Source organism: Triturus cristatus, chromosome 3_2 (genome assembly GCF_964204655.1).
Source record: "Triturus cristatus chromosome 3_2, aTriCri1.1, whole genome shotgun sequence".
In the NCBI taxonomy this organism is placed as follows: domain Eukaryota; kingdom Metazoa; phylum Chordata; class Amphibia; order Caudata; family Salamandridae; genus Triturus; species Triturus cristatus.
Genome location: NC_140584.1, coordinates 819,291,497 through 819,579,854, shown reverse-complemented (window position 1 = coordinate 819,579,854; position 288,358 = coordinate 819,291,497). Strand labels below are relative to the sequence as shown.

The window sequence follows — 288,358 nt, the reverse complement described above, 5'->3', positions numbered from 1 at the left end:
TCATTTGACCCCGTCAAATCCTCTGAGTCTAATGGCTCGAAAGTGCAATTAAAATCGCCTGCAATCATAATACATGAATTTGGTGCACAATTGGCTAACTCCTGTTCTAAGGACAGTACGCTATTTGACGGTTTGCCCCGAGGTGTACCTCTTATATATACATTGAACAGCTCCACGGTTTTACCACATCTATGTCCCTTGATCATGAGCCGCATGATATCTAAGTTATCACAATGATGTTCAGTAATTTGGCAGCCCATATCAATCTTAATCCACACAATAAGGCCTCCAGAAGGCCTTCCCCTCCCCTTGGAAACAGCAGGTTTAAAGAAACAAACGTAGCCAGATTTATACAATGGGACTAAACTCCATGTTTCTTGGAACATGCAAATATGGTGTTCCTCGATCAAATCATTCCAATCAGGTAGGGACATTTCCCTATGAAGGCCTGCAATATTCCATGAGAGAATCTTAAACTGCGAAAGTGAGGTTTTATTACAGATAAGGTTTTGACATTTCAATTTGGGTTGGGCCGGTGACTGGGCAAGAATATTAGAAGATGTTACCGCCCCTTGAACACTTGAGCCATTGGTCAAATTAATACTATTGATACTAAATTTTTTAGGGTTTTGGAGGCCATCAGAAGTGGCATTCATTCCGAGATTGCCAAGGACATTTAAAGTGTTAGGAGATGGCGTATGTTGCGACTCCTGTCTAAACTGAACGGGCTGCCCTAGTCAGTCCACGGCCTCAAGCAGGGACCTACTAGGGATAGATGATAACTGCACACTATCATTGGTCCTGGCCATGGTAGTTGTGGGAAAAGGCTTGACCTGGATAGATGAAAAATTGGGAGAACAGGTTCTATACTCCAGTGCCAAGAGATTTTCCGCTAGGTCAGAGATAATCAAGGTAAGCTCGATACAATCCGATAGTTGGCTAATGGACGTATGTCTCCTTGCTCTAGCTATGTCTTCCCTGATCAATGAGCGGCAACCCCTAACGTGTCGCAGCCAGTGGATGGACTTATTTATCAGTGATTCAGTGTTCTCATTTTTTGTGCCTATTTTGGGGACATTGACCATGTAAACTGTCTGGGCCTGATTAGTAAAACAAGGTGGTTCTGTGTTTTTTCGAAGAGATGTGTATCCACCTAAAGAAGGAATAAATGGGGCGTTGGTTGATCTTCTACAGTTTGCTACTACTTGTGAGTAGGATTGTTTTTGTGAAGTGTTAGGGGGAGGGAGTCCAAGAGAACCTAGGGGCGGGATGGATTGGGTCTTATTAAGACGCTGTGGAAGGGCGACGGAAGCTGGTGGCACAACACTGTCTAAATGGTTTCCTAGCGATGACATGCAATGCAAATTAGATGAAGCACAGGGGGTTGGTGTATGCGATGCACTGTTAGAAACTAGGAGTTTGACAGTAGTCACCAGCTCCTCAATTGTTGCTTTCAGAGACCCAACCTCCTCCCTAAGTAACTTGACCATGTGGGAGAGGGACTGTGGGGATAGAGAGCCTATATTATTTAACTAATTTAGGCTCTTCTTCAGAGTTACAGTAGGGTGTATGGGTTGCATTTCCTCATGGGGCTCAAACTCCCTGGCTAAGACTGCGAAGCGATTTGTACAGGTGATTAGGGGGACTGTGTGGCACACTGTATCCTGAGCAGGAGCGACAGGCAGTTGGAATGGAGAGCCAGGCGTTTGAGAGACTGGCTCTGGCTCTGGTTGTGTTATTTCTCCGCAAACAGCTGTTCCCTTACGTAATAGTTTCTGGAACATTGATGGAACAATGGTAGGACGTGGAGGCGAGAAGTCTTTTGGGGATGTCAAGTTGACAGAATCGGTATTAACCGGAAGATCAACTCCCAATACCCCCTCACATTCAGTAATAAGATTGTCCATAACACAATTATTGTTCATGGCTACTTTCTTGGCTAGTTTCCTAGCCTTTTTCTCTTTTCCTGTCCCACCAATGGAACCGCTTGCCCCCCCCGCACCCTCTATGGTCTTTCTTTTGCCCATTAGTGGACCAAGGTGGCTTGATTCTCTATTTATGCAGTACAAAGAGAGTTCAAACAAATTTAACAAAGCAATGATAATAAGACCTAATTCGCGAAACCAGATGCCCTAGAGGAAGTTTGAGTATATTACTCTATCCTTAGTCAGTATAGTGCAGTACAGTACCTTGAGCGTCTTGGCATAAGCATCCTATACGACCTAATGGTCGGTTGGCCAGATGACAGGGGGCAAGCCCTGCCTCTTCCTGTCGATGACGGGCAAGGATGGGCCCACTCTTGGCCCGGGCGCGGCTCGCGCGCGTCCCGCGCCGCGAGGATCACCGGCGCTTTTGAGCGCGAGACTAGGCAGGTCCCTTCCTCCAGGGAGCAAGGCATAGTGGGGACTGGGAGTCCCCACTATCGACGGCAAACAGGCTTTGATGCGAGGCGCGTCCCGCGCCGTGAGGATCACCGGCGCTTTTGAGCTCGAGACTGGGCAGGTCCCTCCCTCCAAGGAGCAAGGCACTCTGGGACTGGGAGTCCCCACTATCGGCGGCAAACAGGCTTTGATGCGAGGCTACTGGTATATACTCTGATCTTTATTTTGAGTGTCTATTTTTTCTGTAATGATCCATCTGCACTGTTTCTTTTTTAATTTGTTTGCGTATGACTAATTTATGTGTAGTAAGTGTTGCTTTCATTTCTCAGCCAGTCTCTCCTATGAGGTGTGTTAAATATTTTGAACTGCAGTTTGTGATTTTTTGATGAATTATATGGCATCCTTTACAGTCAAAATTGTTTGTAATTATTGTTTCTTCGCAGGCATGACAGGTTGCCTAGAATGGAATCTTTGCCTGTTATCGATTTGTGAATATATTGGCTTTGGGTCACACGTTAAATATACTAGTTTGGCTTTTAAATTTCCATTACACTAAAAGGCATATAATGGTTTTATTCAGTGCCTGAGACCCTTCATTGGTATTTAAGATATTTCAATTGATACGTTTTTTTAATCTTACTGTTTAAGCTTGAATGAGTTGTTACACATACTGGGCTCTCGAGCGTCTTTTTCTCTTTAGGTTGGAACAGAGCTACTCTTATGTAGTATTTGGCTCTTTTATAGGAGTCCCTCACTAAGGAGGCAAATGTATCAGTGTTTCACACAGCAAGCCACTTTGCTGTGCTGCACTGGGAGAAAGGGAAATGGCAGGAATGCGCCGTATGTAACATCATATGGTGCATTCTTGTCCTTTCTGCAGCACACGTCGAAAGAGAAAACAAGCATTGGCATAGCCAATAGATCTCGCCTTTGGGACCTTATAAGTGTTTAGCCATGCAACAGTTGCATAACTAAATACTTATAAGGTCCCAAAAGCGAGACCTATTGGCTATGCAAAGCAGCCGTGCGGCCGCGAAAGTGAAAGTAATCGTGGTAAAGCGCGGCGAGCGCACCCGTGCACATGCACTGTAGCTCTAGGCTGGCCTGGTAGCACTTTTTGGAGCCCTCTCAATAAGTCTCGCCAGACCAGCGCATGCGCTGGGTAAGGCGAGACCTAAAAAACGAGGAGAAATAAAGATATTTCTCTTTGTTACGTGCATTTTGACGCATTCCCAGGTTTACCACTAATGGTAAATCTGGGAATGTGCAACAATCCATGGATGGATGCATGGGAACACCCATGCTCCACCCATGGAATGCCTCTCCTGGGGCACAGTAACGCATGGTAGCGATTTGCGCTGTCATGCATTACTCCAGAATTATCAAGCAATGCAGGGCCAGGGAAGGTGGCCTTCGTGACTTTATAAATCTGACTTACCTGGCGTGGTGCTAAGGCGATGCAACACTATGATCAATATGGGCCTCGGTGTTTAGAGTATGCTCTGTCTAGAGGTTTTTACTGTAACATAGTTCTACTTGTATGTCTCCTTGTTTACTGGTGATCCATACATCTAGGAACTCGACGCTATTTCTGTTTTTGGCCACAATTTTTGAGATTCTAATCACATAGGCTGATCCATATAGTAATTCTTTAAATTGTTCTTTTCATATCCATATTAAATAAAAATGTCATCTGTGAATCTTGATCAGCATTTTTATATTTTGGAAGAAAAAGGCCACCTTATTATATGTAACTGTTTCTTCAAAAACTCCCACTTCCATGTTTCCAACGTAGAGAGTGCTAGGGCGGGTATTGGACTTTGTAACAGCCTTTTGCACCATAAACTCAGAAATCTTTATTCATGGGATGGCATTGTTCACAGGCCCAATCATTTAGTGCTTTACCACTTAGGCCCTGTAAACTATATTATGACACCAGAAGTTACTTAAACATCCTGTTGTTTTTATAATTTTTGCTGCCCTATATTTCAGTAAATACCTGCTCCTTTTCGAATGTGTGCACTCTGAATGACCATGAGTTCATTATATGAGAATATGCCATGCTGTATCTGAGGTACAAAGCTACAATCACTTTAAAAAAAAAACCTTTATTGAATGTAATCCGTGCAGGAAATGAGCATCGTAGAAGTCTTACAGACATTGAAGAAACAATGTCAGCGCATTATTGTGAGTAACAAGTCCCATCACGGCATGGGTTACCAGTTCAGGCGTGCCCCTCACACTTATAGCCGACACCATCGCAGAGTCATGCTGTCTGAGGTACCCCAGTGGTGTCTTGTGTGTATCTTGTCAAGAGCCTAATTGTCTGTTACTGATGGTGTCCGTTTGGGACAGGCGGGGAGTCGTCTTGGGGGTATTATTCTGTCGCAAATATGTCACCAAGCGTTCCCATATATTGCCGGGCGACATCTGGGGGGCATAAGGTCTCAATAAGCAGATCGTTGCGTTTGGCACTGCGCTGCGTCTCTCAGCCATGCGCGTGTTTGGGCGCTGGATTCCGACCCCAATATATCGCTACTCCACACTTAGCCAGCGCCAGCAGTAACGCAGTTGATTTTCGATGCGCGTGTGGGTGTCTTTAACGTAACCAAGCAGACACCTTGGTGCTGGTTAACAGGGGCCCTCAGTCAGGTCAGCGATTATTGTGCATACATCCTGCCATTCGCGTTACCCTCGGGCATGCTCAGGCCAGGTGTTTAAATGTAGCAGGCTGAGCGTAGCAGCGCACACATGTCGTGTCTTCCGTCAGTCCAATCCTATACGCAGCTGTGCGATATGTTCAGTGCAAATATTTTAAATGAATCAGTCTGAGTCGGTAGTTAGGAGATAATCGTTCAGTCTGTCGGACTTTGTCCACAGTAGTAAAGTCAGTCCTCCTCAGATACATCCTGTCCCATGTCCAGCGGGGAAGCAGCTTTGCTCATAGAGTAAAGCCGTGTTATGAGCTTTCGCGGCGGCGCAGATGTGTGTACATATTTGAGCGCAGTGTTGACTGGGGGTGGAGCCGGGAAGGCCTTTCAGCTGTACTGGCGAGTGGAGGGATAAATAAATCTCCAGGGTATAGGTCGGCGAACGTGTGTATTCCCAAGGTATCTGCGCGGCGTGCCACCTCTCTGTCCTGCAGCAGGGGCATGGCCGGGTTCTCCGCCACTGCAGCCGACGGCGCATATAGAACATCTGCCCCCGTTTGCCTACGGATACCACCCCACGCCCAACACACGCACTCTACTGTGTTGATTTCACCTTTGGGTGTTATATAGGGATGGAACAGTGCAGCTTTCAGTGGGCACCGAGCCGCGCAGTTACAGTCCACCGCCACATGCGGTTGGAACGGCGTCGGATGCAGCCAATAGCGTATTTAGCTCGCTTGCGCAGTAAGTATATAACTTATGGTCCGGTGCCCCAGTCCACCCCGCGACTGGGATAATGTGAGAGTTTTGTATACTATCTTAGGTTGATGGCCCGCCCAAACAAGGGTGATCAGGTTAGAGCGCAAGCGTTTGAAAAAATGCGCTGTCAGGGGGAGTGGGATGTTGACAAATAGGTACAGCAGTTTCGGCGGGATGACTATTTTTATAATAGCTATGCGCCCAGCTAGAGATAACGGTAGTTTGTTTCCCTCACGAATACGCACTTCGAGCCAATCCTTTGCTTTCCCATAACTTACTTTCCACAATTCCTCCGGATCTCTGCTTAGCCACATGCCTAGACACCAAGTCGGCTCGGATGCCCCCTCGCATGGGTACTCAGTCTGGAGCTTCTCGTCCGTGAGTGGGATAGGGTGACCAACTGGCATTCATGCAAATTCAGGACGGTGAGTGTAAAAATTCAGGACAAAGGGTCAAAATTCAGGACACAAATTCAGGACAGGAGGTCAAAATTCAGGACAAAACTTCAGGACAATAGCTAAGTTTTACAGACACATCAGAGGAGGTCGCACAATAGTATATAAGTAAGCCCAGCCATATCCAAATATATTCAACCATTTGCAAACTTATCCATCATGTATCCTTCTATCTATCATTTCACTCATCCATCCCTCCATCCATTCATCCATCCTTTCACTCATCCATTCAGTATCCATCCATCCACCCTTTCACCCTATCCATCGGTACACTCATCTATCCACTCTTCCACCCATCCATCCATTCACTCATCCATCCATCCTTTTAGCCTTTCACCCATCCAGCCATCCTTTCACTTACTCATCCATCCACCCAGTCACTCGTCCTTACACCCATCCACCCTTTCAGTCATCCATCCATCCTCCCTTTCTCTCTCCATCGACCCTTTCACTTAGCCATCCTTCCCATCTACTCATCCACTCATGAAACCATCCATTGACCCTATGACTCATCCATCCTTTCTCTCATCCATCTATCCTTTACTCCTTCACTCATCTATTCATCCTTTTGTCCATCTACCCTCCCTTTCACTCACCCATCCTTACATCCACCCTTTTACTCATCCGTCCATCCATTCATTCACCCTTGCACTTATCAATTCATCAATCTATCCATCATTTCACTCATCCATCCTTTCACTCATCCATCCACCCTTTTACCCATCCAGCTACCCTTCCACCCATACATCCAGCTATTTACCTTTTCTCTCATTTTTCCACTCACTCATCAATCCATCCAACCTCTCTAGTTGTCCATCTATTCAATCGTTCATTTATCCATTCATCCTTTCACTAATTCATCCAGCCATCCAGCCATCCCTTCACTTACTCACTCGCCCACCTTTTCATATTAATTTTGAGCTGAGCCTTTTTGAGAACTTCACCCTCGCTGCAGGAGCCATTCCAGGACTGGAGCAGAAGCCACCCAGGTTGGAGACAGGATGCACCACAGGGGGGATAGGAGCCACCACATGGGGGACAGGAGCCATCACTGGCGGGGGGAGGGCAGGAGCCATCACAGGAGGGGGAACAGGATCCACCAGGGTGGGCACAGGAGTGGGCATGCAGTATTCTAGTATCATCTTGGTCTCTTCCAGGGTGGGGTAGGGCTCCTCACCCCCCTCCTGGACAAGACAAGGAGAAGACAGGCTCTCTTTCCAAAATGTTAGTTTTGCCCTCCCCTACTGTGATGTACAGTACTTAAAGGAGATACTCTAAGAGAACTGATTTAACTGATTGTCCTCCATACTTTGTTAATCAGTGTGGGTGCGATTGTCCCATTTCTTTATTTTATTACATTATAGACCGCATGTTTGAAGAACCAAGGTTTGCTTACAATTTAGTGACAGTAATTAAGCTTTGTGAAGAGAACCAGGTGCTGCCTCGGGGTACCCAGGGCCGGTTCTAGGATGTTTGGGGCCCTGGGCAGGAAGGGAATGTGCGAGGCCCCTCTAAATTGCAGAGACATGACGCATTCAGGGCTGTTTGCATCTGAATAGATGCCCCCTGCTCCTGAAGCTGCAGCCCCTCCCTCAGTCACCTTCAAGCACGTCTTAACAGCTCATCAAAGGCGGAAGGTGTGAGGGTGGCCATCCCGCTGTGCCTCTCCAATGCTGCTGGGTATCTGAGCTTTGGTACAGCATCGGAGTCAAGAAGGGAGGTGGGTGGAAGCTGTGCCGGCTTTAGGGTGGTGCGACCGGTGCCCGGTTAAAATTACGGACAAATGGCGTCCGTTAAAGAATCCTTCACGGACAACTGACAGACGGCCGAAATTACGGACTGTCCGTGAAATTTACGGACGGTTGGTCACCCTAGAGTGGGAATAGTATTGATATACTCCAATTCACCTGGATTCCCGCATGTCCTCCGAAGCGAATCACGTCTCTCGTCATTGGTGAGAGGTTCTCCTGCGAATCACGGAAATATAGGGCAATATCGTCTGCATACATGGATACCACCAATCCACGCGTGGTAAAGCTGATTCCTCTCTGTAGCATGGTGTTGGCGTAATCTAGTTGCCAGCGGCTCCATAGCCACCGCGATCAGCAGGGGAGAGAGTGGGCAGCCCTGCCTAGTGCCGCGCATAATAGCAAAAGGGTCCGATGTGCCTCCATTAAGCCTCACTCTCGGCGAAGGGAGGTTATACAGTATCTGGATTTTTTAATGCTTTTGTGGCGGCAAAGAGGGGCTGAGGTGGTGCATGATTGAGAAGATAGTGCGGAGGTTGTGAAATGTGGCTCTCCCCGGTATAAACCCAGACTGATCGGGCTGCTACAATCACCTCTTGGAGTAAACCTTGATAGTTCCGCATAGTATCTTGGTTACCCAATTGGTACGCTATAGAATGCAAGGCCCCAACACTCCTGCCTTTAATCAGAGGACCCACTGGGGATGCTTCCCAGTTGTGGTCTATGACCGTGGAGCAGATGGAGAATGTATGTAAGACCTGAAGAATTTAGTATACTAGGCTTCTGAAAGATGAGCTTATAGTATCCTAGCTTAGCAAAAGGTTTGGCAAGCTCCTGAAAGAGTCAAGTGGCAGACAGATGTCCCTTTACCAGACCACAACCCTTTAACCCCTGCTTCTAGATTGCCCACCCCATCCACTACAGAGATGCTGGAGATGCTTAAGATGCTGGAGAGGAGGATATTGCTGGATAGTGAATTAGCTGAATGCTGAGAAGGAAAGGGAAAAGGAATAGGATGGAGCGGAGAAAGATTGTACTGGACGACAAGAAGGTTGCCTGTAGATGAAGACGTCCTTAGGCCCCTCTGCAGATCCAGATGCATCCAACTTCCAACTTGCTAAGGTCCATATGGATTCTTTACATTCAGTGCTTGCATGCTTCAACTTTTTTGAGCTGGTGTGCAAAATGCAGCACCCTACTTCAGGAGATTAAGCAGCAGTTCGTTTTAATCATATTGGCATTGAGTAACAATGAGGTATTAATGGAAGGGAGACAGACAGGTAAAAGAATTAAAAGAAGAATGCTGTAACCAACATTTGATGAACTTGAAATGTGCGTAGAAAGCCAGAGGTCACTTTAACAAGGTGTATCTTCCACTCTTTCTTAAATCGGAGCAGGGTTTGGTTGGTTGTGATGGAAACAGGATGTTGTCCCAGATCTTAGGGGCATAAATGTTTTTTTACACTTCTTTATCTCTAGTCTAAGGTGCTCAGGAAGTGCTTAATTAGAGAGTGGCCAGAGATGGTGAGCGTGTGATTCCAGGAGGGCGAGAGTGCAAGTCACGATAGCTTTGTAAAAGATGCAGCTGTCTTGTAAAATGATGTGGGTTAGCAAGTAGAGCCAATGGAGTTGCATCAGTGATGTAGCGTTTAAAAGTTGAGAATTGTAGGGGTGCGTTATATTCACTGTTAGTCGGCACCCGTATATAACCAAATGTGTACTCAGGGATTTCGTGTGCAATGTATTACAACTGTATAACCTATATCGATTTTAAGTAGAAGTGCTAGCTATGTACAAGCACATGGTAAACGTATTAGAGAAATATATAGTGTTTAGCTACGGGAAATGCAATGTGGTGTTAGAAATGTGTACCCCAGACTTCGTGTCTGTAGGTTGTTTAGGTTGACCACACATGAAAGAAAGACGTAAATGTCAATACTGTGATTGAACCCTGCTTGTGTAACCGAAGTAGTGGCCAGAATTCGCATATCTCGTTGAGGCGAAAGGCCTGGTATTTTCTTATGTTAGCCAAGGGCAATAGGCCAAAAAGGATTTATTCCAGTAGAGGTTTTAGGCTGTAGTAAATTGCAACTTAAAAGATGTGAAGAATGTCTGCTTTGCATGATCTCACCCCAGGTGCAAGGACAGTTGCTCGTTAGTAGAGAAGCTCTTTGTTCGTAATTTGAATTATGTAGAGAAAGCCAGACATGGGAGTGTATTGGAATGTGCCAATCGTAACTCCTAGTGCGGATGGCGTCTGGGACTCAAGGCCAAGCGATGGACGATGGAACTGGACAGCGCTCTGTGGAAAAGTACTGAAAGACGACCCCGGAAGGAGAGGAGGAGCAAAGGGCGTGTTCGGAAACTTGGGGTACTGTATTAGGGACAGCGCCCCGAGGGTGGAGGCAGAGCAGAGCGGGGCAGCCCAAAGCAGAGGACGGCTAGGCGAAGGGTAGAGGGGGCAACTTAGACCAAGCTCTCTAAGTGAGGACTTCTTAGGAAGTTTCGCTCTGACACCTTTTATTCTGATGAGGGTCTCAAGGGATTGCTATGTAGGGATGTCACCTAATACAGAGTAGGGACAGAGATGGTATGGTTCAGTGTCCCTAGTATCGACATTTGCTTGGTAGTGTTCTACCTCATGCTTTTAGAGATTGTACTTTTAGTTATTTTTAGCCGGATGCGGATTCTTCGTAGAGTAGCATTTGTTTTAGTGCCTATGTACTTGTTGTGCCTCGTGTTGAGGACTTTGTATCTCCAAATCTTTATGTTGATAATAAAAACCAGAGAGCCAAGAGATTAAGTTTCGAGTCTTTGATTACGGAAAATTGCAGACTGTAATTGTGATAACGGTGATTTTCCCTCCATGCTATCAGGCAAGTAAAAAGTTCCATCTGACCAGAGTGGGTTCCAGTAGATAATTGCGAGATACTAAAATAGGCCGGAGCAGTTGGTAGCAGAGGATGGTTCCTTACTGATAGCGAGGGAAGATTAGATAAGGATAAGTGACCCTTGAGGCCCAAGAGACGATAAGTGATGCTGAATCATCAGATGGCGAGCAGCAGACGGCGGCAGATGAGCATCGACGGCGAGTAGCAGCGCGGCAGAAAGCAGCAGTTCCAGGAGTGAGTATGAACATAATGAGTGGTTGTAGATTGCGGTGTTGATTTGTTGTGTGATGTCTTGCGGAGTTGTTGTGTATGTCGTGTGATTGTGAGATCAGGCTGTGAGCGCGCGCAGCCCGGGAATTGTGGTGTAGAAGACACCTGAGATAGATTTTGTTGACCACCCAAAGGAGATCGTGAGGTACCATCGATCACCTGGACCGAGATAGGGGGAGCGAATGCGTGTGTGTATGGCAACTTAACGCTGGTCGTGGGTTGTGGTGAGCAGATCGGAGTGTTAGTAACCTATCAGAGGCGTTTTTGTCTGGCCGGACGGGGGCAGACGGGCGCCAATCGAGGTCAACAAGGTCGAGAGACTGTGGACGAACAGTCAGAGGCTGTGGACGGACAGCCAGAGAAATAACTTAATTGGTTATTTCAGTGTATGAATGGGACGTGAGTAAGCGTGAAACGAGTTTGGAGAAGGGAACTGCTGCGAACGAAGGAAGGTGACGTCAGAGGGTGTCGCGCTGTGATAGGCCGGTTGGTGCGAGTCGCGCTGTTATTGGAGGATTTGAGAATAAGAAGTAAATAGAGTGCGAGATCGAATTTGCTCATTATGAAGTGTCTTAGGGCTTTGCGAGAGTTGTGTAGAGGTGATAGGCATGTGGTTGTCCGCGGGGGAGAAGAAGCTCCTCCCGAGGATACACCGGCACATTACATGGCACAGAATGTGGGGTTACATACTATCGTTTGGATCGAGAATTGGCACAAGGTTACACAAGGTGAAGGGGAATTAGCTTTCCCGAGGTACGGCTCATTTAGATTAGCGGTGCTGTACCAACTGAAGACGGTGATGGGGTCCTTAAAACCCTTGCCAAGACCAGCACAGTTTGAAGCGTTACATGCGTGGATTAGAGCAGCGCATGATAAGGAAAAGGGAAGAAGTCAGGAGAGGATGAGGAAGTCGATTAGGGCATTTCAGGATGCCAAGTGGGACGCAGCAGAGAAAAGATGGAGAGTGCAGACAATTGAGGAAGCGAAACTGTATCCCGCGATAATGGAGGAGACAGGGATAAGGAATGGGAAAGCACAGAAAGAGGATAGTGATTCTGATGATGATATATTGCAAAGATTGCTAGACGAGAGACCACCCCCTTATAATCCGGATGAGGCAGATGATAGGTGGAGCGAGAGAGAGGAAACTAGAAGGGTAACGATCCAGCCCGAGACCCGAGTGGAAGGGTTGGTCTCGTTTGAAACAGCGAGTTCACAAGGTCAGTCGGGGACCAGCCGAAGGATTGAAGGAGAGATGAGGTTACCGGATGCATTGAGGGTACCGGTCACCATTGGACCGATTGTGTCTATATACAGCCCGGAATCAGAGGCGAGAGAGAGGTCCGAACGAGAGGCAGAGAGAACTAGGCGAGAAAGTGGGGAAAGTGAGTTGGAAGGGGCAACGGCCCGACCTCCAAGCCCTGTGCAGTGGAGTACACCATTAGCAGCGGTATCGGACACATCTAGGGGCGAAGAGGACAAGAGACCGGTGAGGCCGAGGACTCTGATGGAGTCGAGACCAGATTTAGGATCATGGGTACCGCCAAAGAAGCAAATGAGCTGGAATATGGGCCGAGCGGGGACAACCCCAGTTGCCTTTACGAGCCACTCTGCTCCCATAGAACTACCAGAGGAAAGGAGAGAGCAGGAATCGGAATGCGAGTATGATGAGGGACGTGGAGCAAGTTGTCAGGTGTTGAAAGGAGCCTTGAAGGCAGGAATGATAGATGTAGTAAGACTTAAAGCAGAGGCGGATGAAATAATATATGGGAATCTATCTCTGGAGAGAGTATTGACCTATACTCCCGATGAATTGCTTTTTGTGGCAAAGGATGTGACTCGTAAAGCACGAGTGGCACATGAGAAACTGGCGGGTTTGGCTAGAGAATATGGGGTGGATCTATCCAAGACGAGAGCATTGCAAGGGAGCCATAGGATGCATTGTACCGAGCGGGAATTGGAAGAGAAAAGGGTTGTTGGTCTAAGGTCACATACCAAGGAATTGATTGTAGCTATGAGAATATGGCTGATGCTCGACAAATGGCAAGAGAAATGGGCTAGGAAAAAGAATTCTAGGGGAGCGAAAGGAGGGAGCTCTGAAGGAGATTTGCAGGAGGTAAAGATCCTTCCTTTGAGAGAGGTGGCGAATGGAGGATACGTGCATGTACCATGGAGCAGGGGGGATTTGGCATCATTTACGAATGATTTTCCCAGGCTCAGGGAGAAGCCTGCAGAGTGGTACAAGCAAGTTGAGCGTTTCGTTAAGATTTCGAAGGTGTTGTGGATAGATCTGAACACCTTATTCGATATCGTAGTTCCGGGAGATCTGTGGAACGCATGTAAAATTGCTGTTGATTGGCCGGACTATGAGCCTGATAGGAACATAGTTACTAATGGTCCGTCGCCCGTGGTAATGAGGCTGTACGATAAGGTAATTACCTGGTTGAAGTCGAAGGTTTCACCCCAAGATATCGATTGGGTGAAGATAGACAGGACAGTGCAGGAGCCCAAGGAGACAGTACATGAATTCTATGAGAGACTTTTGAAAGCTTTTAAGCAGTACAGTGGATTAGATGAGCTGGAAACGAAGGACATGGGACAGTTTGTGTCTAAGTTCGTGCTGGGTTTGAAGCCCGAGGTCAGTCTTATGATACAGCAGCATTTGATCTGTTGGCAGAATAAGCCCGTAGACGAGATCTTGCGGTACGCCAGGTACTGCACGGATGAGATTGAGTCAAAGCACAAGAAGATGAAGGATAACTTATTGCTCATTCAGATGCAAGCGGCTCAGGGACCGCCGAATGGGGGTCCAGTGGGGCGAAGACAGGGAAATTATCAGACAGGGAATCAGAATATGCAGGGTCAGGGAAGGCCGAGACCCGTAGACCCTAGGACAGGAATAGATGTAGCGATCTTGAAGAAGACGACTGCTTGTCACCAGTGTCACCAGGTGGGACACTGGAGGCGCGAGTGTCCCTTGAACCCCTATAATCAGCCGCAGATGGAGGGAGGAATGGGTCAGGTCCCTGGGGCGGAACAGGTACAGACGGTGACTGTACCGAGAACGATGCAAGGGGGGACAGGCGTCTCGCAGGTGCAGGTTCCCCAGCCACCCAGGATGCAGAACATACAGCAGGGAGCTCGGACTTATTTGCAGATGCCCATGTTCGAAGTGGAAGAGGAGAGGGATGCAGATTTGCTGGCGCAGTTAAGTTTGGGTCAGGACGATGATTGCCTGCTCAGGGCCATACTAGAAGTAGATCAGAAGGGACCCTTTGTGGAAGCCGAACTCGATGGACGCCCTACTACCTTTTTGGTAGATACGGGGGCTACCAGGTCAACCATAAGATCAGCAGTAGTTCCGGGGGTAGCCCTCTCGGGAGAAAGTATACAAGTGGTTGGAGTGGCGAACAAGAGACTAGTTAGCCCCTTGACGGAACCGATTCCCATCAGGATAGGAAACTTTAGGGATCGACATCAGTTCGTGGTGTGCGATTCTAGTCCTGTTTGTCTGTTGGGAAGAGATTTATTGTGTAAGCTCAATTGCACAATTTACTGTACCCCGAGGGGAGTAGAGGTACAGACAAGAGATGACGACGCGACCTTTAAGGTTGCAAATCAGCAGGGGTGCGTGGAAGTGTACCCGGCTCTGACAGTGGAGGAGCTTCCACAGGACTTGAGGGAGTCAGTTGCGACCGATGTGTGGGATTTAAGCGGAGAGGAGATCGGCTTAGTCAGGGGAGTGGAACCAGTGAAAATACAGGTTAAACCGAATGCAGAATTCCCGAGAACACCTCAGTATAAACTGTCGCCTGAGACGATTGCTGGGATCAAACCTGTGATTGAGTCTATGATTAGGCAGGGAATACTGGTGGAGATCATGGGTAGTCCATGTAATTCACCCATTATGGGACTGCAGAAACCGAGTGGGAAGTTCAGGATAGTGCAAGACCTGCGGAAAATAAACGACATAGTTGTTCCATGTTGTCCAGTGGTACCGAATCCATCTGTGATACTGTTCCAGATCCCATGCGAAGCTGGATGGTTCACAGTGATTGACTTGTGTCAGGCTTTCTTTTCGATTCCCCTACATGAAGAGAGTAGATTTCTTTTTGCCTTTAGGCTAGAAAATCGTATATTAACGTGGTGCCGTATCCCACAGGGGTATACGGAGAGCCCATCGATTTTCAATCAGCTGTTAAAGAAGAATCTGGAAGGTCTTGTGTTGCCGAAAAACTCTGTTTTGGTGCAGTACATTGACGACCTGCTTGTCGCGTCAGAGACAGAAGACGCTTGCAGGATCGATACCATTGCGTTGTTGAATTTCCTGGGAGAGAACGGTCACAAGGTGTCTCCAAACAAGCTGCAATACTGTTTACCTGAGGTACAGTATTTGGGGCACAGAATTGAAAAGGGTAAAAGGAAGGTGTCTCCAGATCGCATTGATGCGATTTTGAGAATGCCAGTTCCCTCGACGCAGAGGGAAGTTAGAATGTTTTTGGGAATGGTGGGCTATTGCCGCCAGTGGATCCCAAACTTTTCCTTTGAAGCGAAGCCTTTGCAGCGGCTGACGCGAAAGGATGTAAGTGATCCGGTACCATGGGACGACGACTGTTTGAAATCATTTCTGAGGCTGAGAGAAGCCTTATGTAGCGCTCCTGCGTTGGGAATGCCGGATTATAACAAGGCATTTGCATTGTTCTGCTGCGAAAGAGAAGGTTGCGCATTAGCAGTGTTAACCCAGAATCATGGAGGTGTCCGTAGACCAGTTGCTTATTTCTCAGCTACTCTAGATCCAGTAGCTTCTGCGTTGCCCGGATGTCTCAGATCCGTTGCGGCAACAGGTGTCAGCATCGAGAGATGTGAGAGCATTGTGATGGGTCATCCACTTATTGTACATGTGCCACATTCTGTTGAATTGTTGATGACTAGGACTAAAACGCAGCACCTCACGAATAATAGGCTGACTCGTTATGAGCAAGTTATTCTTGCAGCCGATAATGTGATATTGAAGAGGTGTGCTGTTTTAAATCCTGCTACACTGTTACCTGTTCTAAAAATAGATGATAATGAAGATTGTGAGGACCATGATTGTCTCGATGTGACTGAACTATGCACCAAACCGAGACCCGACATTGTCAACGAACCGCTCCCGGTGTCAGATGAGATTTTCTTCGTGGACGGTTCATGTTTAAGAGACAGTGTCGGTCGATTGAGAGCAGCGTTTGCTGTATGCACCATTACGGGTGTGGTTGAAGCCGCTTGTTTAGAAGGAGTACACTCCGCGCAGGTGGCTGAGCTCATTGCTCTGACTCGTGCCTGTTTGGCAGCCGACAAGATCCGTGTAACTATTTACACGGACAGCCAGTATGGGTTTGGTGTGGTTCATGACTTCGGACAGCTATGGTCCCAGAGAGGGTTTATGACGTCTTCAGGTTCTCCTATAAGAAATGGTGATTATGTGCGGAAATTGTTAAAAGCATTGCAAGGTCCTGATGAAATTGCTGTCGTTAAATGTGCAGCCCACACGAAGGGAAGCGACTTTGTCTCGTTGGGAAATAACTATGCAGACGAAGTAGCTCGATTTTGTGCAGAGCAGGGATGCAACTTTACTGAGATCCACATTGAGGAAACTGGGGAAGAGGTGGTGTATGGTCAGATGTTAGCAGTGGCTGACACATGGGAGGAACTGAAGCAGCTTCAGGAAGGGGTCTCAGATCAGGAACGGGACAGCTGGATACGAGCTGGATGTGAGAAGGGAGATGTGGATATATGGGTTTCGAATGATGGACGAGCAGTGTTGCCGGAAAGTTTGTTGAATCCCATGGCGAGGTTGATACATGGTGCTGTCCATCTGGGTAGGGATGCCATGATGAGAGTGTTTCGTCAGACTTGGTACAATCCGAAGTTTCGTGCAGTGGCTGAAACTGTGTGCCAGAGGTGTATCACTTGTCAACAGATGAATGTAGGGAAAAGAACTGCTGTGACGTTGAGCCACATAGGGAGGTCAGGGGGACCTTTCAATAGGATGCAGTTGGATTTTGTCGAAATGCCGAAGTGTAATGGGTTGAGGTACATATTAGTGATAGTATGTGTCTTTTCCAGGTGGGTGGAGGCATACCCTACACGCAGATGTGACACACTCACAGTAGCGAAACTATTATTGAGAGAACTCATTCCAAGGTACGGGTTCCCGACGTCCTTTGAATCGGACAGAGGAACTCATTTTCACAGCGAAGTTATGAAATTGCTTTGTGCTGCTTTGAATATAGATCAGAAGTTACACTGCAGCTATAGACCAGAGGCTTCAGGGATAGTGGAGCAGGTGAATGGAACTCTGAAGGCTCGGATGGCGAAAGTGTGTTCGTCTACGTCTCTGAAATGGCCTGACGCATTACCTTTGGTCCTTATGAGCCTCCGAAGTGTGCCTGATAGAAGAACTGGGTTGTCACCCCATGAAATCCTCATGGGAAGAGCGATGCGTTTGCCTGCAATACCTGCTACTGCTCTGATAAATATCACTGATGATATGATCCTGGACTATTGTAAAGGCCTTGCTGACGTGGTCCGTTCTGTGTCTCAGCAGGTGCAGACAGCAACGGTTTCAGCTGCGAGTGACAGGTGCCACGACTTGGACCCAGGCGATTGGGTCCTGGTCCGAAAGCACGTGAGGAAGAGTTGTTTGGATGCTAGGTGGCGTGGCCCTTTCCAAGTAATCCTTGTTACGAACACTGCTGTCAAGTGCGGAGGGTTACCGAACTGGGTGCATGCTTCTCATACCCGCAGAGTTCCAGCACCCTTGGAAGATACAGCCCCTCTCGAGAACCAAGATCTCAGTGAGCCGACAGAATCGCCAGAGAGGGCCAGTCAAGCTGTAAGGGTTGCTGAAGCGGCTGATGGTGCACTGAATCGAGTTGGGGGAGGACGTGAAGAAAGTACTGACCCAGAAACCGGCGAAGGAGCGAGAGGTGCAGTGGGTAGTACAGAATCGAGTTCTGCCGAAGAAGAGGAAGTCAGTGCACAGGGTATCGGAGAGAAGACGGGGGGAGCCACCGAAGCGGAAAGGGTTTGGCCCGCAAAGCAGAACCGGGTAAACCTGAGGTTGGCCCCAGACACCGACCTTGCACCAGTTTCGGAAGAACCAGAAGAAGAATCGGGAGACGAGGAAAATCCTCAAGGTGGTGTGAGAAGGTCCAAGAGAACTCGAGTGCCAAGTCGGAAGTACGCTTCCCCGGAGTGGGCATACCAAGTGACTGATGCCAGGGTTACCGAGCACGGGAAGATTGAGGTCGATGACATTGGTCAACAGTGTCCCGCTCCAGAGGGTGGAAGTGTTGCTGAAAGTTCCGGGATTGGAGATCGAAGGGATTCTGACGATTCATATCCCAAGTCCGCCATTCCTGAGTACCATTCGAGGTATGATTTTGGACAATTTAGAGTTCCCGACGTTCACAGCATTGCCAGATCCACAAGAACTGATTATCCTTAAGCTCGAAATATTGCAGGGAGTCCTGGAGCTGTTGGGACCGGCGCTTATGTTAGATTGATTTGAGAAAGGTTGTAAACTAAGAAGAAGATTACCTAGAGCCGAGTGGAAGAAGAACAAAATTAGGGATTTTTCCGTTGTAGAACGAAGAAAGTTAGGGAGGGTTGCCTAAGTTCACGAAAGAGACATTAATGAGAAAGAGACTTATCCTTTCAGAGACTGCATTGGACATTGAGCATATTCCGAAGATGGCAGATCCTGTAAACCCACATCGTAGGGCTACACTGATAATAGGCACATTGATCGGAGTTGTAGTAGTCACCATATTTGCGGTAGTGATCAGTTCCTACATGGTGGCTCACAGGCAAGAGGGGAAGGTTCAGGGAGCACCCACACCTATTACCCCAGGGCAGAGTGGTGTCAGTATTAGCGAACAGGAATTATCGGAGTTGAGAGATGTTCGCAGACTTCACATGGATTTGTCAAAGGGTGATTTTAAGCTTAACGCGTATGCAAGGTTGCTGTATGAGTATGTTGATGCGATGGATGTGAAGGATTGCTATGTGTGTATGCAGTTGCCTGCTTCAGTGGATGAGGGTATCAAGTATCATCATCTCCCATTGACTTATGGGATTTCTTGTAGCATATGGCTCAGTTTATTTTATGACAGGAGACAGTTCGAGTATTTCTTCTCAAATTTTGACACGGTACTTCCCGAGGTGCCAGCAATCAAGCATTTGAATAGATATGACCTGGATAAGAAAGAGGACAGACTCCTGAAATATTTTAGACCGACTGTGAAACTGGATACGGCGCATGCTCACAGGAATAACCTGACATGTGCGTTATCAGAGATAGAGAAGAAATTCATAGACCAAGTAGAGGACAGGTATAGAAAGTTGACCGAGACACGACACACCGGAGAGAGCCCAGTAGATTGGACGGACGAGGAGAGAGCTCACAGATCTAAGGGAAGTTATGGACCAATAGCATTGGATGAGGCACAGAGAGGGAATTTGTGTATTGCACGGCCTCAATCCAAGACGGAGAAGGTCGCAGTAGGACATAGCATTTGTTCTCAGACTTTTACAATGGAAGCTTATGCTAAGAATTTTATGCAAGGTCCAGTAGAGGTAATCCCGACAGTGTATTATGTTTGTGGGACGAATGCTTATGTCAGACTACCCGACAATTGGTATGGAGTATGCTATTTGGCTATCATATTCCCGAAGATTTATCACACAAGGGACTTGGAGTTGTTAGAGACGAAGCGACCGCCCAGGAAACGTAGGGCTACAAATGCCGGTGCAGTGATTGGGGACATATACGGAGCAATGATACCTAGTATGGGTGTGGTGTTGAATGATGTGAAGATCCGAAGGTTGGCGACTGTAGTTGATGAGTTGTCTATGAACACGGCGAGATCTTTGATATTGGTGGCTGGAGAGATGTTGTCGATCCGGAATATGGTTTTGCAGAATCGCCTTGCTTTAGATGTGTTGTTAGCAAAAGAAGGCGGAGTCTGCAAATTATTGAAAGTTCAGGAATGCTGCACGTACATTCCAGACAACTCGAAGGAGATAGGGAAGTACATAGACAACATAACGACTATTCACAAGGAGATTACGGATCTGACGGAGGTGAATGTGTGGGAGAAGATTGGATTAGGATTTGGAAGAGTGGGAACTTGGTTTGCGAATCTGGGAAGGGGATTTCTAGGTTCAGTGTTAAAACCAATTATTATTGCCGTGGTTTGTGTGATCTGTTTGTGGGGATGTGTGAAGGCGTGGAAGTGGTATCAAGGAGGCAAGGTTGAAAGAGCTCTAAAGGCAAACGAGAGGAGGTTGGCAAAGCTCCAGGAGCAGCAATATGAGAGTCTTAAGAAACTGGAGGGAGTCCGACATGGAAATGTTATGACTAGCACGGTTTAAATCAGTTCTGAAGAAGGAAATGTAATGGTGTGATGACGGATGTCATCAAAGGGGGGAACTGATGTAGCGTTTAAAAGTTGAGAATTGTAGGGGTGCGTTATATTCACTGTTAGTCGGCACCCGTATATAACCAAATGTGTACTCAGGGATTTCGTGTGCAATGTATTACAACTGTATAACCTATATCGATTTTAAGTAGAAGTGCTAGCTATGTACAAGCACATGGTAAACGTATTAGAGAAATATATAGTGTTTAGCTACGGGAAATGCAATGTGGTGTTAGAAATGTGTACCCCAGACTTCGTGTCTGTAGGTTGTTTAGGTTGACCACACATGAAAGAAAGACGTAAATGTCAATACTGTGATTGAAACCTGCTTGTGTAACCGAAGTAGTGGCCAGAATTCGCATATCTCGTTGAGGCGAAAGGCCTGGTATTTTCTTATGTTAGCCAAGGGCAATAGGCCAAAAAGGATTTATTCCAGTAGAGGTTTTAGGCTGTAGTAAATTGCAACTTAAAAGATGTGAAGAATGTCTGCTTTGCATGATCTCACCCCAGGTGCAAGGACAGTTGCTCGTTAGTAGAGAAGCTCTTTGTTCGTAATTTGAATTATGTAGAGAAAGCCAGACATGGGAGTGTATTGGAATGTGCCAATCGTAACTCCTAGTGCGGATGGCGTCTGGGACTCAAGGCCAAGCGATGGACGATGGAACTGGACAGCGCTCTGTGGAAAAGTACTGAAAGACGACCCCGGAAGGAGAGGAGGAGCAAAGGGCGTGTTCGGAAACTTGGGGTACTGTATTAGGGACAGCGCCCCGAGGGTGGAGGCAGAGCAGAGCGGGGCAGCCCAAAGCAGAGGACGGCTAGGCGAAGGGTAGAGGGGGCAACTTAGACCAAGCTCTCTAAGTGAGGACTTCTTAGGAAGTTTCGCTCTGACACCTTTTATTCTGATGAGGGTCTCAAGGGATTGCTATGTAGGGATGTCACCTAATACAGAGTAGGGACAGAGATGGTATGGTTCAGTGTCCCTAGTATCGACATTTGCTTGGTAGTGTTCTACCTCATGCTTTTAGAGATTGTACTTTTAGTTATTTTTAGCCGGATGCGGATTCTTCGTAGAGTAGCATTTGTTTTAGTGCCTATGTACTTGTTGTGCCTCGTGTTGAGGACTTTGTATCTCCAAATCTTTATGTTGATAATAAAAACCAGAGAGCCAAGAGATTAAGTTTCGAGTCTTTGATTACGGAAAATTGCAGACTGTAATTGTGATAACGGTGATTTTCCCTCCATGCTATCAGGCAAGTAAAAAGTTCCATCTGACCAGAGTGGGTTCCAGTAGATAATTGCGAGATACTAAAATAGGCCGGAGCATCAGTATGTGGGTAATGTGGGCATTTGTCTTTAGGCCATGAATGAGAGATGCAGTGGCATGTAGTATGCCCTAAAAGAGGGGAGGGTCAGTGTGGACTCTGGGAAACCATGGTGATGGGGTTTTCCACTATCCAGATGGGAGATTATGAGAGCTTGAACAGCACTTTCGTACTGCTGAGTTGGCTGTTCAGGGTGAATTGAAAGGACTTGGCATTGGGTAAAGGTTGTGGTTCGAAGCTGTCAAGGTTTGTGTATTTGAGCACGGATTGAACTGGTTGTTGCGTGCTGTTTTGACAAATAACAGAAATTCTACCTTGGTAGGGTTAAGCTTCAGGTAGGTACTTGACATCCAGGTCTGGATGGGATACAGGCCATGTTTTAGTTATTGGATATCAGGAGCGGGAAAACGTTCATGTGGAGTTGTGAATTTGGTTATTGCTGAATTTTGATGATGTTATCGGTGAATAGAGAACAAAGGTGCTTGATGTGTAGGCTGAAGATGATGGGGCACAGGATGGAATCCTGGGAGACTCTGCAGGTCATTGGGATCTCCTGGAAGGGTCCACATAAACGAACTGGTGTCTGTTGGATGGGCAGGAGGAGAACCAGTAAAGGATACTGCCAGTAAATTCAATTACACACTTCATGGTTTGGATGAAGTTCGGATAGTCAAAGGTGGCTGAGAAGTCCAGCCATACTACCAGGAGTCTAGGGGCTTCTTAATCTGCAGCTAACATTACTTTGAGCTGATACATTATGGTTATATATTAACTCTGAAATAACCTTTCATTTGAGACATTATCTTGACTTGAGAAATTGAATTGCTTCATTTTGTAAAAGCAGATTGACAAGTGAAACAATTGGCAAGAAGTAACACGTTTGGTTACCATTTTAAGTTTGTGCCATCTTGATGCTGTGTAGTGTTCTGTTTATTGTATGGGAAAAATAGTAAGCAAGGAGTCTCACTGCGAGCATTTCAAAGGCTAGCATTGGGACAAATAGACAACAAACTGTGCATAATCTAACAAATTCACAATTGGAGGAAAGAATCATTTGCTAATCCTTATATTGTATAAATTGATGTTTCAATTAGATTTTTGTTGATCATAGAATTTTCAAATATTTGTATGAATAAAAGTGTATCCATTATTTGGTGTTTTGTATAATACACCGCATACCACGCGGCCACATCAGAGTGGTCTGTTGCATTGGCTGACAGTCTTTTGGCTTTGTCAATGGTTGTTTTGCCAGGATTTTTATAAAACTTTCTTTGTGGAGAAGCTGCTGGGCCCTCGTCAATCAAAAAAAATATTGGCTAAAAGTATAAATATCTCTTTGGTCTCACAAATCAGGCATTGCTATAGTGGTCTCTGGCACTGAACAGTATGGCTTAGTGGGTAAAACAAATATAAAAACAGATTAATAACGGATCAAGAGCTGTTAGAAAAGCAGATTAGTCCATTGAAGTGTGAGACATGCTTGGATCATATTTGCATATTAATGTTTTAGTCAAATGCCTGGCTAACCCATTCCTGTTCTAGAAGGTCCCTGAATCATAAGTAGTTTGATATTGCCCTCAATACCAATTTAGGAAATTTCAAATGTGATCGACCTCCATGCTTTTGATGTTTAAAAACCCTGTTGGTGAATCCAATGAGAGGTGGCTGAAAGAAGACGTCTAGTGGGAATATAGGCCTGTGTCTAGAATGTTTGTTCCAACAGTACTTGAGAGGGATGCTGAGTTTTAAATCTAACTGTGAGTTCCGCCAGGAGTCAATGAAGGGCTTTCAGAGCTGATCTCTCAAGGTCATATTTCTTCAAGCTTAAACATATTCCATTCCAACAAGTTATTTCTGGAGCCTTTGAGGACTGTGAACATTTTTTGGTTCTAGATACTCACAGTAATCTAGATGTATCTTAACCGGACATTTCAACAATTCTATCCAGTCAGTAGGCAATGTTAGTAGAAGAATTAGTCAAAGCATGAATTGTTGCATGTTAAAACCCTTGACCACAGAGTTTATTCAAGGAAAAATGTGTGGTTTGCTTGAAAATTATTATTCTTATAATCCTGACTATGATGTGGATGCATGGTCTATTCTACATTGCCAACCAGGCAGGAGGGTAGAGGGACTTGCTCCCTTCCCTCAGTACTAAAATCCAAGATGTGGTTCTTTTTAAGCTCAGTAAGTCTTCTTTCATCCCATAGTGCACATGATCAGCATATGTGATATTGGTCTACCTCCCAGGGTAATTTTTAGGCTAATATTAGATGGGACTTTTTCTGCATCTCGTATTGTTCGAACACCTGGACAAGAGTGCGAATATAGCCAATGATTAGCAGAGCGGAGAAGGCAGACCCCTGGGGTACCCCACATGTCCTTCAATGCTTCAAGATGTAGTATGACAAAGGAGGAAGGAGTGGATCTATTTTAATAAATTTTCACAGTTACACCGGCAGTCTTTAGCTTGGATAGCAAAATGTTGTGGTACCATAAGATGCAGAGAGATTCAGAAAGATCAGGACTGTTCAATGATCTTAATTGAGAGAAAAAAACAAAGGCTCTAGGTAGTAGCGCTGAACTCTGTAAGGCTGGTGTTAAAAACGAGACGGAAATTAGTTACTTACCTGTAACTCCAATTCTCCAGCATTTGAATCTTTCATAGATTCACATGCTTGAATATTCTTCCCTGTCGCTAGGCTGGAATTCCCCGGTAATCTTACAAACAGCATTCAGGTATACAACATATTATAAATACCATAACATTGACTAGAAAAGCAATGATATCTTTTCTCACCTATCCACATCATTATATGACTCAAACTACATTCAATCACAACCCACCTTGCCCAGCTGTTCACTCTTACTGTCAGATTTTCTGCATCATCAAACCGTATCATAACCATTTTGGAAGCCTCAGGGGAGGTGGGAGTAACCAATTTCCTTCTCGAGCATTGGATCTTTCATAAAATTCACATGCTTGAATATCGACTAACAAAGCAGTACCAAATAATGTGTATGCAGTGGAAGGTAGGAATGAGACCTAACGTATGCAAATAAATTCCCTACTTGCATATCCACACAATAATGCTTTATAAAAGCAATCATTATCTTCCATGTTGCAGCTTTACATGTATTCTCCAACGACACTCCAGTATAAAGTGCAGCTGTTACTGCGTTGCTCTCATAGAATATGCCTTATACATTTCAACGGTCTTTTCGTGTGTTCATGTGCTGCACGGATACATCTTGCAGTCGTTTGTTTTGAAACTGCCTCTACTTTACTCTTAGATCTAAAGAGCCGATCTGCTTCATGCACCTCCATTGTCGCTTGTAAATAAACTTTAAACATCTTCTAATATCTAACAAATGTTAATTCAGTTCTGCCGTCGTGACAGGATCCTGAAAAAACACTGGCAGTGTAATCTCTTGCCTCAAATGAAACACAGTTGGAACTTTCGGAATAAATCTTGGATTTCTAATCAGTTTTACTGAATTCATTTAAAAAAATCAAATAGGCTTCCTTACAACATAGTGCCTGTGTTTCATTCACTCTTCTTGCCGAAGTGATTGCTGTCAGAAAATCTGTTTTCCATGTCAAATCCTTTGATGTTGCTTTATGGATTGGTTTGAACGGGTCTTTCAACGAAGCCAAAACGGTATTCAGTTCCCATTCCGGTACTTCTTTCTTAATTGGTGGAAATTTCCTGAACAGTCCTTTCATAAATTCCTTTACCACTATTTGCAAAACCGGAGATTCCTGTTCTGCAATTCTGAGGAATCATGAAATGGCTGTCAAATGTACCTATACTGACACATAAGTCACCCTGACTCCGCCAGATGCAACAAATTAGGGAAAAACTGATGAGGTGCCATATTAATTGGATATAAACATTTTTTATGCACCCAGTTGACAAAACGTTTCCATTTTAAATCGTATGTCTTTACTGTGGATGGTGCTTTTGCCTTCTGTAAAATTTCTCTACAATCCTCTGGAATTCTCAAATATCCAAATTCCAAGGCCCTCATTACGATGGTGGTCAGTCAGATCACCAACTACCATTATATCGGGGAGGAGACCGTCCGACAATGAGTCGGTGGACCCACCTGCCCTATTACAATTTGACAGCCAGCACGGCGTTTGCAAAAATGCATTTTTGTATTGCGGCTTGCGCTGCAGCCCAGTAAAAGGGCCGCAGTACAGAAAAGTACTTTGTGCACATCCATGCACCATGTGCCAGGCACCATGTGGTGCCTGTCACACTGTGCATGTATGTGTGTGGAGGAATACATGTGCCCTCAGGCCACTTAATTGTGTCCCACAGAGCCATGATTGTGGCCTCCAAAGTCCCTTTCCATCTGCCTTTTCATGGCAGTTTGACCGCCATGAAAAGGCAGTCCGAAATGGACATCCTAATCCCTACGGCGATGCCTGCGCAGGCACCACCTCCATTGTAGGGATAGGAGTCGGAAGGCCACCTCAACGGGATCCTTGAATATGTCGGAGGCTGCAGTCTTTCCCTCCGACCGCCCGCATTGTAATGTGGTGGTCGGACAGATGGCCCGGATGTCTGTGGGACCGCCACTGATGGCCTGCCAGTGGCGATCCCACCGACATCTAAATGAGGCCCTATGTCTTGATGAGCCATGCTCTTAGGTGTGTGAGAAGCTGAACATCTGCTTCGAACGACACTGGCTCTGCCAGACTCATTTCCCACAAATCCACATACCAAGGCTGACGTGGCCATGCAGGTGGCACCAAAATGACCTTGCAATTCTCTCTCTTTGCTTTGCATAATACCCTTGCAATCTACGGTATTCGTGGAAAAGCATACACAAAACGTCCTGTCCAATTTATCGCAAATACATTACCTTCTGTCCCTGGGCAAAACCATCTGCTTGCAAACTTTCTGCATGTGCAATTCTGTTCTGTTGCAAACACATCCCTTCTTGGTTTTTTCCATCTCTTGAATATCAAATACAACTGCCTGGCGTCTATCTCCCAATTTTGTGTATCCACATATTGTCTGCTTAACAGATCTGCCTTCACATTGTTCAAACCAGGTATGTGCATTACATTGTTGCCAATTGCCCAATTCGATATTTTTTTGTACCTCCCATGAAAGCAGCCTTGACCTTGTTCCTCTTTGCTTCTGAATGTGATACATAGTTTGTGTATTGTCTGTTCTTATCATTACATGACAATTTTGCACTACTTTTAGAAAAGCCTTAAATGCGAACCTGGCCGCTCGCAGGTCCAAACATTTATATGCAACAGTTGCTCCTTTGTTGTCCACAAACTACTTACAACATCCCTAAAGAATGAGCTCCCCATCCTTGCATGGGTGCATCCGTGGTCAGATACAACTGTGGTGTTACTGCTTGCAACCTCCGTCCTCTGAAAACATTCTCTTTGTTCTTCCTCTACAGTAAAGCTTTTCTCATAAGCGGCGTTACCTGGACTGCGTTATCCCATTCTCCATTTACTTGCTGCCACTGCTTGGCTAAGTGCTCCTGAAGAATCCTCAAGTGAAGACGCCAGAATGGAACCAACTGAATGCATGATGACATTGACCCTAGTACTGCCTTGATCTGTCTCACAGCCACTCCATCACTGCCGAAACCTGTTTCATTAATTTTATGCCTCTGTCCTGTGAGGGGTACACCATCCCTTCCTTCGTATCTATTCTTGTCCCCAGATAAATTGTCTCTCTGCTCGACTGTAGATGCAACTTTTTTCTGTTGATTGCTAGTCCCAAGAGTAACGGGACCTGTTCTGCCAAACTTGTCATGACCCTCACCTTCTCCAGGGTGTTCACTTTTATTAGCCAATCGTCCAGGTATGGGTAAACCATACCCTCTTTTCTCCTTATAAAGGCTGCTACTAGCGCAATACACTCTGTAAAAACTCGAGGGGCTGACCTTAGTCCAAGTGGTTGAGCCTTGAACTGGGAATGCTGACTGCCCACTACAAATCTCAATAATTGTCTGTGCTTCCTGTGAATTGGAAAATTGAAGTACATTCTTCCAGACCTATCGAACTGAGGAAATCTCCTCTTTCAATAAATAGAAGAATCGGAAGTGTAATCATATGGAAACTGTGGTTCTTTATGTTTATATTCAATTCTCTTGAATCCAGAATTGGACGCCACTCTCCAGATTTCTTTAAAAAAAATCAGAAAGAATCTTGAATAAAATCCTTCGAGCCTCACTTCAAAAGGCACCATTTTAATGGCTTCCTTCTCCATATCTTTCTACATTTCCATCTTCAAATGTCTGCACTTTTCTTTTATTGGTTGGACAGATTGAGGCTCCTTCAGAATTTCCAAAGCATGACCATGCCCTACAATTTCCAAATCCCATTGGTCCGACATCACTTGCTTCCATGTTTCTAAATGATAGCGCATTCTGCCTCCCACAGGCAGTTGTGCTGCAGTAGCATTCCCTCTTATCAAGTCATGTTCTTCCTCCTTTATCCTCAATCCTCAAATCTTGAGGGTTGACCTCCTCTGCGTACTCGAGACTGGCTCTGTCTGTAACCTTGTCCTCTTTGTTGCCACTGCTGTCGTACTTGCTCCATATTGTCCACACGATCCATACAACCTATACTGCCTATTGGGACGAACATATACCCCTTGTGGTCCCTGCCTCTGAAATTACCTCTGTAAGGCTGCTTACTTTGTAACACCTCTAAAGAACGTCTCCATATCTATTTTTTTTCTTCTGCAGCGCTTCATCCACTTTCTCTCCAAATACATTTTTGCCATCAAATGGCATATCCATTACTCTTGACAGCACCCCTGGTCTAAACGATGTATTTCTTAACCAGCCATATAATTTCATAACAGTTGCATTTCTAATCTGCCTGAATGCACATGTTGATGCATCCATCGCAGCACCAATCAGTGAAGAGGATGCTTGCTCTCCATCCCTTGATATAGTCTTAGCCTTTTCTCTTTCCTCCTACGGAAATGTTATCCAGCCTTGCTACTATTGCTGAAGCATTAGCAGTCTTTACCGCATGAGCTGTCAACACATTCACTCTTTTCCTATAGAGCCCCATTTGCTGCCCTCGTTATCAGTTGGCACTGTGCAAGGTGAAGATGGATTCCTAGATCTTCTCTGGGCCGCCGCTGAGATCACTGAATCCGTGCGCCTCTCATTCAAAATGCATCCTGCTGTATTCTTAGTCGCCTTGTATTTCTTCTCAATTATTGCCACTAAATTCACTGTGACAGACCATCATCCATCAAATGCTCCAATACAGGTGTAGAGTGAGTGCTCCTTTGAGACTTCTCTTTGTAGTCAAATAAAAAACATGACTCCTCAACCACAGTTGTTGGCAAACTGAAACACTCTGAAGCTTTCTCAAAAATCAAATGGAATCTGGTAATATCACTTGGTGATGAATTTATACGTGTCTGCTAAGGGCTAGCACCCTTCTGTACTATATACTGATTCCACTCTGAATCCTTATCTGGAGATTCCGGTAGGCTCACCATTTCCAAAGCATTCTCATCAGCATTATCAACCTCATCATTTGGTGATTTTGCTTCAACTTCCCTTACACTCTGCTCCTCAGATACACTATCATCCACTTCACTTCTCCTGTAGTGCCTGCATCACTGTCCTGCACCTTAGATTGGATTGGTCTCAACTTAGGTGGCTATGGGGTTCCAATTAACTCGGTCTGATGATCATCCTTCAGCAGTCTTCTGTAAATATCAGGAGTCATACCCTGCATTGAAGTACCATTTATTTTGAAGAATGCTCTTTCCATCATTCATGTAATTTTTGTCTCTGACAACTATATTGGCCCGCATACTCCTTCCTCATCATCCATGTACTGAATATTCAGTTCTTTAAAAAAAAGTTTTTTTATTCAAGTAAAAAAGTCCATTACATATATCAATCATGAATGATTAACAAGAATACAAATTTAAAATATTGACACAAAGAAAATAGAGTTATACATGTAAAAATCAAGAAAACCCATGCTCCCATAGAAATACGAAAAATCACCAACCATCTGAATCAAAATTCAGTACAACATACAATCACGGCTTATTCAAGCAAGGCACACCAGATTTCCAAAACCTTTTCCCAGCCCAATTCTTGCAGTTTACAGGTTCTCAAGCTGTTTCACCCATTTCATCTTGCTTAGGCATTGTCTAAAAGTAGGCACCTCAGTGGATTTCCATTGATGTAAAATGTATAATCTAACAATCAGCAAGGCAATGGATACAAATTGTTGTTGCCCTATGGTAATTCGTCTAGATTGTAGGTCGTTCCAAACAAGGCCCCATACGGGTCAAGCCATAAATCCACCATGAGCTTATGACTAACAGATTGGAATATATGCTTCCAAAAGTGGTGAAGAGATGGACATATATGTAACCATTCGCCCTTAGCATAGCCACATCTAAAGCATGCGGCTGAGCCAGCAGAATACATATTTTTGAATTTGATACGGGGTATAGTACAACATTCATTTTTAAAAGAAGGACATCCTTTTGTAGTTAGCTTCGTGAATGGCTTTATGGGGCATTTGATTAAACCATGCCCACAAATGCAACTCAATCTTGCAATTTGTGGAGGCCGCAACCTTAACTCGAAACTAAGGTACCACTTCTTCCTGTAATTTCTGATACAATTGACGATACCAGTTGCCTATACCTTTAAGACATGTTACAAAATAGGCTTTGCTAAAATTCTCGTCTAGCTTACTGGATGCCTGTTCACTCTCTTATTCTTTTCCAGAATCACTTGCTAAAACAGGCAGATTTATAGGGTGCAGAAAGGCTTCAAAACTCTCAGGGGTAGGCTTATCTGTGTATATATAAAGATTTGATAGTGTTTAAGAAAAACGTTTCCAGTTAAATCAGGCTTGGCAAGCACTCTATTCTAAGCTGCATCAAAGATCACTTTGATAATATCATTATTCCTTTGTTTCTTGACTGACCATGCCGAATACCGCCCCACGTGTTCGCTTTCTTCTTAACTTTTCTTAAAACGTTTGTTTTGCTTTACTATTTCTATAGCCATAAAATGATCTTTTAAATGTGAAATGATTGTAGTAGATTCAGTCTGGTTGTAAGTGTACGAAGTGCAGAGTAAGCAAGGGTGGCGGTAGTAGGTGAATTCATAGAAATCCACATTGGAGGAAAAAACCAAGGCAGAAAAGAAAAATAAAAGAGGAAAGAACACAATAAAACAAAAGAAATATACTAAAATACTTAGCTTGAACTACTCTTGCCCTCTCTTAATTGCTCTCACCTCCCCTCGCACAAGATTGGTTAATAGATTGTAGAAAGTCATTGGCCTGGTCGACTGAAACAAAGACAGGATTGCCCCTTGTAGAGAACTTTCAGCTTGGATTGCTGGACAATCCCTGCTAAAGCTCCTTGTCTCTTAAAACTAATGATCATTGATTTGAATTCTTTGTGCCGACGTGCTGTAGACAAGGACATATCAGAGAAGATCCTAAAAGAGTAGTTATCCGAGGTTTAAAATGTTTTGTCTCTTTTTTTTTTTTGTATTTCTTTTTTCTCATCAAAAGATACCGGTACAAAAATGCGGTAGCAGCACTAGTTCATTATACAGTCCAGTTTGTAAGCAGACTCAGGGATCAAAAGTAAATACTCAATGCAACATATCCAGCCATGTTGTTAACGCTCCCCATATCTTCCTCCCCTTCCTTTTTGCCTGCATGCCCTTACGAGCATAGAGAGCCATTTCAAATTAATATACATGTACAAAGCGCCCTTTCCATTGCTGAAAGGAATCTAACCGTGACGAAGAAATATACAGTCTAAAAACTGTCATTGCAATAAAAAACATTTCCAACTCCAATGTCTTGTCCACCCCCAATAACATAAGTTGCGGTGATTTTAATTTCAATACTTCTCCCAAAAAGCCAACGATTTCTAATTCTAACAGTTTTAAGCTGGGGCAGGAGTAAAATATATGAACCAGATCCGCCTCCACCTGGGGCACCTAATCCCCGCCATGCCACCCCATTTTGCAATCTTTGCTGGAGTTATATAAAGATCAAACAGCGTCTTATAGTGTTGTGACTGCAAATTCGATGCAAACATAATTATTCCTCCCAGCTCCAGTGATTCCAAAATGCCAGAGTCAGCCATCTCAAGTCTATCCTGCCATTTCCCACATTGTTTCTCCAAATCATCTGGTTAAATTCCAACAAACATTTATATAGCTGAGAAATGGAAGGGGTAATGTTCTTTACCATCACTTCCATCAAGGGTATTTGGTCAAAGCCAGCTATTCCCCCAGTATTTTTCATAAAAAATCCCTGATCTGTAAGTACTTAAAAAAATCCTGTGGCCCAACATTACATTTTCTACAGATCACAACGAAGGGTGCAAACAGATTCCCAGCGAGGAGATCTCCAAGCCTGACTAGCCCACAACTGCCCCATCTATCGAAGCAGCTGTTGTGAAATATGCAGAGCAGTTGCTCATTCTGGATCAAGGAAGTATATAGGCTATACCTGCCTAACTCAATTTTCTTTCGAACCACCGCTCAGTTTCTATATGCAGCATACAAAGTCTAGCAGCGGGTTCGCTTAAAGTAGCTTGGCTCAAAAAACTTCATTAAGCATCCATAGGTTGCGTTGCCGATCAGTAGCTCATAAATGGAGAGTACACAATTGCCTACGCAGCGCTCCATTGCCTCACTGTTAAACAATATATTATAGCACTGCATAGCAGTGGCAAGATAGTATAGTCTGAAGTTAGGAAGTGCCCACCCCCCTCCCCTTTCTCTGGGTAAGCACATGAAGATATTAGCTCTTCTAGTTTTCTGATATGCCCAAATAAAGCTTGCTATCAATCTATCAATTTTCTTAAACCATTCACTGTTGAATTCCAGTGGGACAGAATGAAACACATATAGCATTTTAGGGAGGAAAATCATCTTGACTAAGTTGCATCTTCCCATTATAGACAATCTCAGATTGTCCCCCATTTAAAATCCTGATTGGCTTTCTCAAGAATGGGGACCGGGACCAAATTTAAATCAATTATATGCCCCACCTTAGGAGTAATACATATACCTAGGTAAGTAGCTTCACTCGTGATCTTACTGTCAGAGGCAAGTGTATGACTGTTCATCAAGCCTTGGGTTTTGGCCTTATTTAGCAGAAACCCAGATCTACTCCCAAAGTTCTCTGCAATTTCCTCAACCGCCCGCAGAGCCCTGTCTGGTTCGCTGGTAACTATGGCCACATCGTCGGCATAGGCCGGGGCATTCGTGTCCCAGCCCTGTAGACTAATGGGTACAATATCCAGGGACGACTCTAGCCTCCTGAGAAAAGGGTCAATAAATAAACAAATAACAGAGGGGAAATGAGACGACCCTGTCTTGTACCCCTCTCTATTGGAAAGGACTCATATTCTTGTCCCATTATTTGCAAATGGGCTACAGGATTGTTATACATTGCACAAATTGCAAAGTTATTTCCCAGGCCATTGTCTTCCAGAACATTCCACAAAAAGGCCCACGACTCAGTCGAAGGGCTTTTCAGCATCCAGTAAGGCCACCCCCATTGGTTTTGCCAGAACTTCAGTTGCATCAAAGAGAGATATGACCCTCTGAACGTGATCAGTGGTCCCTCTGCCTGAGATGAACCTGTGTTGCTGCTCCACCAACTGGTGTATAACACAAGCTAATCTGGTGGCACTGTTTTGTCTCTTAACGCTCTGGCTAGACCACTTTCCTTTACGCAAAAGTCTCTGAAATTGCCCAGAAGAGTGCAGGGATATTTTGCACTGGGGGCAAGGATGCAGAACCTCGATGCTTCCGCATAATTGTGAGATCCATGTATTTTTCTGTTTGGTCAGCGATCACATATTTGCTGATTAAGTCTGTGACCAGCTTGATGGCATTCTGACCATTCTCTCATCCCTCAGGGATCCCAACAAAGCGCAAGTTGGTGCGGCAAGATCTATTTTCCAGATCTTAAATTTTTTTGTTATAAATCTGTTAGTTCTGATTGAAGCTTCAAGGTCATAGAGTCTTGTTTATTCTTATATTTTTCTAAAACAGAAACTTTCTGCTCTACTTGTTCCACTCGAAAACTGCGCTGCTGAAGATTTGAGTTAATCTGAACAAGCTGCTCATTAATCTCCTCATATTCCTTCTCTGGAGAAACTTTAATTTCCCTGACTTCACCGAAAATGTGCTGCAAAACCTCTACCATGGAAGGAGGCGGTGTAGGGGATGACATGAGCAGTGAACCAGATACTACTGGAGTACCATGTGCATGGCTTATAATATGCTGATTTGACTCAATCCAACTGTAGAGGCCATATCGCATTTGATGGGACTATGCTTTTTATGGGGAGTTTTGTAGCATATTTGAAGTAGAAAGTGGGGAATTTGAATTGTACCAGCCGGCCAAGTCCCCCCACTGATCTTCCGTCTTGCTCTGATCTGGCAGCTGTTCTTTCTCTCCTCCCTCCAATCACTTTAGATACAAAACAAGAAAACATGGGGTAGATTTGAGTCGCTTTTGACTAGGTTGTGGTGCCAGACCACTGACTCAAAAGCAGTGTTTTCAAGATCCAAAGTCATGAATGAAGTTGTTGACTGAGAAATGGAGTTTCGGGGTGGCATGCCGTTACTCTCACTTGCTGATCTATAGCGTTGTATAGTATAGCCCCCTCTTGCCTGTCATGTCTCAAAGCAACTACAGAGGGGGCTGATCTAGTGTCTATCGACAGACTGAATTCACGTTGTTTGTTCCGTCCATTAACTACACTTTGTTCCTGAAAGTCACTGCCTCTTTGGCGCTCTCGACAAGGGGTTGCTTACCTGAGGAAGTAGTCTGTTGTTCAACCGCTGGAGATTTAGTATTTGGTATTGTGGAAGTGGCTGTATAGGTACGATGCTTGGTGCGTTTTGCCAGCTTTCCCTGATGGTTCACGCAGTGAGTGCCGCTTCTTTAGGCTGTGAAGAGCGTAGTCAGGCTTTCGCTTGATATAGAGGACGCACTGAGATACTTCAAAAACTCACACGCTGCATTCGCAGCTGTGCGGTCCACCTCTGATACCTTCCGTGAATCTCAGCTCTATGAAGGGCACCTACCGTACCCCCACAAGATGCCCACAAACATTAAAGTCTTAATAGATTAGGGCGCCGTAGGTTGCCCAATACAATGCGGCATGGGAGCTATTGCCATGAAATAAACACTTAATGAGCCCTTTAAACTCATATAATTACTGGTTCCTGTCCACTGCCTTGCCTTCACCTTTACCTTTTTATATTCTTCTGCCAACAAATTATAGCTCCCTTGACTTCCTCCGTAACCAGTCCTCACTACACACCCCATGTTGATGCAAGCCCCTACAGGTCACTCCTTTCAAAGTCTATTCTCTAACTGTGCAGGGGTAGTAATTCAACATTTCATTCTCTTTATGCACCCCTCCTGGTGGTCGGCACACATACCTTTCAATGTTGTTTGGGCTGCCCCCCTGAAACGTCTCCAGCATCCAGTGGCCCAACTTTTAGAAAGCCTTCTGCGGCAATAATCTAGGGTGTGAAGCTACCACAGCTCAGCCTTCTCTTTCTGTGCTGTTGTAGCCAAAATGCAGAACCTCTGTCTCCGTGTGATTTTCCTCTTGTGGAGCAAAGCAGCACCAGCCTGGATGCTTAAATAGCAGTCCAGCCTGAAAGAAGAAAAAAGGGAGCCAGCACCTCGAAATGAAGCGTTTGCGTTGTGGTACGGCAGGTATGAGCCACAACTTCTCTTCCGAGGGGCTATCCATTGTCCTTAGTGTTGCGAGGAGGATCCATGAGGTAGAGCTTACGCGGGTCTTGTCGGTGCTATCTTGACATGCCCTCAACAACCCGGGTGCAGTTCAGCAACAGAGTATGACGTGAGCTCTCGTTGCCTCCTAACCGAATAAAGTTGTATTATGTTAGTTGCCATCCTCTCATCCTCTGAGGCGGTTTCCTCACTGAAGCCAGATTTGGTTCAGCATCTTCATGAAATCTTTGCAACCCATCTTGTCTTACTGGTGTAATCTCTTGCAATAACCTATGCGGTGGTTGTAATGGAACAGGGCACCATATGCAAAAGAAACAATTGATGGATGGAACGCTGGACAATGCAAACATTCACCCCCTTGGCACACCATTAATCCCTTCAAAATGGGCTCCTCTGGTCCAGGCAACACTTCTTGCACACCTTAGCCCATCAATCCTTTAGATGACATGGGCGTCAGCATCATTTGCTTATTTTTTGCTGAGACTAGCTCATTTGTCAATGACAATTTCCTCGTCGACAAGGATTGTTTCGTTGACATTTCCTACGTTGATGAAAATACCTTTTTCTGCTTGTGTCTCACTCGACAGTTGTTTCTTTGCCCACGACAAAACCCTCGTTGATGACTTTTCACCCATCAACGGAGATTTCCTTGTCAATGGCAAATCCCCCCGTCAACGACCTCGCCGACTGCGACTGGTGCTGTTCCTTTTGCGCCAACAGGTTCAATTTTGATGTTGACGCCTCCATTGATGGCGACCTTCCTTTTGCCTGACTCTTTCCTGTCAACGGCAATCCCTCTGTCGATGACCTGTCTTCTGCGTTTCAACCTGGTCATCGTCATCAACCTGTACTTACTTTAGGCTTCTTTGATGGGCCTTATCCTTTCCTTTACTCGTTTTAAGGGTTCTGATTTGTTTACACCAGCTTGATGAAACAATTGTGGCAGCTTCATTTGCTCTGCTTTTTGGTGGTCTTTGGTGTTCCAGCTTTGCCCATCACTTAATCTCCCTGTGCCGCCCCTCCCACAACACTACTTGTTTTTGTTTATTATACCATCCTCGCTTTTATCATTGGCTGCGCATGGGGAAAGAGTTCACGTCGGTGGCTGAAAAGCAACACCCCCCCAAAAAAACAAGCATTTACAATGCAATAGGTCTCGCATTACTGATAGTTTAAGGTATTGGCGTTGCAAATAATAATGCAACGCCAATAGCTCATACTTTCAGTAATGCGAGACCTAGTGCATTGCAAATGATTGCTTAGTGAGCCAGGAACCAGTATTGTATGTCTCAGTGCAGTACCTGAAGCTGCACTTAGAGCTCCCTAGTGGGCAAGGCACCAACACTGCATGTCTAGGTGCAGTACCACAAGCTGTTCCTAGAGGTTCCAAGTGAGAAAGGCACCAGCACTGCTTGTCTAGGTGCAGCACAGCAAACTGCTCCTAGAGGTCCCTAGTGAGCATCATAAACTTTGAAGATATGGTAAACCCACCCTACCCATAATGCATTGCATGCAAGACAGTACCACGAGTACATTCAAATAGTTATGTCCATATTTAAAATTAGTAGCTTTGAAATGTGACTAAAGAATTCTATTAATTCCGGATTAGGTTAGGTTGTACTCTATGTGGAGCTAATGAAGAGAAATGTATAGAAGGTCTAATATAAATGTGACATGTGGTAGGTGCAGTACCGCAAGCTGCTCCTAGAGGTTACAAGTGAGCAAGGCACCAGAACTGCTCGTCTAGTTGCAATACCGCTGCTGCTAGAGCTCCCTAATGAGCAAAGCACCAGCACTGCATGTCTAGATGCAGTACCGCAAGCTGCTCCTACAGGTCTCTAGTGAGCATCAAACATTTGGTCACACATGGTTCTCCCATAATGCATTGTATGCAAGACATTACCACAAGTACATTCAAATAGTTATGTTCATATATACAATTAGCAGCTTTGAAATGTGACAAAAGAATTATTATATTAATTCTGGATTAGGTTATACTATATGTGGAGCTGATGAAGGGAAATTTATAGAAAGTCTAATATATATGTGATAGGTGCAGTACCGCAAGCTGTGCCTAAAGGTCCCTAGTGAGCATCATAAAGTTTGAAGATATGGTAAATCCACCCTACTCATAATGAGTTGCATGCAAGACAGTACCAAGAGTACATTCAAATAGCTATGTCCATATATACAATTAGTAGCTTTGAAATGTGACAATGTCCATATATACAATTAGTAGCTTTGAAATGTGACAAAAGAATTAAGATATTAATTCCGGATTAGGTTGCACTCTATGTGAGGCTGATGAAGGTAAATTTACACGAAGTCTAATATAAACGTGAGATGTGGTAGGTGCAGTACCGCAAGCAGCGCCTAGAGGTCTCTAGAGAGCATCAAACTTTTGGTCACATGTTACTCCATAATGCATTGAATGCAAGACTGTACCAAAAGTCCATTCAAATAGTTATGTCCATACATACAATTAGTAGCTTTGAAATGTGACAAAACAATTATTGCATTAATTCTGAATAGGCTGTACTCTATGTGAGGCTGATGAAGGGAAATTGATCGAAGGTCTAATATAGATGTGAGATGTGTAGGTGAAATACCGCAAGCTGTGCCTAGAGGCCCTAATGAGCATCATAAACTTTGAAGATATGGTAAATCCACCATTGGGCCATGCCACACCCAGGCCCCGGACGGTCACAGCGGAGAGGAGAAGGTGGAAGAAGACAGGTGGAGTAAATGTAGTTATTTACTGTATGTATTTGACGAACCTGACCTTTTTCCTTCACAGGTAAAAGGTCAATGGGATAGCTTGTGCACTTGTTGTCAAGTTTGTTACCAACGACTTACGATTAAAACAAGGGAGAAAAAAAAATAATTGGTCCGAATGCCAGGAATTTTTCCTGGAGTAGGCCGGGCGGATCTGTGCATTCACTGATCGACTTCCTATTCACGTCCCCAATGGTAAAGCCTGGGCAAAGCTCCGTGGTTGCCGTCCACTTCTCTAACCACAGAGCAGTCAGCTTCGAGGGGGAACTTACAGGGAAGTTCCCCGATGGCCCAGGATCGTGGAAGCTGAACTGGTCGTTGCTGGAAAATGAGGAGTTAGTGGCGAACCTCAGAGTGGAGGAATATGAACAACTTCTTTCACTCAACCAGCGAGTGGTGGGAATGGGTGAAGGACAGGTTCTGGAGCTTCTTCCAGGATGCAAACAGAACTGCTGTACAGGAAAAGGAGGGTGGTCAGGAAGCTGCATAGCAAACTGCAACAACTGTACGAACTCTAGCTCAGGGGATGGGACATGGATGACGACTTGGAGGAAACTCGAAAAGGGCTCACGGAGCACTTTAGGGAGGAATCGAGGAAAATCATCTTCTGGACCAGAACCGAGAACCTCGAGAAGGACAAGAAATGCAACTCATTCTTCTTTAAGAAACTTCACTCAGCCCACACACCGCTGGTAGAGCTTTGGGACTCGGAAGGCAACCTCCAAAGTGAGAAGGAGGAAGTCATGAGAGTCGTAACTGACTTTAATGGCAAACTCTACTCACTGAAGTTTCACGAGAGAGCCCATGCAACAGTTTCCTGGAGGGCATCTCAAAGACACTGGCTCTGGAAGAGAGAGAGGGCCTGAACGTGCCCTTCACACTGGAAGAGTTGCACTTGGCCGCCACAACCTCCAAGAGAGGCAGGACACCTAGGAATGACGGTCTCCCAGTGGAACTTTACGTCAAACTGTGGGACCTGATCGGGCCGGACTTGCTGTACCTCTACGAGGAAATAGTGGGGCAAGGGCAGTATGCCGCAATCCTTGCAAGAGGGTATGATAACACTCTTGTACAAACAGAAGGGAGAGTTAGAAGACCTCAAGAACTGGAGGCCTATCTCTCTCCACAATGTGGACTCCAAGATTATCGCGAAGGTGATGGCCAACCATATAAAGAAAGAGCTAGCAAAGTTAGTTCACCCTGGCCAGTCCTGTGGGATACCGGGTCTGCAAATCACGGACAGTCTGGCCCTGGTCCGGTACACGCTTGAGTACATCAAGCGCCGCAAGGTCACGATGGCCTTGGTAAGCTTGGATCAGGAAAAGGCGTTAGACCACGTTTCCCATGAGTTCATGGACCGGACACTCAGAGCACCGGGACTGAGGGACTTCTTCTGTGACATGGTGACCACAATGCATAGAGACATCTCCAGCAAGGCGTTGGTAAATGGCTGGAGAACCGACCCCTTCCCTGTCCTGTCTGGGGTGAGGCAGGGCTGCCCGCTTTCCCCCTCCTCTTCATCTGCATGATTGAGCTCCTGGCCAAACGCATCTGGCAGAACAAGAACATCAGAGGAGTGAAAGCACCAAGTAGTAGGGGACAAGGCGAAGTGAAGCGCTCCCTCTACATGGACAATGTCTCAGTCTTCTGCGCAGACGGACCATCTGTGAAAGAGTTGGAGAGGTCCTGTGTTAGACCTGTCAGCCCTTTGGGTGGTCCCTCCTCATCATTATTTATTTTGTCCCACTTTTGCCTCAAACCCTGTTAGTATTTTTCCTTTTTGGGAACCACCAGACTTTTTAGTGTTGATGCAGGGTCAGGGAGCCATTTTCCCTACCCCTGGAACTTCTGTCTGAGGGCCTGAAACACAAAATGGTGGCCACCCATTGTCACCTGAGACATAGCTGGAACCTACTAGTACCTTCCAGAACATTCTAGAACCCTGTGACAGTGTGCGGCAGGTTTAGAATGTTGGGAAGCCAGCTCAGAGTTGGCAGTTGGAGTAGGCAGTTGGCACCTGACTGGAGAGGAGAGAGGACAGAGAAACAGAAGGAGGAAGGAGTAAGGCAGCAGGGGTGGAAACTTGTGCCTGGAGTGGGGTCCAGAAACCCACCCTTGATACTAGTCCCTACTGACCAAGCCCAGCCTAAAGCCCTGTGTGGGATAAAGACCAGAAAATCATCTTAAGGACCTGAACAGCCGGAACAGGCCTTAAAGGAGAAGAACAGCAAGTTCCTGACCTGTTTGGTGGAATCCTCCTGGAGACCCGACGTCGAGTAGCCTGGAGACCTGGAGCCCGAGGTGGAGAAGCGGCGCTGACAGAAGGCAGACGTCGTACCCGGAGCCGCTAGAGGTCGAGTGAGGGCGCCGACGGAGGTCGTGGAGAGACACCGGAGGTCGAGGTGAGGCGTCGACGGGGGAGTGAAGTCCGCCCTCCGGAGTCGCCGGAAGCTGAAGTAAAGCGCGCAGGAGGTCGGGAGTGGAGATCGCACTCCGGAGTCGCCTGAGGTCGAGCCAAAGCGCGCAGGAGGTCGGGAGTGGAGATCGCACTCCGGAGTCGCCGGAACCCGAAGTGGAGCCGACGGAGGTCGGGAGTGGAGGTCGCACTCCGGAGTCGCCCGGAAGCGGGGGAACCGTGACCCTGTGACGCCGGAACACGACATCGAGCCGAGGCCGCCCAGCGACATCAATCCGGAGCCGCCTCACGGCATCGACCCGGCGTCAGGTAAAGCAGATCGACGCAACATCGAACCGAGGCCGGCCAGCGTCATCGAATCGGAACCGCCCGACGGCATCGACACGGCGTCAAGTGGAACAGATCGACGCGACACTGAACGGGAGCCGCCCAGCGACGTCGACCCGGCGCCGAGCGGAGCCGATCTTCGTGAAAAGGGCAGTAAGTGGTAGAAAGGGCATCTGAGGCCCTGTGGAGCCCTAAAAGACCAGTCTTGGGGCTAGAGGGGTGTTAGGACCAACCTGAGAGTGCTAGGGGGTGAACTGAGACTGGTGCAGGGACCTGTGTGAGGGACTGTGTAGTTGGAAGAATCAGAACCTTAGATTTCCCTCATTCTACCTCAGCTTAGGCCCCAGCCTTGACCACTCTAGGTGGGACATCCCCAGGCCACCCCAGTGACCATAAGCGGTACTTGGGCATGGTAAAATCAATCTACCTCATAAATGTGATCTGATTTACAATTGTTTGATGGCTATATTATTTATTGAAGGTGTTTTATTTATTGTCTGACCGTATTTATTCCTGCCTTGTATTTATTGTCTGACAGTATTTATTTGCCCTATGTATTTATCGCACCTCTATTTATTCCTTGTGTATTTATGACCTAATCCTATTTATTGCACCTGCAAAGTGTTATTAATTAATTGACCTGCTATTTCTGAAGAAAATCCTTTCGTATTGTATTTGTGTCATAACCCTGCAACTAAGAGAAAAATTAAGATAAACACAAAGAGATTCTTTCATAAATTTTTACGGTGTAGAGTCGTTTTTGGAACGGATGAACACATGGTTATTGTGAGGGTGTGACGTACGCTTAACACGGTGCCTGACCCCCGACCGCTCGAGCCAAGCTACCCCTTGTGTTGGGAAAAACCGGGTGACTGCTAACCCGGTTGCCCGGGGTTTTCTAACAACCTGCATCGAGTTTAGGAAAGCGTCAGGAGCAAAGATCAACAGTGACAATTCGGAAACCCTACTCTTCGGACACTGAACCCCCGCCCGAGACCCTCTGCCATTCCCCATCAAGCAGGACTTCCTGAAGATACTTGCAGTCTGGTTCTTAGGAGAAGGTGCAGCGGAGAAGACATGGGAAGAGAGACTGGCAAAGACAAGGCGGAAGCTGGGACTCTGGAGCCTCCAGGAGCTGACGATCAGAGGGAAGTCTTTGGTCCTGCAGAACGAGACCCTGCCAGTGCTCCAGTACGTCGCTCAAGTGTGGCCTGTGCAGACCCGAACGGCCAAGGCCATTCGGGAAGAGGGCGGTGATGTTCAAGATCCACGACGAGGGAGGTAAGGGAGTGTCAGACATTGCCACCATCCTGAGGGGAATCTTCATGTGCCACTGCGTGAGGAACACCCCGAGGACCAAAAATGAGAGCCATGTCGGCTTTCTGATGGCCCGCTTCTTCCTGTTGCCAACGTGGAGGCGCCTCGGATGGGCAGAGTGGGTGAGCGCTTTCCTGTACAACTGGGAGACCCAGTGGGTCTACAAAGAAGTGGAGAAGTTAGTGAAGGAGTTCGGGTCGGTGGCTGCCTCCCCCGCCACATGGACCCCGAAGCTTGTCCAATGCCAGATACGAGCAAATGACATCAGCGAACTGATCGGCGCCCTCCCCTCTGCCACTGCGGACCACGTGTGGGGAAATGTCGCATCCAAGCGCCTGATGAACCAGCACAAAGACATCGCTTGGATGGCCATTTAAGGAGGACTTCCCGTGAGAGCCTTCATGTACGCAAGGGGACTCAACCGATACAGGTCCTGCCTGAGAGGGTGCACCGTGGACGAGATGACATACTATCTCTTCTGGAAGTGCACATATGCACAGGACCTGCTGAAGGCGACAGGCACGGAGCTTAGGGCCTGGATACCTACTTCATGCATCATCGCGGACTCTGTGATGTATGGTTTGTTCCCAGGGACACATGCACTAGGTAACCTCAAGGGCTACTAGAGGCTCCTGTGCTGTTTTTAAAAATGTTCTTCTGTTTTCCAGAAACCACCTGGTAGTAGGGAAGAAGGAGACATCAATCCTGTAATGCCGTAAGATGATCCACAGCCTCCTTCATGTCTAAGCTGCACTGGACGGATCAGATGAAGACGACGACGACTGAGGACCCAAAGGGGTCCCCTTGCACGGTGGGGCCACTAACCTGTTTTTGTCCTTTTTTAACCGAGGAACTGGTTTGGCAACAGGGGAGAGGAGAAGGCGGATGAAGACTGGTGGAGTAAATGTAGATATTTACTGTATGTATTTGACTAAAGTGACCTTTTCCCTTCACAGGTAAAAGGTCAATGGGATAGCTTGCGCACTTGTTGCCAAGTTTGTTACCAACGACTGACGAATAAATAGGGTGTTGTGGAAGGTGATGATTGATGTATCTGAACCAGAAACTACACCCTGACAAGAGGAATTTTTTTTTAAATAAATAAATAAATGAAATACACCATACCCATAATCCATTGCATGCAAGACAGTACCACAGTACATTCAATATATACAATTTGTAGCTTTGAAATGTGAGAAAAGAATTATTATATTAATTCTGGATTAGGTTGTACTTTACGTGGAGCTGATGAAGGGAAATTTATAGAATGTCTAATATAAATGTGAGATGTGCTAGCGAGTAGAGTAACCACTGCCAACCTTTTTTAGGACCAAGCGAGTGTCCTGTCTGAAGTCTTTTAAGAAAATAGTGCCTTGAGGCTGTAATTAAAACCTAGGGCGTAACAACACATGTAATAGGGGGGTGTCCTCATGGGAGCTTACAAAAAGAGACAGGAAGGTACTAAGAAGGGCCTACAAAGCCTAATGACCAATGAAAAGCCACCATTTACAAAGGACAGGGACAGGAGCCAAATAAAAAGATGGGCGGGAAGTAGATGGAGCTTTATACACATATCCTGAATACAGCATGTTTGGAAGAGACAGGGCAAGCACTGCCTAGGCGAAACCTAATCAGGGAGTGCCGTATCAGCTTCCCCCCAACCCCCGTCTCTCTCCGCATCTGCTCATTATGTTCAGGTGGGCTCTGGGATCCCAGGAAGCAGCTTTACCTTAAGGCTGATGGGGCTATTCCCTCCCCTGTTGTTAATTACCCCTGTTGCTTTTAGCCCCTCCCTCCCCATGCTGTCTGCTCCCACCCTCTCCCGTTGTTCCACGGAATCGGTGTGGTAACACCTTTGCTTCCTGGTATACTGAAAACAAAACCCCATATGCCATCTCTGCCCTTACACCTGTTCCTTGTATTTACTGCATACAACCTCCTGAGGCCCGACCGTCTATTATGTTTGTCTGTTCTTTGAGTTAGGCTCGCAGAGACAACTGTATTCAGTTAATCTTAAGCCACCCCCCTCCTTATGAGCTGCATGCTGAACCACAATTGTATGACGCACGCTGCAGGAAAACGAGCATAGCGTCACCAGGCAGAAAGAGGTTAGAAACAGCAGGGATGGGCTTGTAATAAGTCGAGGGATGAGCGAGGTGACATATATGTCGGTGGTTGTCTTTTTAAAACGTAATTGTTGTAGTTCAGGGCATATGTCCTAAACAAGCATTGGAAATGCAATAGGTCTCGCCTTTGATTAAGTCAAAGCCATTTGCTTTGCTAATGGTATTGTATAGCAAAGCAAATGGCTTTAACTTAATGAAAGGCGAGACCTATTGCATTTTTAATGCTTGTTTTCCCTTGGAGAGAACGTCCGGAACACCCCTTGATAGAGATATTCAAATATCTGAAGCATATAAATAAAGATTTAAACACAAGCATTGTTCAGATGAGTGATGTCAGCAGGAGGGATCATGGGAGCTTACTGTGCAGAACTTTCCGTTCTGCTGCGATCTGCATTTGTGTAGCAAAAGATTCACTAATCCTTCACAGCAGAGTGGTGCTATGAGCAGTGATGTACCCCCCGCCCCCCATGCTATGAATGGGGCAGTAATGGCGCACTAAAGTCAATGACGGGACAGTGACCTGCCTGCGACAGCAGACCTTCCTCTCAGCATCTGAAATTGCAGTGTGTCGGCACTGAGATCCCTGTCCCTTAAAGAAACGGAGCAGATAATTCCCCTTATAGTAAGCAGCCACAACAAAGAATTACACATTATAAATGGGAGGTGGGAGGCACCATAAATCAGTCGGTAGGACCGCTGTCAGCTTCTTCCAAGTCGGTACAGGCAGAGAGAGAGCGAGCTTCGCAGTTACCCCCTGCCTTCACAGTGTGAATCCATGCCATGCTTTGTGGCAGTGGGTGTGGTTGCAAAACATTGTGCACAACCATGTGCATTGCCACGAGTAAGCGCCCGCCACGTACCCGCCAGGACTAATTGCAGCATTTTTTTTTTTTGCACTTTAATTTAATATGGCGCGAACTCGTCCCGGAGGTATTGGAGCGCTTTAGATGAGCACCAGTTATGTTACACAAGGACACGTTCATTTTTGGGACGCACGCGGAGATTAAACGATTTGCCCAAAATCACAGCATGTTATGAGCGACGCTGAGATTCGAACCTGGTTCCCCAACTGCAAGGTCGGCAGCTCTGACCATTGCGCCACATGCTTGGCTTGTTTTTTTCTGCCCTTTACTATGTGCCACAAATGCTCGCAGGTTCTCTTACAAAATGGATTGCAGCTGTGCGGACTTTTTCATCTAGCTTAGACAGTAAAAGCCGCTATGGATTGCTTTGTATAAACACCACGCATTGTGCCTTGAGATTTCTGTTGCCATGCTGCGTTCTGCGAAGAGAAGCTGCCCTTTTCGAGTAAAGTAAACAAGTCTGTAAGCGCTCACCAGGCAGCCGTGGTTGACGTCGACTTTTCGCTTTTTCTGCCGTCTCGCTTGGACGGCCTGCTTTCCTTCTGATCTTTATGGGGCCATGTGTTTGGCCCCATAAAGATAAGAAACCTTTTACTTCAGAAGGAAAGCAGGCGAGGCCGTCCAAGTGGGACGGCAGAAAAAGCCAAGCGAAAACGTCACCAACAGCTCTTTCCCAATGGCTGGCCGCCGTTTAGCATAAAGGGTGACGCTGGCCAATGGGAAAGAGGGGCGGGGCTTAAAGCCCTTTACTGAAAAATCCCCACAACATTAAATCTCGCCAGCGAGACTGCGCATGTGCGCAGCCTACGCTAGCGAGACCTAAAAAGAAGTGGGGGGACTAATCTAGTTAATTAGAATGCAAGTGGCATCTCTGCGTGTGTTGTCCCAGCACGTGACATTGCGGCACGTGACATCACAGCGCATGAAATCGCGGCACGCGACATCACGGAGCATAACATCACGGAGCGTAACATCACAGGGCGTGACATCACAGGAAGTGGCATCATAAGAAGAGACATCAGATCTTAAGCTCTCACATATATGTTTAACATGTCTATAATGAGTACATTTTAGCATATTTCGAGTATATAGGGAAACCCTCCTGATTTAGGCAGAAGAGACACACTTTTGTAAGCTACACATAAAACAGTGTTGCCTTTTGTCATCTAAAAAGTTCCTCTAACCATAGTGCTTTAAAAGAAAAAATAGTGGTACTTAAATTATTTCAACGCCTCCTCAGGGGTAGTAAGCACTATATAAATTACATGTATTCTGTGTAAATACATCGAAAGAGCAACACATCTGACATTCTTACAGTGGATGCATATCTTGTAAACAGGGACTAAAAAAGTGAAACGCTGCCTCTCTTTAGTATGTGTGAATTGCTAACAAGGTGTGAGCCTTTGTTTCCCCTCTGCTGCATTTGCATCCAGGTGTGAAAGTCCATACTGCCCCCAGCCAGGAGACTCCAACAAGAGGAGGCCTGATGACCCCTCAGATTCGGCCTTTGTTATGGGCCCAGCAGGAGTCTGAACTAAGAAAGCCCCCTCCCGCCTGCACGTTGTAGTGGATCCAAAGCAGACAACGCACAGGTGCTGCTGAATGTGTCCCGGGATTTGCAAATTACACCGGGACGAATTCAGCACATTATTCAGTGGGGCCCAACTTCTTGGAAGGGTGGACGGCGTACACCCTGTGAAAATAGTGGGTGGACGCCATCCACCCGCGTGTACCCCCGACTCGTGCCCTGTTGTAGTTTATCAGCACAGCCTGTGGAGATCAATGGAAAATGCAAGGTCACTGATAGTAATAGCACCTATGTGTGGCTGCTTTTCTACTTTGTCCCTATGTTGTACTTGAACTCGGGGTGTCTAAGCCCTGTGGCTGATGAAGGAGTAACACCGGTGTTGCATTCCCTCCATCCCCTAAATCCAGTCCCCGTTCTGAGAAGCGGGACCAAACTGTCCCATTTCATTATGTGCCTCTACTAGCAGGGTTTATGTTTGCACATCCTGCTTTTAAAAACCTTTAACTAATATATATACAAAATAAGTCTGACTTTGTAGACATTCATCGAGTACTATCCTCTATAACGAAATGTAGGAGCTTATTTAGAAACCCCTTACCCCGCTGGTGCTTCACTTTTCACATGGGAAAAAGTGACATATCAGCCTTGCAAGGGGCTTGTAAATCAACCCCACATTGTTTTGAAGGGCACAGCAGAAACATTCCCTCATATGTCTCTGTTGTTCTGCTGGATTGCCATGATCAGAGCCCATTCTAGAACTTGTCAGACCCACAGCTCAGTTAAACCTGATTACTAAGCCAGAACATACCTTTCTTTTACGCGTTTAAACTGTAACTAATCGCCCCTGCCTTTTAGTCCTGCAAAAAAGCAGAGGAAGTTGACGTCCACAATCCCCTGCTTTGGTAATATTACATGGTGGGAGGCAACATCTTCGTAATTTGTAACTTTGTTCATAGTGTGCCTTCTTCCACTCTAAGAGGCATATGTACAAGAGAATTGGGGAGCGTGGTGTGAAGCACAAATGCTAACGCCACGCTCCGCCATTCCGAAAACGAAGGCATGAGCTGTATTTTCAAAGATATGGCACATCCCTGTATTTTCCCTAGTGCTGGCGATAAAGTGCGCTGCCTAGCGCCAACGCTTGCACCCTGCACCATAGTGTTGAGGTAATGATTGTTTATGTGCAGGCAGGTGTTCCTTCCTGCACATAAACGATCACAAATGGCGATTTGAAACTTCCATGTGGGTTGCATTGTGCAGCACACATAGAAGTTGCAAATCCTAAAAACAAATGTAATGATTGTTTTTGTGCAGGAAGTAGTCCCTTACTGAACATAAACAATCATACATGGCGTTTTTCTGTTTCTATGTGTGCTCTACAGTGCAACACACATAGAAACAGCAAAAACGAGGAGAAATAAAGCATTTCGCCATGTTAAGACCAGGTTTTCCCTGGTCTTAATTTTGCTGCTGCCTATTTACGCCACTCTTGTAAATAGGGGGGCAGCGTCAAAATCAATGGGTTTTGCGGCAGAACGCCCACCTGAACACTCATTGCCCACCCCTTTCACACTAATTATAGCGTGAAAAGGTGCCTTCTTCACAAGGCGGTGTTAAGCCACGTTACGTGACTTAAAGCCGGCTTGTAAATAAGGGGAAGGCCCTATTGCCACAAGAATGTTGTTAAAAGGGCTTGTAAATATGCCCCTAAATGTTCCAGATAATTTATTGATGTACTTTTTGCTACATTCTGCATACCAACATGGGCCAGTTTGACTGGCAGCTTTTTGGAGGGGAATATATTCATCCATCTTTGTAATTAGCAATTGGCCCACATGGCGGCTCCAAAGCCAACTCTGTTCGAATAAAGAAGATGCTCTTCTGGACTCCGCAGGATCAGGTAAACCATTTACCTCCATCTTCTACTGCTGAAACAACGTTCTGTGCAGTGCAGAGCCCTCACTTGTAGCAGCAGTTCAGCATTATGCGATCAGTGCCTGTGGGTGGGTTCTGAGTCTTTAAACTGCCTGGCGTGTGTGAGCTCATTTGTTTTGGCATGTCCGTGCGTGTATGAACTTGCATGTATATCAATATCAGAGAGAGAGAGAATGAGAATATATACATACACATACGTGGAGGACTGAGTATCCAAACAGGTACAGTTGTCTAGTGGCTATGTGCGTCTCATTGAATTAGTTTCTCACCACCCATTGAGTCCTCTAGAAGGGTGAGGCTAGGTGCTCGTGTCTGGTGATCCCATTGAAGTTAATGGAAGAAAACCCTTTTTGGAGAGAGAACACGCTTTCCAAGTGGGTCATTTGAAGTCTATGGGAAGCATCTGATTTATAAAGCGTGAAAATGATAACACGAAGAGCAATATTCTACAAATAAGTGTGAGTTATAGGAATGTGTGTGGGTTGGTGAATTTCTCACAGTGTATATTGCTATTCAGGTGTCTGCAGGATTCTTTTCTTCTCTTAAGTGTAAGGCTATGACACTGTCTGGTTGATGAATGGATGACTTGGTGTCGGAGGGAGAGCGTAGGTAACGGAACATATGTGGAAATGCAGTGTAGATTTTTTTTTAATAAATACTTTTGTTTGGTCTTCCCATAAAACATCAGCACATCAATAGCAACTTTAAACATATTGTTCGAGGCATGTGAGCTTTAGATCACATTCTTTGCATACTTCTTCCATCTAGTGTTGGGTCCGGATGTTTGCACTTTGTTTTTCTTCAAAGAATTCTTTCCAGTCACGAGGTAGGTGACTCCTCCTTTCGGTGATAGTGCACATGGGCATCGATTTCATTGTTTTTTCCGCCATCGGGTTCGGATGTGAATGGCTGTGCTCAGGTTCGACACCGTTTCTCGATTTCCCATCGGTGCGAAAATCACTTACCCTCGACAGTATTGTTATTCAATTGCGTTTTCCATTCTCTGTGTATCATATCATTCAGGAAAATCTCTTTCGATTGGAAACTTAATAGAAGACCGTTGGGCCTAGCCGCGTCAGGCCAGCTCGCAATCAATGGAACGGACAGTTTAAATTCTGTCGTTGGTGCCCCGCCAAGTATCCGCGCAACGACTAGCACAAAGTGTGCAACTTGTGCCTCTCCTCGGAGCACGACGAACAAGACTGCGACACATGTAGATCCTTCCGATGCAAGAAAACGCTCCGTGACTGTCGGGCTCGACGTCACAAATTGCAACAACACAGCGGCTCCGCTCCGGATCTCTTCGGAGAAGATTCCGGACATGAGGTCTTTGACGCTCAAGGAGCTGAAGAAGAAGAACACATTTTCATGTCAGAAGCCGAATCCGACATGGATAAAGACATCCCGCAGGGTCAGTGTACCGTGAGTACAGATCCTCCCCTGCCCCAAACTCTACCTCTGCCCAAGAAAAAGGCTTCGGTCCCTCCTCTGCCTTCGGACCAAGGTCGGCACCAAGACCAGATTTCGAACACCCCGCCTTCGGGCCTGGCACCAAAACAAATATTAAAGGCTTCCAGCTCGGGATCGAGTCAGCCGCATTCGGGGCACTGAGCCGAAACAATCGGCACTGAGACCGAAGCACGTTTTGGTAACTATCCCTTCGGTACCAAAATCATTTTCGGATACGAACACATCGACGCCGAAAACATTGGCTCCAAAAATATTGGCACTGAAATAAAAACCACTCCTACTCCATCAAAGGAGCATCGTTTCAGCGTCCCGCCTTCAAACTCAGACCCGAAACAAAAGGAACTGGTCATCAATCCTAAAACTGGACATATTGAGGAACAATTGCCATTAAAATGCAAACCAGAAACGGAGGACACTTACCACATTCCTCTTAAGAGAAAACATGTGGGTACTAATCCCGCTCCTCCTCCTCTATCACCTCCTTCCCCACCTAACCCTAATTTAATATTAACACCCGCAAATTCACCACCACCACAATCACCTGACAACCAGGATGATGGGGATGGGGTAGACGATAATAGCCCTGATCCATGGGACGATTATAATAGAGATCCAAACGCAGATAACGATCCAGACTTATACCCTACAAAACCCTCTCCACCTGATGATAATGTACGGTACATAGAATTAATAAATAGGGCTGCTGAATATCATGGAGTTCAGCTTCATAAAGAGTCACTTGAGGAGGATTTTCTCTTTGAAACTCTAAGCCCTTCCCAGAGATCCACTCATACACTGCCTATGCTTAACGGCATGCTAAAACATGCAGATGATATTTTTAAAGATCCTGTTCTTGCAAGAATTCTTACACCAAGAGTAGATAAGAAGTATAAATCTGCAACAACAGATCCAGTTTATATCAAGGGTCAATTACCATTAGATTCTCTAGTGGTTTCTAATGCCCGTAAACGAGCAAACTCACAAACGTCGGGCGATGCCCCTCCTCCAGACAAGGAATCTAAACTAATAGATGCCTCCGGGAAAAGAGTAGATGCACAGGCAGCCAATCACTGGCATATTACCAAAACCCAGGCTCTCTTAGCTAAATACGATAGAGCACACTATGATGAATTGGAACAATTACTCCAATTTCTACCTGATGAACATAAAGCTAAGGCACATGGCCTAATTCAGGAAGGGAAACTAATTTCAAACACTGCATTAGATGCGCTTTAGATGTGCTTCTATCTTAAATCTACCTTTTGATAAAGAGCATCTCTTTGGTTCTGTGGTATACACTTCCTTAGAGAAGATGAAGAAGGACACAGACATTGCAAAATCTATGGGAGCCCTACAGTCCCCATCCAATCGGGGTTCTTTTCATCAGTCCTTCTACCGAGGGGGCTCCAAAGGCATATCTACAGACAATACTGCAACGTCATATAGAGGCAACAGTCAGTCACCCTCTTGCAGAGTGTAGGAGAGTAGGATCTGCACTTATGTAGCCTCCACTTTCTTTCTAATGTTTACACTGGTTTCTGGGTATAGTCTGGCTGGGACCCTGCTAATCAGGGCCCCAGCCTCTCTGTTCTCTCTAAACAACTTGGAGTGCATATTAGATGCACTAGTGATTGGATACTGTGGTACCTTATGAGCCCCTAGTATATGGTACCTTAGGTACCAAGGGCATAGGTACTTCACAGGCCTACCAGGGGCTGAAGCATGTATTATGCCACCCCTGGGAAGCAGACTAAATCTGACACCACAGGCCTGCTACTGCAGCCTGGGTGAGGTAGTGTTAGCACTCCTCACTGAGATATAGGTTCACTATATCTCTACCTACACACATATAAACCTATCAGTCACCCCTAAGGCAGGCCCTATCAATCCTGAGGGCAGGGTGCTTGGTTTCCATGTGAGGGGGTGCCTCTGCCTGAGCAGGGCCCATCTGCAGCTCTTAGAGTCCATTCTCTGTGGCTGTTTGTGGATGCGGTTAAACCATATACTCTTAAGTGCATTATAACCTGGCGGTAAATGCTAACTCTGGGATGAAACAGTCGTGTTTGGTGTCAAATGCTTTGGAATCATACCCCCACACCAGTAACTTGTGTGGGTGTATGATCCCACCCTTCTAGAGGGATAGACATATACCCCCTGTGGAAACACGGTAGAATCCTGAAGAGCCCTGGCATCACAAAATGGATGCCACCAGTCACAGACACTGGGCTGCCCTCCTGCTGCTGACCGAAACTCGCAGTGGAGGAGGCCTAACAATAGGCATCCTGTCACAGGGAGGTGTGGTCACCTCCCAGCCAGGGTTTAGTGTATTGGGGCTGGGTGGGTGCACTCCTAGAGTGCTTTGAAGTCCTGCACTGGGGGAGCAGTAGGCTCCTCTATGCATATGCCAGCTCAAACCGGTTCAGGGGCTACCAGCCCCTGCTCTGGCGCGAAACTGGACAAAGGGAAGTGGGTGTAGCCACCCACTCCCCTGACCCTCCCATAGGTGGGGTCATAGAGTTAGTCCCTCCCTTCCTTGGTATAAGTTAGGGAACCCTTGCCATTGCAAACTAGATATCCCTGGACGACGTTCTGAAGAAGAATCTTGGACCTTTGACGTTCCACTACCTCTGGAAGACTGAAGAATCTCCCTTGGAGTCAAGGAGTGACTCCCTTGCTTGGCAGGCACCCAATCTTGCAATCAACGGTCGCAAACATGCCTGCTCCCGCCGGAGTTCGAAGTCCCTGCATCCTAGGAAGAGGATTTCCTGACTTCTCCAAGGCCATCGTGAGTCCCCAGCGACGCTGAGGCAAGTGGACCCCACGAGAGACGAGGAACCGCAATCCCTGGGTACCGTGCACTATTTTCGAGTGCAACCCCTTCACGACGTTCTACGAACCTGTGCTTTGGACCACGTGTGGCCCAAGCCTCCAGCAGGATTTCCACCGGAAATCAGAGGCGTACCCCGTCCCGAGTGACCGTGGGCCCCTGTTGAGTGAATCCTCTCGAGGCGTCTTCGCGATCCCTTTCCGGTTAGCTTGTGGGTCCCCAGAAGACTTTTCTACAAAACCAAAGGGCTCCCCTGGTTGCTCCAGGCCTGCCCTGACTTACCCTCGCTGGGTGAGTCCCTCAGACCTTCCTGGTCTGCACCGCTGACTTTTTACACTTTCCACGAGATTGCTGTTGCCAAGGCTTGTTGGCTCCTATCTGATCGCCGACACCTCAGTAAGCTGCAGACTTCGTGGGACACGCCGAATCCAGCTCCTGGTCATCGTCGACGCCTCCTGGACCTCATGGCTGAAGAGTCAAGACACCCGTGATCACCTGAAATCACCCGACAACTGTGGGCATCCATCTTCCTTGCCCCGGGTCACTGCCAAGTGACTTTGAACACTGTCCCCTCTGATTTCAGGTCTTCCGTCTTCTGAATCCAGCCTTGGATTCCACTGGACACTTCTCCTGTCTTCACAAGCAGCAAGTCTTCTTTGGCTCCCATTGAAAACGACGCCGCGACCTGACACCAAAAGACACCGATGCACCCGGCTTCCCTGGGTGAGGTAACACCAGCACTACGTTGCTCCTGTGTGTGTTGGCTATAGAACTACTTACCCTGTAAGTGACTTGCTTGTAGACTCTCCCGAAGTATCCTAAAACTTTAAAATTCCAACCGCGACTTGCTCCAATGAAGTCAATTGGGATCCGCGGCTGTGTTCTCACACTGCATGCGTCTTCCGTGGGTCCTTTACTTACCTTCCTTGGGTGGATTAGTGAGGCCCCAGCACTTCTGAAGCCCTAGGCCTTGTCCCCTCGCAAGTCGATATTCCCAAGTCTCTTTTTTAGTATATGGTCTGGTACGTCCCTAGGGCCCCAGCCATATTTGTGCTTAACTTGTTGTGAAATGTTGATTTGTGCATATGTCCTTGACTTCTAATCTCATAAAGAGATTAGTAGAGTGTGTCTAGTAATAAATACATATATATTTTATATATATACCTGTGTGGTAAAACAAGCTGCTTTACATTCCTCTAAAGACTTAGCCTGAAGGCTGCTCTCTACAGCTAACACTAGGATAGCTTTCTTAAAAAGGTTGTCTTAAACCTATCTACCATAAGAGTCGAATTGTACTGGTGCAAGGTGGTCACTTTTACTAGTGATCAACATATACCAGGCCAACTTCTCACACAGAGGTTACTTTCTTGGCAGTAATAACAAGGGAAGAGGTAAAGGTTCCACACACCGCACCTTCCCCTCAACAAACAAACAGTGACTTGCCTCCTCGTCCCCCGTTCATTCCACACCATCCGGGGACGTCTCTCTCAATTCCTCCCCGTGTGGCATACAATAACTTCAGACGTCCTAGGGATTGTCTGGAGCTTACCAACATTCCCCCAACCATTCCTCCGCGTTCACACAAAATGTCACCAGAGCATCTACACCTCCTCAAACAGGAGGTTCACTCTCTTCTACAAAAAGGAGCTATAGAGCCCATACATTTACAATATCAAGGGTCCGGTGTGTACTCCCTATACTTCCTAATACCCAAAAAGGACGGCTCTGTCAGGCCTATACTAGTCCTCAGAGAGCTAAATCAATATATTCACTCAGATCACTTTCATATGGTGACACTTCAACAAGTACTCCCACTCCTACAGCAAGGCAACTTTATGTCTACTGTAAACTTAAAGGACGCATACTTCCATATTCCAATACATCCCACTCATCGCAAATATTTGAGGTTTGTGGTAGTGGGACAACATTACCAGGTCAAAGTGCTTCCATTCGGAGTCACTACTGCTCTCAGAGTATTCACCAAATGCTTGATAGTGGTCACTGCTCACCTGCGAAGACAACATATTCATATCTTCCCATACTTAGACGATTGGCTCATCAAAGCCAGTTCTTACCCAAAGTGTCTCCAGTACACTCGAATAATAGTACCGTTACTGCACGATCTCGGGTTCACACTAAATGTGTTGAAGTCCCATCTCCAACCCTCCAACACGTGAACATACTACAGCGCCACTCTCAATACTCAAAAGGCTCTAGCCTGTCCCAATGCAGCCAGAATCTGAAATATTCAGGCTCTAATTTCACAGTTTCAGCCCAACCAGTCATTACCAGCTCGAGTATATATGCAACTAATGGGAATTATGGCGTCTTGCATCATTGTGGTTCCCCATGCAAGACTTCAAATGCGTCCCCTTCAGGAATGCTTAGCACGTCAGTGGAATCAGTCTCAAGGTCAATTGTCAGATCTAGTGTTAGTAGACGGCCACACCCATCGCTCTCTGCAGTGGTGAAATCCACAAAACCTATCCAAGGAGTGGCCCTTTATCAACCAAGTTCCACAGACGATGCTAACAGCATACGCATCGCTCTCTGGTTGGCGAGCTCATCTCCAGACTCACACAATTCAAAGTTTGTGAAGTCAAAAACAAAAGTAACTTCATATAAATCATCTAAAGCTGCTAGCAGTATTTCTAGCGCTCAAAGCCTTCCAGACTCAACTTGCAGGCTAAACTGTCCTGATACGCACAACAACATGACAGCCATGTATTACATACAGAAACAGGGAGGGAGGGAGGCACACTCTCTCCATCTGTAAGGCCTTGCACAAGCCATTTTGAGGTTGGCCATACATCACAAAATGTAACTCCTGGCAGAACATCTTCAAGGAGTAAACAATCAGATCGCAGATCTTCTCAGCAGGCAGAGACAACAGATTTACGAGTGGGAACTTCACCCTCAAGTTTTCGTCCCATTTTTCAAATGTGGGTTTTCCAAAGATAGATCTGTTCGCAACACACCAAAACGTAAAATGCCCAAACTTCGCCTCCAGGTATCCACACCCATTGTCCAAAGGCAATGCACTATGGATGAACTGGTCAGGGATATTTGCCTAACCTTTTCCGCCTCTCCCACTCATTCCTATAGTGGTTTGGAAGCTCAGACAAACATCTCTCACACTGATCCTAGTAGCTCCCACATGGGCCCCTCAACCTTGGTTCACTACCCTGTTGGAGCTCTCAGTAGTTCCTCATCAAAAACAACATCTCACACCCAGTCTTCTCACACAGAGCCATGGAGAGATAAAACATCCACATCCCAAAGATCTCAACCTAGCGAACTGGCACCTGAAATCATAGAGTTTGGCTATCTGAACCTTCCACCAGACTGTATAAATATCATTAAAGAGGCCAGAAGGCCTACTACTAGGGCTTGCTACACAGCTAAATGGAAGTGGTTTGTTTTATATTGTAATAACAACCATATCAACGAGCTAGATGCTTCCATTCAAAATATCATATGGTATTTACGACACTTACAGCAGTCAGGATTATCTTACACATCCATATTCATGCCTTCAAATTAGACAGCAGCTGTCCCTTTTCAGTGTACCCGTTATCAAGGCTTTTATGGAAGGACACAAGAGTTATTCCACCAAGACTTCCACCTGCTCCAGTGTAGAATCTTAGCATTGTCCAGACTAATGGGTCCACCCTTCGAGCCATTGCACAAATGTGAACTGCAATTTCTCACTTAGGGGCATATTTTCAAGGACCGGCAATAAATATCGCAAAGCGCGCTTAGCGCTTGTATATTTATCGCAGGCTATCTCTGGAATTTATCGCCCGGTTAGTGCGTTATCAACAACTCGTCTCAGCCACACAATCCACCCCCCATGTTAGGTATGGCTTAGTCAGGAATTTAACAGGCGTTAAATTGCTGCGTTAAGGCATACTTAATACAATTTTATATATCGCTAACCCTCCTTGATAATATCGCGAAGCTGCCTTCGTGATATTATCCCATGTTGTTTCCACAGCCACGCCTACTTTGCATCTCATTATCGATGCGAGGCGAAGCATGTGGAAAAGGGGCGATACGTCAAGGAATCGCGCTAGCGTGCCCTTGATGATAATGCGATATTATTGCCGCTTTTCGCCCGAAAAAACGGGCTCTAAAGCGGCAATAATATTATTGTCGCCCCTTAATGATATGCCCCTTAGAAAGTTGCTTTCCTCATTGCTATTACATCACTGAGGAGAGTGGGTGAGCTTCAGGCACTAACCATAGAAAAACCATTTTGTCAAATACACCAAAACAAAGTGGTTCTTCGCACTAACCCCAAATTCCTACCCAAAGAGGTATCTGCCTTTCACATCATTCAATCTGTTGAGTTGCCTGTGTTTTTTCCTGGACCAGATTCATTGGCAGAACAAGCTCTACACACATTAGATGTTAAACAAGTATTATTTTATTACATAGAAAGAACAAAACCATTTCGTAAAACTAAACAATTCTTTGTGTCTTTTGCTCCACCACACAAAGGTAATCCTATTTCTAAATCAGGTATTGCTCAGTGGATAGTTAATTGTATTCAAACAGGCTATGCAAAAGCAAAGAGGACTTTACCAATACCCCCTAGAGCACATTCCACCCGCAAACCAGGGGCTACTAAGGCTTCCCCATAGCTGACATCTGTTAAGCTGCAATATGGTCTGCACCGCATGCATTCACCAAGCACTATTGTGTAGATGTGATAGCAAGACAACAAGCTAATGTAGGCCAGGCAGTACTTAGAACACTCTTTTAAACAACTGCAACAGCTACAGGTTGGCCACCGCTTTGGGAGAATACTGCTGAATACTGCTGTACATGCAAAGCATGTGATCTACAGCTCACATGCCTCGAACGGATAATGTTACTTACCCAGTAAGCATCTGTTCTTGGCATGCAGAGCTATAGATTCACATGCGCCCACCCGCCTCCCCGGGTTCCTATAACTGTTGCAGTTCTCTCTTACTTTATGTACATACGCATGGACAGCTCTATTCTACTCTTACTAACTCCATTCTCACCCTCTACAGGTAAACAATCTAACAATGGAGTCAATGCCCATGCGCACTATCACCGAAAGGAGGAGTCACCTACCATGTGACCTGAAAGACTTCTTTGAAGAAAAACAAAGTGCAAACATTCGGACCCAACACTAGATGGCAGGAGTATGCAAAACATGTGAATCTACAGCTCTACATGCCAAGAACAGATGCTTACTGGGTAAGTAACATTATCCTTATGATGGGAACACCTTTTAATGAAGAGTTTTTTACAACATGAACATAAACTATTGTTACTTGACCTACAGTCTCATGTCTTCGAGGTAGTTTCTTAATATGAAAACCCATGTTGCTACACCCACCACTGACCTCCCCCAAATACAATTGTCTTTCCTGAGGAAACCTTTTAGTTCATAAACTTGGTTTTGTGAGTCTTGTGTGTCAGCCAAGCCCAGCTCTCCACTTACCCATATTGGGAGCCTCAATTGCTTTCTTTTTTGTGTGATATCCCCGTTAACAATTATCAGGCTGAGTCCCATAAAAGCTTTCATGTATCTGTTTAGATCTATTTCATCGAGGATATTGAGCAGTGCAGTGTATGGATTAAGTACAGGAATATTCCACTTCTACGCAACACTTTAAGCATATAGGGGACGTAATTCCACCAAGGTGCCAACATTTCTCTTTGATGTTATAGATTCAGTGTAAATTCAGCGCTGTTTGCCTGCGGCCAAAAGTCCAGCTCCCAATCTGTTTATCAGTTTTGGCAATTTGTTGGGAGGGGAAGCTTATGTATGACTAGCATTTTGTACTTTTATATTGGGAAGTGGTGATATTAAGTGGATTAAATTCTGGAAGATTGTAGAAATTGGCAAAATGTGGTTTCAATGTATGCATAATTTGCAGGTATTGAAAAAAGTGTGTGTTTAGAAGTCCTCTTGTAGGGTTTTGAAACCCATAAGTCCCTATTGGTAGTGACATCTCCCAGTAAAGTGATTTCCAATGTATCACACCCTGTAAATCGTTCTAGGGCAACCACCTGTGGCATCAGTCTACTGACCGATAATGGGGTTTGTTGAGTCAGCTTTTTATGCCAGCGCATTACTTCATCCACTGATCACTGTTCGATCACTGGTGTATTTGCTGAAGGAACCAATGTCGATCAGTGCCTTCCATATAAAAAGTGCTGTAAATTTGCCGGTGCCTATTTTTCACTGTCATATGCCTGATCTGGCCTAGTCCCAAAACTCGAGTTGTTAATTACCATCAGGTGCGCTACTTGGTAGTATGCCAACAAATATTCCATACCCACGGCACTGTCATATGGAGTTTGCAGGAATGGAGCATGCTTACACTTGAGTTTTGTTGCACCATTAAAAGGATCTTACCTATGAAGTTAGTGTCTTAAAAAACTGAACTGGGGCGTTATATGAAATGTTCTGAAGGACCCTGTGCCTCATGGGAACAGTCCAGCCCGAACTGCCAAGCCATGTAGTCCCTGGACCGGAACCAAGCATCCAAGGGAGGACCTGGCTTGGCAGTTCGGGCTGGAGTGTTCCCCTAAGGGTCAGGGCCAAGACCGATTTGCATATGGCCAGGTCTAAACTCGGGTGGCATGGTGAGCAAAAGAATGATGGATTTAACCCAGATCTCTTAACTGGGGGTGAATGTTTTGATTGGTTCTGCATTCCGTCCATCAATTGTGTGTCTTCCGTTATGAAGGCTGCGGGCACAGCACCCAATCTGCCCTTAGAAGTAGAACATATTATTACCCCTTAATGGTTGCTTGCGTTAATGCTCACCATGTGCTGCTTCAAAGCGCTACATTTGAATGAAGGTCTCTGCTTTCCCATCACAACCCGACTCCAGCCACTGCTGACGTCATTCGCCGCGTGAGTCTGTTTACTTCACTCTGCAGTGGGCGTGGCTGTCTCATCACCGGAGGGCGCGGGCCCATGCAACACAGGCCAGAACATCCTGAGCTTGGCGCAGCCTGGGCGCCTCCTATTGTACAGAGTGTTCATTAAACAAGGGTACTGAAACAACAAACAATTCTGGTAGGCAAATACTGTCGCGAGAAGGAGTGAGATCCGATACATTTCACAAGAAGATTTGAGATACTGCAATGACTTGCAAAGCAATAGATCATTACTGTACCGTAATGTTCCTAAAAGTGAGTCACACCGAACAAGCACTTTGGCTTTTCCAAGACAACATACTGTATTTCTATCTTCCTGACAGAATACCACACAAATGCATGCTTAAATAATACAGCTGGTGAGGTAAGCAGTGAGACGCGAACATTAATTAGGGAAGCTTGGGATGTATCCTGTGGAGGAGGATCAGAGAGGCACGGGGTGGGCGTGGAGAGGAAGGGAGGGCTGACTTCACGAGCGCATGGCAGTGTGCGCTGTGCCAGAAACAAAGATGGCATCGGCCTGTCCACATGGGCCGTCCTACAAGTGGACAAGGCGGTAACCGAGAAGCCCACTTTCCAATCACGCGTCATCCTTTAACATAAACGATGACGTGTGCCAATGGAAAGAGGGTCGGGGCTACAAGTATACTTTTGGAATCATATAGATTCCAAAAGGCCCTCGCAATGGCGAGAGCAGCGCATGCGCGCTGCTAATGCCAGGCGAGACCTAAAAAGTCAGCACTCTCTCATCAGGAGAATGGGCAGATAGAAACCGCAATCAACATTCACCATCCAGTGGCGCAACGAAACTTGAGGTGGCCCCCCCTGCAAAGTACATGGAAAGCCCCCCAAACCCACTGCACATGCACAGTGCCTGGAGCTCGGGGCAGTGGTGTAACGAAACTTGAGCTGGCCCCCCTGCAAAGTACATGGAAAGTTCACCCCACCCACTGCACATGCACAGTGCCTGGAGCAAAAGTAACGAAAGTTGAGGGAGCCCCCGTGAAAAGTACATAGAGGGGCCCCCTCTAGAGTCAGTCAGGAGCTCTCAGGCCTAGATAATGTGCTGAGGGGGCCCCCTTAAGTTCAAGCCCCCCCCACACCACAGGGGGGGCTGTAGGGGCCTATGGTACGCCACTGGCTCAGGGCCCACCGCACCGTGGAAACTAATGTTATGCCACTGACAACAGCCACTGGTTTTAAGGGACCTATAGGACCAACAGGCATTATTTTGGAATTCACTGAGACCATTGCATGATTTAGAGTTTGGTGGTAACTGAACATCCTCCAAGTTATTGAGCTATTGTTAATTTAGAGAAGAGTTCAATGGTGTGCCTTCTTCCACCACGCTACCCTGATGGTAGACAGCATTTTTTAGGTGGATGCTCTGAATTAGGTACTTTCTCCAGACGTCACCACCACACTATGCCTCAGGCCCCAGGTTGGAATTGCAATGGCCTGGGTTAAAGGAGGGTGGCAGTGTAAAAACATCAGGTTCTTGTAGAAAGTGCTACACTGGAGGAGAATCCACTGGTGAACTTTTATTTACAAGAGGGATTGTATAGCGGAGAAAAATCTACCATTTCATTTCTTCTGCAGGTGTCACTTATTCAGCAAATCTGATGATTTTCAGCCACTAGAACACTCTAAATCAAGCCAGACCCCAAGTGATGCACAATAACAAGTCTTGGCACTTTCCCTGGCTTCACTGTAGAATTCTTTGGTAGATCCCATCCATGTTTGATCAAAGAAGGTGGCCCAATGCTCAGAGCTGAAGCAGTAAAAAGCATGCACAGCACACCCAGAGCACCGACAGGCACTGCTTGTACTATACATGCGCAGAGCCAGAAGGGGAATCCAACATGCAGAAGAAATGCCGTAAAAAATTAGAGTATTTTTTTCAGGATCCACTACTGCTCTCATGGTCTTGATATCCTGACCTTTAAAAGCTGGTATATTTTTCTAATTCCTGCTGTGCCCGCATCCCTTTGAGGCGATGGATGTCCTGGGAAGCTACAGACGCGGCAGAAGGCTGCAGCACAGCTACTACCAACATTAGAGAAACTGGCTTTCATTTTCATGTAAGAATCACAACTTTTCTTGAGTACCATGAAGCAAATTCATCTACTCCATCCATTATGTTACAGTGGGATGTTATGGCTGCAACTGTAATACAAAGAACCTGATTGCAAGTCTCAGCATCAAGCAATGAACTGAGGGAGGCCCTGTTTGATGAAATAATTATTCAGGAAAAGTAACAGATCAGAGCACTACGGCTGCCAGCCCTAGACAAACTCAAAGCAGCAATGGTAGAAACAGAGAGAGGGTCCGGTTTAGCGAGAGGTTGTCTCTTTCTAAGTGAAGGGAACGGGAAGTAGATTGACTCTTTGCTGAAAGTATTTTATTTAGAGGCATTGGTCAATATCACTACTCTGTATGTTCATTTGCCGCACCACCAAGTTGGGCATCAGCTTCCTGGTCAAATGAAGAGACACAGTAGCCACGGTCAGGCTCTCTGCATCAAAAGCCCATGAGAAGTACCATTCAAGGTGACTCCAATGACACACACTATGTTGTATGAAAAGTTGACCACCCCCAGATTTGACTCTGGGTATGAGGTAGTGCCCAACCTTCAAGTAATGTGAAGCTGGCCTTAGAGCACCGTAAGCCTTTATTTTTTGGGCCCGTGGTAGCATCTACAGGAAACGAAATTGAGTCACAAAAGACAAGATTACCCCATGGGTGTGAATGATGCAGTGGGTACAGGCAGGTTGGAAAGAACTGATGTCCTACTTGTAAAAACTTGTAAAAGCAGCACACCATGCCAGCAAGTAATGACTCCGGTACAGCAGGTATGAAAAAGCATACCCAAGTAGGAACTACTATTCCACTAATCGAACACCCGGTTTAAGACATCCTCATGTATATACTGCTCAACGACTGAGCCATCTCAAGGGCTGTAAACGGGGTAGCATTCCACGCATGTGATTTGACTGATAGGCTACATATACTTTTGGTGGTTTATTGGTGATCGAAGATACTATCGGGCCTCAAGCCCAATGTGGCCTGTTGATGCATAGTGCGAGAAAGGGAGAGGAGCCTTATCTGAATGTCTGTGAGGATATTACTGAATGTAATGACTAGAAACTAGAAGATGTGGGTCTTCTTTGTTTGAAGGAATACTGGAACACCCATTGGCAATCTACAGGTTTAAATGCTGGATTTAAACCCTCCAGTCTTAGCGCCTTTCTCAGACTATTGACAATTGAGCTGCTGTTTCTTCAGACTTAATGAAGCAGAGTTCCTGTAAAATATATGTAGGCTGTTAATTGATATATGATTTATATTCTGGTATTTACTTAATTGTTTGTTTGCAATAAATATACCACTGTGGAATTATAAAGTGACAAAGATGTTTTATGCATGTACATCTCATGCAGTGATACTAACAACAAAACTATGTAGTGATAGCTATCCAGGGTCTAGAGCTAGGCCTCCACTGTTAGACTGCCATATAGCATGAACTGTGCTCTTCAACTCCAAACACATCTCACAGAAATATGTGTAACAGGGGTCGTGACGTGCTATATCAATGCAACTGCAAAACGATGCATGTGAGTGATGAGGCCAGACAGGTGATTCCAAAAGCACATTTTGCAGAGAATGTTTGCCTGGAGCCAATAAGTACTATTTGGGCAAATGTATCATTGTTTTGGTTATAAAAGTCGGTTGCAATTTGAAGCCAGTCGATTTGTGACCAGAAACCTATTTTGCGAAGCGACCTATGTAATAATTTGCTGGTTCACAAAATAAGGGATCAGAGTAGGGCACAGTCTGATCTAGCTAACTAATATTAATTAGGTTGGTTGAAAATTGCAGCTCACTGCGATTGGCCTAAATCACAGGGATGGTGGCTTGCAAGGGTGAGCACAGTACCATCTCTGTGACTGCTTTTTTAAAAAAGGAAACGTTTTCTTTTCGACCTACTGTTACCAATTTCTTAAGAACGATGGAGTTGGTTTGGCTTCACCCATAAGAGTATTTGGCTCTCACCTCACACTATTGACTGTTTTATGTGTCATTCTGCCTGCTTCATAGTGCTACTTTGGAATGGAAGATCCATAGATGCATTGTATGTAAGAAAACAAAAATAATACTTTTCATATTTTCACTGCGGTCGTTTTTAAAATGAATTTTTTAACTAAGGGCAGAAAATGCAGTCAGGCCTATTGACTTTGCCAATGCTTGTTTATCTTAATCTTGTAGAAATACGTTTCATAAACACTCTTGAAATTAATGTACCACAAACAGTACCTTAAACCTTTCTGCTATTTAGCATTCATAACTCATCCTGTTCTCTAGTACTGAAACAGCTAAAAATAATGAAATTTAAATAGACAATTAATAACTACTTTGACTGGTGACAATCTAGCCTCAGTTGACTTGCTGCAATCACTTTTAGGTTATCATTCTTTGTTTAGTCACAAAAAAGTCCAAATTCAAAGCATTTGAAAATAATCTACATTTCATCAATTAGAAATGTTGATGGTAAATTAACATTAGTATCTTTTTTTAATAAATTCGAGAGGGTTTTGTTTCACATTCCCGTACAATTTTTACATATGTCTTAAAACTATGCAGCATAGAATACTTGGAGGTTTTGATATTTAAAAAAAAAATTAAATCCCACGCTTTACAAAGAAAACAAAAGTGGGGGATTTTATTTATTTATTTAGTGTTTTATAGAGCGCAAACCAGACCCGTGAGGGTATCAGAGCGCTTTACAGTAGTAAGAGGTGGGATACAAGGACAAAGGGGGGAAGAGAGTCAAAAGGATAGGGAACAGATAGATACAGCATATGGTAAAACAAACAATCGTAATATCCGGCTACTTTTTGGGGTAGGAACAAATCGATACATTAAGCTAGAGAAGCAATCTCAACACCCGGGAGGTTTGTTTGGAAGTGGCGGGTGGGGTAACATAAGGAGAGAGGGCCAAGGGATAATGCCGTAACGATAGGTAAAGTCAGGTTACGGAGGTAATTGTAAAGTGAGATTTAGGAGAGGAATTTGCCCATTAGGAAAGTTTTGGCCTCCTTTTTGAAGTGGGCTAGAGATGGTATTCTTCTGATGGCGGGTGGGAGTGAGTGCCATATTCTTGGGGCAGCCCAGAGAAGGCCCGATTGTACGTTCATTTTTTTCTTGAAGCGTGCAGGTTGCAGCAAAAGGACTCTGATGGACCGGAAGTTTCTGGCTCCTCCGGACATCACGAGTTTCTGGGCAAGAAAAGCAGGGGACTTGGAATAAAGAGCCTTGTGGGTGATGCAAGCCAGCTTAAATTGGATACTGGCCTCCAGAGGAACCCAGTTCAGAGCTTTAAGGTGGGGCGAGATATAGTCGAACTTCTTGGAGCCAGTTAGAAGTCTGGCGGCGGCGTTGAGGCAGGCTTTCATGGGTGCCAGAGAGATCTTGGGTAGGCCTGCGAGGGTGGAGCAACCATATTCTAGCTTGGAGATGACTAAAGCCTGAAATGCCGATTTTAGATCTGGGGTGTCGAGGAAAGGTTTCAGGTTTCTTAGGTAGTTTAAATGAAATCTGGCAGTTTTGCCCATCGCGTTGATATGGCCACGCATGTTCAGGTTGCCGTCTAAGGTAATTCCAAGGGATATAGCGGAGTCCACAATGGTAGGAGAGCAGTTTAGCGCTGTGATAGCCTTGATCCAATCTTGAATGTCTGTGTTGGCGTTAGGTGGTGAAATTAAGAGGAACTCTGTTTTATTAGCGTTGAGTTTAAGCTGGTTGGATGTGAGCCAGTGAACAGTCAACTTCAGGGCTTCATTCAAGGAGCGAATGTCCTCTGGAGAATAGATTTTGATGTAGAGCTGTGTGTCGTCGGCATACATGTGGTAAGAGATATTGGCGGTGTGCAGCACCTCTGCGAGCAGTTCGAGGTAAAGATTGAAGAGGGTAGGGGACACAGTTGATCCTTGAGGGACTCCAACTGTGATCGGAGAGGAAGTGTATAGGTTGCCGTTGATCAGGACTCTCTATGAGGGGTTCTGGAGGAGGGACCTAAACCAAGCTCGCGTAACCCACTCTGCATTCTTCAAAACAAGCGCTGTCCCGAAAGTCTTGTCTTTCTGGGGCCATGTGTTTCTAACACATGGCCCCAGAAAGATAAGAAACTGCTTTGCGACAGATGCAAAGCAGGCCACCGAGTCCGGCTCGGAGGCCAAAGGGTGTCCACCAAAAACCCTAATTTCCAATGGCAGGCCACCGTTTACCATAAACGGTGACGCCAGCCAATGGAAATAAGGGGTGAGGCTTAAAGCCCCCCTTCTGAAATATACTCACCGGTAATATGTCTCGCAGACGCGAGCAGCGCATACGTGCTGCAACGCAGGTCTGCTAGACCTAAAAATGGCTGCGCCCATGTATAAGAGCAAAAACACCATAATAGGATTACAGTCCAGAACTCTGTTGCTACTGGATGCCCATTCCTCTTGTCTGCACTACTCCCAATGAACCCTTACCCCTCTGTCCTCTCCACAGTCACCCCACGTGCCCTTGCCGCTGACCTGTCAGGTGTATAACCTTAACGTTTGTAGTCGGACCTTTGTCCCATCACCTTTACTTCCACTACGCGTGTTCAATTATCACCTGTGCATTCCTCCCTGCTTCTCGTGTGTTTTTACGTGCTCACCCTCACCACCTACCTGCCCTCACCTGCCATACCACACACTTGAAACTCGGCTACGTCTATAGTCACGTTACTGTTGTTATCCCTGGCTGATTCTGTCCTGTCATTTGTGTACGCTCACCCATCGTCTCTGTATCCTCACACGTCGCCTGTCTGTCCTTACCCATGTCACCATTTTACCTTTACCACTGCCAACTATCTGTGGAGTCCTCACTGTCGCCCACCTCTCCTGTCAGAGGAATCCTGCGAAGGTCTCAATACTTCACACATCTCCTTATTGACCTAACTCGCCACATGTTTATCACCCGCAAACCCAGCCAAGCTACTTCCGGACCTACTACTTCTCTATTCCGCCTGTTCTTTCTCCATGTTAACCAATGGCAAATGCCATCTTTACTGTCTACTAGCCATACTCTGCAATATACCCAACAATGTCCTCGTAACTCACATCCCTTTGATGCCTCCCTTGCCATCCACAACTTGTTACTTCCCACCACAGTGAACCCAGCTGTGGCTATTTCTCCTCTGTGTGCCTTTTCTTCCTCACCTGAGAGACCAACCCTGGCCTTCTTGCATCCTTCCGGGACTAGTTTTTGCTCTATGTGTCTCCTTTCACACCCCATTACTCTTACTCAGGGCTCCCCTGTCACTGAGTTTTCTTACACCGGTGATCTTGCCATTTTCACTTCCTGTTCCCCATAAGTTAGACACCTCCAAAACCTCCACCAGTGTTCTAAACTCTGGACTATTTTTACTGTTTCCAGGGCTAGTCTGCGAACTCAATGCAGCCCTGGCAATTTTTTTTGACCAGCCCCACGGGAAGCACAGCCTTGCCCCGGGAGGCTGGAAATGCTTGCTTGCTGCTTTTGTTTCGGAGGGCCGATATTGCAGCACCGCTGCAAAACCTGCCCCCACTGCTGCAAAACCTGCCCCAGTAAAAAGTCGGCCCCCACCTCTGCAAAACCAGACCCTACCCTTCCAGTCTCTTGGGTAAACGCCTGATTACCGGTACCATCTTCGCAGCTACACCACAAGAAGGGACACTACAAGTTGTTGTCCTCCCCTACTGTCAAAATACTACCCAAGGCCCTCCATTCATTTCTTCAACACCTTCGTCTGTCATCACATTGCACTGGTTGCATGACCCAGTGTGTAGTAATTGTATAGCTCTTCAATCCCACCCAGGATAATGTACTGCATGGCTAAACACTTATAAGGTCCCAAAGGCGAGACTTTTTGGCTATGCCAATGCTTGGTTTAATGTAAAAAACAAATCTAATCAGCTTTTTAAGGGGTTCCTCACACTAAGCAAGTGGTAGAAATTCTGGCACTTGGAGGCTTCAGTCAGGGGAACAGCTGGGTTAGGTGGGTTGAGATTGGATGAAGTTTATATCATATAATGATGTACATAGGAAAAGATATAATTGCTTTTCTAGTTAATGTTATTGTATGTATAATATGTTGTATATGTGACTGGACTGCTGTTTGTAAGATTACCAGAGGTTCCCTGTCTACCAACGGGGAAGAATATTCTAGCAAGTGAATATGTGAAAGATACAGTGCTGGAGAACTGGTTTATTTCTCCAACTTTTCTACCTTTGGATGTGTGCTGCACACCTCCAAAGTGGGAAAGCTTTTAAATTTTGTATTGGAAGGCTACACTTCCAGTAGAAAACCTATGCTAGACTTTACGCAGACACCTTTGCACTATGGTGCAAAGGTTTGTTAGTGGTACTAGCCAGGCTGATTGTGCATGTTGTTACATCCTGATTTAGAAGTGAGTGCTGTTGCATAAAAGCAGTATGAGCCTATCAATGCCCACCTGGCAACTGTGCATGTTAGTGTTGTCCTGCTTGCGCTTGGTATACTGTCAGTGCTCTTCCTCACTTTGTAATACTCATCCCTTTTTCAAGTAGGTCGAGCCTTGTTTTGACATTTATGAAATACCTTTCTGCTCACCTAACTAGGACATTAATAGATGTGTGCATCTGGTCCTGCTCTGATAGGACCTGATGTCAAGATCTGATGTCTATATCTGATACCTGCTTTCTCTCTATTTCAAGTGGAGGAGGTGAGGGTGCAAGAAGCAGGTTCACGTAATAGTTCCTAGCATAATACGTAGGAGATGTAAGAGCCCTATAAACAGGTGTGAATTATTTTCCGGCAAGTTCTGGTGTCAGAACAACCCTGTAATAAGAAAATGATAGCTGTTCCCAGCATATGCAAACTCTGATGAGTCAAGTCACAAAGCTTAGGGCTTCTCACTTGAAGAGGGTGTGCATTGTGCCACTGTTCCTTCCACTATCAGTGGAGAAACCAGCATGTCATGCAACTTCCCTCCACCTCCTCTCACTCTAGAGGCCACGCATTTCACCCATCTTTCCTGTAGCAGCTTCCTATGGTAAAGTCCCCCCCATGCTGTCCAGCTTCCTGCCCAAGCCACCGCATGATGCTGATCTTTCTGCCACGGCCTAGGACAGGAGAGGCTGTGGTCTCCACAAGGAGAAGCCACACTTAGGAGGAATAACATATCCTCAACTGGGTATTGCAAGCCACCTTAGAGGTCCATGTCCATATATCTCAAAGTTGGTGCACTATATATGGGATAAAGTACTACATGCCGTACATTAAAAGGATATTGTAAGTCGTTGAGGAGTTCTATGACCAAATAAAAGAACAAGGCATCCTTTTGGATGAGTTCCACCATATCATTATGGAACTCCAAGGTGACTATTATACATAGTCACTCAATCATTCATCCTCTAAAGTGCTTAAATCCTTGGGGCCAGATTTATCTTTTTATTGCATTGCCCTTGCGTCACACATGGTGTCACAAGTGCAACAAAATTCTAAAGTCAGATTTACTAAGCAACGTAAGGTCATAAGGTGTGGCCGTGTTGCTTGGTAAACCTGGAGTAACACAAGGCAGAGCAAGCCTATGCCTTGCGTTACTATGCCTTTGGAAGGGGTTCCATGGGTGTTCCCATACATCCACCCATGGATTTTGGCACCTTCCCGGATTTACCAAGACTGGTAAATCTGGGAATGCGTCAAAGGGCTACGCCTTCCCAGGGGAAGTGCAATGAGGAGAAATATCTTTATTTCACCTCGTTGTTTCATCTTTCTAATTTAGCTGCATTTTGCAGAACACTTAGAGGAAAAAGCCTCAGAGGATTGTTTTGTGCAGGAAGGTAACAATCTTGCCTGCAACGCAGGCACTCTTGTACCTTGGCACAAGGATGCCTGCATTGTGGTTAAACAATTGAATATAATGGGAAACCCAATCAACCCTTGAGGGCTTGGGCAAATCAAATAAACGGGTAAAAGGCGCCTTCAAGGGATTTATTTGGAATACTCTGTTCTATTGCTTTTGATACATATTTTTAACTGCAAGAATTATTGATAAAGTAGTACTAATCGACTGCAGACTGACGAATTTTCGCTGCGCTACAAAACTTAACAGAATACACTTCTTCAATTGAGAAGTTGCTGGGGACTGGAAATTTTATTACACCGTCCAAAAAGCACCAGAGTTCACTTACCTGTATCTTTTGACGATTATTCACCTTAAACAAAAGCTACAGAACGATCATCGATTTGACATATACGTATCAATTGTGTTCTATAATTCTTAAATCTTTGGAAACAACATTCAGGGGTCAACTGTTAAATTTATGATAGTCCTGAAGATGGTCTCGGGACAAATGCATAGAGACTGAAACGTCGACATTCACACTCTCTTCTGGAAAATAATGTACAATGAGAAGTATTTACAATAGTGACATTGAAGGATTATACAATTGTATTTATTTTCCTCTTGTTTCATTGTTTGTATAACTGTGTAGTACCCTTGATAAATTTCAAAAGATAAAATCTTTTTCTATATATACCCGTGTTTTGAATATTTATTGTTTTGTGATTGGTTCATTGGTTCTTATGTCCTCACATGGAACAAAAATATTTCTTAGTTAAAATACTTTTGAATAATATCTCTCTGGCGAGTTTATCAATAATTCTTGCAGTTTAAAATATATATCAAAAGCAATAGAACAGAGTATTCCAAATAAATCCCTTGAAGGCGCAAGTGCAAGAAACGAGCAGGAATGCATGATATATTAGTAAATATGGCACATTCCTGCCCTCCCCCTTTCACGAAGCACAACAAGTTGTCTTGCTATGTTGCATGAAAGACTGATGAATCTGACCCTTGATAGTATAGTTGCAGACATGCAGAATGGAGACGGAATCTCTAGTGTGAAATTATTCACACCAAAAAGCAGTTAATAAGCTGTTGCAAAAACATATTAAAATCAGTGTAATGTACATCAGATTTCAAAGATTGTATCTCAGAATGTGAAGAAACCTGCAGAGAGCTCTTCTTTCATGTAGTGGCCTAGGGCTTGCAAAAAATAAATATGTTGTCACACATCTCCTTTCTGTTGATTGCTGTTCATTTTAGAAAAACAGATCAAAAGAAAAAAAGCCAGATCTCCTTCTCATTGTTTAAACGTTAGCTGTTAGAATGCTCTGTGACCCGACTTTCACTTTGGATGCTGGCTCTGGAAGCAGGTATTATGATGTCACAGCTCAGATGTAATAACTAACAGCTGAGCAGGTACGTTATTTTGTTATTACAGGTGACTATAGGCTTTCACAACTCAACTGTAATAAGGAAATCAGAGAGGGGCTTTTATACAGGGATTACAGGTGTCTACCTGATCTAAGGATATAACAAATCATTTTGATTTCCATGCCCATTCACTTCCAACTTTGTGTCTTTATATGGGCATGAAATGCCTCAGTGACTTGCAATATCCTTATAATGCACAGTTGGTGGTACATTCTCCCATATATATAATATCAGTGATCTCATCTATAATTTAGTGTTTACAGACTTTGCAATGTAACAGACTATGTGTTTTGTTGTGTTCGATATCTCTCTGCCATAAGAGCAGACAATATCAGTGGTCAACTAAGTATTAGAATGTTTTCAATGCATTTTGTAAACCATCTAGTACGTACCCTGCTAGCCTGGGCTGCGATGATTAACTCATCTTTAGGTTTCAGTTCTCTTTTCTATGACCATTTGTGGAATTTCCTAATCAACACGGGTGTTTTATGGCAGCTGTTTATATTTTCCATTGTTATTTTGAACACTCAACTCCGTTAAACAGACTTTAGGAAGAACTTAATCAGATACCTTCCTATTTTGCTCCAAAAATACAGCAAGTCATTTGAAAAAGCCATTTGGTTTATTTTAATAAAATACATCTTTTCACAAAATGATATAACAAAACAGCATACTATGGCACTGCTAATTAAAAATTCAGCTTACATTTGGAAAACTATATAAAAATCATACAAAAATAAAATTGTATTTTCCAAAATACAGATCTATATACAAATGATAACTGACCACATGCAATTCTCTAATTAAGATGTCAGTGGGGTCTCCTCTACGCCTGCAGTTGTATTCCTTTTTCCCGTTCAGGGAACTCATCGATGTCATGGAGAAACATCAAATCTGCATACAACAGAAAATAAGAATGAAAATGTAAAACATTCACTGTTGTTTCCCAACTGGACCACTTACAATGAAATTTTATTTGTCTTTACTGTTCTAGAGTTTGTAAATAAAATGTTTCCTGGAAGCACTCTGCAGTGTATTCAAATTATTTTAGGCCATTAAAAATCTTTAGAGCTGGCCTTAAACGTGACTGGTCTATCTTGAGGTTACATGTTTATAGCTGTCATGGTACTGGCTAGAAATACAAATGAAACCTTGTACAATAAACAGACATGTTTGAATATGCTTTAAATATAAGGGGTCTTTCTTGGGGTTACAAGTTTAAAGCTGCTGTACTACTGTCTAAAAACAGTCATATGTTCACATGACTTAAAGAATGTTGATGAAGCCAGTGTATATGTTAAGAAATCTACTTTATTTAGAACATGTGTGAACAAATTCTGGTCAAATGTGTCTTACACTCTCCTGAAAATAGACAGTAAAATGAGATTGAGATTATTTCTTTATGCTGATGAGGTAAGTGCTAATAATTTGGGTATTTGGCACTGAAACGTTTTAGAGACAAAGGGCCAGATGTTTTATTTACTGCTCACAAATTCGAGACCAGTAAATAATTAAACAACTGACTACTGTATTAATAGGTCAGTTCTTAAATTCTGAATCGTAGTGAGTTGCAATCCAACCTAGCACATGAATATCAATAAAGAAGTTCGCAAATTGCAGGTCATCATAGTGATGAAGGCCTGTTGGGGGTCTGCAGACCATCATGTCTGTAATTGCTCTTAAATAAAGTAAACATGATACTGCATTAAAAATAACATTTATTTATTTTAAAGTTTGTTTAAGAATTGGCAGTGGTCCGTTCAAACACTGCTTGTTCTTCAACAAACTTCCCTTTTGCAAATGCATTACAACCGCCTTTAAATGTCTAATGTTTTGTGATCGGATTACTGTCATATAAGAGATACATATGATACAGATTTGGAGAGACATACAATACCTATTTGGAAGGTACGCCTACAACATACCCCTTCCAGATACCAAATTGGTATACATTGGGAATCCCATTTTAGGACTCGGAAAAACTTTCCTAACTCTTAAAATCGAGTTAGTACATAGAAAATAACATTTTTAACAGTTGCAAACATCCAATTGGAGCATTTGTGATTGATAAAATGCTTAGTACACCTGGCCCAAAGTGATTTACATGCAAAACAAAAAACAGAACAAGTTGCTTAACTCATAGTCACAGCAGTCATTTTAGGAATTAATTTCCACTTGTGGATTTGGCAGAAAACTAAATTTCTATGTAAAGGAGAAACTAATTGAAAGAGTGTTATTTTGTTAACTCCCAATTGATTAAAAAATGATTTTGTAATAAAATAATAACACTCCCACAAGCATACAATGTAAACTATGATTCACCAATGTCATTATCTCCACACAGTACCTTCGGTGTGATCAAGTTCTGGGCTGTAGGACAGGAAAAGCCAGGAAAGACCAACGAGGATAGCAACCACCAGGTTCACTACAATCCATGGCTGCAGAATATTAACCTCCCCATCTGCACTCCTGGAGGAAATAATAAATGTGTATCAGAGGGAGGCGTGCAAGATAGAAATGTTCCTTACTTGTAATCCATGAATGGACTTTTCACAAAATTCATCAACACAAAATATCTCCATCTGTGTGTGGAATCTGGAGACAGAACATTTTTTTTTTTTAACATGCTTGCCATTTCTTTACGATATTCATCAAATCTGACAAAAGAGAGCAGCAGCATCAGACCTTTACTTATGGTTTTTTTTTTTTAAAGTAAAAAATTAAATAAAGTGAGCAGATAGCAGAAGCATAGCTTTTACAAATCCAAAACGTTAGTGTGCCTACTGGTGCAGGGTGTATTAGCAACTGGGTGCACTGATTTTCTACGTTGTGGTGCACCCATTATTGGGTGCATCCAATGCATACCAGGACACTATGCCCTATTAAGAGCAAAATGTAAACTATACGGAACACTGGCATGAAAAGTAATAGAATGCACCTGCACTGAGAACTCATCAGTGACAGATAGAACTGCGGTTAGAAACAGCAGTTCTCTTTCACAGCCAGAGGACCCGGGCTTCATTTTCATCTAGGGGCAGGGGTCCCACCCTGCAGGCGTGTGTGTCACTGCGCTTAGATGTAGGAGGCTCCTGGGACAATACTTGGGACTGACATGTCCCCCTACCAAGGGACGTCCTGAGGGCCACACTGACTGTTTCCCACTTCAAATGTGGTGCACAATTAGTGCACGTTCTAGCAAACTCCTTGCCCCTGCATTCTTGTCTGTAATATTCTGTTGGTGCAGTCCTAAAGGAATTGCCTAATTTGCACAGAAATCACAGCTCATGAAATGAGGAATGATTCTTTGGTATCGTACTGGCACGAAATGTGTGCCCACAACATCCATATTACAGAAGGGGGCATGAATTTATCTGTGGCCCTTCGGTAATTCCCATTTGCTGTAAGCATCCTGGAGAAATAGAAATCGGGTGCAAACAAAACTGTTGCTCTCTGGCTCTTTAATGCATCATTGTTGCAATGTCTGCTCTAAAAGCCTGCCGGTCAAAAATATTTTAAGGCCAGATGAACGGTTTTCTGTTCCAGCATGTTTACATGATACAATGATTACCTCTGTGACTACACTACCTGTATTTACAGCTCTCCAAAACACCCCACTCTAGAAAGGAAGCATCTGTTACTATGGTCTGAAGTAGGAGTAGCTGTTGAAATGACACCTCTTTAATTGTGTTCCACTTACTTGTTCACTACAGTTAAGATAGCTACTACTTACATTAATTTGTCTTTGTTTCCTTAGTGCTCACGCATCTTCTTGGCATCTTCACATTGCCATTGAAGTCTTATAATTAGTACTACGATTATGCAAGATGCTAAAAATCTAAGGAAAGGTGCAACCTGCCAAGCTGTTGAATGAGGCGTCCTGTATGAAGATTGACGCTTCTGACCATAAAGTCATCTGCCCTTCAACTAATTCACTTTTGCTTTAATGTAGTAGATTTTATGCACTAGGGAAGCTGTTGACTTGCAGCTGAAGTGTACTCTCGGGCCTTGCACATTTGCCATGCTTATTAGAATATCTTCACTTACTTTGCTGAGTAAATTGACCTTTTGCACCCAGTCATCCACATAAGGGTAGGCACAGGCTCTATACCACTGAGATGAGCCACCACTACTTCCAGGCATTTGTGTCAAGACCAAATGGCAGGACTTTAAATTACAAATGTCCATTATTCATTGCAATTCGTAGAACTTTTCTGTGATTTCGCACCTTTATAAGCAATAATGTGCCTTGTATGTATGTACACACCTATTCTTCTTGTTAGACTAATGAGAAAATTGGATGTAATGCCCACACATCCTAACCATTTCCGTCTTCACTCGTCTGTTTTTTCTTATTTCTAAGATTTGCCTGTATTCTTTCCTGTGCACCTTATTATGCGGAGTAAAATGCATTTGTTCTTGTGTGGACTTGGTACACATTTAATTGCTTGCTTGCTTTACAATATGCATATTTAGTGTAGTGGTAGGTTGAAATGATATTGCTTGGAAGTTGTGTATGGTATGCTTTAATTCTCAAAACACAGCCCCTCCTAAAAACATTTTCTGTCACTCTTCCATGTAAATGGCATGGTTCCATTCTAGTGGAGTGGGTAATATTGAGAGTGGAATGTGAAGGAAAATGCAACTTACCAGAATGCATCTGTTCTTGGAATGTAGAGCTGCAGATCCACACACTATGCATAGATCGCCATCTGGTGTTGGGCCCGGATGTTTGCACTTTGTTGGTGTCTTGGAAGGTATGTGGAAGTGACGGGATAGGTGGCTCCTCCTTTAGACAATAGTGCGCATGGGCAACGACTCCATCGTCAGATTGTTTTTTCGCCAATAAAGAAATGATGGAGTTTTGTGAGAAACAAAAATAGATGTCCATGTATGTAGTATCTAAATAAGATAATCCTTGAACAGATAAAGGTAGCCGGGGGGTGGGTGGGCGTGTGTGGATCTTCAGCTCTACATGCCAAGAACAGATGCATTCTGGTAAGTAGCATTTTCCGTTCGAGGCATATGAGCTGCAGATCACACACTGTGCATAGATTGCATAGCAGTATTCCTCCTTAGCGGCGACCACCAATATCTGTTGCAGTAGTTTGAAATAGCGTTTTGAGTACAGCTTGGCCCACACTAGCTTGTTGTTTTGCCTGCACATCTACACAGTAGTGTTTTGTGAATGTGTGCGGTGTAGACCATGTAGCTGCTTTGCAGATGTCATCTAAGGGAATGTTCCCTAAAAATGCCATTGAAGCCCCTATCTTTCGAGTAGAGTGGGCTTTAGGGGGAATAGACAGTGTACGTTTTGCTTTGTGATAGCAAATTTGTATATATTTGACAATCCACCTTGCAATGCCAGATTTTGATATGGAATTGCCTTTATGTGGTGGTGAGAAGGATACAAAAGTTGTTTTGCGAAAAGGTTTTGTTCTGTCAATATAGTAAAGGAGTGCTCTTTTTACGTCTAGGGTATGAAGAGCTCTTTCTGCTACTGTTTGTGGTTGCGAGAAGAACACTGGCAACTCAACAGATTGGTTGAGATGGAAGGGAGAAATAACTTTAGGAAGGAATATGGGATTTGTCCAGAGAACCACTTTGTTCTGATGGAGTTGTAAAAATGGTTCTTGAATAGTTAGTGCCTGTAGCTCACTTACTCTTCTAAGAGATGTAATGGCCACAAGGAAAGCGGTTTTCCATGTAAGAAATTGTAGCTCGCATTTATGTAGAGGTTCAAATGGAGGACCCATTAATCTTGTGAGGGCGATGTTTGAATTCCACACTGGGGAGGGAGATACCCTGGGAGGAATTATTCTTTTGAGGCCTTCTATGAATGCTTTAATGGCAGGCACCCTGAACAGTGAAAGATGCTGTCTATTTTGTAGATAGACTGCAATGGCGGCGAGATGTAATCTAATTGATGTGTATGCTAGATTACATCTTTGAAGATGCAGTAGGTAGCATATGATGTGCTGAGTGGAGGCATCTAGAGGATTGATGTTGTTATTGTTACAGTATATAACAAATCTTTTCCACTTGGCTCAATAGCAGGCCCTAGTGGTAGGGCGCCTAGCTTCTTTGATGACGTTCATGCAATCAGGTGGAAGATTGAGATAACCAAACTCTAGGACTTCAGGAGCCAGATCGCAAGGTTGAGCTGTGCTGGATCTGGGTGTCTTATCTCTCTATGGTTCTGTGTTAAGAGGTGTGGGGAGAGGCATAGATTTTGGTGCGGGACTACTGATAGTTCCAGCAATGTTGTTTACCGGGTTGTCTGGCCATGTTGGATCAACTAGGATCAGTGTTTGCGACTGTTGTTGTAGCTTGCGCACCACTAATGGAATGAGTGGGAGAGGTGGAAAAGCGTACGCAAATTTGCCTGACCAGTTCATCCATATTGCATTGCCTTTGGACAATGGGTGTGAATATCTGGCGGCGAAGCTTGGGCATTTTGTGTTGCAATGTGTGGCGAAGAGATCTATCTCTGGCTGCCCCCACATTTGGAAGAACGGTTGAAGAACTTGGGTGGTGAAGTTCCCACTTGTGAATCTGTTGTGTCTGCCGACTTAACAGATCTGCTATGTGATTTTGAATTCCTGGAAGGTGTTGGGCTAACAGGAATATGTTTTGAGGAATGGCCTATCTCCATATACTCTGTGCTAGCTGAGAGAGCTGGAGAGAGTGCGTCCCCCCTGTTTTTGTAAATAGTACATTGCTGTTATATTGTCCATGCGGACTAAGACAGCTTTGCCTGATATCTGTTTCTGGAATGATTTTAATACCAGAAAGAATGCTAGTAACTCCAAATGATTGATGGGGAGTAGCTTTTGCTGAGGTGTCTATGTGCCCTGTATGGTGTGATGAAGTAGATAAGCTCCCCAGCCGGTGAGCGGTGCATCTGCTGTTAGCACAATCTGTGGAACCGGCTCTAGGAATGGTGGCCCTTTGGAAAGGTTTTGGGTGTTCCACCACTGCAGAGAGCTATGTGTGCGGCCGTCCACCAACACCAGATCTGTTAAATGACCTTGAGCTTGGTTCCACTGACGTGCCAGGCATTCCTGTTAGGGGCACATCTGGAATCTTGCATGAGGTACTATGAATATGCAAGAGGCCATCATCCCTATGAGTTGCATGAACACTCGAGCTGGGAGTGAGTGTTGTGGTTGGAATCTTGTTATAAGGGCTTGCATGCTTACTACCCTGGCTGGACTGGGATAAGCAAGGCCCTTTGAGGTATTTATTGTGGCGTCCAGATATTGTTGGATGTGGGATGGTTGGAGCTGCGACTTTGCGAGGTTTATGGTAAACTCTAAATCGTGAAGTAGTTGGATTGTGGCGTGTGTGTGATTTACACACTGGGTATGTGACTTGGCTTTTATGAACCAGTCGTCCAAATATGGGAAGACGTGAATTTGTTGTCTTCTTAGGTGGGCTGCCACCACTGCCAGACATTTTGTGGAGACTCTGGGTGCTGTGGTGACTCCGAATGGGAGAACCTTGAACTGGTATTGCTGTCCGTCCACCACAAACCGAAGATATTTCCTGTGAGCAGGGTGAATGGGAATGTGGAAGTAGGCGTCCTTGAGATCTAAACGTTTCTCACCGCACATCCAAGTACGTGTGCATTCCTTCCAAGAATTCGCACGATTTCAGAAATGAGCTTTAAAGAGATTTATTCAAAGCATCAAGCCAACACTAACCCAACGCGTTTCGGCGGCAAACCGCCTTGGTCACGGGTAAAGTTTTTGTCGATATTATAACATTTAAACAAAACTTGAGATCTAATGTGGAAAGGAAATCGCCTTGTTTGAGTAGCGGGAGGACCTGTTGAAGAGTGACCATGTGGAAATGGTCTGATTGCATGTAGAGGTTTAATGGCCGGAGGTCCAAGATGGGCCTCAGAGTTCCATCCTTCTTTGGAAGGGGGAAGTACAGGGAGTAAACCACTGTGTTTTTGTGATGAAGGGGAACTGGTTCTATGGCATGTATTTGTAAGAGGGAAAGTACTTCTTGTTTTAGAAGCGTTAAGTGGTCTGTTGACATTGGACACTGTTTGGGTGGTATATTTGGGGGAGTGGAAGTGAGCTCTACGCAGTAACCTGATCGGATGATTTGTCTCATCCACCTGTCTGTGGTGATGTCGTTCCAGACAGGCAGGAACTGTAGCAATATTCCCCCGACCGGAGTAGAGTGGTCCGGGGGAGTGGAGGGAAGTCATTGTTCAGGGGAGGAGGCTGTACAAGTATTGGTAGTTTTGCCTCTACCTTTGTTTTTATTGTCCCTGTAGCCTCCTCTGTAGTAGCCTCTGTTACATGAGGTCTGGGTGGGACTCTTGTAGGAAGGGGAGGGGTTATCAGTGGTAAAACCGCTAGAGGCGCCCCTATAAGAGGAGCGACGAAAGGAACTTCTGGGAGCTTGCGATTGCAAAGCTCCCATTGATTTGGCAGTGTTGGTATCCTTTTTCATCTTTTCTAAAGATGAATCTACAGTAGGCCCAAATAAGTGTTCCTGGTCGAACGTTTGATTTAAAATGGTGGTTTGAACCTCGGGTTTAAAGCCGTAAATGCGTAGCCAGTCATGTCTGCGTAAACGGACACTGGTATTAATAGCCTGGGATGCTGTATCTACATCATCCAGAGCACAACAAATGGAGGTGTTAGTTATGAGCTTGCCTTCCTGGATGAGATCATTAGCTCATGTTTTGTATTGGTCTGGAAGGTGTTGTAGTAGTGTCTCTAGCTCGTCGTAGTGTGCTCTATCATATCTTGCAAGCAAAGCCTGTGTGTTGGCAATCCTCCATATGTTAGCTGCTTGGGACGCCATTCTTTTACCAGACGTGTCCAGCAGTTTTGATTCTTTGTCAGGAGGTGGGGCATCTCCTGTGGTTTGTGAATTAGCCCTTTTCCTGGCGATGGAGACCACTAAGGAATCTAAGGATACTTGTCCTTTAATATAAACAGGATCAGCTGGAGCAGCTTTGTACTTTTTTCTACCCTGGGTTTAAAGACTCTGGCCCTTACAGGGTCCTTAAACACTTCAGGAGTGTGTTTGATTACCCATTTTAACATCGGGAGAATGGCAGTGGACCTTTGGGATGGTGCGAAAGTGTCCATGAGGAAATCTTCCTCTACAGGGTCTGTGTGTAAGTTCACCCCGTGATATTCTGCTGCCCTGTATATAAGCTGAGTGAACCCTATAGTGTCCTCAGGAGGGGATGGCCTAGATGGGTAGATGTCATCCTGAGGTGTGTCTGGGACTTCTGGTGTGTCATAATCCTCCCATGGGTCTTTTGGGGTACCAGGAGGACTGGGTTCCCCTAAAGCACAGCTTTCCAAACTTTTCATGTTGGTGACCCACTTTTTGGAGATGCATCATTTTGGGACACAGTAAGGCAGTGTAGCAAGCGAGCCCGAACCACGTAAAGGGGATTCGGGGGGTTCTCCCCCCGGAAGAAAATTTTGAAATAGAGTGGGCAAATGGTGCATTTTCAAGTAAATTTGAGACCATGAGGTTGAACACAGGCCCTTGCAGCGGATACCTTCGTCCACTGAGTCACCAAAGCCGGCATACACACATCTCTCTCTATCTCTCTCCCTCTATCTCTCCCTCCCTCTCTCTGTCTCCCTCCCTCTCTGTCCCTCTGTCTCCCTCCCTCTGTCGCCCTCCTCCCTCTGTCTGTCTGTCGCCCTCTGTCTCCGTCCCTGTCTCCCTCCCTCTCCCTCTGTCTCCCTCTCTGTCTCTGTCTCCCTCTCTGTCTCTCTCCCTCTGTCTGTCTCCCTCCATCGGTCTCCCTCCATCTGTCTCCCTCCATCTGTCTCCCTCTATCTGTCTCCCTCTATCTGTCTCCCTCTATCTGTCTCACTCTAGCTGTCTCCCTCCCTCTCGCTCTCTCTGTCTCCCTCCCTCTCTTTCCCTGTCTCCTTCCCTCTGTCCCTCTCCATCTCCCTCCCTCTGTCTCCCTCCCTCTGTCTCCCTCTCTCTCTGTCTCCTTCCCTCTGTCTCCCTCCCTCTCTGTCTCCCTCTCTCTCGGTCTCCCTCTCTCTGTCTTCCTCCGTCTGTCTTCCTCTGTCTTCCTCCCTCTGTCACCTCACCCCAGCTTCCCGGGCACACACACAGCCGCACCCGAGTACTTCGCAGGTCTTTAAAAGACCATTTACTGGGAGACGTTCTGCAATAGATGAGGCATAGTGAGAACAAAGCTTTCAAAGGAATGCCTCTTAATTAGCAGAAGTTATGTGCTAAGTGCCTGTTAATACCAGTGTCACCCTGCGACACACCCACCATTTGCCGGCGACACAGTACTGTGTCGGGACACACAGTTTGGAAAGCTCTGCCCTAAAGGCTGATCATCCCCTAGATCTTCAGATGTGTCATCATCATCCGGAGGTGGAGGAGATGGTGAGGGGGGTGAATATGGGATAGGAGAGTGGTATGGAGGGGGGAGGTAGAGAAGGAAACCTAAAAGGAGAGGTTGCAATGTCTCTTTTTTTTAAAGGAAGTGGAGCTGGTACAGGTTTGTCCATTTTCCGTTTCCTTGAAGAGCTAAGTATGAGTTGACCTGTTTTAGGGTCTCTTTGAAGTGTTTTTTGAGTTGGATCCGGTCGAAAAAGCTCCTCCTCTGATGGGTGTTCCTTTGGCGCCGATTTTTCCGGGTCAGATTGTTTGTGTGTCAGAGATTTTGGAGTCGTTTTGTGGTCTTTAGGACTGGAATCGGGAGTTTTCTTCGATTCCGGTATGGGCTTCGGTACCGGTTGTTTTTTCGTTGCCGATGGTGTTTTCGGATCCATAGTCTGAGCGCCAGTGGTGATCGGAATCGGGAGTTTAGTTGGTTCCGAGGATTTTCTGGGTTTTGAAGGCTGAGCACCTGAGGTTTTCGGAATCAGGTGTTTGCTCTGTTCCGATGATTTTTTCGGAGCCTCGGCATCCGTGCCTGTGGATTTCGGCGCCGAAGGCGTCGATGCGGAACTAGGCGTTGTTGCGGAGGAAGGTAATGGTTTGTTTTTTGGTGCCGGGGATGGAGTTTCGGCACCAACGGCAGGCTGGCTCGATCCTTAGTGACCTGAAGGCTTTTGTATCTGCTTATTTGCCGAGTCCAAAGGCGGGGCGTGAGAAGTTCTGTCCCGGTGTGCACCTAGGCCCGAAGGTGAAGGTGTGACCGAAGCCTTTTTGGGAATGGGGGAAGGGGAGGGGTCGATGTCAGTACTTACGTCCCTCTGCCTCGGAGAGATATCTTCGACGTCGGAGTCTTCGGCTTCAGAGGAGCTGATGGTGCTGTTTTGGATCTGCTCCGGTACATTGATGCCTTCCTGGAAGATGTCGTCGGGAATGGATGTCGATGATTGAGCCATGGTTTTTCGAGCTCGACGATCTCGAATCGTCTTCTTGGAGTGGAACGAGGCACAAGCTAGACAGTCTTTGGCCTCATGCTCGGGTGAAAGGCAGAGGTTACACACCTCATGAAGATCGGCGTGTGGAAACTTGGATCCACATTTAGGACACTTTTTAAAGAGAGTCCTTTCCATGAGCCGAAGGCCTGAAGAAGCAGGTAGGCCCGAAGCCCTGCGGCGACAACCGGAATCGAAGATTCGAAGTTTGGAGGGATGCGCGTCAAATGGGAACGCGATCGAAACAATACCGAAGTAAGGGTGAAGGATTCTGCATCAAAAACATGATCGGTAATGATACCGAACTGGAGCGCGATGAACACATCCGAGCCCGATGACGGAAAAAAACAATCTGACGATGGAGTCGATGCCCATGCGCACTATTGTCCAAAGAAGGAGCCACCTATCCCGTGACTTCCAAAGACTTGCCAAGGCAACAACAAAGTGCAAAGACCAGGGCCCAACACCAGATGGCGATCTATGCACAGTGTGTGATCTACAGCTCATATGCCTCAAACATTATTGTTTCAATATCTCACGGCGTTTTCCTGCTGATGCCAATGACCTTTCACCTTCTTTCTCCCTTGTTATGTTTTCTTGTGGCATGTTGTGCTAAATCAATTAGCTACAACCTTCAAATGTCCCAGCATTATGGACCATAATATGGGCCTGCTGTATTAAGCCCTGCAAAACACACTGCTCTCTCCAAGTGGGGGGCTGTGGAAGGAGAGAGTAATTATAGGGGTTCGTATTTGCACTCTCTCTACCGAATATCAATCACACAAATAAAGCAAATGTACCCCTTCTTAGTCCTCTCATGTGTGACAGCAACTCATCCTTTTGCGTGGTAATTACCTGGTTCTGGATGATTTCAGAATCCCACTTTGAGAAGGCACGACCTAGAGGGGATGTATAAAAATATACAGGATGGCCTCATACACCCCCTGGGTGTCATGCTTCATCATCGGTCATTCCACGCTCGCCAGAGAATCCTCTGTGGCGGGTGGGCCCTCGTTGTATACTGAGGGAATGTGCAGGGATAATCCAAGGAATGGGGGGAAGGGATCCATATAAAACTAAAACATCCTAGTCACCTACCCAAGGTAGATTTACACTTTATTAGGAGGGTAGTGAGGGGACAATTAAAGTAAACAGTAGGACTCATGTCGAAATGGGTTAACATATTTCAGCCTTAAAATGGCCCCTTAGTAGGGTCCAGGGCTTTCCCCAGGACCAGATCCTACTTCTCCCTACGTTGTGTCCCTGTCTGTATGCTCACACTCACTTGGTCACAATACATACATACAGTATTAGTTATTAATTGCTGGTAGCGGCAACACACGTTGCTCTTAATGTATGGAATGGTCCCCAACTGTGGGAAAACCACACTGCATGGAGAAGTAAAAGAGGGGAGCCTTGTAGTCACACATTAGTCAAAGGTCTTACCCGACTGCAGTACCTAGTTCTGCATTTGTAATCAGGAGGAGATTAGGGATTTTTATGCTTTCTCTAGACATTAGGTCCTGCCTACAATTATTGGGATACTGAAATCATCCAGAACCGGGTATTTAAAGATGAGTTGCTCTCACATGTGAGAACATGAAGAATGGGTAGGTTTGCTTTTTGTGTGATTGTTGTGCTGTATTAAGCGCCTAGTGGCAATGGCCAAGAAGAACAATAGTTACTTACCTGTAATCTGTGGTTCTCCAGTATTGGTGTCTTTCATAGATTCACATGCCTGAATCATTCCCCGTCGTCGGAGTGGAAGTCCCACGGTAAATAGAAAAGTAATAATTATGCATATAACAACCAAAAAACCCTGGTAACCTGAAACCAGGAAGTAAAGTAGCCTAAGCTACAAGGAAAAAACTTCCACACCTATGACTATCACAGTCATTATATCCAGTCCAAACTGCAGCCAATCAGGTGACAGCATCCACCAGAATGTTCTCCCCAGAGGCTGAGGCTGAGGCTCTCAGATTTTCTCGCACAGGAGTGAACCAATACATAATAGCCTAAAAGCCTCTGAGGGGAGATGGGCGGGTTGCATGTGAATCTATGAAAGACACCAATACTGGAGAACCACAGATTACAGGTAAGTAACTATTATTCTTCTCCAGTATTTGGGGTATCTTTCATAGATTCACATGCCTGAATCAGAGTAGATAGCAGTACGTAACATCATGCTCATAAGACGCTGCTTTGTATCATAGACTATATACATTATAGAACAGTATAAACACAGAGAAATACATGTGTGCTTCAACATATGTGGAACAATTTCAAGATAGAAATAGTATGGAAAAAGCGTAGTGGAGGAGGAAGAACAGAGGCTCACCTTATTTGAAGAGATTGCGAGATTGCGTAGAACAGCTTGTCCCACTGATGCGTCCGCATCACTTGCAGCTTCCAGACAGTAGTGTCTGGTAAAAGTATGCCTGCTGGACCATGTTGCCGCTCTACAGATCTGATGAAGAGGCACACCGGCGAAAAGAGCTGTAGATGAAGAGATTGCTCTTGTAGAGTGTGCTCTTGGGGTCGCTTGCAATGGTCTTCCAGCTTGGCCATGACATAAACAAATTGCAGCAGAGATCCAACGAGCTATGGTTGGCTTTGACACTGAATGGCCTTGACGCGGTTTACCATATGCTACAAAGAGTTGGTCGGATTTGCGCATTGTTGCTGTCCGCTGTAAGTAAAACTTCAGACATCTTTTGATGTCAAGAGAATGCAAGGCTTTTTCTGCAGCTGTTAGTGGATTTGGGAAGAATGTTTTCAAAACTATAGGTTCATTAAGATGGAAATCCGTCGGAACCTTTGGCATACATTTTGGGTTAGTGCGTAGTACTACAGATTCAGATGTAAATTGTAGAAAGGGTGGATGAATAGTGAACGCTTGGAGGTCACTAACTCTTCTGGTTGATGTTAAAGCCAGCAATAAGGAAACCTTCCAAGAAAGGAACTTTAAATCCACCTTGTGAATGGGCTCAAAACGGTGCCGCATTAGTTGTGAAAGTACTATATTAAGGTGCCAAAAAGGAGGTGGACGCCGGATAGGAGGGAACATCCGGAATAACCCTTTAAAAAATTGTTGGATGACTCTACTGGAATAAAGAGAGTTAACACAATCCTGCCGAAACCTTGAAATCGCAGCCAAGAACACCTTCAGAGTAGAATGGGAAAGACCGGACCTTGCCAACTGCAGAAAGAAAGGCAGAATTTGTTCTGGTCTTGCATGGATAGGATGGAGATTAGCAGACTGACACCACATGCAAAACCTCTTCCACTTTAGTTTGTAGGTTTTAACAGTTGCAGGTGCTCGAGCATTGGCCAAAACCTCTTGACAGTCTGGAGGGATATCTAGGTGTGCAAATTCAAGGTGTTGAGGAGCCATGCCGCTAATCTCAGCGATGCTGGGTCCAGATGACAAATTTGGCCGTTCTGGAGGATCAAAAGTTGCGGAATTGGCTGGAACTGTATGGGCTCGCTCTCCGAGAGGAGGAGAAGTTCGGTAAACCAGTATTGGCGGGGCCACCTGGGAGCAATTAGGATAATTCGGCAAGGCTGTTTCTTGATCTTGTGCAGAACTCGTGGAACCAACAGAATCGGTGGAAAAGCATAGGCATATATTTGTGACCAATTCATCAAGAATGCATTTCCCAGTGAGACTTTGTGGGGAATCCAACTTGCAAAGAATGTGCATTTGCGGTTCTGGCTGGTTGCGAAAAGGTCTAGATCGGGATGCCCCCATTCCTGAAACACTCTGTCTAGGGATGGTTGATGTAATTCCCATTTGTGGTTTGATGTTGTGGTTCTGCTGAGGGAATCCGCCAGAACATTGGTGATTCCTGGGACGTAAATGGCTTTGAGGTTGATCTTGTGACGAATTGCCCAATCCCAAATCTCTTGTGCTTGCTGAGATAATAGGGCTGACCTAGTCCCGCCTTGCTTGTTCAAGTAATGCATACTTGTCGTATTGTCCGTTCGTATTAGTATGCATGCTCCTCTGATGATGGCTCGGAAGGATTTTAGAGCCAAGAATATGGCTCGCAGCTCTAGGAGGTTAATATGCCACTTTCTTTGTTCTAAAGTCCATCTGCCATTGACTGTCATTCCTTGAAGGTGCGCTCCCCAGCCCTCGAGGGATGCATCTGTAGTGATGGTGAAATCCAGCATTTCGACTAGAAATGCACAACCTTCTTTCAAGTGCTTCATGTGGCTCCACCAATGAAAGGCGTCCCGCATTTGTAAGGTGATGCGAATGATATCCTCGAACGACCCTGTGATCTGGAGCCATTGAAGATTGAGCTCTCCTTGTAATGGCCTCATTCTGTACCGGCAGTTGGGAATGAGATGAATGCAGGAAGAAATCATCCCTAGGAAAGATTTGTACACACGGACTGAAACGCACTCTTTTGATAGCAGTGAGCGCGCGAGGTTGCATATCTTGATTTGCCTTTCTTTTGACACAAAGGCTTTGGTCAGTTTTGTGTCCAGTGTTGCTCCTAGGAAAGTTCTTCTCTGCGAAGGAGTCAAATGCGATTTGTCTAGATTTGTGGAAAGACACAGAGACTGGAAATGTAGGAGGCATTCTTGAACATGTTCGGATGCTATCTTGGAAGAACTCGCCTTGATAAGGCAGTCGTCTAGGTACGGGAAAATTTGAATTCCGTGCAGGCGAAGATGTGCAGTCACTGGTGCTATGACCTTTGTGAATACCCTGGGTGCTGAACCGAGCCCAAATGGGAGGACTCTGAATTGAAAGTCCCTGCCAGCTCTCTGAACCGTAGAAATTTTCTGTGTCTGGGTAGGATTGGCACATGAAAATAAGCGTCCTGTAGGTCGAGGGTGGCCATGTAATCCCCCGCCGAAAGTAACTGTAGAATTTCTTGAAGCGTTAACATTCGGAAGGACAGCTTCTTCAAAAATTTGTTGAGAGCGCGAAGATCGAGAATTGGGCGCCACTCTCCCGACTTTTTCCGGACGAGGAAAAATCTTGAATAAAAACTTGTTCCTCTCTGCAACAGAGGGACTTTTCCGATTGCTCCCTTCCGGATCATCAGATTTATTTGGGAAAAAAGCTCTTTGAGATGAGCAGGGGGGAGGACCTTTGGGAGGAGAATTTGGCGGAATTTTTGTATATTCCAGAGCATGGCCTCTGGATACTATATCCAAAACCCACTTGTCTGTAGTAATTTTGGACCAGTTTGAATAGAAGTGGGATATTTTTCCTCCAATTTTTATGTGGGGTAATGGCAGAAATGGTGGCATGTGGCTGATCTCATTGTTTTTTACTGGACTCTCGTCCACAAAAGGATTGTTTTCTTCTAGACTGGGAATAAGGCTGACTCCGGTGTCCATAGGATTGTTGCCGATAATTTTGAAATTTTTGGCCAGTCTGGGAGGATTGATAGGATCGCTGTTGATTATAACCTCCCCTGTTGGAGACGGATCCACGTCCTCTGGCACCACGGAAGGAAGACTTAGGGAATTGTAGGCTGCCAAGAGACCTCGCCGTCTACGTACCTTTTTTAATCGCCTGAAGGGCTTCGTCCATGTGCTGACCGAACAAGGACTCACCATCAAATAGCATGTTGATCTTTGATTGAACCTCCTGTCGGAAAGATGTTGACTTTAGCCAACCCTGCCTTCTTAGCACTGCAGCCCCCGCCAATTGCCTGAATCCAGTAGATGCCACATCCACTGCTGCATCAATGATCTCCGCCGAGGTATACTCCCCTTCCTGCAAAATTTTTAAGGTCTCGGACTTTGAGGGCTCCGGTAACATTTTGATGTAAGGAGAGATGTCGGACCACATCTGGCGATCGTATCTCCCTAATATAGCTAGGGAGTTTGCAGCCCGAACCGTGGTTGCTGCCATCGTGGAGACCTTCTTTCCTATTGCATCTAAACGTCTGCCATCTCTGTCAGGTGGAGCTGAAATGGGAGACGAGGGATTCCTGGCCCTTCTTTGAGCCGCCTGAGCTATGACGGAGTCAGCTTTAGACTGACCGATGAGGCAAGCCGGTGAGTTGCTTGGGGCTTTATATTTTTTGTCCAACCGTGGTTTTGGTGTAGCCATTAGTCTTAATCCCTCCTTCCAAATAAAGTCTGTGATCGGAATCGCTCAAATTCGAGGATATCGACGAGGCAATCTTTGTCGACGAGGGGATCTTTATCGTCGACGAGTCCGTTTTCGTCGATGGGGCAGCCGGCGACGGTACAGTAGTCTTCGTCGACGAGGCAGCCGCCGAAGAGGAAGTCTTCGTCGACGAGGTGAGCGTCGACGTAGTCGTAGATGAAATTTTCTTAATGCTTACCGTTGACGGAACGGAGACGAGTGGTGACACTTCCTTCGTCGACGAGATGGGTCTGACACTCACCGAGACCAGCGTCGACGAAGATGAAGCTGAAGTCAGTATCATTTTAGGCCTCGGCGACCAGAATGTAATCGTCGATGTTGAAACAGCGTCGACGATGATGGCCGTCGACGACGATGGTAATTTTACCTGAGGTAAATTTCTGTCAGGAAAAGTTTTAGGTGGCATAGATTTTCCTGATTTCCTCGGGGGTGTAGCAGGCTTAGATCTTGAAGGTGGAGACGTCTTCTTTGATGAAGATGAAGACTGGCCAGAGCCCTTAGCAGGCTGATTTTTCCTCAACACCTTCGCCCCAGGACAAGAAAACTCTTCTTCAGCCACCCTTTTTCTGGAGGAAATAGAGGACCCAGAGGCTGCACTTTCTACCTCCGACAAAGGGTTGTCCTTATCCTTGATCTTCTGTAGCCACAGAAGTAGGTGCCCTTCTCTATCCCTAAGGGTTTTCTGAGGGAAGGTCCGGCAGATCTTACACTCCTTTACTTCATGATCCGGATAGAGACAATAAATACATTTCTAGTGAGGGTCTTCAGAAAAAAGTCGGAGCTTTCCACAGGACTCACAAGGCCTGAAGAGGGATGTTTTAGAAGTTGACATCTTGAAGATTTCAAAGTAGTAGAGAAAACTGTGAAGTACTGAGCAGAGCTCAGGGAGACTCCCTTCACACGACGTGCGGTAGAAAATCTGAGAGCCTCAGCCTCTGGGGAGAACATTCTGGTGGGTGCTGTCGCCTGATTGGCTGCAGGTTGGACTGGATATAATGACTGTGATAGTCATAGGTGTGGAAGTTTTTTCCTTGTAGCTTAGGCTACTGTACTTCCTGGTTTCAGGTTACCAGGGTTTTTTGGTTGTTATATGCATAATTATTGCTTTTCTATGTACCGTGGGACTCCCACTCCGACGACGGGGAATGATTCAGGCATGTGAATCTATGTAAGACACCCCAAATACTGGAGAAGTAACACTTACTTCGTGCCCATTACCACGCAGGGCTTAATAAGGCACCTCTGTATAATGACCACATTAGTGGTCTATTCTGAACGCATATAACCAGAATATCTATCTACACTTTCCAAGTTCGAATCTAAATGGTACTAATGCAACACGAATATTACCACCTGTAGGCTTTGCGCCCCATTAATTACTATTACTTTGTGGCATGAGTTTTGGGTTCTTCAATTTAAATCTATGACACGGCTCTTGCAGTACATATTTTACTGATTTCTGGAAGTAGTACTCTGTGTGTTATTTACAGCCAAATTCTAAATTCATAATTTGGGCACTGCAACATTGTATTTGATGCTCTCTCCAGACTGCAGTCTTTTGTCCAATTCAATAGCCTCGATAAAGTTCAACCTCTAGAAGATGAAACACGTTGTTTGCCCATTGAAACATTCATGTGTTTGAACTGAATTGAATGCTACAATAATAAAAACACCTGGAAATAAAATTATATAACCTCTATGTTAAATCAACGTAAATGCATGGTTAACATTTTTACATGTTTGGCTAATATTACCCCCTTCATCGTACTTAACAATGATAATAATAATGATGATAGGAAGCTTGTATAGCGCACAGCTACCTCCAACGGAGGTGTCCAGGAGCTAGGCAGACTGGCAACAGGGGAGTAGGGGGGAGGACTATGGAAGACTAAACAACCAAGTTTTCAGCGCCTTACTGAAGGTCGGTTCAGACTCCAGCAAGATGGAGAGGCATGAAGTTCCAGAGAGGTGCGGTTCGCACTGAAAAAGCACATCCACCCAGCCTAGCCCTAGAGAACTGGGGAATCTTGAACAGATTCAGATGATTTGATCTAAGCGCCCTGTCCAGGTGATGGTGCTGCAGTCTCTGTTTTAAGTAGCCAGGTCCTCGATTTCTTACGTCTCTAAAGGCAATAGACAGAGCCTTAAACTAAATTCTCCTTCTAACAGGTAGCCAATGGAGGCTCCACAGTTGAGGGGAAATGTGATGCCGGAAAGGAACATTCCTAATAAGTCTCGCAGCCGCGTTCTGGATAATCTGCAATCTATGGATCAAATAAGCCGGAAGACCGAATTAGAGACTGTTAGAGTAGTCGAGCTAAGACGTAACCAGCGCATGGACTGCCGTCGTACGTCAATTCATAGGTAGGAGATGGAGAAATTTCCGCAGGGCTCTCAGCTTCCAAAAGCAGGCTGAGGAGACTTGACCAAGCTGGGCTTTAAATGACATGGTCGTATCAAATTTAATACTTGACACTACTGCAACATGTGCTTTCCCAGACATACTATTATTTTACCTGAAACCCCTGCTTAATTTTTCCATTTGGGTGATTTATATGTATTTTTTTTTTTTTTTATATTAAATTTTATTGCACATAAAAACTCAATACAAACATGGGCCTACAACCACCAGGGCCGGCCGCTAATATATACATGTTCGACATCATCAAGGAAGAAATAGGCCCCCTGGGGCTCAGCCGAATTAACAAATTACCGAGTGCACCTCAGAGGTTGTCAGGATACATAACGTTTAGAAATACAAACATAAAAAGAAAAACAAAAGTACACCAAAAAACAAGGGGGAAACCATCGAAAAAAGGGCGTCTAACCACGGCCGGGGGATCACACAGTACCTACTCCACCCTCGGGTGGTCAATGAGGATGATCAAGGGGGGAGGTGGGGGCGATGGGAGAGCCACAACCATCTACAGGTGAAATGCAATAGTACGGGAACCTCAGGAGCAGGGGGACAAGGCAGCATCAGATGTGTCCACGAGGGGGGGTGTGCAGATGTTCCCTCGGTACGCGTTCCACTGGCCCCAAATTCTACCCCACGCCCCCGGCTTCCCCCGAGCCACATACACAGTCTTCTCTCTGCACATGCACCAATCCATGTTCTCCTTCCATACTGACACGGTGGGAGGCCGCCGGGAACCCCAAAGCTGTGCAATGTCCCTCTTAGCAACCATGTTCCCAAGGGCCGCCCACCGAGTCTGAGCCGCATTATAGTCATTAGGCTCCCACACGTTCAGCAAACATCGGCGAACCTCAGGCAACAGAGCGACCCCAGTGACACATTCCATGACAGCATGCACCCGGCGCCAATACTCCGCCACCTCACCGCACTCCCAAAGAACATGGAGAAAAGTGGCGCTGAGCCCACAGCCGCGCCTACAGAGCCCGTCTTCAGAAAAACCCATCAGAACTAAATGAGGGCCCGTCACGTAAACACGATGGAGAATTTTAAGCTGGACAAGACAGAGACGTGCGGGTATGGCCACCTCCTTAGGGGAGGACAGCGCAGACTGCCAATCCTCATCGTCCAGTTCCACCCCATCCCGGATCCACGCCTCCCGAAGACGCACGAGGAGGTCCGCCCGAACGTTTATTAGTTTTGTATAGATAAGGGAAATAGTACTGTCGGGCAAGTGACCGTCGAGTATGCGGTCCTCGAGTGGCGAAGACACAGGGACTGCAGTCTCAGCCCCGACGGCCGAGAGCAAAGCGTGCCGAACCTGAACGTACCGAAAGAACTCCCTCTCACTCAATTCGTACTCACTCTGCAGCGCAGCGAAGGATTTGACCGCACCCTTCACCCAAAGGTCACCTACTCTGCTGATGCCAATCGTGTCCCAACGCTCGAATCCCTTCGTTGTCCAAAGGCCTCCCAATCTTTCAGACGCAAACAAGGGGGTCGCACCCGTCAAACGGTCATTCCAGCCCATGGCCACATTCGCAGTCTCCCACAAGCGTACTGCAATCTTAGTTGGACCTGTTAAGTTCCTCCCAGCCGATCGAGAGTAAAGTGCTCTGTTAAAGTTGCCGCCAGGCAACAAAAATCTATCCATTTCGAAAGCCGGATTAGGACCAGGTGAGTACGTTGCATGGTTAATAGCAGATAACTGGGAAGCCCAATAGTACCTCCTGATGTCCGGGAGCGCGATGCCCCCGTCGTACCAGGGGAGAGTCAGTTTTGCAAGAGCAATACGTGCACGACCGTCCCAAACCAGCCTCCTTTGTAAGCTCTCCACTTCCCGGAAGTAGGCTGCCGGAATAATATCAAAGGAGTTCTGAAGTGCATAAAGGAATCGGGGAAGAGACATTTTAAAAAGTGCCGCACGACCGAGGGGAGACAAGGGAAGCTGACGCCAACGGGCCATGTCTAACCTCAATCTCCGAAGTGGAGAGAGGAGATTACGCTCGTAGCGGACCGCCGGGTCCAATGAGACGTACACCCCCAGGTACGTAAAGCCGGAGTGGGACGCCTTAATGGGAAAACGAGAAGGCAAGAGCGGAAAGCCACCGGATATAGCATAGACACAAGATTTGGACCAGTTAATGATCAAACCAGAGTTCTTGCCGAAGGAAGTGAGGATGTCAAAGAGCACATTGAGTGACTTACGTGGTGAGGTGAGGTACAAGAGAATGTCGTCCGCGTACAACGAAACACGATCCTCGAAGCCAGGGGCCCACTGGATCCCTCTTATCGACGGTTCCCAACGAAGCCAAGCAGCGAGCGGTTCCAAAGCCAACGCGAAGAGCAGGGGAGACAACGGACACCCCTGCCTAGTGCCCCTCCCAAGAACGAAAGGCCGGGAAACCCTCCCATTAACGACAACCTGTGCCAGCGGAGCAGCGTATAAGAGTTTAACCCAATTAATAAATCCCGCCCCGAAGCCAAACTTTGCCAGGGTGGCCCAAAGATACGGCCATTCTATCGTATCAAAGGCCATCGTGGCGTCCAAGGAAACCAAGATGGCCGGCTCTGAAAGATATTCCGCCCTTGCAAGTACGCCATGTAGGCGCCGCAAGTTAAGGGCCGTATTCCGGTGCGGGATACAACCGGATTGGTCCGGATGCACCAGATCGCAAATAACAGTAAGCAGGCGGTTCGCAAGAACCTTGGCAAGGATTTTCGACTCTGCGTTCAACAGAGAAATAGGCCTGTACGAGGCGCAACGGTCCCGAGGCTTACCGTCCTTGGGAATCACGACTATAGTGGCCAGACGTTGGTCATCAGGGAGAGAACCAAGTTCAAGCGACTCCGAGAACATACGACGGAGAAATGGCGCAATTTTATCCGGTTGCAGTTTATAGAGTTCAATCGGAAGTCCGTTGGGGCCCATAGCCTTGCCTGAGCGAAGGGAGCGAATCGCGGTAGCAATCTCGTCGACCGATAGTGGGGCATCCATCTGCTCACGCTCATCCACCGACAAGCAGGGCAAAGCAATATCCTTCAACAAGTGACGAGAGTCAGCCTCATCTCTAGCCGACACCGGGGAGTACACAGCACAGAAGTAGTCTGCAAAACACTCCACAATCTCACCAGGGTCAGTCACACTCACTCCCTCCGACGTCTGAAGCACGGGGACCACTCGATTCACTCTCTCCTTCTTATCAAGCCAAGCAATCAATTTACCCGCCTTATCCCCAGCATCATACAGTCTACCCTGCTGTTCCCTATACATTGTCCGAGCAGCATCTGTAACAAGGGACTTATATTCGAACTGCTTCATGCTGAGGGCGTGGAGCCCGTCCTGAGTGACACCCGTCTCCAAGGCAGCCTCCAACCCCGATATCTCAGCCTCCAACGCAACCACCTCCCCGGTCTTAGCTTTCTTGGCCTCCACGATCAGGGATAGGGCGTGTCCGCGAAGAACCGTTTTGAAAGCCTCCTACAGGGACACTGAGGACAAGACGGACCCCTCATTCTCAAGAAAATACTGATCAAGCGACTTAATGAGACCCTTGCGAATCTTGGGGTCACGCAAGTACCATGGGTTAATGGGGGCGATCCGCCCAGCGGATCGCATCCCGGTATCGAAGAGGAGCCACAATGGGGAATGATCGGAAATGCCCCGGGCCAGGTGCTTAACCTCCCGGACCCGGGTGGTCTGGGCCGCGGGCATAAGAAAATAATCTAGTCTGGAGAGACTCCCGTGGGCCCCGGAGTGGAATGTGTACTGACTCTGTGTCGGATGTATCAACCTCCAGCAGTCCACTAGACCGGAAGTGTCCAAGAACCCGCCGAGCCACGCCTGGGCGGCAGAGAGGGCTCTGGGAGGGTAACGATCCAACTCGCCAGAAATCACGGAATTAAAATCCCCACCCACAAGCAAGAGACTATCAGGAAGGTCAAGTAACATACGACCCACATCAGAGAAAGTGGAGGTCTGGAGGCCCGGGGGAACATAGACCGAAACCAATGAAAGAGTCTGCCCCTCCCACCGTCCAGTCAAGGACGCATAGCGCCCTCTATCATCAAGAGTGACTTTGTCGATCTCAAGCGGGAGGGAAGATCGCAGCAAGATGCCCACCCCTCTGGATCCAGTGGTGAAGCCAGAGTGTGCAACCAGTCGGTAGCCCCCCCTGTTCATAGCATGACATACATTGCCCACCAAGTGCGTCTCTTGAAGAAATACCACATCAGGGGCCAATCGACGCAAATATTGCAACACAACCCCACGTTTGATACGGTCCCCCAATCCGTTGACGTTCCAAGACATCAGTTTCAACCCGTCCCCCCCCCCCATCCCAACACAAGAAGCTGGAGTCCCCGGGCACGTGGCCAGACACCTGAAACTAAATGGAAACAAACACACCGCCTTGAAAAGAAAAAACACACCACCCAACAACCACTGCCACCCTCCCACCCCCATACCATTGCAACTCCTCCCACCCTGCACCCCTGCGGACTATACAGCCCCCCCAACTTGCAGTGTGCCTGTCGCCCTAACAATCCCATGCTACAAAAAGACCCTAGAGGAGGAAAGGGACCAGTCCCCGCCCGCACCCAGACAAAACGTTAATAGACAAAATATACAATTGAAGTAGAACCTGGCTGAGCGCAGAAGGAAATGTCAAAGTGGAGGACCACGAATCATTCCTGCAGAGGCCCACCGCCCTCGGCACCGCCAGTACGCCTGGGTCGTTCGCCCCGGTCCGGCAGGGAATCCAACCAGTCACTCACAGTGTCAGGGCGTTCAAAAAAGATAGTCCGATCTTCATATTCCACACGAAGCCTGGCAGGGAAAAGCATAGAGTATTTGATTTCCAGATCTCGAAGACGGCGCTTCACCCCCTGAAAGCCCATTCTCTGTTTCTGAACGAGTTGGGTGAAGTCCGGGAAGAAGTTAACGGAGGAATTCTCATATTTAACTGGGCCGTGCACCCTCGAGGCCTGCAGGACCGCATCCCGATCTCTGTAATGAAAAAGTTTTGCAATGATAGGCCTCGGGGGAGCTCCTGGTCGAGGCCTACCACCCGGGACACGATGGGCACGCTCCACGGCGAAGAACTTGCTCAGGCCTGAAGGAGCAAGATGATTAAGGATGAGATCTTCGACCATGAGGTCCACCGGACGATTGTCGGACGTCTCCGGTACACCTATGACACGGATATTGTTGCGTCGTGCCCGACCTTCGAAATCCTCCAGCCGCCGGGACATCGTGTCATTTGCAGACTTTAGATCGCCAAGAGTTGCCTGGAGGTCTGATACATCCGTAACAAGAGTGGATGTCCTCAAGTCCAGCGATTGAACCCTCTCGTTGGTCTTAGAGAGATTCGCCCGAATTAATGTGACATCAATGGCAACCGTGTCGATTTTACGGGCCAGAGCCTCGTACTGTTGGGCGATGGTCTCCCTTATGCCGTTGATGGCGCCCATAACGTCCTGCAGCGACAATTCCGTGGGGACGGACGGGCCCCCACCGGAGTCCTCCGTGACGGCAGTTGCTGGCCCGGGGGATCCTTTACCCTGGGTATAACGATCCATGATGTTACTCTGGACTGGTCCCCCACGCTGGGATGTCTTGGTCCTCCGTTTCTCGGGATCCCCCTTGCCCGCCATCTTGAGCGATGCTCACCGGTGGGGTCCGCCCGGACCGATAGCAAAGGGGTGCCAGCAGATCAGACACAGACTGTCCGAGAGCCCACTCGGAAGAGTTCGAGAAAAAGGCACAAATCAGTCCAGAGCAATGGCCGGAGGACGCCCCAGCCGAGCGAAGTAGCTCCTCAATCAGGCCATGCAAAAGTGCAAAAGCGAAACTGAAAGTGGGGGCACGGTCATTGGCAAGGCTCCAATGCCGTTGTTGTTCAACTACTCCCCGGCCCCACAGTTCACCAAAGCTCCGGGCACAGCTTCCAGGTGGGCCTCCAAAGTGCAAGACGCTGTATTTCAGGGCTCCCAGGTCCGATTTACGGTTTGAAAAGAGTTATGGATTCAGCCAAGGTTCATCTTCCAGAATCCGTCCAAAAAACCAGGATAATGTCAGGATAAGTTGCGAGGAGCGGCAAGGGTCCGGGGAGCCCTGTGCTCACGCGACCATCTTGGATGCGCGCAAAGCTCCTCCTCCTTATATGTATTATTGATAACCAGATAGCAGCTGGGTTTGCCTTTTTGGAGATAAGCACCATTTCAAATAATTTGCACGTACATCGTATGCATGGTTATGGAGACATTTAGTGCGTGTGCTGCCCTGTCAACAGTTACAAAACAAGTACGTTTTCTTTCATTTATTGCAAGGTGTTACTTCAGCTACCTTTAAGGGATGAATTAAAGGTGGGTTTAAATGGTTATGTTGTTTGATATTCCTTTTCCTTTCTATTTATTTATGTCACAAACAACACGTATGTGCTAAGAGCGGGAAGTCTTGCCTTTGGAAGTGACATTTTATCTCACAAGAAAGTGCAGTGTTGATGGGAAAAATAGACTGAGTAATAAATAGGGCTACTAGTTATGGAGTGTACACATATTTGTTGTGAAAGTATTATGTGTATGTATGAGGCATTGGAAAATGCAAACTTTGCAATAAAGCAAAGGGGCACTGTTCAGAGGGTGGGAGATGCAATGTCAGGAGGAAGGGCGAGAGGTTAGGAAAAGAAAGCAGTAGGTGTATGCGGAGCGAGGGAGAATGTGGAGGTCAAGTTATGGGTGCAAGGAAGCATGCTGGCAGTAGCAGGTAAGCTTGAAGTGCTTGCTAAGGGAATGAGGTGTTGTGAGTATTAGGTAGATGGAGAGCACTAGAGAGAGGCCAGGGGCATGTGGATATTGGGAAATAAAAGGTTTACGGGTGTCAGCACAGGGAGGGGAGGTGGCCACTTGACTGCATGGTACGGCGCAGTAGAGGGCAGGTACTAGGCCACAGACACATGTCATTAGATCTGGAGAAGAGGCTGGACTGGACTACAATGAAAGTGACCATCTCAGTTCTTCCCAATGAAGGCAAAGATGAAACACTGAACCTTACATTGGCCCATTCCCTTAATCTAAAGATCGTGGGAAAGGTTTTGCCAGACAGAATCAAAATATTCCTCTCTGTTCTTCAAGTGCGCCAGATGATTATTTTTTTTTTTAAAGTCACCGGAGAGATAACATAAACATGCGATTTACCTCGAACATTATTGGGTGGTTTATGTCATGGCACTGATGTGGAACTGATATCTGCATATGGATTTGGGTGCAGTCTACATGCCTCCCAATGCAAGCCTTGATTGAATCCAATTGGAAAATCTCATCATCACAAAAGGATAAGGCAACAGTTTGTACTATTCCTATTAGGTTTTTGCTATTGTCATGGAACTTCAACTTGTGCAATTCATGCTACCGTGGTGAGGAGTATAACAGAGCCATATCTGTTTTTTGCAGAGATTGTGCTACGTTGCCTATTGGATCCGGTGGAATCATTCATGAAGTAATCATGTGTGGTTCTCTAACGGCAATTAAGATTAATCTCTCTAAACTCCTTATGCTTCCCACCATTCTCTTATTGCTCACATTGACACTGGTCACAGTTTCAATGGCATTCTTTAACAGCCCTCCAAATGATGATCACTGAGTTTTTTGGCATGCTTAAAAAACCTGGGGTGCCCCACAAGGTTCTCACCTTCACAAAGGAAAATCGAGGTTTTGCCTGCCAAAAGATCTTTGTGTATACAAGGCTGTCCAACTGTAGGTTCTGCGGGTATCAATTGGAGAGGAATCAGGGGTACAGTGTACATAGTTGGAAAACTGAGAAAGTGCTTCATATTGTGTAAGATAGAAGAAAAAAAGCTGACCCATCGACATGGCCCTCTACACTAAGCTCAACGTGTAGGTCTCTCCAAATAAGTCAATGAAAATAACTAAATCCAAGCATGGAAAGGGGTAGGCTCGGTTAGAGAAGACAATTGTTACATTTAAGGAAACAGTTAAATCAAATTTTTTTCTTAATGAAGTTCATGGCCACATTAACTGATGGGAGTGGGCCACAGGAAAACCACCGATTCTGAAAATGTAATTTTTTCACACAAGAGGTGTGATCCTTAAATTATACATATGTATTTCAAACAGAATCAATTGTGAAGCTTAAATTTAGAAAGAAGTAGAATAAGGATTTTCGCTGAATGCTCCTGGAGAAGTGATAGGTCAAAATCCAAGGTAGTAGTTTTTGTAAGTCCCTGTCTGTGCATTCAGTGGGATGGAGCTTCAAAATCTGCTAAGGATAAAGAATCACAGACTGTGTGGGGGAACTCCTCAGGGCTTTGCTCACTGGGGAATGGGGGTAAAGGCCCCCTATTTACAGCTGTGATGGTCTGTGGTAAAATCCAGACCAACTGATCTTGAACTGGATATGGGACTATCACAGAAGATCTTCACTGGCACCAATTAATCATACATTCCAGAACCTTGCTCGTGATTTGAAGAAAAGAAGACTTGTTGCAATGCTTCACAAACGTCTGCATGAAAGAAGGGTAACTTTGGCCCAAGCATAATAGCAGTTTATGCTGTCGAAATGAATAGCTGATAAAATTATGGGAGGCATACATTTACTAAGAAGAATATTTTTAATGAATGAGTGTTCCTACAGTATAGAGGCCCCTTTTAAGTAAATATTCAAGCAGTCTGTAAAGCTGGAAAAAACCTTTTTGCTGCTTTGCAAACTTCTGGGTAGCATTTGATAATTGTGCTGAAGTGGATGCCTCTTCTTAAGGGAGGCTCTCCATGAAAATTCCGATCTGGAACGGTCTTAAGCAGGGCTGCCTCCTTGGCCCTCTATTACTTTGTCAATTTACTGAAGAACTACCCGACTGTTGAATGGCCAATTCCTATTCTCCAAAGTTAGGTGACAAATCTGTGTTTTGCTTGCCACTTGTAGCTGATCTAGTTGCTATGGATCTTAAGACCATAAGATTACTAAGGAAAATTGACCGTATTATTTAGTAAGCAAGTTATTAAATAATATACATAAAACTAAAATAACCGCATAGGAAAGAGTGAATTAAAATATCAGTGCTGGCTGTACAATAATAAATTTGAGGTAGTTGATAGCTACCAATATTTAGCCATAGCTTTTACAAAGTCGTTGACCTGGACGATGCACCTTCAAAAAATAAATCTAAACATGCGTGCTGCTTTGACAAGCTTAATAAGATGTAATCAATGGTACAGGGGATTATCTATAAACCCAAAAGAAAAGACAGAAGCTGGCCTCATTAGTCCAATGGATTAATAAGGAGGTAAAATGACAGGCTTTGATAGTAAAACTGGGGGCTCTTGAAAGAGTGATTTGTTTTAAAGGGCACTAAGCTTAACGGTCTGCACTATGATAATAAGCTATCAGACAAGAATTGGGGCTTTGAGGGTGGCAGCTACAAACTGAACGTCATTGTACAAACTTCATCTATAAACTTCAGGGACCAGCAACTGCTAGGATTTCAATCCACTATCTTGTCCTTATTAGATCTTATGAAAATAATGTTTCCAAACCTTTGGCCTGGAGAATTTAAATGTTGATTTTAAACAGGAATATTGTTAGGAATTTAGGTTAAAATGGAGGCAAGATTGTGAGTAGAGATTCAGACCTTTTGTATCTTAGGAGTAAAGATTCACTAACCCTCACAAGAGTATATTTGAGTTTGGAAAAGTGTTGGAAATACTCCACTCCCACATCGGAAGGGTTGGTGGTAACGGGGTCTCTCCAGACATACACAGTGGTAGCTTGGCTCGAGTGGTCAGGAATCAGGCACCGTGCTAAGCATACGTCATACCCATACAATAACCATGCGTGCATCCGTTCCAAAAACGACTCTACACCGTAAAAATTATGAAAATATCTCTGTTTATCTTCTTTTTCTCTTAGTTGCTGATTAAATAAATAAATAACACAATCACAATATACAAGGCTTTTTAAATAGTGCAGGTCAAATAAATACGGTCTTACTGATTCAATAAATAGGGGTGATCATAAATAATTAAGGCATAAATATAACTGCATTACATACAGGCAATTAAATATTCTGAGGCAATAAATACTGCAAACCAATAAATATTGTGCGACAATAAATACTGTGGAACAATAAATACAGTGAAGCAATAAATAGGTTAAATACAATAAATACAGTGCTCTCAATAAATAATTAAAAGCTGACAGTGACACTTCTAGAATCAGATCACATTTAGATTTCTATGGGCTGATTTGGCCCAGGCACAGCTTGTGGTTAGGTGGATGGCTTGAGGGTGTCTGCTCCCTGGCTTGGACAAGGCTGAGGCCTAAACTGAGGTAGATCAAGGGGGGAATACTAGAGACCTGGCTCTCTCACTCTACACAACCCCTCTGAATTAGTCTCAGCTCACCCCTGGCACAATCCAGCTGGTTCCAGCACCTCTCTGACCCCTAGAGTAGTCTCTTAGGATTCCACAGGGCCTTAGGCGCCCTCTATTCCACTTACTGCCCTTTTTCTGAAGCTCCGACGCCGCTGGAGTCGTGTCGACGCCGTGAGGCGGTTCCGGTTCGATGTCGGCGGCCTCGGCACAATGTCAGTTCTTGACGACGCCGGTAGGCGGTTCCGGATCGATGTCGGCGGCCTCGGCTCGATCTCGACCTCCGATTCGATGACGTCGGGCAGTCTTGGCTCGATGTCGACTTCGGGCGGCTCCGGTCCGATGGCGACCTCAGGTTCGATGACGTCGGCCGGCCTTGGCTCGATGTCGACTTCCGGAGGCTCCGGAGTGCGATCCTCACTCCCGACCTCCGGTGCTCCTCTCCTCGGGTTCCGGCGACTCCGGAGTGCGACCTCACTCCTGACCTCCGGTGCTCCTCTCCTCAGGTTCCGGCGACTCCGGAGTGCGATCCTCACTCCCGACCTCCGGCACGCTTCACCTCGGTCTCCGGCGACTCCGGAGGGCGGACTTCACTCCCCCGTCGACGCCGCTCACTCGACCTCGGGTGACTTCCTCCTCGACCTCTGGTACTTCTACGACCTACGTCGGCGCCCTCTCTCGACCTCTGGCGGCTCCGGGTACGACGTCTGCTTTTCCAGTCAGCGCCGCTTCTCCACCTCGGGCTCCGGGTCTCAGGCTTCTCGACGTTGGACTCCAGGGAAACCAGTATCCAGGTCAGGATCTTGCTGTTCTTGGATTCTAAGGCCTGTTCCTGCTGTCCAGGTCCTTAGGATGGTTTTTCTTGCTCCTTCCCACACAGGGCTCCAGGCTGGGCTCAGTCAGTAGGGACTAGTATCAAGGGTGGGTTTATGGACCCCACTCCAGGCACAAGTTTCCACCCCTGCTGCCTCACTCCTTCCTCCTTCAGGTTTCTGCTGCTCACTCTTCACCAGTCAGGTGCCAACTGCCAGCTCCAACTGCCAACTCTCTGTCTTAGCTTCCCAACATTCTAAACCGCCTCCAACTGTCACAGGGCTCCAGAATGTTGCAGAAGGTTCTAGTAGGTTCCAGTGGGTGCTGGTGATGTCACAGGTGGCCACCATTTTGTGCTCCAGGCCCTCAGACAGAAGTTCCAGGGGTAGACAAAATGGCTCCCTGAATCTGCAGCAACACTAAAAAGTCTGGTGGTTCCCAAAAAGGAAAAATTCTAACAGGGTTTGAGGCAAAAGTGGGACAAAATAAATAATGATGAGGAGGGACCACCCAAAGGGCTGACAGGTCTAACACGCGTCCCCCCCAGCTGAAAGTGGGGAGAGCTACCCAACCCCTTGGGAGTTCTCATCACTAAGGCGGAAATACCTTGAGAGACCGTCTGCATTGGCGTGGTCCACTCCAGGCCGATGTTCCACCTGAAAGTCCATTCCCTGTAGGGAAATAGACCACCTCAACAACTTGGGATTCTCCCCCTTCATCTGCATCAGCCAACAAAGGGGTCTGTGGTCGGTCTGAACCAGGAAGTGCGAGCCAAATAGGTATGGCCGCAACTTCTTCAGAGCCCATACCACTGCAAAGGCTTCACGCTCTATTGCACTCCACTTCTGTTCCCTGGGAAGTAGTCTCCGGGATAGGAAGACCACGGGTTGATCCAGACCCTCTTCATTGAGCTGCGATAACACTGCCCCAATGCCATGTTCTGATGCATCCGTCTGGACAATGAACTCCTTGGAGAAGTCTGGGGCCCTTAAGACCGGGGCCTCGCACATGGCTTTCTTCAATCTCACAAAGGCCTGCTGACAAGCCTCCGTCCAGACTACCCGTCGAGGTTGTTTCTTGGACGTGAGCTCCGTGAGGGGGGCTACGATGGTACCGTACCCCTTCACGAAGCGGCGGTAGTATCCCGTGAGGCCCAGAAAAGCTCGGACCTCAGTCTGTGTCTTGGGGGGTTCCCAGGCCATGATGGCCTCGATCTTCGCCTGGAGGGGTTGCACCGCTCCCCTACCCACCAAGTGTCCAAGGTACACTGCCGACCCCTGCCCGATCTGGCACTTACTGGCCTTGATCGTCAATCCAGCTTGTCTCAGGGCCTGGAGAACAGCTTGCAGGTGACGCAAGTGATCCTCCCAGCTGTTACTGAAGACGGCTATGTCATCCAGATAAGCAGCAGAGAAACTCTCCATTCCGGTGAGGATCTGGTTTACCAGGCGCTGAAACGTGGCAGGTGCGTTCTTGAGCCCAAAGGGCATCACACAGAACTGGTAGTGGCCATTGGGCGTGGAGAAGGCTGACCTTTCCCTTGCTCCATCAGTCAAAGAGATCTGCCAGTACCCAGAAGTAATGTCAAAGGTACTCAGATATTGGGCAGCTCCCAGCCGGTCAATCAATTCATCCGCCCTAGGGATCGGATGAGCATCAGTTTTGGTCACTGAATTCAGTCCCCGGTAGTCCACACAGAACCTCAGTTCCGGTTGGGCACCCGGTGGTGCAGCTTTTGGTACTAGTACCACCGGACTGGACCAGGGGCTGCTAGAAGGTTCGATCACTCCTAGCTCCAGCATCTTAGTGACTTCACTGTGAATGCTGGCCTTCACCTTGTCTGACATCCGGTAGATCTTGGACTTCACAGGTGGGCTGTCTCCTGTGTCCACGTCATGGACGCACAGGTGAGTCCTACCCGGGACAAGGGAGAACAATGAAGAGTACTGCCCCAGGACCTGGCGGCAGTCCTCCCGCTGTTCAGGAGTTAGAGATGGGGAGAGAATCACTCCCCCCACCGACCCATCCTTCTCTTAAGATGCAAACAAATCAGGGAGAGGCTCGCTTTCCACGTCCTCTCCTCCGTCAGTCACCATCATCAAGATGACTTCGGGCCTCTCGTGGTGGGGTTTGAGGCGGTTGGCATGCAGCACCCGCAGGGGCTGACGAGGAGTCTTCAGGTCCACCAAGTAGGTAGCCTTACCCTTCTTTTCCAACACCTCAAAGGGTCCTGACCAGCGATCCTGGAGGGCACTAAGCTCTCCTGGTTCGATCACCCACACCTTCTGGCCAGGCTCCAACTCCACCGGGTGAGCATTGTGGTCATACCACGCCTTCATCACTGCTTGGCTGGCTTCCAAGTTGTCAGAAGCTTGCTTCCACAACTTAGCCATTTGTCTCCGGAAGGCCAGCATGTAGCTCACCACATCCTGGGGAAGCTTTCTGGGAGTTCTTTCCCATCCGTCTCTCACCAGGTTGAGAGGTCCACGTACAGGGTGCCCATACAGAAGCTCGAAGGGGCTGAAGCCCACTCCCTTCTGTGGCACTTCCGTGTAGGAAAAGAGTAGACAGGGTAGGAGGACGTCCCATTTCCTCCGCAGGCTTTCAGGCAGACTTCTGATCATGCCCTTCAAGGTTTTGTTAAACCTCTCCACCAGACCATTGGTCTGGGGGTGGTAAGGAGTTGTGAACCGGTAGGTCACTCCACACTCCTTCCACATGGCCCGCATGTACGCTGACATGAAGTTGGTCCCCCTGTCGGACACAACTTCCTTGGGAAAACCCACTCGGGTAAAGATTCCCATTAGGGCCCTAGCCACAACAGGTGCTGTTATGGTCCTCAGAGGTATTGCCTCTGGGTACCGTGTGGCATGATCCACCAAAACCAGGATAAACCTGTGACCAGCTGACGTTGGCGGATCTAACGGACCCACAATGTCGATGCCCACCCTTTCAAAGGGGGTGCTAACGACAGGAAGTGGTTCCAGGGGAGCTTTCAGCTTCACCCCTGTTTTCCCACTGGCTTGGCAAGACACACATGTCCGGCAGTAGGTATCGGACGACACTTTCATTTGAGGCCAATAAAAGTGTGGGACAAGACGGGCGAAGGTCTTGTCTTGCCCCAGGTGTCCTGCCAAGGGGATCTCGTGAGCCAACTCCAGAAGGAAGGCTCGATAACGTTGAGGGACTACCAAGGCTCGTGACGATCCATGTAGGGGTGCCTTGGGTTCACTGTAGAGGAGGCCGTCCTCCCAGTAAACACTGTAGTTCCCTTCAACGTTCCCTGCTGCCTGGGCTTCGGCCTGTCGCCTCAGCCCCTCAAGGGTAGGGCACTCCCTCTGGCCCTGGCAGAATTCCTCCCTGGACGGGCCTCCCTCCACGTGCCACTCGGCCGGGATGGGTAGGTCCCCCAGTTTGGTAACATCCCCCACCGCAGACTCCTGGTCCACCACCTTCGGTGGCCTATCCGTCCTACGGGGTGCGGACGCCGAGGCAGGCTCCTCCTGTCCTTGGTTCTTCCCTTGACTGGCAGCTGGCTGGGCCTTTGTTCCAGGCTCCAGCCGAAACGAACTCCTTCTCCGGGTAGTCGCGGACCCTGTGCTCACACAGGCCCAGTCAGGTGTACCCAGCATCTCAGTATGAGTCCGGTATTCCACCTCCTTCCAAGCATTGTGCTCCATGTCATTCCCCAGTAGACAATCGACTGGCACGGCAGGGCTTACGGCAACTCGAAGTGAACCTGCAACCCCCCCCCATTCAAAGGGAACCTCGGCCACTGGATAGTGGCCTGTTCTGCCGTCAGCCATCGCAGCTGGGTGGAGTACATCGGGAATTACCTGCTCTGGAGACACCAGTTGGCTACGCACCATAGTCATACTGGCTCCTGTGTCTCTCAGAGCCTCTCCTCTTTAGCCGTTGATGGTGACCCACTGCCCATACTTGACAGTATTTGCGGGCACCTGGATCTTAGGAACCATCTCCCGTTCTCCCAGGGACACTAAAGTGACACCCGCCCACTCCCTTCCCTTAGTTAAGGGCATCTCCTCCCCGAGCACTACACTAGCCACTCCGGGGGTCTTTCCTCCAATGGGAGGGGGTGGTCGTTTCAGGCACTTCGGATCTCCCTTATAGTGTCCAACGCCACCGCACTCGTAGCAATGGACAACCCTTGGCTGCTGACTCTGGCCAGGATTAGGGTTTCTGGGTGGGTTAGCCCTAGGGGTGAATCCTGTTCCCTTTCCTTGGAAATTATTTTGGGGGCCTTTGGAGAACTCCTTTTTCTTTTCCCCTCCCTCTTTCTTCTGGGGGGCGCCCTGTCCGGCCTTTTGAGTATCCCCTCCAGTCCCCCTTGTGGACACCCGGGTACTAGCCCAAATGTCCGCCTCCTCAGCAAGCTTCCGGGGACTGGTCAGCTTGCTATCCACCAGGTGTTGACGCAGTTCAGGGAAACATTTCTCGAGCAGGTGTTCCTTCAGTACTAGATCAAACAACCCCTCGTAGTTCCTCACTTCACTGCCCTGAATCCAACCCTCTAGTGCCTTCTTTGCATAGTCCAGGAAGTCCACCCAATTCTGTGTGCCCAGTTTGTGACTACCCCGGAACTTCTGTCTGTACTTTTCGGGTGTTAGTCCAAACTTTCTTATGAGCGCCAGTTTTATGGTGGGGTAGTGGGTCTGCTCATCCTCCTCGAGGGCCAATAATGCATCCCTACCAGCTGGAGGCATGTACTTGTACAATCCCCCTCCCCAGTACTTCTCTGGAACCCCATGGGCCCTTAACGAGACCTCATAGGCCGCTAGCCACTTGGCGATATCGTCACCCACCCCATAGCTAGCTACTATGTCCTTTGGCAGGTAGGGTTTGGGTTCCCTGGTGTACTCTCGTTCTTCGCTGCCACCGTTAGGTACAGGGTGTGCCCCGATTCTCAGGATCTGAAGATCTATCTCTTTCAGCCTTATCTCATGAGCCATCCTCTGTTCCTCCTTCTCCTTCTCCAGCCTTGCTAAGTCCCAGGTGAGCTGTCTTTTCTCCCTCCGGTCTGTTAACTCCACTTCAGACAAGCCACCGCTAGAGGCACTGCTGCCCTTCCTGGAAAGTGTCCTGGGCCCCGCTGACAGGTTCCCCACCTCAGGTTGGTACAAACCAGCTCCCTCACTGTCGGGCTCTCTATCCCTGTCCTCCTCCTCAGCCTTGCTTTTCCGTCGTGCCTCCCCCCAAGCCCTTAAGCTGGTTTGGAGTGCACCCTTCTTTGCTCCTGGGGGACAATACACCCCCTCCCGCAGACAAAACTCCCTGAGTTCGGCCACAGTGTACGTTTCTAAATTCTCCAGTACAAACTCCATCTTGCCCACTCAGGTCAGAGGACAGTTATTTGCAGTAGCTATGCAGGGGGGTACCTTACATAATACCTCCTCCCACCACCAGAGTAAATTTGGAAAAACAAAAACTCACAATTAGGAAGGCCGCTTTGAGAAAACTTCCGGTGTAGGCCTATGGACTACCCACAGTTATTGTTGAGTATACGTAGGCACAGCTCTATCCCACCACTGAACACCAATTATGTTGAAAATACTCCACTCCCACACCGGAAGGGTTGGTGGTAACGGGGTCTCTCCAGACATACACAGTGGTAGCTTGGCTCGAGTGGTCAGGAATCAGGCACCGTGCTAAGCATACGTCATACCCATACAATAACCATGCGTGCATCCGTTCCAAAAACGACTCTACACCGTACAAATTATGAAAATATCTCTGTTTATCTTCTTTTTCTCTTAGTTGCTGATTAAATAAATAAATAACACAATCACAATATACAAGGCTTTTTAAATAGTGCAGGTCAAATAAATACGGTCTTACTGATTCAATAAATAGGGGTGATCATAAATAATTAAGGCATAAATATACGTGCATTACATACAGGCAATTAAATATTCTGAGGCAATAAATACTGCAAACCAATAAATATTGTGCGACAATAAATACTGTGGAACAATAAATACAGTGAAGCAATAAATAGGTTAAATACAATAAATACAGTGCTCTCAATAAATAATTAAAAGCTGACAGTGACACTTCTAGAATCAGATCACATTTAGATTTCTATGGGCTGATTTGGCCCAGGCACAGCTTGTGGTTAGGTGGATGGCTTGAGGGTGTCTGCTCCCTGGCTTGGACAAGGCTGAGGCCTAAACTGAGGTAGATCAAGGGGGGAATACTAGAGACCTGGCTCTCTCACTCTACACAACCCCGCTGAATTAGTCTCAGCTCACCCCTGGCACAATCCAGCTGGTTCCAGCACCTCTCTGACCCCTAGAGTAGTCTCTTAGGATTCCACAAGGCCTTAGGCGCCCTCTATTCCACTTACTGCCCTTTTTCTGAAGCTCCGACGCCGCTGGAGTCGTGTCGACGCCGTGAGGCGGTTCCGGTTCGATGTCGGCGGCCTCGGCACAATGTCAGTTCTTGACGACGCCGGTAGGCGGTTCCGGATCGATGTCGGCGGCCTCGGCTCGATCTCGACCTCCGATTCGATGACGTCGGGCAGTCTTGGCTCGATGTCGACTTCGGGCGGCTCCGGTCCGATGGCGACCTCAGGTTCGATGACGTCAGCCGGCCTTGGCTCGATGTCGACTTCCGGCGGCTCCGGAGTGCGATCCTCACTCCCGACCTCCGGTGCTCCTCTCCTCGGGTTCCGGCGACTCCGGAGTGCGATCCTCACTCCCGACCTCCGGCACGCTTCACCTCGGTCTCCGGCGACTCCGGAGGGCGGACCTCACTCCCCCGTCGACGCCGCTCACTCGACCTCGGGTGACTTCCTCCTCGACCTCTGGTACTTCTACGACCTCCGTCGGCGCCCTCTCTCGACCTCTGGCGGCTCCGGGTACGACGTCTGCTTTTCCAGTCAGCGCCGCTTCTCCACCTCGGGCTCCGGGTCTCAGGCTTCTCGACGTCGGACTCCAGGGAAACCAGTATCCAGGTCAGGATCTTGCTGTTCTTGGATTCTAAGGCCTGTTCCTGCTGTCCAGGTCCGTAGGATGGTTTTTCTTGCTCCTTCCCACACAGGGCTCCAGGCTGGGCTCAGTCAGTAGGGACTAGTATCAAGGGTGGGTTTATGGACCCCACTCCAGGCACAAGTTTCCACCCCTGCTGCCTCACTCCTTCCTCCTTCAGGTTTCTGCTGCTCACTCTTCACCAGTCAGGTGCCAACTGCCAGCTCCAACTGCCAACTCTCTGTCTTAGCTTCCCAACATTCTAAACCGCCTCCAACTGTCACAGGGCTCCAGAATGTTGCAGAAGGTTCTAGTAGGTTCCAGTGGGTGCTGGTGATGTCACAGGTGGCCACCATTTTGTGCTCCAGGCCCTCAGACAGAAGTTCCAGGGGTAGACAAAATGGCTCCCTGAATCTGCAGCAACACTAAAAAGTCTGGTGGTTCCCAAAAAGGAAAAATTCTAACAGGGTTTGAGGCAAAAGTGGGACAAAATAAATAATGATGAGGAGGGACCACCCAAAGGGCTGACAGGTCTAACAAAAAGACTATATGGTATATAAATGAATGCCCAGATCTTAGGACTAGGGGGCTCATAATGATGGCGGAAGGACCGGCACCGCCGGGCCGGCGGTCCTTCTGCCATCATACAGAAAATTCCAACCGCCAAATTAGGATGGCGGTGGGAATCACAACGGTTTCACAGCCTGTAGTAAGTCCGTCTGCCATGGTTCCGCAAGGCGGTCCTTTTCCGGCCGCCTTGCGCAACACGGAACCAGGGCAACATTGCGGTAGTGCCGTGCAAGCACCGCCGTAGGGATAACGGTATCCCTTTCCGCCTGTCTTTTTGTGGCGGATATCCCACCTAATAGCAGTGGTGGGACCGCCGCGTGTCTGGCGGGCGGTCCCAAACACCGCTATGGTGGCGGGTGGATAATGAGCCCCTAGGAACACACTGTCCCTAGTAAAAGGTACCCCAGGTACCTAGGGCATAGGTACTAAAGAGGGTATCCAAGGGCAGCAGCATGAATTGTGCCCCCCTAAGGGACCCACTACCAAACTCATGCAGACTGCCATCGCAGGCTGCATGAAATGGTGCAGACAAATGTGAAAACACAACATGGCACACACCCTGTGCGCCATGCTTACAGACACTGCATGAAATATATGTAAGTCACCTCTACAGCAAGACTTATAGCACTAAGGCAGGGTGCATTATATTACATGTGAGGACATATCTGCCTGAGAAGATATGCCCCTGTGCTATATAGTTCACTTGTAAATAGTGCAAGTGAACAGGGCATCTTAACTACATGTACTAGGCACTGGGCATTACGGGTTCCCCAGCTACATGATGGCTTCACTGAAACCTATGGTGTTTGGAATCAAACACCTTGTCTTAATAAATCCATGCTGATACCAGTAGTGGGTTTTGTAGGAATCAGAAGTTGGTCGCACTCTGCTCGTCACACCAGCAAGTTGCCCCAAGGAACTGTGGTCAATGTAGTGGAGACGGCGAGTACGCCTATGCCACGGTGTATGTAGAAAAGTATGTGTTGCATTAGCCATCCCTGGACACGTGTTTCGAGGTAGTTGCCTCTCGTCAGCAGGGAGCAGGTCAGTGTAAAGGGGTGCCGCGTGGACTGCCAAAATGTAATTAAAACAGGTAGAGTACCTCTCATGGCGCGCAGGTGCAGGTCCAAGGCTCGTCAGCCCGCTTGGCTCAAGTGAGCCGTAATAAATGAATCAGAAGTTGGAGGCTTGCTTATTTAAGCACCCTGCACTCATCCAGACAACACTGATGGTGATTTAAGTGGTCTTAGACAACCATAGAAAGCTCTCTAAGTGGTAGCGGTGGGGAGCAGCCTTCAGGCTTAGTCCAGAAGGAGTGTAAAGCAGCTTGTTTTACCAGGACTAATCATATAGTGTAGGTTAAGGGAAAAAGAACCACACAATGTAGTTACAAAAATATGTATTTATTATAAACACTCATGAACACATTACAATATCTCCTCCCTAGAGATATAATCACAATACACATAATACTTCAGAACAAGTAGCACAAATACTCAGTGGTCCTTAGGGGAAGACCAAACCAAATACTAATAAAGTGGAATGTGACCCACAACCGAATTCTAGACTGGACCCAGAAGACTTAGAAGTGTTGGGGACCCAAGGAACCACCCAAGGTAAGTACCCAGGAACCCCACAGAGGCCGTGTGCAGAGCGGGAACACAAACACGTGATCAACACAAGTAAATGGGGAAGTCGCGTTGCAGTTTTTAAGAAGAAAGACCCTTCCCAGAGGACCCTGAAGAAACCCTGTGGAAATGGAAGGTTGGAGAGTCACCCCACCAGTGGATACCCTGGAAACCAGGATATCTACAATAGGGAAGCCAGGTGCATAGGTGCAAAGTGACGTAGGAAACCGCCATAGACCACAATGAAGGACTTCGTTAAAGATGCCGCTGGCAAAGAAGGTGAAAGAGTCCGGTGGAATCCAAGGGTGCATTCAGGATGAGAGGTACTTGCAAGAGGAGGGGACAGAGTCTATGCCACTCAGGAGTGACCAGGAGGTACAAAGGACAAATCCCCACCGATGTCAGAAGATGCAGGAGAGTTGATGGTGACCTTGGTGCTGCAGCTCTGCGGACCAGGCAATGCTGTGGAAGACCAGGAGCCATTCACAAGCTGGCCTACGTTGTTTGTCTAGAGCAAGGGGGTTGGTGTCCTGGAGGGAGCACCAACAAGCCTTGGCAACTGCAACAAACGTAGAAGACTAAAAAGGTGCAGTGTCGGGACCAGCAAGTCAGAGTAGGCCCCGAGCAAACAGGGGAGCCAACTTAAGCCAAAGAAGACCCTCGAGAGGACCCAAAGGCTGGAGGCACAGGAGTCACAAGAGGACCTCGAGCAGCTCACCAATGATGAAGTAGCACAGTGCAGAGGATGCGGTGAGGACGAAGATCTTGGTAGCAAGAGATGCTGGAGGCTGAAGCTTCTTGGAGCCCGAAGATCTCAGGTGAAGAGAGTCAACAAGCCTTGGCAATGGCAAGTCAACGGGGTGCACAGCGGTTCCGACGAGGGATACTAACTTCAAACCTGCAGAGAAGACAGCGCAGGCCTTGATTGAGTTGCAGAACCGCCACCTGTGTTGCTGAGCCTTTCGGAGTCCATGGGAGCTCAGCATCAGCAGACCGGTCAGCTTTGCTGCGGTGCCTGCAGATGCAGGGGAGTGACTCCTTCACTCCAAGGGAGATTCCTTCAGGTGTCTTGGATGTCCACAAGCCTGTAGAAGAACCTGTATGGAGCACAGGCGACGCAGAAGACTGGCATGACTACAAGAGCCGGAGCAGCAGGAGTCTTCCAGATGCAGTATCAGTTCCCAAAGCGAAGTCCAGCGAAGTCCAAAGGGCCCAGACGGTTGAAGATGAAGTGGTTTCGGAATTGACTCTTGTCCTACAACAAATCTAAAGACCCATCCAAAGGTAAGCCCTTAAGTACCCTAAGGAAAGGGTTGGGACGATTCAGGGATCCCTCAGAGGGGAGGATACTCCCATGTCCTTTGTTTAGTTTCACACCAGAGCAGGAGACAACGGCTCCCTGAACTGGTTCCAACTGGAGTATGTAAGGAGGGCACCAAATGTGCCCTTCAAAGCAGTCTGATGGCGCTGGCAAGCGCCCCCACCCCAATACACTAAGTCCTGTCTGGGAGGTGGTTACACCTTCCTGTGACAGCAAACCTATTGTTTTACCTTCCTCTGCTCGAGCCTGGCTCAGCAGCAGGAGGACAGAATCGTGTCTGTGGTCGGCAGCAGCACTAGCTTTCTGCTAGACCCCAAAAGGCTGGTACTGGGAATACAGAGGGCTCCCTAATGGAGCCCCCCAGAACATGGGATCCTACATCCAACACTGGAATCGGTGTTGGGGTAGGATTCCAACATGTTTGATACCAAACATGACCGGTTTCGGTGCAGCCAATATATAGTTACACATCTCGTAATTGACTTGATGTCCACTATATGAATAAAATGGCTGACCGCACTTACAAAGCCGGGAGAATCGACTCCTGGGTTTGTAGTGGGTGTCCTGCTAATGCAGGGCACCCTCACAATTAGAACCAAGCACCCTGCCTTCAGGATTGAAAGGCATACCTTAGGGGTGGCTTATAGGTTTTAAGTGCAGTGACCTCAGATAAAAGGAACTTATTTTTGGGATGAGTGGTGCTAGCACCAGCTCACACAGACTACGATGGCAGGCCTGTAGTCACAGTTTGAGTGGTCTCCCATAGGTAGCATAACACATGCTGCAGCCCATGGGAGACCCCTATTCTCTCTGTACCTTAGCACCAAATACTAGGGAGTAAGGGCCAGATGCACGACACTTTTTAGCGAGCGCAAATGGGTCTTAGACCCATTTGCGCACACTACAAGGCATGGGCCCATGCACAAACAGTATTTTGCGACTCGCAAAATAATGTTTTGCGACTTGTTATTAGGAAGGGGCGTTCGCAAAGCTATGTACCAATGTTTTGCAAACGCAATTGCGGTCGCAAAACACTTGCAAATTACTACCTACTTCAAGTAGGTGGTAATGCATTTGCAAATGGGAAGGGGTCCCCAGGGGACCCCTTCTCCTTTGAAAATGCATCCAACATTATTTTTTACGGGCAGGCAGTGGTCCCAGGGACAACTGCCTGCCCTTAAAAAATGTAACGAAAATGTTTCTTTTTTTTTTTTTTTAAATGCATCTCGTTTTCCTTTACGGAAAACAGGCTGAATAAAAAGAAAAAAAGCTACTTTATTTAAAAGCAGTCCCAGAAGGCCACCATCCCTGGGAGGGCCTGTCATTCCCAATGGGCTCGCAAATTGCGAGAGGCTCATTAACATTCAATTTGCGACCCCATTGGGAATCGCAAACAGTGTTAAACACACTGCTGTACATGCCAAATAGCGCTTCGCAAATTGCAAGTCGCAAATGTGACGCAATTTGCGAGGCACTACTTGGCAGGTCGTACATCTGGCCCTTAGAAGGGTACACCAGTAGCCAATTAAGAAAGCACCAAAGTAGTTACCATTGTCAATGTTAGAGAGGAATCACAGTGACTGGGGTCCTGATTAGCAGGATCCCAGTCAGACTAGTCCAATACACACTGACACCAGGCAAAAAGTGGGGGGTAACCATGCTAGAAGGATCCTACCTTCCTACAGGTTTAATATGATATGCACCCAGAGGGCACCTTGAATCCCTACCAGCCTCTTAGTGTGCTGCCTGCCTTGACTGGTAGTTTTCGGCCTGCCACCACATACGAGTTTCAATGCCTGCTCTGGCCGGAGGTGTTTACACCTCCTCTATCAGGATGACTAGTTAATCTGCATACCAAGACCAGAGGCTTCACAGCCTCTGTCGCCTTTGATATGCGACCTCAGCTTCCCCATACATGGGAGATGCCACCCCGTGCCCTGAGAACCACTTGGCACCAGGACAGATGTTAAATTAAATATGCACATCGGCGTGTTGTGATCCACAAAAGGAGGATTCCATCATCTTGGTTTGGGTGGAATTTGGAGCTCTGGGACAGGGTTATGCCCCCTCCCCCACAGAAAGTGGTCATATAGGGAGTGTAGTGACCTTAAGGGTAAGTAGTCCATTGGCTACTACCCTTCACTCTGCGCAACACCCCTAAAATCAGTATTTAGGAGTTCCCCTGATACCAGGAACTCAAATTTACCTGACAAAAGAAGAAGGATAGAGAAGAGCCAAAGAAGGAGCGAGAACTGTGGACGTCCGGTGGACTTAGGTGCCAAACCTGTTCGGTTCACTGTTTTGCTGACCACTGTGTCCACCGTTGCAGCAGCCACCCAGGAGAAGGTCACCATGCTCCCAGAGGTCAGATCTGTCTCCCCACCATGTTTGGAGACGGCAGGACCTCCAGGAGCCACTTTGCACCAATAACCAGGGTACAGGACCCCTTACAGCAACCAACGCTTGCTTGAAGTTCAATCCAGACTCCAACACCGCAAAGACCAACCAGCAAATGAGGGACATCAGCATTGTAGAGTCCAGCACCAAGAGTGGCCCAGCTGTCTTGTTTTGTCCCCCTCTGCAGGTCTGACAGAGAGAGTCTGGGCAGCTTGGGTGCAGAAGGTTTTGGTCAGTTGTTCCTGCGTGCCAAAGGCAGAGTCCACAAACACTGGCTGTGCCCCCCTGCCCCCAAGACCCTCACAAACTAAGTCCACAGGTGGGAGCTCCCCTATTTGTCCCCAAGTACCCCTCTGCAGCCTGTATCTAGGTAGCCCCCACCCCCCTTTGCCTACGGTGTAGCACTCAAGGCTACCAACCCATCCAGCACCTCTGCACCCAGGCACTCCAGGGATGGTAAATCTAAACTGCTGGTGGATTTTGTGACCTTGACCCCCTAGCACCTTGAGTCCAAAGGTGACCCGCAAAATACAATTGCAAGTACCTGTATGCAGTATGTTTCTTTCTCTAGAGGAAAGCATTACCGCTAAAAAACACATTTGTGTGACATTTTTACTTAACTGTACAAACTGAAACTAAAACCTGTTATTTTTCAACATTGGTCTCGAATTTCTTCTTGAGTGTGTGTCTCATTTATTGACTTAGTGTGTTCAACAAATGCTTAACACTACCCTCTGGGAAGGCTTTTCTTGTACGCTTTTCCCCGTTAATTTTTGACACTCGACCCAAGCGGACCCGGCTGTAGGCGGGCCCGCATTGCACCTGGGATTGACGTGTCAGTCAGGGGCGGGATTCCTGGCACGATAAAAATGGCGCTGGGACGGTCGCGCAGCGGGCGCGCGCAGCGGGCGCGCCGGCGGCGCGCCGAAGGCGCGCCAAAGGCAAGCCCGTCTGCGCCCGATCCACGCCCAGCGCCAGGACCCCTGCCCCTCGCGACCTGCATCTGTATAGCAGAGGGGAGTTATTTGATATGGATAACTCTGTCTGTAGACCCCACAATTGGGACCCTAATCAGATGGATTCATGGGTAAACTCCTGCCCCAAGTGTGAGGGCCAGGTTTGGAACAACATCAGGAAGGACGACGGGAGGCCCCCACAGACCGGCCAGAAAACAGGAGAGTTCAGGACGGAGAGTAAAGCAATGCTCCCCCCCTTGACGAAAGGCCACCCACTCCAGTCACTTAGCTGTGCGCTGGTGAATGTCCGGTCGCTGCATAAGCATACTTATCAAATTCATGACCTGATAGAAAATGGTGCCTATGACTTAGTTTTTTTAACTGAGACATGGTCGGATGAGGCGTCCGGTCCTGACTGGAACACTGCCTTACCGAGTGGGTATGTGGTCTCTTCCCAAGATAGAGGTGAGAAGAAAGGGGGGGGAATAGCTGTGGTTCATTTGTCACATCTGAAAATCCGGGTGGAAACGCACCTGGACCTTGCAGCGGAAGCAATGTTCTTTAATATTTATGTGGCCAATCTGTATAACTTCCGCGGGATTTTAGTTTATCGTCCACCAGGTCCAAAGTCCACCTTCCCAGGCCTGCTTATGCATTGCTTAGAGTCTCGAGTGGATTATCATCCGTTTATGATTTTGGGCGATTTTAATTATCATTTAGAACTCCCGAATCAATCCGAGGTTGCCACGTTAATCGAGAGTTTAGCAGCTCTGGATTTTAACCAAATAGTCAATAGTCCCACGCACAGTGGGGGACATACCCTGGATGGCATATTTATTAATAATATGACCTTGAAAGTGGTCAATATCATGGCGCTCCCCTGGTCTGATCATAAGGTAGTAAATTTCACTATCATGACTGGGATATCAGCCACTTTCTCTGGTCACAGAGTAGAGAATTGTATGATCAGACTATGGTCTCAGGTGACTGCTGAAAAACTACTCCCTATATTGGCCGGGTCACGGCCTGTCCAGACTAATGAGAGTTCTGAGGCGGCACTGTACTTTAGGGAGTGGCTGGAGGCAGCGGTGAATAGGGTAGCCCCTCAGAAGTCACTGGGTACCAGGAGAACGAAACCAAGTGCATCCTGGTACAACGCAGAGCTCAAGACCTTGAAGGCCACATGTAGAAGGGCGGAGCGGTCTTGGAGGAAGGATTATAGCGTGGAGGGTAAAGCACATTATAATAGCGCCCTCGCAGCCTATAAGCATGCGATAGTGGCAGCCAAGAGTGCCTATTTCTCTGCCAAAATCAGGGATGCCGGCAACTCAGCCAAGGAGTTGTTTAGAACCATAACAGTGCTGGCTAAACCTCCCCAGGACAGCAGCTATCGACCGGACCAAGAAATGTGTCAAAAGTTGGCAGCATATTTCCAAGAGAAGGTCCAGGTCATTTATAATGAGTTCAGCAGCCTGGGTCACAGCCCCGGAACGGGTAAGGTAGGGCCGGATCTGGGCATGAGGAACGACATAGAACTCAGTGAGTTTGCCTCAATTACTGTGGAGGAAACTAAGAGGTTGATCCTCTCAACAAACTCAGGTTCACCTCTGGATCCTTGCCCCCCATCCGTGGTCCATTTGGCTGCTGACTTGATAGCGGAGGAACTGTCCCAGGTAATTAACATTGCAATGCAATCTGGGCGCTATCCGTCTTGTTGGAAGAGGGCAATAATTAAACCTTTATTAAAAAAAACAACATTAGACCCTCTCGTTCTGAAAAACTATCGTCCAATCTCTGCCCTGCCCTTGGGGGCGAAGATTCTGGAGAAAGAACTAAATCGTGCCCTTACAGCACACTTGGTAGCCCATGATTTGCTCAACTCATCTCAGCACGGTTTCCGTGCCCAGCACTCCACGGAGTCAGCATTGTTGATCGCAGCAGAAAATGTACGGGCGATAGCTGACCGCGGAGGTCGAGCAGTATTGGTGATGTTGGACCTCTCGGCGGCCTTCGATACCGTTAATCACAAGGTGCTGCTTCGAAGGCTTCAGGAGTGTGGGGTCCAGGGTAGGGCATTGGCACTGCTAGCCTCTTTCTTGGATGGCAGAGATAACAGTCTGTTATGGGACGGCTTGCGGTCAGACCCGTTCCAGTTACCATGTGGTGTGCCACAAGGCTCCTCTTTGTCCCCAACGCTCTTCAACATTTATGTAGCCCCCCTGGCCAAGCTTATTAAGGCTCAGGGTTTTACTGTGATCTCCTACGCTGATGATTCACAGCTTATAGTCTCGGCTGGTGAAGAATCAAATGACACGGCTAACAAGTTTCATAGCTGTATGTCTGCAATCATGAGATGGATGCGAGAAAACTTCCTTAAGATCAACACAGAGAAAACGGAGATAATGGAATTTGGTCCAGGAAGTCCGGTATGGAATAGCTCCTGGTGGCCGGCGGAGGCAGGTGAATGTCCCTGTCCTGTGCTTAAGGTCAGAAATCTGGGAGTGATATTCGATAACCAACTTAATTTCTCCGCACAGGTCAACAAGCTTGCCTCCTCCTGTGTTTACTTAATCAGGATACTGCGGAAGATTTTCCCGTTTATTAATCCAGATCTTCGTAGGAATGTGGTTGTAGCTTTAGTGCTGTCCAAAATGGACTATTGTAACGCAGTACTGCTTGGACTGAATAAGACCTTGCTTAAAAGACTGCAGATCCTGCAGAATGCGGCAGCTAGACTCCTGTTGGATGTACCCAGGGACCAGTCTGTTGCCAAGGGAATTGAAGCGCTTCACTGGCTTCCAGTTCAGCAGCGCATAGAGTTCAAGGCGTTATGCCTAGTTCATAAGGCGGTCTTTGGAGGGGGAGCTCTGGAAGTCCAGAAGCTCTTCAGCCCATATCTCCCGGGGCGGACACTGAGATCATCTACGCAAAGCTTACTGCAACTGAATCGTGTCAGGAAAGCCAGATGGGGTGGTAGAGCTTTTTCCTTTCAGGCGGCTTGCCTGTGGAATGAGCTCCCTGGCTTTGTTAAACTTACGGAGAATCACCAAGCTTTCAGAAAACTGATAAAAACACGGCTGTTTGATACGACTAGGGGTTAGGTGGAGCGATCTCTTTCTATGGACCAGCGCCAAGACGCCTCGGCATTCGTTCGCGCTTTATAAGTGATGATCCTATCCTATCCTATCCTCTGCTAAGCCCAAACTGCTTGACCGCACTACCACAAAAGAAAGCATTTGGGATTATTAACTTAAACCCTGTAAGCCAATAAGGGTAGTCTGGACTTTCTACATAGTGTATCTCATTTTGGTTCACTGCTTAAAAAGCCAGGTTTATTCATTGGTGGATGAGCTGTTGGGTACAAGATTTTGCATTTGCTGATACCACTTGGTCAATAGGTGATTCAATGAGAAAACTGCAATTGACTTAGGTCAAAACTAAGGGCCATATGCATCAACGAGAAACCTGTTCGCAAACGGGCAGATTAGCAGAATCTGCCCCTTTGCGACCGGTATTTTTGCATTTGGGATGCATCATCCCAAATGCAAAAATCGCTATTTAAGGAATCTCTAAATAGCGATTCCTTAAATTGCGATTGTATTTAAGGAATCCCAAATTGAGATTCCTTAAATGCAATGCATGAAAGTTTAAAAATTAGCGATTTCGCTAATAGGGGGAGCAAATTACCATGAAGTTGAACTTCATGGTAATTTGCAAAAACTTTGAAAAATGCACTAAAGTGCATTTTTCTAAGTTCCATTTTACACACACACATGCCCTTTGGGCATGTGTGTGTGCAAGATGTATTCATATGCAGATTTCAGGGGTGCAACAGGGTGTCCTTTTTGACGCCCTGTCACCCTTGAAATTGCATGAGCAATTTGCGATTCTCTAATTGAGATTAGCAAATTGAGAAAGTCCTCCCATTCATTCCTATGGGCCTCTAGGCCCATAGGAATCAATGGGGAGGTATTCCTTAATTGCGACTCGCAATTTGCGAGTAGCAATTAAGGAATGTTTAGGATTCGCTATTTTGTAAGTGAATTCTACATGCATAGCCTTTTGCTATTCCTTATTAGCGAATCCTTATTTTTCGCTATTAAGGAATCGCAAATGGCATTGTTTTTTTTTTTTGTTTTTTTTTTTGTTTGAAACCGTTTATTGCAATCTCAAGAATATACAAGTATGGGCCTACAACCTTCTGGCCGGCCGCTAGAATGACAGGAGCATATGACATACGTTCAAAAACACTTGGCCTTGCAGAGAAGCAGAATCAGGAGGTATCAACGTCGTGGGCCACATCACTCTGACCCCACAATACGGTTTCATTTTATACAAACAACACGAAAAATCACACCCGCAAGGCAACCCGCAATCGAAAGTAACAGCACGTGCTCCCCGAATGGGGGACCCCAGCCATCCACAGGAGTCTAAAGAGGGGAAGGGGAACAGATCGAGGACTGGGGGAACTCTGTGCCCGGGGCTGGGGAAAGGAGTCAACTAAGGGGACGGGGTTGGTGAGGCAGCAGGCAGCAGTGGTGGCGCGCAGATACCCCCGCGGTAGGTGTTCCAGGGGCCCCATACCTTCATCCATGCCCCAGGCTTACCCCTCGCCACATACACCACCTTTTCTCGGAACATGCACCAATCCATGTGTTCTTTCCAGGCCGACACCGCCGGGGGCCTCTGGGATCCCCACAGTTGAGCAACGTCACGCTTAGCAATCATATATCCCAGAGTCACCCATCGCGTCTGCGGAACCGAGTAGTCAGTTGGTTCCCACACATTCAGCAGGCATCTCCTCGCTTCAGGCAGCAGCGCGACATGCGTAACCACTCGCAGGACCTCATGCACACCACGCCAGAATCGCTCCACCTTCGGGCATTCCCACAAAATATGCAAAAAAGTAGCCAAAGCACCACACCCACGCTTACACAACCCATCCTCAGCATAGCCCATACGCAGAAGCCTTGGCCCCGTCATGTAAACCCGGTGGAGTATCTTAAGCTGGACGAAGCGAAGGCGAGCCGGTATGGCCACCTCCTTCGGAGAGGCCACCGCGGAAATCCAGTCCTCGTCGTCCAACTCCAGCCCATCGGCAACCCAAGCCTCGCGGAGGCCAGTCAGCAAGCCCGATCGGTCATTAATCAATTTTTTGTAAATAAGGGAGATCGTGCTGTCCGGAACGTGGCCGTCCAGCACCCTATCTTCCAGGGGGGAGGACTCCGGGATGGAGGCGACGTCTGGGAAGACGGAGCCCAGTGCGTGACGGACCTGCAAGTACCGAAAGTATTCACTGCCCTGCAGCTGAAACTCCGTCTGCAGCGTCTCGAATGTTTTAAATCCCCCCCTCGTCCAGAGATCCCCCACTTTACTGATGCCTATCGTGTCCCACCTCTCGAAGCCCTTCGAGGTCCACAGGGAGCCCAATCTCTCAGACGCGTACAACGGTGATGCCCGGGTCAAGCGGTCCTTCCACCCCATAGCTGCGTTAGCCGCGTGCCATACTCGCACCATGACACGCGTAGGTCCCGTTAGGCGGGGGCCGGGCACGCCAGAGTAGAGCGCTCGATTATAGTCGCCACCAGGCAGGAGCATCTTGTCCATTTCAAATGCCGGGTTTAAGGCGGGCCCGTAAAGGCCATGGTTAATTGCAGCTAGCTGGGAGGCCCAGTAATACCGTTTAATATCCGGGAGGGCAATCCCCCCGTCGTACCATGGGAGCGTCAACTTCGCCAGGGCAATACGCGGCCTCCCGTCCCAGAACAGGCGGCGCTGTAGACTCTCCACCTCACGGAAGTAGCGCGCTGGGACTAAATCCATAGTGTTCTGGAGAGCGTACAGGAAGCGTGGCAACGACATCATCTTAAACAATGCCGCCCGGCCGAGCGGCAAAAGCGGCAGGCGCCGCCAACGCGCGACGTCCTCCTTCAAGCGCTGGAGGGGGGGAAGCAAATTCCGCTCGTAGCGGGCCTCCGGGTCCAGAGTAATATAAACACCCAGGTACCGAAACCCCTGAGAGGCAATCTGGATCGGACAGCCCCGCGGGAGGACGGGAGCCTCCCCGGAAAGCACATACACACATGATTTAGCCCAGTTGATGACAAGGCCTGAGTTGCGGCCGAATGAGCGCAAAACATCAACCAGGACAATCAGTGATTTACGCGGGGAGGCTAGGTACAAAAGGATATCGTCAGCGTATAGGGACACGCGGTCCTCATACTCGGGGGTCCAACGGAGACCACGGATGGAAGGGTGCCACCGCAGCCACTCCGCCAGGGGTTCCAAGGCCAGCGCGAACAGGAGCGGCGACAAGGGGCAGCCCTGTCGCGTGCCCCGTCCCAGCTCGAATGGGACCGATACTCTTCCATTCACCACTACCTGCGCCAAAGGGCCCGAATACAACAATTTGACCCAGCTGATGAACCCCGGGCCAAATCCAAACTTCGCCAGCATCGCCCAAATATATGGCCACTCGAGCGTGTCAAACGCCATGGTGGCGTCTAAGGACGCCAATACGGCCGGCTCCCGCACAAACGGGACACGCGCGAGCACCCCGTGCAAGCGCCGCAGATTGAGGGCCGTGTTGCGATGGGGAATAAAGCCGGACTGGTCTTGGTGGACCAGATCGCCCACCACGCCGACCAGCCGGTTGGCTAGCACCTTGGCGAGGATTTTGGGCTCCGCATTCAAGAGCGAGATGGGCCGATAGGATGAAACCCGGTCCCGGGGTCTCCCTTCCTTGTGGATCACCACGATTGTAGCCAGACGCTGGTCCGGCGGGAAGGAGCCCAGCGAGTGGGCCGCCAGGAACATCGCGCGGAGATGGGGTGCCAGTACATCCGGTCGCAGCTTATACAACTCGATAGGGATGCCGTTCGGGCCCATGGCCTTGCCGGATGCGACCGAGCGTATGGCGAGGGCAATTTCGTCGGAGGTGGGAGCGGCATCTAACGACACCCTGTCCTCCACCGAAAGGGAAGGCAGCGCGATATCCCTAAGCAGGGCATGGGAATCCTCCCCCGAGCAGGGAGAAACCGGGGAATACACATCGCGGAAATAATCCGCGAAACAAGAGACTATGTCTTCTGGCTCGGTGACACACACACCATCCATCCTCTCAATCAGCGGGACCACACGACTCGCTCTCTCCTTCTTATCCAACCACGCAAGCAGTTTACCAGCCTTATCACCCACATCATACAGTCGCCCCTGTTGCTCTCTACTGAGGCCCCTGGCCGCCTCCGTGACGAGGGCCCTGTAGGCCGCATGCTTAAGTTGTAGGACATGTAGTGCAGCATCCGTCACCCCACCCTCTAGATCACCCTCCAATTCAGCAATTTCGGCCTCCACCCGGGTCACCTCCTCCTGCTCGCGCCTCCGGGCATGGGAGATAAAGGAGAGGGCCTCCCCTCTAAGAACTGTCTTGAAGGCTTCCCACAGGGAGATAGCCGAAGGGACGGACCCCACATTCTCATCAAAATACCGCTGCAAGGATTTAATCAAATCAGCGCGAATGGTGGGGTCGCGCAGGTACCAGGCGTTGATTGGAGCTACCCTGCCCTCCCCCCTCGGGAAGACATCAAAGTGCAACAGGAGCGGGGAGTGATCTGAAATACCCCGCGCCAAATGGCGTACCTCTCCTACCCTCCCCACATAGGCCGCAGGGACAAGGACATAATCAAGCCGAGAGAGGCTACCATGGGCACCCGAGTGGAAAGTGTACTGCAGCTGCGTGGGATGTTTTAAGCGCCAGCAGTCCACCAATCCCAGTGTATCTAGAAAGCCGGACAGCCACGCCTGCGCCCGGGGGAGGTCCCTAGGGGGGTGGCGATCCACGGTCCCAGAAACCACCGCATTGAAGTCCCCCCCAACCACCAGAAGCCCCCCCGGAAGGTCAAGAAGGAGGCGCCCCAGGTCTGCAAAAGTGGTAGACTGTAACCCCGGTGGGACGTACACTGATACAAAGACAACTACTTTGCCCTCCATTCTCCCCACTAAGACAGTGTAGCGTCCCCTCTCATCATGGCGCACCTCGTCTATTTCCAACGGGAGCGAGTTCTTCACCATGATGCCCACCCCCCGTGAGCCCGACGTGAAGCCCGAGTGGGCCACCAAACGATAGCCACGCCGATTCATGGCACAAAAGGAATTACCAATAAGGTGTGTCTCCTGCAGAAAGACCACATCTGGCGAAGTTCGTTTCAGATACTGCAGGACCACACCTCGCTTGATCCTATCCCCCAGTCCATTAACGTTCCAAGACAATAAAGTCAGGTCCCTACCCCCCATCACGTACAGAAGCCATCATTCGTCCCCCTGAGAGCACCTTAAAAACACCAATACAATAAAGGGTTTGCCTTGCGGTAAAAACAAACAACACCCCACCCCAACCCACCCATCCCAACAAAACTCCCCCCTCCCTGCACCCCTGCATGAGCCCAAACAGCCCCCCCAAAGTGCAGTGTGCCTGTCGCCCCATAAATGATTAAACTAACTAGTCCCCCAGAGGAGGAGGGAGAGCCCCCAGGAGTCCCCGTACTACCTCCACAGGAGGGGAACTTACACGAACAGTCAAAAGTGACGATAATGTTGTCCAGAGCGAGGCCTACTATTAGTCCCTCAGTCCTGATCCGGCGAGCCCTCCCCTCCAACCGCGCCCCCCCCACCCCCCCGGCCCCGATCCCCGGGCAAAGAGTCCAACCAGTCCCCGGCCGCTTCGGGACGATCAAAAAAGTGCGTGCGGCCATCCACCTCCACCCGCAACTTAGCTGGAAAAAGCATCGCATACTTGAGGTTCAGGTCCCGTAGACGACGTTTAACTCCGAGAAAGCTCAGTCTCTGCTTCTGGACCGCTGGGGTGAAATCAGGATAGAAGTTTACATCCATATTGTCGAGTCTGACCGGTCCTTGTAGCCGAGAAGTCTGCAGGATAGCGTCTCTGTCCCGAAAGTTGAAAATCCGGGCAATGAGAGGCCTCGGAGGGGCTCCGGCCTTAGGTCTTCCTCCGGGAACCCTGTGGGCACGTTCCACCGCAAAGAATTTACTCAGCCCCCGGGGCTGGAGATGGGTGAGAATCAGGTCCTCCACAAACAGGTCCGCCGCCGCCTCCTCACGTCCCTCCGGCACCCCGACAATGCGGACATTGTTCCTCCGGGCCCGACCCTCGGAATCTTCCAGTCGACGATCCATCAGGGCGCTCGCCTGGCCAAGCCGGCGCACCTCCTTTTGGAGGGCCGCTACGTCCGTTGTGAGGCCCGAGGTGGTGTGGGCCAAAGAATCGACCCGGTCATTGGTCTTGGATAGATCGGCCCTCACCAGGCCAACATCCACGTGGACCGAGTCAATCTTCTGCGCCAGTGTGTCAAAGCGCTGGTCCACCGAGGCCTTCATCTCGGCGATAGCGCCCATGACATCTCGCAGGGTCAGATCCGCGGGCAGAGCAGGAGCATCAGTCGGGCCCTCAGGGGACCTACGCGGCACCTCAGGAGATCCCTTCTGGAGGGTGTAGCGGTCCATGTTGTTGGACTGATGGGCTGCGCCACGGCGGGTCGATTTCACCTTTGCCCGGTCGCCATCTTGCTTTGTGGACATGGTTTCAGTCCCCAAATCGTGCCAATCACCTCGGAAAAGGCCGACAAACCAGTTCACGGGCTCCGGGGGGGGGGGCAACCACAGGTCCGCAGGACGGATCACAGCCGGCGGGCCGGCAGGGCACCCCAACGAGGCCACACCACCGCACACCGCCCCGCAACCCAACCTCGCCTACGCAGCAAGGAGGGTGCAAAAGCGAAAGTGAAAGTGCGGGGTACGCGAGTCGCCCGGCCCTGCCCGCCGCTGTTGATCACTTTGTCTCCGGATCGCCCCACAACTCCAATCCGGGGGGCCGGCGTGGAGAAGGCCGCAAACCTCACTCGGTGCTCCCGCTGGTGTCCGAGGTCCAATTTGGAAGCGGAAAACGGGTGACACCTCAGCTCGGGCTCACCAACACAGTCCCCTCATCTAGGACAGGATATTGTCAGGATTTATGTAGGAGGTCACGGAGGTCCTCGGGAGCCTCGCACCTACGCGGCCATCTTGGTTGAGCGCTAGGCTCCTCCTCCCGCAAATGGCATTGTTGATGCATGTGCCAGTAAATGTTTTAATTTTTCAATTTTCAATTTACGGCCTTGTGTTACGTCCCACAGTCCTTTTGCATTAGCATTTTGAAAAGGTATACAAGTAGTTAGGTCTTAAAAGTCCTTTTTTACCTTTTTTGTAGATTTTAAAAAAAGATCCTAACTACAATAAACATGTCAACCTCAGAGAATAGAGTCGAAGAACACGACCTGGCCCCTTACCTGTAACTTAGTCTGAAGAAGCTAAAGGATCTCTGTAAGGCTTGAAAAATTGCAACTGGGTCTAGACCAACCATCGCACAACTCCAGGAGTTGCTTACTGTGTCTGATAGAGCCCAATCAAGAGACTGAAAACATGGATGATGACTATGTGAGTGAAGATGAGACTGTTAACAAACTCATGGGGATGACTCCCCTTCCGATACCCCAGAGGAACAGGATAACAGTAGAAACCTCTTCCCTAAATCTGTACCTGGAGGTAGGCCAGGCCACTCCAGGCCCCACGAAGAACTAGAGCATCCAGACCAGAAGCTGGAGAGACTATCTAAAAGAGTAGCCTTGGAGGCCAAAATCCTGGACATAGACAAAGAAAGGGCTGAGAAGGGTCTAGCACCCATGATTGGTGGCAGCAACAAGGTAAATATAGGTAGGGAGGAAACCTTTGAACTCCAAATCCCCAAAGGGATTTTCCCCAAATATGTTAAGGGTGATAATACCACACAATGGTTTACAGCCTTTGAGAGAGTTTTTTAAAAGGAGAAAGCTCAACCAAAGATATTTGGGCTCTCTACTCTGGGAGCTTTTCTCAGGCAAGTGCAGGTATAGACTCCTAACACTTAATGAGGAAGATTTTGAGTCCTATGACCTCATGAAGGGTTCCCTGATTGAGGGCTTTGAACTCACCACTGAGGACTACAGGATTAAGTTCAGGGAGACTCATAAAACCTCAAGTTAGTCCTGGGTTGATGGTGGAGACTTTTTAGTCAAAATAACAGGTGGCTATAACGGGCTTTATAATTTACTCATGAAAGAGCATCTATTAAGTAACTGTACTCCTGAAAAATTGCATCAATACTTGGTGGCCCCATGGAGAATACACTAGAGCATGAGATGAACGATCAAATATTGCTTGAACAAATACCTATGCACTGTCACTTATATAATGCACATTGGGTTCCATTCTTTTAATATAATTTTTAACTTTTGTTTTTATCAAAAATGAAATATTTTTATCACGACGAAATGATGTGTTATGTTCTGATCGATCGAACATCATGTATTTGTTATGTCTTTTTACGATAAATTTTATTTGTACAGAGTCTATTTTTTATAAAGGATCGTCTGATGCTTTTATGATACTTGTTATCAAAATAAAGCAATTTGATTCGACTTGACAACTTGGTGGACCTAGGTTTGGTCTCTCCCCAGGAGTTGGGCAAGAAGGATGGCCACTGGGTCAAGACTAGGGTGTCCAAAAAGTCTCATGGAGCGGGTTGCTAATCCTCTCTCCTCCCCCAAGGGAAAGATGTGGGACAGTCTAAAGAAAGAGGTAAAGAGACTTCTAAATGCCCCCCTAAACCTGTTCAGGAGGGTAGGCCCAGAGACACTTCACAATCCAAGGGTGGGTACCAGGGTAAGAACTGGGATCCCAAAAAGGCTTGGTGTTTTAATTGTTTTTTGTTGTTGTTTAAAAAAAAAAAGAAGAAATTATTGAATAATCAAAACAGTACCTTAGTTACAAAGAGCATAAGGAAGAGAAGTAACATGGTAACAAGATAAATATAACAGGAGAATATATAACCTTGTGCATATGAATAAAAGAGCAACACAATAAAATAAGGTACCTATTTATCAATAAGTATGCGTATATTTTGAAGTATAGAGAAAAAGGGGAAAAAGAAATGATAGATGTAAAGAAAAAGGGAAGAAAAGAAGGAAGAAGGGATAGAGAGAAGAAATATCATTAGTAATTAGTGTAATAAACGAGTGTGTATATAAATAGGTAGTAAAGGGTAACCACAGTAAATCGTATTTAATTTTAGTGAGGTATTGAAGAAGATGACATAGGAGAGATTCTATGTTCATCACAAATAAAGTTCCACCAAGTTAGTATACATGTTTGAGTTGTCTTTCCAATAAGTAAGAATAACCTTAAATGCCATAGCAATAAAAAGATGAAGTAGATTCAGCCTCAATGAATTAATGTGAATATCATTAGATAAGAAACCCAGAAATTCATTTTGAATAGTAAAAGAAATACAAAAGTGAAAAATCTTAGAACATTTGAACCATACAGTATCCCAAAATGTAAAAGCATTAGGGCAATTGTACAATAAATTAAGTAAAGTACCATTGGAGAATAAGCAACAACAAAGAGGAGAGTGAGAAGAGTTAATTTTATGTAGTGAAACAGGTGTTCGATAAGCTCTATTATATATAAAAAAACAGTGATTGTGTGATATTAGCAGCTGTGGTAAATATCTTGTGCCATAATTCATCCCATTCTTTGATTGAAAGAGTTATCGAGAGATCGAGTACCCAAGCTAGTTCAGTCGATGTTTTTGTTTTTTATGGGTTAGAAGTGGAGAGAAATGTATATATAAGAGAGGCTTTCACATTCAAATCGTGAGAATTGTTATATAATTGAGTCGAGGGTGAAAATGGAGTAATATTAGGAGGAAAATTGTTATCTAAAATAAATGTCTGGATATTTATGTAAAAAGGGTATATCCTGACGTCCCTTATGTGCAGTCGGATCTCCTGTAATTTAGCGGAGCCCCTGTGGGCCAGTCATTGTTTTTTGAACTGCTTGATCATTTCTGAATATTAGCGGCCGGCCCAGGAGGTTGTAGGCCCGTGCTTGTACCCTTTTTCTCTGCACAATAAAAAATTAAAAAAAAAAAAAAAAAATGTCTGGAGTGCCGGTGATATTTGAGAATATTGGTGTAAACACGAGGAGGGTAAATCGTAACATTCTTGTAAAGTATTAAAAGGAAGAACAGAATTATGAGAGAGAAGTTGATGGACATAAAAAATATTCTTCTCTTTCCAATGTTTGAAATAGAAAGATTTATGTCTAAATTTAATAAATTTATTATACCAAACAGAGGAGGCCAGGAAAGCTTTAGTAAATAGTGAATGTAACAGGTGCTGTGAATATTTTAAAATAGGGTGCTTAGCTACAAAAGTACAATTGGACATAAAACATGTGTTGTAGAAAGAAAATTCATTTAGTAAAGAGCGTTCAAAAGTGATCCAGGTGGGTATCAATTCATCATGTATTTCTTGTTTAAAGCATAAGCTTGTCTGAGTAAAAAGGCGGTGTGGTAAACTTGAAAATTAGGAAAACGTACCCCCCATTCATTTTTTGGTTTGATTAATTTAGATAATGCAATACGAACAGGTTTGTTGTTCCAGAGAAAAGAGAACTGTGTTGATTAAAGTAATAGTTAGGAATCTTAAAAGGTAGCATAGAAAGTAAAAATAAAATGAGAGGTACTATCATCATTTTGTTGGTGTCGAGTCTACCCCACCAATATAAGTGAAGAGGAGACCAGGTGGAATTTTGGTTTTTGAATTTTGGTTTTTAATGTATTAAAATTATGGTGTAGAGTTTGAGGAATAGTAGGAGAAAACCAAACACCTAGGTATTTAATTTTAGAGGGACACCATTTGAAATTAGTGTTAGAGAACATGAACTGATAACATGAAGAATTTGGAGGTAAAGTCTCAGTTTTTGAAAAACTTAGTTTATAACCAGATACCTTTGAGTTCAAATCAATTGCTTGTAAGAAGGGAGGTAAAGAAGTTAGATAGATAGATGAATTAGAATGTCATCTGCATATGCAGATAATTTGATCTCATGGGAGTTATGATGGAAACCAGATGTCGAGGGGTTATGACAAATGCGTTCAAGAAAGGGTTCGAAACATAAAAGAAATAAAAGAGGGTAAGGGGACAACCTTAACTAGTGCCCCTGTGTAGGTCAAAATAGGGGGATAGTAGACCATTAACCGAGACACATGCACAAGGAGCTGAGTGTAATAATGTAATAAAAGAAATACATTTAGGACCAAAACCAAACCATTGTAGAGTTTTGAACATAAATTGCCAATTTACACGATCAAATGCTTTCTCAGCATCAAGTGATCAAGCAGCTAGGGGATCAGGATAACACTTTTAGCCATAGCAAGGATATTCAAGAACATCCCAGCATTATCAGTGGAGAGTTTTTCTTTGATAAATACAGATAGGTCAGATATTATAAGAAAGGGTATAACATTTTCTAACCTAGAGGCAATGATTTTTGCAAAAGTTTTGCAGTCATAATTAATTAATGATAATGGACGATAATTTTGACACAAGGAGTGGTCTTTATCCGGTTTAGGGATGATGACAATGAGGGCATCAAAAAATTAGCCCTCAGGTTTGGAGTGTGGTAGAAAAGAGGTGAAAAGATCATGCAAACGAGGGACAAAAGTATGTGAAAAAGAAGAGATACGCTCAACAGAAAAGCCAACAGGGCCAGGGGCTTTGGCTCTTTTCAGGAATTTTATTGCATCTAAAATCTCCTGCTGTGATATATCCTTTTCTAAGTGAGCCATATTGTCCTGTATGGAAGAGGGGGGAAGGGAGATCAGCAAATAATGATTGGATATTATTAACAGAGGGATTAGTATCATCAACATATAATGAATGATGGTAAGATTGAAATATATTGACAATGTCCAAGTCAGAATGAAGTAAAGTGTTGTTGGTAGTATTGCGAATTGGACCAACAGTTTTCCTTTCAGATTAAACTTTTAAATAATTAGCCAATAACTTGCCTGCTTTATTCTGGCCTCCATGGTATTTGTATTATATTTTAAATAGGGTGTTGCATGCGTCAATTGTGACAAGTTTATTTAAGTCAGATTTTGCTTTGATGAGGTCACGTAGGTGGGCAGGAGATCTAGAAGTATAATAAGTGTGTTCAAGGGATTTAATCAAATTGAGGGTGGAGATATTTTTTTAAGTGTAATGATTTTTTCTTTTTGGCAGTGTATGAAATAGTGAATGCTCTGAAAGATGCTCTAAAAGCATCCCAATTGTTATGGATAGAAGTGTCACTTTGTTAAATTTTAAAAATTAATTTGTAAGACAGGTAGCATCAGAAATAAAAGCTTGATCAGATAACAAAAAGGTATTGAATCTCCATCTAGCGTACTTAGGTGTAATGAATGATAAATCTAAATTAGGAGAGAAAGGGGCATGATCAGAAATAAAAATGGAACCAATTTCTGAGGATTGGATTGAGGGGAGTAAAGATTTTGTGATGAGAATGTAATCAATTCGAGACATGGTATGATGTGCATTAGAGAAAAAAGTAAATTCTTGTTGATCAGGGTTACAAATCTTTCAAGCATCGAAGAGTGGACGAGAAGCAATAGCAGATTGAAATGCTGTATGAGATTTGTCAGGTTTAAATTTACAATCGGATTTCCTGTCAGGAAAGGGGTCTAGCCAATCACTGACGTCTCCTGCCATAATGATATTAGGGTTAGTAAATGAGGACAATTTTATTTTGATAGAATGCCAAAAGTCTGGGTCTGATTTAACTGGTCCATAGAAATTAAAGAAAGTGATATGCTTATCATTGACCATGGCATCAAATATTGCCCATCGTCCACTCGTATCATTTTCAGTAGATAAAATTTGCAATTTCAAAGATTTGTTGCAAAGAATGGCAACACCACGCTTACGATTGATAGCTAGAGAGAAAATCACCTGACCCACCCATTGGCGTTTTAATGTAAGCGATTCAACCTCATTACAATGAGTTTCTTGCAAAAAGGCAATTTGACAGTTTAATTTAGATAAATGAGAAAGTACCTTTTGACGCTTGATGGGATGACCCAGACCACAAACGTTCCACGAAACAACATTAAACATGCTGAGGACTAAAGAACAGGGGGATGAATACAATATTGACGAACTGCATGGGGATGGTTTTTCAATTGTAATGCCAATGGACACTGAACGGGGGACTCTTCCTGTCCCAAAAAGGCTACCATTAGTGCACCCCCAGTTACCAATGGGGTGGTGAGTCTCTAGATGGGATCCTTGGTGTTCCCTGGCCAGGTCAGAGGGCACACTTATGCTACCTTAATCTCAGAGGTTGGGGTGGGTTTAGCTGCCCTGGCTGTCTGGCCCAGTAACCTGGAGAAATAAAGACAACAGCCACATATCAATGGGGTTAGAGTAGAAGTACTGAGCGATACAGGTGCGAGTGTCACCATGGTGACTGAAAAACTGGTTTCCCAAGAACAGTACTTGGCTGGACAAACTTATCCAGTCACCAATGCTGATAATCATACGAAGGTTCATCCCATGGGTCTGGGTGTCCTTAGAGTGGGAAGGGATTATTGGCCAAAATAAGGTGGTTGTGTCCTCTGCAAGTGCTGTTGAATGTCTGCTAGGAAATTATCTGGAGACTTCAGCATGGGCTGAGGTACAGCTAAGATCTCAAGCAGCCATGCTGGGAAGACCTGAATGGGTGTGTGTAAAAACAAGAGCACAAAGTAAAGCCCAGGGTGAAAAAGAGGAATTGGAGCCTGGAACAATGATCCAATCCTCTAAGAGAAAAGGCAAGAAGGCTGGGAAACCAACTTCTGAGCAGCAACAAGCTCAGGTCCCCTCTCCTCAGGGAGAAGACCTGTCAAGCTTAGAGGGAGCTGAGCCCCAGGAACTTGGGCTGCACACGGCAGAGTTCTTTGGCCAAAGGGGACCTTCTAGGGAAGAGCTGTGCCAGGGACAGAAAACTTGTCCCACTCTTGAGAGCTTGAGACAGCAAGCTGCTGCACAGGAACAGGGTGATGTCAGTGGCTCTGACAGGACCTATTGGGAGAAGGGGCTCCTGAGGGGCTCGGAGGCCAGAGATCCCAAATCTGATGACACTAGGAGAGTGGTAGTGCCTCAGAAATACAGAGTTCTTATTCTCATTGACCCATTGTAGGACTTGGCCCTTTTTCCCTCATTTGTTTTCATTATTCATATTGATGCAGATTCAGGGAGCCATTTTAATTACCCCTGAAAACTTCTGCCTGAGGGCCTGAAGCACAAAATGGTGGCCACCTGTGACATCACCAGCATCCACTGGAACCTACCAGCACCTTCCAGAACATTCCAGGAGATTCCAGAACTCTGTGACAGTTGGAGACCGTTTAGAATGTTGGGAGGATAAGAGAGGCAGTTGGCAGTTGGAGCTGGCAGTTGGCACCTGACTGGTGAAGAGAGAGGAGCACAACAGTGAAGGAGGAAGGAGTGAAGCAGCAGGGGTGGAAACTTGTGCCTGGAGTGGGGTCCATAAACCCACCCTTGATACTTGTCCCTACTGATGGATCCCAGCCTATAGCCCTGTGTGGGAAGAAGACAGAAGAAACTTATCCTAAGGACCTGGACAGCAGGAACAGGCCTTAGAACCAAGAAAGCAGCAAGATCCTGACCTGGAAACTGGTTTCCCTGGAGTCCGGCGTCGAGTAGCCTAAGACCTGGAGCCCGAGGTGGAGAAGCGGCGCTGACTGAAGTAGCAGACGTCGTACCCGGAGCCGCCTGAGGTCGTGAGAGGGCGCCGACGGAGGCCGTGAGGAATACCAGAGGTCGAGGAGGAAGTGAACCGAGGTCGAGCGAGCGGCGTCATCGGAGGAGTGAAGTCCGCCCTCCGGAGTCGTCGGAGACCGAGGTAGAGGTGAACCGGAGGTCGGGAGTGAGGATCGCACTCCGGAGTCGCCCGGAGCCTGTGAGGAGGAGCACCGGAGGTCGGGGGTGAGGATCGCACCCCGGAGTCGCCGGAAGTCGACATCGAGGCCAGGCCGGCCGACGTCATCGGAGCCGAGAGCGCCATCGGACCGGAGCCGCCCGAAGTCGACATCGTGAAGAGACTGCCCGACGCCGTCGAATCGGAGGTCGAGATCGAACCGAGGCCACCGACATCGGACCGGAACCGCCTACCGGCGTCGTCAAAGAACTGACATTGTGCCGAGGCCGCCGAGACCGAACCGGAACCGCCTCACGGCGTCGACACGACTCCAGCGGCGTCGGAACATCAGAAAAAGGGCAGTAAGTGGAGTAGAGGGCGCCTAAGGCCCTGTGGAGACCTGAGAGACTGCTCTAAGGGGCTAGGGAGGTGCTGAAACCAACCTGACTGTGCAAGGGGTGAACTGGGACTAACCTAGAGAGGTTGTGTGGAGAGAGAAAGCCAGGGCACTGGTATTCCCCCCTTTGATCTACCTCAGCTTAGGCCTCAGCCTTGTCCCAGCCAGGGAGTAGCCCCCCTCAAGCCTTCCACAACCCTACAAGCTGTGCCTGGGCCATATCAGCCCTTAAGAATTGAAGTGTCATCTGATTACATGAGTGTTGCTGTATACTTTTAATTATTTATTGGGGATACTGTATTTATTGAGTTTTTACCTATTTATTGCTGCACTATATTTATAGGTCCACAGGACTTGTTGGTGTACAATATTTATTGGTACAGTATTTATTGCCTCAAAGTATTTAATTGTCTGTATATATTGCACTTGTATTTATGCCCTGTTATTTATGATCACCCCTATTTATTTCATCAAACAGCCAATATTTATTTGACCTGCACTAATTGAAACTTGTATATTGTGATTGACCTATTTATTTTTCCAATCAGCAACTAAGAGAAAAAGATAAAGAAGAATATTTTCATAATTTTTACGGTGTAGAGTCGTTTTTGGAACGGATGCACGCATGGTTATTGTATGGGTATATTGTATGCTTAGCACTGCGCCTGTTTCCTGACCACTCGAGCCAAGCTACCACAGTGTGTCCGGAAGACCACCACCACCCTTTCAGAGTGGGAGTGTGGTTTTCCAACATAAATTGGTGTTCAGTGGTGGGATAGAGCTGTGCCTACATATACTCAACAATAACTGTGGGTAGTCCATAGGCCTACACCGGGAGTTTTCTCACAGCGGCCTTCCTAATTGTGGGTTTTTGTTTTTTCCAAATTTACTCTGGTGGTGGGAGGAGGTATTACTAAAGGTACCCCCCTACATTGCTACTGCACAAAACCTGTCCTCTAACCTGAGGGGGCAAGATGGAGTTTGTACTAGAGAATCAAAAAACGTACACTGTGGCCCAAGTCAGGAAGTTAACAGACCGGAGGGAGGAAAGACAGCTCACATGGGACTTAGCAAGGCTGGAGAAAGAGATGGAGGAGAAAAGGATGGCGCACGAGCTTTGGATGAAGGAGATGAAGCTGCGTGCCCTCCAGATGAGTGTGTCCAGCGAGGACACTGGTGGCAGCATACCAGAAGCTTCACAGGAGCTAGAAGTATATTTACCCCAGGAAGACATCACCAGGGTGTCTGAGGAGGCATTGGGGTGTGAACCTGAAGGGGGTAGTGCAGGGATCTTCCAACCCAGCGAGGTGAGAGAAGTGGCAGATAGCCCAGCTAGGTCCCAGGGAGAGAGGGTTGTAGGGCCTCACGACCTATCTGTAGGAAGGCGTGAGACGGGGAGGTGTCCCGAGGTGCCCCAACCGAAGTCTCAGGGCCTGGAGAGTTCCGCAAGGGAGCCCCAGGTTGGGAGCCTAGGCTGTCCCGAAGTGCCATCCAGTGCAGGGGAGCCCCTAGTGTCAGGAGGACCCAGGGCGACTGTAACCAGCGCGCCTGAGGTTCTGGGGTTGGCTCAGTTTCAGGGTTTAGGTCCTGGGCTGGGATGCCAGGCTCAGGGGTTGCCTGACCTGGCGGGTGGGGCCTCGGTTAACCGGGTCCCCCCGAAATTGACTTCCAGGGGTACTTTTCCCGGTAGGAGGGTGCTGAAATCTGGAAGGGGGTGCAGAGGGAGGAAGGTCTCGCCTCGGGCACCGACTCAGCCTAAGGGTTTAGACCCTAGGTTGAAGGATCAGTTGAGGGGTCAAGGCCCTAGACTGAGGAGGAAGTGTTGGTCTGAGGGTGCCTCGCAGGGTAGGGTGAGGAATCCCAGAAGGAGAGTTAGGGGGAGGAGAGCCTCGCCCCTGAAGGCTGGTCAGCCTAAGGGTGTGAACCCCAGGAGGAAGGACCAGAGGCAGTTTAGGACTGCAAGGAGGAGGACCGGAGTGGTCAACGGGCCCTACAGGCCTGGGGCTACTGCCCCCCACTCCGCGAGATCACCCGGGCCAGAGACATCTGGATGGCCCAGGGGCCGATCCTGGCCACAACTTGCTAGGGAGCCCCCGTGGGGTGGTTTTGTTGGTCCAGGGAGGTTTGTTAGGGAACCATTGGGTTCCAGAGCGGAGGAGAACTTGCGGGTGCTCCTGCCGTTGCGGGCCTGCGTCCACCTTTTCTCGCCCCAAGCAGGGAAGACCATCAAGGCATTGATCGGTCTACCCTGGCTTTTGGCTGGAAGGGGGTTGTGTAGGACTTGGCCCTTTTTCCCTCATTTGTTTTCATTATTCATATTGATGCAGATTCAGGGAGCCATTTTAATTACCCCTGAAAACTTCTGCCTGAGGGCCTGAAGCACAAAATGGTGGCCACCTGTGACATCACCAGCATCCACTGGAACCTACCAGCACCTTCCAGAACATTCCAGGAGATTCCAGAACTCTGTGACAGTTGGAGACCGTTTAGAATGTTGGGAGGATAAGAGAGGCAGTTGGCAGTTGGAGCTGGCAGTTGGCACCTGACTGGTGAAGAGAGAGGAGCACAACAGTGAAGGAGGAAGGAGTGAAGCAGCAGGGGTGGAAACTTGTGCCTGGAGTGGGGTCCATAAACCCACCCTTGATACTTGTCCCTACTGATGGATCCCAGCCTATAGCCCTGTGTGGGAAGAAGACAGAAGAAACTTATCCTAAGGACCTGGACAGCAGGAACAGGCCTTAGAACCAAGAAAGCAGCAAGATCCTGACCTGGAAACTGGTTTCCCTGGAGTCCGGCGTCGAGTAGCCTAAGACCTGGAGCCCGAGGTGGAGAAGCGGCGCTGACTGAAGTAGCAGACGTCGTACCCGGAGCCGCCTGAGGTCGTGAGAGGGCGCCGACGGAGGCCGTGAGGAATACCAGAGGTCGAGGAGGAAGTGAACCGAGGTCGAGCGAGCGGCGTCATCGGAGGAGTGAAGTCCGCCCTCCGGAGTCGTCGGAGACCGAGGTAGAGGTGAACCGGAGGTCGGGAGTGAGGATCGCACTCCGGAGTCGCCCGGAGCCTGTGAGGAGGAGCACCGGAGGTCGGGGGTGAGGATCGCACCCCGGAGTCGCCGGAAGTCGACATCGAGGCCAGGCCGGCCGACGTCATCGGAGCCGAGAGCGCCATCGGACCGGAGCCGCCCGAAGTCGACATCGTGAAGAGACTGCCCGACGCCGTCGAATCGGAGGTCGAGATCGAACCGAGGCCACCGACATCGGACCGGAACCGCCTACCGGCGTCGTCAAAGAACTGACATTGTGCCGAGGCCGCCGAGACCGAACCGGAACCGCCTCACGGCGTCGACACGACTCCAGCGGCGTCGGAACATCAGAAAAAGGGCAGTAAGTGGAGTAGAGGGCGCCTAAGGCCCTGTGGAGACCTGAGAGACTGCTCTAAGGGGCTAGGGAGGTGCTGAAACCAACCTGACTGTGCAAGGGGTGAACTGGGACTAACCTAGAGAGGTTGTGTGGAGAGAGAAAGCCAGGGCACTGGTATTCCCCCCTTTGATCTACCTCAGCTTAGGCCTCAGCCTTGTCCCAGCCAGGGAGTAGCCCCCCTCAAGCCTTCCACAACCCTACAAGCTGTGCCTGGGCCATATCAGCCCTTAAGAATTGAAGTGTCATCTGATTACATGAGTGTTGCTGTATACTTTTAATTATTTATTGGGGATACTGTATTTATTGAGTTTTTACCTATTTATTGCTGCACTATATTTATAGGTCCACAGGACTTGTTGGTGTACAATATTTATTGGTACAGTATTTATTGCCTCAAAGTATTTAATTGTCTGTATATATTGCACTTGTATTTATGCCCTGTTATTTATGATCACCCCTATTTATTTCATCAAACAGCCAATATTTATTTGACCTGCACTAATTGAAACTTGTATATTGTGATTGACCTATTTATTTTTCCAATCAGCAACTAAGAGAAAAAGATAAAGAAGAATATTTTCATAATTTTTACGGTGTAGAGTCGTTTTTGGAACGGATGCACGCATGGTTATTGTATGGGTATATTGTATGCTTAGCACTGCGCCTGTTTCCTGACCACTCGAGCCAAGCTACCACAGTGTGTCCGGAAGACCACCACCACCCTTTCAGAGTGGGAGTGTGGTTTTCCAACACCCATGATATCCCCCTAGCTGGGCTTCTTGGCCAGGAAAAAAACAGGAGTAGGCTGGTCACCCACTTCTACTGGCCGGACACGTCCCAGAAGGGGAAGGAGTTTAGCAACTCACGTGTTACCTGTCAAGCCATTGGCAAGACAGGCAACCACCAAAGACCCCCTTAATTCTACTTCTAGTTGTTGGGGTTCTCTTTGAAAGGGATTGACATAGGCGGTCCTCTTGACCCTCCAAATGTATCAGGAAACAGATTTATACTGGTGGTAGTGGATCATGCCACGGGGTATCCTGAAGCAATTGCACTTCGACTGCCACTGCTCCTACAGTTGCCAGAACCCTCATCAGCATATTTACTAGAGGGAGCTTTCCTAAGGAGATGATGTCAGACAGAGATAGATACTTCATGTCTGGCTACCTAGAAGCCGTGTGGGAGTGACATACAAGTTGACCACCCCATATCACCCACAAACCAATGGTCTAGTTGAGAGATTCAACAAGACCATGAAAGGTACGATCATGGGGCTAGTAACAAAGAAGGGTACAAAGTTCCTCATGTACAGTGACGGAGAAGAGCAGGTAAGAGAATATCTCAGCTGGTTAATGCTAAGAAAGACCAACCAAATGAAAGCAAGGGAAATTCCTTTAATTTGAACTAGTGCTCTCACACACCCAGCAAGCTAGGTGTCATGCTTCATCATATGAGCACTGCCCCTCGTCAAGTCGGCGCTGCAATCCTTGACGGGCTCCCGAAACCGGGGCTCTTTGTCGGGGATCTTTTGTTCCTGCCGAGGGTGCTTGGGGGTGAGGGGCCTAGTGGAAGGAGATGTAGCAGAGAAGTGAAATTTTAAAAGGGGTCAGTTGGTCCTACTTCAACTTTATTCCAAAGGTCAACTGCCCTATTAAAAATGTGTAGAGTGGCTAATTGCTAGGAATTGGGTATCTAGGCAAGAGCTCTACTCTATGTGATCAACATGTTTCTTGCCACAGGAGTCAGGAGGATCAGGGCAATTCATCAGGATCAAAGTAATACTGTCTACAAAATAATATGTGGTGAGGTGATTACTACATACCACATCTTAAGGTTTGTTCCTGTTGGGGAAAAAAAGAGACTTTTTATAACAAAATAAAAATAGATCTTCATACTGTACATAGCTGTGGATATAGTGTCAAAAGTGATCACCGTGCTCGGGCGTGCAACACGCAATATCATTATCTAGTGGTGTCTCGAACGCCATTCGGGAGTGCGGGGTAGGCAGGATAAATTAATATCCAAGGAATTCCACGAAAAGAAAGATTCTACGGAAAGACAAGAGGGACTCACCTACAAGGGTTGCTACTGTTGTTAGCAACGGTGCTGGCGGTTAAAAAGGAACCCAATTGGGTCCTAAAGGAGGGGACAAAAAGTTGCCAGAGCACCATCTTATTAGTATCTGTATGTTAAAAGAAGTATGTATAAAAAGGATACACCAAATGTGAGGTGTAAGTTCGAAAGAGGCAGCCAGGCAGAGCCTCAGTTACCAGACCCCGACCCGATCCATCCGAAACGGACACAAGGTCGAGTCAGAAGGTGCTGGCCTCTGTACAACGAGTCCGTAGGGATAGACCCGGAGGGCTCCGGTGGACACTGGGCAGATGTGGTTCCTCGAGTGTAGGAGGACTATACAATTTGGAAAATCAAAATCTGTACTCACCGACGTGAATCCACGTACAGGAAAGCGACCTACCCAAACCGCCAGGAACCGGGGTGGTAGGTTCCGAAGGGGAGTGTGAGAAGATATGCATCGTTTCCGGGTACGTCATAGAGTGCGTAGCGCGTCATGACGGGACGCGTTCAGGGAAATACATACATGTGATTGGTCCCAGGCCTAGGGGAGCGTTATAGTTGCTAAGTAACCCCGTGACGTTGTCTATCAGGCGAACAACTCTCTACAAGCCTTTATAAAAAACCCACAGATCGCAATAGCCTTCTCCTGTACCAGAGCCATCACCCCAGAGCGCTAAAAGATAACCTTCCCGTGGGGCAATTCCTACGTATCAGGCGCAACTGTACCTCTACGAATGACTACAAACTAGAAGCCTCCTCTTTAGCTAACAACCTAAAGACAAGAGGCTACCCACAGAAGGTGATAACTAACTCAATGAAGAGAGCCTTAAATTGTCCTAGGGAGGCACTATTAGAAGTACATCATAAACAACCTGAGGACATCATCACGTGTGTAACCTCGTTTACAACCAATTCCACGTCCACCAAAAAGATTATCTTGAAACATTGGGGCATTCTAAACACAGGCGACCTGCAGATACCTGCACCTAGGTTTGCCTATACCAGAACTAGTAGCCTGAGAGATATCTTGATCCAAACGAGACCCAAGAAGTACACTACCCCATCACAAACCACCCTGTGGGGTCTTCCACCGGTCAAAGGACACTTCCCCTGTGGTACATGTACAGTGTGTAAATTTACAACAGCCACTAAAGAAATTGCGTTAAGACCCAATTTCAAGTGGAATATACAAAAACACACGAATTGTAACACTAAACAGTGAATTTACCTGATTACTTGCCCCTGTGATTTACAGTACATAGGGATGACCATGCGTCCAGTTAAAATTCGCATAACTGAACACAGGAGTAACATACGTTGCCAACGAACAACCACAAGACTGTACAGACATTTCATGGAGACACAACATACTCCTGATTCATTACATTGGGTCATATTAGAATCCCATGCCCAGATATCTAAATCCTCCCTATTCAGACTCGAACAGAGATGGGTACATAGATTATCTAGTCATATCGAGGGCCTTAATGATGACATACCCTGGAGCACCCTATCCTAACTGGGAACTGTATGCTCTAATTGCCTGATCCTATTCCACTCTGATCTCTGGCCCCTTTTGTTGAATAGTTCATGGAATTAACTTCCTTCGGGGCAGGATACGAGGTTCCTTGTGGTCCCTGTGTTACCTTATTGCTCATGAACACACTGAGTACAGGACCACTCCTCCAATCCTGTTTCATATATTAATGGACCAGTCCACATACTGTGTGATTAGTGACACACCATCCATACACCTGGCCCCCAGGAAGCTGAACTATAATAGGACCACAACATTGCCACTCAAATTATATGGCCATGTTGGAGAAACACACAGATTTACATGACATAGCCCTCAAGCTAAGTGCTAACCCTACGTCATTAATAATGAGCCTCATTTCTCATGATCGATATACGACTGTTATGAAACTCACATGTGCAAATTGTGTTTCACATCTGACGCCATTCGGGAGTGATACATTCACCTGAGGCATTATATAGTGCACATATATCACCATTGAAACGCCCCCGTGCCGGTTATGAGTGTTCCCGTCATAACCATTACTCTGGTCTCGCTTCCTTTAATCCTTGAGCCAGTAGCTTTACGTACCGCTTTACGCTTGGCTAATCCATTGTCGAGACATATCATCTGTCCGAGAGACGACGTCATGAGGTTGCTTAGCAACAACGACGCTTCTCTATACCTGGGATCAGTCTCTTGTTCTTTTACGTAACACGTCACACTATGGTGGGTCATGTACTATTTTACATCCCGCAATTCGACAGCGAGACACTCCATTGGGCCCATAGACAACGTCACGGGGTTACTTAGCAACTATAACGCTCCCCTAGGCCTGGGACCAATCACATGTATGTATTTCCCTGAACGCGTCCCGTCATGACGCGCTACGCACTCTATGACGTACCCGGAAACGATGCATATCTTCTCACACTCCCCTTCGGAACCTACCACCCCGGTTCCTGGCGGTTTGGGTAGGTCGCTTTCCTGTACGTGGATTCACGTCGGTGAGTACAGATTTTGATTTTCCAAATTGTATAGTCCTCCTACACTCGAGGAACCACATCTGCCCAGTGTCCACCGGAGCCCTCCGGGTCTATCCCTACGGACTCGTTGTACAGAGGCCAGCACCTTCTGACTCGACCTTGTGTCCGTTTCGGATGGATCGGGTCGGGGTCTGGTAACTGAGGATCTGCCTGGCTGCCTCTTTCGAACTTACACCTCACATTTGGTGTATCCTTTTTATACATACTTCTTTTAACATACAGATACTAATAAGATGGTGCTCTGGCAACTTTTTGTCCCCTCCTTTAGGACCCAATTGGGTTCCTTTTTAACCGCCAGCACCGTTGCTAACAACAGTAGCAACCCTTGTAGGTGAGTCCCTCTTGTCTTTCCGTAGAATCTTTCTTTTCGTAGAATTCCTTGGATATTAATTTATCCTGCCTACCCCGCACTCCCGAATGGCGTTCGAGACACCACTAGATAATGATATTGCGTGTTGCACGCCCGAGCACGGTGATCACTTTTGACACTATATCCACAGCTATGTACAGTATGAAGATCTATTTTTATTTTGTTATAAAAAGTCTCTTTTTTTCCCCAACAGGAACAAACCTTAAGATGTGGTATGTAGTAATCACCTCACCACATATTATTTTGTAGACAGTATTACTTTGATCCTGATGAATTGCCCTGATCCTCCTGACTCCTGTGGCAAGAAACATGTTGATCACATAGAGTAGAGCTCTTGCCTAGATACCTAATTCCTAGCAATTAGCCACTCTACACATTTTTAATAGGGCAGTTGACCTTTGGAATAAAGTTGAAGTAGGACCAACTGACCCCTTTTAAAATTTCACTTCTCTGCTACATCTCCTTCCACTAGGCCCCTCACCCCCAAGCACCCTCGGCAGGAACAAAAGATCCCCGACAAAGAGCCCCGGTTTCGGGAGCCCGTCAAGGATTGCAGCGCCGACTTGACGAGGGGCAGTGCTCATATGATGAAGCATGACACCTAGCTTGCTGGGTGTGTGAGAGCACTAGTTCAAATTAAAGGAATTTCCCTTGCTTTCATTTGGTTGGTCTTTCTTAGCATTAACCAGCTGAGATATTCTCTTACCTGCTCTTCTCCGTCACTGTACATGAGGAACTTTGTACCCTTCTTTGTTACTAGTCTCATGGGGTATGTACACTGGACCTCTCTAAATAATAACACCCCTAGTCCCTACCTTTGATATACGATCCTGGGGCTCCCTGAAAAACAGGAGATGGGATGTCCTTTTCCCATTCCTGCTTTTCGCCTACAGAGAAGTGTATCAGAATGGAGTGGGCTTAGGTCGCTTAGAACTTATGTTTGGGCATCCTGTGAGGGGACCACTATGTCTAGTTAAGGAAGGCTGGGAGAGACCTCTCAAAGAGCACACGCTAAACATTGTGGATTATGTGCTTGGCCTAGTTCAGGGATGGCTGAATACATGGGTAAAGCAACCAAAAACATTGAGGCAAGCCAAGAACGCCACAAGTTCTGGCATGATGAAAAGGCTGCACTGATGGAGTTCCAGCCAGTGCAGAAGGTAGGGGTGTTGGAGCCTGGGGCTCCTAGGGACCTCTAGGACAAATTAATTGGACCCTACCCTATCCTTGACAGGAAAGGTGAGGCCACCTACTTGGTTGACCTATGCACATGTATGAACCCTCAAAGGGGCATCCATGTATATCGCCTGAAGCCTCTGTATGACAGGGCTGATGTGGCCATGCTGATGGTCACCGATGAGGATCAGGAAGAAGAGAGTGAACCTCTCCCTGACCTCCCATCCCACTTTCCTAAAGATGGGTCAGTTGAAGGAGCTGACTTCTCAGACACCCTCTCTGCCTAACAGCAAGCTGACTACAGACACGTTTTGAGGCAGTATGCTGGTCTCTTTTGCCTAACCCCTGGTCAGACAACCTGGTGTACCCATGATGTGGACACTGGAGACAGCACACTTGTAAAAACAAAATATACAAACAGTCTGACCAAGTTAAGGAAATTATAAGTTTTGAAGTCTGCAAGAGCTAGGGGAGATTGAGCCCTCTGACAGTCCCTAAGCTAGCCTGGTGATCTTAGTCCCCAATCCTCATTCCTAGGGTGGTAAACCAGAGCTGGGGTTTTGTGTTGACTATAGAGGTCTCAACGCTGTCACCAAGACAGATGCATTCCCAATCCTAAGAGCTGATGAATTAATTGACAGGTTGGAGGCAGCCGCATTTCTCAGTAATTTTGATTTGACATCAGGGTACTGGCAGATTGTTCTGACCCCAGGAGCATAATAGAAATCAGCATTCTCAACCCCAGATGTACATTACCAGTTTACTGTAATGCCATTTGGATCAAAGAATGTCCCTGCCACCTTCCAAAGGTTGGTGAACAGTCATTGCTGGGTTGAGGTATTTTAGTGCAGCATATCTTGCTGATATTGCTGTCTATAGCTCCACTTGGCAGGGTCACCTGATCCACCTCGGTAAGGTCCCTGAGGATCTGCAAAGTGCACATCTCACTATTAAAGCAAGCAAGTGCCAGATAGGGCAGGGATCTGTTATATACTTGGGCCACATTGTAGGTGGAGGCCAAATTCAACCTTTATAGCCAAAGATCCACACAATTGTGGACTGGGTTGTTTCCAACAACCCAGACCTACGTCATGGTATTCCTTGGCTTGACTGGGTACTATAGGAGGTTTGTGAAGGGGTATGGTACCATTGTGCACCCCTCACAGAGCTGACCTCCAAGAAGCAACCAAAGAAGGTAAACTGGACAGTGAGCTGTCAAATGGCTTTTGACACTCTGAAGGAAGCAATGTGCGCAGCACCCATTCTAAAGGCTCCAGATTAGGTAAGCAGTTCATAGTGCAGACTGAAGCCTCTGAACATGGGATAGGAGTAGTCCTATCCCAGACCAACGATGATGGCCATGACCAGCCTGTTGCTTACATTACCAGGAGGTTGCTTCCAAGAGAACAGTGTTGGAGTGCCATTCAGAGGGAAGTCTTTGCTGTAGTTTGGTCTTTGCAGAAGCTGAGACCATACCTGATTAGTACACCCTTCCGTGTACAAACTGACCACAGGCCTCTCGGATGGCTGATGCAAGTGAAAGGTTAAAACCCCAAACTGTTGAGGTGGTGCATCTCCCCACTGGGAATAGACTTTACAGTGGAGTACAGACCTGAGACTGACCATGCCAGTGCAGATGGCTTTCCCTTGTTTTTCCACTTAGAAGATGAAGACTCTGTTGGGAAAGGTTAGACACATTTTCTTTAGTTTGGGGTGGGTGGGGAGGGGGAGTGTGGGGGGAGGATTGTATAGGAAATTACACTTTTTTGACATGGTCACCCCCACCTTTTGCCTGGTATTTGATTCAATTTTGACTGAAGTGCAGTGAATCCCTGCTAACTAGGTCCCCAAGTGCCAGTGCTCTTTCCCTAAAACATGGTAACTGTTCAATTGTTCCCCAATTGTCAAGATCTTTAGCACCTCTGTAAGACCCTAGTAAATGGTACCCCTGGTACCTAGGGCATGGGTACAAAATAGGGTCCCTAAGGGCTGCAGTATGTATTGTGCCCCCTTAAGGGACCCACCACCGGTGCATTGGGAGGCGGCTGGTATACAAACATTAGGTGATCTGTATGCTGATGGTCAGCTCCTCCCGTTCGCAGATCTGACCGAGAGGCCGGACTTACCGCGGGTTCAGTTTTGGTTGAATGCCGCAGTGATGCATGCGCTTAGCGTGCTGTGGGGCGACATGACGCAGAAACACCCCACCCACCTAACCCTTCAATACCTGCACGAACTGGGCACCGGCCGTCACTTGACAAAGTGGTTTGCAGAGTCCCTTAGGCTCCACACATCACCGCGCCTGCTGTCCCTTCGAGCCCACTGGGACGCAGACCTTGGGTGACCCATCACAGACCGGGAGTGGGGAAGGATACTCGAGTTTCCCACGCGAGTCCCAAGTAATTAAAGATTTCGCCTTATCCAATACTACATTGTCCATAGAGACTACCTGACGCCGGACCCTATAGATAGGTATTTTGGTCGAGCCGATACTGTGTGTGCACGATGTGCGGAGACGGACGTGACTTTGCTACACATGCTCTGGAAATGCCCTATTGCTCAAACGTATTGGGGAACCGTCACCAGCTGTCTAACCCAGTGCATGGAATGTACCCTGGACTGGTCGTGGGAGGTGTGTATTCTGGGGCTATTCCCAAGGGCACAAAGTAACCTCAGATTCATAGATTTGGGCCTCATAGTTACCAAACGTCTACCTACGCATCGTTGGAAAACTCCTGTTCCCCCAGTGGCAGTAACTTGGCATCATTCCTTACTGTGTTGGGCGCAAGCAGAGAGTGTAGCGCTTCGTCAGGAAGATGCCACAGGGTTGCGCCAATAGCAGGGGCGTGGGATGCAATATTGACTGACTTCCGCGCGAACTGGCGTGATCATTTGGAGACGCAGGTGGATGAGCCTGCGGCAGACACCGTCTGAGCAGTAGCTCCTAGCATCTAACACGCAGGTACACAGGAAGTGCGCGGCTGCTTATTAAGAGAGTGTCTGCACATGAATGTCGGTCATGCTGCCCCCCCGGTTCCCAAACCCCCTTTTCCCTAACAATCCGCTTGCTCTCCTTACACGGATATATGTCCAGCCCCCGGGCATCAACACACAGATGGTGTGATGGTCATTGCATACTGAATGGTACAGGACGCCAGGATATGCGTTAAGAATGGTAGTCATAGTTGCGCGGGCTGCTCTGACACAAAGGATGAGTCATAGCTATAGGACATGAGGTGGCTCATGGTTTTCATGTAAATGTTCTGGGCAGTGGGGTTCACTGTTTAGAGTTATATATGTGTTTTTATTTAATTGCTCATGGTTTAACTCTGTATGCAACGACAGCATGCCATGGACTCGCAGCTAGTGCCTGCAACAGCTGATGAGGCTGGAAATAAGGAATGCCACAAATGTATTGATTGTTTATGCAATGCTTTAATTTGAATGGTGACACAAATACGTATAACTGTACTGTATACAAAGATTATGGCAACAATAATAATAAAAACAAAATTAACCGCTTCGCTGCGGCCGGAATTCCCCCGCTGTGCGAGCAAATTCCACGTGTGCGCGGTTCGGACGGCCCCCGGCCGTCCTCCGCTCACGTCCACCGTGACGTCAGACGGCCGGGGGCTGTCCGACGCATCGAACCGGTTAAACAAAAAAGGGACCCACCACCAAATTCATGTAGACTGCTATTGCAGGCTGTGTGAAATAGTACAGACAAATGTGAAAACTCGACATGGAACACACACGGTTTGCCATGCCCACAGACACTGCATGCAATATATGTAAGTCATCCCTACAGCAGGCCTTGTAGCCTGAAGGCAGGCTACATTATATTACATGCGAGGACATATCTGCATGAGCAGATATGCCCCTGTGCTGTCTAGTTCAATTGCTTCACAGTACAAGTGAATGGGGAAGCCATCTTAAGTACATGTACTGGACACTGGTCATTAATGGGTCCCCAGCTACATGATAACTTCACTGAAACCTATGGTGATCTGTATCAATAAATCCACGCTGAAACCAATAGTGGGTTTATTTAGATATTCACCCAGACGGCACCTTAGGTGTGCCCCCTGAAAACCTACCATCCTCTTAGTGTACTGGCTGGTATCCTCTGCTCTGCCACCACTGCCGAGTTTCTGATCCCCTGGAGGCGAGAGCCCACGCTCTCAGAGGCCAGATGCCTAGTGAATCTGTATACCATGGCCAGAGGCTTTGAAGCCTCTGCTGCCTTTGATATGCGACCTCAGCTTCCCCCAGACCTGGGAGATGCCACCCCCTGAGGCCCATTTGGCATTAGGACAGGTGGGAAAGTAGATATGCACATATGCGTGTTGCACAACACAGCTAGTCACATCCCTAAGGTGGGCTGCCTGATGCGCTCCACAAAAGAAAGATTCCACCATCTTGGTTTAGGTGAAATTTGGAACTCTGGGACAGGATTATGCCCACTCCACACAGGAAGTGGTCTTTTGGGAATTGAGTGACCCACAGGGTACGTAGCCCATTGTCTACTACCTTTCACTCTGCTTAACGCCCTTAAATTCAGAATTTAGGTGGCCCCCTGACACTAGGAACTCAGATTCACCTGACAAAAGAAGGACAGAGAAAACTGAAGCATAAGCGAGAACTGTGTACTACCGGTGGTTTGGCGCAAAAGCCTGCCAGCTCCTGTCCCGACAATCACAACAACCCTACTCATTCTGCAGCTGTGCATCATTCAAAAGCCTCGGAGGGCCACCAGCAATTGCAGACTGTTTCTAGGTGGCCCCCCTCTTTGCCTACAGAGTAGCGTGCAAGGCTACCAACTCGTCCAGCATTTCTGCACCCAGACACTCCAGGGCAGGTAAACGTGAACTGCTGCTTGATCTTGTAACCTTGACCCTAGCACCTTAAGTCTTAAAGTGGACCCCAAAAATATGATTGCAAGTACTTGTACGGGGAAACAGCCTTTATAATGCGGGCTGAGACAAGCATGCCGTTTCCCCGCAAGCGGAACTGTGCTTGCCTTAACTATGCATAAGCGTGGTTAAGTGCGTGGACAAGATCTGTGGGCACAGCAAGAGGAAGGATCGGGAGACGTGGACTGTTAAGTGGGGCTGGGTTTTTGGGGGGTGGTGGGCAGTTTTTATGGGTGGGGTGTTTTTTAGGGCTCGGGGGGGTGGGTCGGGTTGTTAAAGGGCTCGGGAGAGTTGGTGATGTGTTAAGGCTCAGGGTTGTTTTACAGGCTCGGGGGCAGGGCGGGGAGACTGGAGTGTGATCTTTACCACACATATCCCTTTACCATTACGTGGTAAAGGCATACGTGGTAAAGGAAGGAGTTGTTTAGACGCATTAGTTGTTCGGGCAGTGTTGTAGAGGCACGCTTGGTTTAGCCCTGGCGTCCCTCTGTCATACAGCTCCAGAAACCTGCATGCAGTGTTTTTTTCTCCAAAGGAAAGCATTACCACATAAAATCTCTTTTGTGTTATATATTTGCTTAACTGTAAGAATTGATAACTTGAAAAGTACTTACGAATTTCTTGTTGTTAAAAAATATATTAAAATACTTGTTATTTTCTAAATTGGTTTCTTCTTGAGTGTGTGTCTCATTTATTGACTATGTGTTCAAAATATGCTCGCCAACACTACCACAAAAGGGAGCATTTGAAATTATGAATTTATGCCCTGTAAACCAATAAGGGTTGTCTGGACTTTTTAAATAGTGTACCTCATTTTGGTACAAGCCATCTTCTTACACATATGATAATTCAGCACTCCATTTGAACCTGTTTTGTTTTCCAAATTAAAGGTTTATCAAAATCATATGTAAATGATGTGCTGAGGGACATGGCTTGGCCTGTCATGGCAGAGGACTCATTCTAATTGGCTTTGGCCTGCCTGCTCACTCTGGGCCCTCAGCCATCATTATTCTGCCACAATTATGCACATTCCAGGTGGACAATTGAGGCTCTCCAGTAAGGACGCCTGTCAAAGTCTGTGACACACATCTTCAGGAACACTGCCAGCAGAGCTAGTCTGGGAATGAGACAAAATGGTGACCGCGTAGGAGAGCAGATTAGGTGCCGCATTAAGACCCCTTCCTATTGCAACAATGGCAGTGGTGGCGACTTGTAAGCATAAACACGTATGTGTGTGAAGAGGCAACGCCATGCTGCAATTAAGGCAGAGCGCTGGTATGCAGTGGGACTTGATGTGGCAGCACTTGACAACAGGGAGCATTCCACACAACACAGGGTGGCCAAGTGGGCAGCAGAGGGAAGCAGTAAACTGGCTCTGGCCAGCCGGAAGAGGCGGCAGAAGTGAAGAGCAGTGCCACTGGATGGGGAGGGCTGCTTAGCTGGATTCAGTGAACAGTTTGGTTGGACAGCATCAACCCTAGCATAGAGAACTTTGTGGTGATGGCTGAGTGCATGGACCTGGCGGGAAGCACACCAAGCAGGAAGGGTCACAGCCACCCAGGCCCTTTGCAGGGCTGGGAGACCCAGAATAGAGTTTCTAGTTGCTGATGGGCCTAGACATAAAGAGGGCTGGTCATGGTAGCAGCCGTCAGGAACACCCAAGCTCAGCACAATCAGCAAGGAGATGGCGAACAGAACAGAAAAGGTGCAGGAGTGCAGCATCTCTATGGCTAGCACTACTTGGGACGACACCGTACCCAGAGATGACACCGGCCATGATAGTCTCTGCAGAAGCAGATCGGGGAGATGGTCCCTTGATCCTGACTGGCGTTCATATGACTAGCCTGCTCTTGGCCCACATGTGGGTGCCTGGGGCTGTCTGCAGGGTTATGCTGCACCTTAGAGTATACAAATATACACTCACTACAGCTTCATTGAAGAGCCAGAAAAGATGCACAAGGAGGTCACCTTACCAAAGTGAGTTGAGACCTCCAGGGCATTGAGAAAGATGTACAGTACCTTAGTGCCAGAGTCTCACGCCTGGAGGAAGCCACAGATTAAAATTCCAAGGAACAGAAATTCCTGCAGCAGGAAGTGAGGACTCTGTGGGAGTAGAACGTCATCTCACAAGAAAAACATGAAGATCTTGAGAATCATTCCTGCCGCAATAACATTAGTCCCACACGGTGAAAAGGGGATTAAGATTGTAGGGTATGTCAAGTGTCTGTTCACAGTATTCTTGGGGGAAGGCAAAGATTTTGAAATGGATCTTGACAACACATTGCATGGATGGGCCACAAGTATGCACCGCTGAACGACTTGATGTACTGACAAGGTGGCACAAATTCCAGCTGAAGGACCGCATTATGGCGGAAGGCAAAATGAGAGATGCCTTCACTTTTCAGGGGGCCCATAGATTTGTTAACACTGACTGAGCATCTATGAAGAAGAGCCTTCAATTTAGTAAATGACTTGTTGAGAAAGCACAAAACATTTTATCAATCAATCTGAAGAGGGAGCCTAAGGGTCTGGCCATGTTTGTTGGGACCTAGTATGGTTATGGATGCGTTAAAGGGGATTGAGCAGATGCGGTTGGAGATTAGGGGAGGATTTTCACTTGAGTCACACTGTTAATGTAGGGTTGTGAGAGGAAACTAGGGAATGGTTACCCAAGAAGACAGGGTATATTTCAGTGTTCCAAAATTTCATGGTATATAGTTTTGTTAGGGGGAAGGACTGACTTTTTTTTAATTTTATTTTTAGAGTGACTGCAAAAGTGACATGAAATATATGGGTGGAAAATTGTTGATTCGAACTAGGGAAGTGGGATTGTCGTCCTGTGTATTCAGTGTGAAAAGGGACACAACTGTGATTAGACCATTGCAAAAAATCTTATTCAACATTAGCATCTCTACACACTGGCCTAACACCTAATAACAATACATGCTCCCATGAAACTAAAGGGCAGCATCTGGCTTATACAGGAGATGCAGCCAAAGCACAAAGGCTGTGAGATCAAGATCATTTCCCACACTCTTCTTTGCTACATTGAAGCCCAAAACTGCAGGAGTGGAGATCCTAATTGCACCACACATAGGGTTATCTTTGATAGATTACCACATTAAGGGAGGTGATTGGTTCTAGATAAATGGTCATCCAAAAGGGAAGTAGATATCCATAGCTTTGGTCAGTGCTTCCAACATGGGACATGAAACGTTCCTCCATTTGACTCTACAGAGGATCCTCTAGTTGGCCACGAGTCCATTGATACTGGGTTGGAGGGACAAGATAGGGCGCACTCATGGTGGCGCAACAGAGCTTTCTAAGACAGGAACACAGGGGCTTGAGGAAATGGACCTGGTGAATGCATGGCATTTTTGTAACCCGTGGCAGGTAGAATATTTCCTCTACTCTGTAGTGCTTAAGACCTACGGATCAGGATTTACAGGATATTTCTAGATCACATACTGGTACACTGGCTCCAAAAGTCAAGTCACAGGGTAATTTTCCTTTCAGACCGTGCCCATGTATTGTGCAGGATGCAATGTTACAGGACATCGGAGCTCAAGGGAGTCTGAGCCTGAATGATGCCCTGCTCAGAAACAAAGTCACATGAGCAATGGTTAGGAAAAAGAAAGAGGAACTTTCACAACTTAACAGCATGGGTGGTATGCTCCTGTGACACCAAAAAGGCAGCAGTGGGAGGATGCCTGATGGTAGAGAGCAACCACCTTAAAAGTATCTGGGAGGCAGGTTAAGAACAACTGACTGAAGATCCATGAGTGGCAGAAGGCCCTCATATATTGCGGATTTTACATCTTAGGGGACAGTTGCGGTTTCTTGTCATCAACAAAGCTGCATATGCATTAGCAATCATAGGACAGAACCTTTGTGAGCCTGGCAATAAGGCTAGTTGACAGCTGGCATCCATGCTTAAGATGAAGCAGACTCAGGGAAACATCCCATTAATTGTAGATGATGTAGGGAGCAACTGTTGTGGTGAACATTTTGGAACTGTTCCGTAGATTCTATCAAAAATATATGACGCCAGACCAGCATAACAGGAAGAGGTTGCTTACTACTTGAAAAGTGTGAAGCTGAATAAACTCACAATAAGAAAAGAGAGGAAAGAGAAAACCAATAACAAAAGAGGTAATCATTAAGGTAATAAAAACCCTATAGAACTCAAAAAGAACTCATGTCCGGTGGATACACACAGCAATTTTATAAGCCACTGTGGCCCACAAATGCAGACATAACAATTAAATTGTTTAACTCCTTTGCAAAATATCCAGGGCAACTCCACCTTTGGCAGAAGCTAGAATCTTACTTCTGCTTAGACTTTAGAAGGACCAGCAGGAGGAATGGAGGTCTTGCCACTCCATATTGCTACTGAACACTGATGTCAAAATATTCATGAAGGTATTGGAATCTCGGTTAAACGTAGTTCCACTACATTTGATACACACCCACCAGTCAGGTTTTGAAGAAGGTTAAAAAGTCAGTGACAATACGAGGAAGGATCTCCACATGATCAATACAATCCCAAGCCTTAGAAGTGAGGCGGTGCTCCTGTCCCTAGATGTTGAAAAAGCCATCAATAGGATGGGAGTCTGGTTGACCACGGAGCAAGATGGCCACTTAATTCTGGACCTCAATGCTGTGGGGAGCCCCAGGCGGCGACGAGGAGTTCACTGGAACATGAATGGCAATAAATCTCTGGTAAAAAAGAGACTGTAAAGCATCTGGCAAATCCGCACAACAACCCTCTTATTCTGAAATTCCAAATCAAGGTAGACCCGCCTCAGAAGATTGGAACACTACCCCCTCAGCTCAAAAACCACACAACCCTACGATGTCAACTGCACCAGATTCTACTATGGAGGAGATACTCTGGGAAATCACTGCCGTAGGGTGACATTTGGAGGGGATGGAGACGTTTATATCTGCTCTTACGGCGCAGTCAAAATCCATACATGCAGAAAGTGTAGGATATCAGAGTCAATTTGATGGTCTTACTAACTGGTTGTCGCAGTTGAGAATCGCCTTAATATTATACCCGACCGAGACCAAGAACTTCTTTTCCTTAGGAGCAAGGTGATAGACTTGGAAGATAGAAACCGTCGGGACAATGTATGCTTCTTTGGTTTCCCAGAAGGAATAGAAGGATCAGAGGCCAAATTATTTTTTAGAACTACTCTCCAAAAAATTACAGGCCTTACTTTGAACCCGCCATTAGAGATGCAGAGAGCACACCGCATTGGTCCTCTCAAAGGAGTGAAAAATGTTCATCCATGTACGCTTATTGTCTGCTTTCTGCGACACGAGCAGGCTCGTCAATTAATTACTGCGGCATGTGCACATGGTCCATATAAATTTGAGGGTTATGTGATCCGAGTATTAGCGGATTTTTCAAGAGAAACAAATGAACGTCGCAAAGCCTTCCTCTCTTTTCGACCCTGTTTGCACCAATTAGACATCAAATATGGTCTTTTTGAACCAGCACGTCTGCGGATTACTAAGGATGGCATATCCAAAGACTTCTTTAATCCAGAGGATTTTTTTAGACAATCTCATTCCTCAAAGTATAGAATGCAATGTGTCTACACCGGAGTTCCAATCTCCACTTTCCTCACTACTTTCCAAGAAGTCTTCTGATGAATTTCGACGTAATCTGGGTCGGTCCCAAGGTAGAGGAAGGGTCCCAGATCGACATGCACGTTCTTTCAGAGACCGAGGTCAGGTCCTTTATGCTGTAGCTGCTCTTACGCAAGTGCCCAACCTCACCAGAAGAAGGTGTTTCCTGGACTCTGATTCACCAATTAACTGATTAATATTGAAGAGCAGATTCAAGACATCTACCTTACTACCTTTTGTAACACGACTTGATAAGTACCTGACTTTATATTTGAATATTTATTCATTTTTATTATTTCAAGCTCATTCGTTATTGTTAATATTGTGGCATAATTAGGCCATTGTTGCTCACTTTGTCGCCGTGCGGGGCTCCCACGGCACATATAGCCCAAAAGATCAGACCAGCAGCAAGCACTTCTATCCCTAGTATTGCGTTGCTCTTACTTAGTACATCTACCCTTTTCTCTTCATTGTCTTATACCTCTTTCTTCTTACTTGATCTTCTACATATTAATAAGTGCTTTATACTTATTCTCTCCTTGCCCGGCCCTTCTTTCATTTTTTCCTCTTCATCCACCGTTTATCTCGAAATTGACTTTTCTCTTCTCTCATATTCACCTTTCTCATAATATCCCTTCCTCCCCTGCATGGATTCTTATTTCCATAATCTATTTTTCTTTTTAGTCTTCCTTTTTCCTCGGAATTTAGCATCTTCACCTCCTAACACACACATGGCAGTTAATATCTCCTCTACTTCTCACCCATTACGAATGATCTCGTGGAACGTTCATGGCCTTACACATTTTATTAAGCGCAAGAAAGTACTATCCTATCTACAAACAAAAAGAACCGATATTGCCCTTTTGCAGGAATCTCATTTGGATGCCTTAGAATCCTCTAAATTACAGCGCGACTGGGTGGGAAAAGCCATTCATTGTGGACTGACGACACAACTTCTCCCTCAGGAGAGCCAACCACGGAAATGCGGAGTGGCTATTCTACTTCACAAATCTTTACCCGTTACGATTGTTAAGACATGGGTTTATACAGAAGGCAGATGTTTTTGCAAAGGTAAATATAGGAGACGGAATCCTTTGTGTGGGCTCGGTATATGCTCCAATAGGAGCCAAACGTTCCTTTTTTCTAAGTTTGAATAGTTTATTGGTAGAAATCGGTGCATCTCGTTAAGTCATTGGTGGTGACTGGAATCTTGCCCACGATGATGTAATTGATAGAACAGGCCCCTTGGATAAATGTAACCAAGGAGACAGAGCTTTACTGGGAGACATAACATCGGATCATGGACTAGTGGATCATTGGCGCCTTTGCCACCCCTCTGATTAGGAGTACATCTTCCTCTCTTCTACTCATGGCACCCAATCCAGGTAAGATTATTTTCTTATTTCACATGCGATAGTTGCAACTACTACTGAGTCCAATATCTTGGAAGCTGCAATTTCAGACCACTATCCTGTTCTTCTTGCTCTAGAAATAGGTTTAACCTCTCCGGGCTGCAAGCCATGGCGTATGAATATTCAAAGATACCGCTCACCTAAAGATAAAACCCTACTATGTTCTCATCTCTCTGATTACTTAGCTATCAATAAATCATCAGTTGCCTCCTGCAGAACCGTCTGGGCCGCTGCCAAAGTAACTGTTCGTGGTCAACTAATGAGAGATGCAGCTGAGGCCAGTAAGTCAGTGTCCCTTTGTCGTATTGAATTAGAGACTCAAATTACTTCTCTCACACATTTATGCTACTCTCATCCAACAATACCCAACCGTCGTAAGCTGGTGCTTGCTAAGATGGCGCTTAATAACCTATATACCTCAAAAGCCGAGTACGCTGTTCAACGCCTGTAAGGTAGACATTATGAACAAGGAGAGAAAGCAGGACGATTACTTGCAGCACAATTAAAACAGCGTGAGACAGCTATGACTATTCCTGCAATAGGTATACAAACAGGTGAGATTCTTACTAAACCGCAAGATATTGTAAACACTTTTGCATCCTTTTATAAAAAAACTTTACACCCCTGAAACTTCAGTAACTGAGGATCAATTAGTTACCTATCTTCCAGACACTGACCTCCCTTGCCTCACTGATGAGGGTAGAGACTTTCTGGGTGGTGACATTAGCAAAGAAGAAATCGCCACAGCCATCGCCAAATTGCCTCATCATAAATCTCCAGGAAAAGATGGTTTCCCTGCAGAGTTTTATAAATGGACTAGAACACAAACAGTTGATACTTTACATTCTGCCTTTCATGAGGTAGCTCAAACAGACTCACTCGGTTCTATTTCTAATAGCGTGCTCATTGCGGTTATACCCAAACCCGGCAAAGACCCGCTTGATTGTGGTAGCTATCGGCCCATCTCACTATTTAATGGAGATGTTAAGATCTTGAAAAGCATTCTTGCGGCACGACTTCGAAAGTTATCCCCTCTCTTATTCATAATTCACAGGTTGGCTTTGTCACTGGTCACTCTTCTAGAAACCACCTTAGAACACTGGCTCAAACTTTATGGTCTGCAAAGGAGTTGATGCTCTTTCATTGGATGCAGAAAAAACATTCAACCTCATTGACTGGAGATATCTTTTTGCAGCCATGAAGCGCTTTGGCCTAGGTGATCAATTAATCCAGTGGTTCCCAAACTGTGTGCCGTGGCTCCCTGGGGAGCCACCAACCCTAGCCAGGGGAGCCGCTCACCAAGCACCATGCATTTAATGTTGAAGGGTCTGTTGGCTTCAGTTAAACTAATTAGACTTAAACGCATGATGTCAATGATTTGTAAGTGACATGCCTACAGCTGTTAACATAGTTCTTAATTGATGGCATGTTGAGGGAGATGACCTCCATATTTCAATGGATCCCCACGTTCCAACACTCCCAAAGTAGGCGGAAGATGCCTGAGTTTTTTTCTTAGACTCGTTAATAGTTTTGTTTTTTTCCAAATGCATTTTACCCGAATGCAAGTTATCAGGAAAGTACAGTTGTCCTGTCTATTAAACACACAAATTATTATTAAGTATTGACATTTGTGCTAGAATCATAGGTACTTCCAGTACACTTTTCTTACAGTACACACACATTTCCAGACAGGCCTGCTCTCTCCTTGAGCCTAGGGAAGTTAAAAACCATATACGGCATAATGGCAATATTTTGAAGCAAGAAAGAAAAACGTTTAAAAAACACAAATCTGAGTAATTTATTTAACTTGCATTGATTTGGAGGCAATTTTAGGGAGGAGACTGCAAAAATAAAGTTGTATGTGGTTTACAAAATCGTGAGTCACCCTGCTGAGAGAGGTTTGATGGTACGTATGACATGGGTAGAACTGGAAGTGCATGCAAATATTCTTCAAGTGCAGAAACACTTTGGCAATGGGGCCTACATGCATAGGGGTGCGATCTAGCACTGTAAGTGGGATACAGTTTGAGAAGGTACTAAAGGCATGGGCAAAGAACTGTAACTAGGAATATTTTGTTAGATGTGCCACCTTAGTAATACGAAACACCCTGCGTATATGATTATAATACCTTCATCAACTTCATTCAAATTATTTTCAGGGAGAACAATGCAAGTACTCCCGAGGCTGGGCTTACATCCCAGCCACTCTCCCAAAAAAATAACAGTGGGGAGCCACAAGCAATGGTCAATGGGTGAAGGGAGCCGCGGGTCGAAAAAGTTTGGGAACCACTGAATTAATCTCTAAAGTTCATCTTCTGTAGGACAATCCAATAGCTCAGGTCAACTGTGGTGGTTTTCTCTCAGATCCTTTCCCAATCCGAAGGAGTACCCGCCAAGGATGTCACCTTTCTCCCCTTTTATTTTTACTTGTGATTGAACCCCTCGCCTCACTTATTCGTCACTCACCACAGATTCATGGTATACCTATAGCAGGAGTTGTTTCTAAATTATACTTGGGTGCGATGACATTCTCCTTACCTTAAAAGATCTTCCTCACTCTTTGCCTACTCTACTTGAGATTCTTGATGGCTTTGCAGTCCATTCTGGTTACAAAGTGAACTGGAATAAATGTGAGGCTCGTCCGCTCTCTTTTGGTACAACAAAAAAATCAATTCATGGATATCCCTTCTGTTGGAAATCATCACAATTAAAATATCTGGGAATTTTGGTCAACAGAGGTTTGGTAAATATGGTCTCAGACAACCTCTCACCCCTTATAACACAAATGGAAACTGATTTTGCTAAATGGTCTCTCTTAGGTTTTTCCCTGTGTGGAAGAGTACAGACCGTTAGCATGGTCACCTTACCTCGTTTCACTTATGTACTTGGAAAGCTTCCGAGTGTAGTTCCCTTATCCACACTACGTCGGGTGTTTGCCCGAATTCCATCTTTTGTCTGGGGTTCTACTCGCCCTCGTTTAGCAACTGCCAAATGAATGGCTCGCCATTCCCATGGTGGCATGGGCTTACCATCTTTAGAGCATTACTCTTTAGCCCTGTATCTCTCGCTGTTAGTTTATTGACTTCAAGGGACGACTGATCCTCCACAATGGATCACAACAGAAAATTCCATACTTAATCGTAATGATGGCCTTAACTTTCTCCATGGAACTCGAAATCCACGATCTTCCCCTCCGCATCCGGTAATGCAAGCCACCTATCAAGCATGGCAACGAGCACATCGTCTTTTACGAGTTGCTCATCGTCTGCCCTATAAAGCTCCACTTTGAGGTAACAAGAGTATTCGAATAAATGGTCAAGCGCTTCACTGGTCCAGTTGGAAGTCGAGTGGTATTCAGACACTTAATCAGGTCATCGTAAATGGAGAGCTGATATCCTTCGATTTGCTTCACGAAGAATTTGGTCTCCCACTACATCAGACTTCACAACAGTTACAACTACAGTACTGTTTGTGACGGTGTTGAGGTTCCTCTCCCTGCATACTAAACGCTTTGCCAATATTAGATTATCTGCTTATCTGGGGACGGCATAAAGGAGTGATGTCAAGTCTATATGGTGTCTTAAAGCTCTTCATGAGAAATGGCAGGAGCGTCTACACATTATCATTAAAGAAAATGTCTGGTTTTATTATTAGAAGCTCTTGATAAGGGCACTCAAAAAGCACGTTTGAAATTTGCCCTTTCAAAACCTTACATGATTGGTACTGGACGCCTCTGAAATTGCAAAAAGCAGGATTATTATTATTATTAGTCAGATTTGTATTGCGAATGGCTGCCCCAGCGACGGGGCGTCCCAGCGCAGCCAAAGACCAGAACCTAGGAGAAAGAAATGCAGTATTAACCAAGGAGGCTGGGGAAAAGCCAAGTTTTTATGGCTTTACGGAGGCCAGATGATTCTGGATTGCTCTGATGGGGGCAGGAAGCGAATTCCAGAGTTTCGCCGCCAGACTATGAAAGGAGCGACCGCCAGCTCTGGCTTTCGAAACACGAGGAATGCAGACCAGCGCACGGTCAGCTGATCTCAAAGGGCGCCCCGGTACGTAGAACTCAAGCAGGTTTGACAGCCCCAAAGGGGCCTGAAGGGTCAAGATCTTATGCGACACACACAGCGCCTTAAACTGAATGTGTTTTTCGACGGGCAGCCAATGCAACTTAGGGAGTATGTGAGCAACTGAACAGGACTTTGGAAGTGCTACCAGCATACGCGCTGCAGCGTTCTGAACCCTTTGCAGGCGCTTAATGCTGGCCTTATTGGCACCCAAATAAAGGGCATTCCCATAGTCCAGTCTGGACAGAATTGATGCCTGGACGATGGCTTGTCGCACCTTGGGAGGAAAGAAGCCCAGCAATGGTTTTAAGCCATGCAAAAGCCCAAAACACACCCCAGCCACTGCTTTTGATTGAGAGTCGAAGGTCAAGCCCTGGTCGAGCCATATCCCCAAGTTCTTCACGACCTCCTTGGGTGAGGGGGTGGGTTTCAAACGATCCGGCCAGCACTTTTCAGACCACAACTCACGATCCTTCCCAAACAGTAAGATCTCAGACTTGCTAGCGTTCAGCTGCAAGCAGTTAGCCGCCATCCAATCTGCAACCGCTAAGAAGTCCTCTTTAAACTTAACCAAGTTGGCACCACAATTCTTAGAGAAAGTGATCAACAATTGGGTGTCGTCGGCGTACGACACCAAAGACAACCCCCTACTTTTTGCTACTGCAGCCAGGGGGCGAACATAGATATTAAACAATAAAGGACTCAGTACTGAGCCCTGCGGTACCCTCTGATGCAGAGCAAACTCCTGTGAATGAAATGGTGGCACAGACACTTGGAAGGACCTCCCCTCCAAGAAAGAGCGAAACCAGTCCAGGGACCCATCCCTGATACCAATTTCCTGAAGGCGTTTTAACAAGGTCGCGTGGGAGATGGTATCAAACGTGGCACTTAGGTCCAAAAGGACCAAGGCCGCTGAGTCGCCGCCGTCCAAGCTACCCCTAATAGCTTCCGTCACTGCCAGCAATGCGGACTCAGTACCATGACAAACTCGGAAGCCGTGCTGAGATGGATCCATTCTGTTCGATGAACTTAGAAAGGATGGAGTTGATGTGCGATTCCGCCAACTTTGCCAAAAAAGGCAGCTGGGAAATCGGACGATAATTGCCTGATTCCGCAGGATCCAAGGTAGGTTTTTTAAGTAACAGGATAACTTTAGCATGTTTTCATGCCCTGGATACGGATGCTGATGACAGGGACAGGTTAACCAGGTCAATATCCCAAGGAGAGATCAAAGAATGAAGCTGGCGAAACAGGGCAGGGGTCAAAGGATCAGCCGGTGAGCCCGACTTGATTTTCAGGCAAAGAGCCTCAAATTCCATGGGTGACAGGGGAGGAAAGGATGACAAGCTGCTACCCACCGTAGGACCAATGGCCCCCGGTGCCTCCACCTCAGCAAGCAGGTCCCCAGCAGGCAGGTTAAGGTAGATCCTCTCAACTTTGTTCACAAAGTAATGAGCCAGCTCATTGCACTGATGATTCGAAGAAATCGGGGAGACCGCCGATATACCCACGCTTTTCATGCCCTTGAGCAGGGAGAAGATTGTCTTGGCAGGATTAGTGCTAGCCAAGATTTTGTTGGCCACATACTCTGCTCGTGTTCTCCGAATAAGCCTGTGATACTGCTTAATGGCTGCCCGATATTCCCTTTTTGATGTGGCATCATATGAGCGTCTCCAAACACGTTCAGGCTGCTTGCATCCCTTTTTAGCTGTAATTAATGAATTATTGAACTAGGGATTGGATGGCCCTCAACTCTTCCCTCCCAATCTAGCTGGAATACAAGTATCCAAGCCTCGTAACAACCATTCATGGAATCGCGAATTCGCAAGTTCCATGTCTAAAGGTAACTGGGGTTTATGACTAGACAGGCAAACAGAGAGCAGGCCCAAATCCAATTTATGCCAAGGATGTCTAAGAACTGGGGCAGGACGAATGGGGTCGGCTTTTCCCTGGAGTTGCAGCGAGAATGAGACCAAGAAATGGTCAGTCCACGCCTGCGGGATCGGCGGGAAAACTTTTAGAGGACTTAAATTAGAGAATATAGGGTCCAAAAGGTGGCCTGCCACATGCGTATCCTCAAGGACACATTGCACCAACTGGAAGGCCTCCAGGTCAGCCAGAAAACTAGAAATCTCGGCTTTCTCATGGTTCTCAAGATGGAGATTAAGATCCCCTACGATGGTAAAATTCGCAGTCCTGCTTGCGTATAACGCAACTTTGCTCAGGAAGTCTTTCCTGAAGCTATTAGCTGGGCCAGGTGGCCGGTAGATTAGGAGACTGGACATAGTGAAGTTGTAGTTCAGCATAATTTTGAGCAATGCGCTTTCACAGTCCGCAACATTCTCCTTACTAAGGCTGCAGGTATAGACATCCTTAACAATCACTGCGATACCGCCCCATCGCCCCCCCACCTCTATTAATCGCCTTCAACACATAGCCCTGAGGGAGGGCCAACCAGGATTCAGCCACCGAATCTTGCGTGAGCCAGGTCTCCGTTAAAAATAAAGCATCCGGAGCCTCATCCACTAAAAGATCAAACACCTCAGCATGGTGTTTCGCAAGCGACCGACAATTCAGACTGAGGAACTTAAAATCCATAAAATCTGAAGGACGAGGAACCCGGTCCACCCATGGCAGCTGGAATAAGCAGAGCTTACATTTGAAGGAGCTATCCTGAGGCGCCCAACGTACCGAGGGGCATTTAGTTTCCAAAGACAGGAGCTCCTCACGCGAATACCTGGTGAGATCAGCGGGAAGACTGGCAGGGGTTCTGGTGACTGGCAACTGTCGGGCGCGGATGGGCGCAGACGGGCTTGCCTTAGGCGCGCCCGCTGCGCGCCTCCACTGCGTGGTCGCAGCTGTGCCCTCATTTAACTGCTCCGTTACCAACAACTATCCCGCCGACCAGCACTCCCCCCAAGATAGCGGCCACCCTTTCCCTGCAGCCTTTCTCCTCACACCCCCGAAATATGCCTTAATACAACACCCGGTAAGTTTAATCTTAAAAGAAAAACAATGAAAGATCGCTGCGGCGCTGATCTCGCCATATTAAAATAAAGCGTAAGGTAGCAAAGCGCAACACACTACTTCTGGCACCCGGCTCACGCCTCACACTCTAAATGTTGAAGGTGTTCTGGAGTCAATTGTGACCTTCCCCATATACTCTGCGAATGCTCTTCCATGCAGTGTTTTTGGAATTATGTGGGGGACACCCTGCAGAGAACAATCCTTTCCCTCGTTCTTCCCCTTACCCCTTCCATCATCTTATTACATGATTTCAGGGGCCTTCCTGCCATTACACGTCAGCAACATGCCTTCCACACACTGCACTATCTACAGACAAAATTTGTATTTTAAGACATTGGCAATTGCCCAGTCCTCCCTCGCAGGAAGAATGGATGGCAACAATGATTCAAACAGCATCACACGAACGTATAATATACCGATTACCGGATCAAGAGGAAGTTTCCCAACGAGTTTAAACCCCTTTTCTCTGAGATTCATAAATATTTTCTACTTCTCTCCTCCTCTCTCTTGTTTCTTGTGATGCACACATTGTGTTCTCCTTTATTCTTATCTCTCTGCTCCTCCTATCTTTTTTTATCTTCCATCTTCTACCCTTTTTGTCCTCTCTTTTTATTTGTCTTCGATTTTGCCCTCTTCATGTCCGGGTAAGGAGTTTACGCCTATTTCTCTTTCCATATCTATGTATATATATATATATATATATATATATATATATATTCACTGAAAAAACCATAGGTTTCAGGGGCGTTATAGTTAGCTGGACTTTTCACTCGTACAAAACCATTGAAATTCCCCCGTTATAGTTAGTTCAGCTAACTATAACTCGCGCGCCCGCAATGCACTGCTGATGACGTCACATATTACATCACTTACGACATGGGCAGTGACATCACTCATGACATCACTGATGACATCTCAAATGACATCACTGATGACATCATCCTTGTGATAGAGTGGCAGACCTCCTCTTCCCCTAATATAACCTTTGATACACACATTCAAAAATAGAAACTAAAATTTTCAAAACAATGGACATACCAATACCAGTTACAACAACCTATTCAGTAATTCTAAGATCCACATACACATCCACTCATTCACCAACAGTCCTATACAGTCACTCATACATATACTCACTCATCATATCATATGTACTCATACACCTATACATCCTGTTACACAACGCCACTCATCCATAGAGTTACTCACACACATAGTCACTCATGCTAATAAAGAATCAAACATCCATTTACTTGCATATACAGTTATACACACACCACCACACTTACTTCTACAGAAACTTACACATACTTAGTCTTTTAAACAATCACTTATAGAAACACATACTTATTCATACAGGAACTCTTTCAATCTCTCACTCTCACATATACTCACTTATATACACCAATAGTCACATATACTAGTTTAAAACATATATAGTTACTCATAAAGACACTATTGAGACAGTCATTCACTCACTAACACACCTATGCACACACTCATCCACCCATACAGTCCTGCACACATGCTGTCTTCAACACATACAAACAGTGATTCACTCATTCATGCACCTATGCACTACGTAATACCCCCCACCGAACCATACAGACACTCAGACACTCATAACGATACTCAAAAAAACAACTAATAACCTATATAGACACTCATGTAGCTACTCACCAACCCATGCAGCCACTGATACACAAAGTGAGAGACTGATACAGATATTTACATATTTAAACATTACTCACTAAGCCATGTATTCACTAAGATACACTTAATCAGTCAGTTATACAATCAATTTTTCAAAAACAAATCATCCATTTAGACACTTATATACCCATTTATTCTTCCATCGACCTTGAGATATACATGTATAAAACATATGTAATTTTCAGAAAAACACAGATTCACTGGATGATGTAATCAGTGATGTCATTTGAGATGTCATGAGTGATGTAATATGGGACGTCATCAGCAGTGCATTGCGGGCGCGCGAGTTATAGTTAGCTGAACTAACTATAACGGGGGAATTTCAATGGTTTTGTATGAGTGAAAAGTCCAGCTAACTATAACGCCCCTGAAACCTATGGTTGACGAATCACCCCGAGACTTTCAGGGTAGGAGCTGAGCGGAGCGCCCCATTAGTTTTGAAAATTGTCACGAAAGATTTGAAAAATTATGCATTTTTCCATAGGGACCTTTAGTCCAAGGTACAGCCCGAACAGAATTACGGTGACTTGCGCGATCGCAATTCTGATTGGTTGTTAGATGTCAGTAAACATTCGAATCGGTCGAAATCAGGAAGTGTCGGCCGCCATTTTGTCTCTCGCAGTCTGAGGCAGTGAAAAACAAAGGTGGAGAACGTGAAAAGGGGGCAGGGTGGACAGTTCCTGACCCCCTAGCCTTTGTCAGGGGTCACTGGAGGACCCCCAAGGGTGAAAAAAACATCTATTTTTTTGACGAAAAAGCGCGGGGTGCGAGCACAACGCATCGTGGGTGCTTGGTGCGCGAAGCGCACCGAGTGTCCACAGCGCGCCCACGGTGCGCGAAGCGCACGGTGCGTGCGCGCACGGTGAAAAACCTGAAAAAGAAAAAATATTAATAAATACATAACTTAGCATTTAAAAAAACGTACAAATTCACTTAAAAAAACCATAGGTTTCACACACGTTATAGTTAGGAATTAGCATTTAAAAAACCTTGCAAATTCACTTTAAAAATCATAGGTTTCACACATGTTATAGTTAGCTGGACATTTCCCTCGTAAAAAACCAATGAAATTCCCCCGTTATAGTTAGTGCAGGCAACTATAACTCACGCGACCGCAATCCTCTGCTGATGACGTCAGATATTACATCACTGATTACATATGTGTCTTTCTGAAAAATAAATATTTGTAATATATGTATAGCTAAAGATTAATGGAAGAAGACATGGGTAAATAGGTGTCTAAATACAGTGATGTAATATCTGACGTCATCAGCAGAGGATTGCGGTCGCGTGAGTTATAGTTGCCTGCACTAACTATAACGGGGGAATTTCATTGGTTTTTTACGAGGGAAATGTCCAGCTAACTATAACATGTGTGAAACCTATGGTTTTTAAAGTGAATTTTATATATATATCTATATATATCTATATATATATATATATCCTAGGAACTCCGCTACTGCCTCCTCACGGACAACGGATATGGACCACAGTTTGGTGCAAATTTGTTTATTTCAAAACACACAATGCCGCCATAACGCGTTTCAGCCCGACCTTGGGCCTTGATCACATGATATATATATGTATTTATCAATTTTTCTATTTATATCTCTTTAATATCATTCCCTTTCTTTTTTCCATATTCAACTCATTCTACGCATCATTGGCTCCATGGATTCATCTTTATCTATGATTATATATACACAAAGAGATTTATGAACTTATAAATATCTCATATAATACACTCTTTTCTTTTATTATGCATCTTTCATTTCTTATAGGATCCCCTATGTAACCCCTTTTTCCTTTGAAACTGTGTGTTATTTTTTGCTTATGATCATGTATTATGAATCCACAATGTTATATATATTCATGCTATCAATAAAGTTCATTGGAGGTTCCTAACAGAGGCAATGAGAGCATGAAGGATGAGGAAGTCCTTTTTAGGTCGAGCCTAGAGGTAGTGCACATGCGCTGATCTGCGAGGCATGGTGTATTGGAATATGCACTTGAAGCCACGCCCACTCTCCGCCCATATTCGTTATTGGCTTGTGGCTCTGTGTTTTGTAAATGCTGACTTCTGATTCGTAAATAGGCACATTAGTCCCTCCTTAGTACTGCCTTGTAACCTCCCATGGCGACTGGCCCTTTTACTTTGGTTGTTACACGGTAAGTGTTATTTAGTCTGTTAGCACTATTTTCTTTATTGACTTTCTCTTACTGCACGCAGGACATGCGCTGCTTCAGTGGAACCGCTTGTGGTTTTTTTTGGCAGCACGGTTGAGCTTTATCTCAAGTGTTTTGAAATTAACAGTGGTGCCTGCTTTCTCCTTAACATGGGCAGCTCTTGATGACCCTGATCTCCAACCCTCGAACAAGTTACTTTTTTTGGTAACAATCCCAAAAGCTCGGTATGACCTATTTTGAATGTGTCCCCTCACTGACTTTCCCATTAAGTTCCCTGTGATTCTTATCCTTTTTTTTGCAGTTTTAAAATAGCGTGAACTCGACCCGAAGGTATTGGAGCGCTTTACACAAGCCCCAGTTACATTGCACATTCAGATTTGCTAGGCACAGGGAGATTAAGTGATTTGCCCAGAATCACAGGATGTTGATCAGACGCCGAGACTCGTACCTGGTTCCCCAGCTCCAGAGTCAGAAGTTCTGTCTGTTAGCCACATCGCCTCCTGGCCCAACACTGAGGCACTCCTGCCAGGTTATAGCTGCCCTTTCGTAAGTGTCTGGTCTGTCGCTGCACTCTCATGTTAATGAATTTTTCATCACACTTACTGTATATCTCAAGGAAGGTCAAAGATTTTTCGAAGTGTTATCTAAGCCCATTTTGTGTGAGCCAGTAGTAATCAAAGTGCAGATAGAGGTTCCAGCCCAGACCTCTCATCAGAAGGTTGCACTTCCCCTGCTGTCCTCTGGGACCCCACCCGCACTGCATATAAACAAGGGTGTCTCCCTCCTGTAAATGTGGTGTTTGGGGGCATGGTGTAGGGAGGGTGGAAGGACTGCTGCCCTGGCACTATTCTCACCTGCATTATTGAATTACAGATCCATTGAAGCTCCGGCATAAACAAGGGGTGTCTGCCTCCTGCGAACAGGCACCATTAACTGAGATGGAGCAGAGAGGAAAGGACAGCTGTGGCAATGCTCTCTCGCCTTTTCATCTCATCTCACCCCTGAACGCCTCCCTGCCCCTGGAGAGCACGAACTCTCACCTCACAATGAAAGATCTCTGATTGTTTTTCCAACTACAGTTTTCAGGGGTGTTCGATGCCTTTCGGCTCACCCACCTCTTTATTTCAAACAGTGGCTCATCAGGGGCCATGACAGTGCACTAGTGCATGCACCAGGTAACACCAGCACTAGTGCCATGGGAAAGGCAGGTCTGCAAGACCCCCAAGTGTCTATGGGTAATGCACCTTTTTTTGTCATGTATGTCCCTTGACCAGCATGGCACTTATCTTGTGTACTGAGCAGATGAAATAAATGAAACATGCAACACAGACACCTTTCTTTTCGCAAGATTTGTTCTGGCTGGAAGGTGCACTTAAACAAATCGAACGACACATACAAAAGTGCAATCAACATACAAAGCAACTAGGTGTAAAATACACTAGTCGGTGGTGCACTATCACACGTATCATCATTTAGACGTGGGTTTTCACAAGGCGACATAAATTCGACATTATCTCACGGAGTGAAAATGGCATTGTGTGCCTATGTCACAGTTCCTTTCAGTCTACATGGCTGCCAAAATAGGAAACACTCTTGTATAGGCCATTTTATTAATGCATTCATGCTCCACGCCCACGTTCATAGCAATCTTTCGTGACCGATCCCATGCCACCCATGGAAACAACTAGTCCATTCGTACAAGGATTGGTTCACCAAGCCTTCAATGGAAACTCCTATCGATAAGCACACACTTGTGAGCGAGTGGAAATAAACATGCACTTGAGTACTCGCACAAAAGCATAACGTGTATAAGTCGCACGCCTCCACCCAGACAGTGACAGATAACTGGTGCTTCTTTCACAAACACAAATGCTTTCACCAGCATCCTGTCCCCCGACGCTCAGGTAAACGCACAAACACAAACTGATGCTACGAACACATGCACACAATTTCCCTCTAACAGATGCACACACAAGGAGACAAGAGCTGCACTCATTTATACACAACACACACACTTTCACCAGCACCCGGTCCCCCGACACACTGGTTAATGCACACACACAAACTGATGCAATACTCTAATTCACACGCTGTCCCTCTCACACATACAAAAGACATACAGTTTCACCAACACTCTCTCCTGACACACAGGTAAATGTTCACACACAAACTACTGCAATGCACACATGCAACTCACCATCCCTCTGACAGACGGATGCCCACACAAGGAGACACATAGAACTGTACTCAAACATACAAAACACACACACTTTCACCAGCACATTCTCACTTCACACACAGGTGAACAGTGTTGACATGCAAAGATTGTGAACATGCACTTTGCACGTGTTCCTCGCATTGCAATAGTTTCACAATAGAGGTGGTTTAACCCTATGCCTGTGTGTTTGTGTGTACAGGTTTCTGTATGTTTGTGCACACACTTGTATCTGTGTGTGTATGTGTACGTGTGTCTGTGTATATGTTTGTGTGTCTTTGAGCCTCCGGTGTTTTTGTATGCATGTTTGTGTGTGTTTGTGCACACGCCTCTGTGTCTGTGCGTGTGTTTGTGTATATGTTTGTGTGTTTGTCTGTATATGTTTGAGCTTCTGGTGTGTGTGTGTGCATGTTTCTAGGTGTTTGTGCACCCATCTGTGTGTATGTGCAACTGTCTGTATATATGTAGGTGTGTTTGCCTGTATAGCCTTGTGTTTCTGGTGTTTGTTTGTTCCTGCATGTGTGCATGTGTTGTGTTGTGTGTGTGTGCACACCCCTGTAACTTCGTGTGTGTGTGTGTAGGTGTATGTATGTGTGTTTGTGAGTCTGTATGCAACTCAGAAGCTACAGGTCATCTGCACTCAGTGACATCATCCTTTGGCACGTGAAACATGGAGCTAAGTATATGCCTTACTTGTCTTTTCACTCTTCCATGAGAGTGTGCATTGGACGAGAGAAACCGGGGCTATGGCAATAGACAGGGGCCCCTGGCACCCTCTGCCCATCTCCAGCTGCATTCCAAAGCACAAGGTCACCAGCTTCACCCCTGCTGGCTTTGTGCTCTTGTGAAAATTCATTTACTGAGTGTGCCTCCACATGTCTGTTGGGAGAGTGACCCATGCACTCAGTCTCTTTTGGGTGAATAAATATTTCCCATCACCACACACTGCCTCTCCAGTCTCAGACTTCTTTTTGTAGGGTGGTCTCATTTACTAAAAGATGCATCCGGGTGCACTCCTTCTGTTAAAGATGTTGAATGTCTGTCAAAAATTGCTCCACGCAGAAAAGCGCCTTGAAGCCTGATGGGATGGCGCTGCATGCTATAGTAAGCTGGACTTTGAGGACTTAAATGTTCACATATGTAGAGGGATGTCAGCCTAGTCTCTGCGGCTCACATCTCTGCCTTATGCAACAACGCTGCTCACATGGGACCAAGCTCTGTCTTTGATGTTGTGCTATGAATTGTACCCCTGCACTTAATGCCCTTCTCAGCTAAGGAGAAAGTTAAACGCACATACCTTTTCCTGTGTGACTTGCTTCTGCCAACTCCGTCCCAGAAGGGCTCCCTCTCCCCTCCATAATTTAACACCCAAATTCAGCAATAAGCAACTTAAAGATGATCAGTCAACCTTTGCAAAAAGTGCTCTAGTGCGCAGGACCCAAGTTGTCATATTTTTTGTAACTTTTGATCTGTTTGAGCTAGATTTTTTTTTTTTTTTGATAAGCACATTTTTATTTTTTTTGCAAATAAACATACAAAAATATATGGACAACCGTCCAAGTGAACTGGCATCAAAAGACAGTGGATACAGTCAGTGACCTTCAGCAGCACAACCTCCCGCCCCCTCCCCGACCACAGCACTCCCCCCACCCGCAATGACACCTTTAAATTATACCACCAGCCACTTCCCCCACACTCTGCGAAACTTCTTGGGGCAGCCCCGTGCTGAATACATCGTGCGCTCCTGTGTCGCTTCCAGGCGGCAGCAATATCTCGCTTCGCCACCACCAAAGCAGTAGTGAGGAAACATTTCTCATGACGGGAACTGTCCAGACCGTCCGTTATCCCCAGCAGAGCCATTCTGGGATCATGGGAAACCTCCCACCCCAGTATTTCAGTTAGTTCAGCCTCAATCTCGCCCCAGTAGGGTCCCAGGCGCGGGCAGGTCCACACCATGTGGAAGAAGTCCGCCGGGTCCACCCCACAACGTGCGCATAAAGTGTCTGGGGAGAGACCCGCACGGTGAAGGCGCTCCGGGGTCAGATAGGCAGTGTGCAAATAGTACAGTTGGATGAGCCGCAGCTTGGCCGAGGAGGTGATCAACCTAGGAGCCATAAGGGCGTCCCTCCAATCGGCCTCATCCAGTGGCCCCACCCAGGCCTCCCAGCGTGCCTTCGTGACCTCGCAGTCCGTTGGGGTGTTGTTGACCAGGGCTCGGTAAATACAGGAGATACCCCCCTACCCAGAAACCCCATCCTCACCTGCGCTTCTGGCGGGCTATGGTCAGGGATCCGCGAATCCAGCGGGACATGGGACCGAACCGCGTGGCGCAGCTGAAGATATTTGTAAAACTGCGAGGGGCACAACGAGAAGCGAGCCTGAAGCTCCCAGAAGGAGCACATACGACTCCCCCGCCACAAATCGCCTAAGCAGGATGATCCCAAGGAGGTCCCACGCTCGAACGCCCTCCAGGCCCGTAACCTCCTGCAGCCAGGTGCCATGCCAGAGAGGTGTAACGCGGGTCAGCCTCCCCGACCACCGGGTATGCCGTAGAGCCGCACGCCAGGCCAAAACGGGAGCCCGCACAACATCTGGAAGCGACCGAGGGAGCCGCGCCCCGTAGAGCATATTTTGAATAGAAGGGAACCCCAGCATCTGTACCTCCAGCCTATAGGACGGGTCGCCCCAGCTGCCCGAGAACCAGTCATGGACCACCAGGAGCCGAGTCGCAAGGTAGTATAAGTAGAGGTCGGTCATGCTCATACCTCCATCATGTGATGGAATCCGGCACTCGCCGAGGGCCAGACGGGCCCTACCGCCACCCCATAGGAACTTGGTCGCCATACTGTCCAAGTCCCGGAACCACGGACGAGGGAAAGAGCAGGGTAGATTTTTTAAAAAAAATCTGTAGATTATGCAGCAGATAATTGATTACGTGCCGAATGCACAATTATGTGAAAATCGCTGCGGTCGCAGAATTTCATAATACCTGTGGAACTGATCTTGAGCTGTAGGCTATAATGTGGTGAACCGTTTTTCAACTAAGATCAGAACATAAAAAGGGAAAAAGAGAGCACCTGCGTGAATTATTTTTGTCTTCTGCCGCCGTCGTTGCTTGCTCCCCTTTAGTTTGTGCTTTCCCTTTGTCCCCTCCTGCATACTTGCTTGCCCATTGTCCCTCCATTTCACACCTCCTTCCTTGCCTGTTCTTTGTACTTGCCCCAAACCCTCCCTCTACAGTTGAGTTGTTACTTGCCACCCTCCCATTGTTACTTGCCGACCTCCCATAGTTTCTTGCCCCTCTCCCATAGTCTAAAACTCTTGAAATCTGGGGCGATGAAAGGCAGCTTGTCAACCTACATCCAAGCGGCAAACATCCTGCACGCATGAGCTGCTTCACAGGAAAACAGAGAGGGGCTGCCTGGGGTCCACAATAATACCGCAGCCTCCCAGAGAGATGGCGGGGGTAGGGGGGCTCTGGGACTATTTATGAGACTTTGTTGGGGATCAGAATGGGTCACCAACATGTCATTTTACCAACACAGGTTCTTAACACAATTTTTTTTATCCATGCATATTTCAATATTGCTTTCCCACTGCGCCGACGGTGACACGTAGTATTGTAGTTACTTTACTCTTCTGAAGTGCCCAGTACTGTCTCAGCAGTCCGTAGGGGCTGCATTGGCCTCATGGATGCATCACAAATCGCTTCTAGGCGCTTCTCCACTGAACAATCATTTTTCTTTTTATGTATATTTCATAGTTACTTATTTTGCATCCTGAATCCTCCGATATTTAATATACGCTTGCCCCCGAGATCTGGCCTAGCTGGGGGCTGATGTTTAAACAAACGTGGGAGACCCGGCTTGTTTTTTTGTTTTATTTTTGCCGTGAATCTTCACGATCTCACAGCAATTTGAGTTTTTTTAAAATGCTTTTTCGCCCTGGTGAGGTCCCTGGGGGACCCCAGCACCAGTCTATCCCTGCCCTACACCTTTCTAATTTTTTTTAATATTTTTCTTTGGAACTCAGCTGAGTCCGAGTCCCAAGGTGGCTGACCAATATTTCCTGGATGAAGTGTTGACAGCCAATCAGATCTCCGCACAAGACTGTTAGTATTCGTGGAGGCTTCGCGCCTCTAGATATACAAATTTGGATTTCTTTTAATATCTCAAAAACTAGTAAACAGGTTTCTCTCACCAGCCTGCCAATTTCATCAACAATATAGAAAGTTCAGGAGCTCCACTAAGGAACTGGCATACAGACAATGCCCGCTCTCACAGCCAGTTCAACAGCCAACTCAAGCCTTGCACAGCCCCAGAGGATGTGGTGGCGGTTGAAGCCATTCACATAAACAAGGACAACAGTCTTCTACATCCTCCCTTACATTAACAAGCCCCCCCCCCCCCCTCCCAAACTGCTCTGATTCAGCATCCTAGCTGGTAGGGGGCATGACCCGATTTTACTTTTCCGGCCTCAAGTTCAAAAGAAAGTGAGGACAGACCAGGCCCAAGGCATCTTGATAGTTAGACTGGGCCAGGAGAGTGTGGTACTGATATCTCTTGGACCTGATCATTTGCCCTCTCATTTCACTACTGCTTTGGAAGATCCTGCTACTCAGCAACAGGGCAGTACCCTGCACTCAAATCTCTACATTCTACACCTCCATATGTGGAGACTGAATGATGATAACTGAGCAGTTTTGATAAGTCATCTGAGTTGGTGGATGGGATCCTCACAGCCAAACATACCTTGACCAAATCCATTTATTCTGTGTGCTGAAAAAGTTGGTGGTCAGGTGTAGAGACAATAATCTTGATCCTGATGGAGCAGAGTTTTCGCGAAATAAAACCTGTTCGTATTGAATCCTCAGTAACATTTATTAACAGTTTGCGGTGAAAACTAATGTGGAAAAGAGCCTAAAATGAAAAATGCTACTGCGCAAGCGTGTACTTTTGAAAACACTGAAGTAGGCCGCAAATGCTTCTTGACAAAAGAAAAGAACAAGTTACTTACCTTCAGTAACGCTTTGTCTGGTGGATACAGTATCTGCCTGTGGATTCCTCACCTTGTGAATATCCCCTGCGCCAGCATTCCACTGAACTTTTTTCCCCAGCTCTCTACGCCGACGTGGACGACGTCATAATGCATCAGCTCCGCTCGCGACTCCGTATGACGTCACCGGAGCCATAAGAGAGCCACGTCGGCGTGATGACGTCAGTTCCACCCATTTTTTCCGTGCCTCCGAGGCGCACAGGTGGACCAACGACAGATACAAAGTATACACAGTATACAATCATATACACAAAGTATACAAGGAAAAGCAAAGCTAAATAAAACAAGCATTTCCTACCAATATACAAGAAAGAGTAACAACATCTCAAGCAAGACAACTTTTAAGGTATACAAAGGTGGACAACGGGGAGGCGGGTGGGCCAGTGAGGAATCCACAGGCAGATACTGTATCCAGCAGAAAAAGCGTTACCAAAGGTAAGTAACTTGTTCTTCTGATGGATACATCTGCCAGTGGATTCCTCACCTTGTGAATAGATTCCCACAGCAGTCCCCACTCCCGGAGGAGGGTGTCCACCTTCCTATACCAGAAAGTCTTGCAAGACAGAGCGCGCGAAGTGGCCTTCCCTCCTCATCTCAGAGTCCAAGCAATAATGCTTTGCGAAAGTATGGAGGGAGGCCCAAGTCGCGGCTTTACAAATATCTGCCACAGGAACACCCCGGGCCAAAGCAGATGTAGATGATTTAGCTCTAGTTGAATGAGCTCTAATACCCTCAGGAGGAGTCTTACCAGCCAGGGCGTAGCAGATCTTGATGGCAAGGATAATCCATCTCGACAAAGTGCGCTTGTGCACCGCTCTTCCTTTCGAATGACCCACATAGCCAACGAAGAGCTGATCGTCCAGACGAAAGTCTTTCGTTCTGTCCAAATAAAAACTCACAGCCCTCTTTGGATCCAGGCGATGAAGTCTTTCCTCCTTCTTGGAAGGATGAGGAGGTGGATAAAAAACAGGGAGAGTAATGGACTGCCCCAAATGAAATGGAGTAACAACTTTTGGCAGGAAAGCAGCCCTGGTCCTGAGAACCATCCTTTCAGCATGTAATGTAAGAAAAGGGGGTTTAGAACTAAGAGCCTGAAGCTCACTCACCGTCCATGCCGAGGTTATGGCTACAAGGAAGACCACCTTAAAGGACAACAGCCTCAAAGGACAGCTATGAAGAGGCTCAAACGGGGACCCCATCAGACAAGATTAAGGTCCCACTGTGGCATTACAAAGAGAGTGGGAGGAAACATATTTGTAAGGCCCTTGATAAACCTCAGTACAACCAGAGATTTAAATAGAGACGGTTGATCAGGAAGGCATAGAAAAGCCGATAAGGCCGAAAGATAGCCCTTGACCGTGGCCACAGCACAGCCCTGCTGAGCCAAGGAAAGAGCAAGCTGGAGCACATCAGAAAGATGAGCTTTTAAAGGGTCAATGGATCTCTCTCCACACCATTTAGCAAATTTAGACCACCTGTAGGAGTAAATGGACTTGGTGGAGTGTCGCCTGGCCGATAAAATAACATCCACCACATCAGGCGGGAGAGAGAATGAACTCAGGTTGCCCCGTTCAATCACCAGGCATGAAGGTGTAAGCTCTGGAGGTGGGGGTGTAGAACCTGCCCCTCCGACTGCAAGAGGAGGTCTGCCCTCAGAGGGAGACGGAGCGGAGGGCACAAGGAGAGGTGGAGAAGATCTGTGTACCACACCCTTCTTGGCCAATCCGTGGCGATCAGTATAACTTGGGCCCGGTCTTGGCGAATCTTTGTCTCTTCGCCTTTCCACTCCTTTATGCACTGTCGAATGAAATGTGTTTTATCATTATTTCTCTGATATTGTTACTCTGTGATAATCTATGATTTGTACTATATTTTGGTATTGATGAGCATTTATTTCACATTATTTAGATAAACATTATAAATATACAAATGAGTCTGTCTTTATTAGAGGTGTTTTACTAGTGTATGAGTATTTTAGAACCAAGTATTAGTTTGCCAAACCCTGTCAACTATATAAAGATCGCATCGCCATAATTGGTATATTAGAAATGAAGATACAAATTGGATTTTGGTAAGTTTGGTATTTTACTTAGTAATTCACTAAACCAGCATGAAGGGACTTGTTGGGTAATGTAATTGGGCCTTGTCTGTAGAAAATGATTAGTCCCAGATCACTGGATCAAACCCTAACAGACCAAGATATCAGATTATTGTGTTTATTTTGTAGTTAGTTCAGCAAGGCTTTGAGGGGTGCAGTTAAAAGGATACATGCCAGTCATTTCAGTCTTTTTGTTTGCCAAACTAGCCTTCCCTCTTCGAAATCACATGTGGTCATGCATTTATTATTTTGGTCACTTTTCTCATGAACAGGCAATTCGATCCCATACATAGATGTCCTTTGAGGCTCCTGACCATCAGAAAGTTTTTTCTTATTGCTATCACTTCTGCACTCCGTGTCAGTGTAGTGAACACACTGGCAATGGAACTTGCGTGCATCATTGTCTTGGTGATGCTGGATTTGTCGGCGGCTTTTGACACCGTCCCCCATGATGGTCTTCTCTTAAGACTCTATGAGATTGGACTACGGGGGACGGTGCTTAGTTGGTTTTCCTCCTTTCTAACGGGCCGCCGGCAAATGGTCTGGGCCTCGCCTGATTCCGCCGTGATGCCGCCTCTGGGAGTCGGGGTCCCTCAGGGCTCTATTTTGAGCCCGACCCTTTTTAATATCTTCATGACCCCTCTGGCGACGCTGGCGGAGTCGTTTGGGGCCCGGATCGTATCCTATGCAGACGACACCCAGCTCCTCTTCTCGTGCAAGAGAGGAGGAGACTTTGATGGGAAGAGTATCCGGGATTGCCTTGGGGCTGTGTTTCAATGGTTCCAACTGAACAGCCTCAAGTGCAATTCCGATAAGTCCGAGGTACTTTTCTTTGGGTGCGACACGGAGCCAGACTGGCAGGCTTGGTGGCCTACCAATATGTTCCCCCCAACTGGCTCATCCCAAATGGCTAAGAACCTGGGGGTTAAGATGGACAAGGGGTTGACTATGAAGTCTCAGATCCTGGGGGTGTCGGGCAGTTGCTTCGGCCTCCTTAGGATGCTACGGAGGTTTCTTCCCCTCTTATCGGAGGAGCACAGGAGGCTGACTGTGCAGGCTCTGATAGGCTCCAGGCTAGATTATTCTAACGTTCTGTACCTGGGCCTGCCAGACTACCTGCTACAGCGGCTCCAAATTGTGCAGAATGCTGCGGCGAGAGCGATTTTTGGCTTGAACAGACGTGTCAGTGCTGCGGGCCTGCTCCAGACCCTGCACTGGCTTCCAATCCGCAAGCGGATTGCCTTTAAGGCTTTGACCCTGACATATAAGGCTCTCCATGCGACGGGAGCTAAGTACCTCCAAAGGAGACTTGCCTTCTATCGACCGGCGCGTTCTCTGAGATCAGAACACCTGTTTTTGGCGTCCGTCCCGCGAGTAATGAGAGCGCGCTTGGGAGGTCATTCCTTTGGACTACTGGCGCCACAGATGTGGAACTCTCTGCCTCTTACACTGCGGGGAGCCACCAGCTTACTAGCTTTTAGAAAGGATCTTAAATCCTGGTTGTTTATTCAGTAGGTTCTGTTTTGTTCGTTGTTTTTCTTTCTGTCTGTGTCACTTTTTCTCTTTAAAGTGCTATGTTACCATACTGTAGTCTATCTTAAATAAAAGCGCCCGGACACTCTTTTTGAGTAGCCGTGCGCTCTATAAATACCATTTTAACATAACATAACATAACATTTGCCGACCAACTGGTACGGAGGAAATGGGTCACCACTCTGCCTAAAGTAGTTTTGCCCTTTTACATGGGACAATCAATCACCCTACCTGGGTTTTTATCTCTGCCACGTCCCTCAAAAGTGGTGGACAGACTCCAATGGCTTGATCCCAAGACAGCTTTTGGCTTCTACAGAGAACATATGCAGGAGTATCATGATGATGATCAGCTCTTCATGGGTTGTGACAGTGCAAAAAAAAGAAGGTGGTACAGAAGAAGACTGTTTAAGTGGATTGTCCTATGCATAAAGACACTCTACACTCTAACAAAGAAGATTCCGGAGGCTTTCAGGCCCATTCTACCAGACTTAAGGCCCATGCAACAGAATCGGCAAAGGCAGTTCCTGTTGTGGGTGTCTGTCAAGATGCAACATGGGCATTGGTACAAATATTCACCAAGCACTACTGCCCTAACAGGCAAGTCCACAGAGTGGGTTATTCTGTCTGTTGTTCTTGCAGGGCTTTTTTTTAACTTGAGTCCAGAATCTGCAGTATCCATCAGAAGAGCAAGATACTTATCTTCAGTAACGCTCTTTCTAGTGAATGCTCTATTTAACCACAGATTTCACACTGTACACCTGCCCTACTGTCACTTCTAGGGTGACACAAGGTCATCAGAGTCTGATGGCAACACCTGCGGCGTATGGGAACAATTGCTTTAAAGAATGGTGGATCCAGTCTAGTGTCCAGGAATAGTTTTAAGTTCTGGAATCTGTGAGCAGATCGAGAAATCACCAGAAGAGCATTACGGAAGGTAAGTAACTTATCCATTTAAAGGCAATGATATGTATTTTATTGTCAATGGAAACCTTATAATGAAGAACTTGGACAACCAAGAGTGAGTGGAAAAAGCGAGTGCAAAGTTGTGTTGGTAAAAATGTAGGATTGGAAGAAGAGGGCAGGCTGAAGATCGGAGGCACAGGAGTGGAGAACAGGTGAAGGTCATAACCATTGCCAGGACCGTATTTGACATACTACTATGACATATATAGAGCCACATGACAGGTCACTCTGCGGTTCTTGAGGGCTGAAAACAATCTTCTGACTAAGGGCACTCGCCAATGCTACATTCAAGGGTATATACATTCACAATTGGCACAAACGGTGCAAAGTACTCTGTGTCAATGGCTTCTGCAGCTATTTAAAACATTTCTAAGTATGACTATCTCTAACGCAGACTAAAGGCAATTTTGGCCCATTCGAACCCTTTGTACGTGTCCGAAATTGTCATATCTCTGTACACAGAAGAACAGATATTGCAAGTATTTGAATTCAATGATGCAAGAACACTGGCCCAAGACAAATTGGCACCAATACATGGAAATGCTGTTTCGGCAATCATTTTCACATTTTCTCCCCATTTACAAGCCTGTTATCACCTGCATATTTTGACTGTTTATAATAGGTGAAAGGTGAGTGGGAAAACAAACAGGAGCCATAGTTTTCCCTCAGTATCTGTCATTCCTGATTCAGTCTATAACTTCTCCTGCCACCTGAATCTACTTCTGTGGTTTTGAGGGCTACTGAGGGGGAAAGATTAAGACTGTACAAGGAAATGGGCAGATGGTATGAAGGTAAGGGAAAAGAGTTTCTGATATCCTACCAGAGGCTGCCATTCTGTGATGGGGGTGTGTATAAGTTGATGCGATCACTCGTCATCTGCAGGCTCAACGTCAGGACAAGCGCAACAAAGTACACTGAAGAAAGACAAAAGACAACAAGTCAGGATGGAATACACAAAATTGCCATCAATTACTTAATTACAACTAAACTGAACAGCATGTTGCAGCATTTGGCGGAACACCAGGAACTAGGTCAATAGTGTCAAGAAAACTACATCACAATGCATTACCCATCCACAACCCAGCTTTCTCTACTCGTTGACTTTATGCTCGTCTTAGACCATACACTCCGCTCAGAGTCTTTTGGCTAGGTTTCCGCCAATTTGGTACATACATACATAAATATTATGTATACCTGAACAAAAGTTGCATATATAAAAAAATATTTTTATGGACATGCTTACCACCGCAATGACCATTCACTATTTTTTTTAATCATCTAATTTTATTCAGGGCAAAATTATCAGCAAATAATCTTTGTACAAATCACTTAAATTTCTAATATATTGATTTCTAATTTTTTGTGTTTTACCTGAATCATACCGTGACAAACTTTGAAAAGGTACCTATGAATTTATTGAGCTAAACGTCAAGTATTTGCGTTTAGGATGGACTTCCACCAAGTACGCTTAGAAAGTGTAACCTTTATAAGCATTTTGTGCACCTGTATACCTCTGTATGACGCTTTTAGCTCAGCACCCAGAATCTGACAGTCATTTTGCTTATTGGACATTAAGCATCACATTTATAAAATCTAAACGCACATAAAGGGGGCAGGAAATACTGATCCGTAATGCCTATGAAGGGAAGGAAGTGATGGCCTTGGTATAACAAAGGTACCGAACTGTGCAAATTAATTAGCAATAATTAAGCTAAATTGACAATGTCATACTGTTTTACAAGTTACTTTGATAAAGTCTTGCTTTTGTGTAAATTATATTTCGAGTGATAAGCAGAGTTACTTATTTATAAACAACCTACAGGCAATGCAAAAAGAGCAGAAATTCCCAATGTGTTTTTGTAACAGATTTACACAGCAATGCCTTTTTTCTTTTTATAAATTATTGATAGCAATGATGTCTTAAGATATTGGGTACTGAGAAGAAAAGAAATAAAAAGTGTGAGGTGATGAATGAAAGTTAATTTGACAGCTGGAATTCACTCAATGTGGGGTTTTCACAAATCAGGTGTGCTTTATTTTTTTAACTATATGATGTTTAGCAGACATTGTTCCAACATAGAAGTTGGGAACAAACTCAGAGTGTCAACTCTGAACTAGCAGGCCTTCCTCCCATTTTAGGAACGATTATGAAGACCATTTTTAAAAATAATACTCTGGAGTACTAGGACAAACTTCCTACCAAGTATGAAACATCATGGGTTTAAGTGCAATAAATCTGACCAAACAGACCTGCTGAGGACAAAGTGCAATTTTACCCACTGTACAATTATGCACTACTGAAAGGCAGCCTAGTGTGGCAATATATATTTTTTCTCCTCCATCGGAAAACCATTTCCTTGCACCTCCTCTGCCCCCCGCCAGCCCCCAAGCTTGTGGGTGATCCATTCCCCTTCACATCCTGCCAAGGGGGTTACTCTAACCCTTTGCTGGAGTACAGGTCTGATTGTTTTAGCATATGAAGGTGCTAGATAGGAGTTTTTGAAAGCCAACAAACTCCTGTGTTCACCAATTTTCAAGCTAAAGGAGGGCATATACTGCCCACTTCCCACCTGTTGCAAAGGGGTTTCTATTAATTTCCCACACTTGCGGCATACAATGGTTATGGTTTTACAACTGCTAGATCACCAATTATCAATGCCTGGAAGATGTAACAAGAGCCATGTTGCGTGCTCGCAAAACTGATTAAAAAGCACAAATGGCTTTGTGACTCTGGCCCTTACGTAAGGAGAGCTTTAGGAGCAGAATAGCTTTTGCTGGCAACTGCAACTGATAATTTGGTGGGCAAAGGCAGGGAGGATGTTTATATTTTTAAAGATCACATTGAGCAGGAAGTCCTTCAGCACCACGCAACGTTCAACTTGCTTTTATGTACTAGAGTTAGATACTAGGTCATTTTTCAGAAGAAAGAATGTTAAACTTGGCGTGCTTAGCATCATCTGTCATACATATTAAATCTGTGATATGTCACATTTGCAGCCATACTAAAACATAGTAAAACCTACACAGTGAAGCCACAGCTGTAGGATCCAGGGTAAGAAATCCTCTTACTGATTCCGACGACTTGGCCAAGTTAATTCTAGGAATAAAGCAGACAAAAACACCTTCATTTATGAATGTGAAGCCAGTTATAATCATATTTCTTATATAATATCTCACATGTTAGATAGCATTTATCCTCCATATAAATGTAACACATATAAACAACTTTTATAATCGCACCAAAACCAATGCATAACAAACCACACAGACAATGCAAATAATTATAAGACTGAGACCAGTTTACAATTACCAGATGCATCTTGCACATCATTTGTATAGTTCAGGGCTATGGAAACGGAGGAGCCACATATCATGTCAGTCTATCAAATTTAAATGATGTAATTCATAGGCCCTTACCATAATATTGTAAGCATATTTGTGGGAGCTTGAAAATGGATGCATGATAGTCAGGAATTGATTATGTATAGTGTCCCCACAAAGGCAAAAACTCTAGCCTATAATATCTTCTGACTAGAAAATTAGCCAGGGACTATAGAGCCTCTGAGATGTAATCAGTCTCTTTTTACAGACAAGGCGATTTGGGTATCTCTACTTTGAGGGAACCGATTTGTAAATGTTTTGCAACACAGAACGTATCTAGTTGTTGTACAAAGTAGTGCGGCCCTATTGGTGGAAAGTTGTTATAGCTCCCAACCATGTCTCACCATATCACTGTCATGTCAAGCATAAGCCTCCATATTTCAACAAAAGGGAAACTGCTTTACAAGAGGTTAACAGCTTTATGCTTTGGCCGAGTTCTACATCCTACTATATCATCGCAAGAGGGCAGCCTTTTAAGTTAGATGTGTGTGCATTCATATAATATAAGAACATTTAAAACAAAAAACAGTTGTCATGATGGGTTGATGTTAATGTTGTGTTAAACCATGATCTGGACTGTACAGAGCACACAAATGCACATTCTTCCTTGGTAGTTATGTTATGTTATGTTATGTTACTTATATTTGTAACGCGAACGGATACTCACGAGTGTCCCGGCACGGAGCCGTGAGGGGTGAAAGAATGGTCTTTAAACAAAGAGGTGTGTTTTCAGGTTCTTCTTGAAAACCACTGGGTCCTGAATATTACGTAAGGCAAGAGGAAGGGCGTTCCAAGCAACGGCAGCCTTCCGAGCAAAAGAGCTTCCTCCTAGCCTCTGAAATTTGAAACGAGGGACCTGAGCGAGGCATTGGGACATAGATCGCAGATGTCGAGAGGGAAAATAAAAGGAGAATCGTTTCTGCAAGTAAGAAGGGCCGAGGCCATGAAGAGCATGATGGGCCAGAACCAACTATTTAAATTTTACTCTTTCGACTACGGGAAGCCAGTGTAGTGAAGCAAATGATGACGCACACTATTTCTGGTGGAAATACCCAGAAGGAGTCTGGCTGCCGTATTTTGGACTACCTGGAGCTTTTTCAACAGATAGCCCGGTAGTAAAGTTTAGCACTGAAGCGGGGGCAGAAGAAGCAGAGGCAGGTGAATGGATGATATGAATTAGATAAGGTGTCAAAAACTAGTTAAGAACTATTCGGATTTCACTAGGAGTTCCTCAATTATTTTTGTCTATTTGGTAAACATGTCAAGATATCAAGGACATCATACCCACCCAAAATAAATTGTGCATTCCCAGATTCGGCTCAGCAATTCCTTTTTAATATGGAGTTAAAATTATATTTCTCCCCTTTTTCTTAAAAAATAGAAATAACCACAGCAGGCGAGTCACTCTGACAGAAGCCACAAATAATAAGCGGGCTTATACATTTATTGCATACATTTGTCCCGCTCGAGCTATTTTTCTTTTTCACATCATACCCACACAACAGCACATACATCTTACCTGTCAAAGGCTGAAACTGTGCTTAAAGCCAGAAGGAGGTAAAGCAGGGATTGAGCAGGATACGCCAAGGTCTTGTAAAACTGTAATAGAGTTGGGAGGCTTGAAAACGCAGTACCGGCCAGAACATAGATCACAATAATATTCCACACTGCATATCCGGCGAGGAAGCCATTCGCATACAGGCCAATAACCCTGAAGGGAACAGAAGCAGTTAGGTCTTAGTACTGCATGAAGCTGTGCCTTTCCAGTCAGGACTATCACTTTCACAACTTCAATTTAGATGTTCTAAAGCCCCTTAAATGAGGAAAGCAATTGACTATGAAAGTGGACTAAAACCATGGTTCTTATTTGTAAACATTTGAAAGTTCAGATGGCGGCCTTTTTAGATGCAAACACAAATGCAGAAAAAACGTGTTTCATTTAATTCAGAAAGCATATCTGATAAAACACTGCACTTAAGAATTCAAAATTTGTAAAAATTCCAGACAAGATTACAAAAGTTATGTATTGAAGCAAGACAACATGTAAACAAGCATTATAGTCAAAGGAAATAAACATTATTATTAAAGGAAATAATCACAGACTACAAGACAGAGAGGAGGTGATTTTTTGTAAGAGTAAGAAGTGGTCAAGGAAGGTAAGTTCTGCAAGGCTAATACTATTTCTACTAAAACTAAGAACAATAACAACAATACTTATTTTTATCTAACACTTTAACTCTGCAGTTTTATTTCTTCAAATTTCTATAGATAATGGGGGCCAGTAGTACCCTATTTAATGGTTCACTATGTATTTTACCTACCTTGAAAGGAGGGTAGTCTGAATTGGCCCTGTCGGCAGTCGAATTAGTGACCTACATGTGACACAGATGTCCGCTGCAAACACTTAACTTGCAGAGACATTCTGCTGCCCACCAACAGAAACCGGGATAATCCCTGAATTTGTGTTCATTTAAAGAATAGATCTGTAAGAGAGATTGGAGCGTGGTGGACAAGTAACAAGACAGAACTGCAAGAAATGAGAGCAACATCAGATATAAAGAGATAGCAAAGGCGATAGATAAAAGGATAACACCTTGGTTACATTTTAATGAAGTGCTTAGAAAGTGCAATTGAAAATGGATATGAACAAGGGAGCCAACAGGGGGAGAGAAGATGAGGAGCGATATAAGAAATAAAGGGTCACTAAAAAATAAATGTCCTAAAGAGTGGCTGGATCGGTGACCGAATAAAAGCCTAGAGACTAGTAGGAATTGAAGAACAGCAGCTAAGACTTTCAATAAATCAGAGTAAGAATTAATGCATTAATAGCTTGAATTGTAAGCAGAATATGAATTTCACAAATCTAACATTGAGAACTAGTAGGGTGAGAGAACGAAGAGATGCATGAGGAAGAGATTTAGGAATACTAGAAAATTAGGGCGCAATTGCATGGTTTAGTTGATAGAGGAAAGGGCAAAGTAGAGGATGGGGTAAGAGTAGAAATGACAATATTACCAACGGAGCAGGGAAGATGAGAGAAGGATATCTGTCACAAAAATGGCAATAGGAGACACCAGAGGAATAAGGTAGTGAAGTTCAGTGGCTCAATCGCAAAACAGACTCAAATAAGGATAGCGTCAAGGGGGGAAGGATGAGCATACAAGAGAGGGATAAAAGAATAAAAAAGAAGGTGTTTCTAGGGGACCTCCCCCTCATAAAAGGGTCTATCCAGTACCTTGCAAACACGGAATGCCAGCAAAAATATTTTCTAACAAATATATTTTTATCAAATCACCTATAAGCAAAAACTAAAAAAGTAGAGAGTCGAAAATATTAATAGATGAAGGAGCACGTAAGAGATAATTGCAATTAACCATATCAAACACTGTTGGCTGATTGATGACTACAACGAGCAAAGAACCTAAACAAAACCTTTCAATTGTGTCGGCAACTGAAAAAACTCTTTCAATTGCGTTACTAGGAAGAATTGAAGTGAGAAGAAAAGATAGTTTTCAGGAAATTTGAAATGAAAGAGAGAAAAAAGGACAGACATTTACAACACAGAAAACTATTTTTAATACGCTGTTGAACTGTGTTATGTTTAAAGGATTAATGAAGAAGCTCATCCTCGAAACCTGACCCTGTGAAGCAAGATGCACATTATGAGAGCAAATAACATACCATGAGCGGGTATTAGGATGAAGATAAAAATTCAACTAGATAAAAGGAAAGGAGAGGAGAGGAAAGTACTGCAATACGACTGATATGATGTACAAAACCTTGGGACTGATTAGAAGGAAAGAAAATTACACCTACAGAAAACGATACTTTTTTATTTCCAGATTAGACCTGTTCCTCACAAAGAGAGACAGCTTTCAATTACTTTAGGTACAGAAATACCTTTAGCACAATGACCCACATTCTTAGCCAAGCCAGCATCAATTCCAAATGTTTACAACTCTTTTCTCAGTGACCTGCCAAGGTTGGAGAGCCTCTGGCTTTCAGCTAAATTACAGGTATTCACTTAATTGCTCAATTGTGGATATCAATATTTTGAGACACGACACTCATAGGTTTCTTTAAAAATTACCTTTTCAGACCCATGTACTTACCTGAATCCCCTATGGACTTTGAGAGCAACATCCCTGGTGGTCCATGAAGATTTTACATCCATGAAAACATCAATGTTCTCTGAAGGTTTATTCAACTCTGAGCGATCAGCAGCTTGGAAACGTCCTATGAAGGGAGAAAAGGGAGAAAAAACTTAAGACTGCCATAGAAAGCTCAGGAAGGACAATGATTTTTGGGAAATGGGTGCATCTTTTCCTCAGGCAGCCCTTCTTCACATACTATTTGTCTTTTTTGCTTCAATTGGAAAGATGCCTAAGCTGGTCAGTCACCTCTCAAACCCATCTCTTAGCTAACAATCATCCTGTGCTACTGTCTCATTCTAAATAGCTTAATACTGTATTGAAGATACCTTTCAAGAGAAGGATTATGCAGAGCAAAATTTATCCTGCTTTTCATTCCCATCTGGAGATAACGTATTATATCATTTTGTTAGGGTGACAAAAAAAAGAAAAGAACTCTACTAGATTTATGGGTTATTAGATTTCAGGTGTTACGTGTCCACCAAAATGTTGTTCAAACTGTTCCAGGCGATCCAACTGAGACAGAAAAGTTATCTATACTTCCCTATATGAATGGTCTTCTAAATTCTTGAACCACAATAGTTTCGTAGCTAATACTTAGTAGTAAAACCTACAAAAATGGAATGCCTGGACAGCAGCTAACAACATATGGCTTCACCGTGGTGTCTTGTTGTAAATGTTTCAGTATCTGTTTTAGGTACAATGCAATTTTAAGTTTCCAGGATGTGAACTTGTGCACACCACTCACTGTTTTCTACTTGCTTCTTAAATTCAGGAGCACTGTGTAGTTTAATTTGAAGAACCACTACAGACAAATTCTTGATTTTGTGTGGGCCAATCATTTTTGACTTTCTTAAAGGCATGTCCTGATTTCTTTACTGTGTCCTTCTGCTCTGCCACTGCAGAACACTGCGATGCATAAGAATGTAAGTGTTGCACATTTAAGCAGAGACCTGTTGGTATGTACCCATGGGCTTCTGTCTCAACAGTAAGTGACATGTGTCCTCTTCCGCAACTAGTAAATGTTAAGAAACAGGGGTGATGGTTATTCTGCCATTCTGTCCGTTAATAGGGAAAAACATTCGCCATAGACTACTGACACCAGCCATCCCTATCCCATTGGACGCACCTTGAATGAACAAACAAAAGAGGTATTTTGTAAAGTGCAGCAGTGCTTAATTTGAGGCGGTGGTTGCTGGTGAAGCTCACTGGCTCTTTTTGGTGACTGCAATTATTTCTCCACTTCAGACATTGACTGGGAGCCAAAGACGGAAAACACACAGAGGGGAAAGTAGGAAGAAGGGAAAGACAGAAAAACAGTTACAAAGGGTGAAAGCAGGGACAGGCAAGAGTGAGATACAGGGGCAGGAAGTGTCTGATAGTAGATTTAAGAGGCATGAGGTGGATTCAAGACTATGCAGCCTTGGTATTTGGCGTGCCAACATTTAGAAGCACTGGCGTTGGGCTTCTGAGCAGAGCTTTGTGCACAGGCACTAATTCATTTACAAATTAAGTATTGAAGCATAGCTTTTACCTTAAGGCATCATGGTGCTAGGACTGCAACTCAATGGAAGCAGCAGCATAGTACAATGCATAATAAAAAGGAAGTACAACAAAACAGATTGATTATAGGGGATTTCCTGATCATTCATGGTTAGAGATGAAACACATATGGATAGGAGTGAATAGGAACTGCCGGTAAGGAAACAGTCATACCTCCACAGCAATTTGTCGTGATCAGAGGAATATATAAAAAAAGAGCAGGAGATCCTGAATTGAGAGACCATAAAGGTATACAAGGATGCATGCAGTTGAAGAGAACTTTGGACCAGTAGCAATGAATGCTGGATGAACCAAGAAAAGAGTCTTGACTGATCAATGGGTGAAAGGGAGACAATGTTATTTCCTTTGGCAATATGGCATATGGCCACGTTTTGGAGGACAAAAATAAGTTACAAGCCATATCCCAAATAAGTTTTCCCACCGTCCAGTATGCACATCAACACACCTCCACAAAAGGAACATTTTTATACGATAAAAAGGACTTTTTTGTGAAGGAGGTCAAGAGATTAAAAACATGTTATGGCTTTTGAGTGGATTTGTTCGATGAAAGCTTGCTGGAAACAAAAAAATCTTGTTTTTTTATCTTTAGCAGTTGGAACTGCAGGCGGGTACAAATTAGCAGGTCATACAGAGTGACTGGAAATATTTTTATGAACAAATAAAAACATACTTCTGTTTTGTCAGTCTTAGGTCAATATTTATTCATCCAAGACCATGAAAGATATAGCAATGAGTGCATGTAAAGTTTTTACAGAAGGTGTAATATTTATAAGCACCAAGATACCACTGGAGAACATACAATATATATAACAAGCATTGGCATAGCCAATATGTCTCGCTTTTGGGCCCTTCTAAGTATTTAGTTATGCAGCACAATATCCTTGGTGCAACCACATCAACTGTTGCGTGGCTAAACACTTATAAGGTCCCAAAGGCGAGACCTATTGGTTATGCCAATGCTTGGTGTGGTTGTGTGTGTGTGTGTGTGTGTGTGTGTGTGTGTGTGTGTATGTGTGTGTGTGTGTGTGTGTGTGTGTGGCTGCGTGTGTGTGTTTGTGTGTGTCGTTGTGTGTGTGTGTGGTTGTGTGTGTGGTTGTGTGCGTGTGGTTGTGTGTGTGTGGTTGTGTGTGTGGTTGTGTGTGTGGTTGTGTGGTTGTGTGTGTGTGGTTGTGTTTGTGTGTGTGTGGTTGTGGGTGTGACACTAATACTAAAAGCATCTCAAAATAAAGAAACACAAACATCGAGTTTGTGGAAAGAGACAGCACGTTGTAAGTCAAACGGGCGCAGCAAAGCATTAACACAACAACTAAACAAACAAGATCACTTAGCGAAGACTGAGTGCTGATAATGGATACACACAGCCCATCAACTTAAGAGTTCGATTGCAGCCAATGTGCACTCAAACCTGCCCCCTCCTTGTGAGTTGCACCCCATATTTCATGAGTTGTAACTGCTGCGCCCACCATAGCGCTTTGAGATCTAAAGCGCTACATAGGTCTAATCGATTAACCAGTCGCCAACATGCTGTGCTTTTAAAGAGAATGTGCCAAAAGTTTCCAGCTTCCTCATCATGTCCTCATGAAAGCGCCAACGAAAGGACTCCCTGAATGGTGCAACGGACATGAAGCAGCCGCTGCGATCAGAAATAAACACTGTGAACGTTGTCCGGATACACAGTAACATTTCCTTAATGTTCTTTAAGTCACAAAACAGTAATACTAAAAGCATCTCAAAATAAAGGAACACAAACATCGAGTTTGTGGAAAGAGAAAGCACATTGTAAGTCAAACGGGCGCAGCAAAGCATTAACACAACAACATGTTCTTTGATGTTCTTTGAACGAAAACATCAAAGGGGCGCCGTGAAAGTGAAATTGATCGCGGGCGCTTAATGAGCATGACGCGGTTTGTCAGCCTCTGACCCTAAGCGCGCGCACATGCACTGTAACTCTAGGCTGGCCATGGTAGCATTTTTTGAGCCCTCACAAAATGTCTTGCCAGACCAGCGCATGCGCTGGGTCAGGCGAGACCTAAAAAGAAGGAATATGCTACTTACCAGTATGCATCTGTTCTTGGCATGTAGAGCTGCAGATCTATACACTGTGCATAGATCGCCATCTGGTGTTGGGCCCGGATGTTTGCAGTTTGTTTTTCCTCTTGGAAAGTCTTTGGAAGTCACGAGGTCGGTGACTCCACCTTTGGTTCGTATTGCGCATGGGCTTCGGCTCCATCCTCAGATTGTTTTTCGCCAGCAGGGAAAGATGGAGCGTAGTAATAACAGTAAAGAAACCCATGTGTGTTGTATCTAAATAAGATAGACTGGAACGGATACAGGTAGCCGGGGAGGCGGGTATAGATCTGCAGCTCTACATGCCAAGAACAGATGCATACTGGTAAGTAGCATATTCCGCTCGAGGCATATGAGCTGCAGATTATACACTGGGCATAGACTATATAGCAGTACCCAACCCTAGCGGTGACCACCGGCATCCGTTGCACTTGTTTGGAACAGTGTTTTTAGTACAGCCTGGCCCACACTAGCTTGTTGCTTGGTTTGCACATCTACACAGTAATGTTTTGTGAAAGTGTGCGGTGTTGACCATGTCGCTGCTTTGCAGATGTCATCTAATGGTATGTTCCCTAGAAAAGCCGTAGAAGCCCCTAACTTCCTTGTAGAGTGGGCTTTAGGGGGAACAGATAGCGTTCGCTTTGCCTTGTGGTAGCAAATCTGTATGCATTTTACAATCCACCTAGCTATCCCTGATATAGAAATAGGGCTGCCTTTATGTGGTGGAGAGAAAGAGACAAATAGCTGTTTGGTTTTTCTGAAAGGTTGTGTTCTTTGGATGTAGTAAAGTAAGGCCCTTTTAACATCCAGTGTGCGTAAAGCCCTTTCCGCAACTGTTTGAGGTTGTGAGAAAAAGACTGGTAATTCTACCGACTGGTTTAGATGGAAGGGAGAAATGACTTTGGGTAGGAATTTTGGGTTGGTGCGGAGTACAACCTTGTTCTGATGCATTTGGAGAAAAGGTTCCTGTATAGTGAGTGCTTGTATTTCACTAACCCTTCTAAGGGAAGTGATGGCCACTAGAAAAGCTGTTTTCCATGTGAGAAATTGCAGTTCACATTTATGTAATTGTTCAAAAGGCGGTCCCATTAGCCTTGTGAGAACTATATTCAAGTTCCAGGCAGGTGAGGGTGGTACTCTGGGTGGAATCACTCTTTTGAGGCCTTCCATAAAAGCTTTGATGGCAGGCACCCTGAAAAGTGATAGGTGCTGCCTGTTCTGTAAGTAAGCAGCAATTTCTGCGAGGTGTAACCGAATGGATGTATATGCTAGGTTACACCTTTGTAGATGGAGCAAGTAACATATGATGTGCTGTATGGACACATTTAGAGGGTTGATAGTGTTGTTATGGCAGTAAACAACAAATCTTTTCCACTTTGCAGCATAGCATGCCCTAGTAGTAGGGCGTCTAGCTTCTCTGATAATATTCATGCAATCAGGGGGAAGGTTAAGGTATCCAATTCTAGGACCTCAGGAGCCAGATCGCATGGTTGAGCTGCGCTGGGTCCGGGTGCCTGATCTCTCCATGGTTCTGGGTCAGGAGGCTTGGTGAGAGGTGTAACTTTTGGTGTGGTACTACCGAGAGTTCCAGTAGCGTGGTGTACCACTGTTGTCTGGTCCATGTTGGAGCTACCAGGATGAGCGTGAGGGAATGCTGTTGTAGCTTTCGCACCACTAATGGAATTAGTGGGAGAGGTGGAAAAGCGTATTCACATTTGTCTGACCAGTTCATCCATATCGCATTGCCTTTGGACAATGGGTGTGGATATCTGGCCGCGAAGCTTGGGCAATTTTTTGTTTTCGTGGGTGGCGAAGAGGTCTATCTGAGGATGCCCCCACTTCTGAAAGAACGGGTGAAGAACCTGTAGGTGAAGTTCCCATTTGTGTATCTGTTGCGTTTGTCTGCTGAGCAGATCTGCCACGGTGTTTTGGACTCCTGGGACGTGGTGGGCCAGGAGAAAAAATTTCTGCGGAATTGCCCATCTCCATATGCTCTGTGCTAATTGAGAGAGCTGTGGAGAGTGTGTGCCCCCCTGTTTTTGAATGTAGTACATGGCAGTCATGTTGTCTGTGAGAATGAGGGCTGCCTTGCCTGAAATGTGCGTCTGGAAGGATTTTAGGGCTAGAAAGATTGCCAGTAACTCCAAATGGTTGATGTGGAGTAACTTCTGTTGCGGCGTCCATGTGCCCTGCACTGTGAGATGTAACAGATGAGCTCCCCAGCCGGAGAGCGATGCGTCTGTTGTTAGGATTATTTGTGGAACCGGGTCCAGGAACGGTCGACCTTTGGAAAGGTTTGTGGTGTTCCACCACTGCAGAGCGCGATGGGTGCGACCGTCCACCAACACCAGATCTGTCAGTTGCCCCTGGGCCTGGTTCCACTGGCGCGCTAAGCACTCTTGGAGTGGACGCATCTGGAGTCTTGCATGAGGCACTATGAAAATGCAAGAGGCCATCATCCCTATCAGTTGCATAAACACTCTTGCTGGGAGAGAGTGTTGAAGTATGAATTTTTGACGCAGAGCCTGTATGTTTGCAATCCTGGCAGGATTGGGATAGGCTATGGCTTTTGAGGTGTCTATGGTGGCACCGAGGTATTGTTTTGTGTGTGATGGTATCAGGTGGGACTTTCGGTGGTTCACAGTGAAACCTAGCTGGTGAAGTAGTTGGATTGTAGCGGCGGTTTGGTGCACACATTGGTCGTAGGACGTGGCTTTTATTAGCCAGTCGTCCAAATATGGGGAGACGTGAATGTGCTGTCTTCTGAGGTGTGCTCCCACTACTGCTAGGCACTTGGTGAATACCCTTGGTGCTGTTGTGACCCCGAACGGGAGCACCTTGAACTGGTAGTGTTGCCCGTCCACTACAAATCTGAGGTACTTTCTGTGAGCATGGTGTACTGGGATGTGAAAGTATGTGTCTTTCAAGTCCAGTGTGGTGAGAAAGTCAATCTGGGAGAGGAGTGGAGGCACCTGTTGTAGGGTTACCATGTGAAAATGGTCTGAATGTATGTAAGTGTTTAGAGGTCTGAGATCTAGAATAGGTCGTAGAGTCTCGTCTCTTTTTGGAATCAGAAAGTACAGGGAGTAGACCCCTAAATTTTGCTGATTGATGGGGACTTGCTCTATGGCTTGTTTTTGCAGGAGGGAGATTACCTCCTGTTTTAGTAACGTGGCATGTTCTTGAGACATTGGGCGTTGCCTGGGTGGAATGTTTGGGGGGGGTAGTTGTTAATTCTAGGCAGTACCCTGAATGAATAATTTGGGTAACCCATCTGTCTGAGGTGATGGTCTCCCAGACGTGAAGGAAATTTTGTATTCTGCCCCTGACCGGAGTGGGATGGTCTGGAGGGAGCGGTGGAAAGTCATTGGGTAGGCGGTGTGGCAGAGCGGGCGGTATTTGTTTTGCCTCTGCCTTTATTAATATTGCCTCTGTAGCCGCCTCTTTGATAACCCCTTGTGATGGTGGACTGAGGAGGGGATTTGTAGGACGTGGATGCGCTATCTGAGGAGTAGCCTCTACCCGTGCCCCTAAAGGAAGAGCGGCGAAAGGAGCGCCTAGGAGTGTGTGACTGTAGGGCTCCCATGGATTTCGCCGTATCAGTGTCTTTCTTCATCTTCTCGAGGGCTTCATCAACTTTTGGACCAAATAAATGTTGTTGGTCAAATGGGTGGTTCAATATGGAGGCTTGCACCTCAGGTTTAAAGCCTGAAACTCTAAGCCAGGCGTGGCGACGGAGGAGGACACTGGTGTTTATGGCCCTGGAGGCTGTATCTGCCGCATCTAGGGCACAGCATATCGAGGTATTAGTTATAGTTTTTCCCTCTCAGATCAATTCATTAGCCCTATTTCTGTATTTTTCATGGAGATGGTGCATGATGGTTTCTAGCTCATCATAATGCGCTCTGTCGTATCTGGCCAATAGCGCTTGAGTGTTGGCGATACGCCATATATTGGCGGCTTGTGACGCAGTGCGCTTCCCTGACGCGTCTAGGAGCTTGGATTCTTTGTCAGGTGGTGGTGCTTCGCCAGACGCCTGAGAATTTGATCTCTTCCTAGCTGTAGATACCACTAAGGAATCCAATGGTGCAGGGCCTTTAATGTATGCAGGATCTGTGGGGGCGGCTTTATATTTTTTCTCTATACGTGGGTTTAGGACCCTAGCCCTGACTGGGTCTTTAAAAACCTCTGGTGCATGTTTGATTACTCCTTTCAGCATATGTAGTATAGCAGTAGACCTATGTGCAGTGTCGAAGGTGTCTAGGAGAAAATCTTCCTCCACAGGGTCAGTATGTAGCTCTACCCCGTGGTAATGTGCAGACCTCTGTAGTAGGTGGTGAAAACCTAACGAGTCTTCTGGTGGGGATGGCCTGGATGGATAAAGGTCATCCTGTGGGACATCTGGGATGTCCGGATTGTTATAGTCATCCCATGGGTCTGGGGATCCAGTAGGGGTGGGCTCTTGTGGCACATCTGCTGGATCGTAGTAAGGGTCCCCTTGATCATCATGGTCTGGAGACAGGGTCGGAGAGCGATGAGGCAGGGGTGGAGAAGGCGGAAGTGGGGAGGGTGGAGGGGGTGGAGGAGGTGGGGAAGGCACTCTGAAAGGGGAGGTAGCAGTGTCCTTCCTCTTTGGAGGTGGAGGTGGAGCTGGTTTGTCCAAATGTCTCTTTTTTGAAGACAGTGTCAAATGTCCAGTTTTTGGATCCTTGGTAAGTGTCTTTTGCAGAGGATCCGGTGTGAATAGTTCTTGCGACACTGGTTGTTCGGTCGGCGCCGAGGTTTTTGGGGCCGACGGCTTTTTAGGCTTGTCTGTGCCGTGCTTTTTTGGGACCTCCGATTTTTTGTTCGGTGTCGAGAGAGGCTTCGGCACAGGAGTGTCGGCGCCGAGGGCCTTATGATGTTTGGCCGGCACCGAGAGGGCGGGTTTCGACACCGAGGGCTTTGGTGTTGAGCTCGGTGTGGAGGTGGAGGCCGATTTTTTCTTCGGTGCCGAGGGGTGTTTTTCGGCACCGCTGGTAGTCTGGCTCGAGCCCGAGCTGCCGGAAGGCTTAGTAGGCTTCTTGACTGGGCCCGACGGTGGGGTGTTAGAAGCAGTGTCCTTGGTCTTGCCTAGGCTCGAAGGCGTGACCGAAGCCTTTTTGGGTATCGGCGTGGGTGTGGGAGGGGGTATAGTACTCACGACCCTCTGCGCCGGGGTGATGTCCTCCACATCTGAGTCGTCGGCACTCACGAGGTCGTCGTCATCTTCTTCGATGTGCTGCTGTCCCGGAGCTTCGACATCGTCCCCGAAGATGTCGACTGGAGCGGAGGTCGAGGAGTGCGCCATGTTGCGTCTGGCCCTTCGATCTCGAATGGTCTTTTTCGATCTAAAAGACTTGCAGGCGGGACAGTCTCGAGCCTCGTGTTCAGGGGAGAGGAAGAGGTTGCACACCTCATGAAGATCGGTGTGGGGGAATTTGGACCCACATCGAGGGCACTTCTTGAAGGGAGTTCTTTCCATCAGCCGAGACCGGAGCCGGGATAGGCCCGAAGGCCGCCGCCGTCGACGACCAGAATCGAAGAAGTGTCGAAGAGAAGATGATTAAGATGATTTATTATCTGAAGAATCTCGATGAGCGAGGATTTGCGTTGATCGTTGAACTAGAAAAGTTCTGAACCGGAGCGCGAAGTATTACATCCGAGCCCGATGGCGGAAAAAAACAATCTGAGGATGGAGCCGAAGCCCATGCGCAATACGAACCAAAGGAGGAGTCACAGACCTCGTGACTGCCAAAGACTTTCCAAGAGGAAAAACAAACTTCAAACATCCGGGCCCAACACCAGATGGCGATCTATGCACAGTGTATAATCTACAGCTCATATGCCTCGAACATAACATAACAAAATAATATAAAATAAAGTGAACAAAGGAGCATCCTCCTAGTTTAGCTGTCCAAAGACTTTAGACAACTATGATGCCTGAAAAAACTATGTATACTACCTTTCTTAAAAGCCTCTGATCTACATATGTCCCCAGCTACTGGGGTCAGTACAGGTGCCCAATAGGGTAGCAAAAGTAGATAGTCACAAGAGGGGGATATATTGACTAACATCGGTGGGTGACACTCTAAATGGTGAGGCCTGGGCGGGGGAAGTAGAACTGATGGGGGAGTGAGGGGAAGGTTAATTGGTTTTCTTTTTCAATGTTACTCCGTAGAAGGTAATGTCCAGGTTTATGCTGTAAAACTGAATAAACATCTACTGAAACTTAAACAAAATAAATGAGAGAGGATCCCTAAATCATACAGCAGTCCAATAGGAAATCTTTAGAACAATAAGGGCGAAGAGAAAAGGACTTGCAATTGCGCGACAGAAAGGAGTAGAAGCAGGTAAAGGCATAATTCACCAAGCATTCACACAGACAATATGAATGGAACAATGCATTGTATAAAAGGTCATTGAAAGGTCCAAAAGCACTAGAATGGGTGCCCGGCACCCCAAGGCTCATCCCTAATTCATTTAAAACTGCCCCCAATGCAGTCTTTCTCCCCATTCCTGGCATGAATCCTACTTGGGAGAAGTCCAAAAAGTACGAAGCCTCAGGGAAGTGAAACAAGGTGTACTTTGCTTCCTCCTCAGTGTCAAAAGTGAGGCTTTTTCAAACAAGGCCGGAGTATTCTCTTTTCCATGGTGTACCAGCTAAGCTGTAGGTAAAGTAGGCATTAAAGTTGAAAGAAATGGGAATGGTAGAGGAATCACTGGTGACACAGCTCTATCTTCATCGCAAAGTAGGCTGATAACTAGCTCAAGACCACAGCTCCTATTTGCTTACACACATAAAAAACACATAGCTGATTTAAGGCAGGCTTTCTCTTGGGTGCAGAACCCAAATGAATGTTATTATTACAGGGGCAGCAGCAAAATGTGTTCACTGAAGAAGTGTTATGCATCGGTTTCCAATTATGTATATTTGATCACATAACCCTCTCATCACTGCATCTGTAACAAGGACAATATTTCTGACATTATTGCATCTGTGGACTCCAGCAGGCCAACCCACACAAATTGGCCACCTCTTGGTAAAACAAAAAAGGCTTATCTCCTGCCTAGCGGTCAATGATTGTAGGAAAGAACTTATCTTTCTTTCCCCCTGAAAACTGCTTGTTCTGCTTTTGATTGTTTAATTGGGCAGGAGAGATGTGTGTGGGGGCAATCTTTTCAGGCATATGATCCTCGAGTAGCTTTCCATTGCCCACGTACCCATCCTACAGCTTAGTCATACATATTTCTAGAACAGGCCTTGCCTTTGTGGTCTTTTTGGGATGGCTATTCGAGAGAAATGAGGCGAGTCATAGCTCACTGACAATCGGCCTTGGCAGTTTTAACCACAAAGGCTATATGTATTGACCAGCGGGGGCACCAAGACTATAAGAAGCCTTTGCTTCATCAACATGAATTGAACTCTGCAGAATAAAGAGACCACTATCTACCTGCTACCAGAACCATTCATTATTTCTGTGGCCTGGTAGACTACCCTCTCTCTACTTTTTTCAGTAACATCTATTTTTTAGTAAGTAAGGGAAAGAGTAGAAGTTGCTTTGAGTGTTGGGTTGCGTGGATGAAGCCATGCTGCCATAGTATTGGTAGAATTGCTGATATTACAATATTTAATTACATTACTATGTCATGAGGTTAATAACAGGTACCAGAGCCACGAAAACAATAGAAGACAGATCTAACCCCCCCTTCAGAAAGGCTTAATTCTTAAATGAAAATTACGTTAATGTCAGCAGCAAGGTTAAATTAAGAAACCCCAAAAGCATAAAAAGTCTGAATTAACCTAAAACTGCAAACTAGTCTTATTGCTTACGATTCTTTTCAACAAACAGCTTGCCCACGGGTTGACTAGTCCCAGACTGCGCAGCGAACACAGGGTTCTGTTCAGCAGCTTGTATGTGTTCATCACCAATAATGTCTTCCTCTTCCACTCCCAGTTCATTAGGATATTGCAGATCAGCTGGCCGTGTCTTTCTGTTGTTATAAAATGTAAAAAGAATGTTATAAGAAATAAAAGACTAAACTGCCCACAACATTTAAATATTATGGCAGCCAGAAATAGAAGGAGGGAATAAACATACACAAGAAATCAGTGTTTGTAGATAATACTAGGGAATATAATTTTCTAACTACCATACAAACTATTCTACTAACACATTTGAATACATCTAAAATATTCTTCTCTAGTGTTCCAGAATACATAGCGACAGCAAGAAGAAAACATCATCAAGGAGTGCAGTCAGCCAATCACAGAGAGGGAACTTATTCTTGCAGTCCGTTTTCTCCAACAACTTTACACATCTGTTGGGTGGCATAACAAAATCTTGTCCCTTGTGCAGACACATCGAACATATGGGAAAAAACATTTCCTCATTAGGATTCTGGCACTGTAAACCCTAGCTCTTCCCCCTTCACAGTTAATTAGGACAGGCTGCAGCTGTATGGAGAATCAATAAAGCACCCCAAAAGACACAGTCAGGAAATCAGAAAGTGAGGCATCCATGTGTGCACGTTTCTTTAAGCACCTGGCCTCACTTACTATTCTTGCATCACCAATTGCTCTCATCTATCTTTTTGTGATTAGTGCCACTGAAGTATAGCATATGCTTTAATGGGAAAGTAGATATTGTGAATGAAGAACGTGATTTTTGCCTTATTCCTTTGTGTTATTTTCTTTTGATCCCAGGTGGTTTGGAAAAGATTGCGCAAATGCACAGTGAGGCAAGGCGGAACGTGCTATTCAGCAAAAAAGCTAACAAGCATTTGCAATGCAATAGGTCTTGCATTTACGCGAGTTTAAGCTATTGGCACTGTAAATGGCAATGCCTTTTATTTATGTTTTAAAAACCAAAACATAAAAAAGGCATCGTTATTCACAATGCCAATAACTGTGTGTAAATGTGAGACCTATTGCATTGCAAATGCTTGTTTTTATTGTTGACGTGAATTTGCACAAGTAAATAATGGTATTGGAGCATTTGGTGCAGATGTGCAAATACTTTTATGAACTGAGCCCCATGTGAGAGGAGCTATGGGGGCTGTCCCAGTGGTTAAACTGTCAATTGGATTTCAGTTGCCACATTTCGTACCCTGAAACTCTCACCCACCCTCATTGCTTTCTCGATATCTATGAGCAGGACCACTGGAATTATGATTTTGCGCCTGTTGTGTTTTTCGCCTGATTATGGATTTGCTGCATTTGCCACATAATCTATTGACTGCAGCATAATTTGATGATTACATTTTTCTTTTTTTTTAGCTCATACGGGTCAAAATTTATTAAAAATGTAGCAAAGTGTATTGCAGTGTAGTGCAAGGACTTTCGCAAAAGTAGACTCATTACCTTTCAGTTCCTTATTGCTGTATTTCAGTGTTAAACTGTTACTAATGAGGTGGAACCTTTTCTCAGACAGTGTTAACGTGAAAAAAGACAAAATAATGCAGTAGTACTGTCACAACACACAATACAATACAACATGTTCTGCATTACGCTATATAATTTAGTCAACCCTGCTGCATAATTTGATCTTCCCCTGTCGCATAATTCCAATGCCTCTGTCTAAGAACTACCTCTGCATAGACTTAACATCCATGAGAGGCATTACTCCCTTTCGATATACCGCCACACAATGGAACACCACGTCTGTTTCCCCCTTTTCTCTAAAGTGCCACTCTCGTGGGCAGGCAGGCACAGTACACAATGTCCCAAGACTCCCTTCAGACCCATGAAGCACCCACAGCACCGGAGAACCTTACACGCGACCCCCTGAATGCACATTTAGGGTGCACTCACCTACATATAGCACCACCACTTGCACACAGCTCCACATTAATGGCCCTAGTCAATAGCCACCCCTCACCTGTTGTCGAGGCCAGTCTTCTGGCTTGGAAAGTCTCTTGGTAGCCGAGGGTTGTAATCCTGAAAAATGCCATTTTGGGTAAGGAGAGTTCGGTGTGATGGCTACTGCACTATCTCGGCGGTGAATCACTTGTGATTAAAGAGGGTGTGGTTGGTGGTGCTATGTATGGGGAAGTCTGCTGCTTTGGGGGCTGCTGAGAAGGGTGAGGGTTAGCATCCTCTGCACTATTTCGGTGGTGAATCTCTTGTTGTGAAGTACAAGTGGGTGTTTCGGTGGTCCCTAGTGTGTCTCTTGGATAAGTAAGTGTCTTGCTGTTTGGTGGAAGGGGGCAGTGGCCGTCGGTTGTTCTTTTGCTCCCCCTAGTGGGTGATTAATAGGGAAGGTGGAGGCTTTTCTTGTTGCTAGCTGTCTGGGTGTGGGGGGTGCCTCTTTTAGTAAAACAGCCCTGTTGTTGTTGGGGGTCTCTATATTTGGGGTGTAGTATCTGTGAGGTTGGTCTATTTGTCTGGGCTCACTGCCTGTTGCTGTCTCTGTGGTGGGAGTAGTCGGAGTACCGTATCAGTAATGTGGATTTGTCCGTAACGAGTCTGTTGCTGATGAAGTCTCTTCCGGCTGCACATCGGGTTATTGCCTGGAAATGTGGACCTCTTCCGTGCAAAAGCCTATTGTTGCGGGGAGCTCTCTTGCCAGGTGTCGCTCGGAGCCCGGGGACGAACTTGTCCTCTATTTTTGAGTCGGAGTCTGAGGTTTACAGCTATTACTATGGCAACCGTACACAAGACTCAGCTCAACATAAAGAAGCCTTCCCGGCACAAATTGATTAACTTATGGGAAAGATTGAAACCCGAAGTGACGTTTGCAGAACGAAACTGCGTTGAACGTCTGCAGGAATATGAAACCAAAATAAAACAGACACAACGCAAGCCTCTCTGATAAGGGGGGCTTGAGCGTGAGGCAAGGACACAACGTGAAGAGACGCAGCGCGCATGAGCTGCAACGCTAGGTGAGGAAGCGGGGCCTAAGGGAGACAGGGCGGTTACCAACCCCACTTCCAAAGAAACCCGACAGAAAACCAACAACTATAGATCTCGCAAGCGAGCAGCACATGTGCTGCAACGCAGGCGAGACCTAAAAAAGGCAAAAACCTTTCTAGCCATACGAGTCATATTTTGTATAAAATCTATTCAGAAAATGTTTCCAGAATGCCCTAGATGGCTGCCTGGCTAATTTCCAAGATGGACACGTATTTCAGGAATCAGAAGTTCATAAACCTCACAAATGCAAGAAATAATCTAATTTGCAATGGTAGCTTAACTACCTTCTTCCACCATACATGAGAAAACGATGGTCTGCTTAGAATCTTTCAATGTAAAACATGAGAGTATGAGAACACTAATATGTATAATCTTCTCTGCAAAACATGTGTAAGCTCATGGTTGAAAAACAGGGAGAAATATCTCTTTGCTGTGGAGGACACGTGCAATGCCCTTGGAATAAAGCAATGCATAAAGTGAAACATAACTGTCTTTATGGAAAAAAGTAAGATTAATTGGCTATTGATAGAACCGATGAGTTAGTTAAGATCTCATTGTAGAGAAGTCTCCCACATTAGAGAACGTAATAGTGTAGTTCCTAATAGATGATGAAAGATTTTACAGTACCAAGAGAGAATTAAGGAAGCGACAAGTTCTCAACAATGTTAGTGTACTTTCTCCTAGTATGAGCTTTCCCAGTACTGCACCAATGGGCGGAATTCTCATCTCTTATGTTTAAGATTGCAAAACCTTCTCAAGAACAAGACGAATAAGTTCAACAACAGCTAAAAAGACTAATTGTCTCTTTCCTAAACAGAACGTATTGAGGCTTTGGAGAGATGCAAAGGGTTGTTCTCTGACAAATGTGGTATGTAGGAGAACCAACAGTGTTGTACTTGTGTGCATTAGAAGCGAGTTCCTTTGTCTCTAAATTTCGTGAGAGATTTGTAATTTGACAGGAATCAGAGAGAAAGAGTAAATAGGTCTTGATGCACAACACCCAGCACATAAATGAGTTCTTCTCATTTGTATTATTTTTCAGAGATAGAGATAGGATGTGATGCACTAGCTACTGAAGAAATCAGTACTGATCACAGTCTCAATTTATCCATTTTCTTTTGTTCTCCTTTTAAACCTTTCTTCTTGTGTTCCTTATGTTTTAGCCCACATAGCAGAAAGACAAAGCATTCAAAGCAGACTCAGAAGCCAATTGTGGCACAAATTTGATCTGGAAACCTTGTTCTCTAACCTTTTAAGATGCATTTGAAAAAAATATAAGTGAATACACTGTTTTCGGGTTGTCCAATTCTAAAGCAGTTGTACCAAATGCCAAAGTTTTGGTACCAAGAACCTAGAGAGAAGAAAGTTCACACACCGAAGTGAGGTATTTGGACCAATACCAATCTGTCTTCTGGAGGATATAGAAAATGCAGTCTGATCAACCTAAGTATGCTCAGACCATGACAGGTCTGAACAGGTCAGCTGTTATTGCGAAAAAGTGATGCTTTCCCACTCAGAAGCAGACAGAGGATTCCTTTACTGAAAGGGTGGTAGAATGCCCAGGAACCGAGGAAGCAGCCTTCTTACAGGCATTGCAGCTCAATGACCACACTGCTTGAACCCCACAGCCCAGGAAAGCAAGTCCTTCAAAGGCCCAATGAAACATATGCCTCATACAGGGTGCGGTCAGTGACATCCTACCACAAAGTGGAAGCAACAGAGAAGCCACTTCCTGCGTCCTGCATAAAAAACAGGAACTTTCTATGGTGGTTGTGGTGCACGGACATAGGGAGGTGGGTAGGGAGTTTGAGTGTGTCAGGGACACTTGAGTATGCAGAGCTCCAAATTATATTTAAAGTGACAGCTTACTTTTTTCAAAATTTACTTTGACCCAATCTGCCAGTGCGGACAATATCTAACCAGTTGGGAAGGAGGGACACTAGGATGACAGAGTGCATGCTTTGAGTGTAGGCAATTCAAAGGGGATTTACCTTCAAAGATTTGTTTGAAGATACAAAGGGCTAAACAATAACGTAATATTGGCAGGAGGCAATAAACCATCAAATCTAGGAAATGTAGATAACAGAAGAGCTTTCTTTTGGGTAAGTTACCTACAGAAAAACTGTAAAGGAGTCTTGCCGTGTGTGCCGGACTAACCTCCAGGAGAAATAAATTGAACTAAATTCTTACATCTCTCACAAGAACAGTAGATAACTAATAGTAGTAAAACTGTATCTTTAACAGCTGAAAACGGCACTAACAATTATCTGAAGTATGACAGCTTCTGGGGGAGGTAAATTACAAGCTAACTGTCGTCATTAAATCTGGTGCATATACACACAATGGAGTGGATAGGCTACACCAATACGGTATTATATTGTACTAAATGTGTGAGTTTGGTTATTGTTGTGTATATTACTTTATTAGTGATACCCAACCTCGCGATCAGGAATATTTCATAGCATGTGAAACTATGGCAGATCAAATGCTGGAAGAACTGGGCACAGCTAAGTGTGAAATTGGGGTTTAAACTATATGTATGGAGGAAAATGCTAACTCAATGTACATTGGAAGCAATGGTCTAATCATACAGACTACACTACAGACCCCTTGCCAACTCACATATTCACTTGTTAATTGTACAAATACTCTAGAGGAAGCTGAATGAATATCACTGTTTCTCTGAGAAACACACAGACAAACAGAATAGGTTTTCATTGAAGACAGACGTACACCTTTTTAGGCCTCGGCTACACAGCGCTTGCGCTGTCTCGAAGAGACATGTTGTATCTACTTTGTGGTCTTCAGCCCAACCACAGGCTACCCATTTGCTGGCTCCATCATTGCTCTGATATTCTTTCTCCCCATTTGTCCATGGCATGCATGTATCATGCTTCTTCTTGTGTTTAGCCTTCCCCGAGAGCTTAAACCAATTACTACTATCCATCCTCAGCTGCCATTTTAGCATTTATTATCGGAACTACTTTTTTCTTTAATTTGGAGCAGTTGAGATGAGTGCTCCTGGATTACCTCACTCTGAGCTCCACTGTAAACAAGGCTGTAAATCTTGTTCTTATCTTGTCACTTTTACATGCATTCAAACATCGAGATCAAAGGCCAGACCCGGTCTCATCAGATGAATTCTCTCATATAGAATTGCTCCGTCCTGTGTTCTGCCCTTGTCTCTCCCGTCCCTTTCACCGTTATCTGCACCCCCCGCCGCATACAGTGCGTTTGTGCCTCACAATGCGCATGACAACTGAAGACCGAGATCAAATGTCAGATGCTGTCTCATCTCCTGACTGCTCTCATATACTCTGACCCTACACAAAGCGCGGTGAGAGACCTCTTATAAAAGAAATAGGAAAAAAAGGAAAACAAGGCAATCTAAATTATGCTGCTCTCCTCAGCACAGCAGGAGAGCAGCTGCTACCATATTCACTGCTTTCTCAGAAAATCTTATAAAGCCTTGCAGAGCCTTGCTGTTTGAACACTTTATGGCCAATATGTCTGCTTGTGGTGGTCTCAGGAAGAATGGACCACCAGCCAACCAAGTCAGCACAAGACATCCTTTCTTTTAAAGGTACTTTCAGAGTCCTCACCCTAAGTGGATGGGGGACCCCAAAATGATCACCTCCCCTGGATTTCAATGCCTTTCAAGCTCTCCCATGGCTGGGGCTTTTGCTCTACAGCCAGGAGTGTTTCACCCACTAGGGGCCACATGTATGGTAACATTTAATCAGACATGGAAGGCTTGAAAATCCAAAAATGTAATGTTGATGTGGTTATGCCATCTAGGGGCTGACCATATGGTTGCAATACAATGCTTCTTTTAATGTGATGCCCCCTAAGGGTAGTTGTTACCATTGCAGCTTTGATATCAAACCCACTAAAGAATACACAAACACAAGGTTTATTCCTGATAAATGCTTTATGGGGTTACAATAACGATTGCAAATGTTTTATGATTATCACAATAGTGACAATGATTTATGCAATAGTAACGTGTTTATTACAAAACAAATGACTGAACTCACTTGAGATGTTTGGGTGACCCCTCTATGGGGTCACCAGTGTTTACACAGTGTACTCTATGGTATGTTCCATCTGCCAATGTACATATTTGTAAATTATTGCATAGTGTGTGTGTAATACATGTACTTCTCCTTTTTCTAAAGGAAAAGTACTGATTGGACAATCAGGTATTGAGTATTATTATTGCATGCAACTGATTGGTGATTACTAGCTCATACCACCTCTCTTGAGTAGGCCATGGACTGCTCCGTTTCGGTATCCTGTGAGAGTCGAGCGCTACAATGGGGTGTTTGATTCCCAGTGAGGACAACTATGGACAAATTTCTAGATAAGCCTGATTGCTCTTTGCCAGGCTACCAGAGGGTGAGAACAGGTTATCTTTTAGCGTGTATCTAGCTTACCCGGACTTGAGAGGTAGTGCCTGCCCCGCCTAAGTGCATACCTCATCCAATCAAGAATCTGATTTCTAACATTCTAACAACCATCATAAATTAGCTATTGAGGGTCTACGTACCTCCAACAGAACATTTGCATATAACATGAATATCAGCATTTCAGAGCAGCTTGGGGGATGAAAGCCACACCAGAAGATCTTTGAGCACAGCAACATTATTGGAAGTGACCATTACATGGTCTTTGAGTCAGTGACTTCACATAACCTTTCACCAACTGACATTGCAGGAAGTGACATCACATGGTCTTTGTTGTACAACTCAGGCCCTCTTTACATATGGTCTGTAACTGCTGTGATATATATTGCACCTGATAAACTAAAAGTCCATTGAGTCAGAATTTGTCAGGTGTGATAAATACCACCCAGTGTAAGGTTTTTTTCATACCATGTTTTTAGCACACATTTTCAAAACAGGAACCAGCGAAAAATCCTTAGCTAAAAGACATTCACATTGACAATGCCTACAGCTCTCAAATTGCCGAACCGTATTGGCTTTGCCAATACGTGTTCTCAATCAGTCAGGCATGTAATTTCCAATAGGCATATGCCAAGTGTTGCCATGCCCATCAGACTTATGCCCACATTCCACACACAAAAAAATTACTGACTGTAATGGCTCGGTTTACCCCAGCAAACAGAATGCCTGAGCCTAAGGGCCGATCTGAAAACCGACTGGGAGAAGGGAATGGACATTTGGAGGACAAAGAAATTCCTGTATATGTGGAACTAAGTGAGATTGATGGTTAAGACTTGATGTGCCTATGATCACTCTCTTTATCTTGTATTATGCTAATATGATGTGGAACCTGGGTCAATAGTAAAAAAATCCATTCCCTTTCCACATTTTGCATGAATGAATACAACATAGCGTTCCCTCACTGAGTACAAATAACGGTCTTTTAAAAAAAAAAATGTATTGTGATTTATGAGGAAACAAAAACAAAATCAAAGAAAGAAGAATTGAAACATGTCAAATATACATGCATCTGTACTCCCACCCATATGAATATTACCTATATCACGCCATATATAACTCACTCCTACAAGCACCCTCAGATAAAATAGTTGGCGATAGCTGTACTATGTCTCCCCAATGGAATCATCAAATTACATATTCTAATTCCAGCTGGTTTATTGTTTCGGGGATTTATTAATTTAGCAAGAAACTCAGCCCATTCAGCAAGAACCTTGGTCAACTATTTGTCCCTTCTTGTACTCTTCAGATGATGTTCATCTGTTATCGCCCATTCAAGCAAATACTTTTGCCAAGCTTCATGGCTGGGAGCCCTACATGAAACACAATGGGTGTGATTCTGCGCTTGGCCAGCTCTGTGCCTAGCACTGTCACTTGCCCTCATCTTCTCAAGAAAGGTGTTTGATTTGAACTCATACCGAAAGCATCAGAGTGATACTCACTTTGTCCTCTTCCGAGGCTTACGAATTGCCCCTTCCTCGGTTGGCACTTGATCGTCATCGTTGCCATTTATGAATGGAGAGGTACCAAGAGGATTTGGCTGGACAAAAGACGTTTCAGACTCTGCAGAGACAAACAGAAAGCAATGGAAAATTAACTTCTTAAAAAAGGGCAAACTACACCTATGTCTGAAAACAAAAGGCAAAACAAATGTATTATGGGAACAAAAATGAAGTTTCCTTGATGGCTCTTATCGTACATACTGCAAATTATGATTTTTATTAACTTGACCGAAGATCTGCATCGCCTTTTCACGCTATTTGTTTAATGTTTGTATACAACTTTTCTATATCGTTTTCCCACATACCAGCTGGTAATTTCTTTTTCTTCCTTTTCTTTTGGAGGGGGGCATCTCCTGTTTCAGGGGTCAAAGGCTCTCTGCTCTCAGAAGGCCGGCGGACAGCTGACTGCACAATATCTTCTAAAATTAGAAAAACATTATTTAGTTCACAGAAACAAACTGGTTTAAAAATGTGTACCACTCTTATTTCCCCTTAAAAGAGTTTGTTGGACATGCTACTTTTAGTTTATTAACCTCCAAGTGCAGTTTTACATTTTTAAATCAGGTTAAGCAAGATAACACTAACCAAAAGGGAAAATAGTATGCAAGCTAGAATAGTGGAAGAGTGTGCAATACTTACAGATTATGTTTGTGGCTCAAGTAAAAGTGTGTGAAGTCTGATCTATGCCAGATTCTGACCCGCCCTGATGACCTTCCAGAGACAACATTTTGACATTTCACTGTCAAAGTCTGGCTGCCCTTGATAGTCAAAGTCTAGCTGTCCTTCTAAATGCATTGCCCTAACAGGGCCTCTCCCAGTGACCACACCAAAGACCCTCTCAATACCACTCGATTTACAACAATTAGATATGACCCCGAAGCATGGTCAAAATGATGTAGCCAGTGGGTGAATATGATTCAACCACACTTAGGCCTTCAGGCAAGTCAGTTCATGTCTTTCTCCATCAAAGCCACTATGCACGAATAAGAAAGTACATATAACCGAGTGGGATATTTGGTGATCTGTGAATGTACATCCGGCTACCAAAACAGCCTAGTTACTATTTGTGAATATATCAATCAGTAGTTTGTCTTCTTTGGGATATTAATGAAACTGCAAGATTGCTCACCATAATGCAAACAGTTTCACTTTAGTCTTAGTAAAGAAAGGAGTAAATTTGGAACCATAGGTATACTACCCCACATGGGCAGAGATTTTTTCCATTTTGGGGATTAAAAAATATTTCCATAAATATGATTGGAAAACTATACCACTCGAATGTTTCAAGATGTAATCCTAGACAAAATCTGGGACTTCCACATACATATGAATATTTACTTATATGATGATCTATCGAGCAAGAGTAAATGCTCTTGCTAATGTTTTGTGTATGACAGTGAAATATTTTCCCCTTGGAGAAACCGGCACACATTTCGGGGGTGTTGCGACCTTCACACCTACTTATGCCCTTGTCAGAAGTAAATACTAGTGAAGGAAAGAGTAAGAGCAGAGTTTGTGAATATTTAAAAAGATGCAAGTTTGTGGGATTGCAGAGGCTCAAAAGACAATTCAGCAACAGAATGGCCATAAGCTGTTGGTGTGAACACATTTATTCATAAGAAAATCTCCATGGAGGAAATTCTTTAATGAGTACAGTACAAAGGAAACTGACAGTGATTGTCTCCTGCTCACCTACTAACGCATTGAAATTGTTTGTCATTATCGAAGAACTGTGTGGTTTGGCACTCCATACACCTCACGTTTTGCTGCACACTTTACGATGAGTGTTATAAAATGCATACAGGCACTAAACTCAATTAACTTGGCATGTAAACGCAGCAACACATTTTCTGGCTCAAAAAATACCATTCTGTTCCCGACGTATAGCACCTCCACTGTTCTTCCACAAACAATTTACAAACCCTGCTCAGATAAGAATTTATTTCCCATCACCACATGTATGCAAATATCCAAACCCAACCTGAAGACAGAGGCATCAGGAAAAACGATCAAGCTCACACTGATGGAACACTTGTGTCATTAGTCAAAGAACATGTTGCAGAAGCAACTAGGCCAAAGTGGCAAATCCCACATAACTATCCTCAGTCCCTATAAAAGAATATCCACTCTGCACTTTGGTACTTTTTAGGTCTCGGCTAGCGTAGGCTGCGCAGACATGCACAGTCTCGCTGGCGAGATTTTATGTTTTTGGGTAGCTTTCACTAGCGGGGTTTAAGCCCCGCCCCTCTTTTCCATTGGCTGACGTCACCGCTTATGCTAAACGGTGGCCAGCCATTGGAAAAGAGCTTCCAGTGACGTACACTTTTCTCTTTTAGAGCCGTCCCAGTTGGACTGGCTCGCTTGACTTACGTGTGTGGTAAAAGGTTTCTTATTTTTATGGGGCCATGTGTTTCAAACATATGGCCCCATAAAGACAAGAGATCGGCTGCAGCGCGGTCCTCTTTCACTTTCGGGACCGCGCTTGCCTTTTGCTCTGCCTTGTTGTTTGATGTGTTACTCAAAGGGTCACAATGTGCTGAAAAGCCACACAATCGCAATAGCGCCATAAAAATGCCACTGCTATGCAGACTTAAAACTTGGCAGCTACCCATTTGGCTACTGCTTGAGCATCTCTCAAATCTGAAATGTTAACTCGGATTTCATAACCCTGGCACCTTTTGGAAGAAAGCACGCATTTTATGTGGGACCGTCTCTGGCCACCGTGTTAAGCCAGACAGCAGTCACCGGGGCACCCGCCTCTGCTCTGTGTCCCCTGCGGTCTGCCCCCTGGCATCCTAGACTGCAGTGGGAACATGATGTTGTGAACAGTGGTCTTTCTTCCGCTAGGCTTCTTCTCATGCGCTGGAACCCGAATGTTTGCACGAACTCTACGCCACAGGCGGCTGCAAGGAACAGAAGCTACGGCAGCGATTGATCGGTGGCTGAATAATTCCTTCCGGAGCAGTAATGCGGAGTCTTCCAGTGCAGGAGCAGAATACTCTCTTCCGGAACGAGAGGTGTGTTTCTCCTCTATTATTGTGTGCAACAGCAGTGGCGTTTTTTTTGGTGATGGGCCGGACATCATATTCCGAGCATGTCCCTTTTCAACCAATCAGAGGGTGCTTAAAGGCATGGCTACAAACACCCCGTCCCTTTCAGTTCAGCCCAGCCCCAATATCCAAGTCAATCAGTTTAAAATCAGTTAAATCAGTTGCTTAGATACGGAAACAAAGTACGTTTGCTCAGATGTTTAAAGATCTTCTATCGGGAGGTAAGGCCTAGTTCGTAGGTCGCTTGATCCAGGGGGTGTCATGTAGGCTTTCTCCCTGGCCGCCATCTCACGACTCTAATCACACCTTCCTACTGGGGTCTCAAGACTTTTGCATGTCGCCGAAAAGACGCAGTATTGTTAGCTTAGACTTCCTTCTAATTAAGCATCTTAGTTGGGTCTGATGAAAAAGAAAAAACTACAGCTCCCAGAATACAGTGATTTGTTAATTAAACAATCGGGACTGGACATTTTTCTTATCTCTATGGTCGTTTCTATTCTGATTCTGTGAGTAGTTTCTGAGCATATCTTTGTTCTCAGTATTCCTTTATTATCGACTCCCGCAACTGGAATTATGTAGAAAGTATAGAAATTATGCATTCTGTGGTGGACGTTCTGGTAATATGGCAACTTCATCATATATTTTCAGTGGATTCCTCTGGGGTATCACAGCAAGGGCTGTCTTAACATCATCCCTAAGCATAAACATAAAACTTATCAACCGTTCCTGCCCTACTTCCGAACCCAATACAGGTTTGGCCACTTCAGAGTTCACATAACTAGGCTCCATTAAATCTATCATAATAAACAACACAGTAATTGAACTCATTTGAAACAAGCATTGGCAATGCCAGTAGGTATGGCTCTAAAAGATTGTTGTATGGTAATGTGAAGTATTGCAAGTAGATAGTGTGGGAATGAATATACATTTGTGTAGAAGCAAAGCACTGTTCACTGGTCACTTCGGTGTTCAGGCCAGAGCTGCCAGCTCTGGAGCTAGGGAACCTAGCTCGAGTCTCGGCATCTACTCAACATCCTGTGATCCTGTGCAAATCACTTAATCTCCCCACGCTTAACAAAAGGAATGTGTCCTTGTGTAGTGTAACTAGTGCTCATTTAAACAACAGACCTACTGCTTGAGTTCATGCTACGCTAAATAAAATTGCAACAAAAACAAAACAAGCATTACAAATGCAATAGGTCTCGCCTTTCATTAAGTTAAAGCCATTTGCTTTGCTATATAATACCATTAGCAAAGCAAATGGCTTTAACTTAATCAAAGGCGAGACCTATTGCATTTTCAATGCTTGTTATAATGCAGTTTGAAGGCACATTAAAACAGTCTTTCAGCTACCTCTGGCTTCACTCATGGATTACTGAAGCAAGTAATGTCCCTGTGTTGGACATTCAGCTACACCAGGTGACATCGGTCCTCTCTCCTTCATACATTCAGCAATGTCAAGGAATGGTTCATTCTATAGCAATACTACAGTAGAGTGACTAGAGCATGCTGGGCTTAGGATCACCGTGATCAACCTGAACATGCAATTCTTAACCATTACATTAACTACACCAGAATGCTACGGCCTTGTCTTAGTGTGAGTAGCTTAGGTGTTCTGTTGCGAGAATGAAAACAATGTTAAAAACAAACTGTTTCATATGTTTGAGGTGAAATAAGAGAGCAACACATGCTAGATGTATATCCTCATTCCTGGCATGAAGCTACACTGATCAAAGGCTTAGGGTCCTCATTAAAAGTGCTGTGTGCCAAATGCAAAATACCCTTGTACCACACACTCATATCAACATATTTACTTATGCACTTTGTTTGGCTGTTACAATAGTTTAGCTCTTGTGAGGAAACAAGACTTATTTCAACATGTGAAGTACCTATGCCAGGACTTATATTGCACTAAAATGCAGCCCCATTTTCTAGGGAATTGACTCTACCACTCACAGCCTAACTTTTGTACAATATCTTTTACCCATTTATGTTTCAGGTGAGCACAAACAAATTAATTGTCAGCATACCAAACAAAGTGGGTAGGTTTGTCAGTAGGGGACATAACAATGTAAGAATTAATGGATATAGGAAATCCTAGATGAAACCACCAAATTGATATCACTTACTATTTGGCCTTATTTACTTCTGATGTTGGGTTTGAAACACTAGCTCAAGGTGGAGGACTCAAAGCTAAGGGGCACATGTACAAATAACGTTTAGTGTCGAAAATTGCCCAATTCACAGAATCAGGCCATTTTCTGCAAAAATGCTTTTACATATGTACAAATCACAAATTGCGATAACACAATCGCAATTTGTGTTAGCGATTCCATTTGGAAGGGGTGTGTTATGGGTGTCCCTTTCAAATACAGAATCTCAAAAGTATGTATAAATGTTTTGTAACTGCATACCAGTCGCAAAACATTAATTTTTATACCAACAATGCAAAGGAGGTGGTAACCACTCGCAAAAGGGACTCCTTTCCCTTTGTGATTGTTAAAACAAATATTTTTTAAGAACAGGTTGTGGTTCCATGGACCACTGCCTACTTTTAAACAAGCATTTACAATGCAATGGTCTCGGCATTGTTAAAGTTAGAGCTATTGGCATTGCTCATGACATTATTTTTTGTTTATGTTTTTTGTTTTTAAAACATTTAAAGAAACGGCATTGTTATTTACAATGTCAATAGCTTAATCACTCTCACAGCAATGAAAGAAAGGAGAAGAGAAAAAATAATGATTCGCCTTCTCAGAAAGTTAAAATGTATAATTTAATTTGTGGAAACGTTGAGCCCAACAATACAGTTTAGAGGAAAAGTAAAACCCAGATGGTATTGCTAATGGATTAACAAGTGCATAAGAAAGAATAACAGTATGTTGCTTAGGGTGGTTCAAGCATGGTTCAGCAAAACAAACTGGAGAGGAAATTGCACCTAAACACAAACAAGGATAGAGAAGCAGAGCTCGGGGGTAAGGCAAGCCCGGCAACGTATGGGAGGAGTGGCTGAAAATGCCAGGCTAGTCCGGAGAGATGAAGCAACCTCGCAACACACAAAATAAAGGATTGCTCCCTGCTCACTAACAAAACACGCATGCAAAAGGCTATACGGGGGCGACTGGTCTAGCTATGTTATAGGTATGGAAAAGGTAGGAACGGCAGCAAGAATGGGACAGAAGCGATGATTTTTTGGGCAGCCCAAGTTCCAGTGAAGTACCACAAATAAGTACATTTAGTAAGGCCATTCTGGGCGAGAGAGCACGGAATCTAGAGTGGTACGTGGGAACGGGTGGACAAGCGCAAGAAACTGAAGAGTTCAAAGGAAGCTACAAAATAGTCATAACAGGGCGCGAGCTGCAGTGATTGGGCTTGATGACAGGAGAGGTAAACAGTGGTCGGAAGGGGGCTAGTTGCTGGCTGGGACTGAGCAGCATACACATGAGGGGGTCAATAAGTTGATGCGGTGAAATTTAGTATGACAAAACAGCGAGAGAAGAACAGGGGGTGCAGATAGAGATGCTAGGAGGGAGCACAAGAGAATACACGTGGGAATATAGGATGATAACAGGGAAGCATGTGCAAGGAAGGAAGCATGCACGCAAAACAAAACGGACGGAGAAAATGCATGAGGACACAAGGAGTGAGCATGCCACAGTTCAAATGTGCAGGAGGGCATGATAATAAGGGAGTGCACGTTGCGATCACACAGAAGGACTTCCAGATGTACATATGGGGGGCGGGAGGGTGTTCATGAGACGGGAGAGCATGAAGAGAGGAGCAATACACAAGGGAAATAAAAAATAGCACTGAGAGGGCGGGATCCAGATGCATTGGATGAAACAGATGAGCAAGGAGAAATCGTCTAAAGGAAAGGGTGCATTTAGGACGGACGAGAACGTGAACATAGGGCAGAAGGAGTGGGTATAAATACACATGGGGCAATGGATGACATGCACTAGAACCGAGATAGTCAGCAGAGAACATGCATACAGTATACATGCATTGGGCGACATAGAAGGATGAAGGCGAGGGCAACCTCAAGCCCATTTTGTTAGGTGACAGCAGCGCGAGAAAGGGTTGCAGGGTCACAGTAACACAGTAATGCATCATCCCCAGTCTGACTCTGCGGGCAGCCTCAGCCCAGACCCTCCTTTACCTGATCATCGAACCTGTTCATCACGGCCTGCACCCACTCCATCGGCTTGTGAGCAGCCATGTCCGGGCGCCCACCCGCCCTCCGGGCTGCTGTGGCCGCGCTTCCTGTCCGTGCTCAGGCTATTCCGGGGGCCGCGGCTCTCTAAGCCTCCTCCGCCTCCTCCTCCCTGCTGCTTGCTCTCCCCTCGGCAGCCATCACAGCGGAGCCGCCATGACACCCGACCGGAAGCCTCACCCTTATCCACTCCGCCGCCAGGACGCATGCGCTTGAGGGGGATGAAAGGAGGGGGGCTTTCATTAATGAAAATGAGAGAGCAAAGCTTGATGAAGTCATAGCCCATGCCTGGGTGCAGGGGAGGGAGAAGGGGTTGATAGCGCACCCTGCACAGACCCTATATCTCACACACGCACACGCGCGCGCCCCCTCCCGGGACAGAATCTGTCATGTGCACACTCCCACAATACACATTATCAACCTGCAAGGGACATAAATTATGCAGACCTGGCATATTGGACAGATGCACACGGGGTGGAAACGAAGGCAAGAAAGCGGCAGAAGGGGAACTAGCTACACTACACGCAGTGTACCAGAGCAGATGCAATCTGGGGTATGCAGGGAAAACCGGAGACTTCACACAATAGCGCTCTTAAAGGCAGGCTGGCGTCGGGCCACACACAACTGACTCCGCCACAGCTCACAAGCAAGGGAAAGTGACACGGAGTCTGTTTACAAGCCGCGGGCACCGGAAGACACCACTGCCTTTCTCCGAGGCGAAGCAGAAATGCCTCGGAGAAAGGCAGCGGCGCTTTCGGATTCGGGGGCGTGTTCTCCTCTTGCCATTGGCTGGAGGAGATAATTAGATTTGTTGAAAAAAACACGCCCCCGAATCCGAAAAGGACGGGGCCTGATCGGAGTGACGGACCTCTTCTCCAATGGCTGGCCAGCATTCAAGAGGCCAGCCAATGGAGAACAGGGGAGAAGAGGGGCAGGTTCAAGCCCCTCTTCTCCAAGTCATTAAATCTCGGATCGAGACTGCACAAGCGCAGCCTTCGAGCCGAGACCTAAAAATGAAACATTTACGTTTTCCTTTCTTTTTTTAAACACATCCCATTTTCATTTAAGGAAAACGGGCTGCATTTAAAGAAAAAATAAAAGATTGCTTTATTAAGAGCAATCACAGACATGGTGGTCTGCTGACCTCAGCAGGCCACCATCCCTGTGATGGCCGTGATTAGCATCTGTAACCACGCATGCCAAAACAAAGCGTGGCTTAACAATGCAGTCAATACCACGACTGTGTCATACCACGAGTTCCATTACAATGCAAGTCATTACAACGACTTGCTTTATGGAAGCGCTGGACTTTGTAATAGATCAAATTACTATTCCAACTCTAGTCGGTGTATCTGTAGGAAAGGTGGTGGACTTAAAACCCAACACTGCATTCCCTAAAACAAGTCATTGTAATGACTTGCGCTAAGTGTAATGGAACCCGTGGTAGCGTTACAGTTGTGGCACTGACTGTGTTGTAAAGGCACTAGGTTGTAATGCCTGCATTGTAATAGATGTTTCCCGATGGCATTGGCTCCCGATAGGTCACAAATTGCAACCTACCGTGCTGTAGATTCACATGTACTGCAAACTCCTGCCGGCTGTTGTGGGACTTGGATGTTAGCAAATAGTTTTTCTTCTAAGAATTCTTTTGTGCCTAGAGATGTGCTGAGACTCCTCCTTCAGATCACAAGACGCATGGACATCGGCCCCATCTTAGATTGTTTTAAGCACAGCGGATGAGAAAGTTTAGGGCGTGTCACGTGAGCATAGCTTTGTGCACCTTGCGTAATGTGCTTTGTGAACTGGATGATAAAAGAAGAGATCTGCGATCATCACAAGCTACGGTGAAGAGCGTGATCACATTCGGATCAACAGCACCAATACTACAGATGCTTATGTGGTAAGTAACAATTTCCATTTAAAGCATGTGTGTCAGTAAATTCACATCCTCTGCATCAACTGTAAAACAGTGCCCTCCATAAGCAGTGGCTGGGGAGTACAGGATGCAGATATCTGGAAAGAAGTCGAGTGAGTTGTGTATACAGCAGTGATTGGTTAAAGTGTGTGGTTTTGACCAGGTGACCGCCTTGGTGATAGCAGGGTGTTTCCTAAGAAAGCCATGATTGCGCCTTGTAACTGGTAGAGTGATCTCTTGGGAGAACAGGTAGGTCTCCCTGGGCTTTGAGGTAGCAGGTTTGGATGCTATACCTCCCTTGGAGATGGGGGACCCTTGTTAGGTTTTACAAAGGCTTGGAAGAGCTAGTCAGACTTCCAAAAGAGCTTGATCCTGTTAATGTAATACATAAAAGCCCTTTTAACATCCAATGTGTTTAGAGTTCTTTCTGTTACTGAATCTGTCTTTGGAAAGAAGACTAGAAGCTCTATAGTCTGACTGTAGTGTGAAGTGACACTGCCTTGGGAGAGAAATCTAGGATTGGTCCTGAGAACAACCCTATCTTTGTGAACCTGAATGTATGATTCTTGCAAGGATGTATTTGTTCAGGGGCCTGGGGTCCAGGATAGGTCTGAGGGAGTTTTCTTTTTTAGGAATGAGCAAGTACAGAGAGTAGATGCCTTTTCCCTGATGGTGGAGACACTGTCTATTGACCCATTCTAGAGGAGTGTGTCCGTCCCTTCCTCAAGAAGGCGGAGATGGTCCCTGTTGAGGACGTGTGTGTGAGGTGGGATGTTGGGAGGGACTGTGAGATGTTCTAGGCAGCAGCTGTGGTGAACCACCACTAAAACAAACTGGTTTGATGTAATTTCCTTCCAGAGAAAGAGGAAATCTTGCACTCTACCCCCAACAGGTAACAAGATAGGTCAGGACGAGGGGCGAGTCGCTGCTTAGAGGAGACAGCACCTTTACTGGTGCCACCTCTGCCCTTTCCTCCATTGTTACCCCTTTATGAACCCCTGGAGTAACTGCTGCCGGTGGAAGGAGTGCTACTGTCTCTGATAAGACTGTGGCTTGTCTGGTGATGTGACTTTTTCTCCTCCCCTATACTGCTGCTTGCGAAAGGAACCTCTCACAGTTGGAGTTTGCAGGACACCCGGGGACCCATAAATTGGGCAATCGCCATGTTCCTCTTTATTTTCACAAATATCTTATCTACCTGAGAGCCAAAGAGTCGCTAGTTATCAAAATGGAGGTTGAGGTGTCAAGAATTCCTGTCATGCGAGGGGAGGAAAACGGTAACCAGCGAAAACGGACTACATCTCCCAGGATGCTTAGCGGTTGAGAGGTTATGTAAACAGGAGAGCTGTTACATAACTCAAGGACAACACGCCCTTATGTAAACAGGAGAGCTGTTACATAACTCAAGGAAAACACGCCCTTATGTAAACAGGAGAGCTGTTACATAACTCAAGGAAAACACGCTCTTATGTAAACAGGAGAGCTGTTACATAACTCAAGGAAAACACGCCCTATAAAGGGAGGAACCGGGAGGTACAACGCTGTCAGATATTGTGTTTACACCGACGTACCTGCTTAGTGAAGAGCAGTGTTCCGGAGTGGTGCTCCAGTAAGGCAAGAACGGAGGTAGGTCAAGTCGTTACTCCCTGGGCCGTGTCTTGCCCCATCGTCACCTGTGAAGGACCCGGAAGCTCTACCGGATAACCATTGAGCTTCGCTTTTTGACTCGGCTGAGTCAAAGCGCAGTGGCGCTTTTGCTGGTTGGAGTCGTAACTCCCAGCCCGACCAGAGATACAGGGACTGCCAGCTGTAACGCACACCAGGAGGTGTTTGCCGCGTTACAGACTCGGAAGTCCACAGGATCGATCGAGCGGCTGCTCTCGGTTCAGTCTTCTTTGCTTGTGATTGGGGTATCGGTGACGCTTCACCAGGAGGTGACTCCGCGTCCCGGTGCAGTCTGAGGAAGAGGTTGAGCGGCTGCTCCCTTCAGGTAGAGACCCCGGCTGGGTGTTTCCCTGACTCCTCGGTTCTCCCCAACACTCTTCGTGCCCCTCACAGCCTACCGATTGGCATTGTCGGCCATTTCATTTCTGCCCTCTGTTGGCATACGCCGGGATCGGCGTATATGCAGAGGACGGTTAGGACCATCCGTGCTGTGGGCTGGTAACGTACTTAGCCTGGACGATTCCAGTGACTATAACCTTTGTTTATTCCTTGTATTATTTTTGCCTTCATTAAAATAACTAAACCTTCACAAGTGGTTGCGTTCTCATTATCGTGTCTGTTAAACGATCCTGAGACGTTCAGGGCGTTACAAAATATCCGACCTTAATAACACTAACTGTCTCCCGGTCGATAACAGACATGGCAACCCTTGATGATGTGCTGGCTGCTTTAGCGACCGTGCAAATTGAATTGGCTGCCTCCAGGCAAGAAACAGCCGATGTAAAAGCCAGACTGGATGCTATCCAATTGGACCCGCTCACGCCCAGCACCTCCCTCACGAACCAGACCCCTGCGGTAGTAGTGGAAATGCCGGTAGCCGTCCCCTTGGCAACACCAGAGAGGTACAGTGGGGATCCTAACACAGTGCAGGTATTCCTCACACAAGTGGCGCTACATTTATCGTGCAAACCAAGGGCGTTCCCCACGAGTCAGGCTCGTGTGGCTTTCCTTATATCCTATTTGGCTGGAAACGCGGCACAATGGGCCGTACCTCTGGTGAGCAGGGACGACCCCATCTTATGTGATTGGGGTGCTTTTCGCGAGGAATTCCTGAAGGTCTTCGACAGAAGGGCTGACTCGTACACGGCGGACCGTGCTTGAGTTGAGACAGGGATCCAACGACCTGGTGCAGTATCTCAACGCGTTCCGAAGGCTGGTTGCGGAAACCAAGTGGCCTGTTGCTAAACAGACGGCGCTCTTCCATCACGGGCTGTGCGATGAGCTCAAGGACGCCGTGGCTCATATTGACCCACAACCCAAGACATGTGAGGGCCTTATCAACCTGGTATTACGGCTGGAACATAGGCTAAGTGAAAGAAAGGGGGATCATGGGAGAAAAGGAAAATCCCTTCCATCCTATGTGACAGTGAAACTTCCACTGCATCCAAGGGAGAACCCATGGACATCGGCGCAATACGAGCGAGCCTCACAGCCACGGAGAAAGAGTCACGCCGTAAACAAGGATTGTGCCTATATTGTGGCAAAAAAGGCCACTACGTACGTGAATGCCCTGCCAAACCGAAGACGTCACGTTATCGGGCCAACCGGTCGGTAACAGCCGTGGTGGACGTACCGGCGGAAAACTAGAGGACTCCCAGACCAAAGAAGGGGCATCTCGGAGTCACTCATCCATCCCTTCACTTTCCAACTCGGTCACTAAGGGACAACGACACCTGTTTCTCACGGTGCACGTGGGAGTGCATGACCAGTGGATACCCGTTGTGGCCATGGTGGATTCAGGGGCCACTGGCATGTTTATGGACCACAACGAGGCATGCAGGCTAGGGCTAGTGCTTCTTCCCAAAGCTGTACCCGAAGACGTCTATGCTGTAGACGGAAGGCGATTGGTGACGGGGCCCATCGGGCAGCACACGGGGGTCCTTCCGATGAGATGTGGGAGGAACCATTTGGAACAAATCGATTTTAACATCATCCGAGCGCCCCAATATGGCGTCATATTGGGATTGCTGTGGCTACAGAAACACAACCCCTCTGTGGATTGGCCAACACATCGCATCGAACTGACGTCACCGTATTGCATCCTGAATTGTGGAATAAGAACGGAATCCCTTGACGCAGATGAGAGCGGGAGTCAGACGGTGGCTACAGTGGCAGAAAAAGATGTGGCTCTCCCCCAGGCTTATCACAGTTTTGAGGATGTATTTGATGAGGTGAAGGCGGAAGTGCTACCACCACATAGACAGTTTGACTGCCAGATCGACCTGGTGCCAGGGGCCAGCGTTCCCAGCGGCAGGCTGTATGCCCTGACGGAGCCTGAAAACGTGCATCTCCGGGGGTACCTGGATAAACTCCTCAAGCTAGGATTCATCCGCCCGTCCAAGTCTCCGGCCGCCTCGCCACTCTTCTTCATCCCGAAGGCTAATGGGGAGCTGAGAGCCTGTGTGGACTTTAGGGCATTGAATGCGATAACCGTAAAGAATCGGTACCCCTTGCCTCTCATCAGTGTACTTCTGGAACAGGTCAAGAAAGCTCGTATCTACACCAAGTTGGATTTGAAAGGGGCATACCATCTGGTGCGCATGAGGGACGGAGACGAGTGGAAGACCGCCTTTAAGACCAGGTTCGGCCTTTTTGAGTACCTCGTCATGCCGTTCGGTCTGTGCAACGCCCCGGCAGCCTTTCAGTACTTTTTGAATGAGGTATTCAGAGAGGAGTTGGATATCTACGTGGTCGTATATATCGACGACATCCTCATCTATTCGTCCAGTGTGGAGGAGCACGTACACCACGTCAAAGCTGTGCTCCAAAAGCTGAGGGAAAACATGCTGTTTTGTAAACTCAGCAAGTGTGACTTCCACGTCACATCCGTGGAATTCCTCGGAGTGATGCTGAGTCCAGAGGGACAGGAGATGGCAGAACGAAAGATCAAGGCGGTGAAAGAATGGCCGGTGCCCCAAAGCGTGAAGGACGTCCAAAGTTTCATTGGCTTCGCCAACTTTTACAGGCGGTTTATAGATGGATTTTCAGGATTAGTGGCCCCAATCACACAGCTACTGAGGAAGTCCAAGGAGTTTGTCTGGTCCCCTGAAGCGAACAAAGCCTTTGAGGCCCTGAAAAGCGCCTTTGGTAAGGCGCCGGTGTTGGCTCACCCCGATCCGGATCTCCCCTACGTGGTGGAAGCGGACGCATCGGATGTGGCGCTGGGGGCTATCTTGTCCCAACGCAACCACGACACAGGGGTGCTTCATCCCGTTGCGTACATGTCCCGCAAACTCAACGACGCCGAACGCAACTACCATATTGCGGAGAAGGAACTTCTCGCAATCAAGGACGCCTTCACCGAATGGAGGCATTGGTTGATGGGGGCAAGACATGTGGTATCGGTGTACACGGACCATCGGAACCTACAGTTCATGACGGCCACAAGACACCTTTCTCCCAGACAGCTGCGGTGGATGATCTTCTTTGCGGGGTTCAACTTCCGCATCACATATCGGCCGGGGACGGAAAACCGGAAGGCGGACGCCCTGTCCCGTCAATCTGCAGTTAAGGAACCATTGCCTGCGACCGAGCATTCCATCATTTTCCCGAGGATGGTATTGGGGGTTATCCAACCGGATACTTTCCTGAGGGGAATAAAGAGAGGGATCAGGTCATTCGCATGGCGGAGGTGGCTCCTCAGTCACAGAGAATGGCAGCTGAAGGACGGGATACCCCTGAAGGGCAGGTGCCTATTGATACCCACGCCTAGGCTAAGGAAACAAGCATTCATCTGGTGCCATGACTCTCCATGCGCAGGTCATTTGGGCTTTGAAAAAGCGGTGGCTAGCATGGGACGGCATTTCTGGTGGCCAACCATGAGAGTGGACGTCAGGAGGTGGGGACAGGAGTGTCCTACGTGTGCTACCATGAAGGCCGACCATGGCCGAACCCAAGGGCTCTTACATCCACTTCCGACCCCGGATAGACCATGGGATAGCATATCACTGGACTTCGTGGTGGGCCTACCGGTAGACCAGGGGATGACGGCAATACTGGTGGTGGTGGATTACTTGACGAAAATGGGGCACTTCATCCCCTGCAAGAGAGTCCCTACGGCCGGGGAATTGGCGTCACTACTCCTAAAGAATGTGGTACGACTGCATGGATTACCTGGGGTGATCGTGTCGGACCGGGGGTCGCAGTTTACTGCGCAATTCTGGAAGACTTGGTGCACTGCGCTGCATGTTAAGACCACCCTGTCCACCAGCTACCACCCTCAAACGGACGGCCAAACCGAGCGCCTGAACCAAACGCTCAAACAGTATCTGCGATGTTTTGTGGACCAGGGCAGGGAAGAATGGGTCGACTTGCTATGGGTTGCAGAGATAGCCTATAACAACGCCACTCACAGCTCCACACAGTCATCTCCGTTCTATAGCAACTATGGCCAACATCCCAGGTTCTTGCCATTTCTACATCCGTTCAAAGAGGACAGGATTCCCGCCACAGCGGACAGGGTGGCACACATAAAAGACACGTTGATGCGCTCAAGGGCTGTCCTAATAGAGGCCAAGAGAAGATACAAGGCTGCGGCAGACAGGAAGAGAAGACCTGGGCCACTGTACCGCACTGGAGACTACGTCTGGATATCCACAAGAAACATGAGGTTTCGAAAGAACAGTGTGTTCCATCCCAAGTACATGGGCCCCTATCGAATTACCAAGTGTATGGGTCCCGTGAACGTGAAGGTGTGCTTGCCCCAGTCATTGTGGATACACCCTGTCTTTCATGTATCATTGCTCAAACCAGCACCCTCCAAGCCGTCTGGGACACCTAGGCCGGTATGCGTGGAGTCGGAGGTGGAGTATGAAGTGTCGGGCATACGGGCGTCCAAATGGCGCAGGGGGAAGCTGTGGTACCTGGTTGCGTGGAAAGGCTATGGCCCGGAGGAGCAGTCATGGGAACCGGCTGAAGGGGTTCATGCTCCGCGCTTGGTCTCCTTGTTCCATCGGCGTTTTCCTGCCAGCGCTGGACCCGTGGGGAGCCGCTGAGAGGGAGGATGTACTGTCAAGAATTCCTGTCATGCGAGGGGAGGAAAACGGTAACCAGCGAAAACGGACTACATCTCCCAGGATGCTTAGCGGTTGAGAGGTTATGTAAACAGGAGAGCTGTTACATAACTCAAGGACAACACGCCCTTATGTAAACAGGAGAGCTGTTACATAACTCAAGGAAAACACGCCCTTATGTAAACAGGAGAGCTGTTACATAACTCAAGGAAAACACGCCCTATAAAGGGAGGAACCGGGAGGTACAACGCTGTCGGATATTGTGTTTACACCGACGTACCTGCTTAGTGAAGAGCAGTGTTCCGGAGTGGTGCTCCAGTAAGGCAAGAACGGAGGTAGGTCGAGTCGTTACTCCCTGGGCCGTGTCTTGCCCCATCGTCACCTGTGAAGGACCCGGAAGCTCTACCGGATAACCATTGAGCTTCGCTTTTTGACTCGGCTGAGTCAAAGCGCAGTGGCGCTTTTGCTGGTTGGAGTCGTAACTCCCAGCCCGACCAGAGATACAGGGACTGCCAGCTGTAACGCACACCAGGAGGTGTTTGCCGCGTTACAGACTCGGAAGTCCACAGGATCGATCGAGCGGCTGCTCTCGGTTCAGTCTTCTTTGCTTGTGATTGGGGTATCGGTGACGCTTCACCAGGAGGTGACTCCGCGTCCCGGTGCAGTCTGAGGAAGAGGTTGAGCGGCTGCTCCCTTCAGGTAGAGACCCCGGCTGGGTGTTTCCCTGACTCCTCGGTTCTCCCCAACACTCTTCGTGCCCCTCACAGCCTACCGATTGGCATTGTCGGCCATTTCATTTCTGCCCTCTGTTGGCATACGCCGGGATCGGCGTATATGCAGAGGACGGTTAGGACCATCCGTGCTGTGGGCTGGTAACGTACTTAGCCTGGAGGATTCCAGTGACTATAACCTTTGTTTATTCCTTGTATTATTTTTGCCTTCATTAAAATAACTAAACCTTCACAAGTGGTTGCGTTCTCATTATCGTGTCTGTTAAACGATCCTGAGACGTTCAGGGCGTTACATGAGGAGATGCTGCAAGACTTCTGGTTTGAACCTGTAGATGTGAAACCAGGCGCGTTGTCTGAGGACTACGCTACTGTTAACGCCCCTGGAGGCTATATCCACCATGAAATGTTGGATTTGAGATAGTCTTACCGTCAGACACTATCTCATTCCCCTTCTTTCTGTAATTCTCTGGGAAGTGTTTCACAAGTTTTGGCATCTCCTCCCACTGGGACTTGTCGTACCTGGAAAGGAGTCTGACAGAATTGGCTGTGGGCCAACGTGTGGGGTTCACTACCATCTAGCTCACATGCTATCCTGGAGCAGGTCCTTGTGCCAGCTCCCTGGCTGCCTTGCTTCAGGTCAGCTGCCTCGCTCATTTCCTGCTGTTTCCCTCCTGACTGCCACACCGCATTGATCCTCAAGTGCTCTCTGAGCACTTGTTCTTCCTCTGCTGTGCCCGCACTGTTTGTCTGCTCTGATTTGTTCTTCGCTGAGTCTGAGACTGCGTTTTTTGTTTTCACTTAGCATTGTTTTTTCTCCATATCACTTTTATTGTATTGCTTGTTTGGAAATTTGTATGGTTTGTCAGATTTGTGTAATAAAGCTTTGTTGCCTAGTTGCTTGCTTCTGAGTGCTTTTCTTTTCCCGCCGCTCCCTTCCCGCATGTTTTCACCACTCGCATTCCCGCCAGCACCGCCCCTTCTTCCCCCCAGGAACTACTTAATGGAGACGGCGCAAAGCGGGCGAACCAAAAGCAAGTCTGTCTGTGCCTGTCCATGCCTGGACTGTGCCCAGCGCCAGGAACCCTCGGTCCCTTACGACCCACAGATACACCGCTGCCAAGCTCCAAAACCTGGACCCTAGACAAAACTACAACTGCTGCCGCACCTCTCCACGCTGCATGGAAGGACCATTCCTCAGCCGGAACTGTCTCTTCTCCTGCAACACCGGAACACCCGCATGCACAACCACCACTACGCCGACCACACCTATTCATGAGCAAATCCACTGCCTCCTGCTCAACGCACGATCACTCTGCAAGCACGACACCAAGATCTGGAACACCATCACCTCTCTAGCCCCCGACTCCATCTTCCACACCAAGACCTGCCTCAACCTTGCATCTGCGCCTGACAATGCTGCAGCAACCCCCGACGGCTACAAGATAGCACACCGAGACCTCATCAACAAGTACGAAGGTGGAATCACCATAATTCACGAGAAAACCATCCACCGCACCACCACCGCAGACAACACCACCCCGATCATGGAGCACTTCAACTTCCCACTACAAACCGACAGCAAAACCACCATCAGAGGCAGCCTCGCCTACAGACCTACAGGACTATGCCCCAACTGCAACGTCATTCTCAAATTCATCACCACTGACTCCAAACACAATATCTTCCTCAGAGACCTCAATTTTCACCTCGACGACCTCAATGACACAAAAACTGCCAACCTCCTCGAAAGCATGAAGGACATTGGCCACGCCCAACTAGTCATCGACCCCACACACAACGCCAGACACATACTCGACCCACTCTTCAAGGCCAGCGACAGAGTCAAGTACAGTCATGTCACCGAGATCACCCGGACCGACCATGTCATAGTCCAATTCACCATTACAGGACTCCCCAGCACCGCCACCAAGCACCTCACACCGCTCCTGGAACAAAGTATTGCTACCATGAACTTCTCCACATGGATCGCCAACAAAGTCGCCCCTATCAAGCTCACCAAACTCAAGAGATCCTCCAAACAGACCCGCTGGTACACCACTTAACTAAGAAAGACCAAATGCAACTGCAAGCAACTAGAGAGGAAATGATGCATCAGCAAGAAGCCCACAGGCTGTGCCACCTTCAAGACATACCTCAACCAATACCACCAACTCCTAAAAAAGACAAAAAGGGGCACCCTTGCAGACCACATGGAAGCCATCTCCAACCACAGCAAACAATTGTTCACATCATCAGGGAATTCTACAACCCATAAGCCACCGAAAACATCATTACCACCCCACAGGAACTCTGCGACACACTGGCGGATGTGAGAAGGTGGCCTGATATATGCTGTCCACTAGTTCTAGTGGGCACCTTGTATCAGTCCAAACAACCCCTTATGGTGATAGGTTAAAGACAACCTTTATTGAAAGCTACCCTAGTGGTAGCTATGGAGAGCAGCCTTCAGGCTAAGTCTTGAAGGAATGTAAAGCAGCTTGTTTTTACCAGTCTATAATCTCTTGAATGATCAAATGAAAGGACAACCACACCAGGTATATATTTAAAATATATGTATTTAGGTTAAAACACACCCCTCTAGTCTCTTTATGAGGCTGGAGTTCGAAGTACTTAATTTACAAGTGAGCAAGCATCAATAATAGCACAAGTACACGTTTGGGCCCTAGGGGCGTACCATACCATATACCAAAAAAGTGGTATAAGAACCACGACTGAAGTAGACACAAGGCCTAGAGCCTGTAGAATCGCTGGGACCCCAAGGAACCACCCAAGGTAGTGACACAGGGGACCCACGGGGACTGTATTCAGTGTGTGAACACAACCGCGGGTTCCCGTTATCTTCTATGGGCAATGTCGCGGTTGGAAATTCAAAGATTAGGGACACTTGGAATCGAGTCAGGGCCAAACCCTTTTGGCCTTAAGAAGTTCTAGGGCTAGCACCTACAGGAGCACCGGAGTACTCGAGTTACCTCACCCAGGGAAGCCGGGTGCATAGGTGTCGCTTGGTGTCGGGCCGGGTCGCGTCGTCGATTTCAATGGAAGCCTGCAAAGAACTGCTGCTGCCATGAAGAGGAGAAGTGTCCGAAGAGATCCAAGCCTGGATCTGGGATGGAAGGAACCTGAAAGCAGAGGGGACGGAGTCTGGGTCACTAGCCAGTGACCGAGGGCAGGATGGACCAATGCCCACAGATGTCGGGTGCTGCAAGTGAGTTGATGGGTGTCTTGACTCTTCAGCCACGAGATCCAGGAGGCGTCGACGAAGTCCATGAGCCGGATTCGAGCTGTCCCACGAAGTCTGTCGAGTGCTGCGGCGTCGGCGACCAGATTGGACCCAACAAGCCTTGGCAACGGCAAGTCACTGGAATTCAGAGAAAGGACTGCGGTGCAGACCAGCAAAGTCTGAGGGACTCACCCAGCGAGGGTAAGTCAGGGCACGGCTGGAGCAACCAGGAAAGCCCAAGCAGAAGAGGAGTTGCCTTCGTGGGGACCTGCTAGCCAACGGGCTAGTGATCGCGAAGGAGCCTCGAGCGGTCGCACTTGAAACTGGCCCACGGGTCACTCGTGGAGTGGAGGCCAGCAATCTTTGGTGCAGGAGGTGCTCAAGGCTGGGGCTACTCGGAGCCCAAAGCACAACTTCGAGGAAGCCCAGGAAGATGCTGTTGCTGCAAAAGATCAGGGTGTCCAGGGGTCACGGTTCCACGTCACCCACGATAGCCACGGGCCTCAGCTTTGCTATGGACTCTGGGTAGCCTCGGGGAAGTCTGGAAATCCACCTCTGGTGATGCAAAGACTTCGGCGTCCGGCAGGAGCTTTAGCGATGTAGACTGGTCCATTGCTTCTTTGGTGCCTGCCAAGCAGGGGAGTCACTCCTTGACCCCAAGGGAGATTTCTTCAGTCTTCTAGTCCGGATAGAAAGTCGAAGGTCCAGGATTTGTGTCGCAGAGTTTCGTCCACGGTAATCTAAAGTCCTAGGGACTGGATTCCTATACTTATACTAAGTTTAGGGGATGGACTAACTCTATGGCCCCACCTATGGGTGGGTTTGGAAAGAGGGGTGGTTACACCCATTTCCTTTGTCCAGTTTCGCGCCAGAGCAGGGGCAAGTAGCCCCTGCAACCGGTTTGAACTGGACTATGCACAGGGACACCAAACGTGACCCCAGTGCAGGACTTCAAAGCATCAGAGAGTGCTCCCGCCCAACCCCAATACACATCTGCCTGTCTGGGGAGGTGGTTACACCTCACTTCGACAGGAAACCTTTTGTCCAGGCCTCCCCTGCCGGAGTTTCGGTCAGCAGCAGGAAGCCAGACCCGTGTCTGTGGCAGAGGCATCCATTTTGTGATGCCAGGGCTCAGGAAAGTCCTACCAAGTTTGACCAGTGTGAACATGTCTCTCCCTCTAGAAGGGTGGAATGCTACCCCTGCCGACAGAACTGGCGGGGGGGATAAGGGGGGAGGTAGTATTCCAAGATGTTTGACACCAAACACAACATGTTTTGATGCAGCCATTCCAAAGTTAGCATTTACCGCGAGGTTATAATGCACTTAAGAGTATATGGTATGGCTGCATCACAGAACAGCCATAAGGAAGTATTTCCGAAAGCTGCAGAGGGGCTCAGCTCATGCTTGGGCATCCTCTCACACAAAACCAAGCACTCTGCCTTCAGGATTGTCAAGGCCTGCCATAGAAGTGACTTATAGGTTTATATGTGTCTATATATATATATTACCCAGGCTGCAGTAGCAGATCTGTGGTGCCATTTTGGAGTGCTTCCCAGGGGTGGCATAATACATGCTTCAGCCCCTGGTAGGCCTCTGAGGTACCTATGCCCTAGGTACATAGTATACCAGGGGCTTATAAGGTACTCCAGAATCCAATTAGAAATGTACCTAATGTACATGGATTCCATTTTAGAGAGAAAGCAGCTAGGCTGTGGGCCTAATTAGCAGGGCCACAGCCAGACTAAGGTCGAAAAACAGTGAAACACCAGCAAAAAGTGGGGGTACCCATGTGAAGCAGATCCTACTCTCCTACAGCGGACTTCTTACACAACAAGATATCCACCACCTACAAAAATGTTGCACTCTAGCCAGCTAACGCCAAAATACTCAGCCACCCTACTACCACAGACTCCAACCTTGACAACCTACTCACCGCCTGGTGCGAGCTCCCCACTCAAGACACCACTGCCATCATAACCTCTGCCCACTTTGGAGCACCCACCCACAGACCCCTTTTCTCATCACATCTTCAACCTTGGAAGCAAGAGGATTTGTAATGAACTCACCGCCATTTTCAATGCATCCATGATCACAGCCAACTTCCCCTAACAATGGAAACACGTAGAAATCAAACCCCTCCTCAATGAACCTTCCGCCGACCCCAGCGAACTCAAGAACTACTGTTTCATCTCTCTGTTCCCTTTTCCTGCCGAAGTCCTCGAAAAGGCCATTAACTGCCAACTCACAGAACACTTGGAGAACAATAATCTTCTGGACACCTCCCAATCTGGATTCTGCACCAACCAAAGCACAGAGAATGCCCTGATTGCCGCCACCAATTACATCAGAACCCTTCTTGATAGAGAAGTAACAGCGGCCCTCATCCTCCTCGACCTCTCTGCAGCATTCGACACAGTATCCCACTACACCCACATCAAGTGACTTCACCACATCGGAATTCAATGTTACACCCTCAGATGGATTGCCTCCTTCCTCACCAGAAGAACCCACCTTTCACCTCGGAATCCAAGAGCATTATCTGTAGCATCCCTCAAGGCTCGTCTCAGTCCCACTCTTTTCAACACCTACATGACCTCGCTGGTCAACATCGTCAGGACACATGGACTCTGCATCATATCCTATGCCGACGACACCCAGCTCATCCTCTCGCTATCAGAAGCCCCCTCAACCACTATGGCCAACTTCCATACATGCATGATGAGCATCGTCGACTGGATGATGGACAACTGCCTATAGCTCAACACTGACAAAACAGAGGTGCTGATCTTCGCAAATAACACCTCCCAGTGGAACAACTCGTGGTGGTCTTCCAAACTAGGACCCTCACCCACCCCAACGGACCTTGCCCGCAAACTTGGCATTATCCTGGACAGCAAACTTACCATGAAAAACCAGATAAACAGAGTCTACTCCATCTGCTTCCTCACTCTTTGCATGCTCCGTATGATCTTCAAATTGCTCCCCTTCTACCCAAGACGGACCATCACACAAGCCCTAGTCACTAGCTGCCTGGACAACGGCAACGCACTCAACGTAGGAATCCCCACGCACCTTCGGAGAGGCTTCAGATCATATAGAACTTAGCGGCCAGACTCATCCTCGATCTCACCAACATCACCCTCCACCTCAGGAAGCTCAACTGGCTACCCATCCAGAAGACATGTCAACTGAAAATGTTGATTAACCCCTAAAAGGCCCTTCCAGGACCAGCATACATCAACCACTGACTGAACTTCCACCAACCCTCCAGACATCTGAGCCTCCGCCTTCCTCGTGCACACACCCCACATCCTCCGAAGCACCAGTGGAGGACGATCCTTCTCATACCTCGTCACTAAGTGCTGGAACAACCTCGCACTCTACCTCTGAACCTCCCTCTCCCTGCTGGAATTCAGGAAAGGACTCAAGACCTGGATGTTCAATTGATCTCTTCCGGAGCTGCACAGCTCCCAGCCTGGATACCCTCCCGGGTGATTAGCTGCACTTTATAAGTCCTGATTGATTGATTGGTCCTTACCAAGTACAGGTACGTCACCTGTGGCTTGGGCAGAGCTTCACTTGCAAGTGGTGTGGCCACCAGGGAGTCTGGGATAACCTGGTCATTGATGTAGATAGGGTCACTAGTTGAGAATTGATACTTTTCTCAACCCTAAGTGTTACTAACATAGCTTTAACTATCTTCTTGAACTTTTCCTGAGCAGGTCTGAACAGGTCTGTAAGCATGGATAAGAATTGGAGTGACTGTTTGGACTTGGAAACAGTCTCCACTAGGAAGTCCTCTTTCTCCTCGACAATGTGCATGTCACATTTATGGTGTACAGTGGCCCTCTAAATGACCTCATGATAGGATGTGGTGTTATTCAGTAGGGATGTCCTAACTGGGTAGTGGTCCAGGTCAGGTTCGCTCTGAGAGAGGGGCAAAGGTGGGTGGCAAGCGAGGGGCACAGTAGGAACAAGCCAACATTATCATCTTCCTAGGGGTCGCTAGTGGGCCCTGGGACTAATGGCTGGTCATATGATTTGTTAGGATCATATGGACTGCCTTGAACTAAAAAGGTGAGTGGGAACCCCTGAGGTGACTGGTGGAGGTAGAGAAGGTGCCATGAATGATATTAGAGGGAGAGGGGTTGGTATGGAAGTGGTGAAGGCAATGAGGAGGCCTTGTGTCCCCATCCCTGTGTTTCTTTGGTGGCGGCTCAAGAGGCACCTCCGAGTAGGGTTCTTCTTCAAAGGCAAGCCTCATCTTGTGAGGAATTGTCTCTGATGTCTTCCACAGAGGTAGTTTCGCTGACATCTTTCTGGTGATGGGGCGAATGAAGAGATGCTTTTGCCTGGTGTTGAGTTCATCCTGGAGTCGCTGCAAAATCGGTGCCTTCAATTTATCAGATCTGGCTCTCCGCATCAATGGGATTTTCAGCGTCAATGGGTTCTTTGGTTCTAGCTTTGGTGGAGCCTTCAGCACCAGCTTCATTGTGAACAGGCATGCTCTGATAGGGCTTGAAGGCAAGTGATGGTTGACACCGTTAGGCAGAGCCTGAATAAATAATGAAGAGTTCTTGTGGTGCCAAGAGGAGTTCAAAGGCGACAGAGGCCCTGGAGTTGGCAGTCTCTTATGTCTGTGCTAGGGACTCGATGACAGACTGCTGCGGGAGCAGTGCTCTACCTTGGCATGGGACTTTCTAGGTAATCATGGCTTGGGGTCTCGGATGTGGTACTTACAACTCTGTGCGTTTTAGTTAGAGATCTTTTTCTCCAAAAATATCCAGAGTTTCAAGGGGCATTTTCTGATATACACAGTCTCTCAGTTCTGTACCATAACGTCTTTTTTCGAGCGGCGGGCGAAGCAAGTCTCACACAAGGCATCATTGTAGTTCGGGGAGAGGCACAGGATGTCGATGTCGTGTTGATCCAATCACAGATACCTCAAGGGGGGCAATGTCGGAAGGGTGTCTGTTCCATTGCCCCCTTCAGATCTGCCTTCTCTGGTGTCACTGGAGTACACACAGACCCCAAGGGGAACTGGGAGGCCTTTATCATCTGGGGCATTAAGCGTAGGCTTCCAGTTTTACAAAGGTGCCCGTGGAAGCAGCACGACAGAGTTGTCGAGATGCAGACTATTCTTCCAAAACATTGATGTTGAAATTCATCCACATGAGCCCAAAAAACGTCTCTGTGTATATCCTAACTTGATAGTGTGAAAAAAAACCTATCTAGGATAGAATTGGTGCCTAAGCGTGTTATGAATCAAGAGGAGAGTCACAGCACATCTCGTGAATCAAAACACTTCTAAGAAGAAAAATAACTCCCAAAAGTCCAAGCCCAGCACTAGATGGCAGGAGTATGTGGAGCATGTGTATCTATAATAACACATGCTACGAAAATGATAATTAAAGTACCACACATACATATTGGAAACGCCACAGCAATACCTGGAAATATGTAGCAACAGTGATATGAGGATCACCATCATGGAACTGTTAGTCATTATAAAGAAAGTTGAATTAATTTTTCACACAAGACCATATATGCATTAGGTTACTATGGAATCCAACAATATTAATTTACAAATGAGTTAATTCAATAATCAATATTATTTTACAGCATTAACAAACACTTCATAAAACAATGTTTAAATCTATAATCACTGCAAAAACAACAGTTGATGGACAGAATGCAGAACAATGTCATACATTCACCCCAGTACAGAGATCTGGGCCTAAATCCATCGTTTTTTTGCTCACCATGCCATTCCAGTTTGAACCCAGCCATACACAAATCAGTTTTGACCCTGTGCCTCATGGTGCCACCGGATTCAAGCTAGCTTGGCTGAAGAAGGGTGACATACTCTGAAACCGGTCCCAGGATGCTTGTATCTGGACCAGGGAGGACCTGGCCTGGCAGTTCGGGCTGGACTGTTCCCATGGGGCACAGGGTCAAGACTGATTTGCATATGGCTGGGTCCAAACTGGGGTGGCGTAGTGGGCAAAAGAACGATGGATTTAACCCAGATCTTTTGACTGGGGGAGAATGTTTGCATTGTCAGCATTCCGGCCATCCTTTGTTTGCTGTAACATAAATCTATAAATCAGACACAGAAATTCCCACAGCAACTCACCTAATGTGTTGCTTTGTTTGAGTTTCTTCCTTTTGGCACGCCCGAGGGGAACATCCTCTGTAGGTCATAAAAGGAACATCGTTATCCAGCAGATACACAGTCAATTTTTATTTTTTTTAACTACAATATTTTTATAATAAACAGATCACACCCAGAGAACAGGTAAAGAAGCATAATACAGAATAAATACATATTACAGACCATCAGTGTGGCATCACAACATACAGCAAAAGGTGCACTTCAGTGCCAGGGTTGATTGGATGATACGTTTTACTTTTCATTCTAACAATCTTTTCTTTTTTTGTTGTCATCCTTGTGTGTTTGGTCTACGTTTTTAGGTTACAGTAACACAAAGGCAATAATACATTTTCTTTGTGCGAGTAAGAATCACGTTTTCCTATGACATGCATTAAAAGTTAAAAGGCGTCTATAACCATAATGAGGACACATGTATGCTTGGAAACAGCAGCACTGTGCTATTACATTTAGAGGTCTCATTTATTGGTGTGTTTTATTAAGTTTTATGGCTAGCATAAGTCCACCATGATTAGGTGGTGGCATGTTTCTATTCTTCTTTCTCTTTCATTTTTTGTGGTATGTGCTTGAAATTAAAAAAAGACTTATAGCACCCGATTGCCAAGGTCAGAACTATCGGCTTTGCCAAGAATTGTTACCTGTTGACTGGGGCACTTCCATTTGGCAGTGGTGGCCTGGCATGCCAACACTTCAAAAGCCCGGTGATGTCACTCTGTGCTTTCCAGGGATAGTGGGCGCATAAAGCAAAAAAAAGCAGCGGGGGACTTCCTCAGTACAAATGATTGTAGTTTTAACATATCAAAAGGACGTGACAGGAAACTGGCCGACAGACACGTGAGGTGTGCCATAGTCACCCATTTGGAAAGTCATACTATCTGCTTGTAAACAAATAAATTCCAAAAACAGAAGCCGAAACATTAGTTTTTGAAACACCATCATAGTCTGAGAGAAAAGCAACAATTAACAACTAGTGAGTTATTATTTTAATGTTGATTTTTTACCTAAGTTGACACATTATAAATAATCTTGGGCACTAGTATATAGTTGCACACATGGCAAATATCTATTTATTGATACATGTCAATAGCATAATAGTAAGTTTTGATTGGGTAGCGAGTAGAATTTTGAATGGTTTCATAGGGAAGTTCAATACCACTGAGGAGAAGATGTGTCCTTGTGGAATACCACAGTCGCTAGTAACTAGTGAAAAGCTCATATGAACCAGCAGTAGAGAGCACAATGGTGCGACACAACGCAACGCAGAGCTTTGCTGTGCTGAGGACAGTCATGGGCGCTGCAGGTCATTGACGACTGACTGAAGGTCAACTTGTTTAATGCTTGCTATGCTACTGAGAAGGGAAGTACAACCAGGAGACACTGGTTGCCTTCTCTGCAGCGAGCGGCGGGTCACCCAAAGTCAATGAACTGGATGTTAGTGATGCGGTAATGGATGGAAAAAAAATAATCAAGAACGATGATTCACTCTGGAAGCCAAGCTTGAAGTTTAGAAGTACATGGTACCGTGATCCATGTAACTGTTCATGGAAGAGAATGGTCTTCAATCTTTCATAATTGGAAATCATTCAAAAAGAGGTATTAACATGAATACAAAAGAGTTTCATTTTAAAATACACCTATTATCCCATAAGTAAGTATAGTTTCTTCACAGGAGGCTCAAACAAATGTGTGCAGGGCAGGTTGTGTGATACAGGTGGAGTGTGTATATAGCTCAGGACCACAACTATACACAAAATCTTAGATTGGAAAACCTAATAGAGGAACCAGCTAAGCAGACTATCTTATGAAATACCACAAAGGGACCTGCAGGGCTCTTCAAAGCTACCAGCATACTGAAAAAACATAAAACTGCATACCTATATCTTACACTTCATCATCCAACACACTGCTACGCACTGCGTGCCATAACACAATAACAGCACCTTGGCGATCAACACGCATAACATGGAAACACATTCCTCAAATGGTCAAAACAAAGACAACACACTTCCAACCACACACCCTACACCATGGAGCATGCTGCTTATGGAGGCAAGCGCTTCAGGGCCCCATTTATGGTTAGTAACCACTATATAAATGCTGCAATACAATACATTATACCATATTGCAATAAAAACCCAGGCTGATTCTAATGAGAATGGAGCTCACAGCAAATGCAGTCCATTGGCCTCTGTAGCATTCTTGTAACATCTGGGCTAAATCAATGCTTCAACTTAATAGACACTTCTGAGAATCTCATCAGGCTAAGAGGCAACATCAGTAGGACACCCTTTGAAACAGCTCCATTCAAGCTTGGGTACTTATAGTACTTATAGTAATGCAGAACACACAACTACTGTGTGTAGAGTAAGAGTGCTGTCATAACTTCTAGGATAATGACTGCCCCAACTTCTATGTTCATGAATGCCACTACTTCTATGTTCATAGAAAAAGCGTCAGTACAGAGCCAGTGATCCAATAAACAAGATGCTTTGAGGAGGTTTCAAAAATGGAACTGGTAGGGTGAACCCATTCCCAACTGTATACAAAGTAAAGAGGGTTATTTTTAGGAGCAGGAGATTTTGCCCTGCTTTTAGGATGTCCAGGAAGATGCCTTGTAGGATCAAGGTATTGACAATAGGGAAAAATGGTGTAATTGCTAAGCCAGTTAGGAATTTTAGGATGGTGAAAAGCATGATATTGTCTTTATTTTCAATGAATTGGCTCAAAAGAGGATGGCCATACGATCTCCAAGTGAGAGAATCTTAAAGTTGTACCAGTTAGGATGTTGTGGTGAGTTTTTGGAGCTATCCCTTTGTTTTCTGGAAGGGGTTGATGAAGTGTTTGACAGCTCTGAAGAAAGTTATGTCTGTATTTTTGGCTACTAAGATAAAAGCTTTATAGTGGGTGGATTTGACGGCTCAGTATTTTTATCAATTTGGGATCAAGAATTTGTGACTAGAAAGTTCTTGGGTGAATAAGCAGGTGAAATTGGAAAATTTTGTTTTTATGGTTTGACTATGTTAGTCATAACAAGGTTTTATAACTGCGAAGGACTTCCACAACATAAAATAGCATTTTTAATTGTATGTCAGGAGCGGAGGCTTCTGATTAGGCTGTATCTTTCTCCATTTATTGTACTCCAGCAGCCTTTCAAAGAAACATCAGTCACATTTAAAACTACATTTCCCATGGACACAGGGAAAATGAAAACAGAAAATGTCCCAAACAGCATCAACCAATCCTATGCCAGGACGCCTCATATCCTCCCCTGCGGGCGCTCTATCCTCCTCTTTATTCGCTGCTCAACCAGCATACAGATGAGTGTTCTTTTACTTCTTCATAATTCTGACTGATTTATGTGGTAATTTTCAGTATAATGGCCTACGCGGCATTTTGTTATAACGGAATTGCTTAGCGATGGTTTCACTGTTTAATTGCCAGCTTCATTTTTAGATTTACCGCGGGAGCGTCTCTCCGCTCCTTCGCGGTCACGGCATTCCGCCTCAGGCTCTTAGCGCGGTACGGCTTCCCGCCGCTAGGGGACCGCGCGCCCTCTCGCTTGCGCTCCTCGGAGAGCTTTACCCCCCCGGGCGACCGTGAGTCGTCTAGTTCCGACCTAACGGTTACGGCGGTTCAGACGGATTCGCGTGACCGCGGGGGAAGATCGTTTGTGTGTCTAAATGCGTTTGGGCTAATTTTACTGTCAAGAGCCCCTGACTAGAGCCTGAACACCCGCGTCGCAGGCACGACAATTTACTTGAAGGGACCGGCCCAGGCAGGTTAACTAACGATAACCTCAGGATACAGAGGGTGCTTGGTCCCAGATCTGAGTGATTGATCCCATATATGTATGGGCTGATTTGGCAACGGTTCTGCCCTTTATTGCTTCCCCTTATTTTGCCTGTTCAGACGCCTGACACTAATTCCTTATGGAGTATGACGATTATTATGAAGAGAAGGAGAAGGTCATGTACCTACCGATTGATGACCATTTTTGTCAGGTTATGGACTCCTCTATATTTAAGGCAGTGTCCCAGGTGGTTGCGCCACTGGAGAAGAAAATAGACATAATTCAAGCACAATGTCAACCCCTCACTCAGAGGGAAGATCTCTCGGGGCATACACCTCCCCTACCTCCAGGCCAACCCTCCACTAGTGTGGTAGTGCCCAAACGGAAGCGTTCTGAGGCCGCGGGGGTGGACTTGGATGCCTTTTCGCGCCTAATGAAAGCATTCTTGGACACCAAGACTACTGTGCCCCCTAGTAATCCGGAGGAGAGTCCGGCTGGGCCCTCTGGGGTTCCCGATGATGTAGCTACGCTGGACCCAGATGAGTCCCCTCAGACTTCCGATGGGGATGGGGAGTAGGAGCGTCCATGGCACCCATCTCACCCTGACCAGTCAAAGTCTTCAGACCTTAGTGCAGGCATGCTCAATCCTGACGAATTGTTACATCCTCGCTCGTCGCAATAGGTTCCAGCCCCCAAGGTGGCGGCCTACATGTCGGCCAGACTACGTAAGCCCCTGGATGAAAAAGTGCGCAGTTGCCTGCGTGCAGGGTGCCAGCGTCCTACCCTGGAGGGTAAGGTCGCAGTTGCACCGGAAATAGATCCCAAGATGTCCACCTTCTTGTCAAAATTTGTAAGAGACCCCAAAAAAGGTATTGATCGCTCATGGAGGGCGTGCCAAGATAAACTCTTGGACACAGCGGCGCCTTTGGCAAAAATTCTAGATATGGCCGAGGACGCCAAGGACTCAGGCACTCTGATTTCCCCGGACACACTCTCTGGTTGGGCGATTATATTTCTGGGTAATGCTAATGTGGCAATATCTACTGAGCGACGCAGGTCCATACTCATTAAAATAGACCCCAAGCTAGGAGAGCTAGCCACTTCTGAAGCAGGCCCAGTTGTGGAGGCCAATCTCTTTGGAGATCCCTTCGTCAAGGAACTTGGCAAATTCCTCAATACGTTTAACTTCTTGGATAAAGCCCAAACGTCAATCAAACGCATCTTTTCCCCGCGTGTTTTTGGCGCAGCCGGTCTTGGCAGGGGGCGCTCGGTCGACCGACCCTACAATAGAGCCTCCTATAACCAAGGCGAGTCCCACAGAGGGCAATATCAAGATCCAGACAAATTCGGGAACTTCTACCCGACCAGGGGTTTTCCCCATCGCCGCGGTGGCAGAGGCAGAGGAGATGGTGGACACAACAATCAAAGAGGTGAGAGTTCAGAATGCGAGGGGTGAAAGGTTGGGGGGCAGACTCCAATGTTTTCTTCACAATTTGTCTTTGCTTACCTCCGATGCTTGGGTTTTGCAAACCGTCAGAGGGTTTCAAATAGAGTACTCAGACATGCCCAAGCAGTCCCTTCGACCCAAACCTATAGCCTTTACTCGGGTTCAGAGAGTTCTAATAGACAACTAAATCTCAGACTTACTGAGAAAAGGTGCGATTACTCACTCCACTGTACACCCCCGGGGGTTCCTCAGCAACATCTTCTTAGTAGAAAAGCAGGATGGGGGCTATCGTCCCGTAATAAATCTCAAGGAGTTCAACGGGTGGCTCATTTACCGCCATTTCAAAATGGAGGGCATTCACCTCCTGCGGGATCTGCTGCAGGAAGGAGACTGGATGGCCCGCCTGGATCTGAAGGATTCCTACCATACGATCCCGATTTTTGTCCCACACAGACGTTTTCTTCAGTTTCAGTGGGGCTCGCAGATTTTCGAGTTCACCTCCCTTCCTTTCAGGCTGTCTTCCGCTCCGTGGTGCTTCACCAAGGTGATGAAGCCAGTGGTGGAACGCCTCCGATCGGAGGGCATCCGGTTGATAATTTATCTAGACGACATGCTCATCATGAGTCAATGTCCGCGGAAGTTGGTGGTCCACCTACAGCAGTCGGTGTCCCTATTGGAGTCACTGGGGTTTGTCATCAACAAGACCAAATCAGACCTTCTCCCTTCACAGAGAATGCAGTTTCTGGGCTTTATGATAGACTCCGTGGTGGCCACCTTTTCCCTGCCCTCTCGGAAGTTGTTCAAAATCAGACAAGAGCTGAGGCGCACTCTAGCAAGGCCCACAATTTTGCTACGGCACTTGGCCAGGGTGGTAGGCCTTCTTTCATCATCGATTCAGGCGATATTTCCGGGTCCCCTACACTACAGGGCCCTTCAGCGTCTCAAAGCCTTTCACTTGCGCAAAGGTCGTGCTTCTCACGGAGGAGGCTAGAATAGAGTTGCAATGATGGGTCGAACATATGGACGCATGGAACGGCAGAGCGATATTCGGTTCCAAGCCGGATCTGGTAATAAGAGTCCGATGCCAGTGGCTCAGGCTGGGGCACTCGTTGCGGCGAAGTATCTACAGGCGGAAGATGGTCCTCGTCAGAAAAAGCCCTGCACATCAACTGCTTGGAGTTGATGGCAGGTTAGTTTGCAGTGAAGTGTTGGACAAAGGACAAGGTCCAAAGTTGTGTTCTACTCAAGATGGACAATGTGGCAGCGGTGCGCTACATCAACTATCTCAGCGGGGCTCGGTCCAAAGCGTTATCCAATCTAGCCCGCGATCTTTGGGAATATTGTCTGTCCAACCAGATATCCCTGTCGGCGGAACACCTTCCGGGATCGTCCAACCAGGTGGCAGATTGGTGCTCTCGCCACTGGAAGGACACCAGCCTATGACAACTTCAACCCAGTGTTTTCAGGGAAATCCAGGCCCGATGGGGTCCGTTCTCAGTGGACCTCTTCACCTCCCGGCTGGACACCCAACTGAAATGATACTACAGTTGGCGCCCGGATCCGGAGGCATTGGCAGTGGATGCGTTCCTTCAGGATTGGAGCAAGGAACGGGGTTACGCGTTTCCCCCCTTTGCAATGATCATGAGGTTATCAACCCAGGTGAGGAGACAACAAGCGGATCTAGTGGTGATTACCCCGATATGGAGGTCTGGTTTCCGGTTCTGATGGAACTTTCCTGGGATTTTCCAATCCCTCTACCCCTAAGTCCCGATCTCCTCAAGGATCCTTAGGGGAATCCTCACCGCCTTCTGACCACAGGCAGTCTGCGTCTGATGGCCTGGTGGGTTACAGGCAACGCTGTAAAGTACCAGGCCTTTCGGAAGACGCTGCCACGTTGCTCGCTAAATCCTGGGCTGACAGCACCAATAAGAGATACTGATCAGCCTGGTCACGATGGGGCGGTTGGTGTCTGCGACAACAAGTGGATCCGGTGGGGGCGGACATTGTCCACGTCCTTAACTTCTTAGCCTCGCTGGCGAAGGAGGGATTGGCTTATAGGTCAATTAATACCTTTCGTTCAGCGATCTCGGCGGGCCACGTTCCACTGGATAATCGCCTGATGGGGGAACATCTTTTAGTCTGTAAATTATTGAGGGGTATCAGACTGTCACTCCCTCCGGAGCCACGTTACTCAGTTTTATGGGATGTGAACAAAGTTCTGAACCTGTTTCGATCGTGGCCATCTAACAAATATCTATCGAGAAAATAGATGTCAGCTAAGCTCGCAATGTTGCTGTGTTTAATTTCTTGTCGAAGAGTATCGGATGTGAGGGCCTTGGACCTCACAGGCCGGGTTTTCACTCCGAAAGGAGTTACCTTTCACATTTCTAGGCGTACTAAGTGCAATTCATGCTCTGTTTCCTATCCTGCATTTCCTGATGTTCCTAAATTGTGTGTGGTTAGAGCACTCAAAGCCTATGAGGTTGCAACAATAGATATACGCCCACAGGGCGTCAAGCAGTTGTTTATTGCTCTTACAAAGGCACACAGGGCGGTTTCGTCCCCTACTATTGCGAGATGGGTCCGCTGGGTTATGCAGGAAGCTTGGTATAGATATCTCCTGTTTTGGAGCTCATTCTGTAAGGGGTGAAATGGCATCCAAGGCTTTTACCCTGGGAGCACGGCTTGAGGATATTTTGAATGCCGCGGACTGGTCCTCGGACTCCACGTTCAAAAGATTTTACTTTAAACCAGTAGTGTCTCTAGGTTCTTTGGTGGTGGACAAGCTTTAAACTAGCCTAATCAGAAGCCTCTGCTCCTGACATAGAATGCAAAATTTCCTAGTTAACGTGCAGGAAAGTTTCAATTTTATTAAGGAAGCGGAGGCGAGGATTAGCCCACCCGGTCTTCATTTGAACCCTCCCAGAAGTCTGCGTTTGTATGGTGAGTAAAATCTTTGTGGTGAAAGTTCTTTATTACAAACTATGGATGATGATGTTGTTATTCAGTGCCAGTTGACAAGTTAAGTGGTGTTAAGTGGTTTCATAGGAGCTTACTCCCGTAAACTTACCTAATTTTCTTTTACCTTGGGATCAGATACTGGCAAGCAGGAACAATTTCAAGACTACCATGAACGGGTCGCCCGCAGGGGAGGATTTGAGGTGTCCTGGCATAGGATTGGTTGATGCTGTTTGGGACATTTTCTGTTTTCATTTTCCCTGTGTCCATGGGAAATGTCGTTTTAAATGTGAATGGTGTTTCTTTGAAAGGCTGCTGGAGTACAATAAATGGAGAAAGATACAGCCTAATCCTTGCCTCCGCTTCCTTAATAGAATTGAAAATTTCCTGCACGTTAGCTAGGAAATTTTGCATTCTGTCCACTTATCTTTCATGGCTAAAATACTGGTATCCCATTCTCTCAAGTTACACCTCACATAATCTCTTTCACATCCTGAATATGGTCGTGGTTGCTGCACCAGAGACTATGGTAATCACAGGTAGGTCAGTTGACACACCATCAGACCTAACCACTCAAGATAATCTCATCAACCTCTATACACTTGACGGTGCCTCAACCAGACAAGACTATGAGAAACAGAGGGCAGCTGATGTGACCCATATTGGGGGTTTGTCAGGTCCAGACATCAGCCTTTGGCAGCCATGCAGGTGGGCAGTGTGCATTACACAGGTCTTCTAGCCTGCAACTTACACATGTGGTTAGGAGTCAGGTCAGAGAGTGTCCTGTGGCAGCTGCTTCATTGCAGTTTACCAATCCAGTGTCCGAGGAGCTCCGCAAACATCGTTCCAGCATGGAAAAAAGCGCTACAGGTCAGAAATCTAGTTTGAAAAGAGCCTGAAGTGTAGCCAATCCAGTGGTAGGGTAGCTGCAGCACAGCCGGTCTGTAGGACGAAGCCTCAGCACAGAGTGAAGTCATTACCTAACACACTGTTGGATTTATTTGCTTGGTTGACTGGTTGCATGAGTAATCAAAGCTATTGCAGTTATGCAGACAGCTTCCAAAATTGCATTGGTGTACAAGAAGATCCCCAACACTTGACATTACTTACCATAAATGCTCAATGATGTAATTCCACTTTGTGTCCTTTTTTTATGTAAAGGACTTGAGTGATCATTGTTTCTCTTCTGCATCAGAAGAATAGGACCAGGGGGGACGTTTTAACAGAAGTTTATAGCTTCACAATACAGTAACATTCACTAGGCTGTAACAATAAACCCAGCTTTGAAACATTTTTGCTATACTTAACCAAACAAAAGTCCGCAGAATCATTTAATGCATTCCAAGTCCGACGGCTGATTTGGTGAGCCTGTGCAGAATCGCTGTTCCAGAGGATGAAGTCAGAGCAACTCTTCTAATCTGCAACTGCAGTATTTAAGGTAACAAGGCATAAGCCTTAGAATAATGTAGATGCTAGGTTGCTCATCTGAACTCTCACTGGAAAAGGTAGTTAACATTAAATGGTGTTTGCATCCATTGTAGTAAGCAAAAAGGGTCAAGACAACTTGATTCCACGTGTCCGGCAAGCCACCATTAAGGAAACTCCAAGGAGGACGCAACAAAGAAGTCTATATTATCTGCTAAGGGAGATCAAGCAAGAAATCTTGCAGTGCATTCTTCAAATGCAGAGTGTTAGTCCTAGGAATGAATGTCACTGCATACAGACGCAGGTGCCATGGCAAATATAATCATATTTGAACCTAATCATCAATTTTGACCCCCCCCGCAACGTCCGTAAAATGAGTACTCTAACAGCTATTCACACATGGATCCACCCAAGGGTGATGCCCTGTCCACATTTCTGTGACAGAAGCACTAGATCTTCCTTCTCCCTCAAGTGTGGCCACGGCTGAGCCCTATGAGAGCCCAATCCACTATGTACAGAGAGGTGGCAGCATCCCAAAGGAAAGCCAAGGCAATGTGATGGCATTCTTAATTCACATTACCCAGACAGTAAGGAAATGTTGGCTCACCTTGGCTTGCGCAGGCAACAGCAGGTAATAGCAGAGGATAAGGGGAGAAGAAAACAACAGAAATATAATTAACATAACCATTGGTTATCGTTTAGGCTTTTTACAGTTCTCAGTTCAATGATATGAAATAAACAGAAATAAATTGGTTGACAAAAGGGTACCAGTCTGAGTTCAACCATAAAACATTACCATGCGTGCATTAGTTAAAAATAACCCCTGTGAAAATTACACAAAAACACACACATACACTCTGTATGAACAGGAGCTTAATGCACTATTCAGCTAATTCTCCCAACTTGTAAATCTGGTAAAATGACTAGAGTTAACATTCACAGCCAAGAGCCAAAGAATATTATAGAAACAGAATAAACAACACCCAAGACCATAGCAACAGGCCTAATGTGCATGGAGTCCTGACCCTTAGCCAAATAATCCATAGGATTAGACCAAACATCATCCCATTGATTCTAGTCCTATTTTAACGGCCTAGATTTTGTATGCTCTGGTTATATTTCTAGGAAGCAAGCCTATGGATATTGGCATTAGCCCCATTTCTATGACTCACGGAGTGTGTTTGGCGGACCAAAGCTATATTGGTAAGCCCATCCTAATTTTGATCACTATAATATGCTCCTTAACTTGTTAGTTCCATTCTTCGTCATTCTGCTAATGGAAAAGGTATATTACAGTTTTGTTGCTATAATTTAATCTTTGTAAACACCGGTACATGTTCACAAGGAGGAGAATTGCTGTGTTCTCTGGTAAGTGAGTGTTGGGCCCCAGGCCCCTACATATAGGCCTTAGTGTGGGCCTAGAAAGAAAGGGAGGATAACTAAATGTGTTTTTGGTGACAGGTGACAAAGGGCAAGGCTACAGAGACTTTCAGTTTGAAGTCATAGGTTTAGTCACAAGTCACAACCTAGATGAATTGTTAAAATTCATGACCACCTGATGTTTTGTTTGATCCCATGTTTTAATAGTCTTTTCATGACACGCCTACACTTTTTGAACACAGCCTACTCTAGGTTACATGCATGTTTGCCTTAGTCTTCCTTAATGTATTTTGCAATTTGCCCACAACTCATTTCAGAGATCGCATCCTCTCCTTCTTTGATTAAACCCCTGCAACTTCACAAAAGCTAACCTCCCCATCTCTATTAATCCCAACAACCATCTGCATGAGCTCACATACCAGCATCCACCTCCAGCCCTACTAATGTTCATACCCATCTCATATTAATGTAATCTACCAGGAAAAGAAATTGAGGGAGTGCACGGGATGGGTTGCTTGTGAACACAAGACCAATCTTAATTACAAACAATAATCGTTAGATTTACTACTTACCATGGGTTCCAGAGCAAAGTGGTGCCTGGTGTAAAAATGACTAGTCAAGGATAGTAAGTGCTATATAAATGAAATTACAAAATTCGATGCAATCCAATTGGTAGCCAAGCTCTTACAAAAAGAGCTACTGAAATTGGTAGTCTTATCAGAGGGAACAAGAGCTGAATTTCTTAAAATGTGGGAATTGCCCATCGCTTGTTCGATGTACACTGCTATAGGATATTAAAACATAAGCGAATATAAAGAGTTTCTCTTGGTAGAGGTATAAATCTGGCAGCTTTCACAGTTAACAGTTTGAAAGAGTAGTTCATCGGCATTATTCTCTTTTTAAAACTGCATTTAATGTCCAGGTATTTTTATACTGTATATGCTATGATCAGTTTCAATGCACTCCCAAGCTTAGTAGATAAACACTGGCAACTCCATCCTAGTGGGAATAACCCCGTGAAGCCTTGAGCCTCTAAAAGTCATTTTCACTTAGCGGCAAGTCACATCTCCTCATTTAAAAAACTCAATTATATTTCCCTAATAATAAATGAACTATTTTGGCTCCACATTGGAGGTGAGACTTAAGTTTAAATTATGCTTCCTCACTTATAAAGCTATCAATCTAAATAAGCCAACATACCTTCTCAACTTGCTTAAAATCTGAGATGGAGTGGCCAGCAACATGGCCGCATAGTTGCACTCGCCGGAGGCTCCGGTGGCCCATAACTAATCCTATACAAATCCTGTTCTTTCTTCAGCATCGCACCCCAAATCTGGCAGTCCTAGACCAGGGCACCATAATGAGAGATGTCGGGTGATATAAGAAGGCCCTGAGAGCCAGACATGGCCAAACCGCAAGCCGTGGCCGACGCACTGAAGATTAACAAAATGGCAGCTCACTGAGGAAGACGGCCCAGAGGAGAGAGAGCGAAGACAAGATCCGGGGCGTCCTGACTCCACAAGGGGCAGCATTCCCCCTCCTGGCCCCCACAGCATTGACGGTCCTGACCAGAGGTACCTGTTGGACGGACGCGCATCCGAGTCAGTGATCGGGGTGGGATGACTCCGAGAGGCCGCAGGGAATCCGAGGCGAGAGGAGTCGCTTCTGCGGAAAGAGCAGCGCTCAAGAGTAGAGTGCTGACCCTGATAACGGAGGCCTCCGGAACTGAGGCAAAGGCGGACACAGGGGTGGGACCCCAGAGAATGACATGCCAGAGTGGGGCCCCAGGGGAAAAGAGATGGAGAAACAGACGCTTTCACAGGTGCCGAGAGCAGAAGATGGTGGGTCGTCCCTGAAGAATAGAAGTGCCAGACCAGTAGGGAACCTGAGGTCTCCCGACCTGAGAAGGATGCTGAGCCCGCGGGGTGCCATAGAAGCCTAGACAGACTCGCACCTTCCTTCCGGCCTCACCCGGAACCCTCCAGTGATAACCCAAGTGCACACTGCGGCCCGGCTGGCAACCGAGAGTGCTGGGGGCCTCCCTGCAGAGCGAAAAGCTAGCTGACACATAAAAGTGGAAGCATGGATGGTGCAGACTCAGAGCCGGAGAGCAGACTGCTCAGAAGGAAAAAACTCAGGAGCAGGCCCGGAGTGCCCGATTGGGAGAGGCGGTCCAGAAATGAGGAAAGAGACTAGATAGGCCCTTGGGGCCTAGTGGACTAGGCCTTAAAACATAATTGGCGGGGCGTGGCTTGGGCAAGATGGCCGATCGGACCTAGTCCGAGTCGGCTCCCGCACCACCCCGGGCTTACCCCGGCTACAGCGCGGTTCCTGGGTCCCTGGGCGGGACGAACGCTCTCCGAATGCACAGGCGAGCTGATGGGCACGGTAGAACTGGGCGAATCCCGCTCGGAGGCTGACTGGAGCGCCCGAGACCCGCGGCTGCGGCGGCGCCTACGACGATCAAGATGGCGGCTCCCACAGATAGATCGGCGCTCCGCGCCGGGCGAGGCTGGCGGCCCGGTGCACCTGGGCTGGGGACGAGTGCGGCTGCAGCTCCCTGGGTGCATTCGTGGGGGCCCGGGCCCGGAGGGGGCGAGACGCGGACTAGGCGTCGCCCGGCGGGGAATCCCCACGAGGCTGCGGACTCTGCGGAGACTGGGACCCGCGATCTCGCAGCCCCGGATGTAGCAGCCTCATTGAGGAGGGAGCGGAGCATGAGCGGCGGAGGCACGGTGAGGAACGGGAGTGAGAACTGCCAAGGGGGCCCCAAGAGAGTTCGCAAGCCTGGAATGAGCGAGAAGAGGGGCAGCTGGTGAGCCGCCGTGCGTGTCCCTGCAACCCAGAAGCGCTGGTGGGAGGCCGTCCCCTCGTGGTCGCACCGAGGGCCCTCGGCTGCACCCCGTCTGCAACGCGCCTCCCCCTCGGGGGGCGGCAGAGAGAGACTTTGACAGGGGGCACGCGAGCACTGGACGGGGGGGCCGGAGGAGGTCCGCCACCGCATTAGCACCGACTGGCGGGTCCCCAGAGATCCAGCGGAGGCCTTAGCGAGGGGGGCCGGGAGCGGCTGGGGTGTGCTGTCGGACCGGTCTGAGGCTCCGGGTGCTGTTCGGGGGGCCCCTGCTCGTACGAATCGCTGGCGGAGCCGGTCGGGGGCGGCCATATGCCTGCTAAGAAGGCCCTGGGCTTTGCTGCTGATGGTTGCATTCATTCAAATACGCGATGGCTTTATCCATAGGCTCCTGGAATGTACAAGGGCTTAATTCCCCCCAGAAGCGACAGAGGGTGATGAAGTACATATCGGACCATCACCTAGACATAGTTGCACTACAAGAAACACATCTGCGTGGGGGGAAGACATCAGGCTGCGGCATAGGTCATACCCACTCATGTACAGTTCTTCCGCCACCACCAAGCACAGGGGGGTAATGTTGCTGTTTCATAGCGGAGTGAAGTTCCAGCCATTGGAGGTATGCTCGGATAAGACGGGGAGGTGGGTGATGGTAAAAGGGGTTTTGAGGGGACAGACCTGCACTTTCATTTCCCTCTACGCGCCCAACACAGGTCAGGCGGGGTTCTTGTCCACTTTTTGTTCGAAATTGGAACAGTTTGCGGAGGGCTCGGTTGTTCTGATGGGGGACTTTAATCTGGTTTGGCAGACAGCGTTGGATAGTTCGCACTCGCAGAGGGCTGAATCGGGTGCCTTTTCCACGGCTTCTAAACAACGCTTATCTGATTTGGGCCTTTGCGACGCCTGGCGCACCCTTCATCCTTCCACGAAGGATTACACCCATTTTTCACATGTCCATCAGTGGTATTCCCGGTTGGACTATATTTTTATTAATCGCTTTCTGTCGGGGGCTCTAAGAGATGCCCAGATCCTTCCACTCTCCGTTTCTGACCATAGTATGGTCACGATCACACTTCAATGGGCGGGCAACCGGGGTCAGCAGCGGAAGTGGTACTTCCCCGCCTCCCTCACCAGGGACATAGTGCTGCGCGCATCACTGCGGGAGGCTATCGACGACTACTTTGCCCTCAACGGTGCGGAGGAGACCTCGGAGCTGATACGGTGGGACGCATTTAAGGCGATGCTCAGGGGTAAGTGCATCGCACTTAACTCTGCGCTCAACCGGCAGAGAGCAGCAGAACGGGAACGCCTGGAGGAGGAGCTAGTGGCGGTGGAGCAGGCCCATAAGGCCAAGCCTTTTCGCCTCACCTTGCGGCCTCTTACGGCTCTGCGGGGCAAACTGAAGTCTATCTATGCCAACAGGGCTGAGCTTACTCTCTTGCGTCTCCGTCACACCTCGTATACCCAGGGGAACAAGATCGGGAGACACCTGGCCCGACAACTCCGAGTTAAAAGGGATAAGGAATATATTGAGGGGATACGAGATCCCGCGGATGTGGTTATTCACTCCGACGCAGGGAAGGCGGACTGTTTCCGCTCCTTCTATAGCAAGCTATACTCGTCGGACTCTTTGGAAGGCCCAGCGCAGGAAGATTATCTGCAGGGGTTACAGCTTCCCCAGGTTGCCGCTGCTGCCAACGCGGACCTCTGCGCCCCCATCTCGTTAGAGGAAGTCACCAGGGCCATAATGGCGCTTAAATTAAATAAAGCTCCTGGTCCCGATGGCCTCACAGCCCTATTCTATCGCACCTTCGCGCCGGACCTGGCTCCACGCCTGCAATCTCTTTTTAACGCCGTCATCACTCAGGGGGTGGTCTCCCCGTCCATGGCGGAGGCGGTTATTACGGTCCTCCCAAAGCCGGGGAAATCCAGGGATCACTGTTCCTCTTACCGCCCAATCGCGCTGTTAAACCTGGACGCTAAATTGTATTCCTCTATTCTGGCCGCTAGGCTCAATCCTCTTATGACAGCGCTGATACATCCCGACCAATCAGGTTTCATTCCAGGGAGGCAAACGCATGATAACACACGACGTATTGTACATCTCATAGAAAAAGCCTCTAGACGACACTTGCCGGCCATCCTGGTTGGTCTGGATGCCGAGAAGGCGTTCGACCGGGTGGACTGGGGCTTTCTCTTCTCCACCATGCGCCGGATGGGCTTTGCGGACACCTTTATCGCAATGATCCAGGCCAACTATCGGATTCCTACGTCACGTGTTCAGGTCAATGGGACCTGTTCGGCTCCGTTTATCCTCTCTAGGGGCACCAGGCAGGGGTGCCCATTATCCCCCCTCCTGTTTGCCCTGAGCATTGAGCCCCTGGCGATGGCCATTCGACTCAACACGCAGATAACGGGTATTCCATTCGCGGGAGAGGACCACAAGATCTCCCTATTCGCTGATGACGTGCTCCTCTCCCTCACTCACCCCTCCGCGTCGCTCCCAACTCTCCACGCAGAGCTGCGGCGCTATGAACGGGTGGCGGGGTTCAAGATTAACCAGGACAAGTCGTACATCCTTAATCTTACGCTTCAGGGTGCTGAGCTTTCGCGCCTCCAACAGAGCACGCCTTTTCGTTGGGCGACTACATCGCTCCAGTATCTGGGAGTTCAGCTCACTCCATCCGTAGATGATCTGTATAAGGCCAACTTCCCCCCCCTGTTGCGCACATTAAGGCTGACCTAGCTCGCTGCAAGCCATTGTTTATCTCCTGGCTGGGGCGTATTCATTCGCTTAAAATGACAATATTGCCGAAACTGCTCCACTTGTTTCAAGCCCTCCCCATTGATGTCCCCCTCTCTTCTTTCTCGACTATGCGCTCCCTATGCTCTCGCTACATCTGGCAAGGGGGAAGATCCCGTCTGTCATTTTCCATGTTGCGGAGGCCTCGCTCTGTGGGCGGGGCGGGCCTCCCCGACTTCCACCTCTACTATAAGGCGGCTCAACTGCGCGTATTGATAGAATGGTCGAAAAGAGAATCAGATAAACATTGGCTACATATGGACAGGTCGGTGGCGGGTCGGACTATTTGGGATTTAGCGTGGCGCCCGAAACGAGAGAGACCGGATAACGCATACATCAGCACGCCCACCAGAACAACGTTGCGGGTTTGGGACACCCTGGCTTCGGACGAACGGTGGACCACTTTCCCTTCCCCCCACACCCCTATTCATGGGCTGGCAGCCTTCCCGCCAGCGTTCGCTAGAGGGCCATTCGCAGCTTGGGAGGAGGGGGGTTGTTTAATGATCGGACATCTCTTTAGGGAGTCACGGTTGATGACTTTCTCCGAATGCAGGACTGACTTTAGCCTTCCGCAAACTGAACACTATAGATACCTCCAACTCAGGCACTGGCTTCAATCACAGGCGGTTCAGGCAGCGATCCACAGGCCCCAGACACCATTTGAAAGATTTGTGCGCACTACCACCACCATGAGGGGGGCAATCTCATTTCTTTATGGGCACCTTTTGGCCACTGTGGTCTCCCCATCCCCGCGATTTAAGGCTAAATGGGAAGAGGTGCTACTTAGACCAATTGGGGAACGGGAGTGGGAGGCTTTGTGGTCGGACATCTCCAAGCACAACCACTCGATAGAATTGCGAGAGGCCCACATGAAGGTAATGGTGGATTGGTACCTATATCCAGCTAAACTGCGGCGTATTTTCCCAGGCACCTCTGACCGCTGCTGGAGGGGTTGTGGGTTGCTGGGGGCCTTTCAGCACATCTGGTGGACCTGTCCTACGATCCGCCCCTTCTGGGAAGAGATCTTGGCGTAAATTAAATCTATGCTGGGCTACCCGATCCCCACCTCCATTACGACAGCACTGTTGGGCCTACGAGATCCCTCCCTGCGCTACCAAACCAGAGCAGATAAGGCCGTGATGTGGTTGTGCTTGGGGGCGGCGAAGGTGGCCATCGCCGCCAATTGGAAGAAGCAGGCGGCTCCCACGGCCTCGATGTGGCATGCCCGCCTCTGGAGACTCCTGAGTCTGGAAAGAATGGCGGACATCTTCAGGGATGACTATGCCGCATTTGAGCTCAAGTGGGGCCCACTGGTGACTTTCCTTTCTAGCGGTTTGCCGGCGGCGGTATGTCCGCCCCAGCTTAGGGGCTTGCGGCTGTTCCAACTGTAGTCGGCCACAATGGCTATGGGTGGCATCCCCTGATTGTATAATTCGCTGTTGCGGGGTCCCTGGGTGAGCCCTTGGCCTGTCCCCGCACTGGAGGGACCTCTCCCCTCCCTTGCCCCAGCACCGGGCCTTCGGGCCATCTTCCGGAGTCCCTCCCCTGTCTCTTTCTCTCTCCCTTTTCTTTCTCTTTCCTTTTTTTCTCTTATGATTTGTGGGGTGGGGCGGGTGGGATTGTGGGGAGTTGGGGGGTGTTTATAAATTGGATTTGCAGCTTCATGACACAGTGTCAGCTGGTGGTTTGGACTAAGCCTTTTTGAGTACCTGACCGGCGCCGGACTGTTAGAACCCGATTGACGCCCACTGGGGGTCTCCGGGGTATAATTCCCGGGCCTGCTTCCCCTCCCTATTTTAGCTCTTCTGTACCCCTCCATTAGCGTATGTTACTATTGGGGAAGCTCGCCTCTTCTGGGTTCGTTTAGGGTCGGTACTCTGTTGTTGTATCCATCATCGCTTGCTGGTCCATTCGGCTATGAGGCACATGTCATGGTCTGTTCTGTTTGTTATGCTTTTTTTTTAGGCTAATAAAAACAATTTTGACAAAAAAAACCATAATTGGCATGGGAGAGGACACCGCAGAGGTAGAAGTCGGCCACAACCGGACACTCAGAGGGCGCGGAGGATCCCTGAAGAGCCGACACAGGGTACGAGTGGGAGCATAGGGGAAGCCGAGGACAAGAAGGGATGAGCACTGCACATTGCCCCCCACTCCTGGACCACTACCATAACAAAGCCGAATTGGAGGTCAAGTGGGGGAAGGCCCAGATGGACTGATCCGGACTGCTACACAGCGGGAGACGTGCCCTTAACCCCGACCCCTCTTTGCTCAGAGGAATCCATCAGTCGGAAGGGCAGAGCCCCTGCACGTCTGGGGTGGAACTCCGGGCGGAGAGCGTACTCCCAAAGAGAGGATGGCTCTTCAGAGTGAAGGGCACAGAAGGGGGCCCGAATAAGAGGGACTGAGAGGGGGAAAAGCCAAAGAGTGGCGAAAGAGGTACCAGCGAACCGCGCCCTGAGTATCACCCGCCCACGGATACCTGATCGAAAGAGGCCCCTAGGCCCTTGCCAGCTAGTAGTAATAAAACTGCTGCACCATATACTATAACCTGAGAGGCCACCCGGACACGTAAGATTTGGTCTGGAAAAAGGATCAGAAACGGAGGGGTGCCAGAGCCAAGATACGTCTTCCAGGAGAGGAGGTTGCCCCACTCCTTGAGATGGCTAGAGACAAGGAGCCTAAACCGATGAGGCAATGGAAGATGGACTGCTATACCAAATCCATTGGCCAGATAGGGGCTGAGGGGGAGACTCCACCCCCACTGGACAACCCAACCATCCTGCAGACAATACAGTCGTCAAGGGAGGCCTTGGAGGGGAGGATAGCGGAGGTCCGCTCCGAAGTAACTCTCCTAAGACAAGATTTGCGCAACGTGCCAGAAAGAGACACACAGACAGAGCACTGTATATCTGAATTGGAAGATGTGTCTCACACCCTACGTAAAGAAGTCTCCAGTCTCACAACAACCCTGAAGGAGGTAGCCTGGAAAGCAGATAATTCAGAAAACCGGGCACGAAGGAACAATCTCCACTTTATAGGATTCCCGGAGGGTTCAGAAGGAACAAATGTAGGTCTCTTCCTCACTGAATGGCTCAAGATTTCCCTCCCTACAGCTCAATTCTCCTCCTGCTTTGTAATTGAACGGGCACACACAATGCCTGGTGTGAGACCACCAGCAGGAGCACCTCCACGGCCACTAATAGCACGATTCCTAAAAGACTTGGGGAGGTCAGGCATGCCAACACCAAGATAATGGTCTTTCATGAGTATTCAAGAGAAGTCCAGAAGCAAAGGAGGATCTTTGATTCCATCAAAGTCAAATTGATTCAATTCCACATCCAGTACATGCTGCTCTTCCCAGCAAAGCTCATAGTCCCGTATCAGGGCAAATCAATATTTTTCCAGACACCAGAGGAGGCTCGGTGAGGCAAACCACTCTACAGAGACGGAGGAAGATGGACGGTGGTCAGAAAGAAATACCCCACGGTTCGAGGAGACAACATCTCTGACCCATCTGAAAAGGAACTTTCGGCAGACACAGACAGTGACCACCTGCTACTGTAGAAGATAGAAAAACAGACAATGTCATACCCGAACCCACGCAACAATAGGTGCCTGAAAGAGGTGAGGAAGGATGAGGAACATGGGCCAGTCAGAGGCCCGAGGACAGTAAGACGCCACTAAGTGCACCTAGTGGGTGTCTAAATATTACTGAGGAACTCTTTCCTTCTTTTTCTGTTGGAGGGGAGGGGTATTTTCAAGGGGTGAAGTTACAAGGGGGGAGGGGCACAGACCTCTCAGGCTTAACCTACGCCGTAGTTGTCATGTTGACAGTTGGGGAAGCAGGCGTGGGTCGGGGGGAGAGAGTGGGGAGGGACGGCAGAGTTGGGGCCCCAAGGTATAGATGTAGAAATTGGGGGGTAGGGACATTTCTATAAGGGCTAAGCGAGGAGACTGTGGAAACAAGGGCAAAGTGAATAGGGCGCAACACCAGACACATACGACATGGCGCCACCACCGGGAGAAATCTCACAGATACAAGGCGAGGGGGGAATACTCGATACTGACTTAGAATGTCAATGGACTCGGAAATGAAATAAAGAGAGGGTTAGTAGCCAACTATTTTAGGAGACTGAAACCCGAAATAATCCTCCTCCAGGAGACGCACCTTCTGGTACACACTGTGCGTTCCTTGGGAGAGGGATGTATACCACCCTCGCTTGTGCTGGATTTTCCAAGGGATTTAGGTGAGTGGCTATATTCGTAAAAAGAAGCCCCACCTTCCACATCAACAAAACATGAGTAGACCCCAACGGCACATATGTAGTGGTCCACGGCACACGGTGGCAGGGAGTCGTGTATGCATCCCCTAGACTAGAAAAAAACACACTAGACAATGTGGCCAAGATATTATTTGAATTCGAGCCGTCTACACACACAGTAGGAGGAGACTTCAACGATGTAGTGGACCCATGCATAGACTGTACACACACATCACCGGGGCAACGAGGGACAACACTTCTCGTTGGGTTCTTGGACACACTGGGCTGGCTGACCAATGGCGCAAACACCTCCCTACTGACGGAGTATACTCCTTCTTCTCTGGAGCACACAAGGTGTTTTCCAGGCTAGACTATCTTCTCACCCCAGACTGACTACCTAGCGAGGGGTCTCTCAGACCACTCGGCATAGTGGTTGACGGTAGGGGGGGAAAGCTCACAGGCAGAGATCTGAGTGGAAGCTAAACGCATGGAACTTGCGAAATCGGGCGGTAGCCTGCGAAATAAGGGTGGAATCTGAACTATATTTCCGCGAGAACAATGGCTCAGTGACCTCTCTGGTAATCCTATGAGAGGCATTTAAAACAGTGCTCCGTGACAGGGCGCAAACATCATAGCGCATAAGAAAAGGAAGGAAACCCGCGAAATTGAGGCACTATAGTCCAAGCTCCTAGAGTTAGAGGGACAGCTAGACCCGGATGCCGACCCACATATAAACCATCAGATAGCCGTCTCTCAAAGGGAATATCAAGCCCTGGCCTGCCAGGAAGCGAAAACCCAGCATTTACCAATGCAACATCGCCTGTACGAGACTGGGGACAGAGCGGGGAGATTACTGGCATGGCTGGGTAGTAAAGAGAGTGAGTCTAGATGGGTAACGACCATTCAAAAGGATGGCGTGACATACACAACTCCCCAGAGCATAGCAGAGGCATTCGCGGGCTACTACGCAGACTTTTACAAGGCTAGATCCCTAAAGGATTGAGCCCAGATTTGCGAATATTTGAGCAAAATTGATACCCCCACTCTCTCAATAGACAAACAAACACTAAAGAACTGACGTTAGAAGAGGTAACGACAGCCACTGGCAAAAATGAATCGGGGAAGACATCGGGTCCAAATGGGCTACCTGCGGATTTTTTTAAGGCGAATGTCAGCTTATTCAACCTGCACCTCTTAAAGATGTACCAAACAGGACAGGTGGAAGGGACCCTTTCGCCAGATATGCGTAGCGACACAAACCGGGAAAGCCTGCCTCAGAGTGCGGAGCCTACCGGCCCATTTCGTTACTTAATGTGGAAACCAAAATTTTAGCCACCATACTGGCCACACAATTGTTGTCAGTGATAACTTCCCTCATCCACTGCGACCGTCTTGATTCATGCCAAAAAGGGCAACAAGACTTAACCTTCGTTGGCTGGCCAACTGGCTAGATATGGTGCAAAGCAGACCTGAGCCGCACATGTTCTTATCCCTGAATGCAAAGAAGGCATTCGATGCCATACATTGGGCATTCATGAGACAGGCAATATTTAAATTTGGGTTTGGCCCTACCTTCTTAGCCTGGATAGACCTACTATACACCAACCTGAGGGCAAGGGTGTGGGTCAACAGAGTAACCTTGGCGGAGTTTCCAGTGTGCTGGGGTAGCAGGCAGTGATGTCCTCTGTCGCCACTACTATTTGCCCTAATATTGGACCCATTGGCTTGCTTGATCCAAGATCACCCAGACATAAGAGGCTTTAGGGATTATCAGGCACTGCTCAGAGATTAAAGGATATCACTCTATGCTGACGACATCCTCCTCTATGTCACCAACCCCAAAGTGACACTACGCAACATACTGCAGGTATTCGAGAAATATGGAAAGCATGCAGGATACCAGATAAACTGGGACAAGTCTAGTCTCTACCCAGTGGGAGGGTGTTTAGGTATACAAGGCTTTCCCAGACAACTACAAGTGAACAGAGAGGGGTTTCGATACTTAGGTCTCTTACATCACCACTAACACAGCAGCAAGCCTTACTCACAACATAAAGAAAGTGTTGATGTAATTCCATGAGGATGTGGAAAGATGGAGAAGACTTCCCCTGACGCTTAGAGCGGCCATGTTCAAAATGGTCACCCTTCCAAAATTACTCTACATCCTCCAAAATACATACCACAAACTCCCGAGGAAATCTTTAAAACAATGGCGAGAGAAACACGTACACTGCTTTGGGACAGGGACATCCACTGGTAGCACTCCAGACTCTCCAGCGGAGTCAGTACAATGGAGGTATAGCACTCCCTGACATACGACCCTACTACCGGGCAGCACACCTAGTGGTCATCAACGAATGGGGCACATAGCGGGCGACCACCCAACTTATGCTCTTGAGAGACTCCAGTTTCAAACCCCAACACATCTCCACTTTATATATGGGGGCAGAGGGGTGAGGCACCTATGCCGGCAACTCAGAGGGCCATAGAGGTCTGGAAAGGGGCAGAACATCAAATGAAATGGAGCAAGAAATGTACAAAGGAGACACCTCTCTGGGAAGGGAACCGTCTGTTGGAATTGGGTAAGCTCAAGGGTTTCAAACACTGGGACATGGTGGGGCTTTCTAGACTCTGGGACCTACAAGAGGAAGGTGCCTTGTTTTCCTTCAACTCACTCCAACGGGAGTATAAGTTGCAAGATACCCAATGATTTAAATACATACAACTGCAACACGCTTGGCGGGCGGAACAACTAGAAACTTCAAGCATCCCAGAGTTCGCACCCCTAGAGGGCATACTGTTTCAAGGAGAAATACCATGCAAACGTAAAGAGATACCCCTTGGCAACCACTAAGGTTTTCGAGTAATTACATAATAAAGGCCATATGTGAACATGACGTTAATGGATTTTATAATACCTTTTATTTATTCTTTTAATTATTACTAATTATCATTTCTTCCAATATATGATTGAATAACAAAATTACTCCATATATAGACTATCAATTGATTAAATATACAATTCCTGATAAACAATGGAATAAAGAATGTAATAAAAGAAAAAGACAAAAGAAGCCACAACACTTCTAATAAAATAAATACAACTGAAATACACAATAAATATCTTCATCAATCAATACGAATATAAAACAATAACAAAACACATAATACACATACACATATGTGTCAGCTTAACACTTCCAACGAACAATTAAATTACATGAAATATATACAAGTAAAAACTCAATATCTAAGCAACAAATATGTTCTCTAATGATAAATGCTGAGTTGTTGCTTAGTATGGACAATGTAGTGAACACTCTTCAACGCGCGTGAAACCACACCTTCTTCAGAAAGAGCCACAGATGGAAAAGCGTTGTGGAAAAACCTGTAGACATATTGAATGTTCAGATATAGCCATGAGAAAACACAAATATATTGACGCTTTCTGGGTGCCTCAGAGAAATTGATAGCTTAGGTCTAGAATGATAATGAGAGGAAAACAAGTGAGGATAGAGATATCTCCCAAATATGAGCCAAATGGAAGAGACTGTGGATCTCTTGAAGTTGTTAATTTGTTCCCGGCCCTTGGAACCCTGATTCATTCCCAGGGGATGCCACTTTTTCACACTGCAATAGCAAGCAAAGCCATCTCATTGACATACAAAACCCTGATAAACAACAAACCAGACAATCTGTGAGCCCTAAGAACTCAATGGGAGATCACCAGTGGTGAATTAGAGGATATAGACTGGGAGGCAACATTGATGCACCCGAGAGAAGTAGCCATACAATTAAGGTTGAGACTGATCAATTTAAAATCGTACACAGGGTCTACATTGATAGGGTCCGCTTACATAGAACCGGAAGGGCTGAATCACCAGAGTGCCCCCGCCGCAGGATAGAACAAGGGACCTACATATACACACACACTATGGGACTGCCACCATATTAGAGTATATTGGAACCAAATAATAGAAGAATTAGGAATGGTAGTAGACATAAAGATACCCATGGATGCCAAATACGTCCTGTTGGGTGTTCCCTCAGAGGTAGACCTCCCCAGGTACAAACTCCTATTGTGCAACCTGGGGCTGATGGTGGCAGAGAGAGACGTTACCCGAAAATGTGGAGCCCCTGCCCTCTCAACAGTGACAGAGTGGAGAAAAGGGATAGACCTATATATGGGTGCACAGAGGGTGACATAAAAGCAAGAGGCTGTCCGAAAAAGTTCACCAAGATTTGGGGTCACTGGTTGAGATACTATAGGCTGGACGTGGGAGGGGAACATATGAATCCCACCCGAGGACGGAACAATCGAGAGAGAGGAGACGAAAGCGTGCTCCACTACCCCGCCAAGCAACATGAAATGGCACTATCCTCTAGAGAAGGCTCGGTTTGGGTTATGCCAGAAATTATCTGTATTTATATCACTGTCGAATGATTGATTTTAAAACTCTTGTGTTGCGTTGCTCTTCGTAATAAGTAAAAAATGTTCTTATGCTGTGTTTTCTTTTTTGAAACTTACATCAATAAAACGTTATTTTTTTTAATCCGAGATGGGCCCCGTGGCTTCAGGTTCAAGGTCTCCCGTCACCTCGAAATGCCAAGAGTTATATGATCTCAAGTGTAAAATTAGACATTCACTGACAGGTGTAGTAAAAGAGGTACTCTTGTGATTTAGCACCCTATGATGACCCTCAACTACCACCATTTTAACTGACTTTAGTGTGTTATTTTACCTTAGCCTGGATATATGAGATGGGCCTGCATATGCCTGCTTCTCTTCTGTCCTGTAATCTTGCTGTCTTTCAGTGGGAGCTGTCACGGAGTAGAATAGTCTTGCCAAGAGCAGAGTGTGTAGAATGTACATTTGAAAGTGTGAGAGGGAGAAAGAGGTGTAAAACATACTCTTTGGTCTCGGAGTGCAGTGTTGTGAGCGGTGGTGCACACATGTGCATTGTGTTGTGTTGTGAGAATTATGAGTTCTGACTATTGGCTTTGACATGGCCTCATGTCATCTTGCTTTCTGACTTTGCCTTGCTTATGAGTTCTGACTAGTGGCTTTGACAGGGCCTCATGTCTGACTTTGCCTTATTTCTCAGCGTGCACAACAGTGCTTGCAAGTTGTTTGGGTTATTCACATTCAAGGTCTTTTTGTTTTTCTAGCGATTGCTTTTGTTTAATGTACTCTGGAAGGCCTTGTGGGAGCTTCGTAAGGATAGAGGCTGGAAGATGTGAGAATGGAGGGAGGGACGTGAGAGCTCCTTACTGCCATGGGGATGCTTGCTTGGAACTTGGCCAGTTCTGGTATAATTCCTCTGGCGCTGGGAGGAGATCTTTCACGAATCTTCTAGTGTGTTTAAAGCTGAGGGCTGCAGAATGAGAAACTGGGAGTTTTGAATCCGAGCGAGGGCGACGTGTCTATCTCGGAGTGACCCTGGTTGCTTAGCTCTGAACCCCGGCTGTGAACTCCCCCGGTCAGAAGTGGGCTAAGATGCAGATGCAGTGTTTACACCTGGTGATGTATTGAGTTTTGTGGTTATTGCCATTGTGATATTTAGCCAGTGGCTGCTAAGATGCTGTGTTTGCACCAGGTGATGTATTGAGTGTTGTGGTTATTGCCATTGTGATGTTTAGCCAGTGGCTTTGATCACCTGAGGTGTTTTCTTTGTGGTGTGGGAGGTGCACATCCAGAGTAATCCGGGGGGGTGGGGGGGTGTGTGCGCGCGTGTGTGTGTATATATATATCTTTCTGATCTCTTGCAGGACGTCCAGTGTGTCTTATCTTATATCTTGTCTATTAATCAGTATTATTCATACATTTGATGAGTATTAATCAGTATTATTCATGCATTTAGATTATAGTTTGCTACATATATTTGAATCGTGTGCATTTGGCATCTGAGACAGCCTTTGTTTAGAGAGCATTGTGTAATAAACCCCAAGCATTATTCGAAAAGAGAGAGAGTCCCTTTTATTTTATTTTACTTGTTCATTTAAAAGTGTTTGATACCTAATGAATCTGCATTTACTGATATATTTGGCCTACCGATCATTAATAAACTTGTGTGTGTCATTTCAAAGCACCTGAATTTGTCTTTTGCCTCCAAAGTGGGAGTGCTGTGCAAACGTGTATGATTTAAAGGTGCAGTGACACATTTGCCTCTCTTTAGGGGAGCGCAGGGTTTGGGTGCGTCCTTTTTGTGAAAAGCAGATTCATTACATCTTGCCTTCATTATCACAGGATTCGAACGTTGATTTAAAAAGGGGAAGAAACATGTTGTTTTAGAAATTGAGGGCAGAATTCACAGATACCAATTGATATATTTGGGTGGGAGGTAGTCCCATATGGTGCGCTAGCCCATGAGTGGGCTAATTGTGCTGGATTAAGTGAGAATTGGAGTGTGTGTTTAGCTGACGCTAAGCCAGCATAATTGGTTGCGTGTTTGCAAAAAGTGCCTGTAAATAAAGGAACGGAGCTTGCTACATTAGGCAGAAAGGGGCTGGATCCCCTTAAGTGTTTATTTTAAAATCCATACAAAATATGTTCAGCTGCAGCGTGGATTTGAAACATTAGAGAAACAGTTTGTTGAAGCCGAAAATACCTCTACGCATGAAAAGTTGGAAACCTACCAGACTGTGGCAGAAAAGACTGCAGTTCGTATTGTGAGAAAAGTGTGTTTAGCTATTGCAAAGGTAGGAATTGACTGGGACCCTGAAATGTGGGCAGACAGAGACAGTGGTGTCATTTTGAATGAATTGTTTAGCATGTATCAAAAATTTGAACACTTAGAACAAGAATGTAGTGAGCTTAAAAGAGAGTTGGCTGATGTTCAATTTGAAAATACGTCTTTGAAAACAGAATTAACCATGTATCAGGCTCTGAAGCCATTTGCTTTGACCAGCGATGAGTCATATGTGGAGAATGTGAACTTAGAGAACATGCCAGTTAATCTGCAGGCTTCACAGACAGTCTTAATTAATTATTTTGAGGATATTGCTCAGTCAGAAAGGAATGTGCAGGGAGATAAGCAGACCAGTTTTTTAGACTTAATGATTGCTGGTTGCAAGTACAATTCGGACATGCCAGTGAACGATTAATTTTGCTCTACATGGAAAAAGGAATGGTTTTAAAAGCATGGTCAATTCAGAAATGTGACAGTGTATCTTGTGTGCAAGTTCAGGAGCAGTGTAATATTTTTAGTAACAGTGAAGAACAGGGAGAAAAGAGGATACTTTTAAATTCAGATGCTGGACAAATACAGATGCTTTTGCGCATTGAAAGACATTAGGCAGATGAGACAAAATGTGATTTATCAATGGGAGGAAGCAAATGTTATTAAATGGTGTATACAGACAGAGACTGTAGTTTTGCGTAAACAGCTTGTGCAGGTCTCAATAGAAAGTCCAGGGGTGGAGTTTGAAACACAGTATTCCCCAGTGAAGTGTCAGACTGTACTACAAAGCGCAGCTACTGTACATGACAGAACATTTAATTTCCTTACAGATGAAAAGGCTAAAATCTTGGAGACAGAGGTGGTGTCCCAAGTAAAACAAAAGATTAGAGAATTTGCAGTGCCACGAAACAGAAAGGAAGCTCAGAGGTTTGTTGGTTTGTTTGGTTTTTGGAGACAGCACATCTCTCACTTGAGTCAGATTTTGGCCCCTTTGTACAAAGTTACAGGAAACAAAAATGCATTTGAATGGGGAAAGCGACAGCAGATTGCATTTGAATTGGCAAAATAGGCTATTCAGCACGCTTTGGATTTGTGGCCAGTGAGGGAGGGGGATGTTGAGCTGCATGTGACAGTACAAGGACCATATGCCAATTGGAGTTTGTGGCAGAAGCAGGGAAGAACGAAAGTACCTTTAGGGTTTTGGACAAAGAAATTGCCAGAAGCTGGAGAGAGGTACACCCCCTTTAAAAAATAGTTGCTTGGATGCTATTAGGCTCTGGTGGATACTGAGCAATTGACTCTAGGGCATGATGTGATTTTGAGACCTGAAATTCCAATAATGCAGTGGGTGAGGAGTTCTCCCAAGACTCACAGAATTGGACATGCGCAGGAAGCCAGCATAACCAAATGGAAGTGGTATATACAGGATAGGACCCGAGTAGGTCCCAAAGGCACCGTGGTGTTGCATGAGCAGGTGGTGCAGGTGCCAATGGAAGAGACAGAGGTGTTGCATGATTTACCTGAAATACAGGAGTCTCCTGTAAAGTGGGGTAAGCCATTTAGCGAATTGTCCGTAGAGGACAAGAACCATGTGTGGTTTACTGATGGTGCAGCCAGGTATGTAGGGGCTAAGAGGCACTGGAAGGCGGTGTCATACAATCCTGTGATCCAGAAGTTGTTGACCACTACTGGAGAAGGAAAGAGTAGTCAGTTTGCAGAACTATATGCTGTGTATCATGCTTTGAAACAAGAATTGCCAGGAACATGTCATATTTACACTGATTAGTGGTCCACTGCCAATGGGTTAGCAACTTGGGTTCCCATGTGGCATGCTCATAGTTGGATGATAAATGCAAAGGAGGTGTGGGGCAAGGAACTGTGGAAAGAGATTTGGAACATATTGACACAAAGTACAGTTACTGTGTGTCATGTAGATGCTCATTGCTCCACTGACTCACTTGACCGCTGGTTTAATTCCCTCACAGATGAAAAAGCTAAGATTTCAGAGGCTGAGGTGACAACGCAGGATTCTGACTTGGTTGGGATTGCGAAGTGGGCACATCAGAAGTGCGGACACTTTGGAGAACAGATTACTAGCAGGTGGGAAGAGAATAGAGGGATACACATTCCAATAGATCTGATTAAAACTGTGACTTTGCAGTGTCCTGTTTGTCAGAATTCACAAGCCAGACCGGTCTCGCAAAAGGTGAAGGGCGAGTTGAAGAAAGGAAAATTACCAGAGCAGATGGAGTGCCTTGGGCTTCTCCCAATTGAAAAAGAGAGCACGTATCTAGCAGTGAGTGGAGAAATAGTCAGGAAGGAGACTGCCCCAGCACTTCTTGCTGTGCAGAGCCAGCAGTGAACCGTGCAGACAGGAATGATAATATTGTACCTTCAGAAATGCAAAACAGGAACAGGAAAAACGTGCGCTTTTTGAAAAATGTTTCTTGCAAGAAGAGTGATGCTGGTTTCTTTTTCAGGTCATCATACTGCAACGCGTTGATGTGCTTGAGCCCAGTGTCCCCGTATGGGTGGGACCCTCCCCTTCCCCTTTCCTCCCCTTCCCACCCTCCCCTCAAGCCTGGAGGGATCACCGGACAGTGCAAGCTGACGTCCTGTAGCTGAACGGACCAGATGGGGACTTGCATTGCCAAGACCAGTGAACTGTTTAGTGGAGATGAAGTCAAAATGCAAGACGGCTGCGTGTCATTCACACAGAAGGACTGTTTGTTTAACAAGAAGGAGAACGACGAAAATGTGTTGCTATTGAAGAAGATGTTTTCTGAGTTAGACACAAAAAAAAAAAGATTAACTGTTGATGTTGCCTTTATTTTATAGCACAACATATATAAGTTTGGCTGCTTCAACAGTAGAAGTTCCAGTATTAGCCATTAGAGACATTAGGAGCATTACTGAGTTCCAAAGCTTGATTCATTTATTTTGTGTATCCATCAAACATGTATCCAGATATGCATGAGCTATTTCTGTGCTTTCAGTTCAGCACATGAGTTGGTGCTTCAACATGTATTTATGAAATGCAGTCTTTCAATCATACATGTGTTTTTAGGTCTCGCCTGACCCAGCGCATGCGCTGGTCTGGCGAGACTTATTGAGAGGGCTCCAAAAAGTGCTACCAGGCCAGCCTGGAGCTACAGTGCATGTGCGCGGGCGTGCGCTCCGCGCTTTACCGCGATTACTTTCACATTCGCGGCCGCACGGCCGTTTGATGTTTGATCGTGATTGCTATCACTTTCACGGCCGCTTTACATAGCCAATAGGTCTCGCTTTTGGGACCTTATAAGTATTTAGTTATGCAACTGTTGCATGGCTAAACACTTATAAGGTCCCAAAGGCGAGACCTATTGGCTATGCCAATGCTTATTTCAGTTATGAAATGCAGTCTTTCAATCATAGTTGTGTTTTCAATTAAGAAATGCAGTTTTTTCACTAGTAGTGGTGCCTTTAGTTAAAAGGTTCAGTTTTTGATATATGTGAATGGTGATAGTCGAGGGTCATGGGGTGGAATGTAGTAAAAGAGGCGCTCTTGTTATTTGGCACCCTACGATGACCCTCAACTACCACCATTTTAACTGACTTTAGTGTGTTTTTTTACCTTAGCCTGGATATATGAGATGGTCCTGCATATGCTTACTTCTCTTCTGTCCTGTAATCTTACTGTCTTTCAGGGGGAGCTGTCACAAAGTAGAATAGTCTTGCCAAGAGCACAGTGTGTGGGATGTGCATTTGAAAGCGTGAGAGGGAGAAAGAGGTGTGGAATGTACTCTTTGGTCTCAAAGTGCAGTGTTGTGAGCGGCGGTGCACACGTGCATTGTGTTGTACATTGGTGAGAATTATGAGTTCTGACTATTGGCTTTGACATGACCTCATGTCATCATGCTTTCTGACTTTGCCTTGCTTATGAGTTCTGACTATTGGCTTTGACAGGGCCTCATGTCTGACTTTGCCTTATTTCTCTGCCTGCACAGCAGTGCTTGCAAGATGTTTGGGTTATTCACATTCAAGGTCTTTCTGTTTTCCAGCGATTGCTTTTGTTTAATATACTCTGGAAGGCCTTGTGGGAGCTTAGTCAAGATAGAGGCTGGAAGATGTGAGAATGGAGGAAGGGATGTGAGAGCCCCTTACTGCCATGGAGATGCTTGCTTGGAACTTGGCCAGTTCAGGTAAAATTCCTCTGGCGCTGGGAGGAGGTCTTTCGCGAATCTTCTAGTGTGTTTAAAGCTGAGGGTTGCAGACTGAGAAACTGGGAGTTTGGAATCCGAGCGAGGGCAGACGTGTCTATATCGGAGTGACCCTGGTTGCTGAGCTCTGAACCCCGGCTGTTAACTCCCCGGTCAGAAGTAGGCTAAGATGCTGATGCAGTTTGCACCAGGTGATGTATTGAGTTTTGTGGTTATTGCCATTGTAATGTTTAGCCAGTGGCTTTGATCAGCTGAGGTGTTTTCTTTGTGGTGTGGGAGGTGCACATCCAGAGTAATCCTCTGCTGTATATATATACATATATATATCTTTCTGATCTCTTGCAGGACGTCCAGTGTGTCTTATCTTATATCTTGTTTATTAATCAGTGTTATTCATACATTTGATGAGTATTAATCAGTAGTATTCATGCATTTAGATTATAGTTTGCTACATATATTTGAATCTTGTGCATTTGGCATCTGAGACCGCCTTTGTTTAGAGAGCATTGTGTAATAAACCCCAAGCCTTATTCTAAAAGAGAGAGAGTCCCTGCATTTTATTTTACTTGTTTATTTAAAAGTGGTTGACACCTAATGAATCTGCATGTACTGATATATTTGGCCTACTCTTCATAAATAAACTTGTGTGTGTTATTTCAAAGCACCTGAATTTGTTTTTTGCCTCCAAAGTGAGAGTGCTGTGCAAACGTGTATGATTTAAAGGTGCAGTGACACATTTGCCTTTCTTTAGGGGAGTGCAGGGTTTGGGTGCGTCCTTTTTGTGAAAAGCAGATTCATTACAATAGGTTCAACAACTAATAACTGTACCTCACTACCTCTCTTCCTCCCTACAGTACTCAATTTCAAGTAGGCTCTAATAACCCATCTTTTCAATCCATATGAAACAACTTGGTTGTTTATTTCGGGAGGGGCGGGGTATCTGTCTCTCTCTTGTCCTGCAGGTATAGAATAGGAATAGTTAATCTACTCTACTTGAAACTGCTGAACTGGTAATTAACTGCTGTCGAGATTTTGTTTCAATATTTGTGCATGTTGAGATGATCCATATCAAAATTCTGAGCAATAATTTCGATGGACTATAGGAGTAGCGTTTGTTTCCATTTCGATGGCTCAGTGACACTAGTCCACACCCCTGAGTCATAGAAAGAAAACAACACAGCCACTACCCTAAAATACACTCCTGGAAGAAGCATAGAAGAACTGCTCTAAACATTTCAGATTTCGTAAACCTTTGAATATCTATATCCTGCAGAGGACTTCCCAGGTTCTGGCTGCAACTTTCCTCCTTTGATCCACCATCTTGTATAACTCTGGGTACTTCCAGCAGATCTTAGCGTTTTGAACCGATATGATGTACCTAGAACGCTGCATATGTTTCTTCGCTCTCTCAGTCACTACTCTTTAAAAACATGACCAAACCTAGTCTCCACGTCTGGGAAACACAGACGAAGGACTAGAACAGCAGCAACATGCCCGCGTGATAGAAACAATGCTAGACGTAACAGAATGATGGCGGGAGTCACATTTATTCCATGAGGTCTCATGAGAATGCAAAGGCGGCACTGTCTAGGTAAAGAATACAAGAAATAGCGTAAGCATGTTTAGGGGTTACAGCAGTTCATGGGAAACACAGCAAACCTTGCTTGTTGGAAGCGTTCAGTAAGACATACCTTGGCAATGGAGGGAGAGCTCTCGGGGGAAACTGAAAAAGAAACAACAAAGACAGCCTTGTCATTAATATCCCTCATCCAGGGTGCAACACAACAAATCCATCGTATTTTTTAAAATCCTGGTAAAAACTAAGAGTGAAGCATGCCTCAAGGGCCTCGGGGCGCTCTATAGCAGCAGTATGCTTCGTGTACAGATTCAAAACATCACGGCCCTGTAATCAGCAAGACTTCCGTAGGCAGCTGGATACAATTTAGCCTCGTGAGCACGGAAACAGCTGCATCGGTACAGCGCCAGTAGATACTATACACCAAGCGCTATTTTACCACAGTACGTCATGAACTAGTAATGCATATGTTTGGCAGAGCACAATTTGCGTGAACAGTTTGAAAGAGTTTGCATTTTAGCGCAGGGCAATGGGTGCAAGGTACGTTCTGAACCAATGTTTAATCTACAAAACATCCCATTTTGAAAGTGAGTAGATTAGTGACCAAGTGAGTCAACAAAAAGAAGTAGGTATGTCGTCCCCTTTGCATTTCTACATACCACGTTCATGAATAACGGAACGCCACCGCAATCAGGAGCTTTACATGAATGACAAAACAATGCACGGAGTAGGATGTAAAAAAGAATCTGAACAATCAGTGCCAAACTCACCACTTGCTTCTTTCCCGTCATCGCAAATCAGAGCCCAGGGCGCGCTGAATCATTTCCTGGGTCTGACACCGGCATGACTGAGCCTTTTAATCCGAGCACCAAAATAACCCTCCTGATCCGCTCAGGGATAAATCACCGAGCTGGAAGTTTCATTGTAAAGGCCAGTTTAAGGAATCCCCTGGCCCTCTACTCACCTCACACCAGCCGCGCAACGCGCCCCCCCCCCCCCTCCATTGTGTGTGTGTCAGCCCGGTTGGGACAGCTTCCCGGGCACCCACAGAGACGGGTCTTGAGCTGCTGTGGGCTGGCTCTGTCTGGCGTCCGTCTTATTGCAGCCGCACCCGAGGTCTTCACAGATCTTTAAAACGCAATTTACTTGTTAACGAGGCTTTGATGTTTTTTCACCCCTTCACAGAGCCCCAGCATCTCCACTCAGCCTATTGCTGCTGGAAGAATCCCTCCCCCAACGAAATTTTTATTAGCCCCCCCCCCTCGAAATTTGGCTCTAGTTGCGCCTCTGCCTCACACACTTCAGTAAAGCTGACAAACAATGCCAAATGCGCTTCTATCGAGCCTTTTTCTGCCTCCCTTTATTACTATCTACTTAATATGTATTGCATGGCAAGCAATAGTCTTATACAACACAGCAATAATCTGGCAAAGCCACACGCAGGGGACTAGATTGTTACTACACCGTACTTGGGAGAAGCCAGGGCTGTTCAGGTTCCTACTGCGGGCTGGATACCACTGCTTGTGATCAAATTCAACTCTTGTCGCTAGTTGTAGACGACGACCATGTTGTACACAGAACCATTTAATTGAAGGTAGCCCAACTTTGCTTGATTCAGTAAACACATTTTTGGGCCCTCCGGAGGTGAAGTGACGGCTTAGCCGAGGGGCAAGGATGCACACATTCCCGTCGTTAGTCTCCCTTACCATAGCTCACAGTCCACAAAATGTCTCGTCTGTGATGGATCCTGAAATGTCTGAGGACCGGGGTGCAATCTATCCGCGGTACAAGGCACCCCTCGCCCTTTTCTTAGCCCGGCTACTCGTACTCAGGCACCTGCCATTGGTGGAAATGGTAGATATTGAGGCAGCTGAAAGGCGTACAGTCTCCGCCCAGGCCACGGAGGGGTAAATGCTCTGCAGGGCCCGCGCTTCATTTCCGAGAATAATTAAAAGAAAGGGTACAGCTGGGTGTTTTTCCACATCTGTTTGCGGTCACTGGAATGTGGAAATGATGCCTTCTTCCATGTATGTACTGAACAAGTGTCGGTATGGTGCACGTCATAATTCAGGCTACATGTTTAATGGTCATGAGGATACATAGGATGCTAGAACGTGTAAATGCAACTATTGTTACCTATAAACAGATGATATAATATATTAGACCAACATTGATATCATAAAGGACATCACTGAAGCGCAAACAATTACCCATTCTAACACCTGTCAGCGAGCAGTGGAAATACAACACATCTTTATATATATATATATATATAAACAGATTATAGCCTAAATTACATTATATATTACATCACCGTTCAAATCAGCTTCGCTAAAGCCATGATCAACTAAATGGACATGTGTAGGTTTAAAATGTGACTGCAGTACAATTACTGCATAAAACGGCATCTATGGATCGTGAGCAGAATTGCAGCAGACCTCATTTTCTATATATGCCGAGTAACTTAATTGAGGACATATCACATCACCATTGACGACCCACTGAGGCTGTGAACAAAATACTCGTTTCCACATCTGTTTGCTGACAGCGGAAATGCATGTGGAGCGGTTAGAGGAGACAGCCTTTAAGTATCATTGGTGCAAAAAGTAAAGCGTCTCCAGGCCCCTTGGAGTTTGGGGACAACTAAAGGCCAATTATGGCAGTTTTAATATTGTTCTTTGCTTGCAGTAGGGCCCAGTGAACACTTGCAGTGCTGCTGCTACTTGGGGCCTTGGAGCAATGGCCCAGGGGAGGGGAATACTGAAGCAGTGTAGTAACCTTAGCTTGAGCATTAGAGAAATAACAGAGAGGGACATTGTGGGTAAGATGGGGCTCGTGTTTTAACAAAGGGCCGAGGAGAAAGCCAGCGTGCAAGGCAGTAGCTATATTAATGAAGACGATGCAGTAGCACTGGGGCCCAGGAGCGTGAGAGGCCAACTACATATAAATTATGACCATCTTACTTTGCAAAAGGGACACCAGTTTCATATTCCTTGCTTAGCATTAGAGCCAAGGCTACCATTGCTGCAAAGATCAGGGCAAGACAAGGGAACACTTTCCTGATAGGGACAGAGGGTCTGTTTCAAGAAGGGAGTAATGGCCAGGCATGGTGGGAAAGGAGTGAAAGAGGTAGGGGAGTGAAAGAGGCAGGGGAGACAGCCTACTACTCTACGCTGAAGCTATAATTAGTTCAACAGCGAATGTTGCAAGGAGGCCTAGGAGCATGAGCAGCTCAAAACACCCCAGTTAAGTGTAGCAGTTTGTTCACCAATTTCTGTTTTTGTTTGTTGCATTTACTCTTTTAGAAGTCTCACATTTAGTGTGGATTATGAGCTATAAATCATACCCTGAATTGATCTCAAAAGCTCCGCTCTCTGAGCTCAGCCCTGACCCTCCTGCTTCTCCAATCCTTGGAATAAAGTTTTGGAGGGGGTCCCAACTTCACAACATTTGGCTTAGTGGGAATTAGAGAAAAATGTTTGAAGACTTCTGTTCTACATAATCCTGTAGTCATCTTTCGACATCCGGTACATCATTTAGATTCTATAGGGTGGTTTAGACTAGATTTTTAGTTAGTGAGGACTCTGGAGTTGACTGTGGGCTTCATACGCAGTGAATGTGTGGACTAACCTCTCTTTAAGATCAGCATTAAGGGTTAACAAATGTACAGGCCCTCCTCCAGGCTGGTTAGTGTCTCTCAGGGCATGAGCCAGCTTGTTATTTGTTAATAGCCCGATGTTCAAGGTATTGTTTATAAGATGTGTTTGCGTGATGAGATGTCAGTGGAAGGATCTACTCTAACCCTCAGCAAGGTTGTCTCCATTTCTATGGGTGATGTACTTCGCTACTCTTAAGTAGGACTTATCCTCCTAGAGTGTGCTGGCACTCTATTCACAAAGCCTGCATTCTGATCGTCTTGGATGAGTTATTGAAGTCATTGGTCTGAGCTTAGTGGGTCTGTATCCTCTTTGGTCATGGCAAAACATAGGGGTATAACCATTCATAACAGTGTATCTTTTTAGGGTAAAACTCATGAGACCTGTGACATCAAGCATACAAAGCAAACCTGATAGCGGGGGCAGGGATTTACCTTGCAAGAACATGGTCGACCTTCAGTAAAGCTCAGGAGTCACCATGCTTAAAATAGGTTTTTAAACATCGTAGCACAGGTTGAGAGGCTTAAATTCCCCATCATTCAGGCAGAGGAAGCGTCGACTGCGGAGTCCATTGAGCCTCAACAACTTGTCCTGGATCAGCTCTCACTGCGCCAGCTGAGCCTCATCGAGGCGCAACAATGCTGAATTACCTTCCAAAGCAGAGAGTACAGCTGAGGTGACAAATCAAGCAAACTTTAATACTGGTTGGCCTTTCGCGGCCTTGCAGACAGTTGTTCCCAGTATCCAGGTCCCCCACTGTGGCCTTTTAACAGTGGCTAGTGGTATTGCGGCTGCTTTGGCAGACTACTGTAGTGCACTGTATGCGCATCGCCCACAGCCTCAGTGTGAGCACTGTTCTTCCCTGGATCGTGGACCTGCCTATCTGCTGCCTTGCGGCCGAACATGCAGCCGAGCTAGATGAACCCTTTACCCTGGCTGAGGTTGAGTATGCCCTTTCGGTTTTTAACTCTTGCAAAACACCAGGTTCCAATGGTTTCCCCGCAGAATACTCTAAGAGGCTTCAGATACCATTACTAACCCACTTATTGACACTGTACAATGAGGCTATTCATAATGGCTGATTTCCAGTGTAACTCAACAAGGCCACAATTGTGGTTCTTCACAAGTCAGGGTGCCCTCCAGAGTCTTGTGCGTTCTACCGACCGATCTTCCTCATTAATATCAAACTTAAGCTTTACATCAAAGTGTTGAATAATCACCTCCTCCATGTTGTCCCCACGCTGTTACACCTGGAACAATGTGGCTTCATGCTTCATTGGGAGACTCGCCACTCCATCTGGCAGGTGCAGGCAGCCATAGCGTACTGTCACTTACAACCAGGTTCTAACGCCTTTCTCCTCATTGATTTCGAAAAGGCTTTTGACTCCATTGATTGGGACTTCCTCTGGGATCTACTGACTTGGCTAGGCTTTGGGTCACGATTTATTAGATTTGCGCAAATTTTGTACATTGGTTTCACTGTTAGGATCTGGATGAGTGGGGCTCTAGGCAGGGATGTCTTCGGTCCACTCCCCTGTTTGCCCTTGCAAAAGAGCCTCAGGCTACATGGGTCCATTGTGAAGCGCAGATACAAGGTTTCTGGTAGGCGGGAAAAGTGCAAAAGGACCGTATTGCCCTACACACGAATGATGTAATCCTCTTTCTGCGTGATCCCTTGATGTCCGGCGCTCGAGCACTGGATATGCTGGCTCTTTACGGCCAAGCATCTGGGCTCCAAATCAATCACTCCAATTCCCTGTCGATGCCATTGACAGGTCTCCTGCAGGACCATGGATGGTGGGGTCTTATATCCCTTCGTAGGCTGAGTTTTCTTTATCTTGGCATTTACAGCTCCCTGGTACCCACACTGGCGTGTATGAGGAAAGATCTTGAGCGCTGGACTTCCTTGCCACTCAATCTCATGGGGAGCATTGCACTTTTAAAAATGATGGTCCCACCCCGGTTTTTATATGTCTTACACAAATTCCCACACAGCATCCCCAGGACGTGGTGTCGCTCTGTTCAAGCCATTATACTTCACTTTTTATGGAACCATCGGGTCACAAGTATAGCATTTAGCAAATGCGTGCAGTCCACCTTAGCTGGGGGTCTGGCGGCAGCCGGCCTATAGCTCTATTATTGGGCCTCACAATTGGTGGTCCTGAATGACTGACTTTATGGGATGTGTGAGGACCCAGCATATCGAGCGGAACTCTCACTCAGGTCATGGGAGACAATTACGTACCACTTATATCGGTTCCCCGATTCCCCAAGCTCTACCGAACCTCACTGGGGTGGTTCTTCGGATCTGGTGAGCAGCTACAATATGGACTGGCTGGTGGGCAAGGGGGGAGGGGATGAGGAGAGGCACTCTACTTCAGCATGTGGCAAACCTGGAAGTGTTTGGATGGTGGGATTCGATTGGCATTTCTCATCTACGTTATGTGTGGCAGGGTTCTAATATACGCCCCTTCTCTGAGTTTCAGGCCGACTTCCACCTACACCACACCCAGTTCTTCTGCTACCTGCAGAATCACCATGCCTTGTCTTATCATCAGCCCGCTCTGACAGAGGTCTTCCCGTTTACCACTATGGAGGTTAAGATCCTTAAGTTACCTCTGGGACAGGGGGGAGTCTCCCTGGTCTACTGTTACCTGGTCATCAACTCCCCTGACTTATTCCTGGCCGTCCGCACTCGCTGTGATGCCTGGATGGGTGTCTTGGAGGATGGGGAATGGAGAGAAGCACTTACGGCACCACAGGAGTTGGACATCTCCTCCTGGCTTCACATGATCCAAGTAAGTGTTCTTCATATGACCTGTTTGACGCAAGAGCAGCTTTGGAAAGCAGGTAAACTGCCAACACCAGCTTGCCATAGATGCGGTGCAGATAACACAGATTTCTGTTATGTGATTTGGCTGTGCCCCATAATACAGCAATATTGGTCCCAACTTCTGGGAGTCTTGTCAGATGTGTTGGTAGGCCGATAGATTGTTCGCCTCAGATTGTGGTCCTGGGTGTACTTGAAGAGTTGGGCGGCAGGAGGTCTGAGAGATACTTGGTGGGTTTTGGCAACCCCTTAAGGAAGCATGAAATTGGACTACAAAGACTGCCCCTGATTTGCATAATTGGCAGAATGCCATGAATTGGTGTTCAAAGATGTAGGAGCCACTGCACGCAGCTTGTGGCTGCCCACAGAAACATTGTAAAAATATGGGGCATATGGTGGGAACACTTTGGGCTTATGGAAATGAGATGTGGATCCTTCTATTGTTCTATGACTGTGGTCGTCGCTGTTTGCCTTTACATTGTTCTGCTCGATTTGTTTACAGGTATGTTTTAGAACTCTGAAAAAGAATAAAATACTTTATAAAAAATGTAATAATAAACATCAAAACAAATAATTGTTTCCTGGTATCTTAATGAACAAGTCAATGTGAAATATTGTGCAACAAGATTATAATATTGGTGTACCAAATGGAACAACAGAAACGAAGATTAGGGCAATTCAACAAATACCAAATGGTAGCCTGGCAGACACACAATGTTGTGCACACAGAAGCATGTTGCTCACAGCACGCAGGTGATGAAACTACCAGGTTAGAGATGGTGTCCTAACTCTGCAGCATGTCCAGTTTCTAAGCCTGCCTCCACACTAAGTGAAGAAGACAGAGGCGCAACAGTGCCAAGCAGGCCTTCAGACCTGTTTTGAATGAAAGAATACCAATACTTGTCGCCGATCCCAGAGGACATCTGTGAGCTATGGTGTAGCCACAAACCACAAGGGAGCAGCACCTACATTCAACAACTACATTTACGTGCACCTATTTTAATTCACATTATTGTTATAAACTCAAAATGAAGATTATATTTCAGGAAAACAGGGATAATGACGTCAAAAGTAATAGATGGTAACATATTGGTAATAAATGTCTGCAGCCTGATATAATTCCTTATGAAACACTGAGCTGATTATGTTGCGAAGAGATGTGCCAAACAAAGATCAGAAGTGTAAAATGATGAAAAGTGAACGTGCTATTAGTTTAGCAACAACAGGTATGTAAATCAAAGCAACTGCACTAATGTAAAAGCTGATTTAACTAAATAACAAGATGGTACTTTATCAGTGATCAGTAGCAGATTATGGAAAAGATGTCACACAAATTGCATACAGCGACTGTACATGACAGGGAAAATGCAGACTAGTTTCCCATATTCAATGTGTGGCAAGGAACACTATTAGAGAGGGTGTGATTCTGTTGGGGTGGTATAACTTACAATAAAACCAGTGGAATGCTTGCCTAATAATATGTCAAAAAAAGAGTTACAGAAGGAATACCTTCAAAGACCGATGGAAAATTCAAATGCCGGCAGTTATTTAGAGCCTCATCACACAATAATAACTTGCTTTAATAAGGACCACATCTCAGTGCTAATGTACAGCAGCTGTAAAAGTTCTCAGACTAGAGTTCACTATCAGTTAAAATTATCTCTAGAGGGGTCAAATATATAAGACAGCAGAGCTGATGGCTTGATCCATCCAACACCCTATATTACTTAGAGAGAAAGCAGAGTACAGAGCTCAACACCAAAGAGAGGCCAAAATATAACAATATATTTGTAGGTGTATGACATAAAATCTCTCAGAACTTACTGTGTAACACCACTAGTGTGCTCCTTTTCTTTTATGTTACATTTAGTCCCACTGACAACCGAAGACATGAAGACCAACTGTGCCAGATCCGAAACCACCCTGCTGTGACCCTCTATCCAAAGCCGCAATTACAATCGTAGAACATTCAAAAGCCATTATCTCAGCAACAAGACAAGACAAATCTAAACACCATCTTGGCTTCAGCCAGGGCACCAAAGCCATTCTTTACTTCGACACTACTACAACTCTAGAGCATGGATGAAACATTAATTGCAGTTAACAACACGCATTAGCAAAGCCAATAGCTGTCATCTGTGCGAGAGCTGTTGGCTTTGGCAATGTGTTTTAGTCATGTTGTACACCAGTGTGGCTGCTGTTCAGCATGGCTAAAAGCTAGTCAGGTGGTGTAGACTGAAGTGTGGTAGATTGGCGTGGAGTGGAGTGGGGTGGGGTAGAGTGGGGTGGGGTAGAGTGGGGTGGATTGGGGTAGATTGTAGTGGGAAAGTTTGTTAGATTACAGTGGTAGTTTGAATTGGTGTAGATTGGGATGGAGTGGGGTAGATTGGAGAGGAGCTGAGTGGAGTAGATTAGAGAGGGGCAGATAGAAGTAGGGTAGATTGGGGTAGAGTGGTGTGAGATATTTCAATTTCAATGATAGTTTATTCAGCCTGGCAGGCCACAAAAACACACACGATAAATACAGCATTGCACAGCAAACAAAAAACAACGTTATGTAAAAAGAAGTGACCACAATTCCAGCATCAATAAAATCAAGAATCTATAGTTCAACAGAATACTTAATCGAAAAATATATAATATTCTCTAACTAGTAATTAAAACGACTAAAATGTTGATGTTAAAACCACTAAAAGAAGTAATAAAAATTGTAAATGGATAAAAAGAGCAGGGGTACGAGCCCTCCAACGTCCTCCTTGTTCTGATGGCTGCTTTTAAAAAGGTGTTAAAGCTAACACCTCGTCTTATTCCAAATAATGCTACTCAAACATTGTATTCAAGCAAATCATATGACATTTACTTTACAATGATACATTTTCTGTCGTTTTTTAACAACCATTGGTAGAAAATAAAGTTTTCCAAATTGAATAATACAAAAAACATACATCAATTTTACATAAATTCCATTTTGATGTACAAATATGTTAGTCAATCACATAAATGCTTCTATAGTTTACATGCCCAATGCATTTCGGAACCCAGAAGGCACCATCATTCAGGTATTTCTTAGTGCCTTCTCAACCAACATACACAGGTAAGCTTACTGCCCTTAATACCTCCACGTTGGTTATAAACAATACACCCTCCAAATTGCTATCAAGTACATTATACCTCTCATTTACGTTTTTTTCAGAACGTCACGCACAGGCACTTTAATTTCTGACCATCCAGGTACGAATTTATAACTAGCTACAAATACCACACATTTTCAGAGCCACCATTAAAGTGAAAACTGACAGGAATATTTATTCATTTATTTTTTGCAGATTGGCCCCTGAAGAAGGAACCGTTGGGTTCCGAAATGCATTGGGCATGTAAACTATAGAAGCATTTATGTGATTGACTAACATATTTGTACATCAAAATGGAATTTATGTAAAATTGATGTATGGTTTTTGTATTATTCAATTTGGAAAACTTTATTTTCTACCAATGGTTGTTAAAAAACGACAGCAAATGTATCATTGTAAAGTAAATGTCATATAATTTGCTTGAATACAATGTTTGAGTAGCATTATTTGGAATAAGACGAGGTGTTAGCTTTAACACCAGGTGAACAGTGCGCAGCTCACACAAGTTCAGACTTGTTCATAACTACATATATCCTCAGCATAAGTGGACAACTCATGCTCAGCTGCTGCACCTTTTAGAATAATTCTCGCTACAGTCTTTTTTAAAAATACTACAAACCAGGAGTGCTTCCCTGATTTCATAACTATGCTTTTAAAAAGAGCATATTCTAAGACAGATGGTCGAAGTGTTTAACAATTGCAAGTGCTGTAGCACTTTGTTGCAACTGCGGTAACCAAGGTTTTTTAACGAGGGCTTACGAAAGTGCATGCATGCCTGTTTGTAGTAAACACAAAAAAACATATAGTGTAACAAAGATTGTTCAGAAGGGTTGTCACATGGGCAGACAGTTGCGGAACAGCCCAGATTAAAACAAAGGCCAGTAAAGCACAAAAGACGCCATACTGAGTTGGCCCTGAACTGAAAAAAGCAGAGATCGCTCCCAATGAGTTAATTCGAGGCACAGGTAAAGGGCTGGCTCGGGAGAGGCGAGTAACCTATAATAGTATAACACTGTGCTAGTGCTCCCCAAGGCAAATCTCCTATCCTCGCACAACAGGAGATATGAACGCCTAACCAATAATTTGTCTTTTTTCTTTAGGGCTGTAGGCGACAGAAAGGAGACGACAGCTCCAAAGCCTCTAAAGTAACCGACACTTCGCTCAGACAATGGATAGCGCGTCCTTTGTCTAAGGCTAGACGATCCAAAATGATATCCCTGCTTAGTTTGGCTTGTGGGTTTACGCAAATGCCAATCCAAAGCAACAAAGGAGCACGGTGGATTCTATCCTTGATATCTTGTTGGTCGAGCTCTACGTGGATAATATAAGTGGAAGCTGTCAGGGGGAGCTGTAACATCCTGCGACAAATGTGATTTTCCTCGGTCTGAAGTGGAAGGAAGGAATCCCCCACACCAAAAAGTCATTCCAAGCCATTTGAACCCTCCCACCATCAAAGAGGGTAAAGGCATCTAGACACAAAGCTATAATCAATGATAAGAGGGTCAACCGTGGCCTTTATAAATGGGCTGTCGGAACTCACCCTCCAAAAATGCTTCAACTAGGTTGACTAAATATGCGATGCTAGGTAACTGGACAATTCACCGCCCCTCACGTCGCGAGTTGCTACCTGAGCATCGGCAATCGCGGTCCAGACTCTTAAAGTTGGGTCACCCACTTTAGCATTAAAAACTCCACACAACACATACGGCGGTTGCATTAATCTACCTGGAGTGGGGTAGACTGGGGAAGAGTGGAGAGGGGTGGATTGGGGTAGACTCGAGTGGAGTCGGTAGAGTGGAGTGATGGTATAGACTGGTGTGGAGTAGTTTGGAGTGGAGATGGAGAGAGGGGTGTGGTGTGGATGGGGTAGACTGAAGTGAGGTAGACTGGAGTAGATTGGAGCTGGGGAGACTGGAGCAGGCGTATTGGCTGGGATTGATTTGTGTAGGGTGGAGTGGGGTAGAGTAGATTGGGGTGGGGTAGAATAAGGATGGATAGATTGGAGTAGGGTAGACTAGAGTGGGGTGGGTAGAGTGGGGTGGCGTGAGGTGAATTGGGGTGGAGTGGGGTAGATTTTAGTGGATTAGATTGGGGGAGAAGGGTGGAGTGCAGTAGACTGGAGAGGGATAGAATGGAGTGGAAAAGAACGGAGTGGGGTAGATTGAGGTAGAGTGGGGTGGATTGAGGTGAAGTGGGTTAAATTGGGGTGGAGTGGGATAGATTGGAGTGGGGTAGTTCGGGTGAGATACACTGGGGTAAACTGGAGTGCAGTGGGGCAGATTGGGGAAGAGTGGAGGATAGTGGAGTGGGGTAGATTGGAGAGGAGTAGATTGGAAAAGGGTAGATTAGGAGGCAGTGGGGTAGATTGGGTGGATAATGGTAGGGTAGACTGGAGTGAAGTGGGGTAGATTGGGATGGGATAGATAGTAGTGGGATAGTTTGGAGTGGGGTAGGTTGGAGTGCAGTTTGATAGAGTGGTATGGGGTGGGTGGGGTAGATTGGAGTGGAGCAGATTGGGGTAGATTGGAGCGGGCAGATTGGATGAGTCAGATTGGATTTGGGTAGTTTGGGGTGGAATGAGGTAGGGAAGATTGGAGTGGGGTTGAGTGGGGGAACGGGTTAGAGTGGGTTAGATTGGACTGGAGTGAGATAGATTTGAATGACGTGATAGAATGGAGTGAAGAGGAGTGAATTGGAGTGGGGTAGAGTGTAATGGAATGTGGGAGAATGGGGTGGTGGGGTGTGGTGGAGTTGGATAGATTGGATGGTGTATTGGAGTAGAGTGAGACAGATTGGGGAAGAGTATAGGGAGTAGACTGGAGTGGAGTGAGGTAATTTAGGGTGGATTGGGTACATTAGAATAGAGAGGGGTAGATTGTTGTGGGGTATACTGAAGAGGGATGATAGGAGTATACTGGAGTGGTGTGGATTGGAGTGGGGCAGGGTGGGGTAGACTGCAGTGGGGAGGGGAGAAGTGGGATAGATTGGGGCAGATTGGGGATGGGTAGATTGGAGGAGGGTAGATTGGGGTGGAATGGGTTAGATTGGAGTGGCGTGGGGCCGATTTTAGTGGTGATAGATTGGAGTGAAGTTGAGTGGAGTAGATTTAGGTAGGGTAGAGTGGAGTAGATTGGAGTGGGGTAGATTGTGGTGTGTGTGGTAGATTGGAGTGCAGAGGAGTTGGATAGATTGCAGTGGAGTTTAGAATGGGGTAGAGTGGGGTGTAGTTGGGCACATTGGAGTAGAGTGGGTTGGATTTGGGGTACATATGAGAGGGGTGGAGTGGGGCAGACTAAAGTAAAGTGTGGTAGATTGGAGCGAAGTGGAGTGGGGTAGATTTGGGTGGAGTGGGGCAGACTAGAGTAAAGTGTGGTAGATCGGAGCGAAGTGGAGTGGGGTAGATTTGGGTGGAGTGAGGGTAGTGGAGCGGGGTAGATTGGAGTAGAGTGGCTAGTTTTGAGTGGAGTGGGGTAGATTGGAGTGGAGTGGGGTAAATTGGAGTGGAGTGGGGTAAATTGGAATGGAGTGGGGTAAATTGGAATGGAGTGGGCTAAATTGGATTGGAGTGGAGCCGAGTGGAGTGGGTAGGATTGGGGTATATTGGAGAGGGATGGATTTGGGTAGGGTGGAGTGCGGTAGACTAGGGTAGATTGGAGCAGAGTGGGGTAGATTTGAGTGGAGTGAATGGGGTTGATTGGGTTAGATTGAGTGGCGTGTGGTAGACCGGATTGCAGTGGATTGGGTAGATTGGAGTGGAGTAGATTGGAGTGGGGTTCAGTAGTTTGGAGTGGGGGTGGGTACATTAGGGTGGAGTATAATAGAATGAAGTGGGGTGGATTAGAGTGGGATAGATTGGAGTAGATTGTAGCAAAGTGGGGTGGAGTAGGTTGAGGTACAGTGGTGTAGAGTGGGATATACTGAAATAGAGTGGGGTAGATTGGAGTGAGGTAGAGTGGAGTGGGGTAGAGTGGAGTGGGGTAGAGTGGGGTAGAGTGGAGTGGGGTAGAGTGGAGTGGGGTAGAGTGGAGTGGGGTAGAGTGGAGTGAGGAAGAGTGGAGTGAGGAAGAGTGGAGTGGTGCGAGTGGAGTGGTGCAAGTGGTGTGGAGTGAGTGAAGTGGCGTGGAGTGGCGGGGTGTGGAGTCGCATGTCATGGAGTGGAGTCTCGTAGAATGTTTGGTGTGGCGTAGAACAGAAGGGCCTAGTGTGAAGTATGCATGGTGTGGTAGCGCACAGCCAACACACATTTTTAATTGAAATGAGCAATGCATTTACACCAAAATAGGGTTTTACTGCACACAAACAATGTGTGCAAATGCCATCACCTAGTGTATTGATGAGTTTTGAATGTATTCAAATATTTGTTTCCACCACACTTCAGAATTACAAAAAATGTTTGCTTCATTTGGACTAATTCTGATATATTCTGAAACATCAGCACAGTTCACGTTCACGTTTATTTGGACCGAAGATCCTCAAACATTTTTACAAATACATTAAAAAATACATCTAAAATCTCACATCATAGTAAAAAACATCGGGAAAATCATATTATACACCAGATTGTATTACATTTCAGTTCTAAAACCATTAAAAAATACTTTAACCCTTTGCATATATTTCCCGATGGCAACGGCTATGTCTAAATGGCTCAATTCTGTTACAAGGATAATTGCCTGGGTCCTATTTTTAATATCATACTTCTTAAAAATCGGCCGTAAAAACTGTATTCGAATATCTAAAAGCTTCTGACAGTCCATTAATATATGTAAAATGTGACATGAGGTGCCCAAATTGCAGGTGCATTTTCCCTTATTGTCTATCATAGAGCCTTTCCCCCAATTGTTTGTGTAGCAGGGGTTCACCCCAATTCTTAACCTTAATAATTCTCTTTGTAATTGACAGTCGGGTAACCTATCGACATAAGGGAAGCATTGTTTGTTTTTCCACGCGGTAGCCATAAAATATACAGAGATTTTATTTAAGAGGTAGTCTTGATCCTGTGCCTGCGAAATTTCTTTCCCCTGCACCCTAAGTTCCCTCTTGTCCATTTTAATCAGGTAGGTGTTGGGGCACAATTTAACCTTCATCAGACAACACGCCTTTGTGATAGTAGCTCTAATCTCTTTTGCCCAAATTAATTCGCTCTTCTCAATTTCATTTTTGCACCCTTGTGATATTTTAAAATCCTCTCCTGTTCCTAAACGCTGCCAGAAATGAAGTAGGGCCGTACAAGCTAAAATACCCCATGAGGTAATTCACAATTCAAGTCTCACTGCCGGACCATTGCCGGCTTAGGCAATGAGAATACATTTTTCAAAGTTTTACCCTCCTCAGCATCACAACCATGTTTGCCACTCAGGTAAAGTAATTCTGCACCATACAAAAACTGAGCACAGTTAATTTTTTTGTAATGTGCTGCAAAATAAAACATCCAACATTCTCTCCTCTAACATGGGTACTCAGCAGAATTGTCATAGAAATTCTTTCACTTTGAAGTCAGAGAAAGAAAAATAAACACCAAGCTCCCTGGAAGAGAGAGCCTGGTATTCAAACTCTGTCTTTGAATGCACAGCAAATGTAACAAAATAAGAACAAGATTTAAAGGCCTGTTTACAGAAAGCAAGTTCATGGAAGAATAGAGTAAACAAAGTCTGGGCAACGGGATGAACAAACTTAAAGGGGACAGCCTAAATCAAATAACGCCAGAAAATGTGAGTTACAAACCAAAAATCCAATGGTAAGAAACGGGCTGAATGCATTCCTAGCTCAGCTTTCTGAATGTACCCAAGATGTCTTTAGCGGTCTGGTAGGCTTCGACCTAAAATGCCTCATACAAAAAAAGAGAGCAGTTTAAAGCATGGACCACTCCCGTGATATCCCCCGAATTGTTAGGGAATACCACTTCACTAAATTCCTGAAAGCCAATAAAAACCTAAAAAAACACAGGGCTGCAGGAGGCATATGATAAGGAATACATGTACATATCTCAAATCTTTCTACCAAACTTCTTGATTTAAGACCAAATATTGACTTTAACCTACAAAGCAGTCACAGGATTGTCAACAACAGCAGGAACAAAGTGGTCTACTTAGAATGCACTCAACCAATCAAAGTTCTGAAAGCAGAAACAACCTCAAACATGTAGCATGGAATGGCTACCAATTGTATTACACCAAAGTCAAAGCAACAACTCCTCAATGTTAATAATTTCATAATATAAGTCTGACAACAAAATATCAGAAAAGAGAATTACAGATTTCAAGGAACCAGAAAAACTAGCAAAGCTCATTGACATGAACCCAGAAGAAACAATAATCTCCAATGGCAGCCTGAGTTGACCAATCTTAGACTCTCAGCACTGTAATCTCTCAAAGTTGACAAACCAATATTGTGGAACTCATCACCTGACATTATGCACTTGAGAACTACATATTAATCTACATAACCTTATTAAACACATTTCAATATGAAAAGATCACATTGCAGTTTCCTTCTGTCAGACATTTGATAAAAGATTTTGTAAGAAAAACTGCTAATTTGTATCTCAAACCACCCCAAGATAATGTGAAACCTTCATGAATATATACTTTCCCACCTCCATTGCAAAAGTACAAGGATTCTCTCTAGATGTTCAACCTTTCTCAATTTGATGCACACCGCATCACAAATTTCATGTTCGTTGCATTTCCATTAGTACACCCTGTAGTGTTAAGTGCACAACTGCATTTTTTGCAGAAGAAAATATGACTATTGCATAACAAGAAGGACAAACACCACAGAGTCACAAGGATCACCACCATGATGTAACTCTAAGTGAGAACTAACACTAATCTGAAATAAACATCCCGAAGGATTTACTACCCGATCAGGGGGATTAATTATTGACATATCATGAAAAGTCAGAGAGCCTTTTGAAATTTCTTGGATCACAAGTGGCATGACTAATGCTGTGTAGGGAATCCTAATGCCCTGTAATATTCAAACATGGGAATACGTGCATAATAAACTACAGTCAGGGCCACTGGAATTATGCAGCAGGGTGGGGTCAAATTATACAGCAGGGTAGACTAGATCATGCAGCAAGAAAAGACAAATTATGTGGCACAATGCGGCATATTTTGTGATAGCATTTCTTGGTTATTTTGTTATTTTTACACTCTGTAACACTGTCTGGGGATAGGTTGTGCCTTACTCGTACCAATTTAACACCGAATTATGGCAATAAGCAATAGAAAAGTGACTAGTGAACCTTTGCAAAGGGCCTTACATTGTATCACAACACGTGCAGCTGCATTTCTAGTAACTTTTCAACCATTTGAGCTAGAAACTATTTTTTTTGTTAGAATCTGAAGATTATGCAGCAGATTATGGATTACGTGGCAAATCCATAGTTACGTGGAAAATGCAGAGGACGATTGCATAATTCCAGTGGTTATAGTGGTCTAGATTGTCCATGTCCAGAGTATGTATAAATTCTTTCCGGTGGTCGATTTCAAGGAGCATAACGATTTCTGAAGGGAAAATTTTAAATTAGCTTCTCTGACCACTGTGTTGATTTGAAGGATAAAGTTGAAGTCCAGTCAAAGTAATCCCGAGTTGTCTGACCTGCACAGCTAGGATGTGCAGGGGGCCAGATTGAAGAGTCAGCGAAGGGTGACGATTCCAAGCCTCTCTTCCTACAATGGTGATTTCAGTCTTTGATTCATTCAAACAGAGGTAACTTTTGTTAATCAAAATATTTATGTGGTCAATGAAAACAGCAATGCTATTTATTATGCTTCCTTTTCTACGCAGATGTGTATTTAGAAATTATCTGTACATGTCTGGACTGACACCTTGTGGTGGCTATGTATGTGCATGCATTGTACACGTAAATGTTGAAGAGAAGAAGAGAGGGAGGATCGCTGAGACATACACCACTGCACACTCTGGGAAGATGAGACAGAAGTTACTATCCATATCAGTTGACTTTGACTGGGGAAAAACAATCAAATCCATTCACCAGTCATCCTTGATAACCTGGCCTTTTACTATAGCCTGCTCTGCAGGGTGGTGTGGTCAACCGTGTAGTAGGCAGCTAATACATGAAGGAGTATCAAGACTGTAAGAAATTGTATGATTATTTGGGGTGGGCGATTACCCACCTCAAGAAACAATCACAACCCTTGTTATGGTGAACCTTCAAAGTCACTAATTGGCCAGAGCGCAACACCCTGGTAGTTATGGCATATAACAGACAGGCTTAACTTAGGGCAATGTGTAAAATATGTATGCAGGCCCAAAACAGTAATAAAATCAAAATGCAAAACAATAAAAATCCCAACTAATAAAAAAAACACAGAGTGAAATGTAGTGAACATAATAGTGACACAAATCTAATAAGAAGAACTGGAAAGTATGAATGTTTAACATTTTATGTAGAAATAGCACCAAAAAGCAAAAAAAGTGGCAATGGTTGTAGTAGACCGGGATCTATGTGCAATTTGAGGCTCACCGCAATGGAGCGAAAGTTGGACACGCCAACCGAGTTTGTACTGGTCAAATAGTTAGCTTATGACCTAATCCTGTAAGTCCCAATCCACCACAGGAGTACACTTCTGAAACCACCCAGGACCTCATGGGAGGCACTTAGAGGCTCACAGGGTGCCAGACAGAGGCCAATAGCAGGGTCCAGTTATTAGTGGTCAGCTGGGTAGTACATCCAGGAAAAGGCATCTTCTAGCTTTTTGTATCCCTCAAGCTTGAAAGGAGATAACCCTCATGAACCTTTCTCTCTACTTCTTTGACCGGCAAAAAAAAGCAGGTCCAGTTCTTCAGGGCTCCACTCAGGTTACAGGCAACAGGTCCAGTCCTTTGCTGATCTTCCACAGTTCCACAAAGTTTCCAAGTGGGTGCCTGGAGGTGCCACAGTTATGCCTGCCACAGGTTAGGCTGTGGGAATTACTTTGAAGCATGCTCTAACCAACAGGGTAAAAGTTCCTGCTGCCAAACCTACTCACTTTGTGTGTTTTCTAGATGGTGAATGTTTTTGGCCACACTCAACTTGGGCTCTGAGGGCAGGGATTTGTGTGGGGAGTGTGCTCTTAGTAATCCTAGTGTCCTTCCACATCTGACAATAAAATCAAGTATGAAGCAGGTGCTGTCCCCCAATAAGCTCAGAGACAGAGGTTTGGTAGGATAAAAGCAGAGCCCTTCAGCAACCAGACAATGGGCCCACAAGAAAGGTCCTGGCATCCTGTTCAATTTACTTCCAAGGGTGCCCCCAAGGGTTACATGTAAACCCAGAGACAAAAGTCTGGTAGGACAAAAACAGAGTCATTCAGCAACCAGACAGTGGATACACAAGAATTGCCTTGGCATCCTGTTCTCTCCATTTCAAGGGTGCCCCAAATGTTATTGGATTTTATTAACTATTAAAAATAGCACTTTAATTATTTGTCTAGGTGCTCCCGTCCCGAGATACAATATTAGTATATCAAAACGTACTCTGGCTTTCTACACAGGACAGTTAGGCATGCCACAGTGAAAATAGCTTTGGGTTGCAGTCACTGTAAGGATATGTTAACATTACATTTCTACATGTCCTACTTTTAAACCCATACTCCCTGCCATGTGGGCTACAAGGCCAACATAGGAGTAACATATTCATATTTAGAAGGAAGGTTTTGACAGGTCAAAAGGATTTATTTTGATGGCACAAATGAAAGTTTTTACACTGCTACAGCCAGTTTACAATGGTAGATTTGAAGCCATGTTTGGACTGCCACTGTAGTGGATAGCACAACGGTGCTGAAATCCTCTAATGGAATTTAACTAACACGTCCTGGGAATATTTTGTATAATTTAGTAGTGATTTCTAGGCAAGTTAAATTTATCAGTTAGGGGCATGCCAATTCGACCATATTTAAAGAAGGAGCAAAGACATTGTTTTATTTGATAGCATGGGTAAAATGCACAGAATTATAGAGCCAGCAAAAATATTTAGTCCCGCAATAGACAAAAAATCCAGGCTGACCGCACAGAAAAGGCAGATTTCCTACTAAGACCACGTGCTGTCCCTCCCCGGTCTCCTGAAAGAACACAGAATAAAGATCCCATCAATGCCAACACTTTTCTGAATGACCAAATTGAATCAGGTCCATGCTGCAAACATTCAGGATGCATAACAAAGGTGGAATGAAAGAATACACTAAATGTTTAAGGGTAACATGCATCAGTCAAACAAGTAAACACAACATCTAAACACCATGGCTAAAGCCTTGAAACTGCCAAACAAGAGAAGAGGGCAGGAGTCGGACACCCTTTCCAGTCACTTCTAAGGTGGCGCCTGTATGAGCCATTAATTACTACCACTACCAGTGCTCGCCTTTTCCAGGGCTAGAAGTGATCCAGTCCTGCGTTTTGCTTTCTAGGAATTGTGGTTGTTTGTCCTAATATAAAATTAGGAATAAAGGTTCCAGAATGCAAAGCAAGTAACTGCACTGGATAAGCTACTTATGCTGGACCTTGGCAGTGGCGTAGCTACCAGTGGTGCAGCTGGTGCAAAGGCACAGGGGCCCTGGAGCGGGAGGGCGGCCAGCCAGCCCTGCACCGCCCTAAATTAATTTAAAGGCTGACTGTTCAGATTTTACAAGCACAGGCAGCGTACACATAGAGCCTGGCTCTGTGTGGAAAAAGTGACAGAATGGAATAAGGAAATACGGATCAGAAAGAAAGGCGGTAAAGATGACCGAAATTGACAAGAAAAGAGGAAGAGAAAGGGGCCAGAATTAAGAATGTTGGAAGACAAAAGAGGAAAAAGACGAGGATGAGTAGGATGAGTAAGACGAGAGAGAGAGAGAAAGGTGATAGGGAAGAGACTGTGAAAGGAATGAAGGAGAGGATAGATGGAGGAGAGTTTGCCATCCCTTTAACATGCGATGTTGCCGGGGGGCACTTTGATCCTACGCTGATGCAGAGGGGGTGCTTCGTAAATATAAATTGCTCTTACCTGGCTCCTCTCCGAGGCTTCCATATTTTGAACACCGTATCTAGGATACAAACAGCCATTTCCAAACAAAAATGGATGGCGCAACCGGCCTACTTCATTTGACTAAGAAAGTGGCCACCTCACAGTGGACCTGGATACGGCCTAATACGTCAATATGATAATGAAAAATCATCACAAACCTGCTAACCAATGTATAAAAAATGTGATAAACTATATTTCATTTTCATGTATTTCTTATAAGTATATTATTTTTTAACTACAGAAAAACGCGTAAAAAATGCGATAATGAAATTATTTTTATACTTAAATTGTTTTCAATTACATAAATAGTTAATAATAAAATCACAATATTGCCATAAAAACAAAATAATGACAACACACCTAGCAAAGCTACCTATGATTCAAATAGTAAGCATTTACGGACTGAATAGGTTGCTTTCGCTTTACAGTATTTTTGGAAATTAGGCGCTGGCCTCGGTCCTTTTTCTGTGTTTAGTGTTGGAGACTGGAGCGCGTGTGAAAGCGGCAGAAATGAAAAGCAGTTCTCAACATACCGAGCAGCCATCTTGGGGAGTTTAGTGCTTAGTTAGTATAGTAGAAACTAAAAGTAGGCAACTATTGATCTTCTTCAAATTCACATAATATTTTACTTCTGTTTACTTCGTTCTTCAAGCAATATCTATTTACCAGCCGTCTGTTAAATAAACGCGATCCCCAGACTATTTCCCTGCAGGAAAATGGTTAGGTGATAACGAATTTGCAAGGTGTGACACTGTAGTTCTCATTAGGAGGCGGGGAGGGTTGTTCCCATTAGAGGATTCAATTTCGGAGTGATCTTTTAGAAGCAACGCTGTTATCACGTGACAAGTATGAAGTTTGAACAAATTAATCCTCGCAAGCAGTGCGTAGGTAGCAGCAGCACTTATACACCTCATGTCAGCAGACAGACAATATAGAACCTTGCCATTCCACAACAAGCACGCTGCCGCATACCCGCCAAGCTTTCA

The 288,358-nt window shown here is 46.3% G+C and overlaps 1 protein-coding gene across 2 annotated transcripts; it reads right to left on the bottom strand.

Annotated features, from left to right (window-relative positions):
- Nucleotides 1–72,180: 72,180 nt before the first annotated feature.
- TMEM237 (transmembrane protein 237) lies at nt 72,181–287,445 on the bottom strand. Of its 2 annotated transcripts, XM_085648985.1 has the most exons (12): nt 287,352–287,445; nt 266,860–266,891; nt 233,335–233,391; nt 207,616–207,729; nt 207,251–207,371; nt 198,265–198,425; nt 186,744–186,867; nt 184,151–184,342; nt 182,274–182,347; nt 180,071–180,164; nt 73,928–74,049; nt 72,181–72,474 (listed from the first exon to the last, which is right to left on the bottom strand). In XM_085648985.1, the coding sequence occupies exons 1-12, from the start codon at nt 287,408–287,410 to the stop codon at nt 72,407–72,409; spliced, it is 1,218 nt and encodes a 405-aa protein (XP_085505111.1). In that variant the 5' UTR covers nt 287,411–287,445; the 3' UTR covers nt 72,181–72,406. The 2 variants fall into 2 exon arrangements, with proteins under 2 accessions (XP_085505111.1, XP_085505112.1); XM_085648986.1 differs by lacking the exons at nt 266,860–266,891; nt 287,352–287,445 and adding an exon at nt 234,009–234,117.
- Nucleotides 287,446–288,358: the final 913 nt, after the last annotated feature.

Coding starts and splice junctions, on each gene's coding strand:
- TMEM237 (XM_085648985.1), bottom strand. CDS start 287,410: ATGGCTGTTTGTATCCTAGATACGGTGTTCAAAATATGGAAGCCTCGG. Junction 266,892..287,351: donor AAGCCTCGGAGAGGAGCCAG/GTAAGAGCAATT, acceptor TTTCTTTTTCAG/TTTCCCCCGAGAGCTCTCCC. Junction 74,050..180,070: donor TCACAGAATGGCAGCCTCTG/GTAGGATATCAG, acceptor TATTTCCTCCAG/GAGTGCAGATGGGGAGGTTA.